General features: G+C 43.1%; 1 protein-coding gene across 9 annotated transcripts; it reads right to left on the reverse strand.

Annotated features, from left to right (window-relative positions):
• Nucleotides 1-69,913: 69,913 nt before the first annotated feature.
• Nucleotides 69,914-223,620, reverse strand: LOC125465399 (glutamate receptor ionotropic, NMDA 1). Of its 9 annotated transcripts, none has more exons than XM_048558840.2 (21): nucleotides 223,162-223,620; nucleotides 205,682-205,816; nucleotides 200,995-201,171; nucleotides 151,143-151,205; nucleotides 150,461-150,561; nucleotides 129,425-129,546; nucleotides 125,542-125,716; nucleotides 123,708-123,852; nucleotides 121,328-121,411; nucleotides 119,250-119,385; nucleotides 116,369-116,502; nucleotides 111,304-111,468; nucleotides 110,146-110,264; nucleotides 108,107-108,219; nucleotides 106,935-107,083; nucleotides 105,692-105,849; nucleotides 104,000-104,161; nucleotides 98,712-98,821; nucleotides 97,211-97,356; nucleotides 81,251-81,361; nucleotides 69,914-74,863 (listed from the first exon to the last, which is right to left on the reverse strand). In XM_048558840.2, exons 1-21 carry the CDS (start codon nucleotides 223,414-223,416, stop codon nucleotides 74,798-74,800), a joined length of 2,826 nt encoding a protein of 941 aa, XP_048414797.1. In that variant the 5' UTR covers nucleotides 223,417-223,620; the 3' UTR covers nucleotides 69,914-74,797. The 9 variants fall into 9 exon arrangements, with proteins under 9 accessions (XP_048414797.1, XP_048414801.1, XP_048414803.1 ...); XM_048558841.2 differs by lacking the exon at nucleotides 69,914-74,863 and adding an exon at nucleotides 74,884-76,213; XM_048558842.2 differs by lacking the exon at nucleotides 69,914-74,863 and adding an exon at nucleotides 78,221-78,239.
• Nucleotides 223,621-243,793: the final 20,173 nt, after the last annotated feature.

The raw sequence follows: 243,793 nt of genomic DNA on the forward strand, positions 1-243,793 counted from the left end.
GGAAATGCAAGGTGATAGGGTTGGGAGGGGTTTAGGAAAGGGAGGGTTACAGTGATAGGGTAGGGGTGTGTCTGATGGGATGTTGTTCAGAGTGCTAGTGTAACTCGATGGGCCAAATAGCCTGTTTCCACACTGTAGGGATTCATTGATTCTATAAGTTATCTGTAGTGACCAGGGCTGTGCAAGCCAAGTGGATTAACCATGTTAAATGTAAGGTTACAGGGATAAGATAAGAGACTGGGTCTGGGTGAAATGCTCTTTGGAGGATCGGTGCAGACTTGATGGGCTGAATGACCTCTTTCTATGATTCCAATAATGTAGAGATTTCCTGCATCTCAATGATATCTAGCTATTTGATCAAGTTGAATCTAAATTTAAAGATGTCCGTGGGGTATACTGTTCAAAGCCATAAAGCCACTATACATAAAACAGGCAGAAGATTGCATACCATGTCCAACCAAAGTTTATAGACATGCATAGCAAGTAGTTTCCCAAAGCCAATCAGGTTGATTAAGTTTGTATGGTGTGTACCCAGTTAAGGCCTCTGAAAGGCAGTTCATCTGACTTATATTGGTAAAAGTATTTGTTTTGTTACAGGATTGGCTTATGACTCAAGTCACTGGAGTCTTTTGGACTGGACTCAATGATCGGGCAAATGAATCTGTTTTCCAATGGACAACAAATAGTTCTCTGGATGCAAATCTAGAGCCGTAAGTTTGTCCCTGTTAGTTTATTAACATTTTTCTGATTTTTTTTATTTCTCTGTTTGAATATGTATTAAATGATAGAAGGAAACTGGCTGCTCAATTAGTGAAATGGCTAGCATATTGTTCGACACAAATCCAACAAGACAGTTTTGGTTAAAGATCATCTTCGTCACCTCTTCAAAATACTCGACCAAGTTAGTGAGGCATAACCTCCCCACACACAAAACCATGCCGACTATCACAAGTAAATCCATTTGCTTCTAAATGCATTCTTGTCCCTGAGAATCTTTTCTAATAATTGCCCAACCACCAGCTTTGGGCTCTCAGGCCTGTAATTTCCAGGATTATCCCTGCTCCCCTTCTTAAACAATCCAACAACATTGGCTAACACAGTGTGGAGTTGGAGGAACACAACAGGCCAGGCAACATCAGAAGAGCAGGAAAGCTGACATTTCAGGTCTTCCTGAAAAAGGGTCCCAACCTGAAACATCAGTTTTTCTGCTCCTCTGATGCTGCCTGGCCTGCTGTGTTATCTCTGACTCCAGCATTGGCAGTTCTTACTATCTCTGGACAATATTGGCTGTTCTCCGGTCCTCTGGCACCTCACCTTTGGCCGAAGAGGATACAAAGAAGTCTGCCAATGCTTCAGCAATTTGTTCTCTTGCCTCCCTCAATATTCTGGGATAGATCCCATCAGGACCAGGTGTCTTATATACCTTACTACTTTTTAAGATTCACACCTCTTCCTTTTTAATAGTAACTTGGTTTAGAAATTCTACACTCCCTTCCCTGAGATCATCCTCCACCAGTTCCTCCTGTTTGGTGAATACTGACACAAGGTATTCGTTTAGAATCTCGCCCACCTCTTCTGGCTCCACACATAGATTCCGTCCTTTGTCCATGAGTGGGCTATCCCTTTCCCTGGCTACCTTGATTTTTATATACGTGTAAAAAACCTTGGGATTCTTCTTAATCCTGTTTGCTAGCAACTTTTCGTGATCCCTTTTAGCTCTTCTAATTCCTTGTTTAAGTTCTTTCCTACTTTCCCTAAATACTTCAACAGTTTTGTCAGTTCCCACCCTTCTAGACCTTATGTATGCTTCCTTTTTCTTTTTGACTAAGATCATAACATCCCTGGTCATCCAAGTCACATAATTTGCCGTACCTATCCTTCAATCTCACAGAAACATGCCAGTCCTGAACTTTTATCAAGTAGTATTTGAAATACTCCCATATATTTGATGTGGATTTAACCTAAAACAGCCGCCTCCAATCAAAATTCTCTAGTTTCTGTCTAATATTGTTGTAGTTTGCCTTCCCCCAATTTAACATCTTCACCCAAGGACTGCTGTTATTCTTATCCATGAGTATCTCAAAACTCGCAGCATTATGGTCACTACTCTCAAAGTGCTCCTCCACTGAAACTACACTCACCAGACCAGGCTTATTTCCCAAAACCAGGCCCAGTGTTGGAATGTTTACATACTGTCGAGAAACCCTTCTGAATCGTCCTTACTGATACTGTCCCATCCAAGCCCCTAGCATAAAGTGAGTCCCAGCCAATATTGGGGAAGTTGAAATCACCCTCTGCAACAACCTGGCATTTTTTACATCTTTCCAAAGGTCTATCTATATATTCTCTCCTATGTCTCCTGCTGACTGTTGGGAGGCCTGTGATTTCACTGCTCCTATTCCTGCATTCTACCCATATTGCCTCACTGCGTGAGTCCTCTGATATATCCTCCCTCAGTACAGCTACGAGATACTCCTTTATCAGTAATGCAGCTCCCCTGTGCCTCTTACATTTCAGACTGCCTTGCCTGCTCTTTTCAGCAGCATTTCCCTGCCTGTTCTTGTTCTTAGTCATGTTTGCCTTGGTTTCTACCTCTCCCTCAATTTCTGCATCTCCTTCTCTTCTCCTGTTTCCCAACCCCCCCCCCGACCACACTAGCTTAAACCCTCCCCAACCACACTATCAAATCCCTCCCACAGAATCACCCCACCCCCAAGACATCAGCCCCTGTCCTGCCAGGTGTAATCCATTCACTTTGTACAAGACCCATCTTCCCCAGAACTGGTCCCAATGACCCACGAATCTGAAACCCTACCTGACACCGCAACTTTTCAGCCACATGTTCATCCTCTATATCCTGTTCTTTCTACTCTGACTAGCTTATGACACTAGTAGTTATCCTGAGATCCCTACATTTCAACTATCTTCCCAGTTCTCTCTATTCTGCTTTTAGGACCTTGTCCTTTTTTTTCAACTATTTCGTTTGTACCAACGACCACTGGCTGTTCGTCCTCTCCCTCCAGAATGTCTTGCAACCGTCTCAGACATCCATGACCCTAAAACCCCAGGGAGGCAACAAAGCATCCTGGACTCTCATTTGCAGGCACAGAAATGCCCATCTATTTCCCTTACCACTGAATCGCCTATAACTATAGCATTTCTGTGCCTATTTCGTCCACCCTCTACAGCACAGCCAACCATGGTGCCATGAATTTGAGTGCTGTTGTTATCCTGAGAGGCTCATTCCCCTCATCAATAGCCAAAACAGTATATCTGTTTTAAAGGGAAATAGTCACAGGAGATTCCTGCACTGCCTGCTTAGCTCTCCTGCTCTGCCTGGTGGTCACCTATTTCCTGCTTACCGATGGAGTCTGAGTCTGCAGTATGGCCATCCCTTTTTATGTCCTTTCCACAATACCCTCCACCTTACAAATGTTCCACAGTGTCCCCAGATGATGCTTCAACTCCGAAACTCGGGCTTCCAGGAGACATTTCTTGTAAAAATGCAGATCCCAGGCACTGGAAATGTGCCAGCTTTCCGCATTGAGCAAGAGGAGCAGGCTATAATTTGGAGCTTTCTTGCCGTGTCATACCCCTTTAATTAATCCTTACAATGTCAAATACTTCTAATACTAAATTGAAGCTGTTGGTGCTGTCTGCTTCGATAACAATTTCTAAAACTTACCTGCTACTCACCAACCACAGTTCCCAGAAGCTGTTTAGGCTTGCTTTTCTTTACTGTCTGGAACTCTCGTTGGCAAACTTACTCTCACAATATAATAAAATGTGAGGCTGGATGAACACAGCAGGCCAAGCAGCATCTCAGGAGCACAAAAGCTGACGTTTCGGGCCTAGACCCTTCATCAGAAAAAAAAAATCCCATTGTTACTCTCACAATGTTCTGTTTCCTCTCCTCTGAGTGTTGCCTCTCCTGCAAATGAGCAATGTCTCAGCATCCTCTGGTTGGATCAAATTGACTAATTAATAGAAAACAGAGAGTCACTGAATGTAAGTCAAAGAGTCATACAATACAGAAGAGGCCCTTCACTCTATTGAGTCTGTACTGCCAAATATATACTACCAACTACGCTGGACTCACTTTCCCACACTGGGTCCATTGCCTTGAATAATATGACACTTAAAGTGTTCATCCAAGTACTTGTTAAAGGTTGTGAGATTTCTCTCCTCAACCATCCTCCCTGGTAGTACACTCCAGATCCCCACCATCTACTTAGGTTATTACTATTAGATTTCTGAATGCATTTTAAAAGTAATAATTGATTTTCAGTTCGAGATTTGGAAAGTAAGCTAACATGAAGTTCAGCTATCTAAAATTTTTAATCTTGCGAAGTAATTGAACTTACTGCGGCATTGGAGAAGTGACCTGAGGCATGATGCAGTTGTCATTCACTAACTGTTCCTCTGCTTCCCACATGCTTTATGCTGCTATATTGGCAGAATTCTGATATTCAGTCATAACATAAGAAATACAAGAAGGAGTAGATCGTTCAGCCGTTCAAATCTGCTCCACTATTTAATAAGCTCTTTATGTCAGTGCAAAAATATTACAATTTTCCTCTGAAAGTCTTACACTTAAGTAACTGCCTTTAAGAGGTCCGGATGCCCTAAAATACTTTTTAGCCAACTAAGTGTTTTTATTATCAGAATAAAATGATATTTAATTAATGTCATCAGTGAATTCCTACCTTCTTTTTCAGGCCAATTATATTTTTTTCTCCTGTTAATTGAAGGTTCTTCACGAAAGATTTAATAAATGGAGATTCAAAAGACTGTGTAGAGATGGATGCAAACACAGGACTACTAATGGACAGAAACTGCTCAGAAATAAAAACATTTGTTTGTAAATCCAAAAAATGTAAGAAAAATGGTTTGGGAGATTTTTTACTGGAATATTTTGGGTGTTGCCTTTATAAAACTGCTGCAAACAATCAAATAGCAAGTATCAAGTATAAGGTTTCCATGTACTATCAATTTAAAACTGTCATCACCCTCCCTGAACGTTTGCAGTAATCTAAATAATTGCTTAAGGATATTAATTGCTTAATTTATCTTGGCATGTTAGCAATCAGACTGGAATGTCAAGGTATTATCAGAAAAACAATATGCTAAAAATGTGGAGGATATTAACAACCTTAATCCTTGGCTGTTCTTTGCCCTGTGGTAAATTTGATCCACAGCCCACAACATGTGCTAGAGGTAGGGCAAGAAGGCTAATCCTAATTCTATTCCAACCTGTATACCTTGAACATAGAAATAGCAATAATTCTAGATGCTGGGACAGAGTCAATACAGAGTGGAGCTGGAGGAACACAGCAGGTCAAACAGCATCAGAGGAGCAGGAAAGTCCACATTTCAGGTTTACACCCTTCATCAGGCCTGGGGAGGGGGAACGGAGCTGGGAAATAAGTAGAGGAAAGAGAGGTAGGGCTGGGGGAAGAAAGATGGGATGATGATAGGTGGATGCAGGTAGAGGTCGTGGGGATTGGTCAGTGGGATGGGTGGGGTGGATGAGTAGGGGAAGAGATGGACAAGTAGTGACAGGTCAAGGAAGCAGTGATGAGAGAGAGGCATGAACATGGCATGAGGCTGGGGGTGGGGAGATTTTGAAACTGATGAATACTCTATTAAGGTCATCAGGCTATATGCTCCTGAGGCAGAACATGAGGTACTGTTCCTCCAGTTTGTGTGTGGCATCATTGTGGCACTGAAGGAGGTCCAGGATGGAAATGTCACTGAGGGAGTGAGAGGGGGAACTAAAATGGTTGGCAATTGAAAAGTGTTATTGATTATAGCGTATAGGATGCAGATGCTCTGCGAATTGGTCACTGAGTCTGCGCTTGGTCTCACTGATGTGGAGGAGACCACATCAGGAGCAACAAATACAGTAGACCAGGTTGGAGGATGTACAGGTGAATCCCTGTCAGATTTGGAAAGATTGTCTGGGGCATTGGCTGGTGGTGAGAGATGAGGTGTAGGGGTAGGTGTAGCACCACCTGTGGTTGCAGGGAAAGGTGCCAGGTGTGGTGGGGTTGGTGGGGCGTGTGGAGTGGACAGGGGAGCTGTGGAATGAGCAGACCCTACGAAGGCAGATAGAGGTGACGAGGGAAATGTTTCTTTGTTGGTGGAGTTGGATTGCAGGCGGTGGAAATGGCAGATGATAATGCACTGATTGCAGAGATTGGTGGGGTGGTATGTGAGGACCAGGGGCACTCTGCCCTTATTTTTGTTGAGGTCGGTTTTTTGAAGGCAGAAGTGCAGGAAATGCAAGAGATGCACTTGAGGGCATTGTGAATCAATGAAGTTGACACCTTTAATGTCAGAGGACATCTGGTAAGTTCGGGAGTGGAATGCTCCATCTTGGGAGCAGATGTGGTGGAGGCAGAGGAATTAAGAGTAAGGAATGGCATTCTTGCAAGAGGGTGGGTGAGAGGAGATTTGGGTGGGTTTGAAATAAGTATTGATGCTGAGACGGTTACCAGAGATGGAGATAAACAGCCCCAGGAAGAGGAAGAGGCTTCGGAGGCGGTCCAGGTGAATTTGAGTGGGGTGAAAGGTATTAGTAACATTGATGAACTATTCAATCTCCTTGTAGGAGCACGTGGCACCACCAATATAATCATCAATGTAGCAGAGGAAGAGGTGAGGGATGGTGCCAGTGTAACAGCGGAAGAGAGACTGTTCCACGTGCCCTACAAAGAGGCAGGCATAGTTCAGAATCATACGGATACCCGTAGCCGCACCTTCATTTTGTACAAAGTGGGAGGAGTTAAAGGAAAAGTAGTTGAGAGTAAGGACAAGTTCCGTTAGGCGGATGAGGGTGTCAATGGAGGGGGACTGGTTGGGCCTGTGGGTGAGGAAGAAGCAGAGGGCTTTTAGGCCATCTACATGGGGGATACAGGTGTACAGGATTTGATGCTCATGGTAAGGATGAGGTGTTGGGGTCTGGGGAATTGAAATATTTGAAGGAGGTGGAGAGTCTGGATAGTGTCCCAAATGTAGGTGGGGAGTTCATGTTGTTGGCCTGAATTGGATCCATACCTGCATTAAAGCTTTCATACCAAAAGCAATAAGTGCTTGAGGCTCTTCATCTTTTATAAATTAAAAATTGAGCCATTGACAAAAGAGAGCATAAAACCGCTTATTATAATATTATAAATCTGTCAGAATGGCAAAGTCATCACTTCTCCATCTGTGTCAATGATGTTAATCCTTTTATAGGAGTCTTCTCTCTGAGCCAAACTTCAGTGGTCAAGAGCCCAAATGTTCATTAAAGGATTATATGAGTGCAGAGAATTGTTAACTTGACTTGATTGACAGTTTTATGGTGCTCCTACAATTCTTTTTCTCTGTGCGTATAACCTGTGAGCGATAATTTGAGATTCTGCGTGTTTGACACTTTGGATGACAGGACATGAAAGTGACACAAAACGGCATGTAAGTGCGAAGCACAGTTAGAGTCATTGGCATCCATAGCTAGTTATTCATGTACTTTTTAAAGGTTGTGAGGTTTCCCACCTCTACCACCCTCTCACATAGTGCATTCCAAATTCCTAGCACCCCTTGAGTGAAAAAAGTTTGATTCAAATCCCCTTTAATCTGCCTGCCCTTTACCTTAAAGGTATGCCACCTCGTTTTTGACCCTCAAAAAAGGGGAAAAACTGCTTCGTATTCACCATGTCTATGCCGTTTATAATTTTATGCACTTCAATTAGGTCACCCCTCAGCCTTTTCTGTGTTAAAGAAAATAACCCAAGTCTATCCAGTGTCTCTGAATAGCTAAGATACGCAATCCCTGGCAACATCCTGGTGAATTCCCTCCAGTACAATTACACCCCTTCATATGGTGAAGCAATCAAAACTGCACACAGCACTCCAACTATGGCCTAACCAAAATTTTGTACATCTCCTCCATAATCTCCTTGATTTTATAATCTATGCAACAACTGTTAAAGGTAAGTGCCCTATATGACTTTTTAACAACCCAAATATCTTACCTGTTGTTTTTTGTTTATTTATTCAGGGGATATAGATTTCGCTGCCCCATCCTTTATTTTCCAAGAGGGCTGTTAAGAGTCAACCATATTGTTGTAAGTCTGGAGTCACCTGTCGGCCAGACTGGATAAGCATGACAGATTTCTTCCCCTCAAGGAGACTAATGAACCAGATGTTTTTTTTACTGACAATTGGCAATGGTTTCATTGTTGTCACTAAAACTCTTAATCTTAGATTTTTATCGAATTCAACATTCACCATATGCCAAGGCAGGATCTGAACCCCACTCCCCAGAACAGTATCCCAAGATCTCTCTGTTTCACTGAGCTTCCAGCGTCCTGCCATTCGTTGAGGACTCCTTTGTCTTGTTACTTTTTCCACAGTGCATCACCTCAGACTTACAAGGTTAAATTTTATCTGCCACTGAGCTGCCCAATTTGTATAGGTCTTCCTATAACCACAGATATTCTTTCTCCTATTAAATGACCAACCAATCTTCATGTCATCCAGAAACTTACTTATCATACACCTGCCACATTCTCAAATATACCATGTATATATCACAAATAATAAGGGACCCAGCAGTGATCCCTGTGATACACCACTGGATGCTGGCCTCTAGTCACTCAAATAGCCTTCTACTACCATCCTATATCCCCTACCACTCACGCAATTGAAGATATGTGGATAGCATGAATTGATGTGGAGGTTATGAGGGGTCCTTGAGGGTGTGTGTGAGGCATGAGTTGGCCTTCGGTTGTCATGGAGACATGGGGAGTGGGTTTAAACAGTGAGTGCTACACTATCTGAAATGCGAGTAAACAATTTGGTCAAAATCTCAAAGAACCGAGGCCTACCTCTTAACCAGAGATAGTAGGAACTGCAGATGCTGGAGAATCTGAGATAAGAAGGTGTATAGCTGGATGAACACAGCAGGCCGTTTTTTATGAAGAAGGGCCTAGCCCCGAAACATCAGTTTTCCTCCTCTTCTGATGCTGCTTGGCCTGCTGTGTTCATCTAGCTCTACACCCTGTTATCCCAATCTCTTAACCAGCCTGCTTTGAACACAGCCACCTTTGTTGTTACTTCCAATCTGCTCCTAGGGTGCTGGGCTCAACTCTCAATCACTGCTGTCTAACAGTGCAAAAGTTAAGTCTAAAGAGAAACTTCCTATTTTCTATGAGTCAGATCTGCAAAATTGGGAAACCTCCTGACTCAAACTGCCTGCCTTGATCATGAAAATTTGACCCTGAATGAAAATACAACCTTGGGCAAGAGTATGCATTAAGAAAATAATGTTCCATTTAGCCAACAGGTAATCAATTTTATTCCTTCATTGTTTACTTTATTTGATATAGTTATGGACTGGTTTCTGAAAGAGGAGAAGAGGGGACTAAGTTCCAAACCTCCGTATCCTTACGATTCAAGAGCAACTTTAGCTGAAGCCAAAATCGCATGTTTGCAGCGAGGGACTGCTTGCACGGCTGTGCTGGAGACTAATGTTCCAAACATTTTCTATATTCTGCATTCTTCACCAATCATTACATACAACCCTGTTTCCAACATCTATATTCCATCAGGTAAGCCAAATGTTTCAGATCTAAATTTTCCTTAGCTTCAAGTTAGTCAGCTAATAAGAGTGTACAGATTTTTTTTAAAATTGGGACCAATTTTTGGCAGTTAAATATCCTGACTGCTGCAGAAATGAGAAGCTATTGAACGCACAAGCTGTATTTAGAATTGTCTGCCATCTTTGCTCACTATCCGTACAGGATGTGGCACAAAGTTGTGCCATCAGAGAAAGGCCTCAACCAAGTTCAGGGTTGTATGCCAGGCCATCTTATGGGGCCATCATTATCAAGGGAGAGCTAAAACTGTGGGAGTGGACAATTATGATTTCTATGTAGAACCTGGCAAATCATGCTTGCTTTTCCTTGATTACTTCCGCACTTCCAGCCCAACAAGGAAATAACTTTAAAAATATAAAGTTATCTTTTAACCCTAATCATTTCCTTACTGGACATATTTGGCAGAAAGACAAAGAATGAGTGCTGTAGGTAGGTCCCAATTACATCATATGAGTCCAATATGTATATAACTAAAATAATCTCAAAGGCTTTGGGCAGGTGTACTTGATACCTGCAGTAAAAACTTTGGCAGATCCATTTTCTCAGACTTTTGATTTTAGATTAGATTCCCTACAATGTGGAAACAGGCCTTCGGCCCAACAGGTCCACACCGCCCCTTGAAGCATCCCACCCAGACCTATCGCCCTATAACCCACACACCCCTGAACACTACGGGCAATTTAGCGTGGCCAATCCACCTAACCTGCACATCTTTGGACTGTGGGAGGAAACCGGAGCACCCGGAAGAAACCCACGCAGACGCGGGGAGAATGTGCAAACTCCACACAGACAGTTGCCCGAGGCTGGAATTGAAGCCGGGTCCCTGGCACTGTGAGGCTGTAATGCTAACCACTGAGCCACCGTGCCGCCTTTAGGATGAGCAACTCCAGATGATCTGGAGAATGTCATCTGATTCAGTTTCCTTCTTTTGCAATAATTTTCATTTCCTTTTCCACTGACATTCTAATTTATCTAAAAAAAATATAAATCAGAAACAGACTCCCAAACCTAGACAACGTGCATATTCTGGATATCTAATTTTGCTGTTGCCAATTATAATTGTCAAATGTAGCTGTCAAACTGAATAAGCATAATGAAAACAGAAAATGTTGTAAATATTAAACAGGTCAGATAGCATCTAGAGGAAAACTGAGTTAACATTTCAAGTAAATAACCTTTTATTTAATCTTAACAATGTTAGAAATGTTTAGAATCAGGAGAAAGTAGCAAGTAGATCTAAAGAGACGATCTATAGGGTAGACGGTAGGTTGGAGGTGAGATTAACTGACAAAGCATTTCAGGTTCAAAAGTACTATCAAAAGTTCAAAAATTGCCATCCAATATGGATAGTAATGGTATGGGGGAACAGAAAAGAATATGTCCGGATAAAATGTATATAGCTATTTATCATCATCTGAATGCAGTGTGAAGGGATAAAGAAAGAACATGACAAGACCAAACCAGCACAGAACAGAATGAATTCAAAGGTTAGACTCTAAAGTTCTTGAATTCACAGTTGACTCTGGAAGGTTGCAGAGTGCTGAAAATAAAGATGAGGTGCTGTTTCTCAAGCTTGTGTTGAACTTCACTACAATAGTATTGCAGACTGATGAGTGAAAGCTCTGAGTGGGAACAAGATGAAACTGTGAAATGATAAGCATCAGGAAGCTCAAAGTTATGCTTGCTGTCTGAGTGGAGACATTTTATGAACTGGTCAACCTGTTTCGCCCGAAAATCCTCAATGTTGTGGGGACAACATCATAAGCTGTGCATACACTATATTAAGTTGAAAGAAATAAAGGAAATTACATTGCACTTTGAAAGTGTGTTCCAGACCATGGATGGTGAATCCAAATTGTGTGTCAGTTAGTAAATTATTGCTGAGGAAGTACTGGTTGTTAGCATAGTCAGCTCTCCCTCCCATCACTGCTGATGGGATGACTGAGGGTGGTAATAATTGCCTAAGTTGGCTTTGTCCAGCATTTTATGGTTAGGAGTTACCTGGGCAATTTTCCACATTGCTGGACAGATTTCAGGCTATAGCCATGCTGGAACAGCTTGACAGGACACATGGCTAATTCTGAAGCACATGTGTTCTATAACATTTTTGGAGAGTTGTCAGCACCCATAACCTTTGCTGTATACAGCCATTTTTTGATGCCATATAGTTGGTTCGGTGACTGGCATCTGTGATACTGAGGACCTCAGGAGTGACAAACCTACACGTCTTGACCACTGTGGAGGAACCATCAGTAGAGATTGGCATGGTAGCTGACCATGAGTATATCATGTAAGACATCCCTGGTGGAGAGGATGAACAGATTCTGTAGTGTACAGATTAAACAGGCACAGTGCTGTCCACACCATTTGACAGTATACCAAATGCTGAGCTGTGCAGCAGAGTGCAGGGATGCTTTACCTGCAATGATATTGGTACAGAGATAATGGGAACTGCAGATGCTGGAGAATCCGAGATAACAAAGTGTGTAGCTGGATGAACACAGCAGACCAAGCAGCATCTCAGGAGCACCTGAAAGGCCCGAAACGTCAGCTTTTGTGCTCCTGAGATGCTGCTTGGCCTGCTGTGTTCATCCAGCTACACACTTTGTTATCCATGATATTGGTACAGCAGCCTTTTGAATTGCCCATGGGAATTATTTGAATAGAACAACTGCCATATGTCTTTCAACCTCAAATATAGACCAGTGATTCCCTGAACCATATCTAAAGCCTTATGAGGATCATTACTTATACTGGCCAAGAATGAAGAATTGGCTGTAAACAGGGTTGATGAAACCTCTGGACAGATATTCTTCATTTATTGCCAGTAAAAGTATATCTATTCCAGGCTGCATCTTCAATGAAAATGTTTTCATGGATAGCACTATGTATTTCAGATTATATTGTCCTTTGGGTTGGAAAAGGTCAATTAATACCTACATGGAACAGCTTATCCCTTACATTGATGACATTATTACAAGAAATTAGACCTCTATGCTGGACTTACCCTCTCTAGGCAGCTGAGACGTTTCTGTTTTCTGCATCTTCCTCCTCTTTCACATTTAATTCTTCCTCTTCCTCTTTTGATCCTTGTCAGTCTCGCACTTTACCCCTTTAAGGCCTATGCCTCTATAGAGGTTCATTTTGTGCAGAATGCAGAAGACCATTACAACGTGCAAGACCATTGTTGAGAATGCCGCACCCAACTAATTCAGGTATCAGAACTGCATTCCCAGATTCGTGATGGTCTGCTTGATGATGATCCCTGTAAGCAGATGCCTTTGGTTGTTGGGTGCATGTAGCTCCATCTCAGGAATATTAAAACGGATGAATAGCCATTACCTTACTGATTAACCATTATCACCGAGAATTTATCCACAGAGTTTGGGAGGTGCATGAAGAATTGTGGCACCCTGGACTGTCAGAAAATGAAGGGCTCAAAATAGCTGAAAGGAAAGAGAATGCTTACAGTTTGTGGTCACAGGCTAGTTGAACATTGAGAGTATGAAAGCTGCTCCCACTAATGAATCTCACCAAAAGATTACTTGGTGCTTTGATGTTCACATGGGTGCAATTCTTGATACTGTACCCCTGAGGGTATCCAGGAATAGAGGCAAATTCCTTTGTCCATTGTGCCTGTAAGGTCACATATTTTTAGAATTGAATAAATCGACCAGTTCTCAAGAAAGGCTATTTGGCATCTGTGAGTTTTATGGTTGGGTCAGGTAGCAGCCATTGTTGGAAGTGGCAGCAATCACTCTTTAATGAGTATGATTGTCCACCTAAGAAATTCAGTGTCACTGGTCATCGGATCTATGGGTCCTCACATGGCTGATGAACCCAATCTTAGAGCCATATCTGTGACCACACATTTGGTAGATGTTTCCTGGAAATGGAATTACTCCTCATCCTTGGGATCACTAGCATTCCTTTGTCATGATTTTTGGGTTTTGTGGAAAACATCCATTCTCTGGTTTAGGCAGCACCCCTGTAAAACAACTTTCTAGTACAATTAGAGATTTCATATTGTGCAGTGACCATGCATACATGCAGTCCTACAACTGTGGCCGAAATGTTATCTGCAGTTCCCATGTTTGTGTTCTATGCCTCAGTCTGTAAAGGCAAATATCCTGTATGTTTTCTTGACAACCTAATCCAACTGTTCTCCACCTTCAGGGATCTGTGTATATGACACGAAGGTCCTTTATTTCTATACACATCTCAACATCTGATGGTTTATTGTGTTTCCCTTGTTTTGGTCATCTTGTCCAAATGAGTTACCTCATCCTTTTCAGCTTTGAACTCCATTTGCAGCTGTTCTATTGATATCTTCCTGTAGATGCCAGCACTTTGCTTCATTATAAACCACATGGTCAAAATTGTTGATGAACATAGCAGGCCAAGCAGCATGAGAGGAGCAGGGTCGAGACCGGAAACATCAGCTTTCCTGCTCTGCAAATCATGCTTGACCTGCTGTGTTCATCCAGCTCTACACTTCTTATATCAGATTTTCCAGCATCGGCAGTTCCTACTATCTCTGGTCAAAATTGTTGCTGCCTCTATACCTCTGGTTTGTGTAATATACGTTGTGTGATTTATGTACATTTTTATACCATGTATTTTAGAATTTGGGTTTTATACTTTGTGCCATGTGGATTTTGGTCTGTCTGTATGAGAATTGTAATGATTAACTTTCTCAGTATTTCTAGAGCCATGGTTTTTAAAACTGGTATGAAGCGGGAGTCCATGGAATGCTAATAGGAAGTTATTTGCACTGGGAATGTTTTAAAAGCGGATAGTGTTAACGTTGAAGACATTGGTTGCTTTCAGTTAGAAGGAACAGGAATTGAGTTTCTTTTTATTTAGGTGAAAAGCCACCTCTCTCAGGACTTCTGTTTTCAGATCGCAGTTGAACTGAGATGTATAAAATGGCTTCTTCTAGAAAAAAAGAGTTAGTTCAGAACGCTAGGAAACTGGTTACCTTAGTGTTTCAGGTTTTAGTTGGGAGTTCCAGACCAGATGTGTTTGGCTAGAACCCTGAAGAGGTTATTTGAGCTGAGTACGTATAAGCTCAATTGTGTAAATATTCAAAGAAGATGATGTCAAACTCTAATGTTTGAAAATTAAAAGTAACAGTTAAATCAAACCAATAGATATGATGAAGTAGGGAATGCTCTCTGGTGTTTCAGTACTGTAAAGAAATACAATATTCTATTTTTACTGTGTTTTGACATCTTTTAAATTGTGTTATATGTAAGTAGCTTTCTTTATTTTATTTTAGCTTATCTTTTGCATTATAATTTTTTTTTATTGTTAAGACCAGAACAGTAGCATTGAGTGCTTGTAATCAATGGAAAACTACCTTGTTCAATAAAAATAAAAAATGTCAAGCCAGATTTCAGTCTGGATCTGACTTGTCCATTTATAACATCAGGTCAGATTATAATATCTTCCTGTGACTTAGCATGCAGCCGAAGCTGGCCTGCTATGAGTACTTACTTTTTTTAGCTGACTTAGTTGTGAATTGGGTGGGTTCTCACAGTTGTCCTTCCCTGTCCTGATGAAATGTGCAGAGATGATGATGGGAAATCATGGTTTATAAAGGCCCATCACTTATCAATAGCATCTTGCTGCAAAGCATTTTATATCATAACAAGTGCCAGCTACGAAGCAGCAGCAACTTGTTGAAACAGGCAGCCTCCCGGTCAGCCACATTTTGACTTTTCCCACACTCAATCAGTGACATAAGATGGAATCTTCCCTGTTCCTAAACGACGTGAGCTTTGGTGAGTCATTTGGGAAAATATGGCAAGATTGGAAAAATTAGATTCTTGCCCTTGAGACAGACATCCAGTTCTGAAGACAAATTCTGAATAGCCAAGGTCTTTTACCCGGGAACAAAAATAGAAGTTGCTAGAAAAACTCAGCAAGAGTCTGGGGCAGCATCTGTGAAGAGAAATCAGAGTTAACATTTTGGGCCTGGTGACCGAGGAAGGGTCACTGGACCCGAAACGTTAACTCGGATTTCTCTTCACACATGCTGCCACATCTGCTGAGCTTTTCCAGCAACTTCTGATTTTGTTTCTGATTTACTTCATCCACAGTTCTTTCAGTTTTTACCCTTTACCCAAGGCAGGGGAGTCCAAAACTAGAGGTCATATATATAAGGTGAGAGGGGAATGAATTAAGAGGGACCTAAGTGGCAACTTCTTCATGCAGGATGTGGTATGTGAATGGAATGAGCTGCCAGACGAAGTGTTGGAGACTGGTACAATTACAACATTTAAAGGGTATCTGGATGGGTACACGAATAGGAAGGATAGGAGGGATATGGGCCAAATTCTGGCATATGAGACTACATTCATTTAGGATTTCTGGTCCGCATGGATGAGTTAGACCGAAGGGTCTGTTTTTGTGCTGTACATCTCTACCACTTTATGACAATAGGCTCTTGCATACAATGTTACATTTCTTGGATGATATGGGGAATGGAGGTCAGGGCACACGTTATCAGTAATCATACAGAGCTTACAATCTCCTGTTCTATTTATGTGACATAGCTGGTACTGCACTGAAAAATCTCAGCGTGTATCTGTCTCTGTAATGTGTGAAGGGACTAGAAAGTCTTATGTAATGGCTAGCTTTCTCCATTCACCTTCCTCTGAAAATCCTCTTTTGAAAGAGAAATGGAATACTTTTAAAGACAGTGAAAGGGCAAATGCACTGACGTGCAAACGACTTTGCACCAACAGCAAAGAACTTAAAAGGAATTGGAAGGAAGAGATCAAATAGGAATTTACAAGATAATCTATGGCTTAGAAGGGGTGGCCGCTAGGAAGTTGTTTCCATTAGGCAGAGAGACTAGGACGCGTGGGCACAGCCTTAAAATTAGACAGGGTAAATTTAAAACGGAAATGAGACAACATTTTTTCAACCAGAGAGTGGTGGTCTTGTGGAGTTCATTGCCATGGAATGCAGTGAAGACCGGGACGTTAGATGCCTTCAAGGCAGAGATAGACAAATTCTTGATCTCACAAGGAATCAAGGGCTACAGGGAGAGTGCAGGGAAGTGGAGTTGAAATGCCCATCAGCCATAATTTAAATGGCGGAGTGACTTGATGGGCTGAATGGCCTTACTTTCACTCCTATGTCTTATGGTCTTAGAACTAAAGAAACTCAGCAAATCCTGTGATTCAGACTCATGTCACTCACTTTTTTCTGTGACTTTTTCTTTCCATCCTTAATATCCATGTGTTGTCTGTCTTTGTGTGTGTTCATTTGTGAAGGAAGAAATTTAAGAAGGGATAGTATTTGGGGTGTGGAGTTGTAAGTTTGATTTGATTTAGTTTGATTTGACTTTATTGTTGCATGTACTCAAATACAAAAGTATAGGAGGGCAGTGAAAAGTGTATAACGTTATCACACAAGGCACCATCTTGGGTACAAGTACCTACGTATCTAATCTAGAAAACAAGGTAGAATGAAGTAACAAAGTTAAAAGTTGCAGTAATTTGTACAGTGATACCTTCTTAGTTTTAAGTAGAAAATAAAGAAATAAAGCTAAAAGTTCAAATGTTACAGTCTTTCTTAAATGCTTTGCCACAATGGGACCACACTTCAGGGATCACCTTGAGAACAGAAGTCCACACTGAGGCCACATTGGGCCAAGAGACTCCCACGTGCCACCAAAAGACCAACATGCCAGACTGAGAGTCAGTTATGCCTGGCCAAGAGACTGCCACACTGGACTAAAGGTCTGCCTCACCAGATTGGGAGACCATCTTGCCAAGATCGGAGACCCATGCCAGGCCGGGAAGCTGCCTCACTAGGTTATAGGAGGGGTGTGGGGAGCGACTCGCTGTTTCTGTGCTGAGTCTGAGGCTAAAAGAAGAAAAAAAGATAGAAGGAAGAAGAAAAAGCACAAAACAGAAGAATAAAGAGAGAAAATAAGAAAAGTAAGCAGGCGGAATGGATGAGCTCCATCTGAAGCGGCCTATTCCGCTGCCATCTTGGATCTTAGTTAGCAATTCATATTTACTACATGCATTGGTTAAATCAATTTGTTCACAATAAACAGTTATTTGCTTGTTAAGTACACAAACCTGTTAAGGGTGGCTCAGTGGCTAGCACTGCTGCATCACAGCTCCAGGGACCTGCGTTCAATTCTGGCCTCAGGTGACTGTGTGGAGTTTGCACATTTTCCTCATGTCTGTCTGGGTTTCGTGCGGATGTTCCGGTTTCCTTCCACAGTCCAAAGCTGTGTCGATTAGGTGGATTGGCTATGCCCTTGGTGTCCAGGATGGGAAAACCAGGGATAGGGTAGGGATGGTTCTGGTTAGGATGCTCTTCGGAGGGTTGGTGTGGACTTGACAGGCTAAATGGCCTGCTTCCACATTGTAGGGATTCTATGATGATTACTTGCTTTTAACTTGACTTGGTCAGGCAAATTGGGAATTTTGGAATGTTGACAAGATTTTTTCACATTTGTGATGACTCTAGAAACAGTGGGGCCTGATTTTTAGAATACTACCCCAATGAGTAATGACATATTTCACTGCTTGAACATTAAATACATCCTAAGGGAATGCATAGAAAAAAACTCTAGGTTGCACATTTGTTACAGAAGCTATCCAATTGTACTTAGTTTAGTTTTAAAGAAAGGAAAATTAGGCAGCTTCTGTTAATTACATGCAATCCCCCTTCCCAAACTTTTCTCTCTTTCCTATTCTTAAGCAGTGCTTAAAATTAAAGCAATAAGGATAAATTCCACTCCTAACTGGAGACTACAAAATTAGATCTGTTTGCATTAACGGGCATGAAGTCAAGTATTTCCATATTGTTGTAGTGTGGGGAAAATTAGATTTCCATACATATACTCAAAATTGTGCTTAATATTCTCCCATTGCAAATAAGCCAATTTACATTTGCAATCAGAAGAATAAACCCACTTACAATTGCTGAAAAGTATTCTCTTAACGTTCCAACAGCAGTAATGCAAAAACCAACTAGGATTAAAGTATGCACAGGTCATCTCTTTTCTTTGTGATTTTTAATTCCTCTTTACTGTGTTAACCCAAGATGATGCCTCAGGTAACACGGCTGAAAGTCCAAAACGGATATCTTGGCGGATGGTATCAGAGATAATGGGAACTGCAGATGCTGGAGAATGCCAAGATAATAAAATGTGAGGCTGGATGAACACAGCAGGCCAAGCAGCATCTCAGGAGCACAAAAGCTGACGTTTCGGGCCTAGACCCTTCATCGGAGATGAAGGGTCTAGGCCCGAAACGTCAGCTTTTGTGCTCCTGAGATGCTGCTTGGCCTGCTGTGTTCATCCAGCCTCACATTTTATTATCTTGGCGGATGGTGATGTTTTTATATGTGACACAATTTTTGAAACTATTTTCCGTCAATCAAATATTACCATGTTAGCACCCTTCTACCCTTGAGTTAGACCAATGATTGAATATGACCTTGAAGCAATTGCAAGATTGCACAACTTGATATTAATGCATTTTCCTAGGAGGGAAAGATTCCAAGTCAAACCATAGGTTACCAGTAATCTCAGACTTGATTGCAACCAGTGAATTATGAATCATGCCCATCACTGACATTACTAGAATACTTTAATCGTGTAGTTTATTACATTTCTCCCCACTAACCCTCTGCCTTCTGTTTCTGTTGGTAGACCTAAATAAATAAATTTTAATAATGGCTGCTTACAGTGTGCCAGCATGATGAATCTTCCAGTAAAATACAGAAAAGAAAGATGTTAGAATGTCCAAAAGACATGTCTCAACTTAGTATATCCAAATGAATGGAGCATTCGCAGTAAGGTACATAAGTTAACAGAGCAAATATTTGTGTATGGGTATACAATTGTATTGGTCACATGGGCAGATCAATGGCAAAGTAGGCTTGAAGGGCTGAATTACCTATTCCTGCTTCTATTTCTTATGTTCTTAGGTTGTTGTCAAATTTTGAAGATCATGACTAGAGCTCATTGCCAAAAATGTCCTAATGATTAGAATAAAGGAATTCCTTTGTTACCACTTGTCATTTGGGATGCTTCTTATTAAGTTTTAGTCCTTTTAAATTAATATTTGGACGTGAGATGAGAAAACCACTTAAATTGACTAAAGAAAAATTAAGGTAGACAAGCAGGAGGCTCAGAATACAGCAAGTCAGGCAGTATCCAGAGGAAAGGAGAAGGCAACATTTTGTGTATTACCCTTCTTCAGGACTGGATGTGGGGTTAGGGGGAGCTGCAGATAAAGAGAATCCCTTTCCAGCCAAAGGGTGGGAAAGTTATTTGAAATTGGAAAACTCAGTGTTGAGTCCTCCGGGCTGCAGGGTGCCCAGGCAGAAGACGTAGTGTTGTTCTTCAAATTTGCAAAGGGAATCGCTGCGACTCTGTTTATCTGCAGCTCTCTCTACCCCTGTATCCAGTCCTGAAGAAGGGTAATACCCGAAATGTTGACTTCTCCTTTTCTCCAGAAGCTGCCTGGTTTGCTGTGTTCTTTCAACCTCCTGTTTGGCATAAAACAATGACTAGCTAAAAGAAAGTGCCAAGTTCCATTGACTCACAGAGCCGAAAATGAAACTGGCATTCCTAACATTGGATGGAATTTATCAATGCAAAGTCATGCTGTTTGGAATGAAAAACACAACAGTAATGTTCCAACAATTAGCCAATAATGTAATTAGATTAGTAATTGTATTGTTTACATCAATGATTTGGTTGTTTTTAGCCAAACCTGGGAATAATATTTGCATTATTTGTTTGATTGGCTATAAAAAGATAATTTGTATATAAATATAGATAAGAGTAAATTTTCTAGGTAAAAATGACTTATTCGGGCCAAGCTGTTTGTACAAAGATATGTAACGCCTGGAGAAATGGAAATTATGACCTCTTTGGATTTTTCCTTGCTACGGATAGAACGTGAAATTTTGTTGGCATAAATACATTCTGTCATAAGTTTATTTCAAACATCAATACTGTTATTGCACCTTTTAACAAATTTGTTGAAGGAAGTCAGAAAGTTTAAATGGACGTAAGATTGTCAAGGCTGTGCTGACAACCACACTAGGTTTAAATACAGCTTTTGGCACTTTATGAAGAGCACATGTAAAAGACACTAAATGATGTGGTGCCTACTGACTTATGTGCAACATGGCTGCTGTGTATCTCATTGTACATTTAATATCAATATGTTGCTGTAGTTATCATAACATAGAATTATTGTAATTTGGTTATGTGCAATGAGAAGGAATTAATTAATAATCTTGCTGTAAAAGATCATTTGGAAAATGTCACCATATCATGATAGAATTCTTCATTGAGTGAATCCAAAAGTAGGATCTTAAATCTGACAAAAGAAACTGTCAAGCTATGAAGGATGACTTGGCTGGGATAGACTGTGTAACTTCATTAAAAGACATGACAATGATACTTAATACTTAAAAAACAAATGCATGCATTGTAGCAGGTACAGATTCCTTTTGAGTGAAAGAACACACCAGGAAAAGTGGCCTAACTGTACTTAACAAATAAAATTAAGGACCGTGTTAAATTCAAAGACATACACAGTTATTGGAAAACGTAGCAAGCATCACTAACTGTAACCTAAAATGGCTGATCAGGGAAGTTTCTAAAGTATGCTGGGAAAGAGAATGGCCAGGTGAAGCCAAAATACTAAAACAAATCTGAACTGATTCCAGTGTAAGCAGATCTCCAAAACCAAATTATGTAATGAGATTACCCAGTCAAGAAGTACTAAAACCATAGAATCCCTAATCTGTACAGTGTGGAAGCAGGCCATTTGGCCCATTGAGTCCATATACACCAACCCTCTGAGGGCATCCCACCCAGTCCCTGTAACCCTGCATTTCCCATAGCTATTCAACCTAGCCTGCACATCTCTGGACACTATGGACAATTTAGCATGGCCAATCCACCTAAACTGCACATCTTTCAACTGTGGGAGGAAACCAGAATACCTGGAAGAAGCCCACACAGAGACGGGAAGAATGTGCAAACTCCACACACACACAGCCTAAGGCTGTGAGGCAGTAGTGCTAACCACTGAGCCACCATGCTGTACTAAGAGAGAAGTGTTACACAGAAACAATGTTCTGTGCTTGCAAAGAACTGATAATTAGTGAAAACACAGCATTGTTTGTTCAAATAAAGACAGATTAGTGGCAACGTACAGTTCAGAAGCCCATTGGATGACCTGATAACTAGAGGGGCACATTTGAAGATTTTGATTACTGAAGGAAAATATATAAGTGGATGTTTGCAGCCCTCTCTTCAGCAACAATTGTACTTACCAATCGTTGTACAGCCCAACTGTCACACAAAAATTACAGACTTCAGGCCAAGGTGTTGAAGGAGGATCACCTGCTGGATATCATGCCTGGCCAGCCATTTTTGGTTGCCTAGGTGACATATGAAGAATTTACATCAGCTATGCCAGGAGGCTAGCGTTTAGAGTACTCAAGTAAAATGAGTTTAATGTGAATTGAAAATGAGGCTTCAAATGCATACTAGATCAATTTAACTGTCTGATGAGACCATCTAGGCTGAAGAAAATAGAATTGTACAAAATCCGGTGTGGTCATTGTGTGTAACCAAATCAACACTACTGGGGCCAGTTTATAATTCAATAAATGAAAACCAAGAATTGGTTTACAGGGATGAAATAGAGCGCATATGTGTATATTTGCAAGTAACATAAAAACAGACTGTAAGAGCTTCAATACATTTGTGGGAAAAAAGAGGATTAGTGAAGGCACATGTAGGGCTCTTACGATCTACTTCCTAGGACACCAAAGAGATGGCCATGGAAATGGTAGATATGTTAATTGTCAACTTCCAAAATTCTACAGTTTCAGGATCAGCCCTAACAATTTTAACCACGTTTTTAAAAAAAGGAAGGAAGGAGAAACCAGGGATTACAGGAAGGTAGTCTTATGTTGATACTAACATGCTCAAGTCTAATGTAAGGGATGTGAAAATAAGGAACTTAAAAAATGTTAACAGTATTACACAGAATCAACATAGATTTATGAAAGAGAAATCACATTTGACAGGGCTATTGGGGTTTTTTGGGTTGTTACTAATAGATTGAATGAGGGTCTATTTGGATTTTCAGAAAGCTTTTGATAAAATACTACGTAAAGAGGTTATTGTGCAAAATCAAAGCACATGGGATTGGTGGCGTTTTACTGGCACAGATATGGAATCGGTTAGCAGCCAGATAAAAAAAAAATGTGAGAATAAACATGTTATTTTCATTGTGTAAGGCGTGATAAGTAGCATAAAAGAGAGATCAGTGCTTGGAGCGGCTATTTATGACATATATCAACAATTTGGATGAGACAATCAAATGTCATATTTTTAGGTTTGTTAATGACACAAAACTAGGTGGGAGGGTAAGGGAACATATAAGAAGCTTCAGGACAATTTAGCCAAGTTGAACAGGTAGCTCAATGGTTAACACTGGTGCCTCACAGCACCAGAGACCCAGCTTTGATTCCAGCCTGGGGTGACCTGTGTGGAGTTTACACATTCTCCCCGTGTGTGCATGGGTTCCACCCACAGTCCAAGGATGTGTAGATTAGGTGGATTGGCCACGCTAAATTGCCCATAGTGTCCGGGGATGTGTAGGCTGGGTGGATTAGCCATGGGAAAAATACAGAGTTGCGGGGATTGGGTAGGATGCTTTTCGGAGGGACATTGTGGACTCGATGGGCCAAATGGCCTGTTTCCACACTGTAGGGATTCTATGAGTGGGCAAATAAATGACAGGTGTAATCTCATGTAGATAAATGTGAAGTTGTCCACTTTGGTGGGAAAATGGAATGGCAGAGTTTTATTTAAATAATGATAGATTGGAAAAGGTGAATGTAAAAAGGGACTTTTGTGTCCTTGCACGGTAGTAATTCAAAGAAAAGATGCAAGTGCAGCAAGCAATCAGGAAGGCAAATGGTAAATCTGCATTCATCGCAAGAGGGTTTGAGTAGACGAGAAGGGAAGTGTTACTAAGGGAGGAAATGGCCTTATGGTATTGTCACTGGACTCATAATCCAAAGACCCATGTAATATTCTGGGGACCCGATTTGGAATCCTGCCATGGCAGTTAGTGAAAAACAATAAAAAGAGATCTGGAATTAGGATGCTACGGTAACTATGAAACCATTGTCAGTTGTTGGGGATAAACCCATCTGATTCATTTATGTCCTTTCGGGAAGGTAACTGCCATCCTTACATGGTCTGATCTACATATGACCCACAGACCCACAACAATGTGATTGATTCCTAACTGTCCTCTGGGAATTTAGGAATCAGCAATAAATGTTAATCTAACTAGGTCCTGTGAATTAATTATTTTAAAAATGCTGTACAAGGCCTTCATGAAACCACATGTGGAGGATTGTATGCAATTTTGCTCTCCTACCCTAAGAAAAGATATACTTTCTATCGAGGAAATTCAACAAATATTGATTCCTGGGAAAGCAGGTTTGTTGAATGAGAAGTTGGGTTGACTGAGCCTAAGAATGAGAGGATATCTCATTGAAACATAAAAAATTCTGAAAGGATTTGAGAGACTAGATGTAGGGCTGATACTCCCTTTGTTGAGGTGTTAAGGGGTCACAGTCTTAGCATTTCAAACTAAGACAAGAAATTTCTTCAGTCAAAAGGTGGTAAACCCAGAGAATTCTGTACTGCAAAAGGTTATGGAGACAAAGTCACTGAATATATTTAAGAGAAAATAGAGTTTTAGAAACTAAACGTGTCAAGGGGTAGGAGGATTGAGTGGGAATATGACATTGAGCTAGAGGATTAGTTGTGCTCATGTTGAATGTGGAGCAGACTCAGTGGGGTGATTGGCCCATTCCAGCTCCTATTTTCTAGGTTTCTATGTTTCTCCCTTGAAAGTTGATTTTGAGTCACTTCACATTCAACACAGTTTGAATGATTGTTCCTTTTCAAATAAACAGTAAATCAATGGTACACCTAATTGAATAAAATGGCTGTAAAGGTATATTGGAGACATGGAGCAATACTATCCTAACAAAGATGACTGATATAATTACAATCATATTTAGCGAGTTTTGAGAAGATTTGTAGCTCAGTTTGAGGTTCTGGATGTGAGCTTGCTCGCTGAGCTGGAAGGTTAATTTTCAGACGTTTCGTCACCATTCTAGGTAACATCATCAGTGAGCCTCCGACGAAGCGCTGGTGTTATGTCCTGCTTTCTATTTATCTGGTTAGGTTTCCTTGGGTTGGTGATGTCATTTCCTGTTCTTTTTCTCAGGGGATGGTAGATTGATTTGGAGCCAATGTGTCTGTTGATGGAGTTCCGGTTGGAATGCCATGCTTCTAGGAATTCTCGTGCATGTCTCTGTTTGGCTTGTCCTAGGATGGATGTGTTGTCCCAATCAAAGTGGTGTTCGTCCTTATCTGTGTGTAAGGATACGAGTGATAGTGGGTCATGTCGTTTTGTGGCTAGTTGATGTTCATGTATCCTGGTGGCTAGCTTTCTGCCAGTTTGTCCAATGTAGTGTTTGTCACAGTTCTTGCAAGGTATTTTGTAGATGACGTTCGTTTTGCTTGTTGTCTGTATAGGGTCTTTTAAGTTCATTAGCTGCTGTTTTAGTGTGTTGGTGGGTTTGTGGGCTACCCTGATGCCAAGAGGTCCGAGTAGTCTGGCAGTCATTTCGGAAATGTCTTTGATGTAGGGGAGAGTGGTTATGGTTTCTGAGCCAGGAAGGACACCACTTTGATTGGGACAACACATCCATCCTAGGACAAGCCAAACAGAGACATGCACGAGAATTCCTAGAGGCATGGCATTCCAACCGGAACTCCATCAACAAACGCATTGATTTGGAGCCAATCTACCATCTCCTGAGAAAAAGAACAGGAAATGACATCACCAACCCAAGGAAACCTAACCAGATAAATAGAAAGCAGGACATAAAACCAACGCTTCATCGGAGGCTCACTGATGATGTTACCTAGAATGGTGCCGAAACGTCTGAAAACTAACCCTCCGGCTCAGCGAGCAAACTCACATCCACAATCATATTTGGCTGAAGATGTACAAAACAGGATATGAGAAGAAAATAAACATTTACTTTTTGAGGTTGTATCTAACTAGGATGAAAAACAGAAAATGCCACAGAAATTTAATGGGTCTGTCAGCATCTGTGGAGAGAAAAACAGAATCAATCGGAATCAAGACTCAACTTCAGGAATGTTGTCTCGCTATGATTGCCTGCATGACCCAGTGCTTTGGAATATACTTGAATTAATGAGATTCTGGTTGCATGTTATAGCATTACTAAAAATAGAATTGCATAGGGAGTTCCACTCAGCCAAAAAAACAGCTTCCAAGTGAGACTGTTGTAGATTATATTTTTTAGGTAAAGGAATTTTCTACTCACTGTGGTTATTGCATGGACTTAGAAATCAACATTTTTATTTTCCCGTGTTTTTGATTGTGGACTGAAATGGGGAAAGGACTGAGATTGTGGAAGGGAGTGTTGAACTTTTTAAAGCCAAGTTGTCAACACTAACTGTAAGTCTTATTTATACTAATTATTCAAAGGGAAGCTTATTGCAGAAAGACTGGCACCAAGGAGTGTGTGCAAAGTTATATTCAACTGACCACAACTATCTGTTTGGCCAATGGAGTGGTGCTCAACTATTAATGACCAATTTAAATACCAGCATCTATATGATTGGTTCCTAGATAGCTAAACAGCTTGTGGATGTGAATGATTCAGCCAGAAACCTTCAAACATCTGAATGGGGAGGCAATATGTATCCCTCTGTCTTTCTTTACAGTAAAACAATGTCCTCAAGCCTGAAGAAAGCCAGCTTACCTTCCCTTCCTAGTTGTTGTAACTAAGAGACTTTATCATTTCTGAGCCTTTAATTCCGTGTTTCCACAAGGCAGTGGAAAGCACTTGGAGAAGAGAGAGTCTGATGATCAACAAGTTCTGGCAAGAAAAACAGTCATCTCAGCGCACCTTGGACAGGGACCCATTGAACTGCCTTCCCAGTTTTTCCCTCCATGCACAACACCATTTTTTTGTCTGTCTGCAACTGTCTTATGCGTGTGTAGGGGGATTTACAAGGAGCTTAGAATTCTAACTGTTGACAGTTCATAGTTTTTAACTGTAGCTAGAATTATTTTTAATAAATAGTAACTGTTAGGCTATGGTGCTAGCTCTATCTTTTTGGACTTAACTGAGCTGAGTCAGTTGTGCTGCTACCACGTTATTCTTGGTGATGAGCATGGAATCCAACCATTCTGTACCCTTGCCACTGCCAGTGCTTCTTCCAATTGGGATTCAATGTGCAGAAATATTGAATCATTAACTAAGGAGAGGCTTGTGGCAGAGGCAGTAAGGTGGTAATCAGCAAGTTAGATACTTCATAATGTCTGAAATCAGTGTTAAGGGGTCCCAAGGCAACTTGCTTCTGACTGTCTAGCACTAGCACTGTGCTGCCATCTCTGCTTATGGAACAAGACATACTCAGGGATGAAGATGGTGGAGTCTGGGGCATTGTCTGTAAAATATAATTATGCCAGGCTGTTGCTTGAGTAGCTGACTCAGCTCTCCCAATTTTCGTATAAACCCCAGATGTTAGCGAACAGGATTTTGAAAGAGTGACACTTCTGGGTGTGCCTTGTTGCTTCAGCTACCTAGGTTACTGCCAGCTGATATTTCTGGTTTCATTCCTTGATTTAGTTCCTGTGGTGAGTTTTGTCACAGTGGCTTTGCTAGCCTAAGTCAGAAGATATTTTAGAGTCAGCTACACTGCTGTGTGTCTGGATTCAGATACAGGCCAAACCAGATAATGTAAAGACTGTATCATTTTTTTTTTTCTTTATTTTTGATTGTAAACTGAAAAGATATGTGAAATGAAATGAAATACGAAATGAAACTCTTTTAAAATCAAGGATTGCCATAGGATTGGTGAATGCTTTGAAAGCAAGTAACTTGACATTTACCTGGATTAAATTCCATTTGCCACTGATCAACCCATCTGACCAGCCCATCTATATCCAAGATAGAAAATAGAACATAGACCAGTACAGCCCAGTACAGGGCCTTTAGCCCACAATGTTGTGCCGACCTATTATCCTACTAAGATCAATCTGCCTTGCATACCCTACATTTTACTATCCTCCATGTGCCTATCCAAGAGTTCCTTAAAGTCTCTACAGTATCTGACTCCGCTACCACTGTTGGCAGTGCATTCCACATGGCCACCACTCTCTGTGTGAAGAACCTACCTCTGACATCTCCCCTATACCTTCCTCGAATCACCTTAAAATATGTCCCCTCATAATACTCACTGACTATCCACTCTATCTATACCTCACATCATCTCATCAACGTCTGTCAAGTCATCTCTCATCGTTCTTCGCTCCAATGAAAACAGTCCTAGCTCCCTCAACCTTTCCTCATAAGACTTACCCTCCAGTCCAGGCAGCATCCTGGTAAATCTCCTCTGCACCCTCTCTAAAGCTTCCACATCTTTTCTGTAATGAGGTGACCAGAACTGAACACAATATTCCAAGTGTGGCCGAACCGGAGTTTTATAGAGCTGCAGCATAACCTCGTGGCTCTTACACTCAGTTCCCCTTGTCAGTGAAAACTAGCACACCATACACCTTCTTTACAATCCTATCAACTTGGGTTTCAGACCCCAAAGTCCCTCTGTTCCTCCACAGTGCAGAGAATCCTGCCATTAGCCCTGTATTCTCCATTAAAATTCGACCTTCCAAAATGAATCACTTCACACTTTTCTGGGTTGCATTCCATTTACCACTCCTTTGCCCAGCTCTGCATCCTGTCAATGCCCCTTTCCAACCTACAACAGCCCTCCACACTATCCACAACTCCTCCAACTTTTGTGTCATCGATGAACGTACTAACCTACCCTTCCACTTCCTCATCCATGTCATTTATGAAGATCACAAAAAGCACAGGTCCTAGAACAGATCCCAGTAGCATGCCACTGGTCACCGAGCTCCAGGCTGAATACTTTCCATCCATTACCACTCTCTATCTTCAATTGGATAGCCAGTTTTGCATCCAGACAGCCAAATTTCCCTCAATCCCATGCCTCCTTACTTTCTGAATGAGCCTACATGTGGAACCTTATCAAATGCCTTGCTAAAATCCATATACGCCACATCCACTGCTGTACCTTCATCAACATGTTTTGTCACAACCTCAAAGAATTCAGTAAGACTTTGTGAGGCATGACCTGCCCCTCACAAAGCCATGCTGACTATTTCTAATCAAATTTTGCTTTTCCAAATAATCATCAATATTATCTCTCAGAATCCTCTCCAATAATTTGCCCACCATAGAAGTAAGACTGACCAGTCTGTAATTTCCAGGATTATCCCTATTTCCTTTCTTGAACAAGAGAATGACATTTGCCATCCTCCAATCTTCTGACACTACTCCAGTGGACAGTGAGGATGCAAAGATCATTGCCAAAGGGGCAGCAATCTCTTCCCTCACGTCTCGTAGGAACCTTGGGAAATATCCCATTTGGCTCAGGGGACAAGATATTGTACACAAATTGCTAACCTTTTTAAGAGCGCTTGTTTAATATTCTAATCTTCATATTTGTTTTTTTCTGGTTTCTTTAAAGTGTGTGTTTCTAATTTTCCCGCCTCAAAGTGTGGCTTTGAGGATCAACTGTGTGATTGCACTGGTATTATGCAGACTTCTTTTACTGAAGGTATGATTAGCAACCTTTTTTCTAGTTGAACAAACACTGTATTCTAAATAGTTTGTGAAAGTTACTTAATTTAATCTGCAACAGTCATAAAGGAGATTATAGAATGAATGCATCAATATCTAAAGCCGTTATTCCGTTATACGTTTGTGGTAATTTTTTTTAGCATCCGTTTGTATCCTGCAATCCGTGAAGAAGTAACATTCCAGAAACAAGGCATTCCAATGGTTACCGTGTTCAACTATTCCAATGCTACTACATTCAGATCTATCTACGAATCATGGGAGAGTTTAGTTCCAAGGTTTTTAATAAATTGTAGCAGACTCCTGAAAGCTGGTAGATGCAGCTCAGCATTATGACTCAGGAAAAGTCCTGGTAGCTTTGGGGGTCAAAAGCTGCACGAATGTCATTAATAATTCAATGGTGAGAATGCAAGTGAAAAGAAACATTAATAGTATTTGCTTGGTGCAGCTGAGAAATGTTGGAGAAACCTCAAGACAGTACAATGTTGGTGAATGAATATTGCATTGAAGAGTAAGTGCTGGAATGCTATTTCCAGAATCTTAGAGCAGCATAGCCCCAGGATAGGAAAGCCAGGCCGAGAACAGTCATTGAAGCATTCCATGATGAATGGATTTGGAGGAAATTCCAAACCTTAGTCTTCAAAAGTGAAGAACTGGAATTCCTCATGAAGTTCATGGTATTTGATAACCCATCATGTCCACTAATATTGGCTAGCTAAGTTCGTTGGGTGCCCTGCTTGTGAAGCAGAGTGATTGGTTCAGTTCCACACCAGCTGAAGTCATCACGAAGGTCCTGACTTCTCAACTTTGTCCCTTGCCTGAAGTGTGGTGATCCTCAGGTTAAACTTACCTCCAGTTGTCTCTCTCTAGTAAGAGAGCAGCCCAATGGTCTTCTGGGATTAAGGCAAATTTACCACTGCTCATTCCCCTGACCAATGTGCTGCTGATTTATCAGTTTTATCTTTCACAACTAGGAAGTGTTCAAAAAGGGAAAAAAAAAATCATCCATGGATAATAGCCTGCATATGCTGTACAAAGTTAATTTAAGGATGTTATTTAATTGCAAACTTCTGTTGTCAGACCATTTAGCCCCCAAAAGAACATAGATAATTAAGGTGTGTATGTATATCAGGTTTATTTTAGAGACACCAAGCAGAGAGGCACGTAAGGTCTCCCTGAACTATGAAGTTTAAAATTTTACATCTCGGAAAGGATTCTCTGTAAGATTAGCGTGTTAAATGAATTAAATTCTTGAACATCTCGTTATTAAGGAATCTGTTGCTCTTTGAAACAATGTTACAAAAGGTTTGATGGTGTCCAATTTCAAGTACTTCTGATTCCTTGAAAAATTCATACAGTCAATAAAATGTTTTACTTGACATTTAAATACTGGCGATTTTTATTTAATCTTCAGGCGATGAATAATCGTTATCGGGAGACAGAAAATTTTCCGTGGTTTAAGGACTAAATTTTAGCTAGTAAGGCAGTATAAGTCTCAATACCTTTTTATGTCCAAGCTATGTATCCCAAATGCATATGTTCCATAAAACATTCCATTACTCGATTACACTCAGTAAAGGACTTTTGCAGGTGCTGATATTTAGAATTGATGAAAATTCTTCATGGTTTTGATCAATATGAGCCAGTTAACATTGAATATAACAATGTCATTCTTTTGTCATAGTATGTGGTATTTCTGTGAATGCCTGCAAAAACTACTGTGCTACACAGAGAGATGGTACAGCTTGTGACAAGTGTATCCCAATTTGCCCAGGTTAGTACCCTAAGAAGTTCCACGTCTAGGAACCTCGGTTTATTTCTCTGAAGTTTGCCTTTTACTATATTGATTATATTTTTGTTACTCAGCTTACAACATTGTCTATTTCCTCAGCCTCTCCTTCAGATACCTTTCATAATTTACAATAGTGTCAGTGCTAATGAAGGCAGGCAGAAGACCTGTACTAGCTCTTCATGCATTTAATTTTTGCTTAGCAAAAACTGATTAATGATGTACCATGAATAATGAAAATTTGTAAAAGGTAACTAATGGCACTACCCAGTAAAAATGCTTATACTTCACTTATCTAATCACCACATTTGAACAGAAATGTTATGTTTTTATGCTTATGAATATAAAAGAAAGTCAATTGCAAAATGGTGTTTATTTTGTAGCATTGTTTGCTGAGCATCACTGACAGCGTGTGCATTGAAAAGATATGACCGACACACTGTAGTTTGGATTTTTATCCATGATTGTCATTTGCTGTACTTTGTATCAAGAACCAATGTCTATCCCCTATTTCATTTTATTCTGTTAAAAATGATCTTTCTTTCCACATATAATTAATTTATTAAATAGATAAGACAAAAAGAACTTGGAAATAGCACCACATTTTGGATATGCAAGAAAAATATTAGAATGGAACATCTGGCTTAATCCACCTGATATAATATCATTCATGAAAATGTGACTGGTAAAATCCATCAGAAATACTGTAAGTTTGATCCATTATACTGAAGACAGTAAGAGTGCATGCATTAAGTAGCGAATAATCCTGACATCGCTCATGACATTGGGAAAAGGCAACGTATAAGTCCCAATCTCTTAAAACTTAACCAGAGCCTTTGGATTACTAATCCAGTGACAATACAACTATGCCACCATCTCTTCTAAGTGGAAAGACCTCAAGAAATCTAATACTTTGAAGAATAGCAGAAACACTGAAGAGAATCTGAGTGAATTTTTGAGAACCATAGTACACCATGGCCTGATCTCAGGTAAAGGTAAGGAATACAAATGATCCTGTAAGGTATTGGGGAACTTTTGGTTAGAGCTAGTGGTGGCCTATTCACATTTTCAGGTGTAAGGTATTAACATTAATAAAATATGATTTCAAGTTAGTTGTTTTTTCCTTAATTATGTCTTGTGCAATAAATTTCTATCAGTCAAAACATTGAAATCTTACGGAGTAATTCTTAATGTTAATTTCTAGGAGATTTAACTTTTTTTTAAAGTTAGTGATCCCTAACCAGATTGTAACATTATACTAAATTATTACTATTTTATTGCTTAACATGCTATAATTATTGACTACATCCATTGCATTTGAACCAAGTTGTACTTATGAACACACAAAAGCAGATGTAGATCATTCAGCCCCTCAAAAGTACTGCAACTTTCAGTAAAATCATGACTCATCAATGGGTGTTTCAAATTTCAAATCACATCTTTTCCTAAAACCCTTTGAATCCCCTGTCTAACAAAAATGTATTTACTTCTGCCACAAAAGTGTTCAACAGTCCTATTTCCATCAGCTTCTGAGACAGGGTTCCAAATTTGCTATCCTTGAGAAAAAAAATCTCCTTATTTCAGTCCTAAAATGTTGACCCCTAATTATAAAATAGTACCCATTATGTTTAAACTCACTCACGAGACAAAGTATTCTTTCACAACCACTTGGTCATTTACACATTTCAATCAAGTTATCCCTCTTGAATTGTAAATTTCAATGGTGATTGGAGCCACTTTTTAAAATTAAACTATAAATTGCAAGATTTTGAAATGTCAAGTTTTCAGTTATTTATATTTATACTTAATGGTTTATATGAGTTACTAATTTTATAATTTGTCTAAATATGATTTACTAAAAGTATGATAATTTATATTTAAGCAACAAATTTTGATGAGTGAATACATTATTTCATGAAGTAAGAAAAGTGAGTAGATCAGTCCTCGCCATTTCTGAAGAAAGGTCCCAACCTGAAATGTCAGCTTCCCTGCTCCTCTGATGTCACCTGGCCTGCTGTGTTCCTCCAGCTCTACACTGTGTTATCTCTGACTCTAGCATTAGCAGTTCTTACTATCTCCTAGTTCAGTCCTGCACTTTGATTGCAGAACTTTTTTTTGCTTATTTATTCATAGAATATTGGCATTGCTGCCAAGTCCAACATTTATTACCCATTCTTTCATAAGATCCCTAGGTGCAGAAGCAGGCCATTTGACCCATTGAGTCCACACTGACCCTTTGAAGAGCATCCCATCCTGTACCCAGTAATTCCTACAGCTAATCCATCTAGTTTACACATCCTTTGACACTATAGGCAATTTAGCATGGCTAATCCATTTAACCTGCACATCTTTGGATTATTGGAGGAAACCCATGCAGACAAGGGGAAGAAGGTGCCAAACTCCACGCAGACAGTCGGCCAAGAATCAAACCCGTGTTCCTGATGTGTGAGACAGCAGTGCCAACCACTGAGCCACCATGCCACCCCTTGACAGCAGTTCAATCGAAAACATTACTGTGGGTATGGAGTCACATGAAGGTATGGTAAATTTCCTTCTGCTAAAGGTCAACTAGTTGAGGTTTTAAGACAAAAAAATTGTAGATGCTTAAAATCAGAAACAAAAACAGAAATTGCGGAAAAGTTCATGAGGCACCTGCAACTGCAATCACAGAAAGTGTAATACCTGCCCAATTACTTCCTCCCTACTCTCTATCTAAGGTCCTAGACATACTTTCCAGGTGATTCAGTGATTTACCGGCACTTCACTCAATCTAGTCTACTATATTTGTTGCTCACAATGTGGACTGCCCTGTGGACATTGGGGAGACAAAACACAGACTGGTCAACTGTTATGCAAGACACTTATATTCTGTCAGCAAAAATGACCCTGAGCTTCCTGTGGCCTGCACCATATTCCCCGGCCAACATCTCTGTCCTAGGTTTGCTGCAGTGCTCCAGCAAAGCTCAGCACAAGCTGAAAGAATAGCATCTCATTTTCTGCTTGGGGTTCCCACACGCTTCAGAACTCTATCAAATTTGATAATTTGGGGCCTTGGCAACTTCTCATATGTTGTTATTCCAATACCCACACACCGGGCCTTGTAGTCACATGGGTTGAAACCACAAACAATCCATTAGCGCACATCAGCAGCCATTGATCTTCCCAGGCTGACCTTTACCATTTGTCTGCCAACTGTTGTTCTCTCTCTCTCTCTGTGCTCTATCTCCACTGATCATTTACTCCTCGACCCACCCCATCTTCAGCATATACCAACCTTTTCCTAGTTAAAATCAGTTCTGAAGAAATGTCATTGGACCTGAAATGTTAACTCTGCTTTCTCATCACAGATGCTGCTAGACCTGCTGAGTTTTTCCAACAATTTCTATTTTTGTTGGAGGTTTTATGACAAATGTGATGGGATTTTCATGGTTACTGTTACTGAGACACACTTTCAATTTTATATTTCCTCCAGTAAATCTAATCTCCAGCAACAACTTTGTAGGATTTTAATCCAGAGCATTATCTTAGGTCTCTGCATATTAATCTAGTGACATTACCACTATACCAACATAAGATCTGATACAGCCAATCTCATTTTATTTTGATCTAAATGATCTAGTCTCTCATCAATGCAGATGTTTGTTAGTCCTCTAAAAGCGAAGTTCATTTTAAACATAAATAATTTAAAATTAAGCAAATATTTGTAACTTGAGAATTCTTGAGATTATGTATTTGGAATTCCTGAGCGTGAGTTTGCCCACTTTGTGTTAAAGTGTATCATTGAGTAAGAGTTATGACTCCCAAGGTCCACAGGAACTTTTCCCACTCAGTGTTCTGCATCACACCTCATTAATTATGCATCAGGCTCTATACTATCCTTCTCGTGAAATCCTTTGGCAGGAGAGGCAGAAGTGTTTGCTTCTAGTGGGACCTGCCAACTATCATCCTGTTAGTACCATATTTAAAAGCTCAGCTGCACACCATTTCAGATACTGAAAGCCAGGATCTACCCTTCACTTTGTTGTGCACTACTAACATGACCAAAGACATAGCCCTGAAAGGAAAGCTGGCACCTTGCTTTGGAGACAGGAGGCACTGGGGAATTAGGAGATGGAGAGGATGGCAATACTTTATCTGTACCTTACCAGTACCTGGTACTATGATGTTGTGGCCATAACAGAGACATGGGTTTCTCATGGGCAGGAATGGTTGCTGGATCTTCCAGGGTTTAGAACATTTAAAAAGAATAGGGAGGGGGGAAAAAGAGGAGGGGGTGTAGCACTACTAATCAGAGAGGGTATCACAGCTACAGAAGCTTCCATTGTCGAGGAAGATCTGCCTACTGAGTCAGTATGGGTGGAAATTAGGAACAGCAAAGGAGTAGTCACCTCGTTAGGGGTTTACTACAGGCCCCCCAATAGCAGCAGGGAGATTGAAGAAAGCATAGGTCGACAGATTTTGGAAAAGTGTGGACGCAGTAGGGTTGTTGTAATGGGTGACTTTAACTTTCCTAATATTGATTGGAACCTCCTTCGAGCAGAAGATTTGAATGGAGCTGTTTTTGTAAGGTGTGTTCAGGAGGGTTTCCTAACGCAGTACGTTGACAGGCCGACGAGGGGGAGAGGCCATTCTAGACTTGGTGCTCGGAAACGAGCCGGGGCAGGTATCAGATCTTGTGGTGGGAGAGCATTTTGGTGATAGTGACCATAACTGCCTCACATTCTACATAGCTATGGAGAAGGAGAGGATTAGGCAAAATGGGAGGATATTTAATTGGGGAAGAGGAAACTATGATGCGATTAGACATGAGTTAGGAAGCATGGACTGGGAGCAGTTGTTCCATGGTAAGGGAACTCTAGACATGTGGAGACTGTTTAAGGAACAGTTGTTGGGAGTGATAAGTAAATATGTCCCTCTGAGACAGGCAAGAAGGGGTAAGATAAAGGAACCTTGGATGACGAGAGCGGTGGAGCTTCTTGTGAAAAGGAAGAAGGTAGCTTACATAAGGTGGAGGAAGCTAGGGTCAAGTTCAGCTAGAGAGGATTACATGCAGGCAAGGAAGGAGCTCAAAAATGGTCTGAGGAGAGCCAGGAGGGGGCACGAGAAAGGCTTGGCAGAAGGAATCCGGGAAAACACAAAGGCATTTTACACTTACGTGAGGAATAAGAGAATGATCAAAGAAAGAGTAGGGCCGATCAGGGATAGCATAGGGAACTTGTGTGTGGAGCCTGAGGAGGTAGGGGAAGCCCTAAATGAGTTTTTTGCTTCTGTCTTTACGAAAGAAACGAACTTTGTAGTGAATGAAACCTTTGAAGAGCAGGTGTGCATGCTGGAATGGATAGAGATAGAGGAAGCTGATGTGCTGAAAATTTTGTCAAACATTAAGATTGACAAGTCGCCAGGCCCGGACCAGATTTGTCCTCGGCTGCTTTGGGAAGCGAGAAATGCAATTGCTTCGCCACTTGCGAAGATCTTTGCATCCTCGCTCTCCACTGGAGTCGTACCTGAGGACTGGAGAGAGGCAAATGTAATTCCTCTCTTCAAGAAAGGAAATAGGGAAATCCCAGGCAATTATAGACCAGTAAGTCTCACGTCTGTCGTCTGCAAGGTGTTAGAAAGGATTCTGAGGGATAAGATTTATGACCATCTGGAAGAGCGTGGCTTGATCAAATACAGTCAACACGGCTTTGTGAGGGGTAGGTCATGCCTTACAAACCTTATCGAGTTTTTTGAGGATGTGACTAGAAAAGTTGATGAGGGTCGAGCTGTGGATGTGGTGTATATGGACTTCAGTAAGGCATTTGATAAGGTTCCCCATGGTAGGCTCATTCAGAAGGTCAGGAGGAATGGGATACAGGGGAATTTAGCTGCTTGGATACAGAATTGGCTGGCCAACAGAAGACAGCGAGTGGTAGTAGAAGGAAAATATTCTGCCTGGAAGTCAGTGGTGAGTGGAGTTCCACAGGGCTCTGTCCTTGGGTCTCTACTGTTTGTAATTTTTATTAATGACTTGGACGAGGGAATTGAAGGATGGGTCAGCAAGTTTGCAGACGACACAAAGGTCGGAGGTGTCGTTGACAGTGTAGAGGGCTGTTGTAGGCTGCAGCGGGACATTGACAGGATGCAGAGATGGGCTGAGAGGTGGCAGATGGAGTTCAACCTGGATAACTGCGAGGTGATGCATTTTGGAAGGTCGAATTTGAAAGCTGAGTACAGGATTAAGGATAGGATTCTTGGCAGCGTGGAGGAACAGAGGGATCTTGGTGTGCAGATACATAGATCCCTTAAAATGGCCACCCAAGTGGACAGGGTTGTTAAGAAAGCATATGGTGTTTTGGCTTTCATTAACAGGGGGATTGAGTTTAAGAGTCGTGAGATCTTGTTGCAGCTCTATAAAACTTTGGTTAGACCGCACTTGGAATACTGCGTCCAGTTCTGGGCGCCCTATTATAGGAAAGATGTGGATGCTTTGGAGAGGGTTCAGAGGAGGTTTACCAGGATGCTGCCTGGACTGGAGGGCTTATCTTATGAAGAGAGGTTGACTGAGCTCGGTCTCTTTTCATTGGAGAAAAGGAGGAGGAGAGGGGACCTAATTGAGGTATACAAGATAATGAGAGGCATAGATAGAGTTGATAGCCAGAGACTATTTCCCAGGGCAGAAAAGGCTAACACGAGGGGTCATAGTTTTAAGCTGGTTGGTGGAAAGTATAGAGGGGATGTCAGAGGCAGGTTCTTTACGCAGAGAGTTGTGAGAGCATGGAATGCGTTGCCAGCAGCAGTTGTGGAAGCAAGGTCATTGGGGTCATTTAAGAGACTGCTGGACATGTATATGGTCACAGAAATTTGAGGGTGCATACATGAGGATCAATGGTCGGCACAACATTGTGGGCTGAAGGGCCTGTTCTGTGCTGTACTGTTCTATGTTCTATGTTTATCCTGCCAAATGAGGCCATTTCACCGGACGCATAAGTCAAGATGGCAGGCTATGTCAGTTGGTTACGTCTGGTAGGTTACATTAAAAGTGAGGGAAATGGTTCTTAACATTGCTAAAAAGGTTCTGGGATTTGAAGATGCTTCCCAAGCTTTCCAAGTAAGTTTAGAATAACAAAGAAAGGATATACTTTTAGAATTAGCAAACAGGTTCGAATTCTTTTATTGAGGGATAAAAGGAAAGCTGAAATTGTAGTGAAATTGGTCAAGCACTTAGGTGTATCAGAGAAACAGGCATGTGATGTGGCATTAGAAAAAGATAAATTGCAAATGAGACAACTGGAGTTTGAAGATAAAGAAAGGGAAAGAAGGTTCTTAGCTGGGCAAAAAGAAACCAAGAGAAGAGAGGGCAAAAGAAAACGAGAGAGAAGGGAAAGAAGAAAAAGGGAAAGAATTTTTGAATTAGAAAAGATGAAGTTAGAAGTTGAAGCAGAAGACTTCAAATGACTGAAGTAAAAGCACAAAATAGAAGTGAGGATGAGCAAACTCATCATAACCAACAGCCTGGTAGGGATATATACAAATATGTCCAAACATTACCAAAATTCAATGAAAAAGATGTAAAAACCTTTTTCATTTCCTTTGAGAAACTAGCAAGGCAGATGGACTGACCAGAGACAGTGTGGGTAATGTTACTTCAGACCAATTTGATAAGCAGGGCTGCGATGTTTTTGTAGTGCTGTCAGATGAGATGTCAAGAGATTATGAAGAGGTTAAGCAGGCTATTATGAGCGTCTACGAATTAATACCAGAAGCATATAGACAATGGTTCAGAAACATAAACAAGGAACCAGATCAGAGTTATGTTGAGTTTGAAAGAATTAAACAGAGTAACTTTGATAGATGGGTGAGAGCATGAAAGATAGAAAAGACGTATGAGAATCTTAGAGAGATTATTCTGCCGGAGGAGTTTAAAAACTCACTTACAGAGATGATAAAAATTCATATTGAAGAACAGAAAGTTAGCAAAGTAAGAAGAGCTGCAGAGATGATGGGTGAATATATATTAGTGCGTAAATTGCAATTTATCTTCTGACAGCAATTTCATGCTATAAGGGATAGAAATTGGGGAAAAGGGAAATCCTTCAACAAAATAAAATCACACTGGGAACAGTTTACCACAGATGAAAAAAGAAACCCAAGAGAGTGAAAAGGAGGCAAGAAGCTTCAGATGTTTTTACTGTAATGGAGTGGGAAACAAAGTCACAGTGCAGGTAGTTTAAGAAAGACACTGGAGAAAAGGATGTGGTAAAAGATGCTAAGCCTGTGGGATTAGTCGAGGTAGTGAAGGACATCCCAAAAGGAGTTGAGGACCTGCTGGACAGTGCACAGCCTAGCTATGGGCTGGATAGTGAGACAGTGCCTGACGTTTACAAAGACTTCTGTGGGTAAGGTTTACTCAGTAAGAACAGGGGGAGAAGTAAAGAAGTTACAATATTGAGAAATACAGGAGCTGGTCAGTCTCTAATAGAAAGAGATGACAGTATTTGCACTCCTTCTGAAATATTACCCAAGACAGCGGTAATCTGTGGAATATATAGACAGAGATGTAGCATTCCCCTGTGTAAGATCGGGTTGGAAAATCCAATCAAAGCTGGGGTAGTGAAAGTGGGAGTGATTAAAAGATTCCAGGAATACAGTTTGTTCATGGAATTGACCTGGCAGGAACAAAAATTGGAGTGATGCCTCTTGTAATGGAGAAGCTTAAGGAAAACCAGACGACTGAGGAGCTAAAAGAAAAATATCCAGGAATTTTTCCAGACTGTGTGGTGACAAGATCAGACAGTTATAGGTTAAAACAAGAGGGGAAAACCAAACAGACAGATGAAGGAGATGAGGCCCACTTAGTTGAAAACCTGTTTGATGAAATGGTGAAGGAAGAACCGAAGCAGGTGGAGGATCAGGCAGAAGCACTTGGTTGTAGAGTCATGGAATCCTACAACACGGAGATAGGCCCTTGGGCCCAAACTGGCCCATGCCGACCAAAATGTCCATTCACGCTTAACCCAATTTCCCTCCACTTGGTCCATCCATATCCTTCTAAACCTTTCCTATACATGTTTTCATCCAAATGCTTTTTAAATGTTGCCAATGTACCCACCTCAACCTCTTCCGCTGGTAGCGGATTCCATATGCATACTACCCTCTTGTGGAAAAACAGTTGCCCATCAAATTTCCATGTATTCTTTCCCCTCTTACTCTTAAACTGATGCCCTCTAATCCTCAATTCTCCAAACTTGAGGAAAAAGACTGAGTGCATTCAACCTATCCATGCCTGTCATGATCTTATACACTTCTATAAGATCACCCCTCAGTTTCCTATGCTCTAAAGAAAAATGTCCTAACTTGACCAACCTCTTCCTATAACTCAATCCCTTAGTCCTGGCAGCATCCTTGTAATTTTTTTCTGCACTGCTTCCAGTTTAATTACATCCTTCCTATAGCAAGGTGACCAAAACTGAACACAATACTCCAAGTGCAGTATCATCCTGAATAACTGCAACATAACTTCCCAACTTCTGTACTCACAGCCCTGACTGATGAAGACAAGGGTCTCGACCGGAAATATAAGCTTTCCTGCTCCAATGATGCTGCTTGGCCTGCTGTGTTCATCCAGCTCTACACCTTGTTATCTCAGCCTTCTTCACTGCTCTGTCTACCTGGGACTCCACTTTCAGAGAACTGTGCACTTGAACTCCAAGGTTCCTGTGTTCCACTACACTCCTTAAGGCCCCACCATTCACCATGAAACTGCTGCCTCGATTTGACTTTCCAAAATGCAACACATCACACTTATCAATATTAAACTCCTTTTGCCATTTCTCAGCCCTTCACCGGCTGATCAAGATCCTGCTATAATTTCTGATTACCTTACTCATGGACCATGATACTGCCTATTTTAGTGTCATCCACAAACTTTCTAATCATGCCTCATACATTCCCATTCAAATCATTGATATAGATAACAAATAGTAATGGGCCCAGCACTGACGCCACTACTCACAGCCCTCCAGCCCAACAAGCATCTTCCACAATTACTCTCTGCTCCCTACCATCAAGCCAATTGTGTATCCAATTCACCAACTCTCCCTGAACTTCATGCAATCTAACCTTCCAGAGCAGCCTACCATTTGGAATCTTATCGAAGGCCTTACTGAAACCCACATTGACTAGGTCTTCCACCCTGCCCTCATCAACCTTCTTGGTCACTTCATCAAAGAATTCTAAGAAATTTGTGAGGCATGATCTCCCATGCATGAAGCCACGCTGACTACACCTAATCAAATCCTGTCTTTCTAAATGCATCTATATCTTATCCCTCAGAATTTTCTCAAGTAACGTACTTACCATTGATATTAAGCTTACTGGTCTATAATTCCCAGGTGTTTTTCTGCAGCCCTTCTTGAATAAAGGTACAACATTCATAACCTTCCGGTCTTCCGGGACCTCTCAGATTGGCTGATGATGATGCAAATGTATCAGCCAGGGCCCCTGCAATTTCTTGTCCATCCTCTTACAGGGTTCTTGGATATATCTGATCGGGACCAGGAGATATATCCACCTTCATACATTCTAATACTTCCAAAACCTCCTCTACTGTGATAAGATCTGTCCCCAAGATGTCGCCATTAACTTCCCCAAGTTCCCAAGTGTTCGTATCTTTCCCTGTATCTTTCTCTGTAAACACAGAGGAGAAATATTCATTGAGGACCTCACCCATCTCCTGCAGTTCCACACATACATGTCCACTTTGGTCCTTGAGGGGTCCTATTCTCTTCCTGGTTATTATTTTTCCTTTAATATACTTAAAAAATCTCTTTGGATTCACCCTAATTGTCTCAGCCAAAGCTATCTCATGTCCCCTTTTCACCCTCCTGATTTCCTTCTTCAGTAAACTCCTGGATCCGCTGTATACCTCGAGGCATTCCCTTCATCGCAGCTACTTGTTCCTGAGCTATACCTCCTTTTTTCTGGTCAAAGCCTCAATATCTCTTGTCATCCAGAGTTCCCTACTCCTGCCAACCTTGCCGTTCAACCTCACAGGAACATACAGACCTAGAACTCTAGCTATCACACTTTTAAAGGCCTCTCACTTGCCAGAGGTCGCTTTGCCTACAAACAAATTACTCCAATCAACTCCTACATGGTCCCGTCTAACTCCATCAAAATTCACCTTGCCCCAATTTAGAACTTGAACCTGTGGGCCAGTTTTGTCCTTCTCCATAACTACTTTAAAATTAATAGAACTATGGTCACTGGTCCTGAAGTGCTCCCTCACTGTCACCCCAGTCACCTGTTCTGCCCCATTTCCAAAGAGCAGGTTGAGTTTTGCTCCTTCCTAAGTATATATACTGCTTGAGGAAACTTTCCTGAGCACATTTAACAAATTCCACCCCATCTGAGCCCTTAACACTATGGCAGTCCCAGTCTACGTTAGGAAAATTAAAATCCTTCACTAAGACAACACAATTTCTCCTGCAAGTCTCTGCAATCTTCCTGCATATTTATTCTTGTAATTCCTGTTGACTATTTGGAGGCCTGTAGTACAACCCCAATAACATCACCATCCCCTTCTTATTTCTTAGTTCCACCCACAACACCTCACTAGATGATCCCTCAGTTATCTCATTTCTGACTACTGCTGTGATACCCCCTTAATCAAAAGTGCAATTCTCCCTCCCCTTTTTCAGGCACCTCTGTCCCACCTAAAGCACCTGTAGCTGGGCACATTAAGCTGCCAGTCCTGTCCCTCCCTCAGCCATGTTTCTGTAATGGCTATAATATCCCAGTCCCACGTACCTACCCATGCTCTGAGTTCATCGGCCTTATCTGTCAGCCCTCTTGCATTGAAATAGATGTAATTTAATCCAACAGGCATTCCTTGCTCCCTGTCATATTCCAGCCTGACCTGTCTATTCAACTTGCTATTTCTGATATTGTATCTCCTTCCAGCCTCACGCTTGCCCCCCTGCTTTTGAGATCACTGCCAATCTAGTTCAAACCCTGCCTTGTAGCACTCGCAAATCTGCCCACCAGGATATTGGTCTCCCTCTTGTTCAGGTGCAGCCCTTCCCTCTTGAACAGGTCACCTCTGCCACAGAAAATATCCCAATGATCTAGAATCTGAATTTCTGCCCCTGCACCAATTCTTTAGCCACATTCATCTGCCATATCCTCCTGTTCTTAATCTCGTTAGCATGTGGCACTGGAAGTAACCTGGAGATTACCATTGTCAAGGTCCTGGTTTTTAACTTTTTTTCCTAGCCCTCCACAATCACTCTGCAGGACCTCATCCTTATCTACCGATATCACTTGCACCAACGTGCACAATGACTTCAGCTCACCCTCCCACCTGAGAACATCTTGCAGCCACTCCAAGACATCCTGGATTCTGGCAACCAGGAAACAACACATCATCCTGGATTCCTGTCTGTGGCCACAGAATCTCCTGCCTGTTCCGTCTCAGTATTGTGTCCCCTCTCACTAAGGTCCTGTTTACCTTTACCCTTGCCTACTGTGCTCCAGAGCCATTCGTAGTGCCACTGACCTCACTACTGCTGCTTTCCCCTGAATGGTCATACCCCTCTCACCCCCAAAGTATCCAGAATTCCTCTTTGGCCTTTTGTCTTCATATTCCTCATTGTCATCCATCCATATCCGATATTGTGCCCTAAGAATGTCACTTCTCCTTCGTGAATTCTGCTTTTGTCAAGTTTATGCCCAATTTTGCCTTCCATAGCCTTTCAAACAGCTCTGCCAAATGCTCCATGTGATCTTTCCTCAAATGGCTAAAGAACACTATGTCATCTATGCAGACGGCACAATTAACCAATCCTGCAACAACTCTCTTCATAAGCCTTTGAAAAGTCGCTGGTGCATTTTGCATTCCAAAGGGAATTACTTTAACTTGATTGAGCCCATTTGGGGTTACAAAAGTTGAAACTTGTTGCTCTCTCTCCGAGAAAGGTACTTGCCAGTAACCGCAAAGTAAGTCCAATTTTGTGATGTAAGTGCTTTGTCTTGCATGTTCTACCCAGCCCTCCAGCCTTGGAATTAGGTATGGATCAGATTTGGTCATGGCACTGATCTTCTGATAATTAACGCAGAATCATTGAGTACCATCAGGTTTGGGAACCAACACAATCAGTGAACTCCACTCACTTTGACTCAGCTCTGTGGTGGATCCTTGGAGAATCACTTCTACTTTCTTCTAAACCTGTGCTTTTGAGGCCTGTAGGGGTGTTGTTTTATCGCAACAGCATTCCTATGTCAACCTCATGCTATCATGTTAGTCCTCCTCATTCTATTTCTACATATGTCCTCATAGCACAGAAATAAGTCTTTCAATTCAGCAATAATGGGAACTGCAGATGCTGGAGAATCCAAGATAACAGCGTGAAGCTGGATGAACACAGCAGGACAAGCAGCATCTCAGGAGTGGCGCTGCCTCTTGCTCCCAAGAGGAGCTCGAACAGTTCATCCACTTCACCAACACCTTCCATCCCAACCTCCAGTTCACCTGGGCCATCTCCAACACATCCCTCACCTTCCTGGACCTCTCTGTCTCCATCTCAGGCAACCACCTAGAAACTGATGTCCATTTCAAGCCGACCGACTCCCACAACTACCTAGAATACACCTCCTACCACCCACCCCCCTGCAAAAATTCCATCTCCTGTTCCCAATTCCTTCGCCTCCGCTGCATCTGCTGCCAGGAATGAGGCATTCCACTCCCGCACATCCCAGATGGCCGCGTTCTTCAAGGACCGCAACTTTCCCCCGACAGTGGTCGAGAACACCCTTGACCGTGTCTCCCGCATTTCCTGCAACACATCCCTCACACCCCGCCCCTGCAATAACCACCCTAAGAGAATCCCCCTCGTCCTCACATACCATCCCACCAACCTCCGGATACATTCGCATCATCCTCCGACATTTCCGCCATCTACAATCTGACCCCACCACCCAAGACATTTTTCCATCCCCACCCTTGTCTGCCTTCCAGAGAGACCACTCTCTCCGTGACTCCGTTGTCCGGTCCACACTCCCCTCCAACCCCACCACACCTGGCACCTTCCCCTGCAACCGCAGGAAGTGCTACACCTGCCCCCACACCTCCTCCCTCACCCCCATCCCAGGCTCCAAGATAACTTTCCCTATTAAGCAGATGTTCACCTGCACATCTGCCAATGTAGTATACTGTATCCACTGTACCCGGTGTGGCTTCCTCTGCTCTCCCACAACTGGTAACAGAACTAATACATTATCCCCAAATGCAAACATCCGTATTTTAGATTTCTTATCTATGTCTTGCTTCATTAGATGCTGTGTCACCTTCAGATGTTATCTGGCTAATTCACCTAACTCTGTTTAATCTTTCTCTCACCTCAGATACATAGTCCAATTTCCCCTGCTCTACCTGAGGTGAACCATAGGGTGAAGTCTTTGAAAAGATCAGATGTCTTACTATCCAGCCTGTGACTAAGCCATGTACATTCCTGCAGCTCCTTGCCCTCTCTTGGGATTTCCTTCACTGCCTCAACTAATCTCACTGGTTTAGTCCAATTTCTTTGACTTCAGACCTATTAGCTTTTCCTTAATTAATTTTAAAGACACTCTTGCTTGGTGTCCAGTTATCAATTCAAATGGAGTGAACTGAGTCGATTCATTTGGAGCATTTCTTATAGCAAATAATATAAATGAGATACCGTTATCCCAATCATTTGGGTACTTCTTGGCAATATATACAGTTGATTTAACACGTTTGACGCCTAAACTATCCATGACCTCCTTAAATAATTTGGCAGTAAAATTGAAACCTAGGTCTGAGTGATCCTCCTTGGGTAGTCCATAATGGGTAAAGAAAGTAAGCAACCCCCTCCACCCCCGACAACCATTATTGCCTTGACATTCCTTCATGGAATTGCATCTGGAAACCTGGTTGACACATCCATTATGGTTAGCAAATACTGGTTCCCACTTTTGCTGTAAGGGAGGGGATCTGCACAATCAATCATAACCCACGTAAAATGTTCTTCAAATGTGGGAATTGGCATCAAAGTTGTTGGTTTTATTACTGCCTATGGGTTTCCTACCATCTGACACATGACAGGTATGACAATATTCAACCACATTTTTATGTAATCCAGGCCAATAGAAATGCTTCTGCATCTTAGCCAGTCTTTCTTGCCCCTAGATGACCTCCTACAGGTAACTCATGTGCTATCCACAATACTTCCAGTCTGTATTCAATTAGCAACACAGTCAGGTGAATTTCTGCCCATTTCTCCTCTGCACTAACCTGCCAAGGTCTGCATGTCCACCTTAAAATTTTATGCTTAAGATAATAACATTCCAGAATACATTCTGATTCCTTTTCCAAGTAGGCCTTATCATATAAATACTTCATTGTCACACCTTTTTGTAATAATATTTCAGAACTAAACACCTCTGCCTGATCCTCTACCTGCTTAGGTTTCTTCCTTTGCCATTTCATCAGAGTGTCGGCTAACAGGACCTCAACTCCTTCACCTTTCTCTTTGGTTTTCCTTTCTTGTTTTAACTAATGTCACAACATAGTCTGGAAAAATTCCAGAATATTTTCCTTTTAACTCCTCAGTTCCCTGGTTTTCTTTTGGCTTTTCCACTACAACGGGCATCACTCCCACCTGTGATCCAGCTATATCATTTCCAAGAACAAACTGTATTCCTGGAATTGTCAACGTTTCTATTACTTTCACTATCACTTCCCTAGTCTTGATTGGACTTTCTAGCCTTATCTTACACAGGGGAACACTAATTCTTTCTCCATTTATTCCACGGATAATCATTCTCTTGGGCAATATTTCAGAAGGAATGCAAATATTTTTATCTCTTTATTAGAGATTGACCAGCTCCCTTATCTCTCAATATTGTAATTTCTTTACTCACTCCCCCTGTTCTACCTGAGGTGATCCATAGGGTGAAGTCTTTGAAAAGATCAGATGTCTCACTATCCAGCCTGTGACTAAGCCATGTACATTCCTGCAGCACCTTGCCCTCTCTTGGGATTTCCTTCACTGCCTCAACTAATCTCACTGGTTTAGCCTCTTTTACCACATCCCTTTTCCAAGTGCCCTTCTTAAACCACCAGCACGATGACTTTGTGTGTCCCACTTTATTGCAGTGAAAACAGCTGAGGTCTTTCACCTCTTTTCCACTCTCTTGGGTTTCTTTTTTCACGTGTAGTAAACTGTCCCCAGTATGATCTACTTTCCATTTTACATTGAAGGATCTTCCTCTTTCCCAATATCTATCCCTCACGGAGTGAAATTGCTACTGGAAGCTAGTTTTCGATTTATGCATTAATGCCTATTCATCCACCATCTCTGCAGCTGTTCTTGCTGTTTTAACTTTCTTGAATGAGTTCTTGTCACTTCTGGAAGTGAGTTTTTTATCTCCCCCAGCAGAATAACATTTGTATAATCCTCGTATGTTTTTTTCTATATTTAAAGCTGTCATCCATCTTTTAAAGTAGCTGTTTAATTCTTTTAAACTAGGTAAAAGAGCGACCTTATTCCTTTCTTACATTTCTGAACCATTGTCTATATGCCTCTGGTACCAACTTGTAGGTGCTCAAAAAAGCCTGTTTTACTGCTTCCTATTCTTCTGGTACACCCACTGACAGCACTGCAAACACCTCACTATCCCTGCCGACCAATTTGGTCTGAATTAACATTACCCACACAGTCTCTGGCCAGTTCACCTGCTTAGCCAATTTCTCAAAGGAAATGAAAGAGGCTTCTACATCTTTTTCATTGAATTTTGGTAATATTTTTACATATTTGTATATATCCCTACCAGAACCTTGGCTATGATGGGTCTCCTCATCTTCACGCTTCTCCTCACTAAGCCTATCTTCTACCTTCATTTCCATCATTTTAAGTTGGCAATCCTGTCTAATTTGCAACTTCTGAAGTTCTTTCTACCTTTCTTCTCTCTCCTTTCCTTTTTGTCTTTCCTCTGCCTGTAATTGTAATTCAAACAGTTTCAATTGCCTTTCCTGTTCAAGCTGTTTCACCTTCAATTGAATTCTAGCCATTTAGAAAGCTTCTGATGGCCTTTCCAGCAAATTTAAATATTGAACGATTGCAATAATTACCTCGTCTTTTCTCACAGACAAAGGCAACCCGAACTCTAGCTTGTCTGCTAATTCCAGCAGCTTTTCCTTGCTCACCTTTTGTAAAACCCCTAAAGTCACTTCTTCCATCCCCAGAAAACTCTTAGTGACTGATAGACCCATTATCTCACTTTTTGATTTAACCAACAAGCAACTAGAATTAAACCGATTTTCCATTTCTCACCTATGTTTTATTTAAAGATCTAGGACACTTGTCCCCAAGTCTGATTAAATCTGCTGGTACCTTTTGCACTCTTAATCTGTTCAAATCCCTCCAGATCTGTCTAAATCCTGGACCCGATCTGTCCCAAGCCTCTAATCAGCTATAAAGAAGAGGTTGGCCCCTCTCTGAGAACGTAAACGGAAACATCCAAGGAGGAGCACCTCACCCTGTCATCTGTTAAAAGGAGTATGAAAGGGGGTGAAACCCATCTTTCAGCAATTTTAGTGGTTAAAGAAAATAAATCCTTTAGAATCAATAAGTAACAATTTATTTATGTAACTCTAACATGAACAAATTAGCTAAACTATTAACAAATCAAACAAACCCCTTCTAGCTACTAACTATTCCCGAATAACGCAAGATTCTAATGGTATGCTGTTTCAATAAATAGAAGTCCCACCTATATAACATTCTCTCCGTCAATTCTTCTCCCAGGAATGCTTGCTCTATCAATTCTTCTGTCAGGAATCTTAGCTAGGAGTGCTCTGGTACTATTGGGAATAGGTGGTGTTTTCTCTAAGAGCTGAGAGCTGTTATCTCTACCAGATGGCAGTTAGCTCTCCCCTCTCTTGTAAAAATGTGCTCTTCTTTTATACCCTTGATGATATATCTTTTTTTACAATAGGATTGGGCCTATGTTGTCAAAATCATCAGATTTAAATTTAATTTGTTTTTGGTATCTAAGTGCCTTGTTCAAATTGATTAACTTATTTCAAAACTTGCAAAACTTGCTGTCTTGATTAAAAAAGAACAAAGCTGCTGCTTGACCTGCTAACTGTATGGCCTTTTGATACAAATGGTACAAATTCAGGTTCTCTCTATGTACTTTCAAGCTGCTCGCAGACATATAGTTTAAATCTCTGAGCAGAGAAAAGGTGCAATCTTTTAAAAGGTCTATGCAATTCTTTACCCCCCTATCATTTTACAAACACTAATATTTTATAAACACCAAACTCTAACATCCTACCTCCCAATCCACCAATACTCTACCCAACTTTGCAACAAATGACCTGTTACTGCTCTTGTTTCTGATGTTCTTCTAACATCTTTCGACCTCTAGAGGAAGCTAAGAAGGATCATCCACTTGGCACTTCTGGCTGAAGACTATCGTGAATGCTTCAACTTTCTTATGCACTGACGTGCCATTGTCTTAATCATTGAGGATGAGGACATTTTTGCAGCCTCCTACTCCTGTGAGTCATTTAGTTATCTATCACTAATCATAATTAGATATGGCAGGACTGCAAAGCTTAGATCTGATCTTTTGGTCCTGGAATTGGTTAGCCCTGTACGTACTTGCTACATCTGCTGTGAAGGCAGGTAAGTATCTCTGTGTAATAACTTCACTAGGTCGACACCTCATTTCTTTTAAGTGTGCCTGGTTCTGTTCCTGATGTGCCCTCCTATGCTCTTCGTTGAGCCTGGTTTGATTCCTGAACTTGACGGTAATGATAAAGTGAGGTATACGCCAGCCCATGAAGCAGCAGGTTGTGTTGGAGTACAATTTTGCTGCTACTGCTGATAGTGTACAGTGCCTCATCGATGCCCAACAGGCACCTATAAAAATGAGGATCCACAGAGAGGAACCCCAGAAGCTTTCTCCTGGAACATTCCACAGCTGTCTGGCCTCTTCATGCCCCTCTTGCCTGTGTTACCAAAGCCAGTAGAGTTCCCAGCTAAAGAAGGTGAATCTGAGCAGGACATTCTCAGTGGGCCTGAGCCCTCTACATCCTAACATCCCAGGAAAACCACCCAAGTTTCCAGACCAACATAGCTGACTACATAGCAGGCTCCCTCCACCCAGCTGAAAAGGCTGTACTATAGTTAAATGTAGGGAAACAATTTTTTAAAAATTCTCAGAGCACAATGGGACTCAATTTTGAGTAATCTTACTCTTTTCTAAATATTTAAGCACATGCAATCTTAACATGCCTTCTTTGGTATCTTTGTCAATGTCAGATCTGGCTTGTTACATCCATTTAAGAGATGAGCAACCTCTTTGGACATCCCAAGAATGAAAGAAGTTTTAAAGAGAAAGCTCATGTCTCAGAAGCCATCAGCTCCTTGACTACAGATATCGTTAGACATCAGATATTCTTGAACCATGCCATTGATGACTGCAGCCTAGGCATTGCCCTTCAATATGGGCAACACTGCGGTTAAACAGAGTGTTCAGGGTTTTGAGGTTAGGGCCTAGTCTGTACACATTTTCCACACTTGCATCCACTTTGTGAGAGAGAATACTGTATCAATAATGATTTCACATGTCTCTGAAGGAGAATGTTCATTTTATTATCTTTTAACAGAAAATACCACCATTCAAGGCTGAAAGACTTATAATGGCCACTGCCCCTCATAGCAAATTTGCACACTGAGAAAAGCTGCACAATCATTGCTTTTTACAGATTCAGTGCTGTACTGTTAGATGCTCAGGAATTTCAGGGCAACTTAGCAGTCTGCACTTAACTTTGAAACATTAAAGGCTAACTGATGATGAAGAAGCCAAAAGGAGCTGCCTGCGATTTCCTCTCAACCTTCTGCCTATCATGCCTCCATTGTAAAACACTTGTGTCATATATTGATTGAATCCTTAAGAGGTACTTAATGTTAGCACCTTGCAACTTTGGTGTTACTTTTTCCGAGCAGTCAGTAGGACCCAAAATATGTGAGTGCTTGAAAATGGGATTACCCAAAGATGATCAAGTGTTCAATCAAAAATATTATGAAACATTTATTCAATGACAGAAAATATCATGAAGAGTGTAAAAATAACAACAGGTCCTTTTCACTAAACAGGGCTGCTTGCCATGTGACTAAAATTAAGGTTAAATGTTGAAGGAAGTCCAAATCCAACTCATTCATCATAGAAACTAGCTTCTGTCTGGCATCTCAGGCTCGCTAATGCATTGCCGTCTTGGATGTACTTCTCAGTCAATGCCCAGCCACTCATCCTCAGCTGCATCCTCAGTTGTTGATCCTGTTGATCCCATATTTCCTTTGATGCCATGCTCTTTGTCTACTCTAGTTATGAAGGAGACTATTATGTACTGGGCATTTGTCTGGGCTCCAGTCAGACCTAAGAATATACAACCTTATAGTTGCAATCCAACAGGGAGATTTTATTCAAAATCTATGCACTCTAAAGCTCAAAATAAGTCTGTACGAGGCCTTAAATCTGGCTGAATACAGTGTGGAGCTGGAGGAACACAGCAGGCCAGATAGCATCAGAGCAGCAGGGAAGTCAACATTTCAGATCGAGACCGTTCATCAGGACTGGACGATGACTCACCACTGTGACTCACCAATGGTCATGTGACATAGCTCTTAACGGGACACTACCCTAATATAGCATACTCCTTCATAATAGGCACAGCATGCCACAATGATACAGGACATTCTGAGTTATATTGCAAGGTGCCCCACAGAGCAATCCAGGTATCAAAATCTCATCTTAAAGATCTCATCTTAAAGATCTCATCTTAAAAATCTGTTACAATGTTGCCCTGTTGAAAGCATGGACAGCGTTGTATCTTGATTCTTATCAATTTGTGGCTTTCATCGAGGTATCATCAGCAATGAGGGGCTACCCTAGTCTCCCAGCAGCCATCCCTGTATGACCCGTGGTCCTTGGAAGGAAGCAAGAACTAGAGGAGTGGAATTCTAGCAGGAAGCCACCATAATAGCTTAGTCCTTCTACCATGAAAAAAAATCACCTTTACATGTCACATGTCCCTATGTAATTAACTCGAGTGCAAATATGATTGCTGAAAAATGTTGAGTTCCACTTGTAGCTGTGGAATGTGAAACAGAAGTTTCAGGCCCATTTGACACTTTAATGTTATGTTTAAGTGAGAAGAATATAATTGCCATGATTGGTTGAGGCCGCAATCTGAAATATGTATTCTTGGACAATGAATGACCTGCCAATCAATTGGAATTTGATGCCAGATGGGTGGCAAAACTGAATCAATAGATGGTGGGTTACTGCAATTGCTTTAAGCAGAGCCTCAGATTAAAATAATTTTATTCTGTCCCCAAGAGAAAAATATTAACTTAGTCTGTCCACTCTGCATGCAAAGGCAATGATTTTGCATTGTTATTACTCAACTGTTGTGAAGATGGCAAGGTTTTACCATTATGTCCTTTTGAGTGACTTGCAGTCTCCACCTGAGTTGCCGGATGACTCCCCCTTCCAAACCTTCATGTTCTGTTTGGTGTGGCCGTCCATGAGTCACTGATAACCTTTAGGCCTTCCCATTTCCATTCAGTCCCTTTATTTAACCATTAAGGTCCCCGGTTTATGCCCAGAACCCATGGTTTTGTGAATTGCCATGCTCTTGTTGGCCATATACCCACCCCAAAGTACTACTAACGTATTAAATGTCACCTGTGAGATCCTATTCTTCCATCTTGAATTGCCCCTTTTACTGTAATCAATCCTTCAGCAATTCAGTCCAGTGAACCCCATTCCCAGACTTGAGTTTCCCACTTTCCCAGAATTCCTTTGACTTTAGGAATCAAGCGTTATTGGAAATAGGCAGAAAAATGGAGTTGAGTATTATCAGATCAGCTGTGATCTCATTAAATGATGGAACAGACTTGATGGGCCAAATAACCTAATTCTGCCCCTATGTCTTATGGTGCTATGAGTCCAACTGCCCCATGACTAATTGTGACCCTGGACTGGCTTGACAGAACTACCTGGCTGAACCAAATTCAGTTCCAGGACTGATTTCTTCACAGCTCCTGACTGACGTACCGTGTAATTCACCGACTTGTTACGCTTGATCTGTAGGACTGACAATGGCCCAGGGAAAGAAGTAACATAGTAGTAGCGTCGCTGAACAAGGCATCCTTGGCTAATGTTCTAAGGGCATGTGTTCAAAAATTCAATTAATAATCCTCATCCTCAAACTGAAAACCAGTCACACCAATGGTGACCATGAAACTATTATGAATTGTCAAAAATCCCATCTGGTTCACATTTGGAAAAGAAACCTGCCATACTCACTTGGCAAGCCTAGATATAACTCCAGACCCACCGCAAAGTTGTTGCCTCCTAATTTCCTGCTCAAATGGACCAGCAAGCCATTCAGTTATATCAAACCACCAGAAATTCTAAAGAAAGCAATGAAAATGACAGACCACCTGGCATTAAACTAAATGTCCCAAAAGGCAATGGCACAAGCAACTATGTCAATCCTGCAAAGTCAGTCTTATCAACATCTGGGCCTTCTGCAAGAATAAGGAGACCTGTCCCAAAGATTGGACCTAGTCATATTCAGTCAATCACATCTTACAGACAATGTCACAGATACCATTATTGCCAAGCTGAGTGCCCTGTCCCACCAGCAAATAATGGAAGAAGCATTGAGAGTGCCAAGGAAACAAACTATTCATTGGATGAGAGACTTCAATGTCCATCACCAATTGTGCCACAATTGACTAAGCTGGTTGATTCTGAAAGAACACAGCTACTAGACTGGGCCTATGACAATTTGTGAAAAAACCAACAAGAGGAAAACCTATTGAATTCAACTTTACCAACCTACCCGTCACAGATGCATCCACCCATTACATTATTTGTAGGAATGATCACTGCACAGCCCTTGTGGAGACAAAGTCTTGCCTTCACAATGAAGATACCCTCTACTGTGTTGTGTGACTCTACATCCGTGCTAAGTGGGAGACACTTCAAACAGTTCTGGCAACTCAAGACTTGGCATTGTGGGCTATCAGCAGCAGCAGACTTGAATTCAACCACAATGTGCAACCTCATGACTATTCATATTCCCTCACTCTACCATGACCAACAAGCTGGGTTCAATACGGTTCAATGATGAAGTGCAGAGGGGCATGTCAGGAACAACACAAGACTAAAATGAGATATCAAAATAGTGGAGCTACAATACAGGACTGCTAAAATGCTGAGCAACAGAAGCAGCACACAGCAGAGAAGACTAAGTGAACACACAACCAACAGATCAAATCTAAACTCATTAAACAACTAACAGGAGGTATAAGCTCAACAAATATCCAAATCTTCACCACCATGGGATCAGAATACATCAGTACAAAGGATAATGCTTGGATATTTGTATCAACCTTCAGTTAAAAGTGCTGAGCGGATGATTCATCTCAGGCTCCTCCTGAGGTCACCAGCATTGCAATTGCCAGTCTACAAACATTTCGGTTCATTGTGTGATTTCAAGAAACAGCTGAATACGCCATATCGTACAATGGCTTTGGGGCCTAACAACATTCTAGTAATATAGCACTGAAGCATTGTGCTCCAAAATTAGCAGCACCCCAAGCCAGCTATTTCTGTACAGCTACAACATTAGTATCTACCCAACATTGTGAAAAATTGTCCTGTATATAAAAAGCTAGACACATCTAACCCCCAATTACCTTCGGTCTGCTTCAAATGAACAAAGTGATAGAACAGATCACCACAATGCTATAATGCAGCATTGCAAAGGAACCAGCAATGCCTCATCCTGTTAATGAATAAAAATAAAGGAACTCCTGCAAAGATGTCCTGGAGCCAAGGTGACCGACCACCAACAACCACAACCATCTTTTATTGTGCAAATATGTATGCAATTGGAGGAGAACTACCCCGTTTCCCCCCACCTGCTTTTTCCTATTGACCCCAGTTTAGCTAGGGCTGATTGATGTTAAGATGCCACTTATATACCATAATCCAGATATGTCCATACAATATATAATAATCTTGTAAGAGTACAAAACTAAAAGATCTATACCACTAATGAAATCATATTTCAAAGCTGAGCACAAGATGTGAGAGTTTATGAAAGAAGGGCAGTAAGCATTAAATATTAAGCGTTAAATATTTTAAATATTGCTTTTCTCCCTCTTAGATGATGCTAATGAGATTTTGAGAAAAGGCGAGGCTTCATTCATAATGTTGGTAAAGAGAAGGATTTCTGGAGGTGCTGCTATTCTAACAGTAAATGACGAAGCTTATCTTGATGGATTTAAAATATTTTACAGAAGGATTTAATCCTGTCGGGCCAGATTCAATCTCAGTAAGTTACAGACATTAATGAAAATCAAAAGAACTGTGGATGCTGTAAATTATTAACAAAAACAGAAGTTGCTGGAAAAGCTCAACTGGTCTGGCAGCATCTGTGAAGAAAAATCAGAGTTAACGTTTCAGGTCTGGTGACCCTTCCTCAGTCATAAATGTTACCAGATCTGTTACATATGGGCAGTACCATTCTCTGGTAGAAGTGTTAGACTATATAATTACTCTTTCAAGATATAAAATGGTTCTGTATTATATTAAATTCTTTACTGGAGACGTACAACATTTTACCCATTGATTATTTGCAATAACTGTCTCATTGCACTGAGGTCAGACTTGTCTAAATGTAGAATCTTAAAAAGGCAGTGTTTTCTTAGCCCGAGTTAGCAAGAGAGGTGACAAGAAATTGAAAGAATTCATCAAGTATTCCCTGAAGAGAAATTCACCCCTTCTCACCTCCTCGATAATTAAATACTGAGTAAAATGATCCAAGGACAACTTTCTCAACTCCACAGCAATTAAAGTTCTTATTTGGTCACTTAATGGCCATTGAGGTCCTAAACATACCCTGTCCTGGGTAATTACCTAGCTCCCTAGTGGATGAGAAAGGTAGAACTGCTGGTCAAGTTTGAGGGCCTCCAATTGCCTCAATCAGAAAACCACTTCTCTCACTTCAAGAAAAAGGAACAAATCTTCCCTCTCACTGCCAGAGAAGGCCTTGATCAGAGATCTTTAAAACCTAGATGCTACAGCCTGTGACTGATTGGCAGCTTCTAGTAACCTGACACATCAATCAGCTGTTAATAAACTAATAAATGTGCAGTACAGTGAGTTACCTTCCCTTCTGGTGTAGCAACATTAGTCACCAGGAAACTTGCTCTCCCTAGAGTTAGTCAAAGTAATGGGAAAGCCCTTAGAATTTCACCTTTTTTCCCTTTACTACACTGCATATGGACGTACATGGAATAGTGTAGGTTAGATGGGCTTCAGATTGGTATGGCAGGTCGGCACAACATCGAGGGCCGAAGGGCCTGTACTGTGCTTAATGTTCTATGTTCTATGTACACTGAATTGATCCTGTTATTATGTCTATTTGATAAATGATTATGCCCTGTTAGCCTATTAACTAAATCTGCCTTGTCAGATATCATGCTTAATCTTGCAAACAAAACAATTTATCCACTTTATATGTCAATTCATAACAAACCAAATGGAGTTACTGATGTTCTCAGTAACAGCTTGGATAGAGGTTGAGGCAAAAATGGTGATGTCTTCTTCAGTCCTGTTTATTTGCCCATAGTTGCCTTTTCGACAAACAGGTCAAATGAGCCTCAGAGATATAAAATGGTGGTGGCATTAGGGTGTGGCACAGTGGCTCAGTGGTTAGCACTGCAATCCCTGGCCACTTGAGAGATTGAGAATTTCATACAGTCACTACCCTCTGTGAAATTAATTTCCTTCTCATCTTGGTTTTAATTGAGTGTGTTCCCTTATTCTGTCACTGTAACCCTGAGTTCAAGATTCCCCCAGTTTGTGTCAACCTTTTTATCTGAGCAATCAGCCTAATGAGTCACAGTTGAACCATCCCCAATGCCAGTTTATCACTTTTATAACTATGGTAGACCTAAAACTGTGCATAGTATTCAGGCATGAGTATACCAAGGCTTCCTGTTTTTAACTTCTAATACTCTATCAATAAAGGTCAAAATTCCATGTCCCTTTTTAGTTGCTTGTTGCATCTGCATGCTTTTTGTTTTTCATGCACGAGAATACCTAAGTCCATCTGCATTGCACTTTCTTAGACACTCTATTTAAATAAGAGCCTGCATATTTATTCTTCATACGATCTTACACTTTTCATGTTAAATTCCCTCTGCCACATTTTTGTTCACTGACTTAGCCTACCTGTATCCCCTTGCAGATTCCTTATGTCCACATTAGAATGTGCCACCCAGCCTATTTTTGTTTTCACATTAAGAGAATTTAGATACTTTTGTATGAGCACTTAAAATGAGTGCTTAAAATGTCAGGGCATGGTAAGCAATTGACCAAAGGTGGATAGATGGGATTAGGGTAGTTGGTGTTTGTCAGCCAACAGAGACGTGGTAGGCTGAAGGGCCCATTTCTATCTTGTATGACTGTATGATTCTATTACACATCATTAATATAGATAATAAATAATTGAAGGTATATGACTGATCTTCACTAGTGAAGTCCACTAGTTTTATCTTTCCAACCCAAGAAAGGCACATTAATTGTGATTCTATGTCTTGTATGTGTTAACCAATCCTCAGTCATGCTCATATATTACCCTGAATGCCATGAGGCCCTATCGTATGCAGTAACCTTTTATTTGACACCATAATGGCTTCTGAAAATCCAAATGCATTGCATGTACTGGTTTCCCTTTATCAACTCAGCTTGTTATATCTTCCACAAGCTCTTGCAAATTTATCAAACATGATATCCTTTTCACACTGTTGTCACTGGTTGTGTTAAAAGCTTTTCTAAATCCTCTGACATTTCTTTCTTAATAATGGATTCTAGCATTTTTCAACAACAGATTCTGGAGAAGAGTCATACTGAACTTAAAATATTATCTCTGTTTTTCTCTCCACAGATACTGTCAGACATGCTGAGTTTATCCAGCATTTTCTGTGTTTATTTTAGATTTCCCAGCATCTGCTGTATTTTGCCGGTATCCCCGCAGCAGATGTTAGGTTAATTGGCTTTTGGTTTTCTACCTTCTGTTCTCCCTCACCTCTTGAAAAAGGTGACACATTAGTAATTTTCCAATCCACTAGAACCCTCCCAGAATTCATTGAGTTCTTGACCGTTTTGACTAATGCCTCCACATTTTCTGCCACGTCCACTGAAACCTTTGGATGAAGACCATCAGAACTTAACAACTTGTCTGCCATTAGTTCCATTAGGTTGTCAAAAACTCTATTCCTTGTAATAAGATCTTGCCTCCCATTAGCTACTGCTTATCTTTATCTAATCATAATCTTTTGTTCTTGGGATTTTGTTTGATTGGCAAAGTTATTGCAAACAGTACAAATTCTAACCTATTTCTGGATCTTGAATTCCTTGGCAACTTGTATAGATGAGACCCATCATGAATGTCATTACTATTTCGAAAGTCCTGACAACTTTCAATAGTTTGTTACAGTTGTAAGAGAAAATGTTTGTATTGTAGAGAATGGGATAATCCTGAGATTTATTGCCTATCTCCCAAGACCCTGCCATATGCTTCAATATATAAGAAAAAGCAATGGTCACAGTTATATGTGGCTATTAGCTGTGATTTAAAGAGAGCACAGAAGTACATTCAAGTCATTAGCCTCTACACTGTTTACATTCTCTTGTGTTTTAGATGTGGTACACACATGTCGCTTTACATTGCTTGCCAGCAGCAGAATATGGATTAGAGCCCAGATCAGACAGACAATAGTAGTGGAGTTTTGGTTTTTGTACTGGAGGCCTGTGACCAGCAGTGTTCTGCAGGGATTGGTGCTGAGTTTGGATTTAGACGAAAATGTAGGAGGCATGTGAAATAACTCCACAGAGGCTGGTATCCCGTCACCAAGTCACCCTTTATTTATACGTGGAGCATTCTTAACACTGATCCAACATCCTCAGACACAGCTGTCAGAGTGAACCGAACCTCTGACACTTCTGTTTATATCTGTCACCTGGGCTCCCTGATTGGACTATATTAAAGGTCCCATTCAGGGAACCCTTATACTATGAGGTCCACCTGGCTGACCACATTACAATCACTATATCCCTTCCTCTCTGAGTCGGAGGACATAAGCCAGTTCTTTTGTTTTCTAGCTCCTCCAGGGGCATTTTGGCACTGGGCCATGTTCCTCTAACTGTGCCTCTGATACAGGTGATGTATAATGCACAGTAGCTCACCACTTGCACCGAGAGCATCTCAGAAGAAATTCATTCTTCCTTCAGGGCCAAAGGTGTCAGATGGTGACATCCACTTTGTCCATCTCAGATTCCGATGTATCTTCAGCATTTGATGCAGGGGGAAAATAATCGGAAGGGCACTTGAGGAGCTGGGCATATTTTGCTCCCGTACTGTTTGCACATTTGCAGCTTTCATATGATTCACATGCTTGTTCAGGTCCCTACACCTACCAAACTTTCTATGTCACTGGACCTGACCTCATGTTGACCGTGTCTCTTAACCATGCACTGCTGTTCCCGTTCTTCATACAGGAAACTTTGTCTCCTGAAGTAAACTGTCTCTCTCGCTTAGTGGAGTCATTGGCATTCCTGATGCCATTTCACCTTTCCCCCGATCCAGGAAGGTCAGATTTAACCTGGTGTGGAGTTTCTCCCCATTTATAAATCTTCTGGAGCTATCCTTGTAGTTGTATGATGGGATAAGAACCAGGACACTATGATATCCAGTGAAGCTGTAGGCTGTTCCTTTAAGCCTGCTTTCAAAAGTTTGAACTCCTCTTTCTGCCATTGATTGATGGATGGTATGGAGTTGTCTTAATGTGACAAATACCATTTGAATTTAACAAATTCCCTGCTGGTAAACAATGGCCCGTTTTCTATGACTGACATTTCTGGGAGTCCGTGTATTGCAAAGGATTCACACAGTTTTTCCTATTCTTTCCTGTGTTTGATGAATGAACTCAATGCACATCCAGCCACTTAGAGTGGGTGCCCAAAATGACCATGAATATTGAGCTGATGAAAGGACTTGCATAGTCGACATGTAACTAAGTCCAGGGTTTATCCACCCAATCCCACAAATGTCAGGGGAGCTGCTGGCAGTAATTGTTGTGACTCTGGACACTGTATCACCAACGCACCTAGGTCTGCATCCAATTTGGCCACCAGACATAACATCTCACCAATATCTTCATTTGGAAACCCCTGGATGCCTACTGGAGTTCAGTCAGTATCTTGTGGTGACATTTGCTCAGAACAATCACTCTTGGTCCCCGTAATAATAAGCCATCATCTACTGTGATCTGATCTCTCCACGTCCAAAAAGGTTTTAAGTCTGGTTGTGATGTCCTTTTGGTTTCCCCCATCGCCACCAGCTGTTTTGATTTTGCCAGGACTGTATCTTTCTGCATCTAAAGTCTGATATTGTCAGCTGTAACTGGAAGTGTGTTTAGAAAATCCAAAACCATTACTGACCCCTCCAGTGGCAATACCACCAGTGATGTATCTGTCAATGGGAGGTGGCACAATGCATCTGCATTCACTACTTGGCCTTCTGGATGGCATTCCAACTTGTAATTATGGGTATTTAGTATTAGAGCCCACTGCTGAATTTGGCCTGAAGCTGTGGGCAGCAGTGCCTTGTCCTCTTTAAGCAGATCTAGCAGGGGTTTGTGGTCCGTTATTGCTACAAATTTACATCCATAAAGATATTGGTATAACTTTCTGATTCCAAATATGACTGCCAAACCTTCATTCTGTTTCTGGACACGTTCATATTCTGCACTAGCCAAAGTGCTGGATGCATATGCTATTGGATGTTCCTCTCCATTGAGCCACCTATGAGCTAATACTACCCGATATGGAGAGGCATTGTACATAAATACCAGATCTCGTTTGGGATTATAGTGTGCCAACACCTTAGAGGATGATAGCTGTTTCTTCACTTCCCTGAAAGCTTTGGCTTGGCTATGCAATCCTTTCTAAGGCCCACGCTTTTTTAAGACTTGATACAAAGGTGCCAGGATGAAGGCCAGGTTATGTATGATTTTTCTGTAATAATTCACCAGCCCAAGAAAAGACCTAATCTTCAGCGCAGATGTGGGAGCCAGGGCACCTTTGATTGCCCTCACTTTATCTTCCAACAGGTGTATCCAGATCTTGTTAACTCTGTAGCCCACATAGATCGCTTGGGGTGCCTGGAACACACATTTTTCCCTTCTAAGGTGCATGCCGAGCTGAGTGAAATATCTAATGAGCATGTACAAGTTCTCTAAGTGCTCCTTATTGGTCTTCCATGAGGACAACATCTAGGTAAATGGCAACATGCGGTAAAAGGTAATTGTAAAATATTCTCCACCGTCCACTGAAAAATTGCACAGATTGACACTACCCCAAATTGCAACCTTGTATATTGCTACAAGCCTTATGGGTATTAATTGTAGCATATTTCTGGGAATCCTCATCTAACTATAATTGCAGTTAGATGAGGATACCCCCATACCAACTTTGCATAAATCCTCTATACAAGCAATTGAGTATTTATCCAGCTGCAAAAAATGGTTTACCATTGTTTAAAATTTCCACAAGACTGACCCTTTGGCTTCACAGTCAGTATGGCAGGTGCTGCCCATTCTGCATACTGGGCTGGCCTGATGATTCCTTCACTTTCCATCCTCTTGATTTCTGCCTGTACTTTTGCCTGTAAGGCAAATGGCACTGACCAGGCCTTGCAGAATTGTGGAATTGTTTCCTGGTCAACATGCAAGGTGGCCTTGGCATTTTTGATAGTCCCTAAACCTGCCTGTAAATCTTCTGTGTATTCCAGTCCAAGAGCACTTCACTCAGACAGCCTTTTTCTAATCAAAAAATGTTGAGCTAATCTCTCTTTCTCAACCAATTTCACCCCATCACGTTTGGGCCCGAGCCTTTTACTGCAATTAGTGATAACTGAACCAGCTGCTTCTCATAAGAGACTAGTACTGCAGCTGTACCCTTAACCCTTGGGCGACTGTCTGTGTAGAGTTTGCACATGGTTCCCGTGTCTGCGTGGGTTTCCGGGTACTCTGGTTTCCTCCCACAGTCCAAAGATGTGCAGGTTAGATGGATTGGCCATGCTAAATTGGCCATAGTGTTCAGGGATGTTTAGGTTAGGAGGATGGGGCTGGGTGGGATGTTCTAAGGGTCAATGTGGACTTGATGGGCCGAAGGTCCTGTTTCCATGCTGCAGAGATTCTATGATTCTATGATAAAGAACGTGGTCTTTCCAGAAGTGTGTGACTGATATTCCTGTCCGTGCCTTAAAACTCTAAGCACAAAAGAGGAACAACTGTTGCTTTCTATCTTAGGCTAGCACATGATTAATTATTAGGCAGTATTGAAATAGTGCTTGTTAGAAAATATTGGGACTGCACATAGGGTTTAAAACTATTGTGAACCACAAAAAAAATTAAGTTGATCCAGCATTTGTAACAAGTATAAAACATAATTGCCCAATCTTAGAATCCCTTGTGCATAATCTGCTCCGGTTGAATCAGTCTGGCGGGATGAGTGAAATCAAGCAATTCGTATCAGTCGGCTACTGATCTCACTAATCCATCACTGACTGGCAAGCACCACTAAGTGTTAAGAGTTTCATAAATTGAGAATAGTGTTTTTTTCAAATCTGTGTCAGCAATATGTCATGTTCATTTTTTAAAATTTTGATTCATGTGGATCCCAGACCAATGCAACTTCTCTTTTGATTATATCTCCTGCATACACTTCATTATGAATATTAGGGGAGGGGATAGCCTAGTGGTATTATCACTAGACCTGTTAATCCAGAGACCCAGATAAAGTTCTGGTGACCTGTGTTCAAATCCTGCCATGGCAGATGGTGAAATGTGAATTCAATAAATATCTGAAATTAAGTGTCTAATGATGACCATGAATCCATTGTCAGGAAAAACCCATCTGGTTCACTAATGTCATTTAGGGAAAGAAACTGCCATCCTTACTTGGTCTGAACTACATGTGGTTCCAGACCCAAAGTAATGTATTTGACACTTAACTGCCCTCTGGGCAATTAGGGATGGGCTATAAATGCCATCTAGCCAGCAACTCCCTCCTGAATAAATAAAAAAAAGAGAAGGAAAACATTTGTAAGCAATCCTAATTGCATTTATTTCTGTATCTGCAGGGATTTTCGTAAATGTGGCATTTTGGATATCAAAATGGACAAAATATTAATATATTAATACTAACAGCATTGATGCCAAAAGCTGCCAGAGTTAGATCTAAACCAGAAAAAATATTTTTAGGAAATTATTTTGATTCTGAAATCATCTTCAATTAGTTCAAATTTGCACTGTTTTATTTATAATGTAACAAATTCTGTACCTATAATATCAATTATTAAATTTTCCTGCACACCTGTTCAAAACGTGCAGCCAATTTTATTGTCATTGTTCGACATTAATTTTAATGTCAATTATTCATTAAACTTTCCTGTATGCCTATTCAAAACTCTCAGCCAATTTTATCATGTTTTGTTCTGCATCAATTAAAGAATTTCATTGACTGAAGCAAATTTGTCTAAAGTCACACTTGTGAAAAGCAGACAAAACTCTCTGGCACCCAGCAGGTAATATTTTGCACAACAATACTGTTTAGTGTACAAATAGTGAAACTTCCAAGAGTCATACAGTTTGATTATGCTTGCAGCTAAGCAACAGTAATAGTGAGATGGAGGTAGTAGGAACTGCCAATGCTGGAGAATCTGAGGTAACATGGTGTGAAGCTGGATGAACACAGCAGGCCAAGCAGCATCAGAGGAGCAGGAAAGTTTGACATTTCGGTCGAGACCCTTCTTCAGAAATGGTGGGGGGGAAGGGGATTCTGAAATAAATAGGGAGACAGGAGAAGGCAGATTGAAGATGGATAAAGGAGAAGATCGGGTGAGAGGAGACAGACAGGTCAAAGAGGCAGGGTTAGAGCCAGTGAAGGTGAATGTAGGTGGGGAGTTAGGGAGGTGATAGGTCAGTCCAGGGTGGACAGACTGGTCAAGGAGGCAGGATGGGGTTAGGATTTGGGGTGGGGCTTAAGGTGGGAGAAATGGTTAGGGAGGCAGGGACTAGCTGGGCTGGTTTTGGGACGTGATCGGGGACGGGAGATTTTGAAGCTTGTGAAGTCCACATTGATACCCTTGGGCTGCAGGGTTCCTAAGCAAAATATGAGATGCTGTTCCTGCATCTTTTGGGTGGCATCATTGTGGCAATGCAGGAGGCCCAGGATGGGCATGTTGTTCGAGGAGTGGGGGGGGGCAGTTGAAATGGTTCACCACTGGGAGGTGTAGATGTTTGTTGCGAACTGAGCGTAGGCATTCCGCAAAGCGATCCCCAAGCATCCGCTTGGTCTCCCCCATGTAGAGGAAGCCACAACAAATACAATATATCACATTAACAGATGTGCAGGTGAACATCTGTTTGACATGAACAGTCTTCTTAGGGCCTGGGATGGAGGTCTGGGACGAGGTATAGGTGCAGGTGTAGCACTTGCTTCGATTGCAGGGATAGGTGCCGGGGGTGGTGGGGTCGGAGGGGAGTGCGGAGCGGACAAGGGAGTCACGGAGAGAGTGGTCCCTCCGGAAAGCAGATAAGGGTGGGGAGGGAAAAATGTGTTTTGTAGTGAGGTCAGATTGCAGATGGCAGAAATGTTGGAGGATGAAGCGTTGGATATCAGTTCACAACAAACAACTACACGTCCCAGTTGCGAACCATTTCAACTGCACTACCCTCCCCCCACCCCCCTCCTCAGACGACATGTCCATCCTGGGCCTCCTGCAGTGCCACAATGACACCATCCGAAAGATGCAGGAACAGCATCTCATATTTCACTTGGGACCCCTGCAGCCCAAGGGTATCAATGTAGACTTCACAAGCTCCAAAATCTCCCGACCACATCCCAAAACCAGCCCAGCTAGTCCACGCCTCCCTAACCATTCCTCCCACCTCAAGCTCCACCCCCATCTCCTACCCACTAACCTCATCCTGCCTCCTTGACCTGTCTGTCCTCCTTGGACTGACTTATCCCCTCCCTAACTCCCCACCTACATTCACCTTGACTGTTTCCAACCCCGCCTCTTTGACCTGTCTGTCTCCTCTCACCTTATCTTCTCCTTTATCCATCTTCTATCCGCCTTCCCCGTCTCCCTATTTATTTCAGAATCCCCTTCCCCATCCCCAGTAATAATGAGATGTCTACTTTTGAGGACAGGGCAAGGGTTATTTTTATTCAGTAATCATGAATGGTTAATAACAATGCTGTACTGCATGTTTTTAAACCCTGATATTCTGGACAAAGCGATTTCATTAGCAGTACTGAGGAACTCTTGGTCAGCAACAGTGAACTTTTCACAATGATCTGAAGACGTCCAGCTACATCTATTATAATGGCACAACTACAGAATTTAGAATTTAGGCAGAGAATAACCTAATTACAACCAAGAACAGTTGATTTTGGCAACAAAGGACAGCAATTAACTCTTCTGAGCATGGTATTAGAATAATATACAAAATCTTTGATGGATAAGGTAGGGTCAAAATCTGGAATAACTTTCAAACTTATTCTGTCATAAATGCCTGCTTCTCAACTTGCTCAACATCACCTCTTTGTTGATCTACCCAAGGGAATATTTTCTGCTTTGGAGCTGTGGTAAATTAAAATTAAAATTTGAAAATTATGGGATAGAAATTGCTGAAAGAAAACCGCATTAACATTGTGTCTTCCACAACCTTGGAATGCCCCAAAGCTCTTTACAGCCAATGAGGTACTTTTGAAATGTAATCATGATTGTTGGGAACACAGCAGCCAAGTTGCATAAGCAAGACCCTAAAAACAGTAATGTGATTTCTTCATGACCACATCATCCGCCCTTGTAATGTCCAGTGAGGGTTAAATATTAACTGAGTCAGTAGGGATAAACTGTGGATAGTGGCATAATATCTTTTATGTTCATCCTAAAGGTAAGTGAGGCATTGCTTTAACAAAATGGATGCCTGACTGTGGGGCATTCCTTTGATAATATGCAGTAATATTAGCCTGGAGTTTTATGCTTAAATTCTGTAATGAACTTGAACCCAGACCTGATGCAGAGTTGGGAGCAACCAACTGAATTATTGCTGATACCTTGACATGAAATCTCTTTTCATGTTGGAAACACTGTAGCAGAAATTGTTTTTCTTTCATGAAAAGGAAAAGCTGGTCATGACTTTCATAGCTCAGGAGCCTTCAATTTCTTTTATCAAATGTTTCAATGAGGTTTGTAACATGCTGACCAGATAGCCTAAATTAATCAAGTCCCATTTGGTTCATATCCCTGTAAAACCCTTCTATTCATGTACTCATCCAGATGCCTTTTAAATGTTGTAATTGTACCACCCTCTGCATGAAAATGGTGCTCCTTAGGTCCCTTTTAAATCTTACCCCTCTCGCCTTAAACCTATGCTCTCTAGTTTTGGACATCCCCACCCTGGCGTAAAAAACTTTGGCATTTACCCAATCCATGCCCCGCATGATTTTATAAACCTCCATAAGGTTACCCCTCAGCCTCCAATGCTCCAGGGAAAATAGCCCCAACTATTCAGCCTCTCCCTGTAGCTCAAACCCTCTACTCCTGGCAACATCCTTGTAAATCTTTTTTGAATCCTTTCAAGTTTCACAATATCCTTCCTACAGCAGGGAGACCAGAGTCGAACACTGTATTCCAAAAGTGGCCTAACAAATGTCCTGTTCATGACCTCCCAAATCCTATACTCAATGTAAAGACCAATAAAGGCAAGCATACCAAATGCCTTCTTCACTGTCCTATCTACCTGTGACTCCACTTTCAAGGAACTATGAACCTGCACTCCAAGGTTCAGCAACACTCCCCAGGACCTTACCATTAAGTGTATAAGTCCTCTGGTTTGCCTTTCCAAAATGCAGCACCTCACATTTATCTAAATTAAACTCCATCTGCTACTCAGTGGCACATCCTATCAAGCTTCTTGTTGTACTCTGAGGTAACCTTTGTTGCTGTCTGCTATGCTTTCAACTTTGGTGTCATCTGCAAATTTCTAACCATATCTCCTATGTTTGCATCCAAATCATTTATAAAAATGATGAACAGCAGTGGACCCAATACCAATCCTTGTGGCACACCACTGGTCACAGGCCTCCAGTCTGAAAAGCAATGTTCCACCACCATCCTCTGTCTTCTACCTTTGAGCCAGTTCTGCATCCGAATGGCTTGTTCTTGTATTCCATGCAAATAAACTTTGCTAACCAGTCTTCCACAGTTCTGAGGAAGGGTCACCGGACCCGAAACGGTAATTCTGTTTTATCCTTCACAGATGCTGCCAGACCTGCTGCGCTTTTCCAGCATCTTTGTTTTTGTGGAGATGATGTTGAAGGCAATAGGATGAAATGGTGGAGCATGAGCTATGGTGGGAGGTGAATCCAGTAGCTGGGATACATTAAGTCTGAGATATTGGAGAGAAAATGGTGGCACGTACACTGGTGGGGTAGAGGACATTGAACTTCTTCCAACAGTGCTGGGCATTCCATTGGACTAGGTTGTCATGGTTTGGTTTTTTGCTCTCATTGCTGGAAATGGGGGAAGATGAAATACTACTTTCATCCCATTCCATCCTACAGCAGTTCCAGGACAGTATCTGCAAAGCAGTGTGCCAGTTTCTTTCTGCCATGTCCAGGGTACCTGTCAGGAACTCTGCTAGGCAGCTCCAGATTCACAGTGCTTGTCTGGGTGGACAGCAACTTTTAAAATATAATGCTGGCAATAGGGATGCTAGGGTCATTTCTGCAATCATCCAGAGAGTGGCAAGTTGTTCCGGGAATGTTTGCAGTACGGTGAGATGTGATACTTGTCATGGGGTTGAAACACAAACTAATATGGTATGTTATGGTAAGAAAATGAGTTTGATTTTGCAGGAAACAACATTTCACCAAAGCCAATGTGATTCCTAGTCAAAAAACTGTAAATTCAGCCCCACTGCTGCTAATCACGTAGGGAGTCCAAGCTGCTGCAGCATTTTTACATGCATGTTATAACATGGAGCTTTGGATGTTGTGGTACAAGCTCCAACTTTCTTTCCATCACATAACTGACAAAGAATTTCTCCTGCTCTTACCATCTGCCACTGGTCAGTGTTCAAGAGTTTATAAGTTGGTAAGCTTGCAAGAGGGAAGAGGGAGGCTTGGGACCCCAGCTAGGGTATGCTTGTGTTACCTTCTTTAAAATCAGTGAATTCTTATTCCATGGGGTAGCATTTCTTTGCATGCTCAGGCTCTTCCATGATATTTCAAACTACATCACTTCATATAAAGTTACAGCCAACCATACACTTGCCTTCGTTCAGCTGGTCTGATTCCCGCAGCTGCTTGTTATAAATTAGAAACTTAGCAGATCAGGCTTGTAATGAGTTGCTAAGTAGCTCATTAATAAAAACGAATCTGTTCTGAAACTTGGTCCTTCTATCACTCTTAGGAAAATGGTTGAGGGTGGAAACAGAGGCTGGAATTCTGGCTGAGCTCCTCAGCAACCATTTTCTCTTGGCTGTCCAGCCTTCATTCCCATCTCAGCAGAGACCAGTAGGTGCATGGGAAAGCTGCCAACTCCAAGTTCCCTCTCAAATAATTAGCAATAGTAGCATGGTGACAATAGTAATTCATGGGTCCAGAGATGCTCCAGTTATTTCTTGTAAAACTGTTCAGTTAGTTAACTAAATCTACATTTAAAAGTTAATCTCAGTAATGATGAGCATGAAACTACCAGATTGTTTGAAGACCCATTTCATTTCCTAGACGATGTAGGGAAGAAAATCTTCCACACCTACCTGTTTCAATTGTTATGAAACTCCAGATCCAATGTGATTGATTCTTTACTATCCTTTGAAATGGTGTCACAAAAGACACTGCTCTATTAAACTGCAGCAGAAAATTTTGACTGTAAATCAAGTCATGTGGATTGCAGAAATTCAATATGGTGGCTCATCACCACCTTCCCAAGGATGATTAAGGATGGGCAATAAATAGTTGACTTGCCAGTGTTACTGACCTACATCCACAATTGAACAAAAAAGTGACACACTGGCTTGAATTGGAAATAAAGCAGGTTAACATCTCTTTAACAGCACTGTGAGAGAACCTTCATTACATTGGCTGCAGTAATTCAAGAAGATACCTTCTCAAGGGCAATTACGGATGCGCCATAAATCTTGGACTTGAAGGAAATGTATCACATCCCCTGACTGAATAAATTAAGATTGGGTAGCTTCATGTTCGCTTTGTTACATGCATACTAAGCTTGCATCACGCCATAAATTCAAAACTTTGATGTAATTTGAAAAATACTGGATGTTAATTAATGTTAAAAGATTTTTTAGAATAGATATCAATGTATAGAAGTAAATTTTTAATTTGAATCAAAATCCAGAGTTTCAGAATACTTATAGCTTAAGAATACCACATAAATGGCAAACACGTTTCATAATGATTCATTTTAATTGCTCCAGAATTGTTGAAAAAATGTGTTTATTTAAGTACCGTGCATTACCTAATACCAGATCCAATACAGATTAACTATGAACTAATATGGATATTCTCAGGCACTGTATATTACTCATTGGCTGAAGGAGCAATAAAGGCAAAGCCCCTTTATTTGTATCAGCATCCTATGGCAGTGAATGAGACAGATTAAGTACATTACAGGACTTTCCCTAAGAAAGCAGGTACGATAATAGCTCCCCTAGTGTTAAATTACAATCACAAATTCTATTTTACAATTCAACTAAAAACGATTTAACATATCTAGTTCTTGTCATTATAAAAATGGAATAATAATTTCTATCATGTTCACAATGACTTGGAAGAATTATGTAAGAATTCCCAAAGCAATTTAGTCCAATAAAATCAAATATTGTTCAATGTTTCTCTATAATCATCCTTCCCAGGAACAAATAGGAGAAATATATTATTGTCTATGAGAAAGTCCAAATGCACATCTAAAGTGAGGGTACAGTTTTTATTCTTGTGGAAAGAATGCAAACTTTTTTAGCTGTAAAGATTATTATTAGGAACTGTATCTAGGATGAATAAAGTAATTTTAGAAAGATTCTTGGGTTAGGTGGATCAGTAATAATGCTGATGGACTTCAATCGCAGCTCTTAAAATGTTATTTTCATTTCTTAGAACGGGCGGCACAGTGGCTCAGTGGTTAGCACTGCAGCCTCACAGCGCCAGGGACCCAGGTTTGATTCCAGCCTTGGGTGACTGTCTGTGTGGAGTTTGCACATTCTCCCCATGTCTGTGTGGGTTTCCTCCAGGTTTCCTCCCACAGTCCAAAGATGTGCAGGCTAGGTGGATTGACCTTGCTAAATTGCCCATAGTGTTCAGGAGTGTGTGAGATATAGGGAGATGGGTCTGGGTGGGATGATGCAAGGGGTGGTGTGGACTTGTTGGGCCAAAGGGCCTGTTTCCACACTGTACAGAATCTAATCTAAACAAGTTTGTGAATATAAGATCTAATAAAGACAATATTTCAAAGCAAATAAAGTTATTTTTCGAAAAAAAGTTGTGTCAATACTGTAAATCTGAAAAGAAAAGTGAAAATACTGGGATCGGTGCTGGAATCCCAGCCATTCACAATATATATTAATGATTTGGATGAGAGAACAAAATATAACATGTCCAAGTTTGCAGATGATACCAAGTTGGGTTGGAGGGCAAACTGACGAGGATACAGAGATCCTTTAGCATGATTTCGACAGGTTGGGTGGAGTGGACAAATCAATGGCAGTATAATTTGGATAAATGTGAGGTAATTCATTTAGGAAGCAAATACAAGAAGGCAGATTACCACCTGAATGGCTGTAAATTGGGTGGGGGGAGTGTGCAGCAGGATCTGGGTGTCCTTGTGCTCCAGTCACTGAAGGTAAGCATGCAGGTGCAACAGGCAATAAAGAAGGCAAATGTATGTTGGCCTTCATTGCAAGAGGTTTTGTGTACAGGAGCAGGAATGTGCTGTTGCAGTTATACATGGCCTTAATGAGATCACACCTGGAATATTGTGTGCAGTTTCGGTCTCCTTTTCTAAGGGAGGATACTCTTGCTCTTGAGGGAGTGCAGCAAAGGTTTACCAGGCTGATTCCAGGGATGGTGGGTCTGTTGTATGAGGAAGCATTAACTAGGTTGGGATTGTTTTTGCTGGCATTCAGATGAATGAGGGGGGATCTCATAGAGACTTATAAAATTCTAACAGGACTGGACAGGGTGGATGTTCCTGATGGTGGGTGTGTTCAGAACCAGGGGTCACAGTATGAGAATTTGGGGTAGATGATTTATGATGAAGATCAGGAGACATTCCTTCACCCAAAGAGTGGTAAGCCTGTCAAATTCATTACCACAGGAAATAGCTGATGCCAAAACATCGAATGTATTCAAGAAGTGACTAGATGTAGCACTCGGGGGAAATGGGAACAAAGGTTATGGGGAGAAAGCAGGATTGGGCTATTGAGTTAGATGATCAGCCCTGATCGTGAAAAATGGCAGAGTAGGCTCAAAGGGCTGAATGGCCTCCCCTTCCTTCTATCTTCTATGTTCCTATAATCTGCTAGCCTGGTTGCATCATTGAAATTGTGTTTCAGATCAATGACCTTACAACCAAATTGAGGAAATTCTGATGAAGTGACAATCTAAGACATTCACGCGGTTTCTCTTTTGATGCCGTCAGATCAGTAAGGTGTTAGTGGCATTTTCTGTTTGTAAATGAAAAGCTGTCAGTAAATTAGAAGATGGTGATTTGGTTGAGTTGAGATGTGAAATATTTAATTAATAGTGTCTTGTATGAGACAGGATGTCACAAAATTTCTAGAAGATATTAAATGTTCTTTTAAGTTCACCCCATCTGATTCCCCCCAGTCCATCCATTTATTTCCTTCCGAAGAAGGATCTCTGCCTTATTTACATAATGGAACTGTTAGAACCTAATGGTTTCAAAGCCCTAAAGATCTTTGGAATGATTCCCACAGACTGGGCCTAGTTTGGACAGTTCATAATCTCTGGGAATTTCTACATTTTGTATCAGGTAAAGGACATGCTGCAGAGGCTGGGGTGCCTTGCTCATTCTGCTATTTTGTAGAATCCTATTGTCCGAACAGTAAACCAACACTAAAGATATGAATAGTTGCCAGTACATCATGATACTGGCCCAGTGCATGGCACATGATAACTAATGATATCCCACTAAATTAATGTTATCCATTCACTGATGTTGGTAAAGCAATTGATTCGACTATAAAGTAAGCTTTTCCACTTTTGTAGAAATCACAACACAGAAAGAACCTTTAGCTCATAAGGTGAAGTTATCTACTCTAATCCTTTTTTCTCATCTTTCTCATATGCGTGTATATTCTTGCTTTTCAAATACATATACAATTTTGTTACAAATAAAATTATGGCCTGATTGCAAATACCACTTCTAGTGAAATGTTCCATGTCTGAATGACCCAGTGAAACAGTTCCTCTCATTTCCCCTTCATTGTTCAGGAAATAATCTGGGATATGCTTTCTCATAATTGATTATTAGTGTTAGAAACATTTGGACTTAGTTTTTCTGTTGGAGTTGCGAGTAGGCATTGGGCTGATTTCCAGTTTGTAAACCTAGATTTGGATATGGCAGAACATCCACTGCAATCTTCCCAGAGGAAGCCAATTGTGAACTTCTTCCAGTTGTGCACCCAATTAAAGATGATGGGGGGAGGGGGTGGCCAAAGCAGGACATTCACGAGAATCAGGGCTCCCATTCCAAAGGCTGGCCTGCAAACTCACTGTGTGCTGCTGAGTTGAATGCAGAACATTATATCAATGTTTGGAGGTGCAATTGAGTTACTAGAGCTAACAGTAATTCCTCATGCCCAGCACTAAACAACAGATTCATTTGCAAGTAACAAGTGTTTGTCTGTGGATGTCCTGAAGATTGCCAATTTTGCTCTTCAGAGTAACAATACAAGTAGTTTAAAATGACAACTGCAGAGGAAAGACATGGATGTCTGACCACTTGCTCTGTTCTCACTTCCTCTGGGTAGACAAACTGTTGACCAGCGGGGGTTTCGAGTGCCACTGACAGAATGACATAGCATTCCAAAAGTGCCTGCTAAATTGCATCTGTAGTTTCTTCAGTTTGCTCCTTGGGACTGAGAGATGGGTTGCTGTCACCAGTCTGAAACTGTATTAGGTACAAATCTAGGGAAGCATGACTGTGTCAGGAAGCTAATCCACTACATTTTTCTTCTTGCCATTTTCCCGATGTTCCTGATCTCTAAATTAATCTCTAAAGTTCTGGAAAAGCTTCCATTAATGTCTTTCAAAATGGCCTTTCTTTTATTAATTTGGGATTTTTCTCACTTTCTTACAGGATTACCCTCCCATTCCTTGCAACATTTTACTGCATGTTTGCTGCGTTCTTACTGAAATTTACTTTTTTCACTAATATTAACAAATGTAAGAAATCATGCTCCCGTTGTATTAGAACATAGCTAAATAAGTCAGGTGACAAAAACTTAACAGTAACTGTAGATTTTGAACAATAATCTTCACTAATTCAACACGTTTGTACTCTTTTCTAGCTCATGAAGTTCTACAATCCCCTAGCATCCCTTCAAAATGCATACATGTCCTGCACTAATGTGACTTTTTTTCTTACAGTGGCCCTCCCTTTCCTGCATGTGATTTGAGTTTGCCAATTATGTGTCAATTTGTGCTGAATAAGTGGTCATTCTGTGCCTAATGCCTAATACTGAATTGAAACAGTCCCACCTTTGTCTGGGATTGGTTCATGTTAGGTCTCAGAGGTGTACTGTGCTAACTCACCATGCCACCCATTTTCCTCTGTGTTAATAATTTGCTGAGTAACTTTCATAAAAATTGTGCGGTGAATAAGAGTTTTTGATGAATAATTTTAGCAATAAGTTTGTTGAATAATTTGTACTAAAGACTTGATATGTAACCAAAAATACTGATAAGGCAGAGGTAGATAGATTCTTGATAGGGATGGGAATCAAAGGTTATTGGGATAGACGGGAATGTAGAATTCGGGACAAAAAACAGATCAAACTTGACCTTATTGAATGGCAGAACAGACTTGAGGGGCCAAATGGCATACTTCTGTTCCTAGTTTGTATGTAATACTTTGCTGAGTAGCAGAGAAGGCTCAGTAACTTTAACACCGCAGATTTTCAGAATATACTAACACTGATGATTTTGTGATTCCATTGTAGTTTTTTTACTTTCCTCCCCTTTCACTCTGGTCATTTGCTGGTGTTCTAAACTCTTGCTGCTTTGGCCAGTAATTCTTGAGTCTCATATTTCTTTCTGATTTTAAACATCAATGTTCTGGACAGAATCACACCACTGTGCTGACAGAAGGGTCTGAGAGGTTCAGTTGCCCACTTATATCAGGATGGTATTGCTGTAAAATAAGAGAGAGAGAGAGGGACAGAAGTTACTGCCAGTATTCCACATTTATATTGAAGAATCAATATGTTCTCCATCCCAAACATCTGCCTGTAAGACCATGCCCTCACTCAAGGCATGAACTGTACAATTATTATTCAATTTTGACAAATATATGTTGAATTTGTCAGAAAATATTATACATGTATTTATTGTTAGAAGTCAAGTGAAACAGTACATTGGAAATGTTTGTATCTAATATGTAGCTGCCTCAAAGAAATTCCTCCTCATCTCTGGCTAAATAAGAAACTCTTTACTCTGACAATAGAGAAGAACCTTCCATTTCTGTCAGGTGTCTCACTTGCTGCTCAAAATGTGTACTCTTCACAGCAAGGCCTGTCTTATTTTCTTCCAGTCAGACAATTTAGAGGACAGTGGCAAACCTACCTCTGAAATCAAATTCCCAGTAGGACAGGAAGAACTGCCAGCTAGTCAGAGGGTGGCAGCTTTTGCACCTGGCAGTGCCACTGCAAAAACCATGGCTGCTACAGAAGGATAACCAAGCTCATGAGAACCAACAGCTCAGCTGGAGGTTGGATTCTGGAGTTTGATGGGGCACAAAGAGGGGATAGGGGATCAGAAGTAAAGGCAGGAAGCTTGCTGTCACCGGTCACCTCCATACCCTTTGTCCAGTCCCTGGGTTACACATATCAAGTGACCCTCACTTCCTGACTGACAGGCAATCCCTGTGTTGGTTTACTAGTGGGTAGGCCACTTACTTGTGTTGCATGGAGCTCAGATAATTGTAGACCTGGCAGGAATTTTAAACATTAGTTTTCTCGACTGAATTACACTACTGTGCTGACAGAGAAGTCTAAGAGATTCAGTTATCCAGTTATATAAGTAGGGTAGTATTGTTGTCAAATAAGAGAGCTTAACACATGGTTGTCCTTAAGTGGTCATTATCTGACTACCTAAGAGTCTTAATTTACAGCAAAGGTGGAAGGTCAAGCACAGAGCTTCTTGCTGAGAATGTGATTTGGGAGGAGGCAGGCAATGAGACAGGATTATGGGTACACTGCGTACCTGCCCAATTTTTATTTGTCTTCCTGCCTCGAGAACTAGAAGACTCCACCCTATGTTCCCTAATTTTAGATTCCCCACAAACAAAAATTCAAAGAAATGTAAAAGCATTACCCTTTTCAACATTTGATCTTTCAAGTCCAGTTTGCTTATTCCTTGCCCTTTTTTCCTTAGATTTCTTTCTATTCTTTATATGTTACCGTTTTGTGTTCGTGCTCTGTGTTTATTCTATTTAGCCTATCATTGGGTTGATGTTTGATAGGGAGTGTTCACACTGTAGAATCTGTATCAAGTACAAACAGTAACATGCAGGGAGAAAGATAAGGAAAAAGAGACAGTAGCATTCCAACAAAATTGATTGGATTGACCAACTAAAATGTTGACCTTAACAGGGCATTTGATCTGTCAGGGATGGAAATTATATCAAACCATTAAATTTGTGCATCAAAGCAAGTTTCTTTTAAAATGTATCAGAGATTAAAAAGTGATCCAAGTTCTACTGAACTAAACATGCTCTGATAGTTTGCAAATTATGAATGCTGTTATCATAAAACAATAGTACATTCAAAACTCTTCCAGCAATTATGAGTTGTGAACACTGTTTCCTGATTGGGAATGAGGTGAAGTTGAAGGCAGGTTGTGTCATTGCTGGTGATAGAGACAGGTGCAGCATATCCATGCAATGTAGGAAACAAATGACTGGTAGAAAATTCCAACTTCTGACAGAATTGCTGAGAATCTTGTTTAAAAATTCCAAATTTTGCAATCAACTTGAATGATTAAGTTGATACAGTTTACGATCACAGCATTGCCAATGTTGTTGCCAAATATAAATATATTGTCTAAAGTTTTTGTGGTTTTTGAAATATTGACTGCACCCACGTTTACTGCATGGTGTTATCTAATAGGAACTAAGTAAGAACATTACAAGATATTCTATCAGAAATACTGTGCAAGATCACAGTTCTCAGGTGGTGTTACACTCACAAGAAATAATGGCTTTAAAGTTGCCTTAAACTGGATTTTAGCACCTACAGTTTAATGGCATTAGTTGAACTTCTGATCAACCCTAGATTTTACCAAAACTCACTGTCACAGAAACCAGATAGGGCTAACATTATTTTCATTACTTCACTAAGGTAATCAGCTGAATTATCAGATATTTTTGACTTTTGAACTTCACATAGTCAGCAGTTGATGCGACCATGATGCAGTGCATGAAGCTAGGAATCATGATCATTGTCCTGAAACCTAGAAATCATGGGAAACAAAACTAGAGAACGGTACTGCCTGTCAAAACCTAAAAGTCATTGCAAGTGACAGTTAATTCAGTAAATAGCTGTAGGGTCAGACAAATAAATATTAGAAAGGAATACATTAAAAAATTATCAAAACTAATTCATTGTTCTGTGGAATTTTCCAAATGAAATGCTTCCTTCTCAGACCCAAACGTTTATATATATAACCCTTCCGTTTTAAACAGAGGAGTAGTTAGTGCATACAGGAATGATTGCTATCTTTATTCCACTCGAACCAGATGTACTTACGTCAGGTGATGATGGCTATACTTGTTTCCATTTTAAAAACTCTGTAAATATTTTTAAATTGCATGTTTCAGGTAATGAATAATATTATGTTCACCCCCTCATTACGGTGAACAAGATCATGTCATCCATATTGTTCATTGCATTCATAGTGGCCTCAATTAGTTTCTACTTCATACTTGCTGTTAGAAATAAGTTTTTCTTTTCATTCTTATTATTTCTAGTGTTTTAACAACAGATTCATTTTATTGTTATATCAATCATAGAGGGCAAAAAATTGAGAGATCTGGAATTAAAATGAAGTATATTAATCTAAAACACAAATTGCAATACAGTATGTATTACATTAAATTGCGTTTTACGCTTCATTTCATTCAATAGCACTACATAGTCTGACCTAATGTAAAGATTAGTTGTAGTGTTGCAGACGTAAACACTCAAGATTTCATGATATGGGTGAAAATGTGAACAAGTGTCTATTTCATTAATATCCTTCCATCAATTCAAATGAGGATTTCTAACTTTTGCAATACCATCTATGTACAAATGGCCATGTGAAGTTGCCATTTTCTAAGTAATCGTATTATATTCCATTTTGGATTCAAAGAGAAAACTGAGTACCCAAGATGCATTTTACTAATATGAATTTTATAATGCCTAGCCTGTTGGTCCTCATAATAGTTCTAGAGAAACATACTGAGATGAAGAAGTAGTTCGCAAAAGGTATGCGTTCACTGTCATTGGTTGGGCAGGCTACCTTCTAATCTAAAGAAGGAGAAGAAGAAAGAAGCATCATTGTTCAGTCTGAAAGCAAGGAGAAAGAGAAATGGTTTCTTGTCAGAACAACAAATTAAATTTTCAGCATTCAAAGATTCTGCCTTCTTGAGGACTGCCAAGGTGGTTGGGGTTGAGAAATGACAGCTAGCAGGCAGAGTTTGCACAATGGAGCAGAAGTTATGAGGTACACATGAGGTTAGCAATGCTGAAGTTTGTTGAAATGAGATCGCTCAATTTATATCAAAGACTAGGAAGGCACATAAATCAGGCTGACAGACAAGACAGGTATTTTTGCATTTTATTTTATTCAGAAAGTAAAATGCTTCTTCAATTTTAAAAAAAGTACATTGAATTTCTCTAAACAATATCTGAAAGGATAATGGCACAGTGTACAATTAAGGGGAATGGGAACGGAAAGTTTCTGATGCAGATTTTCTGATGTCGCATTGTCTGAATTAAAAAATACAAATGAAGTTTAAAATGCCTTGAAACAAAATGATTTTATGCTATAACTGATGAAGTGATGAAAACATCAAATAAAATGATGGTCCCCCAGTTAGAAGGCAGCCAGAGGGAAATGAAAGAACACAACTTAGAGCCCCTGTATTTGGAATTAAAAGTGCATGTTAAGCAATGGCAAACATTTCAGAATGTGTACAATTGAAGAAATACAACAGCATGATCATTCAGGACTAGGGTTGCCAACCCTCCAAGATTTCCCTGGCATCTCCATCAATTAAAGCCTAATCTTCAGAATATGGCTATAAGGAACCCAGCACAAAAACAAGGAAATAAAGACTGAGTTTTAAAAGTGCCTTCATCAGTTATATTAAAAAATGTACATGGCCCAAGATGTTATTTGACTGATGGTCAAAAATCATCCATTTAAGTAATGAACAGTCCATCCGTCTTTCAATTGGCATAAAATTGTTGTGCATCACGAGAATGGACATGCTGGCTGATTAACTGCAAGGTGTTGGTTGCAGCAGGATCTGATGAACCTCCAGGAACCCTGGAGTTGGCAACCCTAATTAGAATCATTGGCACTGTTGCATAGTTGCTAGAAGGAGAGAGCATAGATTCATATACATTGCTCACTTAGCAGTACATGAGAATTGTCTTTTGTATTGTGCTTGCTAATAACTGATTCTATTCAAGGTGGCAAATAAAGAAAGCAACTTGAAATCTGCCCAAAAAAGTGCAATCAGGGTTCAACAGCTCTGAAGAAGAGAAATGATAATGTCATGCGCCAGCAATGGTGGGGGTTCTAAAATTTTGACATTAGAGTTTATTGAGCTGGTATTTGTGATTATAATTCAGGTACAGTATGAACTAGGCAGCCGGATTCAATGCCCCGTGCCTTGCAGGCCCCTCACAAGCCCGATTTAGCTATTCTGTTCTGCTATGGGTTCATTAATTTATTTTACATTAGATTGGCTGTATTTTTCATATTGTTATTCAGCTTTCATAATAACATTCATGAATTCAATTTAAATGTCATAAATGTTCAGTTTTTCCAAATATAGTCAATGATTCAGGGTTCAAGTCTTTTAAAATTATTTTTCTCAAAATCTATTTTATTAGAAGGGAAACAAAGCTTTAACTAAAAAATCAGTAACATAAACATTGTAAAAAAGAACACTACTAAATTACAATAGAACCAGAAAAATACTGAAACTGCCATAATGATTTTGTGATGTTTTCACGTGCATGGACATCAATGCTGTGATATTTGGAAGTCAAATTTATCTCTAAATGAAAAGGAGAATGCCTATTTTCGTCTATGACACAGTGTAAATTACCAAAGCATATATTTTCAGTTACTACACAGTTCATAGCTGTGCATTCCTGCAATTTTGTTGGTCTGTTATTAATTATAGAGAGAAAAAAACATTCATCACGACGTTTCTCTTAGTCCACCTTAATTACTTTGGATAAAGTCTAGATCTAACAAACCAGATCTGTTTGATTACAGCTCAGTTTATTTTGTGGCGATGTGAGCAAATTCAGTTTGGGTGTACCATAGGTCCAACATTTATTTGTCCTCTGTCTCAATAATGGTCTAGCTCACTTTCGTGAGAATCCTGTTTTTCAAGCTCAGTGTGAGCACTGAAAGCAGCAAAGGTTAGCACCTTCAACTTGTGCCTCCTCCCCAACCCTCTGTAAGATCACATTGGAAAGGCAATATTTCTGAGTTTAATGGCAGCCGAAAACACAGATCCACCCTCCAAATCAACACTATATATATGGAAAATGAATCTAAAGTAGGAGGTGAAGAATGTCAAAATGAAAGTAAAGAAAGTTTGTAGCTGACAATGTGTGATTACTGTGTAGTTGTGATGACCTTACAGCAAGAAGCCAAGATAAAGATAAAATTGGTCAAGAAAAAAATCTAAAAGGAAGAAAAAGTGTCTGCAGAGAGAAAAAAAAACATCATTACATCATCACAATTAACAAATGTATCAAAAAAGGTAATGCCAGTAATTTAATTTAGAAATTTCATCCTCATCATCACCATTATCAAAAAGCATTTGAAAGAACATGATTCTTGTAAATGATTCTTGTGAATGACAGAGAACATGGTTTGTTGAAACTGTATAAAACATGATACTTGTACATGGCAGAAGACATGATGCTTAGGGAGGATGAAATATATGAATCTTGGGAATGAACCTAGAGTCTTGTGGTGGTTATCGGATTTAACTGAAAGTTATTCTCATCATGAATGGATCAGCAATCAGCAAGGGGAATTTCCTTCAAATCAACAGGGAAACTAACAATGGCAATGAGAGCAAGAACAAGTGTCAGACATAAACATTCAAGGATGTTATCAACACTTCTGGAGTCCTCCCAAGTTCGCCTCCTTCCTTTGCCCAGTGTTAAAGATGTAATGCAGCTGTTTCACATGGGCATGTGGTGAGGTGGATATGTAATAGTACTGAATGAACTTTGGGCTAATGGACTCATGGCATGGTGAAAGGAGTCCCAATTCCTCTTACCGTGTCTTTGGAAGACCTACGTCTCTTGAAGCTGGAGGTCAGTGTTGAAGTGAGCGATCTAAAAGGTGCTTTCTTTTTAGGGTCAGGCTCTGCGCTACCACTTTTTCTATCCTAGAACAGATATATTTGAAGTTATTGACTTTTTTCTGTTGGTAGTAGCTATTTATAATCTAGCTAATAACTGTTCTGGCAAGCAGAAATCAAATAGATGTACACTATAGATATTTGGCTTGGCAAATATATGTGGTAACTTGGCCCATTAAAAGCAGTTCCAATGAACTGTCTAGGAAAGGAAGTGATTAATTACTAAGAGGGTTCATATTGTCATCTGGCAAAGGAGGGTCTGTCAAGCAACATTAATGGTAGAATCAAAGCAAAAAAGTTCACCACAAGCGAGATTTGTGAAAGAGCAGTGAATCTAATGAATGTAGCTCAGATCTTGAAAATGAGAATGCATGAACCTTTGTGTATGTAGTGCGCTTGTCACTAATACACTTGTGTTCTTCATGTGATTTCTAAAGCAATTTTAAAAGTAAAATAAAATCTAACAAAATTATTAGAATCAAATGAACTGAAATCAAAATAGTACTATTTAAAACACTGTAAAAAAAAAGCCACCATTATAATTAAATTGCATTTAATATTATGTAATGTTTTATTTTATAATTGTGTTCATTTTTTTAAAAATCCATGCCTTTGTGTTGGGAACAGCAGTGAGAGGTAAATTACTTTGAGGCAAAACAACCAGGTCCTTCCAATGCGGAACTGTCATTCCAAATTGATTCCTCCACTAGTGTCTTGAAGAATTGCCGTCCTTTTCAGAGAATGCAGAGGAATGTATTTGAAAACTGTAACTGAAAGAGCCAGTTGTAGGCTCCACTTCATGTATTTAGATTGTAGTGTCAGCAGTCACTATTTCCTGTTTGAAGGCTGGACTCTTCATTCACTTGGATCCTTTACTATTTGAAATAATGTTTCAATCAAAATAAAAATATTTATTTAGTATTTTCTAATCTTGAACTTTGAAGTATGGAGTCAAAGGTAGAAGAGTGCCAATGTAGACAATGTCTGCCAAGTTTGCAAACAAAACTTGAGTTCTTTTAAAATAATTTTCACATTCAAAAGACTCTGGCAGAGAGACAGTTGCTAATAAACAGGCACAGGGACTGATAGGACAGTCAAGACAGGCAAAAGACAGACACCAGACTAAGGTGATTTGCAATGTACTGATCCAGTTTATACAATGCAAAAGTTAAATTGCACTAAAAAGCTTCAGGTAACTCAGCTTTCTATCACTATAAAGTCTCTGTAGGATTGAACTTAGCATTGAAACTGATTAAGTTCACAACACATAAGTCACCAACGTAGGCTACATTCCTGTTTTGTACTGCCTTCAATTACCAACTAAATAATGAAGAAAATAAGAATCTTCAAAAGCAGCTATTTTTAAAATCAGTGATCCTCATTCAAATTGATTTTAATTTTCCTAGTTGTTCTCAATTATGGCCTAGCAATCGTACTGTGGCAATATGACATAAGAAAGTTACACAAACAGGCATTCTACAGGATATATAAGCAACGTTCTTTCAACAGTAATGCTGCTCACCTTATTGTTAAGGTTCAGAATGGTGAAGTGCAATAGCCAATGGTGGAGATTATACATAGCACATTTAGCAATGGATATGATCAGAGGAATTTTCTTTAATCACAGTTTTAATGTAAGTGTTAAACCACTTAATATACATAGATTAATGCCAGTATTGAAATAGCAGATAAAGGAATTTGATACAAATGCACAAACATTATTACTAGTACCACACTAGGCAATTTAAAACTTTTTCTCATAAATGGATGACACTGTCTAATCCACTGTGCAAAAACAGTTTCCCTGGTTCTTTAACCTAAAACAAAATATCTTACCTAATACTTAATCTAAGGGGTTAAATCCAACTTTTGCAGTACTGCATTGAAAAAAGGTGTCCTATCCGGCAAGATTAAAGGTCTATTCCTTTAACCAACAGTCAGTAGAGGTCGAACAAAATGACAACTTGAGGTTCCAGGTGCAAAACAAGGAGATCAGCTATTTCGCAAATTAATTTTAGTATGCAGAGTTATTTTTAAATTGTGCTGTTTCTACCTAGCACAAGGAAAGCTGGCTGTGCTTGATAGAGGTCAATCATCTCAGTCCCAGGACATCACTGCATATGCTCCTCAGGGTAGCAATTTTCTAATCAACCTATTCAGAGATGTTATTACATATCTCTGGTACAGTGAAACTTAACCTGAGCCTCCTGACTCAGAGGAAGGGACACTAGTACTGTTCCACAAGATCCCCAAAAAGAGCACAGGAATTGTCTTCAGTAGGTTTTTCTTAAGCAACCTGTTCATAAGAATATAAGAAATACGAGCAGCATCTGACCCCTCGGGCCTGCTCCTCCCATCAATAAGAGCATGGCTGATCTTTTTGTGGACTCAACTCTACTCACCATAGCCCTTAATTCCTTTACTGTTCAAAAATCTATCGATTTTTGCCTCCAAAACATTCAATGAGGTAGCCTCAATAATTTCACTGGGCAGGGAATCCCACACACTCACAACCCTTTGGGTAAAGAAGCTCCTCCTCAGCTCAGTCCGAAACCTGTTCCCTCTTATTTTGAGGCTATGCCCCCAGTTTGAGTTTCACCCACCAGTGGAAACAATCTCCCTGCTTCTATTTTATCTACTTCATCAAAATTTTAGACGTTTCTATAAGATCCCTCCTTTTGTAAATTTCAAGAAGTATAGTGCCAACTAGTCAATCTCTCCTCATAAGCCAGCCCCCTCAACTGCAGAATCGACCCAATGAACATCCTCTGCACCCACTCCAATGCTATAGTACATCCTTTCTCAAGTAAGGAGACCAAAACTGTACACCATACTCCGGGTGTGATCTCACCAGCACCCTACACAGCTGCAGTATTGCCTCCCTGTTTTTAAACTCCATCCTTCTGGCAATGAAAGAGAATATTCCATCTGTCTTCTCAATTCCTTGTTGCACCTGCAAACCAACTTTTTATGATTCATGCACAAGGACACCCAGGTCCCTCTGCACAACAGCTTGCTGCAATTTTTCACCATTTAAATAACAGTCAATTTTCCTGTTATTCTGTCCAAAATGGAAATCCTCACATTTACCAACATTGTAGTCCATGCGCCAGACCCTTGCCTACTCACCTACCCTATCTACATCCCGTTGCAGACTTTCAATGTCCTCTACACACTTTGCTCTACCACTCATTTTAGCGTTATCTATGAACTTTAACACACTGCACTAGGTCTCCAACTCCAAATAATCTATGTAAATTGTAAACTGCGGTCCCAACAATGATCTCTGAGGCACATCACTAACCACTGATCGCCAAGCATAAAAACACCCATTTACCACGACTCTTTGCTTTCTGTTAGTTAACCAATCCTCTATCCATGCTAATACATTACCTGTAATGCTGTGCATCTTTATTTTATGCAGCAGCCTTTTGTGTGGCACCTTGTTGAATGCCTTCCGGAAATCTTTGCAGAATGTGAGACTGGAACCCAAATCTTCAAGCCCAGAGGTAGGAACACTAATTTTGCACAACAAGGGCCCTGCTCTTCAAGTTAGATATTTTCCAATCAGTTATATATCTCTGGAGTAAATGAACCTTGAACCCAGGTTTCCTGGTCCAGAGGTAGGGACTGTATCATTGTGGAACAAGAGCCCCAAGAAACACCTCCAGGTGCTTCATTAATTAACTAAGGTCAGAAGTGGTTATCTCTGACGATCACACAACATTCTACACTATTTCCAACTCCTCAGTTGCAATGTTCAGCAAGATTTGGACAATGTCCAAGCTTGGGCTTCCAGCTGGCAAATCATAACCATTGCACACAAGTAAGTGGCCATGACCAGCTCAAACAGAGAACCGAACCATTTCCTCTTCATGTTCAATGGCATGATTGTTAAATGCAACATCCTGGGGGTTACCAGTGACCAGAAACTGGAAAGGGGCTACCTTTTTTGAGAAGTTTCTAAAAGGCTGTCAAGGAAGGTGGTACAATATTCAAGGGATGCCCTTCTGCATCAGAGGTCCCTGAAGTTTGTAATCCACTTCTTACCCACCTGATCTCCAAACCCCACCTCTTTTCCACTACTCCCCATCCAAGATGACCAAAACATCCCTGTCAATACCCAACTTACATACCTTGAGGTTCCATTAAAGCTTTCACCTTGGGATTGCCTGCATGCACCCGGAGGTTTTGTCTCAGCAGACAGGCAGACATTGCCCTCTGTCGCATAATGTACCAGAATTGGAACCAAACACAAGGGTCCCCAGCGCATGACCACGATCCTGAAGGAAAAAGTGACTTTCAATTCATACATCACAGGCTCATTCCAGACTGCAGTAGGTAACATTAAGTAGCATTCACCAGTTTGCTGTCTACAAGAGTATCAGATGTCTGATTTTCCTTTCATGCATGTTGCTTATCCGTTCTTAGATTTGTCTAAAACATTAGATTTCTCTCAGTGCAAAGTTTCACTGACTGCACATCTGTGACCCTGTTTTCCCATCCAACCCAGCCCTCTCAACTAACAATGCGCCCCCACAACACACCACCTAGAATTACAAAACAACTAAACAGTTGTGTTTAATTTCAGGAAGAAGTTCCACAGGCAGGGAATAATATAGGTCTCTCCCTAGTTTACTGGCATTAGTTAAGGAGCTTTGATATGTTGCCATTCAAGAGAAACGGACGTTAATTAAATCTCTTGAGCTTGCTCCTCAATTTGATTTGGGTCATGGCTGAATTGTGACCTCACTCCATTTTCTCCCTTTCCTTAAATAGCATTGGTCGAGAAAAATGTATCCATCTCAGTTTTAAAATTACCACTGCATTTAGAGTAATTACCATTTGTTCTAAAGAGTTCCAAATGTTTGCCTTCCCTTCAAACGTACTAACCCAATTTTCCTTTTGAAAGGTCTGATTCTAAATTTTAAATTTGGTTACCAATAACCTATCTATAGGTCTCTCTTTCAAACCCGTTTCCTTAGTTGCTTGAAATCCAAATCATTACTTCAAGTTCCAAATTTAAGAAAATACAACCCCAGTTTGTGTAATTTCACCTCATAAAGTCCACTAATTTAACACATAGAGCTGAAGTACTATTATGGCAAATAAATACTGTTCACCTTTCTTCTTGTTAAGCTGTCCCTGCAAAAGCAGGTCCTACACCAGCACCACAATCTCCACCAGTCCTATGGCAAGAAGACATGTCTCAAATCCACCCCATCCAGAACTGGAATCAGACCCTGGGCAGTTGCTAACATCAATCTGATCCACTCTAGTCATCTAGCTAACTGCCTCTCCCCGCTAACAGGTATGATTTAACCTGGAGCTACGGATAGAATGGTCAAAGTTGCAAGTTTCTTTCCAACATATGGCTGACCAAGATTTTCTTCCATTCCTGCTGCCTGTCATTGGCAGGTGTTAGAAGGATTTGCAGGCTGATGCTCAACCCATTTTATCATATTATGAATGTGCCTTACTTGATCCTGGAGTGAGACTTGAACTATGAGCTTCTGACTCAGATGCAGGGATGCTCCCAATCCGTGACAAGACCTCCTCACATTGCTCTCCCTCCAAATCCATTATATCCTAAGGTGTGGTGCCCAGAATCACTCAATGTAACTCAAAGACTTTGTAACGCTAAGGTACCATTTGATTTTGTGAAGCTTTTCTATGCCTGGTGAAGACATTTCAATGATCTGTGTGTTTGGACTCACCAAGTCTCTTTGTATCTTCAATGCTTCTCACCATTTCACAATTTAGAAAATACCCTGTCCTATTAATTTTAGATCCAAAGTGGAGGATCTCACAATTGGCCATTCTGAAATCCATTTGCAACAGTTGCCCATTCACTTAACATTGACAAGAAGATGTTGATAGAATATGCTACAATCTATACTGTTTACAATACCCCCTATCTTTGTGTCACCAGGGTCTACAATCCACCTCTTCTTGATCTAGTCTGGCAGATGGGAGCTCGGTCCTTGGGAGGTCACAGGTATCCCTCTACATCTGATTCAGAACTCCTGCCTGGAATCCGGGCACATATGAGTAGTGCCAACACACCAAGAGCCACATTTAAGCCAAAACTCTACTGAGAAAATCACAGGTGTCTGGATCCTGGACTAACCCAAACGGAGTTCTGCCTAACCAACCCACTTATGTCTCTAGACTTGTTTTGTTTTGCTGCACAATCCTATCAATCAGAAGGGCTAAGCTGCAGAAGGAAGGTGTGCTTTTGAGAGTGAAGAAGGGAACGGAAAAAAGAAAAGGAAAATGAGAAAGAGGAATGCTAGCTGGAGCAGCCAACTGACAGAATTAAACAGCAACTAATTATGGGTGGCAGATTCTCTTGACTAATCCTCCCCTCCCTTTAGTAGCCCTACACCTCCTCAATTCTAACAGCCTCTGAAGGCCTTCTGTACCTACTATCTCAAAAGGGGAGAACATGAAGACCAACATCAATGCAAGACCAATATCAGAATGTTACCTTTCCAGTTCGCACACTGAGGATTTAACATTTCCTTCTTTCAGTATTGAATTGTAATCACCTTGGTGTAGAGTTTTAATGATCTATTCCACTGCTGCAAAGACATTGTTTCCCTGTTGTAGGAACCTGATTGTTAGGGGAAGAAACCTTTGGCTCTAGTGAGCCTAACTCAAGCTGCTGTACCTTGGCATCAATCAGGAACAATTGGGGCCAGCTAGTTTTGAGGAACCAGTCAAAGCACTAAACCACTAGGTCAGAGACTGGTAGGAACGCAGGGCTGCTGCCAAAATAAAAGGAAAACTTATATTAAATAGTGCTTTTCACAATCACCACACAGCACTGCACAACTAATGAAGTACTTTTGAATTAGTCACTCTTATAGGAAGCAGCTTGAGAAAGCTCAGTTTTAGTTGGTCCCTTAAAGGGCCAATTACCATTGTGATACGGCAGTGCCTCTACACTGCCTCCCCTCCATGTGACAACAGAGTAAAAAAAAGTAGTGGCATCTCCATTCACGCTCCCCATGCTTCTGTTCATTGATTAAACGGCTGACTCGATATTCAGTCACAGAGCCAGATAACAGCAAGGTGAGTTTCCAGCAAAACAGCAGGAATTCTCACCACAGGTTTTACTATTTTGGGCCCATTGTGTTTGACAATCCTATTTAAACACAAACATTAGGTTGTGCTAAAATATAGCAAGAACCATTCCCATCACACAAGTGGCAAGCAGGGGAAGATGGTAGCATCATGGTTATGTCATTAGATTAGTAACCATGTAGTGCAGTTTCTTGCTCTGGTGTCTTGGACGGAACTTCTAACTTGGCAGCTGGTGAAATTAAAATTCAGTTAATAACATCTAGAATATAAAGCTAGTCTCATTAATGATGATGAAACAACCATGAAACTATAGTCAGTTCACTAGTGTCTCTTAGGGAAAGAAATGTACCACCACTACCTCGACTGAACAACATGTAACACTAGACCCTCAGCAATGTCCTTGACTTAACTGTCCTCTGAACTGACTGAGTAAGTCACTCAATGAAAAGGAAATTGCAAGGGACAACAAATATTGGCATTGCCAGGAATGCCAAAATCACGAAATATTAAAGAGAGAAAGGCAAAGTCCATTTGCAATAAAAGAAAATTGAACATCTCTTATTACAATTATGAGATTGATAATATTGTAATGCTTTCTGTTTGTATCTACTGATTTAAATCCCATTTGATTTATGTTGCCATGAGGAAGGATGCAGAAGAAGTCAATGGAAAGATCAGGTTACACTCACTCCTAGAATATCACAGGCAGTATTTTGAGTCCATTCACATTCTGGAGAGAAGGAACAGCGAGAAACCAAAAAGGTTCCTATGGTTCACTGTGCAGGAATGGGTGGAAATTCATACTTCAGTTGAGATGGCCAAATTTATGGGCAGTTAAAACAGACTAGCTTGACCTAGAAGGAGAATCTCTGGGGAAGGAAAATTTCACTGCCAAAGCATGTTCTAAATTTGCAAACTGTCACAGATAAAATAAAAGGACTGGAATAAACCATCAGGGGCTGGGAAGCACTTTGGATTGATGCTGGGAAAATTGAAAATTTACACAAAGAACAGTGCAAAAGACAACTGTCAAATGTGCATTTTTTCCTTTAGCTGCTCACATTCTATGAGAAGAACAAACATAATATAAACCGGAGTTGGAGTATGCCATTCTGTGCTGTGATGTATGATGTCTCTGTAGCCACCAGGGCAATAAAAGATTCTGATGTACAGGAAGTGGGCTTAGAAACTTGTGCCCTTGAGATCTTCATCTGTGCATTCTGTTACAGGACTAGTCTGTGCCTTCTGCCTTTGACGAGTAACTCCCTTAGCTGTATCATCCTACAGTTCATACTGCTGTATGCTAGTATTCTGTGCATACCCCAGTGCAACAATCCTTGCTACTCGACAGCATGTGTAGTGTCATTTTCTGAATCCATGCTTGCTAAAGTAACTGCAGCTTCTTGGCTGCTGCTTTCTGCTACATCCTCAACAGTTGAGTGCTCTACATTTTGTTGCCTTGACAGGAAGAGAGACATAAATCTCTCTCAGCTCAGTGGATAGCACTGCTACCTCATAGCACCAAGCACCTGGGTTCGACTGCAACCTGGGTGACTGAGTGTGGAGTTTGCATGTTCTTTTTGTCTGCAACGGTTTCTACTTGGTGCTGTTGTTTCCTCCTCCTGTGCAAAGGTATGCAGGTTAGGGTGCACTGGCCATGCTAAATTGCCCATGCTGTCCAGGGATGTGTAGGTCAGATGGATTAGCCATGGCAAATATGGGGCTATGGAGATAGGATAGTGAGCTGGATCTGAGTGGATGCTCTTTGTAGGGTCGATGCAGACTTGGTGCGCAAATGACCTCTTTTAATGCCACAGGGATTCTATGATAAAGATTAATTCAAGCAGAGACACAGGAGAGATTGTTGTCGTGCAGATTGTGTAAGGTTGAGATTTTAGTGAGAAGGAAGAAAGTGTGCAGTAGCTAAACATGTCCTCAGGATGCACCAATTGACATGCCCTTGATCCAACCAATATGTATAGGTTTAGGGTGGCACGGTGGCTCAGTGGTTAGCACTGCTGCCTTACAGTGCCAGGAAGCTGGGTTTGATCCCACCCTCAGGCGACTGTCTGTGTGGAGTTTGCACATTCTTCCTGTGTCTGCGTGGGTGCCCCAGGTTCCACCCACAGTCCAAAGATGTGTAGGCTAGGTGGATTAGCTATGCTAAATTTCCCATAGTGTTCAGGAATATGTAGATTAGGTGGGTCATAGGGGAAATGGACCTGGGTGGGATTTTTGAGGGTCAATGTGAACTTGTTGGGCCAAAGGGCCTGTTTCCACACTGTAGGGATTCTATGATTGGCATTACTTGCTCCTTGCTCAAGAAGGAACCTAAATGATTACTAATCCTCCTCCTATCTATTATAGTTTGTTAGTTTCCCTTGTATCCAAGAGCGAGAGTCTTTATGTTAGCCTAGCAGAATGCTCTGAGGGTCTGTCTGTCATGGTCAAATAAAACTCTTGGTATGTGAGGCTTAGCTGAGGTGTGTGGAAATGAGGCAGCAATATTGAGGACAGATGGAGATGCAAAATGTAGCAGGAGGAGCTGGAAGAAAATGTGCTGCAGTAATTGGAGGCTGGTGGATAAAAATCTGGTGAGTTCTGGGTCATGCAGTTATACAGAGACTGATGCATGATAAGAATTGGAAATCTTACCTTGGCAATCTTGCCCAGATAACTGAAATTCCTGCACTGCAACCATGTTGTTGGAGAATGCTCTTGGAGCTGATGTGTTCCACCACCTGTGTCCACTTGCTGGCAAGCCTTCCTACTCTGGCACTTGAGTACATCCTTTCTCATGGTAACTTCCTCCACCAGGATTTCTAGTTCTGTATCTGAGAGGCAGCAGACCCATAAAGCTATGTTTTGGTCTGCCAAATCCTGAACTTGCTTGTATTGAAAGTACCCTTTAAGATGTGATGATTGCCTTTAATAATGCCTGGGACACAAGATGCCAAAATCCTCCAAAGACAAGATACCAATCAACATTGAGACCCTGGAAGTCTGCTTATTTCATGATATTGAGGGCCTGACTAATTTTGTATGATAGTTGTTCCTACTTGGTCAAGCAAGAGCAAGCCATGCAGCTCCTGATCTAGGTCCACGCAATATAAACTACGTCACACTTTTCAAATGTGGGGACCTGGTTCAAACAATATTTATTGATTCAATAGCAAAGTACAAAACCACAACTCACAACTACAATACAGACTCCAAATCAAAATGCATGTGTCCATCCCAAGAAATGTGTACTTTGCAACTTCAGCGTAATCCAAATCTAAACCCAAATCCACAGGTAGAAATTCTCATTGATAGTATCTATTCCAAACAATGGGTATACATTCCAAATCCAGGTACACATTCCAAATGATAACATTTCAGTTGAAATCACAGCCGTCAATCTAAAGCAGATGTTACAAATTCCAACTATAAGCAGACATTCCAAAAGCACAGCATGAGTTCAGATCACGTGAATCATTGATGGTTTATATTGGACGGCACTTTGAATACGTATATGAAAGCTTAATGGAGATGTCAGACTTTAAAGAAAGAATAGATATTTCATTTCTAGAAGAACTGATACATGCTCCCAGGGAATGTTTGAAGTTTACAATGAAGTTGACCAATTCTTGCTCATTTCAACCATTACCATTACGAGAGTTCACAATTCAGAGATAGTAGGAACTGCAGATGCTGGAGAATCTGAGATGACAAGGTGTAGAGCTGGATGAACACAGCAGGCCAAACAGCATCAGAGGAGCAAGAAAGCTGACGTTTCGGGCCTAGGTCTAGGCCCGAAACATCAGCTTCACAATTCAGGTTTTTCAAGTTTAAGAGGAAAAGAAAACAGAGTGATGTGACATTTCCTACAAACTAATTAGTCCATCATGTCTCTAAAATTTATCTTGTTGGGCATCCTCCATTATCTAAAACACCATTTATCTATTGTCCTCAATTCACAGAGGCACGATCCACTTAGCAGGTCCAGGTCAGTGAGACAGTGAAGTAGAAAATACCGAAGAGCCAACTCATCCCTGACAGGAGACTGGGCCAAATTTCACTCCTTTAGATGATCCATCAGCTTGATGTGCCTGTCATCTGTCCAAAATCAGATACCCACTCCTTGGGGATCAATTGTGACCAACAGCCTGCCTTGCATGCAGTGGTCCTCTGATATGCCCTGAGGCAGTTTTGATGACTTCAAGCAAGGTGAGGGAGGATAAGCACTAAGGGCTTATTGCAAGCTGGCAGCAAACTTCAGGAGGCCTGTGAAGCTGGAAGACTTCTCACAGAATCATTGAAACCCTACAACATGAAAACAGGCCATTCGACCCATCAAGTCCACACATCCCTCCAGCATCCCACCCAAATTCAGCCCCCTATCCTGCACTGCATTTCTCATGGCTAATCCACCCAGATTGCTCATCCCTGAACACAATGGGTAATTTAGCATGGCCGATCCACCTAGCCTGCACAGCTTTGGACTGTGGAAGGAAACCGGAGCACCCGGAGGAAACCCACGCAGACACAGGGAGAATGTGCAAATTCCACACAGACAGTTGACCAAGGGTAGAATCAAACCCAGGTGCTTGATGCTATAAGGCATCTGCGCTAGCCACTGTGCCATCCCTCAATCCTACTATCTTCACAACATATCTTACAAAAGGCAGGCACACATTTTTTTTAATGGTGGTTTCTGCTTCACAGCAGAAACCACTGAAGAACTCTGATTGGAGCAGGCCCAGCCCAGTGTTATTTTAGTTAGGATAGGTATTGGCTAACAAGTGAAAGGGCAGCAGGTTTGATCTCAATGCCATGTACATAGTATAGGGAAAGAGAACATTAGTTACTCCTATTCTTAGATGAAATCGAGAAATATCTGCTAGAAATGATCCAAGGTCAAATGTGAAAGTAAATGTGTTATCAAGATTGGCTGTAATGCCCCTTATTGTCAGGTAGCCAAAGCATCATTCACTCAACCTCTGTGCAGGATCGTGCATCATTGTTATTCGATTTATGCAAATGATTCCATACTCGTCTCAGAAAGGAATGTATTCTCGGCTATGCTGACTGAGGGAAAGTATTAATTAACAGCTCTGGAATAAATAATAACCGCTGTTTATGTTGTTTTGTGAAAATTAATGATTTGCATTTGTATGCAACAGAAATTACACCTCCTTTCTGTTAAGTTACAACAAAGAAGTAACAGGTTGGGAAGTTACCAGAAAACACTGAGGTCTGTGCAACTATAGCCCAACAAAAGTCACGACCATCTGGGAAGAAAAATGTACTTAACAGGTGGTGGTTCAAATCTGCTTTGGGTCATAATTTAATACATCAGACCCGGTTCCCTGCATAGGGAACACTTGATGAAACAATAGCAGTTTTACTGTGAGTTTCTTTGGTGTAAAATCCTATCTGTTTGAAGAAAGTCTTATCTCTAAACTCCCTGTGGATCTAGAAGCCTGCAAATACTTAAAGTTACAGAGAATATCAGTAATGTGGTAAACTTCTTAATATAAAACTTGCTCCCAGGTTTTATGAAGTACTAAATGAGGAAAGCACACAAATGTTCATTCGATTTTATCATTGATTTTTAAAACTCAACATTGATTAATTACCCAAAATGGTCACTCCAGAGGCTATCCTGGAAATCAACACCTCAACCGCTTCCACTTCTGTCTTGCACATTTGTATTCCTAGGAATCTCCACCAAATAGCCAAAGTACCAAGGGCCACTGCAACAAAATCTCAACAAGCCACCAGAGAATCTGCATTCCATACATTTCTGAGCCCTACTTCAGTCCTTCTCCTACTTCACATCTCTCAATATACTCTTCTTTCCAAATAGCAGCCAAGACTGGTTAGAACAGCACTTCTCTAAAACCATGCATGAAATTAGCTTCAAAGTCTGAACCAGGCCAATTTGTAAATATTTCTTGAGCTATTGTTCACAAACAGAAATTAGTTCAGTGCTCACGAGCAGAGGAATGGTCACTTACCTTTTGGGTGCTGTTGACAGCCATTATGGAAACCACAGGCATGTCATCACAGGGTTTTCAGTACAGCATTACTCAATTGCTAAACAGTTTGGCCAGAACTCACCAAGAAAATGCATATTTAAGTAAAGTTCTAAATCAGGCACTATGGTGCCCATTCTCTCACCTTCAGTGTCTCTGCCTCACTTGGAGGATATAAAGGCCTCTGAATCAATGCAATACATCAATGCTTCGATCATGGACTCTATATGACACATGGAAATATACACTAGGCTTAAACATTGAGGGAAGAGGAAAAACTACACTTTAACCAGGTTTAAAACAAATACAATTCCATCCCTGACAAGATTATTTTAGGACCAATTCTTCTGAAAAATCAGAAATTTATCAATAAACCAGTTAGATTCTAAACTCATAAAGGAAGCATTCTTTTTATCTGATGCTGAATTCTGAACCTGTGAAGAGAATTACGTACTGTGCAGCACATATACAAAGCGATAACATTGCAGGGACAGGACACATACAGAGTGATAACATTGCAGGGGCAGTACATGTACAGGGTACTTTGCAGGGGAAGACATGTACAGAGTACACAGCATATACAGAGTGCACTAGTGACAGCAACTTGCATTTATTTAGTGTCTTCAACATAATAGAACATGCGAAGATTTTTTTACAGGGGCATTATAGAACAAAACTTGACATTGATCCAAAGAGACATTATGCCAGATGATCAAAAGCTTAAAAGGGATAGGTTTTAAGGAGTATCTTAAAACAGGAAACAGAATCTTAGAGAGATTGTGACCTATGCACGGCCTCCAAAGGTGAAGCAAATAAAATATAAAATACCTAAGGAGCTGGAATTGGACTGGTGGAAACTACTGAGTTAGGGATTGTGATGGAGGGATATGAAAAAATGAATGAGAGTTTTAAAACTGAGGCATTGCTTAACAGAGCCAAATTAGGTTCGAGATAGAACAGAGAGTGGTGTGAACAGTTGTTTTATTACATAGTGAGTTATTACAGCATCTGCAATAGGACCACTGCATTTCTTGATCTTTAAATGACCTAGATTCAGCTGTAAAGGACAAATTTAAAATGCGCAGATGACACAAAATTTGGAAGCATTGTGAAGAATAGTGTAAAACTTTAGAAGGACAGGCAGGTTGGTGAACTGGGCAGGCAGGTAAAATTCAAGCAGGAAATTGTAAAATTAGTCATTTTAGTAGAGAGTATGAGGAGACACAGTACAAAATAAAGGGTGCATATCTAAAGGGAATGCAGGAGCAGAGGGACTTTAATTTAAATGCGCACAAATCAGTGAAGGTGGCAGCAAAAGTGATTAAAATGGCTGCACTTTATAAATATAGGAATTGAGTTCAGTGGAAAGAAAATTGCGATGAACCTTCATGAAACACTGGTTCTGCCTCAACTGGCATGTCATGACCAGTTCCAGGTATTATATTTTAAGAATGATCTGGTAGATTTAGACACTGTGCAGTCAGGATTTACAGGAAAGGCTGCATTTATGTCCTTTATTCAATTACCTGAATAGATCAGAGAAGCTGATTAAGGATGGAACAGCTAACATAGATAAAGAGGAACCAGTAAATGTAATGTACTTACATGTCTAAAAAGCATTTGTGAAGCACAATTAACATGTGGAGATCAGAATTCATCAAGTTCTGTGTAATATATCAGCATAGTTGGAGGACTGGTTAATGGGCAGATAGGAGAGAATTGGGATAAATGAGGCATTTGCACAATTCAGAACAGGCTTTGACTGGGTCAACATGGAGAGGTTACTCGGCTGTGGAATCTAAAACATGGGTGCACAGCATCAAGATAAGGAATTAATTATTTGGGATTGAGGGGAGGAGAAATTTCTTTACTCACAGGGTTGTGAATCTTTGGATTGTCTGCCCCAGAGGTTTATGGAGGCACTTTAGTGATTGGAACCAGGGCCAGCTGGATCTCCCTGACTACGAGATCCTTAATTGGGCCAATCAGGGACCCTTGGCTAACAGGTATAAACAGGAGATTCAGTAGGTCTCCTCAGTCTAGAGACTGGCTTTGAGCTGGCGGATCAGACCCCATGTACTGCGCACATATAAGTAAAAGGTGACTTGATGATGGGATACTGGCCTCTGTGCAGTTATTTCAGGCACCATCATTTAAATGTTGCTCTCAGCAAGTTATGGGATATGGGAAGGGTGTACGAAAGAAGAAGCACAGGGTAAGCCATGATAATAGTGAATGACAGAATAGGTTCAAAATCTGTATGGTCACCTCCAGGTCCTACTTCTTGTGCCCCTATGTACCTTAGCTGGAGTTGTTGCTTGTAGGGTAGAGAAGGCTAAGAGGCAACTTGATAGAGGTATTCAACATCACGAGAAACCTGCACAGATGTTTAGGAATAAACTGGCTTCATTAACAGAGGGATCCAGAACCACAGGGGTCATTAATCTAAGGTGAATGGCAAAAGGAACCAAATAACAAGAGATATAACCTTCTTACACAGCAACTGGTTAGGATCTGGAATGTACTGTCTGGGAGTAAGGTGGAGGCAGCTTCATTTATGGTTTTAAAAAGAGAACCAGATAAGTACCACATGAGGAAAGATGTGCAGGACAGTGGGGACTAGCAGAGAGTTAGAATGGGCTTGGGAGTCTGAGTGGTTACAGGACTGAAGGTGACAATTCTTTAGTTTTTACATAAGATTTTATATCACTAGTAGCACTTCAATGATATGATGCAGAGAGTTCTGGGACTGAATCCTAAAACATACCTGCAAATTCTTTCTCCAGACATTGACAGCAGCAAAGGCCAGCTGCATCTGCTTTCTTCGAGCATCTTTGTGGCGTTTGTAAGCAATTTCAATGAATATCAAAAATATTCCTGCAACAATCCCCCCAGCTACCAACATAAAGACACCTAAAAGACAGGAAACAAAGGAAGAGGTTCAGTAACAGATGGAAGCGCTGGCTCTTCAAAGTGTAACACCAGCAAATGGATCAAACTGCAATATGTAGCAAATTCAATTTCTTTTTCCATGTGTGCATGCTACATCAATTGCCAACACTGTAAACAGCTGTAAGTCAGCTATCTGACAATCATATAAAATAACTGTCAGAGCTGACAGTATTAAACAAATTCTTATTTTCAGTCATGTGGATGCTGCATATTTGAGGAACTGTCTGATGAAAAAAATGAAGGTGAATACATGTGGCAACAAGTACTCATCAGTGCAGAATATAACTTTGACCTGAGCTCAATGTCCTGTTCACCTAGAAATGCCTTTGCCCATCACTGATGTTTCCTGGCACCATTCCTGCTTTCACTAATTAGCTGAAAGGGTTGGTCAGCTCTTTGGAAAGATGGATATTAACTGCTGTATGACAACAACCGTTGTAAAGAAAACAATCAAGAAAGGCAAAGCCTTTAAGGTTAATGCAAACTCTGCTGTCCCATCACTCCCATAGTAATGAGTGAAAACAGCTGCTGTCCTGTCTCCAGTCTTTGATCATTAAAAATTACATTGACAGTGGAATGCTGGTGAGCAACACCTTATTGTACCTATAACACAGTGTGGGGTTGGAGGAACACAGCAGGCCAGGCAGCATCAGAGGAGCAGGAAAGCTGACGTTTTGGATCGGGACCCTTCTTCTGATTTTCTGGAGAAGGGTCCTGACCCAAAACATCAGCTTTCCCGGTCATCTGATGCTGTCTGGCCTGCTGTGTTCTTCCAGCTCCACACTGTTATCTCTGACTTAGCAAAGGTAGTTCTTACTAACCCTACTATATCTGCCTGGACCTGCTTTCTATAAGGCAGCATAGACAGAGATAGAGTTGATTACTGAGCAGGCAATATGATTAATAGGGGAATGAAAATCAATTCACGCTGATGATTTTGGATTAAGGGGTAAACTGATTTAAAACAGAAATGAGAAGAAATTACTTATCTCAAACAGTCACAATTCTCTGGAATTCACTACCCAAGTGTGGTGAATGCCAGGACATTGAGTAAATTTGAGGAGACAGATTTTTAATTAATAGTGGGTTGAAGGGTTATGGAGAATAGGAAGGCGAGTGAAGTTAAGGCTGAGAAAAGACCAGCCATGATCATATAACATGGCAGATCAGGGTTGAGGGGCTGGACTGCCTACTCCTGCTCGTAGTCCTTACGTTCTTGTGCTGGATCCTTCAGGACTTCGACTCCCAACAGTTCCTGCAAAACAACAAAATATAAAGTTTTCCATCAGATTTTGGGTAGCTCGTGGCACACTTACCTGCCATGTTTTCAAAGGTCAGAGTGGCTGGAGCATTGCTACGTGAGTCACACTCCTGATATCTCACCCAGGTCTTGTCCAAGTCCTCCATAAAGCCGTTTTCATGGAAACTGAAGAAAGATAAAAGAGAACTAGTCACCAAGCATTTTTGCAGTAATTGAGGAATTTAAACTTAGTTAATTAGCTTTGGAATAAAAGGCTAGTATCACTAATAGTCACCATAAAACTAGTGGATTGTTGTAAAAATCCATTTGCTGCACTACTGTTCTTCAGCGAAGTAAATCCACCAGCCTTATCTATTCTGGCCACCATGTGACATCAGACTCACAGCAATGTGGTTAAATTTGAAACAGCCTAAAAAGGACCACCACCTTCTCAAGGACAGTTAGGGATGTGTAATAAATGTTGATCTTGCCAGTGACATACACATTCAAATAATGAAATCCAATACAGAATTCAGAAGAAGCTCCATTATCTTGAGTGTGGATAGAATGTTGAATTTGCTACTACATAGAAACTTGGGACTAATTAAATGGATAATTTTAAATATGTCAAAGAGAAAGAAAAGGTTTATATTTATGAGGTGAGATGAAACTGGGTAGAAGAAGCCTCTTGAGGAACATAAATACCAATGTAAACATCAGAAAATAACAACAAATATTTGTATAAAAGGCCTTCTCCATTTTCTTTATGTGTGATTGTTGTATGTTGGTCTGTCCTGGTTTGCATTCCTCCACCACATAGCATTATGGGGAGTAATGACTTTGTATAATCTGACATATTTAAGAAACCTTTTCTGATTTTCCAAGTATTTCTCACTTGTCATATGTCTCCTTCATTGTCCCCTTTGAGGAAGAACATTGTGTCTCAGAATTGTTAGACGTTTAGTCACTGGGCAAAGTTGTTTGCAATTTAATTTTGAGCATAAATTGCCCTGGGGGTAGTAATCCCTTCTCTACAAGTGCTACACGAAATTGCAGCAATACAATGTTTAAATCCTGGTTTGTTCCTCCTGCTCCTCCTCCAAATTTTCCAAAAACTGAGAAGTTCACAAACAAGTCTGTTGTGAATGTAGAGAGGCACACACTGCATTATTAGAAGCGACTCAATCTGGCACCAATGTAGCTCACTTAAGTGAGGTCTCCATTCCAAGAAACACACTGCAAGCCAATGGAAGGCCAAATCTATACAAAAGTCAAGCTGCTCAAGCCCATACATTTCTTAATGAGCAATGTTGGAAGTAATCACACAATGGCCCTAAAATGTCATTCAGAATACTTTCAAGAATACAGAAGAAGTGTTAACTTTTCATAGTCTGGTTTGAAGGCACCTTTGCTTGTTGGTTGCTAAATATCATCCTGTACAATTTGTGTCTTTTTGTTCCCTGGAACCCAAGATCTGGGATACTTTGAAGTTTTAGTTTACATTTTTGGAGTGTTTGGTGATTTGAAAATGTGTTGTGTGCCTGTATCTGTGCGGAGCATGTATGGTTTAATGTAATGTCCTTTTAAGAAACCATCAGTGGTTGCGTAAAGCAAAAATCTGCAATGAATTACTGATCTAGAATTTGTATCTAAAACATAGCAAAAATTAATTTCTTGAAATTGGTCATAGATGATTAAAACTAATTGGGAAAAAAAAACCAAAAAGAATTTTGGGTAGATTTTAGTCCCAGAAATGACCATGTTTAGAATTTCATTTTCTCGCCAGAGTGAACTTCCAAATACTCTATTAACATGAGTGAATCTTTAATTCCAGATGCTAAGATTGACTCATTGTTAATATCCAATGATAGGCACATTGGAGAGTTGAAAATGCAACTGTTGGTGGGAGAGAAGTTTAGGAAAGGCAAATTTGACAAAGGGGCGGGGTTTTCCTTCCTTCAAGGAGGCGGAGAGTTGGATGATGTAATTACATGCATGAGTTTATGCCCCACCCCTTTTTGAATCATAGTTCATTAATACTAATTAACTCATTCTACCTGATGTGGAATGAACGGATCTTGTTTGTTTCTTTTAGAAATTGGAGACACTGAAGGTTGAACCTGTTTGTATAATTTCAATGTTGCAATACAGTAATGAATGAGGCATCCTCAACCCATCAAGCCATTAGAGATAATGGGAACTGCAGATGCTGGAGAATTCCAAGATAATAAAATGTGAGGCTGGATGAACACAGCAGGCCAAGCAGCATCTCAGGAGCACAAAAGCTGACGTTTCGGGCCTAGACCCTTCATCAGAGAGGGGGATGGGGAGAGGGAACTGGAATAAATAGGGAGAGAGGGGGAGGCGGACCGAAGATGGAGAGTAAAGAAGATAGTTGGAGAGAGTATAGGTGGGGAGGTAGGGAGGGGATAGGTCAGTCCAGGGAAGACGGACAGGTCAAGGAGGTGGGATGAGGTTAGTAGGTAGCTGGGGGTGCGGCTTGGGGTGGGAGGAAGGCATGGGTGAGAGGAAGAACCGGTTAGGGAGGCAGAGACAGGTTGGACTGGTTTTAGGATGCAGTGGGTGGGGGGGAAGAGCTGGGCTGGTTGTGTGGTGCAGTTGGGGGAGGGGACGAACTAGGCTGGTTTAGGGATGCAGTAGGGGAAGGGGAGATTTTGAAACTGGTGAAGTCCACATTGATACCATATGGCTGCAGGGTTCCCAGGCGGAATATGAGTTGCTGTTCCTGCAACCTTCGGGTGGCATCATTGTGGCAGTGCAGGAGGCCCGTGATGGACATGTCATCTAGAGAATGGGAGGGGGAGTGGAAATGGTTTGCGACTGGGAGGTGCAGTTGTTTGTTGCGAACTGAGCGGAGGTGTTCTGCAAAGCGGTCCCCAAGCCTCCGCTTGGTTTCCCCAATGTAGAGGAAGCCGCACCGGGTACAGTGGATGCAGTATACCACATTGGCAGATGTGCAGGTGAACCTCTGCTTAATGTGGAATGTCATCTTGGGGCCTGGGATGGGGGTGAGGGAGGAGGTGTGGGGACAAGTGTAACATTTTGATACAGAAAAGCTGCATGACCTTGGATCTTGCTAACATTCTTTTACAGGTTGAAGACAACAGCTGCAATTTGTTTTTCTGTAGCTGTGTTTTGTCTTCTGTATCTGCTTTTGTTGTGCTGGCTGTTTGTTGCACTGTATAAGAGAGAGAGAGAGTTTCATTCCAAATCACAGGACTTTGCTCTGGCTCAGCATCGTGAATGGTGCCAGGAATGAACTTAACCCTCTGGACCAGCCATTGGTCAATGGGCCGCCAGCAGGCAGGAGGGCGTGAGACTTGTTGCTTTTTCTCTTTCCTCTTCCAGTTATTATTACTACTATAATCATTTAGTATTACTTAATAAACATTCATATTAAAGCAAACTGCTGTTAGAGAGCCTTCTCTTAATTATATTTACCCGAATCTGAAAAGAACTGTTTAGATACATGCTGTAATCCAAGACACCAGACCACCATCCTTTTGTCTGTTTAGCTGCTGTTTTCTCTTTCGACTCCATCTCCAGCTATCTTTTATTCCTTTACCAGCCCACAGCCCCCACTGCCCCCAACCCATCCCTGTTACCATCCCCTCGCACCCTCCCAGCCAAACATTTTCAGTATATATACATACACACACACCACCTTTTCCCTAGCTACAATCAGTTCTGAAGAAATGTCACTGGACTGAAATGTTAACTCTGCTTTCTGTCCACAGATGCTGCCAGACTGCTGAGTTTCTCCGGCAATTTCCGTTTTTTTGTTCCAGATTTCCAGTAGTTCTTTATTCTTCATGTTTTTGGGGTCAGAGTTTAGTTAGCGACAGGTTGGAGGGAGCAAGGGTTGGTCTCATGTTCAAGACAAATTGGGAGACAGCATTTGGAAGGTTTGGGGAGAAACCAGAGCACAATGTGGATTCAGACATTGGCAGGGGTCAAGCTTTACAAGAGAAGGGAGGAACCCAACACATAGCAACAAACTGAATGGTCACAATATTAGTGACAAAAAAGTCCATGAGCTTCACACATTATTGTAGGTGAGGATTATGGACGTAGGGACAGGGGTTTAAAATGTGGCTTGCATGGCAGAAAAGGAGCCAATATCTACATTTCATCCTGGGAGGAATCAGAAACAAAGCGGTTATAACAGGAGCCAACAGAACAAGGTAGAGATTTTTTTATGGTCCAGCCAGGCCTGGCATGAATGGTAACAGTCACCCAGTGTTTCAATTCACAGCTGCAACCCTTCAGCCTAAGGGATTGGTGACGAAATCTGGACTGGGAAATAAAGGTCACCGTAGTGATATACACTGGGGATCAGGGCATTAAACATAGAGGTGTTGACGTGGTTGAGCAAACCCATTGCTGCAGAAACGTTGTGAGGAACAGAGAATCAAAGATGTTTGCAAGTGCAGTTGTAAGTGACAGGGGCTGGAGCTTATTGGGGCGGGGCGGGGGGGTGGTTGCTGTGCAGGAGGACATAAGGTTGGGTTTTCAAAGGAGATTGAAGTGACTGGAGCTGGCTTCATTGATGACAAGATGCAGCAAGACCATGTAAGATGATAAGGTCATGAATTGGAGTTGGGGAGTTTACATAGAGGAAGATACAGGGAGGATAAGAGGACAATGAACTCAGAGGAGAGAGCATGATGAGTTGGTTTGGTGATCAAAGTAGGAGAAGTTGTTCAAAACAGAGGCTGAAGGTGGAACAGCAATGAAGATGCCTCTGTGAGAAAATTCTTCTGGTATTGGGCAGGCGGTACAAAATGAGGAGTTTGAATGAAAGCTGACAGAGATCGAACGAGGTGAAATGCTCAAAGGAACCGAAGGTGCCAGAAGTGTAGAGGGAGATGCCTTAGGTGAAGTTTGATGATAACAGCCACAACACCAGAGACAGATTTTCTGGGACAAATGGTGGAAGTTGTACCCAGGGAAGGAGGCTTCATTCACTTCGAAAGTTCACTGCAGTCAAGCTATGGGATAGTGAGGACCTTTTTAAAGGGGAGAGTGAGAGAAAGAGAGAGAGGCATGGGCAAGGGTGGGGGCGGGTCAGACTGGGGGAATGATGGAGAGAGACAGCGATAAAGAGAGACAGTCAGAGAGATAGAGAGACAGAGACAGAGACAGAGAGGGAGAAAGTGAGAAAGAGAGAGAATGTTTGATTTGAATTCAGACCGAGCTGAGTTTTCATACTTAATTTGAAGTAGTTAGACTGAGGAGGAGGGACAGTTAGATTAAAACAATGATTGAAGATTATAATGTCAAATATTGATTTCTCCGAAGAGGGGGATAGTGCAACCACTAGCCATACTATTAAAATATTACCTCAATATAGCAAGTGACACAGCCTGCTTCCATGGACTGTCCTTCCGCATTCCAATCCCAAAACCTGATCGGAAAAACAGTTCGCCTGTGGTGATGAGATCACACTTCTGGGATGCTTCGAACTCCAGCACAGCTGAGTCCCAGATAAATGCATGCAGTTTTCTAGAATGAAACAGAGTCTGATTAATAACAACTTTCACTGAATCTACTAAAAAATCTGAAGAGTATAACAACGCATGGACAAATTCAAGCCACCAAAATACTTTCGGGACTGTCACAGCATTATCTGTATCAAACAACATTACCTTCATGTTTTGGCTGTTTTGCGACTAGATTTACCGATTGAAACTTTCTACCTCACTTTACATGGAGTTGAATAACATCCAGTGGGATTGTGCTTCATGTCAGTCCAGCTTTAGGATCTGAGCTATACAGTCTAGGAAACTCCAAATTCCTTCTTAAGTTGACAATGTTAATGATCACAGCTAATATGACGTGATATCTTCACTCTCTGACCTTCTGTCTGCTGCTATCCAGACATATTCGTACATCAGAAATATTTTTTTCTTACAAGGTCCTGTCAGATTTACCACCCATGAAAAGTCAACCCAATCCAACCCTTCTTCAGATACAAGCTGAAGAATGTCAGATGGATTAGGGTGGAGGGTCACATGGTTGGTAAAGGGATCTCTGGGGTGTGTTGTGAACCTTCCAAATTGTGATTTACTTTCCTACAGTAGCTGAAGGTGTAGCAGAGTAAGTCACCAATGTTGGTGACTGAATCAATATTTATTCCTCAATCAACATCACTAAAAACAAAAATTATCTGCTCATCTTTAAGTTTCAGTTGTTAGGATCTTGTCCCGGGTATGTCACCTGCCTTGTTTCCTACAATGTGACAGTGATTATGCTTCAAATGGACTTCACTAGCAGAGAAGTGCTTTGGGTTGTCAAGTTGTGATAGATGTTACAGAAAGTTAACTCTATGTGTACAGAAGGACACCAACTTGAGACTGAGATGCTCATTCTTCCGAATCTCTGTTTAATACAACAGACGTACACACAGAAAAGCCTGTTCAAGTTTCATTCTCATTTCACCCCCAGACTAAGAGCTTTTCAAAGGGTTTGTCTGGATAATGATTAATAGAAACCTTGTCTGGAATCTTTCCCATTCCTGTGTCCAATTGCTAAACAAGCTGTGATCATTAACAGTATCAACTCGAGAAGGAATTTGGAGTTTCCTAGACTATATAGATCAGATCCTAAAGCTGGACTGACATGTCCATTGCATACACCACAGAACTCTCCAATATACACCGTATCACCTACTCAACACCCACCTATCTATCATGGGTACCATAACAGCAGACCTTCAGAATCTTAACCAAATGGTTCCACGTTTCATAGGTGATCTTTAGACACTGAATGCCATCAAGCTGTAGGATTGTGGGCGTCACCACTGCCAATCCTAAGCATATATATGTGTGACTGGACAGCCTGGCTGATATTTACACCATCAGCTCTTACTGTAGCATCCTGAAAACGGTTTTGCTTGATGACTCAGGAATTGAAATTGAGACAATTATTTTGAAAATGCTCAGGTCTACATGTGGAAGAGAGCCATTACTTTGTATCACTAAGAGTGGGATAAGAAGGATTAAACAATGTTTCAAAGGTTGCTGAGTGTATTACCCATCTCGCACAGCCTGGATAGCATCAGCTGCATTCTCATAATTGTGTTTCTCCATGTGCCGGTACATGGTGCTCAGTTCTACCTGCCTACGAAAGTAAATATCCACAGAGCTCTGCTTCACTGTAGCATAGATAAATTTATCGGAAGGATTTCGAAGCTGTGAACAAAACAGAAGGTGGGTTAAAAATGCTTGGACTCTTATTTCATGTTCACAACCTACGAAGATGTAGGATACATTTTCCACTGGCCTCCCAAATACCAGCCAGCAAATTAGAAATTGCACAATTTATATTTTCATCGCAAATCTACTACACAGTGAATTAGGGAGGCAGTTCCAGAGTGAGAAATGCTAAAAGTACTGCTCCAGATCCAAGCAAAATAGAAACTTTAATGGCTAATGTTTAACCTTCCGACAACAATAATATCCAAAATATGTTGCGTGTATAGAATGAGCTGCCAGAGGAAGTGGTGGAGGCTGGTTCAATTACAACATTTAAAAAGCATCTGGATGGGTACATGAGTAAGAAGAGTTTAGAAGGATATGGGCTAAATGCTGGCAAATGGGACTAGAATAATTTAGGATATCTGATCAGCATGGATGAGTTGGATCGAAGGGTTTGTTTCTCTATGACTCTATAACCAGGGAAAATAAACAAAGGAACATTTGTAGGAGCATTCAAGTTAGTTGTTATTCTAGCTAATACTAGGCTGTTTAAAGTATTGTGCTGCAATAAAAAATGTCAGATGTCTAGAAGAGAAAGTGGTGGCTACAGTATGACTTTTCTTCCCCCCCACAGTACAGCCGGTCATGATCCAACTCATTCTAAAAACTGTACGTATTCATCAGAAATATTTACACAAAATCTGCCCCAAGCATTGGAGAATGTTTTAACATTCTCCAAGTAATGATGTGCGAAAAGTGATGATTTTCTGAAGACACATGCCTCAAATAAACTCACTCTCTTTTGAAAGAAGTTCATAAGGGAGGATATGGAGGAACTGTTTGTGATGTAGATTGGATTTCAGCTTTGAGGGTGGCTATATGGAAAATCCTGGCAATGTGATCACTGAGTTAAAGTGGTGAGTGGCATATTTGTGTTAGGAGGTGGTGTGTTGGATAAGTCTCTGCTCAACTGCAGATGCTGCTGCAGTTCCAGGCTGTGATTATTAGGAGAGCTGTAGCTAAAGGATCTGTAATGTACTGTTCGTTGTACAGCTCTTACAGCAATGTGACAGCTTTACCCTGGGATCGTTGATTCCAGTGATCCGCTCCTCGGGTCTGTCCAACACCAGAAAAGCTGCCAGGTTGGCTGTGTATGAAGCAACAATAATCATGGCAAATCCAGCCCAAACCATGCCCAAGATTCGAGCAGAGAAACTCCTTGGAGCACCTGGAAAATGTAGTTTGGAGAGACACCATTTTAGGCAAATTCATTATTTACCATCTCAGAAGTGCTGCACTCTCTCAGTGCTGTTAAGACCCTTGTGTGTGTAGAAGTTTAAGAACAGGCATAAGATTAGATTAGATTCCCTACAGTGTGGAAACAGGCCCTTCGGCCCAACAAGTCCACACCGACCCTTGCAGCATCCCACCCAGACCCATCCCCCTATAACACACACACACCCCTGAACACTATGGGCAATTTAGCATGGCCGATCCACCTAGCCTGCACATCTTTGGACTGTGGGAGGAAACCGGAGCACCTGGAGGAAACCCACACAGACACGGGGAGAATGTGCAAACTCCACACAGACAGTTGTCAGAGGCTGGAATTGAACCTGGGTCCCTGGTGGTGTGAGGCTGCAGTGCTAACCACTGAGCCACCGTGCCGCCCAAGAGGAGGCCGCTCAGCTCTTCAAGTTTGTTCTGACATTCAGTTTAAGTCATGGCTGAACAGTGGTTCAGATTTGCCCACCTTAACTCTATATTCTTTTACATTTTTATGAGTGTTTTAATTGTAAGAGTCTTAGAATTGACCCTGAATAATCTTCTAGATAACTGTTCTTCAAGTGAACTGTGATAATCAAATGAGAATTGAATATAACTCTGAACAATCAGTTTTCTAAAAGTTTTGGTGTGGAGGGAGTCAAGACCAAGAGTAATCTACAAATGAGACAGCGATAAACAGATAGGATAATTGTTTAAAAAGATACACATAAAATCAGTTCCTATCTTAAAACAGACAGTGTGCATACATTTTATATATTATGTATATATTAGTTACACACAGATAGTTAAATATATGTGTAATAGTTATATAAAAGTTGATAGATTCAGAATCAGAAAAGTAGAAATGGTTGGAACATTAAAGAATACAAGCTGAGGAACTTGGAAATGTGCAACAAACCCAGTGGGAGACCATAATGACTTTGAGACTCTTTACACTGCACGGTGCCAGCAATTCCCAGCTCACCTTCTCCAATTCCAGAGTTCAGCAGGACACCCCAGGAGAACCACATGGCTGAGGACAGGGTCAGTGCATCTTCCTCTTCCTCCTCACTGTTCACCTTAAATCGCCCAAACGGACTGAAAAGCAGGAGATACATATGTTACAACTCCACGTTATCATGGGTTGCCAATTTATATTACAATCACAGCTTATCCTTTTACAAGTCTCCCTGTTCGGTTTCAGCTTTATTCAAAGGATGAAATACTGGAAATTTTTGGTTCAAATTCACCATCTACACAAGAGCCACTAATTTTCAGTAAAATACTATTTGGCCAAAATGCTTTTGGGCAACCAATTGATGAACTAACTCTGATCTCAGTTATCTCAGATTTTTGAGCTGTAGGTTAATATCCTGATGTGGTTTCTTTCCAGTGTACCAGGAGGTCATGGAAACAGAGGAGTAGCCAGGTATGTGGGGAGGGGATCATGATTATACAGCAGGAAGATTGTGGGTGGGAAGGAATGGTTGAAGGGGGTCAACAATATAAAACACAAAACCACAATAATCTTAAAGCTGGAAGATATTTCTTTTTAACAGTCAGTGTGAACCCAACGTCTGGATTCACAGTTAAACCACAAAAGATAACTGGATGCATTTCAGACAGTGAAGCTCATTCAAAACACAGGAAGTGGTTAGAGGTTGCTCATAATAACTCTCCTAGAACTTCTGTGATTGCTTTTGAAGATCAGAGAGGAATTTTCCGGAGATTTTCTTAAAATGAGACAGGTCCTGATTACACCTCATCGCTCTCAACTTTTGCTTCCTTATTTGTCCCATATACCGTCTCTTTTTGCCTTGTACCAACATGCCGTTTTTTGTTGTTTAACCTGTCCACATTCTATTATACACATCTCACTTTGCTCCTTCTCCCCTCTAATTTTGTAAAACGTCTCACAACTCTAACTTTTTAAGGTTGAGAGGATGGATCATTGTCCTGAAACACTGTCTGCAATTTAATGTAAAATGAACTCAATGTGGCAGCAGTTGTCTTTAAAGATGACCAAACCCCTGTCCTCACCAGTGTGAAAATCTACTGGATCAAACACCAATTATACACGTGAAGCGGTGAGTGGCAGATTTCCTAGCCTGTCAGGTGGCCTCAACAGTGAAATCCCACATAGCCTGAAATTTCTGGCCAACCAGAAGCCAGAATTTCTTTGGGAGGTAGTGGGGTGGGGGCTAAGAGGGGAAAGGGTTTTGGGGTGTTGGAGGTAAGACCAGCTTGTTGGCTTTCCCCCAAATCCCTGGCTGTGCCCTGAACTGTTCATAGTTTGGTGAAAATTGATCCTTCTCCCAACTAAACTGCTCAGGCAGATCACCCTGCTAGAAAGCAGCAACTCTTCTCTGCAGACAGGCAGCAGGTGACCAACAGGTCACCACTTCAGGGCCTTAAGTGGCAACAGTCAGAAAGTCAATGATGCGTCTTCCTATCGAGCATCCGATTGCTGATGTGGTGGGAAAGAGAAAGTTTTCTTTGGTGCCAGCCCACCCAATATTTGCCTTTCCTGCCACCTACCCCACCACTGCTCGAGAGGCAAAACTTAACTCTGCTCTTGCATATCTTCTCAAACTTGGTGAGTATTTTTAGCATTTTCTGCTTTTGTTTCTAAATGTCCCTTGGAAGTCCCATCAGGATCTAGACTTTTATATATCATGAGCCTACTTTTCATAATTAGCAATTTTTAAAAATTGTTTCTACTTAATTAATTTACTTGCCTCACCTTATCTCACAGTTTCTTTGTAGCACTGATACTTTGTGCTCTTCCTAAACTGTCAACACTTATTAAATATTATTCTAATAAGCTCACCACTTCCTATTGTCAGTTATGGACAAGATACTTAGTGGAGTAAAGGTAAATATTTTCACATATAATGATCCTGCGACAATTACAACCCCTACTCTCACGTGTACAAACCAGATTAACCACAGAAATTCACAAATCTAATCCTATCAGCTAAAAGAATGAAAAGCAGAAGTGAATTTGATTAATACACCACAAACCTGAATCTATCCAGGAGATAAAGCATCACAGCTACCACATGAACAGACAGACCCACCAGCAACCATAGTGTACTCTGAAATGGCTGCATGAATGAATCCAGGGTACTGCGAGGTATTTCCTATGTCACAGAAGCAGAAGCACTGCAGTTAGAGCATGGAAGTTTGGCCTCACTTTTCCAGTAGTAGGTGCAATGAAGTGGAATGAGAAACATTCTGGGTACAATGTACGTACACATTGTCTCTGTCACTGTCATCTCCCCCTTCCCACAGACTTCAATATACTTTGTCTCTCTGGACCTGGCCCTATTGCCTAACGAGAAAGATAACAATTGTCAGAGTCATTCATGACCAGTTTTCAGAAAGGGAGCAGCTGCTGGCATTGCTACAGAGCATCTGAGGGTTTGAGAGCTACATAGATAGCACACTTATTGATGTGGTCACCCCAAAGCTTAAGAACATGCAGGAAGACAGGGAAATGAGTGACCACTACAATAACACAGGGAGTCACTGAGTGCAACCCCTGACCAACCAGTACAATGTTCCCAATCCGGAGGACAGTGGGATAGTTCATCTGGGGAGTGCAGTCAGAGCTGAATCCATGGCAGCACTCAGCCATACAGGGAGGCCACAAGGTAGGCAGGAAGAACAATAATGAGAGAATTTGATAGTTTGAGGAATATATAGGTGTTTTGAATGGGAAAGGTTTAGAGGAATAGGCCAAAAATAGGCAAATGGGACTAGCTCAATTGGAAAAACTGGTTGGCATTGACGAGTAGGACCTAAGGGGTTCCACATTTTATGACTCTATGACTCTATAACTAACTTGACGGTTCTCACTGTTGTAACTCAATCTCTTCTGTAGAGAAAGGAAGCTAACCATGTTTCCTTATGGTATTATTGGACTCCCTACAACACATGAACTGCAGCGGCTCACCACTGCCTTCTCTAGGGAAACTAGGGCATGGGCAACAATGCTAATCCAGCCAGTGATACCCACATCCCATGAAAGAATGTAAAAAAAAAAGCAACCTCACGTGCTTGTTGTTCACAGAGTGAAGCACTTTGACGACTGTGTGGCAAGATGACTAGCATGGAAACATGGCTCAGTGGGTAGATGGCTCAATGAGTAGCTGGGAGATAAAATCTCTACGCCAATACCTTCTTCACTAGAATGGTGAGTCCTTGGTATTTGTAGGGTTTGGAGAATTCAATATACTGGGCACGTTCATTATTTATGGTGAGAGGGGCAACGATCATATCACCAAGCCCACTCAACAGTTCGCCCATCATCCCATTCCATTCCTTCTTATTGCTGTTATTCACCTGGAACAGATTAAAGCATGCAATCAGCATTTGGAAACAGTAGCGGCACAGATATGCAATTGCTTCGCCACTTGCGAAGATCTTTGCATCCTCGCTCTCCACTGGAGTCGTACCTGAGGACTGGAGAGAGGCAAATGTAATTCCTCTCTTCAAGAAAGGAAATAGGGAAATCCCAGGCAATTATAGACCAGTAAGTCTCACGTCTGTCGTCTGCAAGGTGTTAGAAAGGATTCTGAGGGATAAGATTTATGACCATCTGGAAGAGCATGGCTTGATCAAATACAGTCAACACGGCTTTGTGAGGGGTAGGTCATGCCTGACAAACCTTATCGAGTTTTTTGAGGATGTGACTAGAAAAGTTGATGAGGGTCGAGCTGTGGATGTGGTGTATATGGACTTCAGTAAGGCATTTGATAAGGTTCCCCATGGTAGGCTCATTCAGAAGGTCAGGAGGAATGGGATACAGGGGAATTTAGCTGCTTGGATACAGAATTGGCTGGCCAACAGAAGACAGCGAGTGGTAGTAGAAGGAAAATATTCTGCCTGGAAGTCAGTGGTGAGTGGAGTTCCACAGGGCTCTGTCCTTGGGTCTCTACTGTTTGTAATTTTTATTAATGACTTGGACGAGGGAATTGAAGGATGGGTCAGCAAGTTTGCAGACGACACAAAGGTCGGAGGTGTCGTTGACAGTGTAGAGGGCTGTTGTAGGCTGCAGCGGGACATTGACAGGATGCAGAGATGGGCTGAGAGGTGGCAGATGGAGTTCAACCTGGATAAATGCGAGGTGATGCATTTTGGAAGGTCGAATTTGAAAGCTGAGTACAGGATTAAGGATAGGATTCTTGGCAGCGTGGAGGAACAGAGGGATCTTGGTGTGCAGATACATAGATCCCTTAAAATGGCCACCCAAGTGGACAGGGTTGTTAAGAAAGCATATGGTGTTTTGGCTTTCATTAACAGGGGGATTGAGTTTAAGAGTCGTGAGATCTTGTTGCAGCTCTATAAAACTTTGGTTAGACCGCACTTGGAATACTGCGTCCAGTTCTGGGCGCCCTATTATAGGAAAGATGTGGATGCTTTGGAGAGGGTTCAGAGGAGGTTTACCAGGATGCTGCCTGGACTGGAGGGCTTATCTTATGAAGAGAGGTTGACTGATCTCGGTCTCTTTTCATTGGAGAAAAGGAGGAGGAGAGGGGACCTAATTGAGGTATACAAGATAATGAGAGGCATAGATAGAGTTGATAGCCAGAGACTATTTCCCAGGGCAGAAATGGCTAGCACGAGGGGTCATAGTTTTAAGCTGGTTGGTGGAAAGTATAGAGGGGATGTCAGAGGCAGGTTCTTTACGCAGAGAGTTGTGAGAGCATGGAATGCGTTGCCAGCAGCAGTTGTGGAAGCAAGGTCATTGGGGTCATTTAAGAGACTGCTGGACATGTATATGGTCACAGAAATTTGAGGGTGCATACATGAGGATCAATGGTCGGCACAACATTGTGGACTGAAGGGCCTGTTCTGTGCTGTACTGTTCTATGTTCTATGTTCTATGTTCTATATGGAGAGAGAGAGAAAGGCAGAGTGTGCGTGCTGGAAGTTGGTTCTCAGCAATAATGGTTCAACACAACTCAACTCTGCAAATTACCAAACTGTCCTCAGTTACTTCCACTCAACTTTTCATTTCAATCTTAAAAAGGATTGCTTGAAATATAGAAACTGTTTCTTTGTCAGGTGCATGTTTTGGAGGAATGCAGCGTTGAGCTTCTTTATTTCCTGCTCCAAATAATGGCACACTGCTGCCCTCTATCAATGGTACCCTGAATTACAACTTAGAGTCATTACTGACCAGACCTCCAAAATGACTGCGGTGCGATGGGTCTGAAACTGCTGTGCCACTAGTTCTCATTTGTCCCTCGTTATTGCACTTTTTAAGCTGCCACAATCCCTTCTGCATCTACCCTGCAGCAAGTCTGGCCTATGCTTAAAACTAAAAATGCTTTTATCAACACAAACTGCCCCTTATGTGGTCCCTTACCGTCAAATGTGCATTTCCCTTTGGGAGGACCTGGTCAGTAATTGGGACTCTATCAGCTGGATAGACCAGATTTGGACAGTCAGACAGTTCACTATGCTGCTTGCTGACTTTACCAGGGTGGCATATTGCTGTGTGGTATCGGCTTAGTAGGTCAGAGATCAAACTAACCCCTCGCCCACAGAGCAGATTTATGCAGGCCAGTGGATTTGCTCACCCCGGCATCCTGGAATCTCACAGAAATATAACCATATTTTTAACTCTCTTAAAGATTTCTAAGGCTTCTGTAGGCTTTCTAATAATTTGTGCAGAATACTTGAAGTGCTGTGGCATGGGGGGGGGGGGGGCGAAAAACTCTTCATTGGCATGTTAAAATTCTGCCTTATGCAGGAATAGAAACACTCTCCCACACACTGCTGTGGCCTGAAATACTTCTCCTGGATTCAAAGAGAGAACTGTTGGCTTAGATCACTAGTGTTGCATTACCTCTGTGAGTAGGAGGTGTGTAGGCCTGGGTCCCACATTGGGACTTGATTATGTTAACCAGGTTGGTAATCCATTAGGTCTTTAAGGCAAAGCCTGTACAGGATGGGCTGAAGGGCTAAACTTGACATTCGACAGCTGCATGACTTTCAATGAGCCCTGTGAACATTTCTGTCCATGAAAGACCTGGCACAATCAATGTGTTTTTCGTAATTGTTTTTCTGAGCCTTGCTGTTTGTTACACTGTGTAAGAGATAGAGTTTCCTTCCAACTTGCTGGACTTCACCTTAGGCGGAGATCGCAAACAGTGCCAGAAACGACCTCAGCCTCCAAACCTGCCATCAGTCGAGGGGTCCCCGACGGGCAGAAGGGCGTGAGGCTTATTGTTTATTTCCTTCCTTTTTCTTTCTTTTTGTTTACTCAATAAATGTTCATATTTAAGCAAACTGTTGTTGTTGAGCCTTCTCTTAGCTACATTTAGCCAAATCTAAAAAGAACCACTTGGATTCACTCTGTGATCCAAGACCAAGCCGCTCTGTTGGAGGACTATTTGCTTGTTCTGTTCATTTAATGTCACCAAACTCAAGCCACTGAAAGGAAGAACAGTGCATCCCTGTGGTACCTAACTGCCAAATAACACGTGCAAAAAGAAATAAATCAGTCCATTGCTGTTTGTGGAATACTGCTGCCTGTAAGCAAACTATCCCCTGCAGTCATTTGATGGATGCATGGTGTTTCTGAGATGTTATATGAAAAGCTGCCAATTCAATTCATGAAAGTGGTTGGGAATTTTCAAAGATACAACCAGATTTTGAAATCTCAGATACCAAAATAAAAGTGGTTTCACATCACTACTATGGGGATGAAGAATTAGAATTTGTTTTTGAAACAATTGAACTTTTGCAAAATAACTACAAATCTGCAAAGAATGCACTTACAAGCTCTTTCACTCAGAAGTACAATTTACAAATCCATTATCTTTTGGTGCACTAAACAAGGCAATTGGCTAATATTGAAAATGATTGAAGCAACTAACAATCAGATGTGACTTCAGTGATGTTGAACCTGTTAAATGGGAAATTGAAACACAAATGAATAAAGCTTTTCTCTCTGGTCAATTACACTGAAAAGTACTTGAGAAAGCTTCAGAGCAGTTAGCTGAAAGGGGTTACATGCACGTTGCAGGGAGACACTAATGTACCCCTGTTATACATCAACCATGACAAATATTATTTTATGTCAGAAAACAGAGAGAGAAAAAATACTTGAGAACAAAATGAACACTGATATAATTGAAAAAGTTGGGAATTAGACAACTATTTGGATCTCACAATATAATTAACAATGAACCCAAAAGCGAGAACTTCATTTGGGTCCATGTTGACATGCAGCCACCAAAACAAATAATGCAACAAGAAAGACACTTGATACCAATGATCAATGGCATCAGACAGAAAGTGAATGGTGTGAAAGACTCTAAGCATAACCTCAAAGCAGGCTTGAGTTGGGTTTCAAGAATAATTGAGGACTCTTACAGTAGTCTCCATTCACATTGGACTCTTTCAATACAAGAAGCCGTAACCACAGGAAGGTGGGTCTGCGTGGGATGCTCTTATAGGGTTGATGTGGACTCAATGGGCCAAATGGCCTGTTTCCACACTGTAGGGATTCTATGAATGTGTTTGGATAATATGGCTGCCATGGTGGAATAGCTGCCAGAGTGAGCAAGATGCAATTACAAGTGCCAAGTGTGTAAGGGTGAGATAGGCTGAGTCCTGTTTAATAGAGATTGTTAGTGACTGAGTGAAGGGGTATTATGAATAATGCCCAGGGTGCAGTTGATGGGAGATTTGAAGGTGAACTCACTGACTTTGACAACTTAAGTGCAATTATTAAACTTCCTTCCATATTGCATCTAGATTGGCAAAAGCCTTCTGGCATTGACATTCATCTGCTATTTTTCCCCTTTCTCCTGAGCATGCACCTCCTTGCCCTGCTGATACTGGGTATCTCTCCTCCATTCCTCCACTTTCAAGACCTCTGATGCACTCTCAGAAAACCTTGGTGCATGACTTTGACAGTATTCAACCATTCTTCAACCCTTGAGAGCACACATTCTATAAGTACATGAAGGACTGTTTTCCTGCAGCCACAATAAACCTCCCCTCTACACAGCACTGGCTGCCTCTGTTATCAGACTCCCTGCTGATGTGTGCAGCTAATGAACAACAGCGGCAATGCATGTAGCAATCTAGTAATAGGCAGCATAAATTTAACATACTGCCTGAGTCACCAGGAATGATTGTGGGTTCATGATATACAGCAATCCTTGTGCATGTTTTCCAATCTTATTCAAGTTCTCCCTCATTGAATAAAAGAAGGAATACCTACTCTTTCTTGTGTCCCAAATTTCCCATCGTGGACCAGGTGAACCTCATAGGTAAAGTTCAGTGTCGGGGTGCTTGCAAGCTTGATCAGCAAATCAATACAGAATCCATAGCAGCACTGAGGGACAATGGGACGGCCTGTGAAATATAACACAGCGTAGTTAGCAAAGACTTAAATCACAATGTGCTGCTCCCACATTTCAAATACATTATAGTATAGACTTTTAAATAATATTTGAAATGTGAATGACTATCAAAAACTGTAAACTTATAAACAGACGGCAGAATTTCCCCTTTCCAGAAGGTGAAAAGAAAGGTGCTGAGCAGAGAAAGTAATGGGGTGAGTTGGCTCTGGAGATATACTTGCCACCGCGTTAAGCATTAGGCAAGAAGTTCCACTGAGGGTTTTTTGACTCACCAGCAATTAAAGCCCTTAAGTGGTCAATAAATGGTCAGTTGAGAGTCTGTATTTGCCCCCTCCCCTATTATCTGCATTTGCAGCAGGTGAGAAGGTAGCTGACTGCCTGACTGCGTAACTATGGCGACCTGTCTATCAGGTTGGAAGGGGACTTGGAACCATCCCAATGTAGGGGCATTGGAGAAATGGAAAGGTAGCAAGGTGTGGCTTCTCAAAGCCAATTCCCTCCACTGCTTTCAACCCACATGAACTCCTCTCCCCTTGACTCCCACTCATTGATTAAAAAAAACTCATCTTCTCACTGTTGGATTTGTTGAAGTGTAGGGCCCAACTGGTAGACCTGAAGATCCTGAAGCTGCCAGCCTCAAACTGGCCAACATCATCTGGCAAGCGAGCAATGAAACCACTATCGAGTCTTGTGATAGGTCAAGAAATTTGCTGATCAGCTCCTAACAAGCCGATTGGCTCGTGATCCTGTCAGCTTTCTTGGCGGTATGACACCTAACATGCTCACCCTTGCATGGATGTCCCCGGAGAATGCCTCCGCCAAGGCAACAATGCTGGAATTTGGTGGGAATCACAGTTCCAGCCCCTGAATCGAAACTCACTGGGGCAGATTGTGGGTAGCCCATGGCTCATGGACATATGGCTCCCAAAGGCAACTGACCACTGAAACAAGCAGTCGGCTGGCTCCTTGCTGCCTGCTGTGAAACAGAAGTTTGGAGTCCCATAAGTGTGGAACCCAGAATGTGGGGATTAGACCAGTTAAAGATGTGCCTTTGGTGAGCTGACTTACCCCTGCGTGTATATGGTTCAAGGAAACATGGGAAAGGGTGGGCTGGAATCCCTGGGGCATTCTTTTGTTTGCTGTTCTTTTGTGTTGCAGGTCATGGATCCATTTAGTGTGGAGGTGTGCAGGTGCTATTTTGAACAGAAAACTGTGGAGAAAATTGTCCATAAACAATGTATAAATCCCTTGGAAATGTGGAACTTGTGAATATCTGTCCAAAAGTGCTAACAAGTATCTAGAAATCTCAAAATATTTGGGTTAGCTTTCACCAGAAATGAACCAGGACTAGCTGTATAAATACAATGGCAACAAGAATACAGCTCCTGACTGTCTAAAGTCTGTCCACCACCTATACAAGGCACAAGTCAGGAGTGTGATGGAAAGCTTCCCACTTCCTCAGCTGGGTGTAGCTCCGACAACACTCAACAGACTTGAAACCATTCAGAACAAAGTAGCAGTCTCGATTGGAACCCATCTTCTTCAACATTCACCCCTGCACCACCAAAGCACTGCAGCAGCAGTGTGCATAATCCACCTGTTGCTCTGCAATACTCACTGAGCAGCAACATCCAAACTTGGGACATCTGCCACCTAGAAGGTCAAAAGCAGCAGATACATGGGAACACCATCGCCTAAGCAACACTCGATCGTGACTTGAAACCACTTCACCATTTCTTCAGGGTTGTTTGGTCAAAATCCTGGAACTCCCTCCCTAACAGCATGTGGGTCTACCTGCACATGGACTGCAGTGGTTCAAAAAGGCAACTCACCACCATCTTCTCGAGAGGAACCAGGAATCAACAGCAATAAATTATGAATGATAAATTACACTTTTCTCAAAAGAGCGCAGTGTGTAATATAGAAATTTAAGAAGCACACCTTTATTTTTCTCCTGTGTGTTGAGTACTGTTGTTTCTTTTTGTTCATTCTAATTTGGGAACGCCACCACCTGCATGTTCCCCTCCATTTTCAACATTAGATTCCCAAGACAATATCTCTACCCTGAGCTTTGTTACAACCAGCAGTTATCAGGAGTTAGAGGAACCGCTTCAAGGACATCCTCAAAGCCTCCCTGAAAAAATGCAGTACCCCATTGACTCATGGGAATCTCTTGCCCAAGATTGTCCAAATGTGAGAAGAATTATTACAAAGATGCTGCCCATCTCGAGTACCTTATTCCAGCTCCAATGGCAGCCGAATGTCAACAACTGAAGGAGCGATGAAAACGTGAACATTCACCACCGGCACTCCTATAGCAGGGTGGTGGGGGTGGGGGAGGAGGGTTGGGTGTTAGATTCAGTATCAGACTTATCAGTCACCTCGGGATCCAGCTCAATGAGTGGAAGAAAGTAGTCCTCATCTCCTTGTCTCAAGGGGCTGCTGAAGAGAAGAGGACGGGTTATATTTGGGGAGGGTAAGGTCTTGGAGGAAGCAATGGATTGATTTGTAGTGGGTAATGGATTAATTTAGTGTGGATGATATCTTCTATTTGTGGGAGGTGGTTCGTTTTGGGCATTGTTAATAATTTGGCAGATATGATGGGATTGTATTTGGGGCAATGGTGGTTATCCTGGAGGGTGATCAGTTATGTTGGGGTGCTGTGAATATATAATAATGGGTGCCATGGATGTGAGTTTGTGTTTCTTGTGAACAGCAGAGAGGCACTGTGCTGCTTACCTGGCACAGTTGCATTTGGTCCTGTGCAGATCACTTTTTTAATGGGGTCCCCGCTAATTGTATACTCTTCCTCACATGTTCCATCTGGTAGTGTTGGCTTCACATATACAAAAGGCTCCTGGTAAATACTGACAATCTTTGGGTAAAACAGAAGGAGTGAGTCATGTTTCTGAATAAACTGCAGGAATAAATCGTTTGAAACTGTATCTGCTTTGTGAACAGTTCATAAGAAGTTTACAAAGAAAACAGGCATACTTTTCCCAATTATAGTGGAAGCATTATGTTTGAGACATAATTCAGACTTTGTTCAGTCAAAGTGGATCTTAATATTGAGGCAATTAGACTGTATGCATCGAAGATCAGGTTCTGAATTTAAAAACCCAGCATTTTACAATGAAGTTTTAAACTTCAGGTTTTTATTGCAAGTCTCAATACTACAAACGGATCTCCGACAGATCTGGGGCTTTCAAATAAAACATAAAGCAGTTATGCAAATCCATGGGATGCACTCTCCGAGTTTATTCCCAGGGTCTGGCATTACACAACATAAACCTGCACATGTTGATAGTTACTGGTAAGTTACATGTGAGATTGTGTTCAGCCTCAATGACCACTCCTGTAAGAGACAGAGTCAGAACAAAGCAAAGGATGCATGGCTAGGTAAGCATTATGCTCAGCCTTACTTTTTTACGCTATGTGCTTGCCAAAGATAAATATACTTGCGAGCAGCTTGCTGCTTAGGTTATAAACCAGTAAACTGATACATGGTACGTTAAATAGATTACCAATCTGTTTTCAGTGCAAACACCACATTGCCGTTTTTACAACCTTTCATTAACACAACAATTTGAAAATGAACAGAGCTGCTTTTTCTGCACAATCCATTACTATTAAACTGGATATTTCATTCCTTTAATCCATCTGTGGTTAATTGACAATGGCAGAAGTACTGACCCTTTCTTTATCGACATGCCTGAAGCCTGGTCGTTTATCTCTTTCCTCCTCCATCATCACTAAACAACGTGTTTCTCTGGTCGATGCAGGAGATAAGCAGCTCACAGGGTACTGAACCTTCGTGACTTGTGAAACTGACCATTCACTGTTGGTCTATTTTAGACATCAGTTGTAGTTGGCTTTGACTCAGAGCAACATTGGAACAGGTAGAGGCCATTCAGCCCCTTGAGCCTGTTCTACCATTCAATGACTTCATGGCTGATCTGTGCCCTAATTCCACATACTTGCTTTTGATCCATATACCTCAATATCTTTGCTTAACAAATATTTATCTATCTCAGATTTAAAGTTAACAACAGATCTAGCATCCCACTGCTATTTGTGGGAGAGTTCCAAACATCTACCATCCTTTGTAGAAATGTTTCCTAACATCTCTCCTGTCTGGCCCTAATTCTCAGATTATTTCCCCTAGTTCTAGAATCCCCAACCAGTACAAGTAGTTTATCTTTATCTATCCTGACTTTTCCTGTTAATATCTTAACTTTATAAAATTCTTGAGAAAACAGGGCTTATTTGTATCATCTTTCCTCATAACTAACCCCTGACATCCGGGTATCTTGAAAACCTCTACACTGTACTCCCCCCAAGGCCAATATATCCTTCCTAAGGTATAATGCCGAGATCTGTTCGCAGGCCTCCAAATGAAGTCCAACAAGGGTTTTGCATAACTGCAGCATAACTTCTACATCCTTGTACTCCAGTCCTCTCAATTTAAAGGCCAGCATTCTATTGGGTTTCTTGATTATTTTCTGCCCTGTTTGTGACATTTTAAAGATCTATGCACCTGCATCCCCAAATTTCTTTCGACTTTATTTAACTTCACACCATCTAAAAAGTACTTAAATTTGTTGTTTTTCAGTCCAAAATGGATAATCTCACACTTACATTGAACACCATCTGCCACAGTTTTGCCCATCCACTTAGCCTATCAATATCCCTTTGTAATTTGGTGCTATCCTTACATTATGCTAACCAACTTCTTCTCACGCAGAGAATCCAGTGTTTTAGCTTCATACCTGCTAGACTTTGTTCTGCTATGAGAATAATTTTGCCCAGGTTTATACCTTCAGTTTAGTTGACATCTGAAAGCCTTTAGGTGTATTTAGTTCGCCACCTGGCCAGATGATTTTCTTATCATTCAGCAGAACCTGTGGAATTGGTTAAACACAGCACAGAAAAGAATTATTGATGTAAAAGATGTAAAACGCAGAGCTAGGGAGAGCAATCAAACAAAAATCTTCCATAAACAATACCAGCTGCTTTGTAATGAGCTTAAAGCATTGACAAGGAATGAATAAGCAACTAGGAAATCTCAGGAGTGGATTATAACCTGGGACTTCACTCTAAATTGTATCAGAGATAATAGGAACTGCAGATGCTGGAGAGTCCGAGATAACGAAGTGTGGAGCTGGATGAACACAGCAGGCCCAGCAGCATCTTAGGAGCAGGAAAGCTGACGTTTCAGGCCTAGACCCTTCATCAGAAAATGATGAAGGGTCTAGGCCCGAAACGTCAGCTTTCCTGCTCCTGAGATGCTGATCGGCCTGCTGTGTTCATCCAGCTCTACACTTTGTTATCTCTTCACTCTAAACCACAGCTTAGATTGCTGAAAACAGTCAGTTAATGTCTGAAGGTGCTTCCATAGTTTTAATAGTGACACTGGCCCAACTATTAATACCCAATGTGTCCTATTAACATTCAGTCTTTTCCGAACTGAATATTTAGGTCGCTCTTTCACAAAAGGAATTGATCAACATGGCATCAATTGCTTTGAGGCTGGAGTATATTCCACAGATCTACAGCCCTGGTTTCTAATTTGTGTCCTATCAGTTCAGGACTTAGCATAAGCACAACACATGCCTCACGGTCCCTCCCATTCTCCATAATATCCATTACAGGTTTTATTCAATTGAAATGTCACAGAGAGGTGGAGAAACATTCATTTTATCATCTGAACTGCCAAGACTGCCCATTTACTTATACACGTTGAAGGAAATAAACCGTGCCAACAGCTCTCACTTAATGATCTGAAAATCAACTGTCCGATGTGTTTATGCACTTATTTCTGTATAGTATACAACAATCAGATGTGAAAAACAATTGATACTGAATGTGCTCTATTTAAACACTCTATAATTTGACATATACCAAATTGTATCATTTTGTTTGTTAAGATAATGGAATATCCCTTGTTACGAGAGAATAAATACCTTGTAATCACACACGAAACTCCATGTTACAGAGACACAGAAAATAGGTCCCATCACTCTGGTTCAATTAGACTCTTTTGTAAACTAGTGAACTTAAAAGGACTGAACTTTTCTAGATCATAAGACCAGAATGTGTAGAATCACAGAATTATACAGAAGGAGGCCATTTGATCCATTATATCTGTGCTAGCTCCTCAAAGAGCTACCCAGATGGTCTCATTCTCCAGCCGCATCTCCATAGCCCACTAACTTCGTCAATTCCAAATATATATCCAGCTATCTTTTGAAACCTTCTATGGAAACCATCTCCACCGCTCTCCCAAGCAGCACATTCCAAATCTTAACAACTCTCTGAGTTAAAAAGCTTTATTTCTTGTCGCTCATTCCATACAGGAGCAGAATTAAGCCATTGAGCCCATCAAGTCTGCTCCACTATTAGACCACAGCTGATATGCTTCTTTACCCCATTTTCCTGACTTCTCGCCATGGGGTTGAGGAACTCATGAGCCATGATTGAATGGCGAAGCAGACTTGATGGGCCAAATGGCCTAATTTCTGCTCCTATGTCTTATGGTCTTAACTCTTTATCCCTTTACTAATAAGTTTTTATCACACAATCATAAAATGACATTAATTTTCTTTAGCTGAAAAGTGCTGCTTTGAGAAGGTTGTGGCATCAACGGGGTGAGGGTGAGGGTATTTAAAATGGGAAGAACAGTCACCTTATCTATTTAATTCCTCACGTGGTCACAGCGCACCTTTACAGTTCCAGTTTAACCAATGGTTTTAGAGGTGGAGAGGTTTAGAGAGTATTTCCAAAGTCTGCAGCTTAGGCTGCCAAAGTCGTAGCCATTAAAATTGAGGGTGGAGTAAGTTTTTGAGGACAGCAGATCTGTCTGAAGATTGTAGGGCAGGAAGAGTTAAAGAAACAGGGAAGGGTGGAGCCAAGAAGCAATTTAAAAATCAGGATATCCATTTCAAAATGAAGGGACTGCCAGATTGGGAGCAAATGTAGATAACATGAGCAGGGTGATTGGTATCAGGGCTTGTGAGAAAGGATGTAGGCAGCAGAGGTTTGGAATAAACTCCAGGTGTCAGACACAGTTAGAAGTAGGTGATCTTAGGGGTTTACATTCATATTACTTCAGGGTCAGAGTTAAGGATGTGATAGTAGCAAGGTTAAAAGATCATCTCAATTTAATGCTGGGGTTTACGTTCTAGTTTTCATACGTACATCAGTCCCATTGTACACTCCAATCTGCACCAACTTCCCTTTTTGCACGTTGACAATGCTGTAGTTAGAAAATTTTCGATCCCCTTCATCATTAAATTCCACTTGTCCAGTGAACCCTTCACGATACTTGGTGGACAGCAGAACCCTGCAGGTAAAGAACACACATCTCAGCAATAATACAGTGGAAATAACCGGAATTAATGAGGTTGCAGAGTTCCTGACCTCCTGAAATGTAGAACGGCTAAATGATACAATGTGGGAGCTAACCTGTGGGCCTGTCACTGTGGTTGAAGGCTACTGTAAACTCCATGTGGTCAATACCCACTGCTGATTGCTGCTGATTCTCCAACTGCTGAACAAAGCATTTGCAGTATGTGTATTGCATATCCTACATTGTAGAAGCGTTGTGTAGTGATTGGAACCAGGTTGACCTTATTAACTACGAAGCCATTGATTAGGGTAGTTAACCTGGACCAATCAGGAAAGACCTGGCTGACCAATATAACCAAGAGATTAGCGCCTCCTCAGCTGAACTGACAGACTCTGAGCTGGCTGGGCCATAGCCAGTGTACTGTGCACTGACTGGTGACTGGTGACTGGTGACTGGTGACTGGTGACTGGTGACTGGTGACTGGTGACTGGTGACTGGTGACTGGTGACTGGTGACTGGTGACTGGTGACTGGTGACTGGTGACCAATGAATTTCATTGAAAAATAGTTTAAAAACCAAAAATGTTGTCGGCTAATGAATAGTGAGCACCTATCTTCTAATAAAAGCAGCTTCAAACCAGAAGAGGATAAAATCTGAAAATAAAACAGGAAATATTGTTGGTCTAACAATGTGTAAAAAAGGAAAGATGATGGAAGAGAAAGAAAGAAGACAAAAAGAACAAATTAACTTTCATTTATACATGTACCTTATCACAAAGAGAGTATAAAGGACGGGAAGGCATCATCATGATGTAATGTTGGGGCTTGGAGTAGGAAGGTCAGTTTGAGGGAAAGTTCAATCTGGTGGCTCTCCACACAGGGGCAAATGGGTTGTCAGAATACTGCAAGGTAAAAGGGATGGCACCTGGCGAAAAAACAGGGTCTACTGCTGACAATGCCTACCGTGAGCTGTATTCCCAGTCATCACTTTCCCATCTCTAGATGCAAAGTGATCCTAGTAACTATTTGGAAGAACACCCAGTGTGGCCTGTGGAAGTGCCTGTTTGACTGGCGAAAGTGCAGGATCCACAGTTGCCTGGGCTCTACAACACTGTAGTAGCCAATACAGGGAGCAGCATTTGCCAAACGCAACAACATTTAACCTGCAATCACTTCATCACTGAATAACTATGTGGGGACTAGACCTGCTCACCTATTCTGCCCTCTGCGTTCCTGCCAGAAACCTAACTCCACCCTCATTCCCAACGAGCTAGAAACCTGCAAACCAACCCTTAGACTCAACAGTACGGTGAAAAAAGGCATGGTCACCTGGAAGCCAGAGAAAACACATCACATCACAGGTCAATTTCAGAAAAATATCTCAGAGATGCCTGTCCAACACACACAGGACGTCAGAACCAGTCCAGGAAATCACTCCAAGGTTTCTCCTGTCCTCTTTAACACTTTCACCAATCTCCCTACAGGCACTAAACCACTGAGGTGACAATTGTTTAAATGGATTTTTGCTCTTCCCAATACATCTTAAACTCACCAAGTAACTGATTTACATTAGCGGATATACAGGATCTTTTAAAGAGACAGGTTAGCTTTCTATGTAGAGCCAGGAGTTGGTTGCTTGAAGATTGATATTTATTGAACACAATGACTGGACTGAATTTCCTACCTTTTAAAGAGTGGCCCAGTTTTCCAGATGTTAGTGTTCCCCACACAACCTTTTGGGGGGTCAGTGATGTTTTCCTTCTCAAAGAGCTCGTGAATGGATTGTGACACAATACCCACAGCATCATTAATGTGGGCTGTTTCATTTTTACCATCGATCAGTTGCAAACCAATTACACCTGCATCAGAAACCAAACCATAACATGTGAGCACACAGGTTACAGCAAGAGATAGAACTCAGAGTTAGTGTGAGGGCTGACCAGACTGTTACAGTGAGAGGTATATTACAGATTACAGTGAGGAGTATGAGAGTGTTAGTGTGGAGAGTGGGATACATCAGAGTGTCACAGTGAGGAGGGTGTCAGTCTGTTACACTTAGTGGTGTGGCGTATAACAGTTTTATAATGAGGGGTGAGGGGAATATCGAAGAGTTACAGTGAGGAGTGTATTGCTGAGGAGAGTAGAACAATGGGGTGTGGGGTATACCAGACTGTAATGGTGAGGGGTGTGGGGTATATCAGAGTGTTACAGTGAGGGGTGTGGGGTATATCAGAGTGTTACAGTGAGGGATGTGGGGTATACCAGAGTGTTACAGTGAGGGGTGTGAGGTACACCAGAGTGTTACAGTGAGGGGTGTGAGGTACACCAGAGTGTTACAGTGAGGGGTGTGAGGTATATCAGAGTGTTCCAGTGAGGGGTGTGGGGTATACCAGAGTGTTACAGTGAGGGGTGTGAGGTACACCAGAGTGTTACAGTGAGGGGTGTGAGGTATATCAGAGTGTTACAGTGAGGGGTGTGAGGTATATCAGAGTGTTCCAGTGAGGGGTGTGGGGTATACCAGAGTGTTACAGTGAGGGGTGTGAGGTATATCAGAGTGTTCCAGTGAGGGGTGTGGGGTATACCAGAGTGTTACAGTGAGGGGTGTGAGGTACACCAGTGTGTTACAGTGACGGGTAAGTTCTAAAGGAGATAGCTGAAGAGATAGTGAAGCATTAATGATGATCTTTCAGGAATTGGTAGTCAGGGAGGGTCCCAGAGGGCTGGAAAATCACTCATGTGACACCCCTATTTCAAAAGGGAATAAGGTAAAAGACAAAAATTACAGGCCAATTAGCCTAATCTCGGTCGTGGGTAAGATATTGGAGTCCATCGTAAAGGATGAGATTTCTGAATACGTGGAAGTGTATGGTAAAATAGGGCAATGTCAGCACGGTTTCATCAAGGGGAGGCCATGCCTGACAAATCTGCTAGAATTCTTTGAGGAAGTAATCAGCAGGGTCGACCAAGGTAGACAATGGATGTTATTTCCTGGACTTCAAGAGGCCTTTGACAAGGTGCTGTACAGGAGGCTGCTGAGTAAGGTAAGGGCCCATGGTGTTAGAGGCAAGGTAGTAGCATGGATAGAAGATTGGCTGTCTAGCAGAAAGCAGAGTGTGGGGATAAAAGGGTCTTTCTTGGGAAGTCAGCCAGTGCCAAGTAGTGTTCTGCAAGGGTCAGTGTTGGGACCACAACTTTTCACTTTATACATTAATGATCTGGATGAAGGAACTGTGGGCATTCTGGCTGTGTTTGCAGGTGATACAAAGGTAGGTGGAGGGACAGGTAGTCTTGAAGAGGTAGAGAGGGTGCACTAGCATTTGGACAGGTTGGGAGAGTGGGCAAAAAGTGGCAGATGGAGTGCAACGTGGGAAAGTGTGAGGTAATGCACTTTGGTAAGAAGTATAAAAGTATGGATTCTTTTTTAAATGGGGAGAAAATTCAGAAGCCTGAAGTGCAAAGAGTCTTGGGAGTTCTCGTCCAGGATTCTCGCAAGGTAAACTTGCAGGTTGAGTCAGTCGTCAGGCAGGCAAATGCAATGCTGGCATTTATTTTGAGAGGACCTGAATATAAAAGCAGGGATGTGTGACTGAGGCTTTATAAGGCTCTTGTCAGGCCATATTGGAGTTGGGTGCAGTTTTGGGCCCCATTTCTCAGGAAGGATGTGCTGGCCTTGGAGTGGGTTCAAAAGAAGTTCATGAGAATGGTATCAGGAATGAAAAGCTTAACATAAGAGGAACATTTGAGGGCTCTGCGACTATACTCATTGGCGTATAGAAGGATGAGTGGGGGGGTAATCTAATGGAAACTTACAGAATACTGAATGGCCTGGACAGCACGGATGTTGGGAAGATACTTCCATTGGTAGGAGAGACTAGGACCTGAGGGCACAATCTTAGAGTAAAGGGAAGACCTATTAGAACGGAGATAAGGAGAAACTGTTTCAGCCAGAGAGTGGTGAATCTATGGAATTCAATGCCACAGAAGGCTGTGGAGGCCAGTCATTGGTACATTTAAGTCTGAGATAAATAGGTTCTTGATTATTAAAGGGATCAAGGGTTACAGGGAGAAAGCAGGAGAATAGGGTTGAGGAACTTATCAGCCATGAATGAATGGCAGAGCAGACTCGATGGGCTGAATGGCCTGATTTCTGCTCCAATGTGTTATGGTCTTATGGGTGTGGGGTATATCAGAGTGTTACAGTGAGGGGTGTGGGGTATATCAGGGTGTTACAGTGAGGGGTGTGGGGTATGTCAGAGTATTACAGTGAGGGATGTGGGGTATGTCAGAGTGTTATAGTGAGGGATGTGGGATATATCAGAATGTTACAGTGAGGGGTGTGGGGTTAGTCAGTGTTATAGTGAGGGGCGTGGGGTATATCAGTGTTAAAGTGAGGGGTGTGAAGTATGTCAGTGTTATAGTGCGGGATGTGAGATATGTCACAGTGTTATAGTGAGGGATGTGAGGTTAGTCAGTGTTATAGTGAGGGGTGTGGGGTCTATCAGTGTTACAGTGAGGGGTGTGAGGTATGTCACAGTGTTACAGTGATGGATGTGGGTGTATCACAGTGTTACAGTGAGGGGTGTGGGGTATATCAGAGTGTTACAGTGAGGGGTGTGAGGTATGTCACAGTGTTCCAGTGATGGAAGTGGGTGTATCACAGTGTTACAGTGAGGGGTGTGGGGTATATCAGAGTGTTACAGTGAGGGGTGTGGGGAATATCACAGTGTTACAGTGGGGGGTGTGGGGTATACCAGAGTGTTACAGTGAGGGGTGTGGGGAATATCAGAGAGTTATGTGAGGGGTGTGGGGTATACCAGAGTGTTATGTGAGGGGTGTGGGGTATATCACAGTGTTACAGTGAGGGGTGTGGGGTATGTCAGAGTGTTACAGTGAGGGGTGTGGGGTATATCAGGGTGTTACAGTGAGGGGTGTGGGGTATATCGGTGTGTTACAGTGAGGGGTGTGGGGAATATCAGGGTGTAACAGTGAGGGGTGTGGGGTATATCGGTGTGTTACAGTGAGGGGTGTGGGGTATATCAGAGTGTTACAGTGAGGGGTGTGGGGTATATCAGGGTGTTACAGTGAGGGGTGTGGGGTGTATCACAGTGTTACAGTGAGGGGTGTGGGGTATATCGGCGTGTTACAGTGAGGGGTGTGGGGTATACCAGAGTGTTACAGTGAGGGGTGTGGGGTATATCGGTGTGTTACAGTGAGGGGTGTGGGATATATCACAGTGTTACAGTGAAGGTTGTGGGTGTATCACAGTGTTACGCTGAGGGGTGTGGGGTATATCGGCGTGTTACAGTGAGGGGTGTGGGATATATCAGAGTGTTACAGTGAAGGTTGTGGGTGTATCACAGTGTTACAGTGAGGGGTGTGGGGTATACCACAGTGTTACCTGAGGGGTATATCAGTGTGGAGAGTCACTGTTTTATGGGTATGTGATCCAGCTATTATATATATTTGGATGTTATATTGACTTGTTGAAGGAACATTAAAGGGCACAGTGTTCAGAACTGTTCTCCAATATAGTTTGAAATGTTACTGAGGTCATATTACTGCCATACCTTCTGGAACATGCTGCATGGCCCTGCCAGATATCTCCCTTTCACCAACAAGCCAAACATAGCCAGACCCAGTCATATTCAGGAGGGTTGCTGTCTTGTACATTGTTACAGCATCATCTTCGCTAAGAAGAAAGAAGAGGAACACATGTAAATTTGATCACACTATTACCAGTTTCTAATCCTGCAGGGTATTACCCACAGCTTGTGGGAATCTGAGACTGGGCAGTTAGGTTTGCTTTTTACACTGTGTCAAAATATAACAAAAATAAGTTCTACAATCTTCACAGTTTTTTAATCATTCTTTGGGTGCCGCTATCACTGACTGGGCCAACATTTTTTGCCTATCCCTATGTGTCTGTGGAAAGGTGGTGATGAACTTCACTCATGAATTGCTGCAGTTGTTCGAGTAGTAGGGGCACCACAACGTTAAGGGGGGGAAGGTGGTGGTTGTCCCAGGATTTGACCCAACCACAAGGCAGAGGCAGCAATAATTAGTAATTAGTTCCAAGTCAGGATGGAGGGGAACTTGCAAGTATCTGCTGCCCTTGTTCAGCTATTTGGAGGAGATCACAGGTTTGGAAAGTTCTATCTGCTGCACCTCTGATCGGTGGCCCACATCACTGTCACGATGCATTGGTGGTGAAGGCACTAACTGTGGAAGATGGTGAAAGGGTAGCATCAAGGGGCTGCTTTGTCTTGGTTGGTGTCGAGCTTCTTGAGTGTTGTTGGGGCTGCACTCATCCAGGCAAGTGGGGAGTATTCCATCGCACTCCTGGCTTGTGCCTTGTAGATGGTGGACAGGCTTTGGGGACTCAGGAGGTGAGTTACCTCTACAATGGACCAGATCAAATCCCCTCAGAATATGTCTAGGAGAAAGCCTCGGCCCCATCTTTTATCTTATTTAGGGGGAAGTTTAAGTCACTGTGTTCCAGATGTGATTAGATTGGTCAAACTACTAGGCTTGCAGTGGAGATGCTGATGTTGGACTGGGGTGGATAAACACCGAAGCCACATGACACCAACAAGTTTATCTGAAATCACAAGCGTTTGAAGCACTGCTCCTTCATCAGGTGAAGTCACCAAGCTTGAAGCAAAATACACTTTATTCTTACATCACAGTTTAAATACAAACAATAAAAAGAATTGGCACAATCTTAAATCTATCGAAATACTTAACAAAATAATATATCACTTAACTACTACTTATCAACAGTTCCAATACAGCAGCATCCCATTAACACACCTTTGGCAAATGCAATTTAGCAAAACAGTTTCAATCTCATGTGCTGTCTTCTCACATTAGCAGTAGAGAGAGACCACAAGCTTTCAGCTGCAGCAGGGAGGCAGCTGTATCTAGCATTTTCAACAGTCAGCTCCAACTTCAACAACTGAAACCCTCCGTCTGTATGAGCCTGACTCCACTCATTGCTTCCTTTGTCTACTTTAAAAACAAAGCTTTTTACTCTGCTTTCCAAGGAGCAGGTACCTCAGCACCGGATTGACAATAACACTCTTCAAGAGAAGCACGTCAAAACAATCCCACTGAAAGGCAAATTTCATCACACTGCTTGTAGTATTTATATGGATGGTCAAGTTTAGTTTCTGGTTAACGGTAACCCCAGGCTAGGGTCCCTGCAATTTCTCTGGCTGCTGTGGGGTCTGCGCCTGGCAGCAGAGCCATAAGTCAACATGTCAAATGACCTGCTCAGAGCTTCCCAGCAGCTGTGTAGCTTAGAGAAAATGTGGGGTCTTCTAGATAGTGGGGCATTCAGTGATGATGGTATCTCAGAACGTCAAGAGGTGATGATTCAATTTTCTCTCATTAGAAATGGTCACTTTCTAGCATTTATGTGGTGCAAACATTACATCACTTATTAGCTCCAAAGCCAGTTCTTGTTGTTAATGAACATGAGCTCCTTCGGTCTCTGAGGATTTATGAAAAGCACTGAACATTGTGTAATCATTAGTGAACATCACCACTGTTGACTTTATAATGAAATGAAAGGCATTGAAAAAAAAATGGATGGCCCAAGGTCACTACCCTGAAATACTGATGTACCAATATCCTGGAACTGTGATGACTGATCTCTAACAACCATAATCAGCTTCATTTAAGCTAGAGATGACTCCAATCAAGGGAGAGTTTTCCCTTTGATTACCATTTATTTTCAGTTTACTATGGCTCCATGCTGCAGCACTCCGTCAAATCTGTCTAGATGTTATGATGCTCACTCAGTTCACCTCTGGAATTCAGCTTTTTTGACCATGTTTGAATGAATGCTGTAATAAGATCAGGAGCTGGGTGGACCCTGGTAGAATATAAACTGAACAGTGAGTGAGACATTTGATAGTACTGTTGACAGTTTCTTCCATCATTTTGCTGATGATCAAAAATAAGATGGTAGGGCTATATTTAGCCAACTTGGATTTATTCTTTTTTTGGGACAGTATATGCATGGAAATTTTTTCACATTGCTGGGTAGAAACCTGTTAATAGCTATACTGAAACAACTTGGCTAGGGGAAAGATCATAAGATACAGGAGCAGAATTAGACCATTTGGCCCATCGAGTCTGTTCTATCATTCAATCATAGCTGACATGTTTTTCAACCCCATTCTCCTGCATCTCCCCTTAATCTTTGATCCCCTTACTAATCAAAAACCTATCTAGCTCTGTCTTAAATACACTCAATGAGTTTGTCATTGAATGTGACAGAGCACTGATGGATACTGAGAGCGCAGCGGCAGTGAAATAATGGATAGCATCAGTTTGGCTGGGGCACTAATGGATATTTAGGGTTTGACAGGGCAGTAATTGTTATTGAGAGTACACCAAAGGCAGCAATATATGTTGATGGTATGATGGAACAGTAAAGGATATTGAAGTGAAACAGGCCAAAAAAATAAATTGATCAAACTGCTAATATATCAATATTATCTGAGAAACGTCAACAGCACTGGGCATCCACAATCATTCGCCACCAAGCACTTCAAAATAAATGTGTTCTGCTCAGGCCTATTGTTTGTACTGGATGGTTTAAACTCATCTGTCAGCTCCATTCGCTTCTCCCACAAAGTGTCGGCAGTGTGTTCCATCTCCAATGTTTCTTCCCCCACTCGCCGAGACTCCTTCAATAACACTGTTTCACTGGATAATAATCCTGGAAGTTCTGCTGTTGCAGGTAGTTGTGTCAGATTCACAGAATAATATCTGTATTGCACCAACATTTATATAGATAGCATGAACTAAACCCAGCAAGACCTACAATGATGGCCATCCTGATCAGAAAACTTTCAAATGACAATTATCTATACTTCCATCTTGATGGTTTTAAGTGGTGGTCTCCAAATATTTCCTTTCATAGCTTGTCCTACCTGGGATTGTGTTTGTGAAGAATTATTGTATGTACATTGTCTTGGAAACAAGTGGTCTTTATAGATTTGTGGGTGACTGCCTTGTGTTTTGTCATTATAAAAACCCCTAGATCCAATCTAGGAAAAGGGTGATGATAGCAGCTAGTGCTAGACATCAAAATCCTACTCTCCTCAGTTCCAGAAACATATCTGATTGCTCCTGCGGAAAACAAATCTTCTCCACCTTTGGGGTCAGCCTGCTTCCTCACAGTACGGCAGCACAGTCTGACCTTCCTTACCTCGGCAGCAGCAGGCTGCCTTTTGGAGGTAAAAATCTTTTGGGAATGTCCCTAGCCCCCACCTTCGTGAAGACAGAGGCTGGGCTAGGGGGAGAGGTGAAACTTGACCAATCCTTCAGTGCCCCAACAGTTTCGATGATAGTGATCGACTATGAGTATTAACATGGACTCATGAGGATTGTTACTCAAACAAGGAATAATTTGATGAGACTAAATCAACTCAAATACCTACCTGAGATTAAAAATAAGCCATAAATAGGATACAATAATTCACGACAAGGGGCTATTTTAATTTACTTTGTTTTAACTAGTGATAATTCTTATCCTGGTGGTATTATAACTGGAATATTAATCAAGAGACCCTGGTGATGTTCCGTAACCCGAGTTCGAATTCTGAGAATGGCAGACAAAGGAATTTGAGTTGATTCAAAATGATTGACTGTGAAACTGTTGTTGATTTTCTGAAAACCCGATCTTGTTCAGCAATGTCCTTCAGAGATGGAAAGGGCCGCCCTTATCTGCTCTGGCCTAAATGTGGTTGACCCTTAATTGCCCTTTTGCCAATGAGGGTTGGGCAATAAATGCTGGCCTAGCTAATGACACCCATTGAATGAATAAAAGAAAACAAAGGGACAAAACAAAACAACAGAATAAAATATAGAGAAACATCCTGCAGGATTAATTGGATTGTTACCCAAGCTAAAAAACTGTCCAGGGAAAGGATGCTCAATGCCAAACAAACTCTCAGGAACACATCTGGGCACAAAGAGGATCAAAGAAACAAGTGCAGCTTTCAGACTCAAACTAGACAGCAGCAAAGGGACTGATTTGCTGGAAGAGATATATATCCAAAATTGCAGCCAGCTGCAATGCTGTTGCAGGGAGCCCGCTACAGACAGCCTAGTTCTGATGAAAGGCATCTGTTATATAATGGGATAAGAAAATACTAACAATGATCTAACCGATGAAGTTACTCTGACAACAGCAGAGTACGGTAGAACAGAAAAGTCTTTAATTGACCGGGAGTATTTTATTACACTGTAGAACTGTCTTCAGTATCCTAAGTATCAATAAGGCAGATAGCAGTCATGAAGAGATTGAGAGAGACTTACTCTACACTAAGGAAAAATGGGATTCCAAGGGCAGGATCTGGAGAATGGAGCTTATTACAGATTAACTGAGCTAGCATCAGGAGGACGGGAATTAGAAACAAGTGAACTATAGGTAATGGTTCTGGTTAAAAGCAGATATAGGGAAGTGAAGCTGAAAACAGACAATCAATGAGCATGGAAATGGAGCTGGGTTCACACTGACACTGGGATTGGTGCTTGGTACAGGCCATGGCCGGAAAATACAGCTGGCTACAGACTGACTCAGGGAGTGGAGGTGGGCACAGGCAGACACTGGGAGGCTGAGCTACTCATGTTTCTATTTCGTGTCATCTCATGGTTAAAGATAGTCATGACTGAACTTGGGAATCCATTTGAAATCTGAGTTCAATTAACTCTGGAAAACAAGCCTGGTGGAGAACATGTAGGAACATTGAAGTCTCAATGATGTGGGCTATGGTGAGAAATGTGACATGAGTTGTCTGGTGAGACCTATCAATAACTAGCTGGAGCTTTTAAGTAAGTTCAGGATGTTGAGGTGACATTCTCACCGGGCTCTGATGGATTACACAATAGACCATGAGATATAGGAGTAGAATTAGGTACTAGACTTATTGGGTCTGCTGCGCCATTTAATCATGTCTGTTATGCTTCTCAACCCCATTCTCCTGGCTTCTCCCCATAACCCTTGATCCCCTTACTAATGAAGAACTTTCTATCTCTGTCTTAAATGTCCTCCATGAGTTGTCCTCCATAGCTCTTTGTGGTAATGAGTTCCACAGATTAATCACTCTCTGGATGAAGAACTTCCTCCTCTTCTCAGGTCTAAAAGGTCATCCTTTGACTCTGAGGCTGTGCCCTCAGGTCCTAGTTTCCATTATAGTGGAAACATCTCCACAGCAATACTATCTAAGTGTCTCAGTATACTGTAGGTTTTAATTAGGTCCCCACCCATCCTTCTAAATCCCATGCAGTGCAGACCCAGAGTCTTTGACTGCTCCTCATTTGACAAGCCCTACATTGCAAGGATCAATCTTATAACCCTTCTCCGGACCCCCTCCAACACCAGCACATCCTTCTTTAGATATGGCACCGATAAATGCTGACAATATTCCAAATGCAGTCTGGTTAGAGGCTTATACAGCCTCAGCAGTACATCTCTATTCTTGTATTTAAGGCCTCTTGAAACGAACACTAACATTACATTTGCCTTCCTGACTGCCAACTGAACATGCATGTTAACCTTAAGAGAATCCGAAACTAGGACTCACAAGTCTCTTTGTGCTTCATTGTTCAAAGCCTTACCCATTTAAAAAACAATCTACACCTCGATTCTTCCTACCAAAGTATATAGTATTACATCTGCCACTTCTTTAGCCATTCCCCCAGCCCGTCCAAGTCCTTCTGCAGCCTCCTTGCCTCCTCAGCACAACCTGTCCCCCTACCTAGAGATAGAAAGAACTGCTGATGCTGGAGTCAGAGATAATACAATGTGGAGTTGGAGGAACACAGCAAGCCAGGCAGCATCAGAGGAGCTGAAAAGCAGAAAATCTGAAGAAGGGTCCCGACCCGAAACGTCAGCTTTCCTGATCCTCTGATGCTGTAAGGGCTACTGTGCTCCTCTACCTATCTCTGTGTCATCCACAAGCTTAGCAATAATGCCCTCAGTTCTTTCGTCCAGATTGTTAATGTGTGGTTGTGTCACCTGTCCAGTATGGTCCTATAACTAGTCACTGGCTGCCATTCTGGACAAGATCCTCTATCCTTATTCTCTGCCTTCTGCCAGTCAGCCAATTCTCAATCCTCACCAGGACTTTGCCATGGGATCCGACCTTGTTTAACTGTCTCCTACGCTGTACCTTTTTCAAAGACCTTTTGGAAATCCAAATAGATCCACCTTTGGCTATGCTTTGTCTAACTTGCTCATTATTTTCTAACGAATTCTAACAGATCTGTCAGGCTAACTAAGGGCCCTACTGCTTATTAATGGCCACATTGACGCACAGCACATTTCATTAATATGCAGCTTTCCAACCTACACCCATCATGAGAAAACTGGACTCCAATAATCCTCGACATGGTGATCAGTGCAGGTATCTACTGACTTCAGCTCACCACTGTCTGTGATTACCCTCTATGCTGGTCAGCATGAAACAGCTTACAACCACAAGAAGTAGGACTGATTCTAACTATATCTGCTTTAAATATGTACAGGGACTCTACCCCGATGGCTGTCTGTGGCAAGGTGTTCCAAAACACTCAACCCTTTTAAACAGGTGTCCCTTTATTCTGAGACAATGCAAACCAGTCCTAGGCTCTCTCATGAGGAGAAACATCCTCATACATTCACCATTTCAAGCCCCTTAAGGATCTTATGTTTCATTGAGGTTTCCTCTCATTATTCAAGCTCCAGTGAGTGACGTCCCGACCTATTTAACCTTTGCTCATTAGACAATCCCTCCATGCACCGAACAGCCTCCAATGAAATGATATATCTCCTTAAATAAAGGGACAAAAACTGCTCACAGTACTCCAGCTACAGTCTCACCAGCAGCTTGTACAGTTGCAGTAAGTTCCATCCAGTACAGTTCCATACTCTTATACTCCAACCCCTTGAAATAAGGGCCATTAAGAGCCTTCCTGGATACTTGCTGCATCTATGTGGTAGCTTCCTGCCATTTTCCTGTTGCCCATACCTTGGGGCTGATCTATGAGCACTAGCTGCATGCACTACTCATCCATGGAGATGACATCTGATAGTTGCCAGCACCTCAGGATCCTCACCTTACATCTCTGATCCTGGCAAAATGCTTAGGAAGCCCAGAGTCATGTTGCAGGACCCACCAGCAACTATCATTAAAGTGCTGCTGCAAGGGGTTTGCACAGATAGACAGGCCCCCAGCTCATAGACCCAACAACGCAACATCTCAGGACTGCTTCCTTGTTCTCTTGGCTCTCTTGTACTTAGTGCTGACCTACCCACCTTGCCTTGCTGTGGTGTACCAAGCTGTTAGTGTGTTGGTGCTTCAGCTGGAGCCCCAAGGCCATCAATTCTACCATATTGATGTGTTTTCTGCACAGATACACAAGGCAGGTTTATCTGTCTCTATAGCAAACCAAAGCATCATTCTAACACCTACTGCATGAGCCACTGCAAACACACCACATGTTTATTCAACCAAATGACCCAGTTGGAAACCTGGAGGGAGCCATGGTTAGTCAGGGGTCCCGATACTGTCAGCCACAGGGACAGTTCACACACCGTCCCAATGCTTGGCTAGAATCATGTGTCCGGTTGGTCCAATCATTGTTGGGGATATGTCCAGCCGTCATCCAGCTAGTGGGCAGCAGCCTGTCCTATAGGGCCATCGCCAGCACTCAGAGGAATCACAAAGGCTGTGGTCTCGGTCACTCATGTCTCAGGGCTGTTCATCAAAGCCTGTCAGAGGTCTGGAGCATATACAGTCCTGGGGAAAGTGGGGGAGCTTTGTGCAGTGACTGTTGAGAAGGGTGTTGGGGGGGGGGGGTACGGTTGCTGTGGGGTTCAACACCAAGAGGAGGTAGGATGGTCCAGGATTCTGGGTGAGGGGGCCGTGAAGCACAGGCATACGTTGAGGTGGGGTCAAGGCTGGAAAACGGAGTGAAACATAAATAATAAGGGTCAGGTTTTGCTGATTGGCATCAAAGGACATGGTAGGCTGATGGGGGTGGGGGTGGCAGTATTGGCAGTGACCATCACCACCAGCAGGGTAGATGGGTATCATTAATGTTGGTGCTCAGGGGCTAAGGAGGACAGTGGTAGGTCTCCACATTGTGCAGGAGAATGAGTGGAAATGTTGGGGTAATGTGAGCTAAAATGGGACGTAGAGGCTTTGAGTGGTGTGTGATGTGGGCAGTGGGGAGTTACCTGGTGACCAGGCAGAGCCCAGTGCTGACAGGTTCCATTGTGACCTGTCTTCACTGCCCACACTTTCCTTTCATTAACTGCAACCAGAAGATGGTTGAGAGAATGCCCAGGGTGAGTGGTGTCAGTTTAATGGGGCACCAGGACATTGAGGGACAGACACATGAAGCATGCGTGTGCAAATTTTGGCTGCATTTAATTTGCAATAATTTCAACAGTCCATTTGCAATGTGTGTAGTGAATGTGATTTGGGTTCAATTTCTGGTCAAAGGAGACTTGCAAATTGAAACCTGGTATCTCAATGATGCAGAAGTCAGTGGTGATGACTTTAAAAGGAAGAAGTGCTGGCAAAAGGCGAGTCATAACCTTGAGAAACTTCCAATGTGCTATGGGAGGAGGCCACTACTTCACCATCTGGTGTGTATGTATTATGATGGTCTCTATGGAATGCAATGAGAGGTGAAATATGTGTTGGACGTCTGGCATGCGAAGGGTCGGAGGGCATTCCCTTTTTGATGTAACATGTTGGTCACTCAGTCACAGCACCACTTTTTCCAGGTTGGTGCCCGAGCTGAGAATGAAGCAGAATGAATGACGGAGAGATGGCCATCATTATCGGGGTGCAGCACTGTCTCACTGTTTGGAGGAATGTGCTCAGCCCTCACTGGCACAACATGCTGCCACTGATGGTTCTGAGACCAAAGGAGCTAGTTTCGCTCCTTATATTCCCATCACAAGTCATTTACAGGAAGGGTCGTGTGTGATATTGGTCACACGGTGGCTGCCTTAAAACACTGAATGCAGATACAGGACGACCAGGAGCAGCAGCTGGCCACTGCAGAGGCCAAAACACACCAGCTCAGGCACCAGGCACAGCTGCAGGATGCCTGCGGTCCACAGGAGGGAACACAGCTTATCGCCCCCTACTCAGGAATATTCAATGTTAAAGAAGAAAGGCAGAAGGAAAAGGAGACACTGTGCTGGTAGTAAAGGATGGGATCAGCACACTAATAAGGATAATGAACAATCCCAGATCAGAAGAAACATGTCTAGAGCCTATTGTAGGATGAACTAAGAAACAGCAAGGGGCAGCAGATATTGGCTAGAGTTACTTACAGGCAAACCAAATAGTGAGGTAATGTGGGACACAGTATTAGTCAGGGCATGACAGAAGCATGTAGCATAGACAACACAGTAATCATTGGTGACTTCAATTTGCTCACATTATGGGTAAACCAATTGACCAGAAAAGCTGAGATGGACAAGTATCTAGTGCATGTAGGAAATGCAGAATCATACGGTGAGGAAGAGGCCCTTCAGCTCATTGAGGCTGTACCAACAAAAACTACACTAAATCTACACTGTCCTACTTTCCAGCATTTGGATATAATGATATTTCAAGTGCTCATTCAAGTACTTAAGAATGTGAGTTTTCAACTGCCTTCTAGGTAGTGCATTCCTGATGCCCACTGCACTGTTGGTGAAAAAATTTTTCCTTAAATCTTCTAAAAATCTCCTGCCTTTCACCTTAATAGTTGTACAGCTCCAACACAACCTCCCTCCGATATGCCTTCTTAATTACCTTATGAACCTGTCCTGGTACCGTCAGGGATCTGTGGGCAAGCACCCTGAAATCTCTCTGTTCCTCTGAGCTTCCTAGTGCCCTGCCATTCACACACTTATTCTCTTGTCTTGTTCCTTCTTTCAAAGTGCATTACCTCACATTTATCAGGGTTAAATTCGACCTGTCACTGATCTCACCATCTGACCAATCTGCCTTTTTCCTCCTGTAATCTTAGATCTTCTTCCTGTTTGTCAACACTGGCCAATCCTCATGTCATCTGCAATTTACTGACCATCCCTCCCACATTCTCTTCTGTGTCGTTAATATCATTAATACCCAGTGAGGTAGACTAGTTATCCAGAAACTCAGCTAGTGATCTGGGGACCCAGTTTTGAATCTCACTGTGGCAGATGGTGAAATCTGAATTTGGGGCAGCACGGTGGCTCAGTGGTTAGCAATGCTGTCTCACAGCACCAGAGAGCCAGGTTCAATTCCAGCCTTGGATGACTGTCTGTGTGGAGTTTGCATAATCTTCCCGTGTTTGTGCGGGTTTCCTCCGGGTGCTCTGGCTTCCCCTACAGTCGAAAGATGTGCAGGTTAAGTGGGTTGGTCATGGGAAATGCAAGGTTACAGGGATAGGAGGTAAGTTTATGTGGGATGCTGTTTGGACAGTTGGTGTGAACTCAGTGGACCGAATGGCCTGTTTCCACACTGTAGGGATCCTATGATATAATGCAAATAATAACAGACCCAGTACTGATTCCTATGGTACGTCACCAAACACTGGGTTCCAGTCACACAAACACCCCTCTACCACCACCCTCTGTCTCCTGTCACTAGCCAGTTTTGGATTCAACTGGCCAAGTTACCCTGGATCCCATGAGGGACTTTGTGAAAGACCTTGCTGAAATCCTTATAAATGACACGAACTGCACATACCTGGTCACCTCCCCTCCTGGAAAATGCAATTCAATTTGTTCCATGTGACTGAGGCAGGGGCACTACCATTGCACTACAAACACCCAAGAAACACTGAAACAGCATACTCTACTTGAACACAATAGAACATAGAACATTACAGCACAGTACAGGCCCTTCGGCCCTTGATGTTGTGCTGACCTGTCATACCGATCTCAAGCCTATCTAACCTACACTATTCCATGTACGTCCATATGCTTATCCAATGACGACTTAAATGTACCTAAAGTTGGCGAATCTACTACCATTGCAGGCAAAGCGTTCCATTCCCTTACTACTCTCTGAGTAAAGAAACTACCTCTGACATCTGTCCTATATCTTTCACCCCTCAACTTAAAGCTATGCCCCCTCGTGCTCGCCATCACCATCCTAGGAAAAAGGCTCTCCCTATCCACCCTATCTAACCCTCTGATTATTTTATATGTTTCAATTAAGTCACCTCTCAACCTTCTTCTAATGAAATAGTCGAGGCTTTTAGATTTTCAAACTAACACTCTCCCAAGTGAGCTATTTATAACATGGAAAACTACGAGCTTTTCCACTTTGGAAGGAGAAACAGATATGCAGGGTATTTATTAAAATGATATGAGGCTGGAAAGTGTGGATGTCCAAAGGGACTGAGGTCTCCCTGTCAATAAGTCTCAAATGTGCAGTTGATTAGGAGGACTAATGGAAGGTTACATTTTATTGTAAGAGGATTTGAGTATAGGAATGAGTACAATGTGGCTTGAACTGTATTGGAGCTTGGTCAGATTGCCCCAGATACTGTGCAGTTTTGGTCTCCTTATCTCAGGGGTTGCCATCGAGGGACTGCAACAAAAAACAGACTGGTTCCTGTGATGGCGGGACTCTGCAATGAAGAGGGATTGAGTAAACTAGGCTCGTATACTTTAGAATTGTGAAGAATAAGTGGTGATCTCATTGAACCATACAAAACACTTAAAGGGATAGACAGGGTAGATGCAGGTAAGACATTTCCCGTTAGGGAATTTAAAACTGTGAGGAGTTTGGACATGCTATCCATGACTGTGTTGATACAGACTTGATGGGCCAAATGGCCTCTATCTGTACTGTTTGGATTCTATAATTCTATGAAACTAAAGAAGCACAACTTAAAATAACACTGTTACAACTTTGGGCTGGGGTGAAGAGAATTTATTTTACACTGAGGGATTTAGAAATTTTCTGTGTATTAAGGTCGATATTCTGATTACCAATGGTGCACATAGTTATGGGGATGTGATGGGTGATTATAAGTTTTAATCATACTGAATGGTAGACTGGGCTCATTCAGTTGAATGGTCTACTCCTGTTCTTATGTTCCCATGACTTCAATTCCTGGGTATACGTGAGGCACAGTGTCAACACACAGTGTCACAGAGCTCCATGGGTCTTGGGACACTGTGACAGACAGAGCTCCATGGGCCTTGGGACACTGTGACAGACAGAGTTCCATGGGCTTTGCGACACTGTGACAGACAGAGCTCCATGGGCCTTGGGACACTTTGACACAGACAGCTCCATGGGCCTTGGGACACTGACAGAAAGAGCTCCATGGACCTTAGGACACTGTAACAGACAGAGTTCCATGGGCCTTGGGACACTGTGACAGAGAGAGCTCCATGGGCCTTGGGACACTAACAGACAGAGCTCCACGGGCCTTGGGACACTGTGACAGACGGAGCTCCATGGGCCTTGGGACACTGTGACAGAGAGAGCTCCATGGGCCTTGGGACACTGTGACAGACAGAGTTCAATGGGCCTTGGGACACTGTAACAGACAGAGCTCCATGGGCCTTGGGACACTGTGACAGACAGAGCTCCACAGGCCTTGGGACACTGTGACAGAGAGAGCTCCATGGGCCTTGGGACAATGTGACAGACGGAGTTCCATGGGCCTTGGGACACTGTGACAGAGAGAGCTCCATGGGCCTTGGGACACTGTGACAGAGAGAGCTCCATGGGCCTTGGGACACTGTGACAGACAGAGTTCAATGGGCCTTGGGACACTGTAACAGACAGAGCTCCACGGGCCTTGGGACACTGTAACAGACAGAGCTCCATGGGCTTGGGACACTGTGACAGTGAGAGTTCCATGGGCCTTGGGACACTGTGCCAGAGCTCCATGGGCCTTGTGATATTGTGCCAGAGCTCCAAGGGCTTGGGACACTGTGGCAGACAGAGTTCCATGGGCCTTGGGACACTGTGACAGAGAGACCTCCATGGGCCTTGGGACAATGTGACAGAGAGAGCTCCATAGGCCTTGGGACACTGTGCCAGAGCTCCATTGGCCTTGTGATACTGTGCCAGAGCTCCATGGGCTTGGGACACTGTGACAGAGAGAGTTCCATGGGCCTTGGGACACTGACAGAGAGAGCTCCACGGGCCTTGGGATACTGTGCCAGAGCTAGACCAGATGCTGGAATAGGACCTGAGGACTGCAGGAATGGAAAGGCACCTTCTCTCAGTAGCTGGAAAGGTGAGAGTTGCTTTAAGCTTTTATGCTACTGGCTCCTTCTAGAAATTGGCAGGTGACCTCACACCAAAGACATGGGGTAGAAGTAGGCCATTCAGCCCTTTGAATCTATTCTGCCATTCAACAAGAAGTGATCTTTTAAACCTATAAAACATTTAATCATGGCTGATCATGGCTAATTTGATAGTCCTCAATACTCACTAAGATGGAGTTCTGTCACCATCCTGTCATGTCTTTCTCAGGATGGGCACAGTGCTTTGACATACTGGCACACTGCCGAATTACTTCACCTGCTGGGTAGCCTGGACTCCTGGCACATCTTTGTGCCCTTCTCTTCCTTCATCCAGAATGCTGCTGTGCCTCTCTCTGCCTGTGATAGTCCTTCTTGTTTGAGGAACCTACATCAGAATGGATGATGCCCATGTGCCTCACTGCACCACTGGTGCTGGCTGGCTTTTACTCAGTCACTGCCAACTACACCACCCCGCCCCACCCCAACCCCCAATCGAGCACCTTGAAAATGTTCAGTTAGGGATAGCCAGCATGGATTCATAACAGAAGGATCAAGCATGACAAATCGCACTGTATTTTCTGAAGAGGTGATTAAGACAGTAGACAGGGAAATGTTTATAGAGAGTGTTTCAGTGTACTTCCAGTAGACATTTGATAAATTCCCACATAACAGAATGGTAACAAAGGTAAAAGCCCATAGAATTAAGGGGAAATTATTGACGTGGCTGGGAAATTGATTCAATGACAGGCGACAGAAAATAGAAATAATAGTTAGATAATCAAATTGGCAGGAAGTGACCACTGTGTCCCACAAGGATCTGTGTTGGGGCCTCAATTATTCACATTAACAACAACTTGGATAATGGCATAGAAAGTCATATATCCAAATTTCCCGATGACACAAAGTTAGGCAACACTGCAGACAGTGTAGATGATAACATCAAATTACAAAGGGATATTGATAGACTAAGAAAATGGGAAAAATTGTAGGTGATGGAGTTCAATATAAGCAAGTGTGTGGTTATCCAATTTGGACCAAGAAAGGATAGATCAAGGCATTATCTAAATGGCATAAAGTTAAATACAGGGATGTCCAAATAGACTATGGTGTTCAAGTGCACAAATCTTTAAAATATGGCAGAAAACAATCAAGAAAGCTGGCAGAATGCCAGCCTTTATATTGAGAGGACTGGAGTAGAAGTTATACACGGTGATACAAAACCCTGGTCAGGCCTCACTGGCAGTCCTGTGAGCGGATCTGGGCACCATACCTTAGCAACAATAGCTTAGCCTTGGAGGGAGTACAGTGTAGGTTTACAAGAATGATACCTGGGCTTCGGAAGCTAAGTTATGAGGAGAGGTTACACAATTTAGGCCACTTTTCTCTAGAATTTAGAAAGTTAAGGGGTAATCTGATTGAAGTCTTCAAAATATTAACAGGAAAAGACAGAGTAGACAGCTGTAATCTTTTTCCAGGACTTGGGGATTCTAGAACCGGGGTGGGGGGGGGGGGGGCATATTCTGAGAATTAGGACCAGACCATTCAGGAGAGACAGTACGAACTGCCAATGCTGGAGAATCTGAGATAACAAGGTGTAGCGCTGGATGAACACAGCAGGCCCAGCACCATCGGAGGAGCAGGAAAGTTGATGTTTCGGATCGAGGCCCTTCTTCAGAAATGGGGGAGGGGAAGGGGGTTCTGAAATAAATAGGGAGAGAGGGGGAGGTGGATTGAAGATGGATAAAGGAAAAGATCGGTGGAGAGGAGACAGACAGATCAAAGAGGCAGGATTAGAGCCAGTGAAGGTGAATGTCGGTGGAGAGTTAGGGAGGAGATAGGTCAGTCCAGGGAGGATGGACAGGTCAAGGAGGCGGGATGAGGTTAGTGGGTAGGAGATGGGGGTGGGGCTTGAGGTGGAGGAATGGTTAGGGAGGCGGGGAAGAGTTGGTCTGGTTTTGGGATGCGGTTGGAGCAGGGAAATTTTGAAGCTTGTGAAGTCCACATTGATACCATCGGGCTGCAGAGTTCCCAAGCGAAATATGAGATGCTGATCCTGCAGCTTTTGGGTGGCATCATTGTGGAACTGCAGGAGGCCCAGGATGGACATGTTGTGTGAGGAGTTGGTGGCAGTGGGGTGGGGGGTGGGGGGGGCGGGGGGGGGGCGGGGGGGGCGGTGCGCAGTTGAAGTGGTTCCTGACTGGGAGGTGCAGTTGTTTGTTGCAAACCGAGCGCAGCTGTTCCACAAAGTGGTCCCCAAGGTTCCACTTGGTTTCCCCGATGTAGAGGAGGCCACAACAGGAACAGCAGATGCAGTATATCACATTAACAGATGTGCAGGTGAACATCTGCTTGATGTGGAAAGTCTACTTAGTGCCTGGGATGGGGCTGAGGGGGGAGGTGTAGGGGCACGTGTGGCACTTCCTACGGTTGCAGGGAAAAGTGCTGGGGTTGGTGGGGCTGGAGGGCAGTGTGGATCGGACGAGGCAGTCACAGTGAAAGTGGCCCCTCCGGAAAGCGGATAAGGGTGGGGAGGGTAAAATGTCTTTGGTGGTGGGGTCGGATTGCAGATGGCGGAAGTGTCGGAGGATGTTGCGTTGGATCCGGAGGTTGGTGGGGTGGGCGTGAGGACAAGGGGGATTCTGTTTTGGTTGCGTTTGTGGGAATGGGGTGTGAGGCATGAATTGCGGGAAATGCCAGAGACATCGTCGAGGGCATTTTTGACCACTGTGGAAGGGATGTTGCGGTCCTTGAAAAACGAGGATATCTGGGATGTCCGGGAGTGGAATGCCTCATCTTGGGGCCAGGTGCGGCGGAGGCGAAGGAATTGGGAATAGGGGATGGCCTTTTTGCAGGAAGGTGGGTGGGAGGAGGTGTATTCTAGGTAGCTGTGGGAGTCATTGGGCTTGAAATGGATATCTGTTTCCAGGTGGATGCTAGGGATGGAGGCAGAGAGGTCCAGGAAGGAGAGAGAGGTGTCAGAGATGGTCCAGGTGAACTTAAAGTTGGGGTGGAAGGTGTAATGAAGTTCAACTGTTCGAGCTCCTCGTGGGAGCACAAGGCAGCGCCGATACAGTTATCAATGTAATGGAGGAAGAGGTGGGGGATAGGGACAGTGTAGCTTTGGAAGAGGGATTGTTCCACGTAACCTACAAAGAGGCAGGCATAGCTCCCTTTGTCTCTAGGAAGTGGGAGGAATCAATAGAGAAGTTGTTGAAGGTGAGGACGAGTTTGGCCAGGCGGATGAGCGAGTCAGCGGAGGCGGACTGGTTGGGCCTGCGGGACAGGAAGAAGCAGAGGCCATCTGTATGGGGAATGCAGGTGTATAGGGGCTGGATGTCCATGCTAAAGATGAGGTGTTGGGGAGAAGGGAATTGGAAGTTTTGGAGGAGGTGGAGGGTGTGGGTTGTGTCACGGACATTGGCAGGAAGTTCCTGGACCAAGGGGGAGAAAATGGAGTTGAGATAAGTGGAGATACGTTTGGTGGGGCAGGAGCAGACAGAGCCAATGGATCGACTAGGGCAGTCAGGTTTGTGGATTTTGGGAAGGAGATAGAAGCAGGTGGTGCGGGGTTGGGGAACGATGAGGTTGGAGACTGTGAGTGGGAAGTCACCTGAGGCGATGAGGTTTTGGAGATGATGGTTTGGTGCTCGGGATGGGGTCATGATCAAGGGGGAGGTAGGAGAAGGTGTCGGAGAGTTGGCGCCTGGCCTCGGTGATGTAGAGGTCAGTGCGCCATACTACAACTGTGCCTCCCTTGTCCGCGGGTTTTATGGTGAGGTTGGGGTTGGGGCAGAGGGCTGCCAGTTCTGCAGGGGAGAGATTGGATTGGGTTAGAAGGGTGGAGAGGTTGAGGCGTTTCATGTCTCGACAGCAGTTGCAGATGAAGAGGTTGAGGGAGGGTAAGAGGCCTGGCGGTACTGTCCAGGAGGAGGGGATGTGTTGGAGGCAGGTGAAGGGGTCAGTGGAGGAAGGGTTAGGCTCACGGTTAGAGAAGTAAGCGTGGAGGCGAAGGCGGCGGAGAAACTGCTCTATGTCCAAACGTGGCCGGTATTTATTGATGTGTGGGTGGAGGGGGACAGAGGTGAGCCCCTTACTGAGGACTGACCGTTCATCCTCAGGTAAAAACTCGGCAGCGCTGGGTGCTGCTGTCTCCTCTGGAGCTGCTGGCTGTGGAGGTGGTGGGCAGGATGATGTAGGCCGGTAAATCTTGGATGTTGGTGGCAGTGGCGTCCTCGATGTCGGTGTTGTCAGCCTCGGAAACGGAAGCAGCAGCATCAGCATCCGTGTCGATGGCACTGGCTTGTACCGGGAGTGGCAGATGTGGCGTCATCCACGGAAACTGCTGGTGTTCCGAAGGTGGCTACACTTCCTCTCACCCACCTTCCTGCAAAAATGCCATCCCCTATTCCCAATTCCTTCACCCCCCCCAGCCCACTCTTCGGACGACAAGTCCATCCTGGGCCTCCTGCATTGCTCCTGAGATGAGGCATTCCATTCCCGCACATCCCAAATGTCCTCGTTTTTCAAGGACCGCAACTTCGCACCCCCTACCGCGCCCACCCCCCCACCCCCAACCCCCGCAGTGGTCAAAAACGCCCTCGGCCGTGTCTCCTGTATTTCCCGCAACTCGTCCCTCACACCCCGTCCCCGCAGTAACATATCAAAACAGAATCCCCCTCATCCTCATGCCCACCCCACCAACCTCTGGATCCATCGCATCACCCTCTGACACTTCCGCCATCTGTAATCCGACCCCACTACCAAAGACACTTTTCCCTCCCCATCCTTATCTGCTTTCTGGAGGGACCACTGTCTCCGTGACTCCCCTGGCTGCTCCACACACCCCTCCAGCCCCACCACACCTGGCACTTTTCCTTGCAACCGCAGGAAGTGCTACACCTGCCCCCACACCTCCTCCCTCACCCCCATCCCAGGCCCCAAGAAGACTTTCCACATCAAGCAGATGTTCACCTGCACATCTGCCAATGCGGTATACTGTATCCACTGTTCCCGTTGTGTTCCCCTCCTCCCACCTCAAGCCGCACCCCCATCTCCTACCCACTAACCTCATCCCGCCTCCTTGACCTGTCCATCCTCCCTGGACTGACCTATCTCCTCCCTAACTCCCCACCGACATTCACCTTCACTGGCTCTAACCCTGCCTCTTTGACCTGTCTGTGTCCTCTCCACCAATCTTCTCCTCTATCCATCTTCTATCCACCTCCCCCTCTCTCCCTATTTATTTCAGAATCCCCTCCCCTCCCCCATTCGTGAAGAAGGGTCTCGACCCAAAACATCAACTTTCCTGTTCCTCTGATGCTGTGTTCATCCAGCTCTAAGTTCAGGAGAGATGTTAGATGTTAACTGAACAAAGGAGAACAAAGAACGATACGGCACAGGAACAGGCCCTTTGGCCCTCCAAGCCTGTGCCGACACATTTTGCCTTTCTATATTAAAAGCTGTCTTCACTTACAGGATCCGTATCCCTCTATTCCCTTCCTATTCATGTATTTGCCCAGGTTGCTCTTAAATGCTCTTATTGTGTCTGTTTCCACCAGCTCCTCCAGCAGCGTGTTCCAGGGCAGTCACCACCCTTTGTGCGAAAACCTTGCCTTGCACACCTCTTTTAAACTTTCTCCCTTGCACCTTGAACCACCCCGGGGAAAGTGCCTTATACTTTCCACTCTATCCATGCCATTCACAACCTTATAAACTTCTATCAGGTCACCCCTCAACCTCCCGTGTTCCAGTGAAAACAAAGCCAGTTTATCCAACCTTTCGTCATAGCTAAATTCCCCCATACCAGACAACATCCTTTTCTGCACCCTCTCCAAGGCATCCACATCTTTCTGGTGGTGACCAGAACCATACGCAGTATTCAGAGTGTGGCCTCACTGAAGTTCTATAAAGCTGCAGCATAACTGGTCTATCCTTATACTCAGGGCCCCTTCCAATGAAGGCAAGCATGCCATAAGCATTTTTTACCATCTTATCTACCTGCGCTGCTATCTTCAGTGATCTGTGGATCTGCACACTCTGCATATCAATACTCCTAAGGGTTCTGCCAGTCACCATATAATTTCCAACTGTACCTGACCTTCCAAAATGCATCACCTCACATTTATCCGGATTAAACGCCATCTGCAATTTTTCTGCCAGTACCTCCAACTGATTTATATCCTGCTGTATCCTCTGACAATCCTCCTCACTATCTGCAAACTTATTAATTAAACCAGCTACATTCTCCTCCAAATCGTTTATGTAAACCACGAACAGCAGAGGTTCCAGCACTGATCCCTGTCACAGCCCTCCATTCTGAAAACCATCCTTCCACCATTACCCTCTGTCTCCTATGACTAAGTCAGTCAGTATCCATCTTGCCAGCTCACCCCTGGTACCATGTGACTTCACCTTTTGTACCAGTCTGTTATAAGGGACTTTGTCAAAGGCTTATACTGAAGTCCAGGTACACAACCACATTTCATTCATCAATCATTTGCATCACCTCAAAAGACTTGATCAAGTTAGTGAGGCACAACCTCCCCTGCACAAAGCTATACTGTTTATCACTAATATGGAGCTGATATGGAGCTGTGTAAATAGAGACTCTGGGGAAATGTAGCTGGCTATGTGCATGATATGCATGAGACGTTCAGCTGATACAAACCATCGAGTAACAAAACAGAAGCTGTTGGAAAAGCTCAGCTGGCCTGGCAGCATCTGTGAAGAAAATATTAGAGTTAACATTTTGGGTCCGATGACCCTTCCTCACAGTCAGTTTACCTTTAAGAGGCTATTTGTGGTATCCTCATTGTATCACAGCATGTGAGCTGAGGGTATAAAAATCACGCACTCCATCTTACCCTTAGATTACTAGCAACATACCAAATTATTAAAGACATGCTGCCCTGTTGTAACCTAAGAGTTGAATACTAGCCCAGGCACTTGTGTACCTGTGAATGTAATGTTGTAATAAGTATCTGCTGAATTCTTCAAAAGCGTGATATCCACAACTAGTTTCTTAAATTATGAGAGGCAACAGAAGCATTTCTGCATCAGGTAAAACACCCTGATGGAGGTAAAATTCACACCACACACAGACTAGTAAACAAGGCTGTAATCAGATTTACATGAGAAAAGGTACAGACAGATTCTGGGGAAAGAGGTGGACAGACAGATATAAACAGAACACAGGGTCATGCAGCTGGATATAGACAGCGTCTGGGGTGTTTCCAGAATGTCAGGGTTGAGGGCAGGCTGCTAACAGATTCCTCAGGAACGGAAGTTACGGTTTGACAGACACACAGAATGACTTATTATTGCATACAGTGTCACTTACCTGGCTGATAGGATGATGACTCTGGCCTCCAACTCCTTGGCTTCCAGCAGCATTGATGTCATGTTTGTGGTGCCTGGTTCAAACTGTAGGACCTTCTCAGCCTGTAGTTGGTGCAGGGATTCAGAATTACTAAACCATTTGTCCAAAACCATCCTTTTCGGCCTCTTTCCATCAACGACGCCTTTGATCTCCAGCACAGATCAGCTTAAAGGCGATCAGATAATTGGGCCCGTGTGGAGCCAATGTGAGCTACAGAGTTCTCTGTACTGGGCATGCAAACTAAGATAGAACAAGACCAAAAAAAGGGTGCGTGCATCTGACAGAGTAGAATAGAGAGGGAAAAAATGCATCTCAACCTGAAAAAGAGTTGGTCGGTCTTTCAAAAGAAAAATAGAGTCTTAAACGGGGTGAAGTCAGGGGGGAAACGTCATGGCTTGTTTCTAAAATGTACTTTTAAGAAACTTGCAAGTTAGTCTTTATTCAACATGCATGTGTCCTTATTATAAGATTTGGTTAGGTGGGGGCGACTCATATTCTTTAACCATTCTCATCGACAAACCAAAAGAATCTGTTTGAAACTAACAGCGTGCTACCAGAACAGTCTCATTGGTCATTCTGACTGTGACTTGGCTACTCCGTTAGTTTACGATTGCTGGCTCGTGCAGTCTACATGCAAATATACCTTTGGTCCTCGCCTGCTGTCATACGAATGTTGGTCGTTGTTTTCAAAGTTCCTTTTTTTATTCTGATGAGTAATGTGCACAGAGAAAATATGTAGACACAGAAGAATATTATAAACAGTTGAAAATGACGTGTAGTAAGCAATTTAACCCTCTCTTCTCCTCAGGGTCAGACGTATGACTGGAGCTTGCAAAAAAAACAGCTCCTCCGTTATTTGAAAGTTTGTGGTACTGGCTCTGACACTGGCTCTGGGCAGTTGGCACTCTGATGCTAGTTTTGCAGCTGGCAATGTGACACTGGCACTCAGTGTTTGGCAGCCTGACAAGGTTTCGATGATACTAACACTGTAACACTGGCTCTGTGAATCTCACTCTGTGACACTGGCTCTGTGAATCCTGCTCTGTGACACTGGCTTTGTGAATGTGGATCTCTGACACTGGCTTTGTGACTCGCGCTCTGTGACACTGGCTCTGTGAATCTGGATCTGTGACACGGACTCTGTGAATCCGGCTCTGTGACACTGGCTTTGTGAAACTGGATCTGTGACACTAGCTCTGTGAATCTGGATCTCTGACACTGGCTCTGCGAATCTGGATCTGTGAATCTTGCTCTCTGACACTAGCTCTGTGAATCTCGCTCTGTGACACTGGCTCTGTGAATGTAGATCTCTGACACTGGCTCTGTAAATCTCGCTCTGTCACACTGGCTCTGTGAATCTGGATCTATGACACTGGCTCTGTGAATGTGGATCTCTGACACTAGTTCTGTGAATCTCGCTCTGTGACAGTGGCTCTGTGAATCTGGATCTGTGACACTGGCTCTGTGAATCCGGCTCTGTGACACTGGCTTCGTGAATCCGGATCTGTGACACTAGCTTCGTGAATCTGGATCTGTGACACTGGCTTCGTGAATCTGGATCTGTGAATCTGTCTCTGTGAATCTCGCTCTGTGAATCTTGCTCTGTGACACTGGCTCTGTGAATCTGGACCTGTGACACTGGTTCTGTGAATCTGGATCTGTGAATCTGTCTCTGAGAATCTGGATCTGTGAATCTGGATCTGTGAATCTGTCTCTGTGAATCTGTCTCTGTGAATCTTGCTCTCTGACACTGTCTCTGTGAATCTCGCTCTGTGACATTGGCTCTGTGAATCTGGATCTATGACACTGGCTCTGTGAATGTGGATCTCTGACACTGGCTCTGTGAATCTCGCTCTGTGACATTGGCTCTGTGAATCTGGATCTATGACACTGGCTCTGTGAATCTGGATCTGTGAATCTGGATCTGTGAATCTGTCTCTGTGAATCTGGATCTGTGAATCTGTCTCTGTGAATCTTGCTCTCTGACACTGTCTCTGTGAATCTCACTCTGTGACATTGGCTCTGTGAATCTGGATCTATGACACTGGCTCTGTGAATGTGGATCTCTGACACTGGCTCTGTGAATCTCGCTCTGTGACATTGACTCTATGAATTTGGATCTATGACACTGGCTCTGTGAATGTGGATCTCTGACACTGGCTCTGTGACACTGGCTCTGTGAATCTGGATCTCTGACACTGGCTCTGTGAATCTCACTCTGTGACACTGGCTCTGTGAATCTGTCTCTGTGAATCTCGCTCTGTGACACTGGCTCTGTACAATGGATCTGAGGCACTTTCTACATGAATCTCATTGAGCGAAACTGGCTCTACATGACTGGTCTGTAACAAGGAGTCTCTGAATATGGTTCTTCTTCACATCTACTCCACAGGATTTTATGTTTTTAACCATTTACTTGTCTGTCCTTCAACATTTTGTACACATATCCTGCCAGGTCCCTCTGTTCCTGAACTTCCTTTCAAACTGCAGCTTTTCTATTACCTCTCCTCACTCTTTCTCCAAAAATGTATCACTTCACATTTCTCTGTGTTAAAGTTTGTCAGCTGTGTGTCTGCGATGCCACTAGCCTGTCTGTGTCCTCCTCTTTACCTCCTGGCAGTTCACTCGACAGGTTCTGAGTCATTTGCAAATTTTGAACTTGTAGCCTGCAAACTCGAGAGGAGGTGATTAACACAGACCAAGAGAAACAGCACTCCTAATCCTCATCCCTAATAGCCACACTAAAAGCCTGAAAAACAACCATTTACCACCAGCTTCCTGGCACACAGCCAACTTCATATCTTTTTATTCTACGGGATTCAACTTTGCTGACAAGCCTTTTAAGTCACACTTATCAAAACTTCTTTGGAATTCCCTATTCACCATGGCAATGACATTAGCCCCCTCTGCTTCCTCATCAACAAACTCCATCAAATCTGATAAGCCTGACTTTTCATTAATAATTCATGCTGGGTTTCCTTACTGAACCTACACATGCCCATTTTTTATTGGATTATAATTTTTAAAACCTTCTCCCCACTGACGGGTCTAGATCTTGCACCTGTTTCTTTTTATCCAGGGTACGACATTTGCAATTCTCCAATCTTCTGACATATTGTCACACTGTGATACTCTCTAATGCAGTCTCTTATATCTATTGAGGGCTATAAAAATATGACGGGCCCCTCTGCTACTTTTCCCCTCAGCATCTTTAAATATACCTGACCCAGTCAGGAAAATCCCAAAGCCTTTTGTTCGTACATAAGGAGCAAGAGGGTAACGAGAGATTGGGATGGCCCACTCAAGGTGGGATGTTACGCGAGGGATCCGAGAAAATGAGTAAGGTTCTTAAAGAGCATTTTGCGTCAGTATTCACCGAGGAGAGGGAAATGATAGCTGTTGAGGTTAGGGATAGATGTTTGATTACACTAGGTCAAGTCGGCACAAGGAGGGGGGAAGTGATGGGTATTCTAAAAGGCATTATGGTGGACAAGTCCCCAGGTCCGGATGGGATCTATCCCAGGTTACTGAGGGAAGCAAGGGAGGAAATAGCTGAGGCCTTACAGATACCTTTACAGCATCCTTAAGCACAGGTGAGGTCCTGGAGGACTGGAGAATTGCTAATGTTGTTCCCTTGTTTAAGAAGGGTAGCAAGGATAATCCAGGTAATTATCGACTGGTGAGCCTGACGTCAGTGGTGGGGAAGCTGCTGTAGAAGATACTGAGGGATGGGATCTATTTACATTTGGAAGAAAACGGGCTTATTAGTGATAGACAACATGGTTTTGTGCAGGGGAGGTCATGTCTTACCAACTTGATAGAATTCTTTGAGGAAGTGACAGAGTTGATAGATGAGGGAAGGGCTGTGTATGTCATATACATGGACTTCAGAGGGCATTTGAGAAGGTTCCCTATGATAGGCTGATGGAGAAAGTGAAGTCACGTGGAGTCCAGGGTGTACTAGCGAGATGGATAGAGAACTGGCTGAGCAACAGGAGACAGAGGATTGTAGTGGAAGGGAGTTTCTCAAAATGGAGAACTGTGACCAGTGGTGTTCCACAGGGATTGGTGTTGGGATCACTATTATTTGTGATATACATAAATGATCTGGAGGAAGGTATAGATGGTCTGATCAGCAAGTTTGCAGATGACACTAAGATTGGTGGAGTAGCAGATAGTGAAGGGGACTATCGGAGAATGCAGCAGAATATAGATAGACTGGAGAGTTGGGAGGAGAAATGGCAGATGGAGTTCAATCCGGGCAAATGCGAGGTGATGCATTTTCGAAGATCTGATTCAAGAACGAACTATACTTTAAATGGAAAAGCCCTGGGGAAAATTGATGCACAGAGAGACCTGGGTGTTCAGGTCCATTGTTCCCTGAAGGTGGCAATGCAGGTCAATAGAGTGGTCAGGAAGGCACACGGCATGCTTTCATTCATCAGACAGGGTATTGAGTACAAGAGATGGCAGGTCATGTTACAGTTGTATAGGACTTTAGTTTGACCACATTTGGAATACTGTGTACATTTCCGGTCACCACATTACCAAAAGGATGTGGATGCTTTGGAAAGGGTGCAGAGGAGGTTCACCAGGATGCTGCCTGGAATGGAGGGCACTAGCTGTGAAGAGAGGGTGAGTAGATTAGGATTATTTACATTAGAAAGATGGAGGTTGAGGGGGGGGATCTGATTGAGGTCTACAAAATCATGAGAGGTATAGACAGGGTGGATAGCATTTTCCCAGAGTGGGGGACTCAATTACTAGGGGGTCATGGTTTCAAGGTGAGAGGGGAAAAGTTTAAGGGAGATATGCGTGGAAAGTTCTTTACGCAGAAGGTGGTGGATGCCTGGAACATGTTGCCAGTGGAGGTGGCAGAGGTGGGCACAATAGCATCATTTAAGATGTATCTAGACAGATACATGAATCGGCAGGGAGCAGAGGGATACAGATCCTTGGAAAATAGGCAACAAGTTTAGATAGAGGATCTGGATCAGCGCAGGCTTGGAGGGCCGAAGGGCCTGTTTCTGTGCTGTAATTTCCTTTGTTCTTGTTCAGTCCAGATGACTTAACGTTAAGCATTGCTAGCCTTTCTAATACATTCTCCATCTCAATGATTACTCCATCCAGCATCTCAGTGGCCTCCTCTTTCAGTATAGCTTTCGCTGCTTATTCTTTCTGGGTAAGAACAAGTACCTCGTACTTCCTCAGCCATAAGCCCTGCCACCATGAGCAGATCCCCTTTTTGATGGTCTTGAAAAGATACCACCCTTCCTTTATCACCGTTTTACAGCTCTATGCCTGTAGAAAACACTGCATCTACAACACCGGCTTCACAAATCTGGATCAACTCCAGAGACCAGCCTCAGACAGTGACTCACAGACACTGTCTGTACGGATTAGTTTTGAGGCTTGCCGTGTCAGCATGGCTCTATGGCATAACCTGTATGAATGTAATTGTGTGACACTGGTCATGTGGTATCAGTTCTATTAAACTGCCTCTGGAACATCTTGATCTTGTGACAGCACAGCTGTAAACCTGGCTCACTGGGATCAACGCTGCAAAACTAGCTCTGTGACACTGGCTCAGTGATAGGAGATCCATGACATAAGTGCTGTGAAAGTCTGTGACACAGTGTCTTGGAATTGTTTGGACACTACCTCATACAACTGGCCCTGAGACCAAGGCCCTGTGAATCTGCCAGCATGACACTGGCTCTGTGAATCTGCCAGTGAGACACTGGCTCTGTACATCTATCTGTGTGACACTGGCTCTGTGACACTGGCTCTTTGAGTCTGCCTATGTGCCTGTGTGACACTGGCTCTGTATATCAGTCTATGTGGCACTGGGCTCAGTGAATCCAACAGTGTGACACTGGCCCTGTGAGTCTTTCTGTGTGACACTGGCTCTGTGCATCCGTCTGTGTGACACTGGCCCTGTGAGTCTTTCTGTGTGACACTGGCTCTGTGCATCTGTCTGTGTGACACTGGCCCTGTGAGTCTTTCTGTGTGACACTGGCTCTGTGCATCTGTCTGTGTGACATTGGCCCTGTGAGTCTTTCTGTGTGACACTGGCTCTGTGCTTCTGTCTGTGTGACACTGGCCCTGTGAGTCTGGCTATATAACACTGGCCCTGTGAATCCATCTGTGTGACACTGGCTCTGTGAGTCCATTTGTGTGACACTGGCCCTGTGCATCTGTCTGTGTGACACTGGCTCTATGAGTCTGCCTGTGGGACATGGTTCCTGCGAATCTGTCTCAGTGATACTGGCCCTGTGAGTGTGCCTGTGTGACACTGGTTCTGTAGATCTACCAGTGTGACCACTAACTCTGTAACACTGGCAGTGTGAATCTGTGTGACAGTGACTCTATAACACTGGCTCTGTGAGTCTGTCTGTGTGACACTGGCCCCATGAGTCTGTCTGTGTGACACTGGCCCTGTAGATCTGCCAGTGTGACACTGGATCTATGAATCAGTTTGATACTGGCTCTCTAACAATGGCTGTGTAAATCTGTGTGACACTGACTTTATAACACTGTCTCTGTGAATTCTCTGTGTGACACTGGCACTATAAATCTGTCTGTGTGACACTGGCTGTGTGAGTCCGACCGTGTATCTGTCCATGTGGCACTGGCCCAGTGAATCTGTCTGTGTGACACTGGCCCTGTAGATCTGCCAGTGTGACACTAGCTCTACGAATCTGTGTGACACTGGCTCTGTAAATCTATGTGGCACTGACTCGATAACACTGGCCCTGTGAGTCTGTCTGTGTGACAATGGCCCTGTAGAATTGCCAGTATGACACTAGCCCTGTGACACTGGCCATGTGAATCTCCCTGTTTCACACTGGCTCTGTGAATCTGGCTGTTTCACACTGGCCCTGTGAATCTGTTTGTATGATACTGGCTCTGTGAATGTGTTTGTATGACACTGGCCCTGTGAATCTGTCAGTGTGACACTAGCCCTGTGAATCTGTCTGTGTGACATTGGCCCTGTCAATCTGTCAGTGTGACACTAGCCCTGTGAATCTGTCTGTGTGACATGGCCCTGTCAATCTGCCAGTGCAACACTGGCTCTTATAACCTGTATGAAACTGGCTCTACAACACTGGCCCTGCGAATCTGTCTGAGTGATACTGGTGCTGTGAGTCTGTCTGTATGACAGTGGCTCTGAAACACTGGCTGTGTGAATCTGTGTGACACTGACTCTATAGCTCTGTGAATCCTCTGTGTGACACTAGCACTATAAATCTGTCTGTGTGACACTGGCTGTGAGAGTCTGGCTCTGTGACACTGGCTCTGTGAATCTGCCTGTGTAACACTGAATCTGTGTAACACTGACCCTGTGAATCTGTCCGTTTGACAATGGCATGATAAATCTGTCTGTGTGACACTGGCCCTGTAGATCTGCCAGTGCGACACTGGCTCTATGAATCTGTATGACACTGGCTCTGTAACACTGGCTGTGTGAACCTGTGTGACACTGACTCTATAACACTGGCCCTGTGAATCTGGTTTTCTGGCTCTTGCTCCAGCTCTGAGACAGTGGCTGTCTTGAGTGTGCTTCATGTCGCTGGATCTGTGACACTGGATCACGAGTGTCACTGCGATGCAGCCTTTAAAGAGACTGGCTCCATCACAAAGTGTGTTTTTCACGGTGTTACAGAGTCTATTCTGCATTAGATACGTGTGTTAAAATCAATCCCTGCATCCAAGTTTTGGTTCTTGGCTCTACAGGTGGGCTCTGGCACATTGCCCACTGGAGTTTTGAAGAATGTGTGGTGATTTTACGAAACATTGGAGACTCTGAGGGGACGTGACAGGGTGCTTTCTCAGAGAATGTTTCCCCATGCAGGAAAGACTGGAATGAGAGAACACAGTTTAAGAATAAGAGGATTAAGGTGAAGTCCTCTTTCACAGAGTTTTTAGTTTGTGGAATTCTCTACAGGAAATAGTTGATGCTGTATCGTTGTAGGTATTACAAGGCTAAGTTAGATCTTTGAAAGGTAGCTGGGTCATGGGTGATGGAAACAGACAGGGAAGCAGAGTTGAGATCTTAACCAGGTCAGTCATTATCTTATTGACTGTGGGAGCATGCTGGAGATGCCTATTCCTGCTCCAACGTTGCAGACTCCAATGTCTTTGTGAATCTAGTTATGTTACACTGGCTACTTATGGTTGGCTCTCCGTCAGAGCAGCCCTTTGAAGAACAGAGGTAACAGAACATTTCTTAAATAATAAGAGGTTGGGAAATGTTGTGTCCAGAGGGAGCTGGATGCTCTTGTTCACAAGTCACTCAAGCTAAGATACAGGAACAGCAAGCAATTAGGAAGGCTCACAGTAAGTTGGCCTTCATCACAATAGGATTTCAATACAGAGGTGAGGGATCTTGTTACAATTTGTAAAATATTGTTTAAACCAGACCTGAAGAATTGTGGACAATTTAGTCTCTTTACGTAAAGAAGGATAAACTTGCCAAAGAGGGAGTGCAACAGAGTTTCACCAAACTAATTCCTGGGGCTATCTGATGAGAAGCGATTGAGGAGATTTGGCCTGGAATTGATAGAGTTTTGATAAACAACGTGTAGATCTGATCGAAAACTATGACACTCTCAAAGGACATGACAGAGCAGATGCAGAAGGGAAGTTCAACCTGGCAGCCATGTCTAGAACCAGACAGCATGCTACCAGGAGAAAGGTGAGCCATTCAGGACTGAGAGAATGAGCAATTTCTTCACTCAGGGGGAAATGAAATTTTGGAGTTCTCTGACCTAGAGGGCTGTAAGGCTCAGTCATTACATATATTCAGGAAAGAGATAGTTTTATTTCTAGATATTCATGACATCAAGGGATACAGGGATTGCATTGGAATGGCAATGGGGAATCTAATCAGCCATGATTCCGATTGGTGGAGCAGGCTTGAGGGGCTGAATGGCCTACTCAGGCTTCTATTTTGCTGTCATTGTCTTTGTTACACTGTCCTTTTGGTATTAGCTGCACAAGACTGGGCACACTATCACTAGTTCTATGACACTGAGTATGTGAATTTGAATCCATGGTATTGGCTATTTGAGCTGGCTCTGTGACACTGTTTCTGGGAGATTGGCTCTAGGATACTGGCTGTGCATTGGGCAGTTGCTCTGGTTGAGTAACACTGGCTATATTACACTGAGCCTGCTCCAATGGCTTTGTGGCATTACTGCAAAACACTGCAAGTGTGATACTGACTCTGTCACTGTGGCTCTGTGGCAGTCACACTGACCTTGAGCAGTTAGTTCCATACACTGTCTGTACAACATCAGCTCTACCAACATGTACCATTGTGGGGGTCTGTTCAGTTGCTGAACCCTCCTGGTGCCTTAAATATATATATATATATATATATATATCTTGCACAAGTAAGAAACAACTTTGGTTTGTTTGTTGGATAGAGTCAAACTCCAACATTTGTTTGTTCCTTCATATGCTACCGTACAAAGCCGATCTGCTTCAGTGGCTATGTATACAAAGATATCCTTATGAATAAAGTATGTATTTGAAATAAGAAAAATTTCTGAAATCTAGACTCTGATTGCAAGTGGAACGTGGAGAATCTGTGGTTGAGCTGAGCTGCAAACAGTGGATCTTTATGCTGGCCTCGGCCTAGCTCTGGCAAGCCAACTAGAGTGATGGCCTCTGCTAGTGCCCACGCCCCATGCCAGGGGGTCAGCAACACAGTCAGGGTGACTGTGAAGAAGGTAGATCGCTGGTCAATGCGAGGGCAGTGCTCCTGGATTGTTGTGGGTCGAAGCAGCAGATATTTTCCGCGCGACCTTCAGGAGTATGAAGCAATAGGAGTGACTCCTGAAGTTAATCAAGGAGAAAGGAGGTACGATACCCATGTCCGTTCTGTCTGAAGTTGTTACAATCCATATGTCGAACACCCACATCCTGGCAGGAGATCTCCCGAACTTCCTGGGAAGGTACGTACAGCATGCAGCAGGTCAAAGTGACCCTGAAGGTGGACACGAGTGGGAGCATCCTCCACCCGCCCTCCTGCTTTGCAATCAGAGGGAGTTAAGGCTACCTGACATAGGCAGGGCAGCCTAGAGTGTGCCCAAACCTGTGGGAGGGCCGGGCACACAGCGACAGGTCGCAAAGTGACCCTCTGCAGGGAATGCAAACAGGAGGGACCCCTGACTAGGGGCTGCATGGATCCAAGAGCTGCAGCCTGTGTGGAGAAGCAGGCCACCAATACAAGGCCTGCCCCAGACATGGGGGTGGAGTGGGGGGGCTGCATATCCGCTCAGATGGCTGGAAGTGGCAAAGCAAGCCATGGAACCCAGAATGATAGGAAGGTGCCACCCTCCAACAAGAAAGCAGAAACGAGGGGCACCCGGGAGGAGGGACAGGCCAGACAGGAGGAAAAAGTAGCCAGCACAGAGGCACGACCCAACCCACAACTGAATTATTGGAGTCAATCGAGGAGGAGGCAGGGGAGTGGATACTGGTGCGATACAAACCAGAAAAGGAAAACACATTGGGTCCCCCGCAGCAAAACCAAAAGAGGAAGCTGCATGATGGACACACCAACGGCTCCTGGTGAAGAAGACATGCAGACAGATGGCCACCAACAGAAACAGAGGCACAGTACCACAGGGGGAGGCAGGTAGGGCCACCCCCTAACCTGGAAACACCATACGTGCCAAGGGGCGTGGTGAAGGCCAACCTCCAGCTGTCTGAAACCATGGGGTACAAGTATACCACGGCTCCAGGTAAATAGGAACAGCAACGCAGCAAATCAGGAGCAGCGCCTCGGTCAGATTCCAAACAGGACGTCCTGGTTTCATTCCCAAAGGATCAGGGCGATCCTCAACCCCCACCCGCCGGGGAAGAACAGGCGGCTACCTCCATGTGGAGAATATCCAACAGTTTGCCCGCATCGCGGGGATACAGGGAGTCTCCTGGTGACGAGACCATGGGCAAATGGACACTTGGTCTAAGGGTAATTATATAAACTCTCCAAATGGGACTTAAATTGTCAGCATTAACACACGTGGCATTAAATCTACTAAGCAATACGTTTCCAAGTTGGCTTCCCTAGACAATATCAAAATTGACGTCCTGTTTCTGCAGGAGCGCGAGGCACTGCACCTCAGCAGCTACAGGAAATGGTCACATTTATGGGCCCACGGGTGTATGATCTGGTTCGGGGGTGGGGGATAAAGGATTGTTGTTCCTCCAGCCTAGGTATTCTGCTGCAAGGAGGCACCTTCACCATCTCCAAGGTTAAAGAGGTGGTGGGCAGGCACTCCTTGTAGCACACACTATGTAAGGAAATGCTCCCCGAGACTGATTACCGCATATACCCAGAGGGAAAGAGTGAGCGGCTAGCTGTGCTGCAGCAACTCCCACTGCATCAAGGGGAACATCAAGAGGTTCTTCACACACAAAGGTGCTCAGAAGGCGAGAGAGAGAGAGAGAGACAGAGAGAGAGAGAGAGAGAGAGAGAGAGGGAAAACTGCCCACACTGCAGAAAAGCATGCAGGACCTATTCCTGCCGCAGACGATGGGGATTGATGATATGGAGGATCTTCAGGAGGTGAGGAGCCAGCAAGCCTCGCTCTTTGTCCAGGAGGCCTCCCAAGATAATCTTACAGTCCAGGGTCTGCTCTGTGGAGCAGGATGAGACATGGTCACATTTCTTCCCCCAGGAGAGTTCTGTGCTCAGCAGCCTGAAGGAAGAAGATGGCTCGGAAACACGATCTCAGTCTGACATCCTGAAGGCCAACAAATCCTGTTATGCCAGTCTGTATAACAGGAAGTCCATAGATAGTGCATCCGCCCGGGTGTTCCTGGGAGATCATGGAGATCTTTGACAACAGCACATGGGAGAGGCTGGACCAGCTGCTCCCTCTGGATGAGATGACCAAGGCCCTAGAGTCCTTAGAAAAGAATTAAACTCCTGGAAGTGAAGAGTTACCAGCGGAATTGTATTCAGCTCTGTGGGAGCTGGTCAGCCAGGACCTGCTGTACGATAGTACCTGCCAGAAGCATTCTATGTGTGAATCCTTGGGGAAAGGTATCATCACCCTCATCTACAAGCACAAGGGGTACAGGGAGGAAATTAGAAATTAGTGCCCAATTTCATTGCTAAAGGCAGACGACAAAATCGTGTCAAAGGTCAACCGGGTCAGGTCTGCTCTGGGATTGGAGATCCACCCCGACCAAACCTGTGCTGCACTGGGCAGGGTGATCTCTGAGAGCCTCGTGATCATCAGGAATATGTTCGCCTATGTGCGGGACAGGGGTGTGAATGCCTGCCTCATCAGCCTGGGCCTGGTGATGGCCTTTGACAGGATATTGCACACCCACACGGGGGGATATGCCTCCATAATGGGCTTTGGGGAATGAGTACATAACTGGAACCACCTGCACTACACCAACATCCTTAGTGCAGTCTCTATCAATGGGTGGGAATCAGAAAGCTTCCCAACTGGATCCAAAGTCAGGCAGGGCTGCGGCGCTCTCCTACCTTGTTTGCGTGTTGTATTGAGCATCTTACTGAGTCCATCAGGAAGGATTTGAGCCTGTGTGGTGGTGGGGGGGGGTCAAGGCCTCCCTGCACACGGATGACGTCACAGTTTCCTGCTCGGATCCAGTCAGTTCGCAAACTCATGAGCATCTGCGACCGGCTCAAACTGGCCTCGGAAGCCAAGGGGCCAACCGATCCTTCATCTCCCTCACCATCAGGACAGATTACCTGAAGGTGCTGGGAATATGGTTTGGAGTTGCTGGGGCGTGTGCAAATCTTGGAGAGGAGCATATTGCCAAGGTGAGGCAGAGGCTGGGCTTTTGGGAACACCACTCCCTCTCCATTGCGGGTAAAAACCTGGTCTTCAGGTGTGAGGCGCTCTCTCTCTCTCTCTCTCTCTCTGTTGTTGAATGTGACGCAGGTCTGGCCCATTCCCCAAACCTGCACTGCTGCAGTCACCTGAGCCATCTTCCTCTTCATCTGGCGGTCCGGGGGGGCCATGTTTATAGTATGGGACTGGCTGCGCAACAGTAGAATGCTCCAGATAGTTGTATCACTTGTCCCTCGTGGAGAAATTTGCAAAGAAAAACAACTTTGACCACAAGTCCATCAGGAAGTGCTCAGTTCATAACTTCCTTGAGACCCTGTTGGCAAAGGAGAAGGTGGGTCCTGTCGGGTTGTTCCCTGAGCAGAGTGTCAAAATCATCCGGCAGAATGTCTCATCGCCAAAACTTTCCAACAAGCAGCAGGACATCATTTGAGGGCTCGTGTGAGAAGGGCACCAGCTGTGACATCATGTATAATCAGCCAGTCTGCACCATCACATGCTGCTCTCAGAACAGTGGTGTGGGGGTGGGGGGAGCAGGGGCAGTGAGACTGTCACACTTCTCCTGCTGGAATGTACGTTTGCAACGGAAGCCTGAAGGAAGGTGCGAAGGACTCTGTGCTGCACCCTCTGTTCCCTGGAACGCACACCGAGACAAACATCAACAGTCTGGAGAACCATCACCTCGGTGAAAGATACTGTTTGGTCTGCCAGGAATGTGTTGGTCTTCCAGAGCAAGGTGTTGACTCTGAACAAGTATTCACTGGCACATTGCAAGGCCCAGGACTATGTGCAAGGTGTTGACTCTGAACAAGTATTCACTGGCACATTGCAAAAGCCCAGGACTAAAGCTTGAGGCAGCTGCTGCCATGGCACGGTGCGGGAAGACCATGGTCTGAGGTCTTCCTGCCAAAGGACAATGACGGCTTGTTATGTTTTGAGATATCATTGTAATCTAAATGAGAACATGCTTAGAAGATGTCTTTTTGTTGCACCTGGCTGGGACCGCTAATGAGGAATATCAATATTCCACTTGTACTTTCTACAAAATCTTTGTACTCACTACTCGGTAATTTATGAATAAACTATATGTTTAAAGAAAAACTCCATGACATTGGTTCTGTGCTTGCGTGACAGTGGCACTATTATCCTGGTTTTGTGTAATTCATACTGTGACACTAGCTTTTTGATTCAGTCTCTGTGATACTGGCTCTGAATCAGGCTTCACTTTGATTCACTGCTTGGCAACTTTATTATTACTGCAGTGCGAGGTAACACAAAGACAAGCAGGTTCTGACTGACATGGCACTTGCTGGGAGCTATTCCCTGCTTTGGTGTGTTGTATTAAAGTGACTCTTGGAGTAGAGGAAGTAATTGATCACTGACTGAGGTCAGGATGATGTTGAAGTGCTATAGGGTGTTGGCTTGGTGTTGAAGCAAGATTTAAATCTCTGGTGCGGTTAGGGCAAGCCTCTGTTGGTGTTGTGTAGGGATAATTTACGCATCCCAGTCCATGTATTTCCAACATATCCAGACAGAAACAATCTCCACCTAATCCCAGAGTTAGAACATCCAATGGAAAGACGGATAAAAAAAATACAGCTGGTCAGTTCCAGCATTTGTTGGAAGATCCCATTTGATGAGTGTAGTCTGATCCCTGACATCTCTAGTAGAGGAAAGACTGACACTGCCATTTCAGTGGCAAATGGTTTAACAATCTGATCGCAGGTCACATCTGGGCATACATTTCTCATCCCCTCTGTTTTAGTGAGGGAAATGCCTGATGCCAAGTGATCTAGCTTCAGTCATCTCTCATTTATTTTGATCCAATGGGCAAGATCTATCATTCCTACTAACCTGATAAAACAGGTCTCTGACTCCTATTCTAGTGAAAGGAATTGCCTTCTCTTAAACAATCACATGACAAGAGATACTTATTCCTGCTGATCCAGTGACAGGGATTATACATTCAGGAGAATTCAAGGCGGAAGGAAGCCATTCAGCCCATCATGCTCGTGCCAGCTGATACAAGTTTTAACCAGTCTGATACCACTGGAGGTGATGGCATGCAAGTCCCTATCCAGATTTTTAAAAATATGATGAGGGTCTCTGTCCCAATTACCATTTCAGCTAGTCAGTTTGACACTGTCCAGAAAAATAAGAGTATTCCTCAACTCCTCGTTTCACCAATTACTTTTAAACCTATGCCCCTGGCTGTTGACCTATTGATATCGGTCTGTCCTATCCATTCCAGTGTTCTCTCTAAGTTGCACCATTGTACAGCCACTCCGAGATCTCTCGGAGATCCACGACTCAGTGTGATTAGTGTGCTGACACACTGTCTTCTGGGTTTGTGTGTTGCTGTGGATCTCTGAGGTCTGTGCAGCATGAGATAACAGGGGGTATTATTCCACTCTATCTATCTCCCTCAAACCTTTATCCAATAAATCTCTCCTCCGTAATCCTGTTTCTGGAAAAACAACCTCAGCCTGTCTAACCTTTTGTTCCATTCATAAAATGTATAGATCTTGTAAATCTCCCTTGTTTCCTCACTAGTGCAATGAAATCTTTTATCATCCTTTTGAGGGTTTGTGTCAAGGCCTGTATTTATTGTCCATCCCTATTCACCCGTGAATTCCGAGTGGCTTGGCACACTATCTCAGGGGGCAGTTAAAAGTCAACCACATGGCTATGCGTCTGGAGCCACATGTAAACCAAGCCAGGGTAAGGACAGTGGCAAACTTGCTTTGCTCGATGACATTAATGATCCAGATGGGTTTTTACGGATCAGCAATAGCTTGTTCATCATTACCAAGACTAATCTTAAAAACTATTTTCTAATCAATCTGTCCTTAGATGTTATTCCACACCCCTGGCACAGGTGGGGCCTGAATGTGGGTCTCCTGGCTCACTGTGCCAATAATTTTAAATTCCAGATTTAAATAAGTAAATTCAAATTCTACCAACTGCCAAAGTGGGATCTGAAGCCGTAGCCCAGATCATTACCCATTAGTGCTCCAACACCACTGAGCCACTGTCTCCCACATCTCCATAGTCTAGTGACCTATATCTATACAGTACCATTGTTGCAGTCTGACTTAATTTTAAACACATCCAGCATCTCTGCCCTTAAACTCTGGATCTCAGGTGATAAAGAAACACATCTGATACATATTGTTGACCACCTTACCTGCCTGTCCTGTTACCTTCAGGAGCATGTTAGTGGTGTCTCCTTTCCTTTATGCCTCAGTGCCCTCTTGTTTACAGAGCATTCTCATGGTTAAACACATCATTCCACACTTCTCCTGACTGAATGCTATGAACCAATTCGACCAAACCATTTATATCTTCTTACAGCTGTGGTTTCTTCCACCCCGCCAAATGCAAGGTCAGTTTTTGTATCATTTCCAAACTTCATAATCGTTCCCTTTATACCAAAGTCTAAACAACTAATAAAATAAGCAGCCAGGCACCCAGCACTCAGTGCCGTTGGACTCCACTGGAAACAGGCTCCAATCATAAAAAACGCATCAACCATTACTCTTTGCATCTGAGAGAGTTTTAGATTCAAATTGCCACTTCATCTTGGATTTTATAACATTTGAATTTACCAGTCTTACTCCCTATTACCTCCTCAAAAAGATTCAAACACATTAGGTAGACACGTCCTTCCTTAGCAAATCCATGCTGTTAATGGTTAAACTTTGCCTTTTTAAATTGTGGTTGATCTCAGAATGTTTCTAATAATGTCCACCACCGGGGTTTGGACAACTGGCTCATAAACTCCTGCACCAATTCCTTCCTCCTTTTTTTATGCCATGGTACGACATCAGCAATTCTCCAGTCCTCTGGCACTATGCCGATAGCTAGGTAGGATTGGAAAACGATTGTCAGAGCCTCTGACCTAGTGATTTGCCGACTTTCAAAGATTTAAGTAGGTTATTATTTCCTCCCTCTGATTATCACAATCAACATTTCACAGACATTTTCCTCAGCGACATTGTTTGCTTTGTCACTTCCTCTGTGAGCCAGGCAATAGCCCAGCGGCTCGGACTATTAACCCTGAGGCCTAGACAATGTTCAAGGGATCTGTGTTCAAATCCTGCCACAGCAGACAGTGGAATTTGAATTCAATAAATATCTGGACTTAAGAGTCTAATGATGACGATGAATCCATTGATGATTGTTGGGAAAACCCATCTGGTTTAATGATGTCCTTTAGGGAAGGAAATCTGCTGTCCTTACCCGGTCTGGCCTACATGTGACTCCAGACCACAGCAAAGTTGTTGACTCTTAACTACCCGCTGGGCAAATAGGGGTGGGCAATAAATGCTGCCTGGCCAGTGATGCCCTCATCCTGTGAATGAATAAAATAAATACAAAGTATTTATTAAGAGCCATGACAACATCTTGTACTTCTACATGCACAAATTGTCTCTTTGGTCTTGAACAGGCCCAACTCTGTCCTTCATTATCCTCAGTTTATTTCTAAAACATGTATCTGTTTCCTTGATTTTACTAGAAAATATTGCATCATGTCCCTCTCTTTGAATTCCCCAATTTCTTTCTGTAATTTCTTCTTGCACTATCCTGCTTTTGGCTTCCTGCAGCAATGATTTCTTGGTAACTGATACAAAACTTTATTTTGCCTCACCCTAACTCCTTGCTCTTTGATGTTGAAGGGAGGGGGACATCTAGGTTTGAGAGTCGCTCCCTTTCTTTTGTGGGCTATAGGTTTGTTCTAAGCTCTCTTATTTGTCTGCTTAAGTGCATCCAACCATTCTGGCACTGATTTACCTCCAAATATTGCTTCCTGTCCATTTCTGCCAAATCATCCCAGCAAGTAAAACTGCACTTTTCCCAACTTAAAACTTGTCTTCTTTTGTCTATATTTAACTTTTTCTATAACTAACTCCAAAGCTAACTAAATTACAATTACTCCCAGTAAAATGTTCTCCCACTGAAATCCTTTTCACCTATCCAACTTGACTTTCTAAAATAAAACCCAAACATGTCCATCTCTTGTTGAGTTTATTAAGAATTGAATAAAAAAATCTCCAGAACATACCTTAAAGGTTCTGCACCTTCTGAACCTTTCAGATTGAGCCTATCCCAGTTACTATTAGACTGGTTTAAATTCCCGACTATTACTGCCCGTATATTTCGGCATGTCTTTGAGATTTGACTGTACACTTGCCCTTCTCCGACCAGCTGTTCAGGGTTTTAAGGCAGGGTCTTTGCATTGTGGGCACTTTTTTTTGTTCCTCAATCCAGCCCATATTGTTGACATATCAGCCTTCCTCACTACTGCAATTGCTTATTTCACCAACATGTAACTCTTTTCCCCTCCTCTTTTAGTCCTTTCTCTATCTTGTTTGAAAACCCTGTAACCATGATTGTTCAGCTGCCCTTTCTCTAAGCCGCATTTCAGGAGTAGCTATGATTAAGATCCAAAGTGTCTATGTGTACCCTCAGCCCACCTGCCTTATTCACTAGATCCCATATACTGATGTATATACCATTAATCAGCAGACACCAGCTTTGTTGTCTATTTTCTAGTTTTGGTTTCCTCGACCTTTCATACTTGCTTACTAAGTTTCTATCTTCTCTTTCCAGTTTTCCTTCTCTCATCTCAGTTGTGCAGGTTCATTTAAACTGTCCCAAGTTCATTTAAACTGTCAACAATGAAACAAAGTTCCTAAAATTTATGGGTTCCTCTTCTGTTGAAGTGTAACCTGTCTAATCTGATCTCCCTCAAAACCTGTTCCAATACCCGGGAAATCTAAAGCCTTCTCTTCCACACCATCTCTCCAGCCATACATTCTCTGTTGACAATCTTACAATCTATCTCCACAAGCCTGTTACTGCTATCGAACTAGTAACAGAAATCCCATTCCTATAGATTCAAAAAGAACAATCTCTCATTTCTACTGATCTAATGAGAGGATTCTCTCAATTCTACTGATCCAATTAGAATGAAAATTAATTAATATTGACCAAATGACAGATGTGACACATTCAGATTGGTTGATTGAGGGTCTCTCTCAGTTTAGGGGCTCTCATTGTGTAGTGGTAGTGTCCCTAACTGTAGGCCAGGAAGCCAAAACTGTTCCAGTGGCATATCATCACATCCTTAATTCACATTGATTCATAGGGAGATCATATGTTCCTACTAATCCAGAGGAATTCCTCACTCCAGATCTAGTGAGTGTGATTACTCATTCATTCTAATCAAGGGCCTGGATCATTGTCAGCACTCCCCTGATTTGACAATGACATTGACGAAAAAAGGAAGAGGAAAGAGTTATATGTTGGTTGCGAGTTTTGGCATGCATCTCATGTGACTGTACAGGCCAATTTTCAACCAACTGATCTTTGGAAACATTGGGCGGGAAGTCCCATGAGATACTGGGATGCAGAGTGCCGGATTTGCTTCCTTGTCTTTACTTTCTTACCACCGCATCATTACGCCAAAACATCACCATCTTCAAGTGAAATGTAAGTTAGTGAGCACATTGTTGATGTTTTGAATGATCGGTTGCAAGCACCTCCTGGATATTAATGTCAACGCTGGTGTGCTTCAAGGAGAGCTTCAGAGTGTCTTTGTATCATATCTTTGCTGTCCTGTGGAATGCTAGCTTTCTCAAATCAACAAGGATAAGATATCTAATTCTGCTCGTTCAGGGAATGCATTCCTCAGAGCCACTGACCCAATGCACTGGATCCCTCATTCCTATTGATTCAACTTTCTAACATCTGGGAAGTTTTCCCATTTCCAGATTGCACAGACATTGTGGAGACAAAGACCCATTTTCACAATGAAATCACATTACATTGAGTTGTGTGGCATCCATCACGACAAATTGGATAGATTTCAAACAAACAGTGATAGCAACTCAAAACTGGGCATGTTCCCCACTCAACCATTACCACTGAGCCAGGAGGCCAACCTGATTCAATGTAGAATGCAGAAGGGCAATGCAGGAGTAGCACCAGGTTTGCCTAAAGATAAGGTGAAGCTATACCCTGCGTGCCAACAGCGGAAGCTGCAAGTGAAAGACAAAGCCAGGCAATCTGACAACTAATAGCTTTGTCGCATTCCCGTCACAGTTGTGATTGGTGGTGCACAATAAAACAATTCATCAAAAGAGCAGTGATATTAAATATTCCCAACCTCAATGATGAGGGACCTCAACGTATCGGTGCAAAAGGCAAGGCTGAAGCGTTTTCATTCACCTTCAACTAGACTTGCTGAGTGGATAATCCATCTCAGCCTCCTACAGCGGCTCTTAGACAGTTTACACTTAATTCACTCCACGTGATGCCAAGAAATGTCTGAAGGTACAGGATACCATAAAGGTTATGGACTCAGACAATATTATTCAGCGGTGATATTGTAATGTTGTGCTGCAGGATATACCACACAGTTAGACAAGCTGCGCCACTACAGTTACAACGTTCCAGAGGTGTGGTGAGAAAGATTGCTCCTGATATCAAGGCAGTATTCGACCGAACACTGCAAGAAGGACCCCTCATAAAAACAAAGTCAATGTGATTTAGGGGGAGACTTTCTGCTAGTTAGAATCATACATAGCACAAAGAAATGTGACTGTGTTTGTTGGAGGTCAAACACCTTAGTCAAAGAAACCACTCCACGTGGCAAGTAACACTGATTTGATGCAAGTGCCAGGTAGCAACCATGTGAATAAAAAAGAACATAATCAACTTCCCTTGATATTTAATGGCTTTACCATTACTGAATCCCCATATATCAATGTCTTGGGAGCTACCATCAACTAGAAACTTAACTGGTCTAGATTAATAAGCAGTGTGTCTATAACAGTAGGTCAAAGGCTGAGAATTTTGCAGTGAGCAACTCACCTTCTAACTCCTCAAAGCCTGTCCACCATCTATGAGGTACAAGATAGAATACTATTCTCTTGTCTGGATGAATACAGTTCCAGCAACACTCAAGAAGATTGACACCATCCAAGACAATGCAGCCCACTTGCTTGGCACCATGTCCATTACTGGAAACATGCACTCACTCATAGTTACAAATGGTGGCAGTGGCATATACCATTTACAAGATGCACTGCAACAACTCACCAGGTTCCTTCAACGACATATTGCACCATCTAGAAAAGAAAGGGCAGCAGACACACGTAACACTGACAGATTCTCCTCCAAGACACACACCATCCTTTAACTGTGATTAAGTCAAACCCCTGGAACTTCCTGGCAGTACCGTGAGTGCACAAACAGCACAGGGACTGCAACAATTCAAGAAGGCAGCTTCTCAACGGCAGTTAGAGAGGGGCAACAAATGCTGGCTCAGGGAGTGAATGTTTAAGGTATTGGGTGGGATGTTGCTGGAGTCTAGAGAGTGGACTGTTTGCCATCACAGTTATAGGCTTGTGTCTTACAGATGGTAGACAGGCTCTGGAGAGCCAGGAGGTGTGTTTCCCTCTCCCACACCTGCCATGTACAGTCTACTGCTGTGTGCTCAGGGACCGCCGTCCCATTGTGACATTCTGCTCTGATGAAATTGTGTCAGAGGAACTGTTTATAGTTGATAGAGTCATACAGTCATACAACATGGAACAGACACTTAGGTGCAACCAGTTCACATCGGCCATGTTCCCAAAGTAAATTAATCCCACCTGCCTGCCCTTCGCCCATATCCCTCCAATCTTTCCTATTCGTGATAAAAAAGTGTGGAGCTGGATGAACATAGCAGGCCAAGCAACAGTGCTCCTAAGATAGTATCAGAGATAATGGGAACTGCAGATGCTGGAGATTCCAAGATAATAAAATGTGAGGCTGGATGAACACAGCAGGCCAAGCAGCATCTCAGGAGCACAAAAGCTGACGTTTCGGGCCTAGACCCTTCATCAGAGAGCTGCTTGGCCTGCTGTGTTTATCCAGCTCCACACTTTGTTATCTCGGATTCTCCAACACCTGCAGTTCCCATTATTTCCTATTTGTGAACTTGTCCAAAAGTCTTCTAAATATTGTAACTATGCCTGCATCCACCACTTTCTCTGGCAATTCATTCCCCACACAGGCCACTCTCTGTGTAAAAAAAGTTGCCCCTCGTGTCTTTTTAAAACATTCTCCTCTCACCTTAAAATGTATAATTTTGAACTTCCCCCAACTGGGGAAAAGACCCTTGTCACTCATCTTAACTATGGTCCTCATGACTTTATAAACCTCTATATGGTCACCCCTCAACCTCCTACACTCCAGTGGAAAATGTCCCAGTCTTTCTAGCCTATTTTTGCATCTCAAACCCTCCATCCGTGGCAACATTCTGGTAAGTCTTCTCTGAACCCTTTCTAGTTTAATAATATCCTTCCTATAACAAGGTAACTAGAACTACACACAGTACTCCAGAAGAAGCCTCACCAACGTTCCGTACAACCTCAACATGATGTCCAAACTCTACACTCAAAAGTCTAAACAATGAAAGAAAATGTGCTAAACACCTTTTTAACCACCCTGTCTATTTGCGACACAAATTTCAAAGAATTATGACCCTGAACCCTAGGTATCTCTGTTCTACAACACTACCCAGGGCCCTACCATTAACTGTATAAATCCTGTCCTAGTTTGTTTTATCAAAGTGCAATACCCCACATTTATCCAAATTAAACTCCATCTGCCACTCCTCAGCCCATTGACCCAACTGATTAAAATCTCTTTATAATCTTAGATAGCCTTCTTCGCTGTCCTTAATACCTTAAAATCTGATATCAAATGTACTCACCATGCCTCCTATATTCTCATCCAAATTTTTACAAACAAAACATGCATGTGATTGGAAATGCATCTTCAGACTACTGGGTATCTAGCCAATCCTTCTTCATGATGCTGTTGCTTCTTCAATTGACAAAGTCAACTGAGTCAAGGACACGTTTCCTGCACTACCACCACAGTCCAATCGGCAGTACTGATATTAAAATTCAATTCATTAACCCAGAAAAAGCTGCCAGGAGGAGCAAGGCAACAAGAGAAGACTATTCGGCCATCGTGACCAGCCTATGATCCTCGCCTCAATTTCATGCATTTGCCTAGGCTTCATTTCCCTTCATTAGCTAGGAAAAACTTGCTGATTTCTAAATACATCTCCATTTTGGAATGACGGCAGAGCTGGTTGGAGTGTACTGGGAGAGGCGTTTAGCTGCAAAGATGAGTGAGGTACATTGGACAGGCATTGAAGAAAATAATTCTTGGCTCACAGCAAGATATATCTCAATGAGGAAAAGGAAACTTAGGAGGGGAAAGTCATCCAGGATAACCAGGAAATTTAACAATATAGAAAAAGTGCAACTTGGCAAAGAATAACAGTAAACCAGAGGATTGGATATGTTTTTAAAAAACAAAACATAGCCAAAAATTAATAAAGAAGGAGAAGATAAACTTTGAGAATACATACGCAAGTAATATCAAACTGATAGTGAGAACTATTTGAATCTATCAAAAGGAAGAGAGAAGTCAAATGAACATAGGCACCTCGGAGAATGAGGCTTGGGAAATAATAAAGAGGAACCAGGATATAACACAGGAATGAAATAAATACTTTGCATCAGTCTTCTAAAAAGAAGATACTCATAGTATTTAAAAATTAGTAAATAATCAAGGGGCAAAAGGAGGAGAGGAAGTAAATATAATAACGATCACTAGAAAAAAGTGCTGGGGAAACTAATGGGGCTAGACCGATAAAGTACCCTGGACCCGATAAAATATCCTGAGATATTAAAAGAAGTAGCTGCAGAGACAGTAAATATCCTGAGAATCCTAAGATTTTGGAGAAGTTCCAGAGGATTGAAAACTGCCAATGTAACACTTTATTTAAAAAGGAAAGTAAACAAAAAACAGGTAACTACAGGCCAGTTAATATAATCAAGCAGAGTCGGCATGACTTCATGAAAGGGAAATCTTCCCTGACAAATTACCCGAATTGTTTGAGGAGGTAAGAAACAACAGAGATGAAGGGGAGTAGTGGATCTACTATATTTAGATTTTTAAAAGGTATTTAATAAGGTATCACACATTAGGCTAGTTAGTAAGTTAAAAACCCATGGTGTTGGAGGTTGTATATTAACATGTATAGAGGATTGACTAACCAATTGAAGACAGAATTTGGATAAGGGAGGCATTTTCATGATGGTAACTGGGTTCAGTGCTGGAGCCACAGTTATTTACAGTGTGTGTTAATGACTTGGATGAGGAAGGTGAATGTCCTATGTTTGCAGATGACAGAAAGATAGTTGGGAAGACAAGTGGTAAGGATGACTGATGGTGTGCAGAGAGATATACAGACAAGTTAAGCGACTAGGCAAAAACAGAAGAGCTAAATGTTACTTAAATGAAGAAAAAGACCACAATATAAAATTAGGGACGTCATGCTAAAACTACACAATGCACTTAGTTATATCACAGCTGGAATACTGTGAGCAGTTTTGGGCCCTTTATCTAAGGAAACATATAGTCGCATCGGGGCAATCCAGATGAGGTTCACTCGGTTGATTCCAGATGTGGAAGCATTTTCTTAGAAGGAGAGGTGGAGTAGAATGAACCTGTACTCATTAGAATTTAGAAGAGAAGTGTCCTTCTTAAAACAGTTGGGATTCTTAGGGACTTGACAATTTAGATGCAGAGAGGTCATTTCCCTTTGTGGAAGTGTCTAGGACCAGAGGACATAATCTCAGAATTCAGGGATGCGTAGTTAAGACAGAGATAAAGGAGGAATTTCTTTTCTCAGAGGCAAGTGAATCTGTGGAGTTCATGACCACAGATGGATTGTTCAGGTTCATTACGTACATTCAAGGCTAAGACAGACATGTATTCTGTAAGGGAATTGAGAGTTTTAGGAAAAAGCACGAGTTGAGGATTATCAGATCAGCCACAATCTTATTGAATGGTGGAACAGACTCAGACAGCTGAATGCCCTACTTCTGTGCCATTGTCATATGGTCTTCAGGACTAAATGGGCTAGGGTTGTACCTGCTGGAGTTTAGTAGAGTAAAAGACGGCTTGAGTGAAACATATCGATTCTGAGCATGATTACAGGATGGATGGGGCTGGTGGGGGTGTGGGGAAGGACGTTTCCCCTTGTGGCAGAGTCTAGAACGAGAACTCACTGTTTCAAGATACGTAGGTCATCCATTTTAAAACAGATATCAGGGCAAATTATTTCTCTCAAGAGGGTGGTGAATGCTTGGTACTCTCTTCCTGAAAAGCAACAGAGTCTTTGAATATTTGTAAGGAAGAAATTCTTGAGAAATAAACTCTTGATAAGCAAGTGGGTGTAAGGTAATCGAGGATAAGCAAGAAGATGGGAGTAATGAGGTCAGACATGATCTTATTTAAAGAATGAGCAAGATCAAGAGGACGAGTGGCCTATTTCTGCTCATGGAATCATAGTAGAGGCCCTTTAGCCACTAAATCTGCACAAACAAAAGAAAACTGATTTAAATCTACACCAATCCAACTTTCCAGCACAAGGCTTGGAGCACTGAATGTCATGACATTTATAGGATCACCCAAAGACTCTTTAAAAGTTGTGAGGTTTCCTTCATCAACTACCCTCCCAGGCAGTGCATTCCAGATTCCCACCATCCTCTGGGTAAAAACAGTCTTTTTCTAACTCTCTCTAAACCACCTACATTTTACTTTAAAGGTTTTTTTTTTCTTTTAGATTCCCTACAGTGTGGAAACAGGCCCTTCGGCCCAACAAGTCCACACCGCCCCTTGAAGAATCCCACCCAGACCCATCTCCCTGTAACCCACTCACCCCTGAACACTACGGGCAATTTAGCATGGCCAATCCACCTAGCCTGCACGTCTTTGGACTGTGGGAGGAAACCGGAGCACCTGGAGGAAACCCGCGCAGACACAGGGAGAATGTGCAAACTCCACACAGACAGTTGCCCAAGGCTGGAATTGAACCCGGGTCCCTGGCGCTGTGAGGCTGCGGTGCTAACCACTGAGCCACCGTGCTGCCTCCTTGCTATTGATCCTTCAACTAAGGGGAACAGCTACTGTCTATTCATCCTACAAAAAGACATGACCTATACTCACTCATCTCAATCCACATGGACAAGGAGAACCATGATTTCGACCAGGACAACACCAAGATGCTGGGACAGGCTAGGCAGATGCAAGTACGAGAAGCCTGGAAGCATGGCACTCCATGATGCACATTATTAATAAACACATGGAACTCGACCTCACATACATTCCACCATGAAGGAAAATCCAGAAGTGGGGCAATCCAATCACACCGGATCCCAGAGTTTAAAAACCAGGCGGGAAAACACACCGACGCTTCAACAGAGGCTACATTGAGGATGTTACCCAGCACAGTAACTAAACATTTGCAGAACAAGAAACCAGCTCAGCGAACCAACCACCGTCAACACCCACAACCCGAGCTACAGATCTACTCCAAAACCTCATCCTGTCTATTCTCCTCAAACTTTTATACACCTCCAACAGGTCCCCCCTCAACCTTCTCTGCTCCAAAGATAATAACATGAGCTTGATCGCTGAAATTCTCCATCCCAAGGAACATTCCGGTGAAACCCATTGGCACCCTCTCCACTGCAGTCACACCCTTCATATAGTGGGGTCACAAGAACTGTAAACATTACTCCAGCTGTGGCTTAACCAAATTTCTGTACAGCTCCAACATGATCTCCCTGTGCTTACAGTCTATGCCACGACTAATAAAGGCATGTATCCCGTATGCCTTTTAACTACCCTATAATCTGTCCTGTCACTGTTAGTGATCTGTGCACAAGCACCCCAAGATCCCTTTGTTTCTCTGAGCCTAATATCTTTCCATTCATTAAGCGCTCCCTTGTTTTGTTCCTTCTTCCAACAATAAGGGTTAAATTCCATCAGCTAATGTCTAGTCATCTGTCAAGTTATCCTGGATCCCTCCTGCTTTGACCTTCTTAAACAGACTCCCATTTGGGACGTCGTCAAAGGCTTTGCTAAAAATGACATCAACTGCACTACCTTCACCTATTCACCTGGTCAGCACTTTGAAAAACTTTAATCGTACTTGCTAGACCTGATTTTCCTCTAACAAAGCCATGCTGACTATCTCTGATCAAACCTTGCCTCTCCAAGTGGAGATTAATTCACTCCTTCAGTAAGATGTGCAGGTTAGATGGATTAGCCATGGGAAATGTAGGGTTACAGGGATAGGATAGGATAGGAGAGTGGGTCTAGGTCAGATGCTCTTCAGTGGGTCAGTGTGGACTTTTTAGATTAGATTCCCTACAGTGTGGAAACAGGCCCTTCGGCCCAACAAGTCCACATCACCCCTTGGAGCATCCCACCCAGACCCATTCCCCCTGTAACCCACACACCCCGAACACTACGGGCAATTTAGCATGGCCAATCCACCTAGCCTGCACGTCTTTGGACTGTGGGAGGAAACCCACGCAGACACGGGGAGAATGTGCAAACGCCACACAGACAGTTGCCCGAGGCTGGAATCGAACCCGGGTCCCTGGCGCTGTGGGACTGCAGTGCTAAACACTGAGCCACTTCGTGGGCCAAATGGCCTGCTTCCACACGACAGGAATTCTATGATTCAGAATTTTCTCCAACAGTTTCTCTACCACTGATGTGCGACTCACTGGTCTGTAGTTCCCTGGTTTATCTCTACTACTTCTTCTGTAAACCACATTAGCAACCTGTCACAACTTGTCTGGACTTGGCGATTTGTCCACTTTTAAGTCTGCCTTAAAATGTAGGGAGTGATGTAGGGAGCAAAGAGGTCCTTACTCCCTATATCAAACTGCTCAAGAAACTCACAGTCCCTCTTCCCAAATTCTATCCTTCCATCCTCCTCTGCCATGGTGAAGGCAGGTGTGAAGTACTCAATTAACACCTAACCTTGCCCCCTTGGTCCCTAATGGCTTCTATTATTTCCCTGGTTATCATCTTCCCCTTAACATACTTACAGAATATCTTGGGATATTACAGTCTTAATGTGATAGAGATCCACAGCACAGAAAAAGGTCTTTCAGCCCACCGCATCTTCACCAGTCAAAAACAACCGTCTAGCTAACAGTTAACGGGGCGGCACGGTGGCTCAGTGGTTAGCACTGCTCCCTCACAACACCAGGGTCCGGGGTTTGATTCCACCCTGGGGCGACTGTCTGTGTGGAGTTTGCACATTCTCCCCGTGTCTGCATGGGTTTCCTCCAGGCGCTCCAGATTCCTCCCACAGTCCAAAGATGTGCAGGTTAGAGTGGATTGGCCGTGCTAAATTGCTCCCATAGTGTTCAGGGACGCGTAGATTAGGTGCATTAGAGGGGAATGGATCTGGGTGGGATGCTCTGAGGGTTGGTGTGGATTTGTTGGGCCAAAGGGTCTGATTCCACACCATTGGAATTTTATTATCTTCTCTGAACTACTCTAATCCCATTTTCTAGTGCTTCACCCATAGCCCAGTATACCTTGGCATTCTCCCTAATCTGATCTGCCAGGTGTTTTTATGCTGCCTCTTTGCTCTCCTCATTCCTTTTCTTAAGGACACCCCCGGACACTCACTCAGGCTTCCACTAATTAGCTCACTTTGTACCTGCTAAAAGCCTCTCTTTTCCTTAATTTGTACATTCACATATATAAGATGCAGAACAATGGAGCAAGAGTATGCTGTTCAGTTTGTCGAGTTTATTCTAACAATTAATACGATCACATTTCCCCACATTATCTCCATATCGTTTTAATTCATCAGTATTTAGAAATTTGTAAATCTCTAATTTAAACAGACTCAATAGGTGAGAGTGAAGTAGAGAATTCCAAAGCTTTACAATCCTCTGATGAAAAAGCTTCCTCGTCATTTTGGGTCTTAATTGGCTTCCCCCCCACCTCTCCCACCCCTTACTTTGAAGGTGTGTCCCTAGTTCTAGATTCTATAATCAGAGGAAACATTTTACATGCATCTAACCTGTTGATTTTATTAAGCATTTTGAGGGTTTCAATGAGATCACCTCTCATTCTCCCAAACTCTACAGAATAGACGTGAACCTCAATGGCAATTCCAATCCTTACCGAAATAAGGGGAATGAAACTGTGTACAGTGCTCTAGGTGTAATCTAACCAAACTCCTACATAAACAAGTTTACACTAGTCCTGTACTCAAATCCCCTTGCAATAAGAGCTAACATTTCATTAACCTTTAACAGCTAGCTGTACCTGCATGTAGGTTTTCAATGACTGAGCAACAATGACACCCAAGTCTCCTTGTGCATCTACACTTCCAATCTCTTACCCTTCAAGAAATTCTCGATACATCTGTTCTTCCTATCAAAGTGGATAACCTCACAATATATTCCACTTGTTTCAATTTTATTCCATGCTCTTGCCCCATTCACAAAGTCTGCCTTGCCACTTCCTCATAGCACGTGAGCCCACCTAGCTCGGAGTCATCCACGTACTTGAAAATATTACATTTGAACCTGCATCCAAATCACTGATTTACACAGCACACCTGTTTTATCCAGCATTTTATGACCTGGCTGTCTTGATAAACCAGCAAAAATTATGTACCTTAAACACCACAGTTTACTGTATATTGTGTCCAATTACTACAGTTTTAAAATATTTTTTTAATATTTTAATATTGGGGCGGCACGGTGGCTCAGTGGTTAACACTGCAGCCCCACAGCGCCAGGGACCCGGGTTCGAGTCCAGCCTTGGGAGACTCTCTGTGTGGAGTTTGCACATTCTCCCCGTGTCTGTGTGGGTTTCCTCCAGGTGCTCCGGTTTCCTCCCACAGTCCAAAAGATATGCAGGCTAGGTGGATCGCCCATGCTAAAATGCCCATAGTGTGCAGGGGTGCATGGGTTATACAGGATGGGTCTGGGTGGGATGTTTCAAGGGCAGCGTGGACTGATTGGGCCGAAGGGCCTATTTCCACTCTGTAGGGAATCTAATCTACCTTAATGTAAATATAGATAACGAAATGTGAGGCTGGACAAACACAGCAGGCCCAGCAGCATCTCAGGAGCACAAAAGCTGACGTTTCGGGCCGAGACCCTTCATCAGAGAGGGGGATGGGGTGAGGGTTCTGGAATAAATAGGGAGAGAGGGGGAGGCGGACCAAAGATGGAGAGAAAAGAAGATAGATGGAGAGGAGAGTATAGGCGGGGAGGTGGGGAGGGGATAGGTCAGTCCAGGGAAGACAGACAGGTCAAGGAGGTGGGATGAGGTTAGTAGGTAGGAGATGGAGGTGCGGCTTGGGGTGGGAGGAAGGGATGGGTGAGAGGAAGAACAGGTTAGGGAGGCAGAGACAGGTTGGACTGGTTTTGGGATGCAGTGGGTGGAGGGGAAGAGCTGGGCCGGTTGTGTGATGCAGTGGGGGGAGGGGACGAACTGGGCTGGTTTTGGGATGCGGTGGGGGATGGGGAGATTTTGAAGCTGGTGAAGTCCACATTGATACCATTGGGCTGCAGGGTTCCCAAGCGGAATATGAGTTGCTGTTCCTGCAACCTTCGAGTGGCACCATTGTGGCACTGCAGGAGGTCCATGATGGACATGTCATCTAAAGAATGGGAGGGGGAGTGGAAATGGTTTGCGACTGGGAGGTGCAGTTGTTTGTTGCGAACTGAGCGGAGGTGTTCTGCAAAGCGGTCCCCAAGCCTCCGCTTGGTTTCTCCAATGTAGAGGAAGCCACACCGGGTACAGTGGATGCAGTATACCACATTGGCAGATGTGCAGGTGAACCTCTGCTTAATGTGGAAAGTCATCTTGGGGCCTGGGATAGGGGTGAGGGAGGAGGTGTGGGGGCAAGTGTAGCATTTCCTGCGGTTTCAGGGGAAGGTGCCGGGTGTGGTGGGGTTGGAGGGCAGTGTGGAGCGAACAAGGGAGTCACGGAGAGAGTGGTCTCTCTGGAAAGCAGACGAGGGTGGGGATGGAAAAATGGTGGGGTCGGATTGTAGATGGCGGAAGTGTTGGAGGATGATGCGTTGTATCCGGAGGTTGGTGGGGTGGTGTGTGAGAACGAGGGGAATCCTCTTGGGGCGGTTGTGGCGGGGGCGGGGTGTGAGGGATGTGTTGTGGGAAATGCGGGAGACGTGGTCAAGGGCGTTCTCGACCACTGTGGGGGGAAAGTTGCGGTCCTTGAAGAACTTGGACATCTGGGATGTGCGGGAGTGGAATGTCTCATCGTGGTAGCAGATGCGGCGGAGGCGGAGGAATTGGGAATAGGGGATGGAATTTTTGCAGGAGGGTGGGTGGGAGGAGGTGTATTCTAGGTAGCTGTGTCCAGCCTCACATTTCGTTATCTTGGATTCTCCAGCATCTGCAGTTCCCATTATCAATGTAAATATACCTGTTGTTCAATCGAATAGGCACACAAATATCAACAGTTGATTCAATTTCTTGTCAAATACCACGAGTGAGGAGGCTCTCTACCTTAATTTTATTTATGGCAAAGTTTCATTAACATTAAAATGATTTATGCTGTAATGTTTTTTATTCACGTTTTGGATTTGGAGAGAGTGGATGCAATGCCAATCGCATGGGCTGGCTCGCCTGGATGATGTCAAGTTTCTTGAGTGTTGTTGGGGCTGCACCCATCTAGGCAAGTGGGGAGTGTTCCATCACACTCCTGACTTGTGCCTTGTAGATGGTGGGCAGGCTTTGTGGAGTCAGGAGGTGAGTTACTCACACAGTATTCCTAACGTCTGGCCTGCTCTTGTAGCCACTCTGTTTATGTGGTGAGTCCAGTTAAGTTTCTGACCAATGGTAACCCCCAGAATATCGATAGTGGGGTATTCAGTGATGGTGACACCATTGAATGTCAGGGTGTGGTTGTTAAATTGTCTCTTATTGGTGATGGTCATAGTCTGGCATTTGTGTGACACAAATGTTACTTGCCACTTGTCAGCCCAAGCCTGGATATTTTCCAGATCTTGTTGCCTTTGAACATGGACTGTTTCAGTAGCCGAGGAGTCACGGATGGTGCTGAATGTGGTGTAATCATAGGCAAACATCCCCATTTCTGACTTTATGATGGAGGGCAGGTCATTGATGAAGCAGCTGTAGGTGGATGGGCCGAGGACACTACCCTGAGGAACTCCTGTAGAGATGTCTGGAGCTGAGATGGCTGGCCTCCAACAACCACGACCATCTTCCTATCTGCCAGGTATAACTCCAACCACCCGCAAGTTTTCCCCCAATACCCAACAAAATAAAGTACAACAGTGATGTGCATATCCACTGTACTACATTTCTATTACTTAGTGTGCTGTTTTACATTGATTACCCAGAATATTTGATCAATCAGCACAATCCTGGACTCATAGGTGCTGGATACTGAAAGGTTTACTGTATGGTGAATAACTGCTACCCTAGTACTGATCCATGCAGTACCCATTATATATAGCCTGTTAACACGAGAATGGCCTGTGTATTCCTACTCTCTATTTTCTGCCTGTGAGCCAAAATGTAATCGTGCCATTACATTTCCTCTTCTCCAGCCTACTTTCATTTTGATAATCGACGTAGTGTAGGGGACTTATCAATAGCCTTCTCAAAATCCAAGTTTACAACTTCTCTTAATCAATTTTATTCGTAATATCCTACAACCGTCCAACAGCTTCGTCAAACATGATTTCATCTTCATACATCTATATGGATTGTGCCCAATCAGATCAGTGCTGTCCAATTATCACATCTTCTATAACTCTCCTTATTTCTGATGTAAAGCTAATAAGTCTGTAATTCCACACTTGCTCTTTACCTCCCTACCTACATCACAATCTATAGGAGCCATTCCAGAATCTTTCACATTTGTAAGATGGTCATCATTGTATCTACTTGGGAATAGAGAATATTAGATCCCACGGAGTTACCAACCATCAGTTCCATTATTCTTTCCAACACATGCATTTTATTGACTCAGACTTTTACAGCACAAAGAGGCTACTGAGCCTGTGGTGTGTCAGTTAAAGATCAACTACATTAATCCCATTTTCCAGCTCTTGGTCAATAGCCCTATGGCTTTCAAAGGAGTATTTTGTCCTGTTTTTATATGAAGAGAGGTTGAGGCCGGGGTAGTGATGGCCTATAAATAAGTAGTTTGACAGGCCTAGGTTGTTTTTTGAAAGGTTGGAGTAATAGAAGCAGCAGTCAGGCTCCCACAGAACCAGGGTTTTAGTTTAACTTTCAGCAGTTGTTGGGGTTTTGAAGCTGCCATACACCTCTCCCTGCTATAGCAAAACACCTACATTCTCTCTCTCTGCCAGAAATTTCTTTTGAAGTTTTTTCCTCTTGGATGGGAGACACATTGCATGTGAAAATCTATTTTCCTGAATATGCCTTTGCCAAGGATGCATTTGTGGGATATTACTATTTTGGAATAGTTGCTGTTTGGTAGTTAAATAATCTGTTATTCTGTTAAGTTTTACAGCAGACTTAAAGTTATACCAATCCTTCTTTCTTTCATTTCCATATTAACCATACAATATAAGAATAAAGTGTGCCATGCTTAAAGCCAAGTCGCGTGACCAATCGAATTACATCTGGAAGAAAGCACCTTACACTTGCCTTTGAATAAGATAAAAAGTTGGAGTCTAGGTTGTCTCCTTGATATATTTGAAGGGGGTTTGGTCTGGCCCACAACACATTACTCTGAAGAAAAAGATTCTCCTCAACTCTTAGCCTGCTCCATCCTGCCCTAACCCTATGCCCTTTGTTTACTGGCTTTTTCACTAATGGAAAAAAATGTCCTCATAATCTTAAATGCCTCAATCTGGCTACCTCTTGCAGATCCAAGGAAAACAACCAACGTTTCCTCATTGCTCAGAACCTCTAGCCCAGTTAGCACCCTGATAAACCTCCTCTGAGCTTCCCTAAGCACAATTATATCCTTCCTATAATCTAGTGACCAGGACTGTACAAAGTACTCCAGATTTGACCAACTAGCACTTTACAGTTCCAGTTTAACCTCCTTGCTCTTGTATTCTATGCACGTTCGTGTTATATCAGAAATAAGGAAAATTAGAGAAGATGTGATAATTGGACTGGGCAACACTGATCTGATTGGGCATAATCCACATAGATTTATGAAGACAAAATCATGCTGGTGAAACTGTTGGACGGTTGTAGGATATTACAAATAAAATTGAACAAGAGAAGTTATAAACTTGGATTTTCAGATGGCTTTTGATAAGTCCTCTAAACAATATTGATTTTCAAAATTAAAGCAAGCTGGAGAAGAGGAAATGAAGACAAGTATCCCATATGCCTTCTTAACCACCTTACTTATCTACCCTGCTAACTTCAGGGAGATGTGGATTTGCACATCAAGGTCCCTGTGGTCTTTGGTACTTTCCAGGGTCCTACCATCCATAGTGTAATCACTTGCCTTGTTACCCTCCCCAAGTACATTACTTCAGACTTCTTCAGGTTAAATTCAGATTACCACTGCTCTAGTCGGTCTGTTGACATTCTCCTGCAATTTACAGCTACCTTCCTCAAAATTTACCACTGACTAATTTTCATCTCACCTGTGAGCTTCTTGATCATACCACCAGGCCAAGCAGGATCTTAGGAGACGTTTCGGGCCTAGACCCTTCATCAGAAATGGGGGATGGGGCGAGGGTTCTGAAATAAATAGAAGAGAGGGGGAGGCGGATCGAAGATGGATAGAGGAGAAGATAGGTGGACAGCAGACAGACAAGTTAAAGGGGCGGGGATGGAGTCTGAAGAGGTGAGTATAGGTGGGCAGGTAGGGAGGGGATAGGTCAGTTTGGGGAGGATGGACAGGTCGAGGGGGCGGGATGAGGTTAGTAGGTAGGAAATGGAGGTGCGGCTTGAGGTGGGAGGAGGAAATAGGTGAGAGGAAGAACAGGTTAGGGAGGCAGGGATGAGCTGGGCTGGTTTTGGGATGCAGTAGTGGGTGGGGAGATTTTGAAGATTGTGAAATTCCACCTGCCCTGGTCAACCCAATGTCTCCACCTGCTCCTGCCCCCCACAACTCATCCCTCACACCCTGTCCCTGCAATAACCGCCAAAAGTGAATACCCCCCCCCACCCTCACATTCCACCCCACCAACCCCATCATCCTCCGACACTTCCGCCATCTACAATCCAACCCCACCACCAAAGACATTTTTCCATCCCCACCCTTGTCTGCTTTCCAGAGGGACTACTCTCTCCAGGACTCCCAATTCTGCTCCACACTCCCCTCTAACCCCAACACACCCGGCACTTTCCCCTGCAACCGCAGGAAGTGCTACACTTGCCCCCACACCTCCTCCTTCACCCACATACTGCATCCGCTGTACCCGTTATGGCTTCCTCTACATTGGGGAAACCAAGTGGAGGCTTGAGGACCGCTCTGCAGAACACCTACGCTCAGATAGCATTAAACAGCTGCACCTCCCAGTCGCGAACCATTTCAAGTCCCCCCTCCCACTCCTTGGACGACATGTCCATCCTGGGCCTCCTGCAGTGCCACAACAATGCCATTCGAAGATTGCAGGAACAGCATCTCATATTCCGCTTGGGAACCCTGCAGCCTAATGGTATCAATGTGGATTTCACCAGCTTCAAAATCTCCCCTCCCCCCAACGCATTCCAAATCCAGCCCAGCTCATCCCCGCCTCCCTAACCTGTTCTTCGTCTCACCTATCCCGTCCTCCCACCTCAAGCCGCACCTCCATATCCTACCTACTAACCTCATCCCGCCCCCTTGACCTGTCCGTCTTCCCCGGACTGACCTATCCCCTCCCTACCTCCCCACTATAATCACCTCTACAGGCTCCATCCCTGCCCCTTTGGCTTGTCTGTCTCCTCTCCACCTATCTTTTCCTCTATCCATCTTCGATCCGCCTCCCCCTCTCTTCTATTTATTTCAGAACCCTCTCCCCCTCCCCCTTTTCTGATGCAGGGTTTAGGACCGAAACATCAGCTTTTGCGCTCCTAAGATGCTGCTTGGCCTGCTGTGTTCATCCAGCCCCACATCTTGTTATCTCGGATTCTCTAGCAGTTCCCATTATGTTTGATTATACCACCCTACATTTAAGTCCTAATTATAAAAGCACCAATAGAATAACAGTGAATCTCCATTGCCAACAAATTTCCCAGCTATAGCAACATCTGCTGATGAACTTCCTCTGTTTCCTGCCTCTCAGCCCATGTGGATCCAACATGCTGTTTTGTCTTAGATCCTACGGGTTCTTACTTTCTTACCTTGCCAAAAGCCTTTCTAAAATCCATGTAGACTACATCAAGTACACATACTATTAACACTCCTAGTAACCTCTTTAAAAACAAATTGAGCAAACTTGTCAAACATGACAATAAAATGTGAGGCTGGATGAACACAGCAGGCCAAGCAGCATCTCAGGAGCACAAAAGCTGACGTTTCGGGCCTAGACCCTTCATCAGAAAAGGGGGAGGGGGAGAGGGTTCTGAAATAAATCAGCTCTCTGATGAAGGGTCTAGGCCCGAAACGTCAGCTTTTGTGCTCCTGAGATGCTGCTTGGCCTGCTGTGTTCATCCAGCCTCACATTTTATTCTCTTGAATTCTCCAGCATCTGCAGTTCCCATTATCTCTTGTCAAACATGACCTTCCCTTAACAAATCCATGTTGATTATTGCTGATCAGTCCTGTCTCTCAAAATGCAGATATATTCTGTCTCACAATTCTTTGTAGTAACTTCCTCAGTCGAGGTTAGAAGGCTGGTCTGCCCCTTCCTGCCTTCTTAAACAATATGGTACTGTAAACAGCCCTCAGGTCTTCTGGCACCTCATCAATGGCCAGAAAGGATTTGGAAATTACTGTTCCCTCAACAGCCCGGAGTGTACCTCATCCACAATTCTGGATTAATCCATTTTTAAGGCTGCTAAACCTGCTAGTGTTTCCTTTTTCACTGTCTCTATGCTAATCTCTTCTAGTATTTCACAGATCCCCATCCCGATATGTGTATCTGCATCGTTGTTTTCCATTGTGAAGACTGATGTGAAGTGTTCATCAAGCTGTGCCCACATCTTCTAGCTGCACCTACAGATTACCGCTATGGTCACTGATGAGCACTACTCTTTCTCTAGTTATTCTCTTGCTCTTTATATATTTAAAACAAACCCTTTGGGCGTACTATTATTCCACACACCAATGTTTCCTCATGCAATCTCTTTGCTTTCCTTTTTCAGTCCTCCCTGCATTTTTTGATGCTCCTCTATCGACTGAACATAGAACATAGAACATTACAGCACAGTACAGGCCCTTCGGCCCTCGATGTTGTGCTGACCTGTCATACCGATCTGAAGCCCATCTAACCTACACTATTGTGCTATACTCAGCCCTTAGTAACTGCAATAACTTCTTTTTTCCTTTAATCCCAAACTTTCTGTCCCTTAACACCAAAGGTTCTCCAATCTTGGTCCTGCCATTTGTCTTTACAGGAACATATTTGCCCTGTACTCTTCCTGTTTTCTCCATGAATGTATCCAACTGCTCTGATAATGTTTTATCTGCAAGTGGCTGCAGCCAGTCCACACGGGACACTCACTAGCAAGACGCACTGCAGAAATTCACCAAAGATCTTTAGACAGCACCTGCCAAACCCACAATGACGTCCATCTAGAAGGACAAGGGCAGGCAATAAACGGGAACATCATCCCCTGCGAGTTCCCCTCCAAGCCAATCAGCATCCTAACTTGTAAATATATCTCCGTTTCTTCACTTTCATTGGGTCAAAGCCCAGGAATTCCCTCTTTAAGGGCACTGTAGGTCCACTTACAGCACGTGGGCTGCAGCAGTTAAGAAAGCTCCTTCTCAAGGGGCAATTAGGGATGGGCAATGAATGCTGGACAGCCAGTGAAACCAACATCTCCTGAATGAATGAAAAGTACCAGCCCAGGGACAATTCTGATATTATATCCCGAACATTTCCCCCCTCTTCCCTCCAACGGCACTCCCCTCCCCCGCCACCAGCCCACACAACCCTTGTTGGTTTTCTACATTCTGTAAAAAAGGTGCTCGTGGATGCAGGTTAAGAATTTGCACCGTCCTGACCTAAAACTAGGCCAGCTAATATCTTGGTACTAAAATCCCTTTTTATTACTACCTTCCTATTATTACAGTTCTCTGAAGTGTGGTGACATTCTTCTCGAACATAGAACTGTACAGTGCAAGAACGGGCCCGTTGCGCCACAATACTGTTCCAAACGTGATGCTTAATTAAACTAATCCGTTTTGCCTGCCCTTGGCCCGTATCCCTCCATTCCTTGCATATTCATGTGCTTATGTAAAAGTCTCTCAAATACCTTTATCATATCTGCCTTCAACACCACCTCCTGGCAGTGCATTCCAGACTCCTATCACTCTGCAAAAAGCATCCCTCCTAACCTTAAATGCATGCCCTCTAGTATTAGCCATCTCAACTCTGGGAAAAAGATTCTGACCATCAACCCTATCTATGCATCTCGTAATTTTATCAATTTCGATCAAGTCTCACCTCAGCTTGCGCTGCTCAAGAGAAAAAAACACAAGTATTTCTAGCCTGTCCTTATAGCACATACCCTCTAATCCAGGCAGCATCCTGGTAAACCTCTTCTACACCTTCTCCAAAGCCTCCATATCCTTCCTGTGATGAGGCGGCCAGAATTGAATGCAATATTCTAAGTGCGGCCTAACCAAAGTTTTATAAACCTGCATCATGACATCCTGACTCTTGTACTCAATTCCCCGACCTATAAAGGCAAGCATGCCATATGCCTTCTTTACCACCCCATTCTCTTGTGTGGCCACTTTCAGGGTGCTATGAACTTCAATCTAAAGATCCTTCTGCACATCGATGCTGTTCAGGGTCCTACCATTAACTGTGTACTTTTCCTGAACATTTGATCTCCCAAAGTGCAGCACCTCACACTTACCCGGATTAAACTCCATCTGCCATTTCGCCGCCTGTATCTTCAACTGATCTATATCCTGCTGTATCCTTTGACAACCTTCTGCACTACGCACAACTCAACCAACCTTTGTATCGTCTGCAAACTCACTAACCTCCCCCGTCCATCTACATTTTCATTTAAGTCATTTATATATATCACAAACAGCAGAGGTCCCAGCATGGATCCCTGAGGTACACCACTAGTCATGGACCTCCAGCCTGAAAAACATCTTTCAGCCACCACCCTCTGTCTTCTGTTTACAAGCCATTTCTGAATTCACTTGACCAAGTCATGTGGATCCCATGCATTTTAAGCTTCTGGATGAATTTACCATGAGGGATCTTGTTGAAAGCCTCACTAAAATCCAATTTGATCCTGCATCTCTCCGTCACTGTCTGGGAGCCTATAGTACTAGTGCGTTTGCCCCATTTGTATTTTTACTTCTCCCCATATCTCCTCCTTCAACCAAGTCTTGGCCATAGCGAAGATGTCATACTCCCACAAGCCTACCTCTGGCCTCAGCTTGTCTGTCTTTTTGCATTAAAGTTTATTCCTTTCAGTCTCGGTAAACTCACTTTTTCTTATCTAGCCTATGTTTCTTCTGCCTGGCAGACTCAGTTACTATTATTTTAACTTCAGATTCCTCTTCCCCTCTGAACTATTTATCAGGATCCCATCCCCTGCCAATATAGATTAGAATTACCCCAAAAAGGCAAGAGGGAAATACCCACCAATTACATATCTGCTCTCTCGTAACATCACACTTCAATTTTGTTGAAAGTGCTGCACGTCCAGTCTGTCTGCTTCTGGGAATTCTCCGCGCTCTACTCTCACTACTCCTTGTGGCCTTACTGCCAAAGCTCACAGCCAATGACATCCATGACTCACAAGTAAATAACAAAATTTGTCTTGGTCATATGTTTCCTTTTTATGTACTTATAGAATCTTTCATTGTCCCATACTTACATGTTTTGTTAGTTTACGTTTACATTTTATTCTCCTTTCCATTCTTAGTTTCTTGGTTGACCTTTGCTGTATTCTCAAATTCTCTCAATCCACAGTATTCCTACTTTATCTGGCAACATTCAAAAACCTTTTTCTTTTAAATTTACACAGTTCTTAACTTCTTTTTTTAGCCACACCTGACTGACTTCGTTTGGCTTTTTGTGCTTTGAAGGAACGTACCTGTTGTAGCTTCACAATTTGCTTTGTTTCAAAAGTTACTATCCTGGTTTCAGAGTGAGCCACTTCACTTTCAAACTTAATGTAAAATTCTATCATATCGTGGTCACTCATTCCAAAGGTTCTTCAATAATAAACAAGATTATTAATGAGCCCTTTTCATTACATCATACTTGATCTAAAATATCCTGTTCTCTTGTCAGTTCCTCAGCATACCACAAATGAAAACCATCCCTATGACAGTCCAAAACCTCACCAACTCATCTGCCACAGCTTCAGCTCTCATGAGATTTACCAAGTCTATATGCAAATTAAAGTCACCTCTGGATACTATATTAACCATTCCCTGATCTCCTGATTTAACACCAAGCCTCACATTAACTACTGTTTGGTGACTGTTAGGGGACAATCTGGGCAGCCCAGTGGCTCAGGGGTTAGCACTGCTGCCTCACAGCACTAGGGACCTGGGTTCAATTCCAGCCTGCGTGGAGTTTGTACATTCTCCCCGTGTCTGCGTGTGTTTCCTCCAGATGGCCTGCTTTTCTCAGTCCTAAGATGTGCAACCTAGGTGGATTGACCATGCTAAAATGCCCGTAGTGTTCAGGGATATGCAGGATAGGTGCTGCTCTGTGACATTCCTGACTCTGGCACCAGGGAGGCAACACACTGTCCTGGATAACAAGGTGTAGAGCTGGATGAACACAGCAGGCCATCCTGGAGTCATGTTCACTGCCACATAAATGCCTGTTGGATCCCCTGACTATCCAGTTCCCTATCACTATTGCTGTTCCATTTACCTTCCTCCTTTCTTGTACAGCTAAGTGCCTGTGGTGTCAAGGATTTAGTTCTGGCTGCACTCCTCCTAGATGTCAATGTCCTCATCAGTATCCAAAATGGAAAACTAATGAGCAAAACAGATCAATCAGGGGTCATGTACTACCTGACTGATTCTCCTCAGCAAGCATCTGTAGCCTGTGACATATCCTGCAGATGTGTTCATCTTGGACACACAGTACATTCAAGACTCCCCACATAGTACCAAACGCACTTCCCACTTGGCCAAGAAGACCTGCCAAACGGTATAAAGTCCTGGCCCGTAGCCTGTGTGCCTTGGTATCGCAAGTACACATCCAAATATTTCTTATATGTTATGAGGGTTTCTGCCTCTACCATCTTCACAGTCAGTGAGTTCCTGATTGCCATGACTCTCTGGGTGAAAAAGGTTTTCCTCATATCGCCTCTAAACCTCCTGCCCCTTACCTTAAATCTATGCCCCAGTCACTGATCCCTTCATCAACGGGAAACATTACTTCCTTTCTAGACTATCTATACACTTCATAATTTCACACATTTCAGTCATGTCCCTACTTTGCTGTAAGGAAAACAACCCCAGTCTGTCCAATCTCTTTCCACAACTGAAACTCTCCAGCCCAGGCAATATCCTGGTAAATCTCTTCTGCAATCACATCTCTGCTTTAATGTGGATTACAGAGCTGCACACAAAACTCTAGCTGTAGCCCAACTAATGTTTTATGCAGTTCCATCATAACCTCCCTGCTCTTAAACTCGATGCTTTGATTAATAATAGGAGGTACTCCATATGCCTTCTTATGCTTTATCTACCTGTCCTGATACCTTAAGGAACCAGTGTCCTGGCACACAAAGGTCCCTCTGACATTCGGTCCTTCCTGTAGAGTCCTCCTGTTCACCACGTACTCCCTTGCCTTGTTTGTCCTGCCCAAGTGCACCACCTCACACTTATTTGGATTGAATTCCATTTGACATTTATCAGCTGTCGGGCCGGCCTGGCTATATCCTCCTCACTAATTACTACCCCATAAATTTCATATCATCCATAAACTTCAAGGCAGTGACACTGATTGTTGTGGGACCCCACTGGTTATAGGCTTCCAGTCACTAAAATACTCTTCGACCATCACCCTCTGCTTCCTGCTTCTCAGCCAATTCTGGATCCAATCTGCCAAATTTTCTTGGATCCTATTTTGCTGTCAGTTTCCTACGTGGGGCCTTATCAAAAGGCTTGATGAAGTCCAAGTAGGCTACTTTGAATGTGTTGCCCCCATCTACACACTTGGTCACCTCTGTGAAAATTCAATCAAGTTAATTATATACGACCTGCCCTTAACAAAACCATGCTGACTGTTCTTAATCGATCCCTGCCTCTCCAAATGCAGATTTATTCTGTTACTCAGAACTGCTTTCAATAGTTTCCCTATCACCAAGGTTAGACTGGTTTATGCTTTGCTCCCTTTTTGAATAACAGTACTATATTGGCCGTCTTCCAGACATTTGGCACCTCTCCTGTGGTCAGAGGAATTCAAAATTATTGCTAGTAACCCCTGCTATTTCCTTCCATGTCTCACTCAACAGCCTGGAATACATTTTATCCAGTTGTGGACATTATCAACATTTAAGCCTGCCAGACTACTCAGAATCTCCTCTCTGGCTATGCTAATTTCTTCAGGTATATCACAGTGCTTCTCCCTGATTTCTATCCCCACATCAGTCCTCTCATTGGCGAACCAGGGCACAAAATATTCATTTGGAACTCTATGTTTTTTGGCTTAATGCACAAATTATCACCACAGTCCTTAATGAGCCAAACTCTGTCCCTAGTTATCCTTTTACCCTCAATGTACTTGTAAAGCAACTTAGGATTTTCCTGCCATTATCTCTTCATGCCCCGTTTGCTCTCCTAATTTCCTTTTTAAGTTCCCTCTTGCACATTCTGTAATTCTGTAGGATGTTTCCTGCTCTGAGCCCTTCATATCTGCCATAAGCCTCCCTGTTTTTCTTTACCCAGTTGGTGCAGCACGGTGGCTCAGTGGTTAGCACTGCAGCCTCACAGCGCCAGGGACCCAGGTTCAATTCCAGCCTCGGGCGACTGTCTGTGTGGAGTTTGCACATTCTCCCTGTGTCTGCGTGGGTTTCCTCCGGGTGGTCCGGTTTCCTCCCACAGTCCAAAGATGTGCAGGCTAGGTGGATTGGCCACACTAAATTGCCCGTAGTGTTCAGGGATGTGTGGGTTATGGAGGATGGGTCTGGGTGGGATGGTCCAAGGGGCAGCGTGGACTTGTTGGGCCGAAGGGCCTGTTTCCACACTGCAGGGAATTGAATCAATATCTAGATTTTGCTGGATTAATTGTGCCACCCTATTGAAGATGTTGGCCCTTGTACTGTCCCTATTTCCTTACCTTTCGGCAAAATTAGAGTAAGAGAACGTTCGCCAGTTAGCCACCCGTCAGTTTCTTTCCCAGCTTTCAGTGCATACAGCTGCTCCCTCACTGGCTGTCTGTGCCTGCTCATGCAGTTTTCAACTCCCTCTCTCCTGAAGGCAGACAGGGTTGGAGAAAGAAAGGATCGCCTCCCTCCTTCCTCACCAAGCACCCGCATTCACCAATTTCAGATTTGTAGGACAGTACATTTTTTATTATTACAGATATCATGAAATACGGAACAAACAACAACAACAAAAATGGCATAATGTACCAATAAACCACAATCCTACGCATTGCCTGAACATGGTTAAGGAGCAGAATGCCGTTCTCCTATTGCTATTTTAGGAGTCAGATCCAGGAGGACAACCATGACACTTTCCGTACTATGGGGCAGTTCTGATTGCCCTGCTACAGGAAGAATATCCTGAAACTGGAGAGGGTTCAGAAAAAAATTGACAAGGATGTTGCCAGGAATGGTGGGTTTCAGTTATAAAGGCAGGATGGGACTTTTTGCACTGGTGCGCGGGAGGTTGAGGCATGGCATTATAGAGGTTTATAAAATTATGAGGGGCACAAATAAGGTGAATAGAAGGTTCTTTTCCCAAGGGTGGATGAATTCAAAACTTGGTGGGAGGCATAGGTTTAAGGTCAGAGGAGAAAGATTTAAAAGGGAGCTGAGGGGCAACTTTTTCACACAGAAGGTGGTTCACACGTGGAATGAACTGCCAGAGGAAGTTGTAGATGTAGGTACAGTTAAAACATTTAAAAGACATTTGGACAGGTACATGAATAGAAGAGGTTTAGAGGGAAATCGGCTAACGACAGGAAAGTGGGGCTAGTTTAGTTTGAGAAACCTGGTCAGCATCGACGAGTCAGAATGAAGGGTCTGTTTCCATCCCGTATGGCTCTATGAGTTACATCACTAAATCTAAATTTTTTCAATTGCTAGGCAATAACTGCTGGATGTATTGACTCCCTACTCCATCCAATATGTAACAACTCCCACCAAACATCTTACTTATGTCACTCTGTCCAGATCACTGGCCCATTAGCTATTGTCTTGATCTACCCAAATAGCTTACATAACCAACCAATTGGAACATGGCTTTATACATCTTAATCAGATCATTGGCCACAATTTCCATTTGGATCAGCAACTCAACTCAGATGAATCCCAGTGAAACCAGCCACTTCACAACCATCTGCCAACTCCAGCCATATCACTGACCTTTCACTACATCCATATCATTGGGCCGTCGCTCCATCTGGTTCAGCAACACTCACTCACACAAATCTTTGTCTTCGTACCAAATGGACCAAACAAACTAGAAAAAGAGGTCTGTCAATCAAGTTCATCAAATGCATCTGAGGCAGTTTCCCAAATCAATACATTATGATACTAATCTGGGGTAAAGGTCTTTTAGATCTTGGATCGTGTGATGACCTAGAATTGGTCAGTAATTTCACAGCCAAAGGATCCAATCAAGCACAGTGATTATAATATGGCAAAATTTCTTAAGAATCTTAAACTTAGATAAAGCCAGTTACCTGGGTGTGAGTGGCAAGTTGGTTGAGGCTGATTGTAGGTATAGATTAAACAATAAGGAGGATAATAAGAAGAAATCATTCAAGAAAGAGATATACCGTTAAAGCTGTTCCTCTTGCACTCATCAAGACTAATTCACAAATACCCAATTTCAAAGGAAGCAACAAAATATACAACACGTGAAACACAATCCTGATAGGTTAACAAGTGAACTCTGATTAGTCAAGGCACTACCACGGCGAATGGAAGATGCATCATAGAGCAAAGCTTTACCCAATGTTTGTTTAATTTGTAGTTTCTAGTGAGCGTAAGCAAGTCCTCTGTAAACCCAACTGACAGTCACCTATAAATTGTGTACAAATTATTATTCCTTTTAAAATTGGGTGATTTTTCTATCTCTGATGCGTGCAAGATAAAAAGCATCAACAGTATGTTTTTCTTTCAGCACTACGCAAATATCTGAATTAAAAAGCATTTTCACGAGTAAAAGTTCCATTGAAACATAATCTACGGCTCATGTAAGAAGCTAGAATAGAAATGGATTAAAGAAAAAGAAACTTATATTATTGCCATGAACAATAGGAAGCCTGAAGACTTTCAGAAACTAGCAGAGTTCGATGCAAAAGTTAATGTTAAAAAAAGAGTAAACTAGCAAGAAATACAAAAGAAATTTATAAAAGCCTTGATGAGTCAATAAAAGGGAAGACAACTGAAAAAGAGACTGAGGTAAGACAAATTACTAATAGGGAGCACAGAAATAGCAGAAATGTTAAATAAATACTTTGTGTCTGACTTTGTGAAAGAAGACACAAAACACATACTTGAAATACTGGGGAACAAATGGCTTAACTACTTGAAGTAATCAAAATCAGCAGAAAAAAAATGTACCTCAGAAACCCTCCCCACAATGGGACTAAAACCCAACAAATCATCTGGGCCTGACAGACTCCATCATACATTTGAAGCTGCAAAAGTAGTGGAAACCATCATTGTGATGTTTCAAAACTCCTTACATTGCAAAAAATATCCCCACAGATTGGAAATGAGCAAACGTAGCAAAACTAACATTGTTTAAGAATATTTACAGTTATATCCTGTACAATTTTCTCTGAAGAAAGGTGTTACCACAGAAGTATTCCTTGAAATAACAAACTGGTCTCAGCATTTCAGGTAACTACTGTGTACAGCCAACCAATCATCAGCAAGAAAGGTAACATGCTCTGAACCATTTCAATCCAATCAGCAGTAAGATCCTTCACTATGTACAAACTTCTTGTTCAAGTCATTCCTTGAGATGACAGGTCAGAGCACACTTCCCAAACTCTCAAGGTTCACGGTTCTTCGTAAAAAACAATTTAAAGGGAACAATTGCCCTTTCCAGAATCAAATGATGTAATTGTAAACATTCTTGATGTTACCACTCTACCATAAAAACATCAAACAACTTGTTACATTGTTATTCAAGAAAGAAGTGAGGAAGAAACAAAAAACTGCCAGACTGATATCAGTCAGGAAAATCCTGGGCGAAAAACAGAATTTGCATGCAATGCTCCGCAGGTCTGGCAGCATCTGTAAAGAGGAGTCAAAATTAACGTTTTGGGTACGGGGACCTCTCCTCTGTTCTGAGGAATGATCACTGGACCCAAAACATTAACTCTGATTTTTCTTCACAGACCTGCCAGACCTGCTGAGCTTTTCCAGCAACTTCAGTTTTTGTTTCTGACTTGCAGCATCTGCAGTTCTTTCCACTTTTGTAAAGTAAGAAAGTCCTGAGATTTACTACTGAGGAAGTGTTATCTATGCACTTGGGAACTGATAACGGATAACAACACCACCAGTGTGCTTTTACAAGATGGTAAACATATCTGAAAAATTCATAAGAGTGTTTGTGGTTTACTAGAGTGGATAAGGGGGAGTTAGTAGATGTAGCATATGCAGGCTTTTCAGAGGCTCTCTATAGGTTCCATGTACAAATGTATTGAATAAGATAAGAGTTAATAGAGTTGAGGCAATAGTGGACAGAGATTTTGTTAACAGACAGGAAGCAGGGGGTAGAGGCATTTTCAAGGTGACAAGTTGATATGAGTGGACTGCTCAAGGACAACGCTAGGGCCTCAGTTATTTTCGATCTATATGAATGACTTAAATGTACTCAAATTTCATGGCGTATAAAATTAGGTGGGGCACAAAACTGTGAGGTGAGGAAGGTATAAAGAGGCTGCAAAGAGGCATAGCCAAGTTGAGTAAGCAAGTAATAAGTTGGCCAATGAAGCTTAATGTGGAAAAGTGAACAGTTATTCACCTTCGAAAGTAAGAATAGAAAATTAGAATAATTTTAACCAGGAACAATCATGTAGGGTTTTAATGAGACCAAACTTGAAATAGTGTGTATGGTCTTTATCTCCCCAACTATGTAAGACTATGTATAGCTCAGCAACTTACTGCAAATGTTGGAAGCTTTATGATAAAAAATTGAACATGCTGGAAAATCTCAGCATCTCAGTAAGAATCTGTGGAGAGAGAAACGTAAGTAATGGAAATAATATCAGGCACTAGCTGATTTGGTGTGGATGTTCAGCATTTTTTGTTTGTTTTTATTGTGAAAGATATAGTTGCCTTTAAGGCAGTCCAGTGAAGATTCACTCAGTTAGTTTCTGGAATGAAAGTTAACCCTGTATTGTGAGTCGAGTACAGTGGACCAATGTTCTCTGCTGTTTGTAAGGGAAATGATCTCATTGAAACATGGAAGGTTTTGAATGGCTTAATAAAAATAGATACAGCATCCTGGACTCAAAACATTAACTCTGTTTCTCTCTCCACAGATACTGCTAGAGCTGCTGAGTTTCTCTAGTACTTTTTGCTTGTATTTCACCCACATGGGGTGTGGGAGTGGGGTAGCAGTTGGGGGGGGGGGGGTGCTGCGGTTGAGGGAGGAGAACGCTCTGAGGAAATGGAGTCGAATTGATGAGAAATTTCATCTTTCAAATATCTGTGAAGTTTTCACCCCATAAATTGTGGTCTTTGAATATATTCAGATTTGAGAATAATTGGGGAATCAGGAAATATGACAATTGGCTAGGGAGGGAGAACAGCATTTTAAAAATCAGCAATGATAGTATTGAATAGTGGAGAAAGCTTGAGTGTGGAGAGTTACTTTGGCTCTGATTTCTTCTGTCCTTATGAACCAGGCTGTCATTCTGTCGTGATCATTAACACATCCATCACATTGTACCAGGGAGACCAAAACACATCTGGATATGGGCTACCTACCACAGCAGGGTTTTTTAAAAATTCATTCATGGGACGAGGGCACCGCTGGCTATGAACCACATATTGCCCATCCCTAATTGCCCAGAGGGAGTCACATGCAGGCTAGTCTGGGTAAGGATGGCAGTTTCCTTCCCTATAGGACATTAGGGAACCAGATAGATTTTTCCTGACAATTAGCAATGAGTTCATGATAATCATTAAAAAAGGATAAGCAACCTCCTACTCAGACCTGATTGCTGACCGCACCCCCCCCCCCCCCCCCCCCCCCCCCACTCAATCCACATTACCGATTCCACACTCAATCCAGATCACGGACCCCCCACTCAATCCACATTACCGATTCCACACTCAATCCAGATCACGGACCCCCCACTCAATCCACATTACCGATTCCACACTCAGACCTGATCACTGACGCCTCACTCAATCCACATTACCGATTCCATACTCAATCCTGATCACTGACCCCTCACGCAATCCACATTACCGATTCCACACTCAATCCAGATCACTGACCCCCCACTCAAACCACATTAACGATTCCACACTCAAACCGGATCACTGACCCCCCCCCCCACTCAATCCACATTACAAATTCTACACTCAGACCTGATCACTGACCCCTCACTCAATCCACATTACCGATTCCATACTCAATCCTGATCACTGACCCCTCACTCAATCCACATTACCGATTGCACACGCAGACCGGATCACTGACCGCACCCCCCGACCCAATCCACATTACCGATTCCATATTCAGACCTGATCACTGACCTTTTGTTCCAAAAGGACACTCACCTGTCATTGTAACAGTACACTGACATTTCACCCCGATCAGAGACAGAACCTCACTCCATCCTAACCGCTGACGCCCCTTACCCTAACAGACCACTGAACACTCACACCAACCAGACACTGACCGCTCATTCTACTCACATCTCTGACCCTTCACTCTGTTTCTCACCACTGACCCCTCAGTCCTTTTGGATCACTAATCCCTCAATCCACCCAGATCACTCACACCTCACTGACTCAATTCACATCACTGACCTTCACTCTAACTGGACACTAAATCCTGACTCTATGTGGATCCTGGCCCCCTCACTCCAGTTTAGCAATTATTTGCTCACCCCATCCAATCTCGAAACAGCAATGACAGAAATCTCCGAGCGAGCCACCCAGCATCTCCAAACGCTGTTGAAAGGTTAACTACCAGTCCAACTGGATTAGCAATCATTGACCCAGAATGATAACCAATCCATCTGGTAGACAGATAACTGAACCCCAATCCAGCTGAAACATCAACCAAGACCTTTGCCAGACCATTACCTCCTAAACTAAGCAGAATACTGACTGCTCACTCTGCCTGGCAGAGCACTAACCCTAACAAGTCGCTAGGAGAAGGAACACAAACCTTAGCTCTGGCAGGCCTTTCCATGCTAAGCAAACTGTTTTAGTCCTCTCTTACCCAGCTCTAATTAATCCTTTGACCAGTGAGGTTTTATTCCCCCCACTTGTTTACCCAGAATTAATGGTTTGCAATCAATTGAATGAGACAGTCAGTTGAAAAAAGGAACACAAGTGAGCCTTGCCCTCTGTGAAAAAAATGACAATGGTGAGAGGTTGGAGGTGAGGAAAAGAAACGAACAGGAGAGACAGAGCTACAGGAGAGATGGCGGGAGGGAGGTAGCTGGACTGGGAGAGAGGAAGTACATGTGAGAGCTGCGTAGTGACGAGAGAAATTCAGAAGTGGGAATGTTAATGATTTAATTCATGCTTCACACACTTGATGTTGCAATGATTTTTCCTGGGTTTCAGCAGCTCTTCAATGGCTGTTACTATACTGCTTAGCATTAAAATAGGCCAGGGATGAATTGACGATCTTTCGGGAATGTTCAGGAATGGTGAATTCATTCATTCCCCACATTCCATGAATGGAAGGACCAGTGGGAGGCTTCAGGAGACGTTGGACTGGCAGAGGTCATGGGTCAGGCAGGGGTTACGCGTTATTAATGAAAACCATTCCCTCACAACCATCCTGTTAACTGGGTTTGGAGTGGGAATTACAATAGACAGAATACAAAGAGATACAGTGCCCTGGTCATGTTGGAGATGTCCTGTACTGAGTGGTATGCTTGGCAGAGTATGTGTTGACAGTGGGATTATCCTGATGCCATATGATTAGTTAAGGTCTGTGGAAGTTATGGCTATGATCCGACTTTAAGAAGAGCTGCAGGTTGTTTTTTTTTTGCACAGCTCCAGTATACGGCTCTCATCCTGTCGCTGATTACACGTAGCAGATTTTGACTACGATGAAGCACGTGGAATGATAAATACAAGTTTTGTCAGGTAGCACTCAAGACACCGTAGATGCTTAAAGCAATGTTAGCCATGTTCAAAATGGAGAGAAAATGTGTTCACATACAGATATCTACAGATACACACAACAGTCGGGGTGTGACACAAAGGCCGTGCACTAACCTTTGATTCCTTTTCTTCCAAGAGCGTCTCCAGCTTCTTCTGTGCTGCCCGGCCCTCATGGTCATTACTAACCACTAGAATGATGTGTCCCCAACGGAAACGCCTCATCATTTCAAACCAGACATGTGCTTGATGGGAGTACGGTGGCACAGTGCGGAGAAAAGATAGATGGATACTCTGTAGAAATAGCACAGGGGCAGTCAGCAAATGGCTACATCACATCAAACTGCCCAGGCACAATCTCCACTCACACTGTTCCCTCAACACAGGACCTTCCAGGCACAGTGTCCTCCCTGACACAGCACTCCCCTTGACACAGGGTCCCTCAATAACAGGGTCCCCTTGACACAGGTTCCTTCAGTCACAGGGTCCCCCGACACAGAGTCCCTCAGTCACAGGGTGCCTCAGTCACAGGGTCCCTCAGTCACAGGGTCCCCCGACACAGGGTCCTTCAGTCACAGGGTCCCTCAGTCACAGGGTCCCTCAGACACCGGGTCTCTCAGACACAGGGTCCCCCGACACAGGGTCCCTCAGTCACAGAGTCCCTCAGTCACAGGGTCCCTCAGTCACAGAGGCCCCTGACACTGGGTCCCCCTGACACTGGGTCCCCCTGATACAGGGTCCCTCAGTCACAAGGTCCCCCAGACACAGGGTCCCTCAGTCACAGCGTCCGTCAGCCACAGAGTCTTGCTGGCATAACAGGGTCACGCTGACATAGGCCTCCCCATTGACCTGGTGATCCCGTCACAAGCATCAAACACTGGGTCCAGTATCTCCAGGGTCACAGCAGCTGCAGTCACATTCTCTGTCCTCCTTGTAAAATTTGCCAAACTGCACCATCACTAACACCATTTCTGCAGAGGAACATTTCCCAATTATATGCCTGTATACTCATCAAAAATCTGTCAACCTCAAACTTGAGAGCTCCAATTATCCCACAATATTATCAGGGAGAATTCCTAATTGTGAATACTGTTTGTATGCAAAGGTGCTTCCTGAGGGTGCATATGAGTTGCTCAAATATTCATGTTCTATCCACACATTCTGAGACTCACTCCCGAAGGCATAAATATACTGAATCTGTTAAACATCCTGAACCATTCGGCAACTTCACCCCTCAATCTTTAATGTTCAAGCAAAATTAAGCAATGTTTTTATGACAGAAACAAAGTTGCTGGAAATGCCCAACAGGTCTGGCAGCATCTGTGAAGGGAAAAACAGATTTAATGTTTCGGGTCCGGTGACCCTTCCTCAGAACTGGATTCGAAACGTTAATTCTGTTTTTCCCTTCACAGATGCAGCCAGACCTGCTGGGCTTTTCCAGCAACTTTGTTTTTGTTCTTGATTTACAGCTTCTGCAGTTCTTTCGGCTTTTATTTAAGGTTTTTATAACCTGTTTCCTTAATATCTTGCTTTTATTTATTCTTTCATAGGATGTGGGCATGGTGTCAAAGCTAGAAGTTGCTTCCTGCCCACAGCTGCCCTGGAGAATGTGGGGGTGAGCTGTCTTCTTGAACTGCTGCAGTCCATGTGCTATAGGTTGACCCACAATACCCTTAGGGAGGAAGTTGCAGGATTTTGACCCAGCAACAATGGCTGGCACTGTATTTCCAAGTCAGGATGGCGAGTGGCTTGGAGGTGAACTTGCATGGGGTGGTGCTCCCATGTATCTGCTGCCCTTGTCCTTCTGAGTGGTAGAGGCTTGAAAGGTGTTGTCAAAGGTTCTTTGGTGAATTTCTGCAATGCATCTACAGCATGCACGGTTGTTACTGTGTGTCAGTGGCAAAGACAGCAAATGTCAAATGGGCTTCCCCATCCGGGGAGCTTCTTGAGTGTTGTTGGAGCTGCACCCATCCAGGCAAGTGGGGAGTATTCCATCACACTCCTAAGTAACAGGAGTTACTCACCACTCACTTCGCAGCCTCTGAATGAGCTGAGAGTGATAGTCAGCAGGGATTTTTAAAGGGCAGATTCCCGATGAGCCTGATGGAGTTGTTTGCAGAATGTGAGGAATGTGTGTGGATCTTATTTATCTGGTTTCCAGAAAGTATTTAAAACATAAAACAGACAAACAGAAGGAGTCCATTCAGCACCTCATGTTTGCATTGCCATTCTAATGTGTCATTATGGTTAATCACCTATCTCAATTCCAGCACCTTATACATACCCCTTGCTATTATTATTAGTAACTTCAAACCTATTGATCTCTGACTTGTCTACACTCCACAACAGATGGAAAAGCAGAGAAGAAAATGAACAAAGTGATTGGAATATATAGGGGATTAGAATACAAAAGGGTAACAATGTGTCAGCTTTGCTTCAGCAGCTCAACATCCTCAGAGAGACTATTCCCACTTCACGGACAGTCAAGGAAAAGGAGACAGAGTCTAAAAGTGAGTCCAAATTTTCAGGAATGAAATTTGGAAGGAAATTTGCAATCTCTTTACAAATGCAGTGCTTGTTATTCAGTCAGTTGTTAAAACTGAAATTGATAGGCTTTTGTTACCCAATGGTGTGAAGGAATACGTACAAATCACATAATAACCAGAGATCCATACGGCACAGAAACAGACCTTTCAGTCCAACCAGTCAATGCTGTACATAATCCCAAACTAAACTAGTCCCACCTGTCTGCTCCCAGCCCATATCCCTCCAAACCCTTCCTATTCATGAACTTATCTAAATGTCTTTTGAACATTGTAATTGTACCTGCATCCTGCACTTCCTCAGGAAGTTCATTCCACACATGAATCACCCTCTCTGTGAAACATTTGTCCCTTGTGTCTTTTGTAAATCTCTCTCCTCTCACCTTAAAAGTGTGTCCCCTAGTTTTGAAATCCCACATGTCAGGAAAAAGGCAGCTACCATTAATTCTATCTATACCCCTCATTATTTTACAAACTTCTATAAGGTTGCTTCTCAACCTCCTAGGCTCCAGTGAAAACAAGACCCAGCCTATCCAACCTTTCTTTATAACTTAAACCTTCTGTACCCAGCAACATCCCTGCTAAATCTCTTCTGAACCCTCCCCTTAATAATAATATCCTTCTGATATCTGAGCGACCGGAACTAGACGCAGTATTCCAAAAGAGACCTCACCAATGTCCTGTGTAGCCTCAACATGACTTCCCAACTCCCACACTCAAGGGCTGAGCAATGAAGGCAAGCGTGCTAAATGCCTTTTTAACCACTCTGTCTGCATGTGAGGTAAACTTCAAAGAATTATGTACCGGCACCCATAGGTCCTTCTGTTCTACAACACTACCCATGGCCCAACCATTAATGTATAAGTCCTAACTTGTATGAAAATGCAATACCTTGCATTTATCATACCTTAGCTCATTGATTGCAGATCAAGCTTAAGGGGCTAAATGGACAAATCCTCTTCCTATATTCTTATGCAGTCATGCATCTAGTACACAACTGCAGCAAAGCAATATTTGCACTGTAAAGTTGCAATGAGGTCACGTGTGTACTGCAGTGATTTTATACATGTACTGCAAGGCTGCAGTGATATCATGGATGTAGAACACACTGCAATGACTTTTACATGTGTTGCACAGCTTCAGTGATCTCATGCATGAACTGCACAACTAATACGTGATTATGCATGTCCTGCACAACTGCACCTTGGTCATGCATGTACTGCACAACTGCAGTGATTTATACAGAGATTTCACAACTACAGTGATCTCATGCATGCATTATACAATTACAATATTATACATGTATTACAAGACTGCACCGAGGTCCTGCATGAACTGCACAACTGCAGTGTTTTGTACAAGTACTGCACAATTTCAGTGTACTTATGCACAGTTGCATTGAGGCCATGCATGCACTTCACAACTGCACTGAGGCCATGCATGCACTGCACAGTTGCATTGAGGTCACACTTGCAAAGTACAACTGCATTGAGGCCATGCATGCACTGCACTGCTGCATTGAGGCTATGCATGTACTGCACAACTGCACTGTGGTCATGCATATACTGAACAGCTGCATTGTGGCCATGCATACAATGTACAACTGCATTGAGGCCATACATACACTGAGCAGCTGTACTGAGACCATGCATGCACTACACTGCTGCTGCTGAAGCAGACTGTGAGTCAATCTACAGTGAACTAATCCTGCGACTGATTGACCGCCTGCTGGACCCAGAAAAACTGGAACTGTATGCCTACCAAAAACTGGCTGATACACAGATCCTTTCAAAAGAAGGAAGTATAAAATCCAGAGGTAAAATCTCTCCAGTGTGGAAACATTTCATGAAAGTTCACTTAAGACAGTTCACCAGTCACATTCTGAATTTGTTATTATAAACATAATTCGTGTATCTGTTGCCTAGTTTCTTGGGGATAATGTGATCTGCAGGTGGGCCTCCTACTCCCACATAAGCTATCAATATATAATCTATTACACTAATGTCTCAGTGTCCAATACAGGCTGAGTAAACAGCCCTCACTGTAGCTTTTGTACAAACTATGAGCAAAATCTTACCCAGTAACTTAAAGGTTTGCATAGAGAACAGCAGGTCCCCAGGGAGAGATGCAAACAGCGCAAATTCAAATGGCCCTTTGCTATGCAGCCTCTGATTTTCTGCCCAGTTGTTATAATGAGGTGATCAGTACTGACAGATTAAATCACAAAACAAATTTCCCAGATTTAATTGAGTATTCCTTACCTTATCTGAATATATTGACATGCGTGTGGTCAAGCCAATGACAGGAATTCGATAGAAGCCAGCTGTGTAAGACACAGGGGTAGGAGTGAGGTGGTCACTTGGACCAGGTGGGTGACTCACCAATATCGCATACACCTGGGGAAGAGAAAACCACACACCGTGAAGTGAAACACCCAGAAACTAAGACTCCTCCAAAATCACTACACTGTTACCCTGCATGGTCCTCACCCCAACCAACAAGAAGGAAAAAAGCAGCAATGAGGGGTCTCAGTCACTGTTCCTCCTCTCTCTCTCTCTCTCTCACCCAGCTCATCTATTCCTACCCCCCCCCCAACCCATGCTCCGTTAGTAACACTTGCCCCTCCTTGGCCATGCTGGCTTTCCCTTGCCCCGTCATTTCCCCAGTTAGCAGAGCTACACTGCCGATGGTCCGTCATAGAATTACACTCCTCTCCCCCTCGCTGCCCCTCACTATATAGACAGAGATATGTAATTCTACCCATTTGATTCCTGCCAGTGTCACCTTAGGCAAGCCCCCTTCTACATAAATAATCTTTCCTCGCCTGCCCTCACATACTTCCTGTTCCCCCCTCTCTCTCACGTGTATCAAACCTCTATTTAAATGCACTAATGCTGCCTCGAGTGACTGACTCCACTTGATGGAGAGTTGCACATTCTAGTCATTCCCTGCGTAAAAACATTCCTCCAAAACTACAGGCAATCTCCAGGCAAATAGAACATAGAACAATACAGCGCAGAACAGGCCCTTTGGCCCTCAATGTTGCGCCAACCTGTGAACTAATCTAAGCCCCTCCCCCTACACTATCCCATCATTATCCATCTGCTTATCCAAGGACTGTTTAAATGCCCGTAATGTGTCTGAGTTAACTACATTGGCAGGCAGGGCATTCCACACCCTTACCACTCTCTGAGTAAAGAACCTGCTGCCTCTGACATCTGTCTTAAATCTGTCACCCCTCAATTTGTAGCTATGCCCCAAAGGTCTCCAGTTTCCTGGCCATCATTCCTCATTGAAACAGATTGTCTAAACGCTATTTGTAGGAGTTTGCTAAGCATACTTCCAATGATTGTGAGAAGTACTGTATAAATGCAAGTCTTTCTTTTGGTCTTTTATTTATGCCCCTCATTCCCAGTTGCTCACGAGTTGAAACAGTCTCTGCGCGATTTAGTAAGATACAACATCCAACAAAAGTTAGCACACAGTCAAAGGAATTGAGCAATTCCACAACCAGTTGGTTCAGATCCATGTTTTTCGGTTCTACCACATTCAGACATGTTATGCAAGGATGCCCAGATCTGTCAGTAAACCAAATTTCAGTTTGTCAGAATTTAAAATTTATTTTGCTTTTATATTGTTCCTGCTAAAGTTAATAATTGTATACGTTCCCCTATTACACTCTGCCTGCTATCTCCATCCTGTCTGCTGAACATAGTCAGCATGGATTTGAGAGGGGTAGATCGTGCCTCACAAACCTTATTGAATTCTTTGAAGAGGTGACCAAACACGTGGATGAAGGTAGAGCAGTAGATGTGGTATACATGGATTTAAGTAAGGCGTTTGATAAGGTTCCCCATGGTAGGCTCATGCAGAAGGTAAGGAGGCATGGGATAGTGGGAAATGGGGCGACTGGATTCAGAATTGGCTGACCCTTGGAAGACAAAGGGTGGTAGTGGTCAGAAAATATTCATCATGGTGCTCAGTTACGAGTGGTGTATCACAAGGATCTGTTCTGGGTCCTCTTCGATTTGTGATTTTTGTAAATGATTTGGATGAAGGAATGGAAGGGTGGATTAGTAAGTTCATGGACGATGTGAAGATGGGTTGAGTTGTGGACAGTGCGGAGGGCTGTTCTAGGTTACAACAGAACATTGATAGGATACAGAGCTGGGCTGAGAAGTGGCAGATGGAGTTTAACCCTGAAAAGTGTGAGGTGATTCATTTTGGAAGCACAAATTTGAAAGCAGAATACAGGGTTAACAGAAAGATTCTTGGCAGTGTAGAGGAGCAGAGGGATCTTGGGGTTCATGTCCACATTTCCCTGAAAGCTGCCACCCAGGTGGATAGAATTGTTAAGAAGGCGTATGGTGCATTAGCTTTTGTTAATAGAGGGATTGAGTTCAAGAGCTGTGAAGTTATGCCCCAGCTATACAAAAGCCTGGTTCGGCCACATCTGGAGTATTGTGTCCAGTTCTGGTCGCTTCATTACAGGAAAGATGTGGAAGCATTGGAAAAGGTGCAGAGAAGATTTACCAGGATGTTGCCTGGAATGGAGGGAAGGTCTTACGGGGAAAGATTGAGAAAGCTAGGGCTTTTCTCTTCAGAATGACTAAAGATGAGGGGTGCCTTGATAGAAGTATACAAAATGATCAGAGGTATAGATAGAGTGGACAGCCAGAAACTTTCTTCCTGGGGTGGAGGTAGCTATTATGAGGGGGTATAGTTTTAAAATGAGTGAAGGTAGATATAGGGGAGACATCAGATGTAGGTTCTTTACTCAGAAAGTGGTCAGGGCGTGGAATGCATTGCCAGAGGGGGTAGTTGAGTTGGCCTCATTAGGGCCATTTAAGTGGCTATTAGATAGGCATATGGAAGATAGTATAAGGTAGGGGTGGAGGTTAGATAGACCTTAGGTTTAGGGTAAAAGCTTGGCACAACATTTGTGGGCCGAAAGGCCTGTACTGTGTTGTACAGTTCTATGTTCTTAACCTGTGTCCCTCTTCAATCTCTGTATCCTCCTCATGGATTACATTCCCAATGAGCTTTGTATCATCAGCAACTCAGATGCAATGTATTCAAACCTGCCACCTTAGTCATTAATATAGCAATAGTCTGCCAACCCAAAACTGTCCCACCTTTTCTAACCTCTGCTTCATTTACACTATTTAATCTTTAAGCCTTGGCAAAATGTTACTCTCAACTTTATGAGATAACTTCATATGCAGCACCTTACTCAATGTTTTTTGGAAACCAATATATTACATCCATTAGTCCACCTTTATCTACTCAGTTAATTATATCTGTAGTGATTGGAACCATGTGGATTGACTACGAGGTCATTGATTAACCTGGGCCAATCAGGAAAGCCCTGGCTGACCAATATATCTAGGAGATTAGAATCTCCTCAGTTGTGGGCAGACTCTGAGTTGGCTGGGCCATTGCCAATGTACAGTGTACTAGTGAATAAAGGGTGACTTGGTGACAGGACACTAGTCTCTGTGCTGTTATTTCAGTGGTGATAGGAGAAAACAGGATCTGTCTGAAGAACATTCGATTGCACCTTGGGATTTGGGGGTAAGCATTTCTGGCAGCATGCCTCCATTTGGGAAACTTGCCTCATTTGACCCTGCTTTCAAAGACTAGGCCCAGTATGTGAAAAGGTTGTAATATATTTTCCAGGCAAATGACATTGAGGCAGATGAAAAACAATGAGTAATCCTTCTGACTGTGTGTGGGCCCACAGTATTTTTAGTTACAAGGAGCTTAGCTTTCCCAGAGGCACCAGACACTGAAACCTTCCAACAGTTGACAGAATTTGTTAAGGAATGTTATGACCCGGAACCACCTCTAATTCTGAGATGCTGTCAGTTTATTCAGCTGTTACAGAACCAAAGGAATCTGTTTTGGGATTTTTGACAAGGTTAACATGACTGGCAGAGGGCATGTGATTTTGGGTTAACCCTGAATGAGATACTGAGAGACCATTTGGTACATGGTATTAATGATGTAACCATGTGGAAGTGCCTACAAGCTGAAGCCAACTGGACTTGAAACAGGCACTGCAGCTGGCCTTCACTTTAGAAAATGTGACAAATGGAGCATGGGATCTACAGGGCATCCCAGTGGAAGTGGACACTCTTACCTGTCTGAGTGAGGTTGGGGAACACCACTTGAGTGCAGGCACTCGCAAAGCTTCATGCACGGCATATCCTTAGCAGAGGGACTCTAGGTCAACCAACAGCAGAACCCCACCACAAAGCTGAGCCTTGACCAAGGGGTTAAAAAGTTCTGCGAGCCATTGTAGAAGCTGCCAGTATGTGGACTCGAGACAGCAAAGGAGTCCCACAAGGACTGACTGGAGTGGGAAAACTCGTAGGCCGGTACCCAGGAGAGTGCACACCCTAGGAAGTCCCACTACATGTGGGTTGGAACAATTAAATTGCTTAGTGATGCCCAAATCAGAACCAATTAAAATTAGTGTTTGGTTAAATGGTCACCCAGTTCCTACGGAGGCCGATATTGGTGCAGCTGTAGCTATGGTTGCAGAGTCTGTCTTGAACAAGATTCGCTCGGGTCTCCAACCCTGAGTTTTTGTGCAAGACCTCGGCCAGATTGAGAACATATACTGGGGAACTGTCGCAGAATATGGCTATGACTTCAGTTCTGGTCTCTTATGAGAAGCAGACGGTACAACTACCATTGAGGATAGTAAAAGGCTCAGGCCCAAGCCTATTGGAATGGAATTGGTTGAGAAAGATTCATCTTGATAAGATGGCAAGAAATAAGAGGGGCAAGAATACACAGGAACCTGAGGGGCAACTTTTTTACACTGAGGGTGGTACGCATATGGAATTAGCTGCAGCAGAAGTGGTTGAGGTGGGTACATTAACAACATTTAAAAGGCATTTGGACAAATACATGGTTAGGAAAGGTTTAGAAGGATATGGGCCAAGTGCAGGGAAATGTGGTTAGAGTGGATGGACATTTTGGTCAGCATGGACCAGGTCAGGCCAAAGGGCCTGTCTCTCTGCTGTAGGTCTCTATGGCTCTGTGCCTCTTGACTGGCTCAACATCTTTTGATAATAAAATGGTTTCCTCAGTAGTGTTTCCCCTAGTATTTCCCCGAGGAGGAGGATTTCAGGAAGGGCTAGGGACTATCAAAGGGGCCAAAGCCACTTTACATGTTGGCTAGGAAGCAATTCTGTGATTTTGCAGGACCCGCCCGGTGCCATTTGCTTTGTGGGCAAAAGTAGAGGTGGGAATCAGGAGGCTGGAGAGCGAAGGAACCATCAAACCTGAGCAGTTTGCAGAATGGGCAGCACGGGTCGTACCAATTGTGAAGCCTGATGGATCAGTTCGCTTTTCTGGGGATTTTAAGCAAACGGTAAACTGCTTCTCGCAGCTGGATAAATACCCAATTCTTTGCATAGAGGACTTGTACACAAAGCTGGCGGGGCGGGGGAGGTTGTTGTCCTTTACGAAGCTGGACATGAGCTATACCTACCTGCAATTACGACAGGATGAGGAGTCCCAGAAGTACACTACAAGTAATACCCACAAGGGTTTATACCAATATACAGAACTCCAATTTGAGGTATCACCAGTCTGTGCCCCTTTCCAGTGGACCACGGGGAACATTTTACAAGGCCAAAGTCGGCTGTATTTATCTGGACGATCTATTAATAACAGGGAAGATCAATAAAGGGTACTAGGAGAACCTGGACAGAGCGCTTAAACATTTCTCCCAGGCAGGTATATGACTTAGGTGGGGAAAACTGCGTTTTCCAGGCATCCCAAGTGACTCACTTGGGTTACAGAGCCGACAAAACCAGGTTACATACATTGGAAGAGGAAGTGAGGACAACCAGAGGACCCCTGGCTCACACATCTGTACAGGAGCTTGGGTTGGTGAGTTCTTATGGAAAATCCATACGTAACCTGGCCTCCATCTTGGCACCCTTACACCTGCTGTTGAAAAAGGGTCAGCCTTAGAAATGGTCGCAAAGACCAGAAGCCGCCTTTCGGGAAGTGTAAAAGCAGCTATCGTCATCTAAGGTGTTGGCACACTACGATCCAAAGTGAGAAGTGGTGCTGACCTACAATGCCTCCCGGTACGGTATCAGGGTAAAATTGGCACACCTGTGACACAAACAGGAGGGGCGCCTAATGTCGTATGCTTCCTGGGCTTTCGCTGATGCTAAAGGCAAGTATGCCCAGGTACAGAAGGAAGGTTTAGCGGTCATCTCTGGTGTGTGGAAGTTCCACCAGTACCTTTACAGATGAGAATTTGTCATAGTGACAGATCACAAATCCCTGCTAGGGTCACTGAAGGAGGACAAGGTGGTGCTGCCCATGAATTCAGCGCTGAGCCTTTATTCTCAGCGAGCACGAGTCCAGGAGGATAAGTGGCTAATGCAGGGGCACCTCCCACTGGCAGATACTCCACTAGTGGTGCCTCCCCTGGAAGGGTCTGTTTCGTTTTAAGCTTTCTGGACACTCTACCAGTCACCGCAGACAATAAGCGACTGTGGACACAAAGATCTTGTTCTAGCAAAACTGTAACAGTTGGTGGTAATGCGGGGAAACAGAAAATCCATCGCAACCAGGACTGAAACCTTTCCGGACCAGATCACTGTACAGGATGGTATATTACTGAGTGGAGCAGGGTGTTTGTCCTATGTAAAAGTTGCTGCCAGGGTCATCCAGGAGTTTCCAAGATGAAAAAGCTGGCAAGAAGCTATGTCTAGTAGCTGGGGTTGGATTTCAGCCTTGGTGGGGCAGTGCCCAGGGTGCCAACAGGAACAAAAATTGCCACCAGCAGCCCCCCCACATTTGTGGGAATGGCTGGGTAAATCCTGGCCTCTGTTACATGTCGACAATGCCAGTCCTTTCGTGGCCTCAGGTTCCTGGTCATTGTAGGCACCCATTCAAAGTGGTTGGACAAGCATAAGGTCCATTCAGCAAACTCGAGGATGACAAGTGAGAAGCTGTGAGCATCGTTCACAACACAGACTCCCAGAAATACTGGTCACAGACAATGGGACTTCATTTACCAGCAGGGAATTCTAATATTTCCTAAAGTCCAATGGCATTCAGCACATAAGGACAGATCCATACCATCTATCATCAACTGGTCTAGTAGTAAGAGTACTCCAAACATTGAATGCAGGCTTAAAGAAGCAACCTACAGCATCAATTGATACCAATCTGTCCCTGTTCCTGTTTGATTACAGGACGACTCCACACCTATCAACAGGGATAGCTCCAGCAGAGTTGCTGATGGGGAGAAGACTCTACACCAGGTTAAACCTGATACTTCCAGACCCTGGGGAGCAGTGAAACGACAGCAGGAACAGCAGAAACCGCAGATGTTTCCCCTCCATCTAATGTTGAGGATACTTCGGAATCCGAAATGGACGAATCCTTTGTACCGTTGCTGCCAGAAGAAGAGGAGGAGGCTCTTCCGTAACATTCCGGAAGCAAGAGATGGGCCACAGTCCGGTGCACGCTGCCAGTGTTTTATTCCAAGTCAGAAGAACTGGACCTGAGGCGAAAGCATCACAGGAGAAGACCAGGCCTACGTCCCCAGACTTAGGAGGGGAGGGATGTAGTGATTGGAACCAAGTGGATCTCATTGCCAATGAGGTCATTGGCCCAGGTTAATAGCCCTAATCAATCAGGAATGCCCTGGATGACCAATATAACCAGGCGATTAGAATCTCCTCAGTTGAGGACAGACTGTGAGCTGGCCAGGCCACAGCCAGTGTGCTGTGCAAGAGTAAATAACAGGACACCAACCTCTATGCAGTTACTTCAATGTTCTACAGTCAAACAAATAACAACAGTAGGCCACTCGGCCCTTCAAGCCTGCTCCACCATTCAATAAGATGGTGACTAATCTGATTTTTAACCTCAATTCTTCTTTTGTACCCCTACTAATCTTTCATCCCCTTGGTAATCAAGAATCTATCTGCTATTAACTTTCAAAATTCTGCATCCACGGCCTTTTGAGGAAAGGAATTTCAAAAACCCATAACCCTCTAAGTAAACTATGTTTCCCATCTCTATCTTGAGTGGGTGACACTATAATTTTGAAACTCTGGCCCCTAGTTCTAAATTCTAATACAACAGGAAACCCCCTCTAGGCATTCACCCTGTCAAGGCCCCCCAGGACTTTATCTTTCAACTAAGTCAGCTCTAACTTTTCTAAACTCCAGAGAATACAGGCCTAACTGGCTAGCCTTTCCTCCAGGCAAACCAATCATTCCACGCATTAGTCTGCTAAACCTTGTTTGAATTTCTTCCAATGCATTAACCTTTCTGTAACTGCATTGTTGAGCAGTACTGTATGCAGTACTCCAGATGTGGTGTCACCAATACCCTACATAACTGAAACATAACCTCCCTACTCTTATATTGAATTTTCATTACAATAAAGTCCTATTATTTTCCTAATTACTTGCTGTACCTGCATACTAACATTCTCACTTTCATGCACCAGAACACCCAGATCTCTCTGCATCTCAGATCTCTGCAAACTCTCACTATTTAGATAATGTTCTTTTTTTATTGTTTCCACCAAAATAGACAATTTTTTATACATTTTCACATTGTACTCATTTTGCCAGGTCTTTGCCCACTCACTTCACCTATGTATATCCCTTTGTATCAGAGATAATAGGAACTGCAGATGCTGAAGAATCCGGGAAGGGTCTATGCCCGAAACATCAGCTTTCCTGCTCCTAAGATGCTGCTTGGCCTGCTGTGTTCATCCAGTTCCACACCTTGTCATATCCCTTTGTAGTCTCCTTCTGCCCTCTTCACAACTCACTTTCCCACCTATTTTTGTGTCATCAACAAATTTAGCTACCATACTTTCTATCCCTTCATCCAAGTCATTTGTATAAATTGGAAAGAGTTGAGGCCCTAGCATTGACTTCAGTGGCACATCACTTGTAGTATCCCAGCAGCCTGAAGAAGACTCACTTATTCATAGTTACTGTTTTCTGTCACCCAGCCAATCTTCTACCTGTACTAATTTGTCACCATCAACACTATCATCTTTTATTTTCCACCATAAACTTTGTGGCACTTCATCAAGAACTTCTATAAATCTACGCACAATACATCAATTGGTTCCCTTTATCTACTCAACAAGTTCCTTCTTCAAGAAGATACATGGATGGACTGGTAGTGTTGAGGAAGTGGGAAGGCTGCAGAAGACCTTGGACAGGAGAGAATAGTGGGCAAAGAAGGGGCAGATGGAATACACTGTCAGGAAGTATGAAGTTATGCACTTTGATAGGAAGAATAGAAGCACAGACTATTTTCTAAATGGGGGAAAGACTTTGGAAATTTGAAGTATAAAGGGCCTCAGGAGACCTAGTTTAGGATTCTCTTAAGGTCAACATACAAGTTCACTTGGCATTTAGGACAGCAAATGCAATGTGAACATTCATTACAAGAGGGCTGGAATTCAAGAGCCGTGATGTACTGCTGAGGCTGGAAAAGGGTCTAGTCAGACCGCATTTGGAATATTGTCAGTAGCTTTGGGCCTGATATCCAATAAAAGATGTGCTGGCATTGGAGGGGACTCAGAGGAGGTTTACAAGAACGATCCTGGGGATGTAGGGCTTGTTATATGAGGAACAGTTGAGATCTCTGGGTCTGTACTTGATAGAGTTTAGAACAGTGAAGGGGGTATCTAATTTAAAGCTTACAGAATACTGAGAGGCCTGGATAGAGTGGATGTGGAAAAGATGTTTCCACCAGTAGGAGAGACTAGGACCCGAGAGCACAGGCTCAGAATAAAAGGATGACCCTTTAGAACTGAGATGAGGAGCAATTTCTTCAGCCAGACGGTGGTGAATCTGTAGAAGTCAGCCACAGAGGGCTGTGGAGGCCAAGTTACTGAGTTAATTTAAGTCAGAAATAGATAGGTTATTCTTAATAAAGACAGCAAAGGTTACAGGGAGAATGCAGGAGAACGGGTTTGAGAAATGTATCAGCTATGATTGAATGGTGGAGCAGACTCAATGGGCCGATTGGCCTAGTTGCGCTCCTCTATCTTATGGTCTTAACAAACTCCAATAAATTAGTTAACCATGATTTCCCTTTGACAGGACTGTGTTGACTCTGCCTTATTACCTTGAACTTATCCAAGTGCCCTGTTATATGTCTTTAATAATAGCTTCTAACAGTTTCTCTCTGACAGCTGTTTGGCTAAATGATCTGTAGTTGCCTGCTTTCTGCCTCCCTCCCTTTTTTGAACAAAGGAATCCTCAAAAATGGAAGTAAATTTACCAAACACTATTTCCCTTTCATAAAACCATGCTATGTCTGCTGTGCATGTTGTGATTTTCAAAATATATTGCTAACATTGGATCAATAATGGATTCCAACATTTTCTCAATGACAGATATCAGCCTGACTGATCATTCCCTTATTACTTTCCCTACTTTTTTTTTCAGGAACGCTGTTACATTTTGCTAACTTCCAATCTACTGGGAACAATTCAGAATATGGAAAATGTTACAAGATCAAACCCTGTACCCAGCGTCTCAGTTGGGTCATTGTTTTATCATCTTAGAATGTGGTTGCCAGCTCCAGCTATTTGAATGAGAAGGCTACCATTCTCTCTTTTACCTTCTGAGCTCAATTCCTTTGAGTTCCTCACAAACTGAGTCCCTCCGTTTCCCACTAATTTCGGTTATTTGTTTTTCTCTTCATCTGAGAAATAGAAACTAAGAGGATAGAGGTATCACAGTTCCATTGGTCTGCTCACTCATTACAGACAAACAATTGCTGATGGTTTAACTTAAGGGTCACAATACCCTGTGTGGTCGGAGAGGTTTTGAAGGAGGTTCCTTCATGGTAACTGCTATGGGAATTGAACCCCACACGATTTGTATCTCCCTGCACTCAAACCAACTGTCCAGCCAACTCAGCTAACCGCTCACTCACCCCCCCAACCCCATAACAGAGGCGTTCACTGTGTGTTTTAGAATATTGGGCATGTCTTAGAAGGACTGACAAATCTTTTGTTTCCGTCCAGAGAGCGACAGGAGTCCAGACCTTGCGATGTCAAGATGTGGAGGTGCCGGTGTTGGACTGGGGTGGACAAGGTCAGAAATCATGCAACACCAGGTTATAGTCCAACGGGTTTATAGGAAATCACAAGTCTGTGTCTTTAAATAAACCTGTTGGACAGACCATAACCTGGTCTGTGATTTCTGACCTTGCAATACCAAGGCAGGCAAGACTTTAGGTCAAGTGCTGGAAAATGGGATTCGAACAGTTAGGTGTTTGTATTTGACTGGTGCAGACTCAAAGGACTGAATGGGGTGTTTCCTGTGCTGTAGACCTCTATGAGGGATGGGTTGTTATGGGTTTGGGGATGGAATGTGATGGGGTCAGGGGTGGGGGATTGGGTTGTGATGGGAGCAGGGGGTCAGGTTTGGACCGTGGTGGGGCCAGGAATGGGCTGTGATGAGGTCAGGGTATTGGGAATGGGATGGGATGTGATGGGGTCAGGGGTGGGGGGATGGGCTGTGATAGAATCAGGGGATCAGGGATGGGATGGGGTGGGGACAGGGGTTGGGCGGATGGGCTGTGATGAGGTCAGGGGGTTGGGGTTGGGCTGTGACAGGGTCAGGGGTTGGGGTCGGACTGTGATGGGTTCAGGGGGTTCAGGATTGAGATTTGATGCGGTCAGGGGGTGGGGTGTCGGGCTGTGATGGGAGCAGGGGGTCGGGTTTGGATCGTGGTGGGGCCAGGAATGGGCTGTGATGGGGTTAGGGGATTGGGGATGGGGTGGGATGTAATGGGGTCAGGGTAGGGTGCCAGGCTGTGATGGGGTCAAGGGGGTGGGGGGATGAGCTGTGATAGGGTCAGGGGTTCGGGGATGGGATGGGATCGGGGGTGCGGGGATGGGCTGTGATGGGAACAGGGGATTGGGGATGGCTTGGCATGGGATGGCGTGTCAGGCTGTGATGCGGTCAGTGGATTGGGGTCAGGCTGTGACAGGGTCGGGGGTCGGGGTCGGACTGTGATGGGTTCAGGGGGTTCAGGATCGAGATTTGAGGGGGTTGGGGGTATGGTGTCTGGCTATGATGGGTTCAGGGGGTTGTGGATGCGGTCAGGGGCTCGGGGTCGGCTGTAATGGAGTCAGGGGGTGGGAGGATGGGCTGTGAGGGGGTCAGGGATGGGATTTGATGGTTTCAGGAGTCAGGTCGTGATGGGGTTGGGGTAACTTCCTATCAGCCAAAATACTTGTTTTGGTGCCTGTTGCAGATAGGGGTTGGAAAATATTGCTCGATTGTGTTCAGTGTATGTGGTGTGTAAAAAATACACAATTACACATCAGTACAGCACAGTGGGAGGCTCACTCAGTGTCAGTTAACAGCTTCCTGAAGAATTTTTTTTTATTCACTTATGGAATTTGGTCTTGGTCAGAATTTATTTACCAACATCCAACTGGCCTAAAAGTTAAGGAAGGTTGCTGTGGGTCTGGAGTCACACAAAGGCTAGACTGGGTAAGGACAGCAAATTTACATCCCTACAGGGAGCAAGATAACTTCTTATAGCAACTGAAGATAGTTACATGGTTGACTTGCTTTTAATTTCAGGTTTTTAATTAAATTTAAATATCACTATCTGCTAATGTGTGGTTCAAACTATTGTGCCCAGGTCTTAAGTCTGGGGCATTGTTTTACTGAATCATACAATCTGTTGTGTGGAAGCAAGCCATTCAGCTCATCAAGTTCACACTGACCCCCTGAGAAGCATCCCACCCAGACTCACCCTCCTCCCCTATCCTGCTAACCCTGTATTTCCCATGGATAATCCACCTAGCATGCATATCCCTGGACATGATGGGGCAATTTAGCAAGGCCAATCAACCTACCCTGCACATCTTTGGACTGTGGAAGGAAACCACAGCATCTGGAAGAAACCCACGCAGACACTGGGAGAATGTGCAAACTCTGCACAGTCACCTGAGGCTAGAACTGAACCCAGGTCCCTGGTACTATGAGGCAACAATGCTAGCCACCGAGCCACTATGCCACTCCCTCCCCCAATGATCCAATGAAGTACCCACTATACTGCCAGTTCCCCTGAAAGGCATTTACTTAATGGTCCATACATTGAGCAGATCCGAGTGCGCTGCAGAATCCAGAAATAGGATCATACAGTTTGCAAATACAAAACCGAACTGAAACAAGCAGGTCTACTTTAAACAAATCTGTACAGATACAGATTGCTGTAATATGTCCGGCATAGAGGTGAAAAAAAGCAGAGTTTATTTAACACTGCCCGGAATTGGTGCCAATTTGTCTCTGTTTTCTGAAAGGTGCAGAAAGGTCTTGCATTTCTCATCTGAAATGAAGGCTGGGAGCTGAGCCTACCACGTCTCCTCTAACACATGCTGAGACTAACTAGCACCTGCCACCTCTCAATAACAGTGTTGCATGATCATTCTTTATAGAAAAACTGAAGATGTCCAAGAAAATAACAAGCCTCCATTTCCTTCTTGTCTCCTACCAAAGACTTCCATACTGCAGGCATAAATTAAACATGTTAATAAAGAGACAAAGAGAAACACCTCGCGTTCAAAATAAGCCACAATGATTTTTATGCAGCAGACGCAGCACACATTCTGCAGCAAAACCACCCATCAAGCTGCCGAGGGATGATTCAACATTTTCCTAAATCACAATGGGATTGCAGAATACTTGCAAGTATTTAGTAAACTAGGGCTGACTCAGCAAGGCTTTATAAGGGGAGATCATGCCAGACAAATCTGTTAGAATTCTTTGAGGAAGTAACGCACAATTAGACAAAAGACAGCTCATGGGTGTGACGTATTTACATTTTTGAAAGGCCTCTAACAAGGTGCTGCATAGGCGTCTGCTGAATAAGTTAAGAGCCCATGGTATTAGGGGCTCGGTACTGGCATGGGTAGAGGAATGGCTCACTGGCAGAAGACAGCGAATGGGGATAAAAGGGTCTTTTTCAGGATAGCAGCCAGTGACTAATGGAATTCTACAGGGGTCACTGTTGGCACCACAACTATTCATGTTATAAATTAATGACCTGAACAAAGTAACTGATGGCATTGTTGCTAAGTGTGATGCAAAGATAGGTGGAGGGACAGGTAATGTTGAAGGAGTAGGGAGGCTGCAGAAGGACTTGGATGGTTAGGGGAGTGGGCAAAGAAGTGGCAGATGGAATACAATGTGGGGAAGTGTGAGAAGAAGATGGTAAGAAGAGTTGGTAAGAAGAATAGAGGCATAGACTATTTTCTAAATAGGGAAAAGCTTTGGAAATCTGAAGCACAAGGGACTTAGGGGTCCTAGTTCAGAATTCTGTTCAGGTTACCATGGCATTTAGGAAGGCAGATGTGCTGTGTTAGCATTAATTTCAAAAGGGCTAGAATACTACAGCAGAAATGTACTACTGAGGCTGTATAAGGCTCTGGTCAGATAGCATTTGGAATATTGACAGTAGTTTTGGGCCCTGTACCTAAGAACGGGCGTGCTGACCTTGAAGGGTGACCTACAAGAATGATCCTGGGAATGTAGGCCTTGTCATGCGAGGACAGGTTGATGGCTCTGGATATGTACTTGATGGAGTTTAGAGGGATGAGGGGTAATCTCCCTGAAACTTACAGAATATTGAAAGACCAAAATAGAATGGAAGTGGAGAAGATGTTTCCACTACTAAGAAAGATTAGGACCCAAGGGCATGACCTCAATGAAAGAACAACGCTTTAGAAATGAGATAAGGAGGAATGGGTAATTTATGGAACTCATTGCTGCTGTGAGGTATGGAAGCCAAGTCATTGAATGTATTTAAGACAGAGTCAGATAGGTTCTTGGTTATTAAGAAAATAAAAGCTTTTAGGAAGAAGGCAGGAGAATGGGGTTGAGAAACGTATCAGCCATAGTTGAATAGTACAGAAGACTAGCCTCAGTGGCCTAATTCTACTCCTGTATCTTTGGTCCTTTGGTGGTCTTATAGCTGCATCTCCAAAGTACATTAGTGGCTGTAAAGTGTTTCGGGACATTTTGAGGTTTTACAAAGTGTAGGAAGGGGAAATAGAGGCTGGTTGAAGAGTGGTAATATCATCTAGTGGCACAGTCTGTAATCATGAGGACATGGGTTCAAGTTGCATCACATCAGCTGATTGAATTTGGTTTCAGTTAACAAGTCTGGAAGCTGAATTCAATAATTCAATAATTCAATAATAACAACTACCATCAATTATTGTACAAACCCATCTACATCACTCATGCATTCGAGAAGGAAATCTGCCAGCCTCACCCAGTCTGCCCTTATTAACGAGCCCAGATCCACAACAATGGTGTTAACTCTCTGAAATATCTGAACAAGTCACTTAGTTCAAGGGCAATTGGGATGGGCAACGAATGCTGGAATTCCCAGCGATGCCCATATCCTGAGGGGAATAAAACCTATGGAAATGCAAGAGTGTCAGTCCCTTATTGATCTTCACAATGGGAAGCTGTTACATCTCTATGTGACAAGCCTAATTCTGGGGAGGTGAGCATGATATCTTGGGGAATAGTCCAGTACTGAACTGTCCAAACTACTGTGCTTCAGATGCAATGTTAAGTCACTGTCCCATCTCCCGTCTCAGACTGATGCAGAAGATCCCATGGATCAGGTGTCTCAGGAGTCCCTCAGCCACCACCACTCAAAATTAATTTAAGACTTTGTTGTTTGTGGGAGCTTGCTGTGCACAACTTTGACTGCTTCAGTTCCTACAACACTGACTATACCTCAAAAATTGATTCTACATTGGCTGTAAAACATTATAGAACATCCTGAGGTGACGAATGGATATTCTCTCTCTTCCCTTTAATCTGGTTAATGCTCTTCATGGGTGGAATGCTGGAAGACAGGGAGAGCTCTGTGCTGAAAAACCTTTACAACATCCATCAACAAGACTGCAGAGGTTCAGTAGTTAGTGAGGGGGTTGGCAATGTTTGTCTAGCTGGAGGCAGCACTCATTCTCCCCTTGCAATACAGTGTGGGCGGATTCTGGCTGATTCCATTTCAATAACTGCTCTCAGCTGCACAGAGCAATAAGGACCATACAGTTCTCCAGAGAGTTACCCAGAACAGGGAGAGTTCCTCAGACAGCATAGCGTCTCTGCTTCCTGGCATGTAAGACAGTTCCGATAAAAGGGCAAACATAATCGATAGACAGTCAATGTAAAAAGGAAAGAAATGTGAGTGAATGTTGCAGCTTTAAGGTATAGCTCAAAGGTATTCTGAGCATTGCAAGCTAGAATGCGTATAATGTACTTTGTGCTAACTCAGTGACAATCAGATTTGACAGTGTGCCCTCAGAGTCTCACCACATGACACTCTTGCCTCTGCTCTGAGCACTCACCCTCCCTTCAACAACACCATCATTTCCAAAGCTGCCTGGCTACTGCATCAGAGCTCTCAGGCTTGCATAGGCAATTAATTGATTTTTTTTTCAATTTTATATCAAGCATAGCCTGGCCTCTGTCTAGCTCTCTCCCTCTGCACCGTATCTACACTTTCTAATTCTGGACACAAGACTGAGACTTTCAGAGACAGAGAAGCTGACGTAAGGGTACAAGTGGGCAATGCAGTGTAGATGGAGATCAGGGTGTCCCATTCTCTTCATCCATCATTGTTGCTCTTTTCTCTTCAGTTACCAAGACGATATTCTCTGGAATTCCGTTCCATAACCTCTCTGCCTGGCTATCTCTTAATGCTCCTTTAAGCTGCACATTTATTTGTTTGGCATGACTTTTGGTCTTGTCCTGATGTCCTCCTCAAAGGTTTAGTGTCAATATTTATCCAACGATGATCATCACAACATTAAATGAATTGATATTGAAGAATGCTATTTGCTGCTTTCCAATTCTCCCACAGTCTGCCCATCCCATGCATCAGCAAGATATTTTAATCTACTTTCACAGTATCATGCATCCTCCATCTGCCTCAATCACGCTGCCACATTCTATCATTGTTTTTGTAACCTACTCTAACATCAATTTTTCCAATTTTCCCACAAATTCCTCCTTATCCAGGACTCAGCTGCTCAATTCCCTGCCTCGCACTCTCATTTGTCACCCCAATCCCATTTGGTCTCTCCTGGTCCCAGTTCTTTTCATTTACTGTTTCTAACCCCCATGTCTTTAAATGAATTGATATGATCTTTGTGTTTTCCTCCAGTTCATTATCTTTCTCCCCTGCTGCTCACCCACACCCTCCCAACATCTCTGCCCAAGATATATAATCGCTTGAATATGTTCATGTCCAATTCATGAGCACCCATGCTGACAAATCGCAAATGGATTACAGGAGTAAATCTTTCTGATTATTATTCACCGCTAGTAAACGCTGCCAGTTAATGGAGCAACAGTAAATGTTGCTAGTTAGTTCTCACTGTTAGTAAATGGTACCAATTAGTAGTTGGCATGGGTCAATTAGCAAATTCTACTGGTTAATTGCTAGTATGAGTAAACGTTAAATATTTTAGATCTCAATACCAGCAAATGCTGCAGATAAACGAATAATGCTAGTAAACGATGGTTGGTTTTCGTACTGAATAATGCTCCGAGTTATTCGTCAAGACTAGTAAAGATTAATGCTCAGTACACAAGGTTAGCACAATTCAGTCGTAGTTAACAGCCTGGTTAGTGATAGTCAATGGGTGAGAACAGATTGCCAGTTTTACCTGACTGCTGATCAGGTCCTCACACACTGCCAGGGCCATCTGGATAGCATTGGGTTTGTGAGTGACCGCTGTGGCATTGAGTTGGATTTTGTAGGTTCCGTGCTTCCGGTTCGCCTGCGCCACCGCCTCCCTGAAGATATTCTCCGTCTTCTTGGTGCTCAGGACCGCGCCGATATTCACCACTTTGGGCGCTGCTTGGCTCTGCAGCGGGAACACGGCGCTGAAGCCGAGCAGCAGCCCGATCAGACGGTCCATGTTGCTGCAGTACCGGAGCTCCTGGATCTCCCTCTCCGGCCACTGGAGCCCGCAGCCGGGCTCGGCTCCCTGACCACTCTGGCCGGAGGGGATAGCAGGGGACAGGAGCTAACCGCAGCCGGACACGGTGTAGGATAGCTAGATGCTCCGTCTCCCTGCCGGAGCTTGCTGCAATGCTGTAGCCTGATCCTGTATCATTGGTGCTGATGCTGCTGAACTCTCTGTTTTCATTGGTCCTGCCGCTAGCTGCTCCTTAATACTAGCCCCCGTGTTATTGGCTGCATCTTTCCCCAATCTCCAGCCTCCCAGCTCCTGGTTGCTAAGACGTTACCATCCCACAGGCACCCGGGCTGAGGTCATCAGGCAATCTCTAAAATTCTGACAATTTCAGTCTTTAGCAAGCTATTGCTGTCTTTCCACTCAGAGAGTGGTAAGGGTGTGGAACGCCCTGCCTGCCAATGTAGTGAACTCAGCCACATTAGGGGCATTTAAACAGTCCTTGCATAAGCATATGGATGACGATGGGATAGTGTAGGGGATGGGCTTAGATTAGTTCACAGGTCGGCACAACATCGAGGGCCAAAGGGCCTGTTCTGCGCTGTATTGTTCTAATGTTCTAAGTACTCCCTTTTACCCTCTCTCCCTATCTTTCCCTCTCTCCCTACCTGTCTTTCCCACTCTTCATCTCTCTCTGGCTCCCTACCCCTTTCTCCCTCCCTCCTCACCACCCTCTCTCACACTGTTTCTCTTCTCCCTCTCTCATCTCACTTGCTTTTTGTCCCTATTCCTCCTCCCCCATTACAATCTCCCTCTTTATCGATCACTCAGTCCCTCTCTCCCTGCCGATCTCTGCCTCTCTCCCCATCCCCGCTTCCTTTCTACATTTCCCCATCCCCTTTTGTCCTTCTCTGCCCCTTCTTCATCACTTTAACCCTCTATCTATCCTTCTCCCTCTACCCTTCTTGTTCTCCCCATTCCAAGTCCTAGCATTCTCTCTCTCCTTGCCCCCCCCAACCTAATCCTCTCTCCTCACCCCTTCTTCCCCCTGTCTCCACTTTACCGCTCCGTGTCTTTCTCGCTATGCCTCAAATTTGCATGCTTTCCTGTATACCTCTGCCTCCCTCTCTCTGTCACTCTTACTTACTTTGCATCACTCTCTGTTACAATCTCTCAAGACAGCAGTCCAGCCTGGACTGTGACTTATTAAAACTGGCTGCAAGATAGATAATCCCATCTATGTCTCACAGTAAGAGCCACTCAACAATAGCAAGCCAGGAAATCGAATGGCACAATATTGCATTTTATTCCAAACATTCTTTTCTCAAAAAAAACAGAAAAAGAAATGCATGTGTTACCTTTTACATTGTGACATAGCTAAGTTACCCAGTAAGTGTCCAACATTTGCAGTTTATTATTTTTGTCTGACTTTGCACAAGCATTGCACGTATAGTATTTAAATTGTAATCGGCTCTGAATGGCGTATTGTCATTGGCTGTTCATCTGGGTGATGTTCTTTCCTTGAGTGTGTCATTCCAATGTCTTTTGTTGTTGTTTTGGAACTGTTATTGTTCCATTTCCATTGTGGACCTGTGGGTCGGATGGTTGATCTGTGAATGGTGGAGGTGATACATTAGTATCGTCCTCATCAGCCCTCTGCAGTAAAGGAACAGCTTCTCCTGTTGTGAGTATGTCTCCCTGACTGTGATGGGCTTACCTGATCATTTCTCCTCCATGAATTACAATCAAGGTGGCAACTGCTCTGGCTGTTTTTGAGAGTATGGATGACTTGTACCCTGAATGCGGAGTGAAATATTCAGGAATGTGTGACTTTTCAAAAGGATAGCAGGAAGGAAAGGATGGCATAGCTTTGTTGGTATGAGATGGAATAATTACAATCACATGAAATGATCTGGGATCTAAAGATGTAGAATCCATAGATTTGGAGGTAGGAAGTAAAACGGAGAAGCGGATTTAGGAAATTAGAGCAGGACTAGGCCATTTGTCCCTTTGAGCTTGCTCCTCCATTCAATATGCTCATGGCTCATCATCCAACTCCGTCTCCTGCTCCTGCTTTCTTCACATACTCATTGATTCCCTAAGAACTGTATCTACTCCCACTGGTAGGAGTGGTCTATGGGCCCCCTAACGGTAGGGGTAGGGCAAAGAATAGATCAGGAGATAAGTATACTAATCATGGGTGAGTTTAATCTTCATGTAAAATTGGACAGTTGGGTTAGTAGAAGCAGCCACGAAGAAGAACTCAGACTGTATTCAGGACAGTTTCCTAGAACAATATTTTGTGGATCCAACTAGGGATCAAGGAGCTTTGGATCTGGTGATGTGTAATGAGGCAGGTTTGATAAATAATGCTAGAATAAAAGAGTCCCTAGGAAACAATGATCATATCGTGGGAGAATTTAGCATTCTGTTTGAGAGGAGAAAATTTGGGTAATTACAAAGAATGAGGGCAGACCTAGCTGGAGTGGGCTGGAAAAAGAATTTATCGGCAAAGACAGTTGAAGGGTGATGGCGGATATTTAAGAAAATAATTCATGACTTACACAGAGATATATGCCAGTGGGGAAGAAGGATTTTAGGAAGAGGCTAACCAGGGAAGTTAAGCATCAAATTGAAAGATATGGAAAAGATTAGTGGTTAAGACAGAGAATTGGGAAGTTTTAAAAACCAACAAAAGATGACCAAAAAATAACTATGGGGGAGAAAATAAAAATTGAAAGTAAACTAATGTATAATATCAAGACAGACAGCAAGATGTTCTTTTATTCCATAAAGTGGAAGAGAGAGGCCAAACCTAACATTCGCTCCATAGAGAATGAAGCCGGGGAAATGATAGTGAGGAACCTGGAAATTGCAGAGATGTTGACCACAACTTCGCAACAGCATTCACATTAGAAGACAGTAACAGCAATTCGAAATTACGAAATAACCAAGGTCCAAAGGGAAGATAGGGAATAAAAGCAATAACGATCTCTAGGACTAGAGAGAATTATCTCAAAGTAAAGGGTTGTCAATTTGAGACATAGATAACATGGATGTTCTTCTCTCAGAATAGTGAATCAGTAGTGGGGATGCTTTAAGGAACAATTTTTTGTCTTGGAATCCATAGTCATGTCAGAAAAGGTGGATTGACTAGGAAAACCAGCATAGATTCCTAAACGGGAAATTGTGTTTGACTAACTGGGAAGCAGTAACAGAGAGGGTTGATTACATAAATGCTGTTGATATGGTATATATGGACTTTCAAAAGGCATTTGATACAGTGCCATGCAACAGGCTTGTGAGGATAGTTACAGCTCGTAGAACGAAAAAGGTCAGTAGTTGCATGGATACAGAATTAGCTGTGCGATAGAAAACAAAGCAGTGGTCAATAGGTATTTTCCAAGCTAGAGGATGGTTTGTGACAGAGTTCCCTAGAAATTGCCGTTGAGACCTTTGCTTTCCCTAATGTCTATAAATGATCCAGACCTTGGTGTGCAGGGGACTGTTTCACAGTTTGCAGATGAAATGAAACTTGAAGACACTGCAAACTGTAAAGAAGATGGTACAAACCTTCAACAGGACAGAGACAAGTTGGTGGAGTGGGCGGAGAGGTGACAGATCACATCCAGTGCAGAAAAGGGCGGGATGTTGCATTTTGATAGGAATAACAATGAAAGGCAATTAAAAACTAGAGGCTACAATTCTAAAGGGGGGGCAGGAGGAGCGGGAGCTAGATGCAGATGCGCACAGATTGTTGAAGGCAGCAAGGCAGAAGGAGAAAGCATCCTGGGCTTTATTAATTTATTAATACAGGCACAAAGTAGAAACGCAAAGATGTTATGTTGAGCTTAAACAAGACGCATGTTGGACAGCAGCTGGAGTGTTGTGTATAGTTCTGGGTGCCACCTTATAGGAAGGATGTAAATGCACTGGAGAAAGTGCAGAAGAGTTTGACAAGAAAAGTTCCAGGGTTGGGAATCTTCAAGAATAAGGATAGATTGGAGAGAGTTGGGATTCTTTTCCTTGTGGAGAAGGAGGCTAATTGAGATCAGATAGCTTTTGAAAATTGTGGGAGTTCTACATTGAGTAGTCAGGGAAAAATGTGTAAAAGGATCAAGGTGAACAAGGCATAGATTTCCAAATGTAGCAAGGATGATGTGAAAGAAACACATTTTCACACAAGCCATTCAGGTCTGGAATGCACTGTCTGGAAGTTCGGTGAAGGCAGAGTTAATTGAAACATTTAAGTAGGCATTAGACAATTATTTATGTAGGAATGATGTGTGGGGTATGGGGAAAAGACAGGAGATTGGCACAAAGCCACAATGCTCATTGGAGAGCCAGTGCACACACTGCGGACCACAGAAGGTTCTTCTACTCGAAGATCCAGGTCCAGCAATTGTCCAGTGGCTGCTGGATTCATCGTTATTACCATAATTATGGGTATATGGTATCAATGGCAAGGTGAAAAGTGACTGAGACACTACAGTCTCAGTCCCAGTTGCTCCAAAAGCACCCACAGGCTGAGGAAGCAAGACAGTCTGGGTGGCATGATGGTTCAATGGTTAACACTGTTGTCTAACAGCGTCAAGGATCCAGGTTTGATTCTAACCCTGGTTTTGGGCGACTGTCTATGTGGAGTTTGCTCATTCTCCTCATGTCTGCATGGATTTCCTTAGGGTGCTCTGGTTTCCTCCCACAGCCAAAGGTATGCAGGTTAGGTGGATTGGCCATGCTAAATTGCCAATAGTGGCCAGGGATGTGTAGATTAGGTGGGTTATAGGGGGATGGGTCTCGGTGAGATGCTCGGAGAGTCAGTGTGTACATGTTGGGCCAAAGGGCCTGTTTCTACACTGTAGGGCTTCTATGATTCTACTGCTCAGGACCTTTCAATTTACTGTACAAAACCTACCTTGGTTTGACTTTCCAAAGTACAAAGGATGGCAGTTTCCTTACCTAAAGGACATTAGTGAACCAGATGGGTTTTTCTCAACAATCGACAATGGATTCATGGCCATCATTGGATTCTTAATTCCAAATATATCACTGAATCCAAATTCCACCATCTGCCATGATGGGATGTGAACCTGGGTCCCCAGAACATTATCAGGGTCTCTGGATTAACCGTCCAATGACAATACCACTAGGCCGTCACCTCCCCAACTGTATCTGATGTTGGTGAGGCTGTACTTGGGATATTGTGTACAGTTTTGGTCACCCGCTTATCGGAAAGACATAGTTAAACTGGTAGAGCTAGTAAGAGCTACCGATGCTGGAGTAAGAGATAACAGTGTGGAGCTGGAGAAACACAGCAGGTCGGACAGCATCAGAGGAGCAGGGAAGCTGATCTTTCGGGTTGGGACCCTTCTTCAGTAAATTTTCTGAAGAAGAGTCCCAAACCAAAATGTCAGCTTTCCTGCTCCTCTAATGCTGCCTGCCCTGTTGTGTTGGTCCAGCTCCACACTGTTATGTTAGTTAAATTGGAAAGTGTGCAAAAGAAGATTTACAAGGATGTTGCCAGGACTAATAGGCCTGAGTTATAGGGAGAGGTTAGCCAGGATAGGACTTTACTCCTTGGAACTTAGGAGAATTGGGGGTGACCTTATTGAGATGTACAAAATCATGAGGGCCGTAGGTATGATGAATGCATATCATCTTTTTCCCAGGGATGGGGAACTGAAAACGAGAGGGTAGTGGTTTAAAGTGAGAGGGCAAAGATTTAAGAAGAATTTGAGGGGCAAATTCTTCACACAGACAGTGGTGCGTAAATGGAATGGGCTGCCAGAGGAAGTGTTTGAGGCAGGTACGATAGCAACATTTAAAAACCATTTGGACAGGTACATGGTTGGGGAGAGTTTAGAAGGATGTGGACCAAATGTGGGCAATTGGAACTAGCTGAGTTGCCAACATTGTTAGAATGACCAGTTTGGGCTAAAGGGCCTATTTCCATGCTGTATAACTATATGACGCTATGATTTTATGATAGGGTGGGATGCTCTTCGGAGAGACGGCATGGACTCCTTGAGCCGAATGGCATGTTTCCTGTAGGGATTCTATGATTCTATGACAGGCAGCCCTGCCTTGGGTTAGAATTCCAGACACTATGGAGGTGTCACATCTCTGCCACTATCTTCACAGCACCTGGGGCCGAGAAGAGTGTGCCTATACCTGGGCTGGAGCCTGCCTGAAGTCAAGACCACCGGGGTATTAGACATCAGGGAGTACAAATCATCAGAACATCTCCATATCAGCTGTAGGTGTCAGGTCAGGGCCTAGTCGTAGCAATAAAGAAAATAACAGTTTGAGGTCACCTAGGTGGCACAGGTATCCATCACCTGTGTCTCGGCTGTACTCCTGTAAACGTAAGTTCATATGCCCTACTGCATTGCTTTTTACCCTGTTAGATGCTGAGATGGTTGTCTGAAATGTCAGAAATGCAGTATCTTCCCCTCATTCAAAGTGGATGCAGTGGCAATGTATATGCCTGAAGCTGTTCGCGTGACCCAGAGAAGCCACGATTAAACACATGGGGACTGCAGGCAAGGCTCCAGAGATTGGACAGGGACAATGACTATGTCTGGTGAGGTCAGAATGAGGACACTGGCTTGGGAGTAACACACTACACAGTCAATCTCAATGAGTAAAGGAGAAATGGTGAGGGCTCTGGAGGATGTGGGAAAGGATGACCTTTCCCTCCCTGGGGTCTCTAATGGCCACGTGAACGAGATGTGAAGGGCGTCCCACTTTAGGGCAAAAAAGACGAAAGTGTTTGAAATTTTGTTGGACATAGTTGTGGAAGGACACTCACTGATAATGCTCAGTGATGGCAATGGTACAATCAAGGAACCTAACATTGTCCAGGATTGTAGGGATAGCGAGAGAATAAAGCGACTACTGACATCAGACAAGACATTGCACAACTGTGGACTATATTCCAGCATCCACTTGCTGTAACCTGCCTCAGTCTATCTGAAGCCAGGCCAATAGCCATACTTCATTCTTCAACTCCTCCATTGCAGTGCACCTATAATTACACAAGTTCATGCAGAAAGCTACATTTCTCCATATAGTTGTCACTTTCAAACTAATCACAGTTCCAGCCCATAGACATCAAAATAGGAGCTTCTATTGAAAACAATGAGGAAAACCAAGAAGTTCTCAATCAATGGTCCATATCCCAAACAGCAAGCAGTGATCTCCTGACCAATTGGTTTGCAAAAATCATAATGTTGAAACAACCATGTACAAATGAGCTAATCATCTTAGAATTCACAGAATCCCTACAGTTCGGAAAGAGGCCATTCAGCCCATCAAGTCTGCACCAGCCTACCCTAACCCCCAAAACCCTGAATTTACCATGGTTAACCCACCTAACCTGCACACCACTGGACATTGAGGTGCAATTTAGAATGGCCAATCCAACAATCATGAGGGGTCTTGACAAATTAGATGTGGAAAGAATGTTTTGTCTTACAGGAGAATCAATTCTTCATTGACCAGGGGTAGCCCACTAAAAATAAAGAAGGGACAAAAGCTTTTCTTTCAGAGGGTTGTGAGACATTGGAATCTCTTCCAGAAAAGGTGCCGGAGACAGAGTACTTGAATATTTTTAGAGTAAATTTCAATATATTCTTGGGTGAAGGAGTGAAAGGTTATCAGCGGTAAGTGGGTATGTTGATTTGAGGTTACAATCCGATCAGGTATGATCTTATTGAAGGCACAGCAGGCACGAGGGGCTGAATGGCTTACACCAGCTCCTTGCTTGTATGTTTGTATAACTCACTGTCTAGTCTAGTTTGGCTGTAAATAATCTCCCATTAGTCTTCAAATGAACAGAATTCATGTACCCCACTTGTTTACATTGAGGTGGTAGAAGAGGATACTACATAGACTCTAGTATCTGCCATTCATCAGATGTGGGCTCTTCCCCACATCTTGTATTCCACATAGAAAGGGGAAAGACTTTTCCAAATTAAACTTTGACAATGAATGTTCCTGTTAGGGTGTAATGTCTAATCCAATAGACAAAATAATCACACATTACACTTTAAAGGGAGATGATAACCTAGTGGTATTATGGCTGGGCAGTTAATCTAGAGACCAAGGTAATGTTCTGGGAATCTGGGTTTGAATCCTAACTCAACTGATGGTGGATGTTGAATTCAATAACAAAAAAAAGTCTTGAATTAAGATTTGATGTTGACTATGAAGCCATTATCGATTGTCAAAATAGTCCCTATTTAGGTCACTAATGCCCTGTAGGGAGGGAAACTATCATTTGTACCCGGTCTGTCCTACATCTGACTTTAGACCCACTGCAATGTGGTCGATCCTTACTGCCCTGTGGACAATTAGGGTTGGCAATAAATGGCCAGGGGTGCCCTCATCCCATGAATGAATAAAGATGAGCTCCTTATTACATTACAGTTCTGGTTTTAGCCTGGCAAAAACTGTTAGGGCAGCATGGTGGCTCAGGGGTTCACACTGCAGCCTCACAGCACCAAGGACCCGGGTTTGACCCCACCCTCAGGTGACTGTCTGTATGGAGTTTGCACATTCTCCCCGTGTCTGCGTGGGTTTCCTCCGGGTGCTCCGGTTTCCTCCCACAGTCCAAAGATGTGCAGGTTAGGTAGATTGGCCATGCTAAATTGCTCAGGGTCTGTAGATTGGGTGGGTTATGGGTCTGGGTGGGATGCTCCAAGGGTCACTGTGGACTTGTTAGGCTGAAGGGCCTGTTTCCATACTCCAGGGATTCTATGAAAAAAAAATCTGGTTTTAGAAAAGGCACTCATGTTATATACCAACTGATTTTATAACACATTGAAGTCAAACTAGACAGTATGTAGCCACATCCAACCTGAAACTACTCGATTCCCAGCTTAGGCTAAAATTGAAGTGTGTAGAGTTTCAGAAATAACAACCCACTGCCCTCCATATGGTCTGTTTTCTGTCATACTATCATTTTCATGTTTTCTGCACAATCCCTATGGCCTGAAATGAAAACATTACAATTAAGTATAACCATGGCAATAAATACAGGTTTCAGAATTTGGAACTGTGGACGTCAGAATGCTGTTGCTCACTGATTCTACCTAAGAATAGCTTTCCATCTTAAATCTGCAAAACAGAAAACAAGGCAGAGAAAGGGATGGAAAGAGACCCTGAGTCTTCTCAACTCAATTAAAGGCCGTAAACTTCATAACTAATAGCATACATGGAATTGTTGACTTTAGTCCTGCATAAAGCCAATCCAGAAGATATCTGAACAGTTCCATATCCTCCAATTTAATCCTTTAATATTAATATGATATAATATGTATTGCTGTTTCAACATCTTCCACTCTACTTCGTGTGCCCTATTTCATCTCTTCCCCCTAGGCTGTTTCAATCAGATTTATTTTTTAATTACATCACAGGATTGTCAGAGTAGCTGGTGAAGCTAGCACTTACTGAACACCCCTGGTTGCCTCGAGGGCTATGGGTCTGAAATCACCTGTAGGCCAGACCAGGTAAGTTTGGCAGATTTCCTCCCAGATAGGACATTAGTGAACCGAATGAATTTTTACAATAATTGCCTGTGGTTAGATGGTCATTATTTTTATATCTGATTTTTTTTGACTGAATTCCAATTTCACTATCTGCCATGTCAGAATTTGAATCCATGTTCCTGGAACATTGGGTTGGGATTTTGGAATATTAGTCCAGTGAAATGACTTATCTTCCCTTATTTATATTGGAGTCAAGGTTTATAGACAACAGACAGACAAGCGGAAGTAAGGCCATGATAGGATCAACATTGTGGAGCAGGCTCAAAGGGCTGGATGACATACTCATGCTCACACTGCTTATGACAGTGCTGATGAAGCCTTCCCTGAAAGAAATGTAGCTTTAATATGTATTGCTGTTTAGACATCTTCCACCCTACATCATGTGTTCTATTTCATCTCTTCCCCCGAGGCTGTTTCAGACAGATTTATTTTTTAATTACATCGCAGGATTGTGAAAGTAACTGGCTAGGCTATCACTACTGAACATCCCTGGTTGTCTAGAGGGTCTGGAATCAGCTGCTTGTGGTAGCAGGTTCTATATTTGGACCCCTCTATGGGTAAAGAAATTTCTCTCAGAAATTGAATTCTTTCTTTAGTTTGTTGGTGACTTATTTAAAAGTCCACACGCTGGAAGACTTTTCCCCCTCCATTTCTAACTCAAGTAGAAAGTTCAGTAACATCAGAGGTGGTGTTAAGTGTTAGAATTTATATGAACCTTTCATTTATTGTCAATGTTAATCAAACTGCCTTTTCGGAGGTAGATGAAAACAAAAATACAAATTTAAACCTGGAAAGCTTAGGCTGTGCTTCAAGATTATGGGCTCGAATAGTTATGAGTGCAAAAAACTCTACGCACTTGGCTCCAAACTCTACCCACTTGGCTTCTTTTGCTGACACCAGGGTGCATGCTGTATGTTTTAGGTAGATACTTGAGCACAAACTAGTGAATGCGTTTATAGAAAAGTGTCTGAATGCACGTACTTGACAGTAGATAGTAGGAACTGCAGATGCTGGAGAATCTGAGATAACAAGATGTGGAGCTGGATGAACACAGTAGGCTAAACAACATCAGAGGAGCAGGAAAGCTGACATTTGGGCCTAGACCCTTCTTCAAAAATGGCGCCATTTATGTTAACTCATACTTGACAGTAGGCTGGTTGACAATATGAAAAAACTTTCTTTGGATCAACATTTCTCCATTTTGACCAATCCCTTCCCTCGGCTAATATGGTATACTGTATCTGCTGTTCCCATTTTGGCCTCCACTACATTGGGGAAGCCAAGCAGAGGCTTGGGGACTGCTTTGCAAAACATCTATGCTTGGTTCGCAACAAACAACTGCACCTCCCAGTCGCAAACCATTTCAACTCCCCCTCCCACTCCTTAGACAACATGTCCATCCTGGGACTCCTGCATTGTCACAATAATGCCACCCGAAGGTTGCAGGAACAGCATCTCATATTCCACTTGGGAACCCCGCAGCCCAATGGTATCAATGTGGATTTCGCAAGCTTCAAAATCTCCCTTCCCCCTACCACATCACAAAACCAGCCCAGATCATCACCACCTCCCTAAACTGTTCTTCCTCTCACCTATCCCCTCCTCCCACCTCAAGCTGCACCTCCATTTCCTACCTACTAACCTCATCCCGCCCCCTTGACCTGCCCATCCTCCCTGGACTGACCTATCTCCTTCCTACCTCCCCACCTACACTCACCTCTACTGGCTCCATCCCTACCTCTTTAACTTGTCTGTCTCCTCTCCACCTATCTGCTGCTCTATCCATCTTCGATCCGCCTCTCTCTCTCTCCCTATTTATTTCAGAACCTCCTCCCCCTCCCCCATTTCTGAAGAAGGGTCTTGGCACGAAACGTCAGCTTTCCGATGCTGCTGTGTTCATCCAGCTCCACACCTTGTTATCTCTTCAACATCACTAATTGTTATTTGTTTTAAAAAAGTCACAAAGTCTCGTTCTCGGTCAAATCTCCTAAGTGATTACAAGTGACCATCAAAGTGAAAATGAAATGATATCTGATGTCCAATTCACAGCAAATTAACAGTCCATAAACTAATTTGGGGTTGTGGGAGGAATGAGTCACTTAGTTGGGGACACTGCTGAAAGAGGTCAAGGCACTCAAGGTAAGCAGATAAAGGGAAGTCAATCAATGCTGATTGGGTGTGAATGAGGAGTGTGTTTGGATGAAAATGAGGAGGCTGTGTTGGGAGCAACCCACACAGAATAGGAGAGTGGGAACAGGTAACAAACATGGAGGAGGAAGTTCTCGTTTTGAAACTGATAAATTTACTAAAGCCCTAAGGGCTGTGAGATACTGAGGTGGAAGATGAGATGTGGTTCCTGCAGTTTGCACTGAGCTTCACAGGAGCACTACGAAGGCCTGAGGCAGAGATGTTGGCCAGGGAACATGGTGGTGTGTTGTAGTCAACTGGAGATGCTTGGGTCATTTTTACAGACACAGTGGAGGTCTTCAACAAAACAGTTGCCCAGTCTGTGTTTCATCTCCCCAGTGTAAAGAAGGCCACATTGTGAGCAGTGAATACAGGACACTAGATTGAATTAAATGCAGGTAAATCGCTGCTTCACGCAGCTGGTATGTTTGCAGCTTTAGCTAATGAAGAAGGAAGTGATTGCAGGGGAAGGTGCCAAGGGAGTTTGGGAAGGTTTGGGGAGTGGAGAAAGAGTGAACCAGGATGCCCTAAAGCAGACAGTTTGTGGAAAGCTGACAAAGGATAGGAGGAGAATATATGTGTAATGGTGGCAGCTTGCTGGAGGTGGCAGAAATAGCAGCTAATGATCCTTTGGATGTGCATGCTGGTGGGATGCTAAGTGAGGACCTAGGGGGCCCTTTTGTTGTTATGAGAGGGAAGAGAAGAGGTGAGGGTAGAAGTGCAGGAGATGGGTCAGACATGGTGAGAAGCCACGTCTACCACAGTAGCTGGGAATCCTCATTTGAGAAAGAAAGTGAACATTTTGGAGGGTCTTTTGTAGAAGGTGGTATCATCAGAAAGGATGTGACAGAGACAGAGGAACTGGGAGAATGGAATGGAGTCCTTACAGGAAGCAGGGTGTGAGGATGTATAGTCAAGGTAACTGTGGGGGGCAGTGAGTTTATAGTGGATATTGTTGGCCAGCCTATCCCCAGAAATGGAAACAGAGATGTTGAGGAAAGGGGGGAGGAGTCAAATGGACCAGGTGAAGGTGAGAGCGGGGTAGAAATCGGAAGCAAAATTGATCAACATTTCCAATTTTGGACAAGAGAGAAAAGCAGCACCAATGATGTCATTGAAGTACCAGAGAAAGAGTTGTGAGTAGGACTGGAATAAGGAATGTTCCACGCACTGCACAGAGACAGGCATCCCTGGGCTCATGCAGGTACCCATGGCCATACCAATGACCTGAAGAAAGAGAGAGGAGTCAAAGAACAGGTTGTGCAAAGTGAGGCTGAGTTCAGCCAGATGGAAGAGGGAGGGGGTTAGTTCAGGCCTCTCTGTCCCAGGAAGAAGCGGAGAGCACTAAGACCAACCAGGTGGTGAATGGACATGTAAAGGGATTGCACATCTATGATGAAGAGAAGGTGGCCGGAGCCCATGAACTGGAAATTGTGCAACTGATGTAAAGCACCAGAGGACTTGTGGATGTAAGTGGGAAGGGATTGGACAAGAGGAGAAAAAAAATTGACTTGTGGTAGGAAGAGATGAATTCTATGGGGCAGAAGCAGGCAAAAACAATGGGTTTGCCGGCCCAGTCCTGGATTTTGGGAAGGAAGTCAAAGTGGGCTGTGTTGGATCCGGGGACTATAAGCTTGGAGGCAGTACAGAGGGAAATGACCAGATGAAATGAGGTTAGTGACCATAGTGGACACAATAGCTTGGGTGTTCAAGGGGGAGATTGGAAGAGGTGTCCAAGAGCTGGTGCTGAGCCTCCAATGAATCATATACCAACCTTTTCATACCATCAGTTCAGAAGAAGAGTTGCTGGACCTGAAATGTTAACTTTGATTTCTCTTCACAGACGCTGTCAAACCTGCTGAGTTTTCCCTGCAATTTGCATTTTTGTTTCTAATCCAATCTGGAATTGAGAGCTGAAGTTCTATTTGTAAGCACTCTGCGATGTGCAACTCCAGCAGGCCCCATGGTTGACCTTAAGCTATGCTTGATTGTTGTAAAGACTGTTCTGGCATCCTTTAGCGAATGATATCTGCCAACATTACCCAACCTGGCCTTCATGTGACTCCACACCGGAGGAAATGTGAGTTTTCTTTTAACTGCCCTCTGAAAGTGCACTTGTACAGCAGGCTGAATGGTCTCATCCTGCAAGATTCCAGTATTCTAAAATGGAAAATAATGCAACTGTTTCAGAAATATTTTTGCAGCACTAAAAGGCAGATGAGTACAGAGAAGGCCGATAACCAGGTCAATGTAACAGAAACAAACGCTGTGTAAATACGAAAACAGAATTTCATCAGCGTACAGAAAAGTGTTAAAGAGGAGTTAAAGTGAAGAACTTTAATAAAACCAGTTGATCAAGAATTGAACCTAGAGCTTTCAGCATTTTTTTCACAGCTGACAGCGAATTGTGTAGTTAAATGGTCATTAAAAATTAGTTAATTTGTGGTTTCTGACTAATTCCAGCTGTGAATCATTTGAAGACTGAATGATCCATTTGGAAGTGTGAGTTGGGAGTTGAGACTGATCCCAAACTGAGGCTGACAGGAATGCCTGGTGCGACAGATGGTCAAGGTGGTTTTAAACTGGTGGCTGGTCCTTCCCTGCTAAGACTGAAAATTGTTAATTTGCCTCTCCTTCTCTGTGTCCTGGATCTGCTGCAAGGTGGGCCCAAACAATGCAAGGATGTGATGTGAAGGGATTGCTTAGTGCAGGTTTCAGAAAAGGAGAAAGGCATTCTCAGTCTGGGGAAGTAATGAGATGGTGATGAAGTGAAAAGCAAATATTTGGCTATCCCATTATCTGAAGACTCCAGTTCTTCGGCACAGTAATTGTACAAGAATGAAGAAAGGGAATGTTAATATGTTGTGTGCAATAGGAAGAGCTGACTTAAGGGCGATCCAATTTATTAGCATTGTGTCAACATTTGGGGAGCACATTTTATTGGTTAAGATGCCTAGCCTCTCTCCTGCTCTGTTTCATCAGTGGTGCCCCACTGATCTGGTGGGAGACTTGTCCAAAAGTCAAGAAAAGATGGAACCCAGAGTCCTTGCACGCTTGGTCATGTTGGCTCAGAGCCACTTAACAGATGCTGCTTCTCATTGCTGGATGTATGTGCTTGCATATGCAAGCCCAGCAGGTCTCAGCAGAGTGATGCAATGAATGCACCATTTGAGTGAGGGGCCACTCCCCATAAGCAATCCGGAATTAAAGCCATAACTAACAACCTCACGGATATGAGGACGCCGACAGAACAATACCGTAAGCACCCCTGACCTCCTACCACTGCAGAGTCCAGGAGGACTGTACCCAATAACTTTGACATGCAGCAAGAACTGGTTATGTGAAGAGTGAGGGCATCAGTGACCTCATACAAGGCACTCACTGCTTGTACTCTACTGAGGACTCATGTACTATTCACACCCTGTCATTCACAGGACGAGGGAGTCACTAGCCGGGCAGCGTTTATTGCCCATCCCTAATTGGACACAGGGCAGTTAAGAGCCAACCACATTGCTGTGGATCTAGAAGACCAGGTGAGGGTGGCAGTTTCCTTCCCTAAAGAGCATCAGAGAGCCAGATGGGTTTTTACAACAATTGACAATGGATTCACGGTCACCATTGGACTCTTAATTCCAGATATTAGTTGAATTTAAATTCTACCATCTGCCACGGTAGAACCCGGGTCCCCAGAATGTTATCTGGGTCTGTGGATTAACAGCCTGGTGATTAATACGACTAGGCCATCACCTCCCCATGTACTGGTTTCTGTCTGATGTAGCCTCCTGCCACTAGCTCTATGGTTCAGACATGAGAATATTCTGAATAATGAGAAAATACTCAGTTCAAATGAAGTAAAATCCATCCTAGATTGCACTAATACAGTGACTGCTGTTACAAAACCACCTGGTTCAGTTAGATGTAACTCCAGGTGCAGATCCATGACTTGAACTGTTGGTTGCTCTCTGAAATGGGACGACCACAGTTGCATAATTGCTTACACTCAGAAGGTGGAGAGGGCCAGGAGTTACTGACTGTGGATTTGATGGTTGAAGTAGCAGCAAAGGTAAATGTATTCCCTTATGTTAGAATTCCCTGAGGTGGAGGGTGAACGGTCCAGGCCTGAAACGTTAGCTTTCCTGCTCCTCTGATGCTGCTTGGCCTGCTCTGTTCATCCAGCTCTACACCTTGTTTTCCCTGACGTGATGCAGGCTAATGGACTGTGAATGGAGCAGGTGAGGAACCAGACAATCTCTCAGGACTTATGAGCTCCTGCCAAAACTAAGCTCATATTAAAGAATTCTCTCTCTCTCTCTCTCTCTCTTTCTCTGTATGTGTCTGTCTGTTTCAGGCTAGCTCTCTCACGCTGTCTCTCAGGCTGTCTTTCTCTCTCTGTTTAGCTCACTTTCTCTCTCCGCCTCACCCTCCTCACTCCCTCACTGTTTCTCTTGTTCTCTCTCTTGAGCTTGTTAATACCCAAACAGCCCTAACTTCTTACAGACTCTCTTCAAACTTGGTGCATTCTGGCACACTGTGATTTGAACCTCCACACCTGCTGTAGGATAAGGCATACAATACCTGAACAAACACTTCTCGAGAATCATGGATCTCTCCAGTGTCTAAACATGTGTGTCACTCGATGGCCTGACAGGCGCACTTCCTCACCTTGTTGAGATGAGACGGTGGCCTGGTTGGTTGGAGCTGATTTTTCTCCTGGTCTCACAGGGACAGTGCACCACAGACAGCTGCGGGCAATAACTTTCCCCAGGACTCCTGATGAAAAATACACTGAAGTCTAAAGATGTGCCCAGTACCTTGAACCACTGAAGCAGTGAATATTAAAAGAAATTGACATCAAGGCCACATTTGACTAGGTGTGGCATCAAGGAGCCCCAACAAAATTGGAATTAATGGGCAACAGGGGAATATTGATCGCAGTCAGACCTGGCACATTGGAAGATGGGTGTGGTTGTTGGAGGTCAGCCATCTCAGCTCCAGGATATCTCTGCAGGAGTTCCTCAGGGTAGTGTCATAGAACCAACCATCTTCAGCTGCTTCTTCAAGAACCTTCAAGTGTAACACCAGAATACACAATCATCAGTGACCAATGTTCAGCATCATTCGCGACTCATCAGATATTGAAACAATCCTTGTCCAAGTGTGCACAATCTGGACAATATCCAGGCTCGGGCTGACAACTGGCAAGTAACATTCGTGCCATGCAAATGCCAGTTAATAACCCTCTTCAATAAGAGACAATTTAACACCACCCTTGACATTCAACAGTGTTATCATCATTGAATTCCCCAATATTGACATCCTGGAGGATATTATTGACCGGAAACTCAACTAGACTCACCACATATGCAGATTTTTACAAGAGTGCGTCAAAAGCTGGGGATACCACGGCAAGTAATTCACTTCCTGATTTCCCAAAGCCTGTCCGCCATCTACAAGGCACAAGTCAGGAGTGCGATGGTATACTCCCCATTTGCCTGGATGAGTGCAGGCCCAACAACACTCAAGAAGATTGTCACCACATCCAGGACCAAACAGCCTGTTTGACTGGCATCACATCCACACCGTCCACCATTGAAGTTGGGTCGCAGCAATGTGTACCATCTAAAAGATGCAGTGAAGAAATTTACTGAGGCTCCTCAGACAACACCTTCCGAACCCACCACCACTTTTGTCTAGAAGGCCAAGGGTAGCAGATACTTGCAAATACCACCACCTCAAGTTCCCATCCAAGCAACTCATTGTCCTGGCTTGGAAATATATCACCATTCCTTCACTGTTGCTGGGTCAAAATCCTGGAATTCCCTCAACAGCATGTGGGTTCACTTATACCAAATGGACTGCAGTGGTTCAAGAAGGCAGCTCAGCACCACCTTCTCAAGGACAACAATGGAAGGCTAGCCAGCTGGTCATGCCAACATCCCATGAGAGTATAAAAGAAAAAAGTAACACATTTCAACTGAAGTAACCAAGCTGCTTTGCAATATCATAATTAAAGTTAATATACATGCATTTTTCGTGACAAATGATAACATTGGGTATGTATCCAGCCCAGACAATGGTGTAAAACCCATATATCAGATCAGCTGCCCATTAATATCTGACACTACATATAACAGGTGGATCATACAATAATGCACATTTTACTCCACCGCCCGAGAGGAGTTTCTGATCCAGAACGTCTACAGATAAGAGGGGAATCAAAGATTATTTCTGACCTGACTAATGTTCATAAAACATGCAAATTACAATGTTTTTAATAACATCAACTGTGATCACTAAGCACATATTTTCTGAATTAAATGCAATACAAGGGAATGGCGTGGTGGCTCAGTGGCTAGCACTGCTGCCTCACAGCGCCAGGAACCTGGGTTCGATTCCAGCCTTGGGTGACTGTGTGGAGCTTGCATATTCTTCCTGTGTCTGTGGGGGTTTCATCTGGGTGACGTGGTTTCCTTCCACATTCCAAAGATGTGCAGGTTATGTGGATTGGCGATTATATTCAGGAATGTACAGGCCAGGTGGATTAGCCGTGGGAAATGCAGGGTCATAGGGATGTGGTAGCTGGTTGGTCTGGGTGGGATGCTCTTAGGAGAGTCAGCGAGGACTTGAATGGCCTGTGCCACACTGTAGGGATTCTATGAACATTAAATCCTTAGTATATTTGTTAGTTGTGGTTTTCAAATGAACACTGCCTAAAGAGAAGCTTTGGGAAAAGCCAAAAATCAGACAGCCCCACTTGTATTAACCATATCTGTTACACCCTTCCCTAGCCCTGGCCATCACCACATGCAATAACATTTAAGTTAACCGAACTTGCATGCATTTAAAAGATTCCCAGCACTCCTTTACCTTATTCGTCTGGAGAATACTTCTTTCCAGGTATTTTTGTCCTGAAGTCGTCCCCCAACTTCAGTTTTACTGCATTTAACCGTGACCAGTGTGGTTTATCTAATAATCATTGTAAAATCAGTTTTTCTGAGGAGTATACATTAAAAAGGGTTCAATCACTTAATCTGCCTGTATCCCATTGCAGATTCTCTACTTACTCTTTATTACATATTTTCCAACCTATCTTGGTGTTCTTTAGCTACTAAAGATTCAATCATCTCAATGATATAGGTCCTAAATAGTTATGGCCACAGCACTGGACCCAGTGGCACTCTGCTAGCTGCAGTTTACCAGACTGTTGGGGATTGACTTTTGACTACTCCCTGCTTGCTGTTGGGTAATTGGTCTTTTTTTTCCCCAGGCTGACATGCTAATCCCACATCTAGTTCAGCAACTTTTGTAGCATCTTATTAAGCACCTTTTGGAAATCCATATGTGTCACAACTTTCACGTGAATGTTACATTATCAGAAAAATACTAATAGGTTACATAAACAGGATTTCCCTTTTGCAGAGCTATTGCCTGATTACAACATATTTTTCCAAAAAAGTATCCCACTGTATGTTCCGTTAGTAATGGATTCTAGCACCTCGTCAAAGAGAAGGCTGTACATTCCTGGCCTGTGCATTTCCTAATTACTGTAAAGCTCTGGACTTTGTGGATATTCAGTACTGTATTAATTTAACAATTTGATTCCTGTTTCATTTAATCTCTTCAAAGTATCTCATTGCATTGGCTAGATTTAATTCCTGATTCCTATTAATTACGCTTCCATTTTGAAACTTGGAGAAACTTTCTACATCATCTGCTTAGGTAGCAGGTGACATTTTTCCATTCTGGAATTGTTTGTGCGCTGTGAGGTGACTCTGAGGAAGGCTCACTGGAGCTGAAACGTTAACTCTGATTTCTCTCCATAGATGCTGCCAGACCAGCTGAGCTTTTTCAGCAATAGACAATAGGTGCTGGAGAAGGCCACACAGACAGACACTCGAGGGTGGATGAGAACTGTAGTTTTTTTAAAAAATTTCAGTAATATACTTTATGCATAAAAGTCTTTATATACATGCACAGTCACTAGCGCAGTTTGATTCTGCACAATCTTCACATATGTAAAACAAACAAACCCAAAGCATTTCTTACTCATGTAAGATACTATTTACATATATTTGAGGCATTAGGATGGTCTGACAACCAAACAGACCCCCATTTAATTTTGGGAGAAAGACCTCAGACCATGGTCTTTCCCCACTGCGCCTTGGCAGCAGCTGCCCCAAGCTTTAGTGCACCCCTCAGCATGTAGTCCTGGGCGTTGGAATGGGCCAGTCTGCAGCACTCGGTCAGTGTCAACTCCTTGTTCTAGAAGACCAACACTTTCCTGGCAGAACAAACAGTGTCTTTCACTGAGTTGATGGTCCTCCAGGCAGCGTTGCTGTTTGTCTCAGAGTGTGTCCCAGGGAACAGGCCAGCACAGAGTCCTGCATCATGGAGCTCCTCAGGATGAACTTTGACAAAAACTACTGCATCTCTCTCCAGGCTTCCTTTGCAAAGGCACATTCCAGCAGGTGTGTGACAGTTTCTACCCACTGGGACCATTTTGACGGCACCGTCTAGTGGTGCAGAGAGTCTGGGTGTACAAGAAGGATCTTACAGACAGTGCCCTTCTCATCACCAGCCCAGTGATGCCTTGCTGCTTGTTGGAAAGCTCTGGTGGTGAGGCATTTGGTCCAATGACTTTG

Source organism: Stegostoma tigrinum, chromosome 29 (genome assembly GCF_030684315.1).
Source record: "Stegostoma tigrinum isolate sSteTig4 chromosome 29, sSteTig4.hap1, whole genome shotgun sequence".
In the NCBI taxonomy this organism is placed as follows: domain Eukaryota; kingdom Metazoa; phylum Chordata; class Chondrichthyes; order Orectolobiformes; family Stegostomatidae; genus Stegostoma; species Stegostoma tigrinum.

Coding starts and splice junctions, on each gene's coding strand:
- LOC125465399 (XM_048558840.2), bottom strand. CDS start 223,416: ATGGACCGTCTGATCGGGCTGCTGCTCGGCTTCAGCGCCGTGTTCCCG. Junction 123,853..125,541: donor ACTGGGCCACTCTTTAAAAG/GTAGGAAATTCA, acceptor CTTTACCTGCAG/GGTTCTGCTGTCCACCAAGT. Junction 121,412..123,707: donor GAGTGTACAATGGGACTGAT/GTACGTATGAAA, acceptor CCAATTCCACAG/GTTCTGCTGAATGATAAGAA.